A 288,358-nucleotide genomic window follows, 5' to 3' on the forward strand; every position below is an offset into this window, starting at 1 on the left:
TTGCTTACTGCTCTGCACTTTGCTCTATCGCTTTTATATTTTATCTCCTAATTTTAGCAGAATTTTTTATCCGACCAGCCTCCCACTGAAAGCCATCATCTTACATTCCGGAGAAGGGAAAACACAACTGCCTACATTCAAAAGGATATGAAAGAAAATGCCTTTTCTGGTTCACAAACTGGTTCACTTCTGGTTTAAAAACTTTTACTTGCTGCACAAACTGCCACAGACTTTTACAAAGGATTGCAGTTCTTGAAACAAAGTTACTTGCATGACCACCAAACCAGACGGAACACACAACAGAGCTTCGTCATGGATGCCCTCAGCATACAGCTGGTGAGTCCCATGAATCTAGTGCTCCTTGACAGGCCATACTGAGTGTAGAGAAACAAGCCGTAACTGATCAACATAATAATTGATGGCACAAACAGGGAGTGAGACCCAAAGGCACCCGAGACATCAGATTGTCTCGAGCATCACATATTTCCTACAACCGCCTATACATCTTGAGAACAGATTTGAAGTATTAAATGAATGTGGGTGAGGAATCCCCAAATGTGATGAATGTGATCGAACACAGACCGAATCAGCCAGTAAGCTAACACTGATGATAATTGGCGCTCAGGGTCGAGCAGACAGTGGCACTCAGCTCGCAGCCGAGCCCAGGACTCTGATAGTGGGTGACTCCATAATCAGAAACATTAGTAGCAGGACTACAGCTACGTGCTGCCTTCCACATACAACAGTTTCTGATGTAAAAAGGGAACTTCAGAACATTCTGATGAAACATAAGATTGTAAATCAGCTTATCATTCATGTGTGGGAGAATGGTGTTCGCAAAGAGCAGTCAGAACTCCTTAAGAGTGATTCAATTAACTTTTTGAAACACTTAGAAGACTGAAAGTTCAGCCATTCATCAGTGGACCACTCCCAGCAAGGTTTTCAACAAATAGGTTTTCACGGTTGCTTGGGCTTAATAAATGGCTGCAAAAAACCTAAACATAAAAGGAGTGAACTTCATTGACAACTTCAATCTTTTCTGGAGTCAGAGACAACTGTTTAAACAGGATGGCCTCCACCCAAACAAACTTGGTACAAGAGTGCTAAAGGACAATATCTACTTCTCCCTCCATCATCCTTCTGTAGTGTGTGCCAATCCACTCAACCGGAATGGCACACACACACCTGGACAGAGAATGAATGAACACAGGACTTAATTTCAGCACCTGAATGGACATGCGGTTGACAAGGACAATGATAACACCACGCAGCCACAACAACCTCTGCTCAATCTCAGCTGAGCCCTGCCAACAGAGCTCACCACAGACAGACTGTGACATATTAGAACAGCTCCAAGATTCAGCACCCAAGGACGACTTTCTGGAAAACAGCCAGGGAAGCCAGGACAACATATTACAGCCTCCGGTAACACCAGAGCAACAGCCCCTCTCACCAGACATGTTATCCCTCTCTCCAGCATCTCCACTTCTATGCTTCTCAGAGAAAATGGAGGAACTGGTGTATGCTGGAACTAAACTATCCCACTCCATTGCTGCGAGCCCACAGATATCAACCAAAAAAAGCGGCGAGCCTCGCAACCACCAAAGCCTGCGGGCCCAGCTCGCCCTCCCCCTCCTGTGAGAGCTCTTCGGCCTCTGCCACAACGCCAAGGCCCACACCCTCCTCCATCTGCTCTAGGTGAACCCAAAACAACTGATAACACCTCTCAGTGATATGTGTTGAGTACCCGCTATGATAACAGTAACTTTCTCAAGTGTTTACAGAACAAGCGGGAACCCAATGTGCCTGTAGCTCTCTCTATTTCTGTTCTATTAACCGATAGAAAGTCTAAGGCCTTCTCAAGCCATATAGCAAACCCATCTAATCTGGTGCCTATTACACGTCAAACTAAGATTTCTGTGTGTGTGTGTGTGTGGGGGGGGGGGGTAATACTGTCAAGTTAGCACTTTTAAAAATTTGCTCACTTAAAAATAAATCACTTCTAGTCAATGACTTAATTTTGTCAACCTGGATTTTATGCTTCTAAGTGAAAAATGGCTAGAAGACAACTGCAGAGCAACTGTCTTAAATGAAACTGCCCCATCTAACTTTACTTTTATGAGTGTCTGCAGAGCGGTTAGGGGAGATGGGGGTGTAGCTGCTCTATTTAAAGATGTCTATCAATGCAAGCAAGTGTCATTTGGAATTACCTGTCTTTCAAATATCTTGGTATTGTGTTACAAGGTGCTCCACACATTGTACTTATCATTATTTACAGGCCTCAAAAATACCAAGATGCTTAAATGAGAACACTTGTGTGAACACCAAGCATATCTGTGGACTCTATTGATTTTCTCCTTAATTCCTTTAACTCAAATGTTAAGAGTGTAATTGATGACATTGCTCCTGTAAAAGTCAGGAAGAAGAGTGGCAGAAAAAAAGCGTGGAGAAACAGTGCAAAATTTGAAAGGACAATGCAGAAAAGCAGAGCGCATGTGGCGGAAGATGAAACTTGTAGTCCATTATAACATCTATAAAGACAGCATTTGTGCTTTCAATATGGAACTAGGCAAAGCTAGACAGACCTTCTTCTCAAATATTACAAACAGCAACTTAAACAACACACGCACTCTTTTTGCTAGTCGAGAGACTAACAAACCCCCCAAGCCACATTCCCAGTGCTCTCAGACAGCAAATGCAGTGAGTCTTTGATATATCCTTGAGTTGCACTGAGTTCAGACAGATCAGACCACAACCTCAAAAAGTAGTTAGTATGTCTGATTTTGAAGAAATTGATGGCAAAATTTTGGAAGAAACCGTACAGCACCTTAAAACATCAACCTGCGCACTTAACACACTTCCCACATCTTTTTTCAAAAGTGTGTTTAACTGTTTAGTAGCAGATTTCCTAGAAGTGGTAAATGCCTCACTTCTCTCTGGGAGTTTTCCAAACTCCCTGAAAACTGCAGTTGTTAAGTCCCTCCTGAGAAAAAGCAATCTGGATAAGACGATATTAAGCAACTATAGACCAATCTTAAATCTTCCTTAGGCAAGATCATTGAAGAAGTTTTTTTCAATCAGCTGAACAAATTCTTAAGCTCGAATAAATATTTTGACTAGTTTCAATCTGGTTTCCAACCGCATCACAGTACAGTACAGAGATAGCGCTCATAAAGATAATAAATTGTATTTGCCACTATATATATAGTATTGATATTAAATACATACAGTCAAATTATCAGTGCTGGTACTACTCGACCTCAGTGCTGCATTTGACACTGTCAATCATAATATATTTCTTGACAGGCGGGAAAACTGGGTTTGGCTTTCTGGGATGGTCTTCAAATGGTTTAGGTCATTCTTAGAAGGGAGAGGTTATTATGTGAGTATACTGTAGGTCATAGACATCCATGACATGTGGAGTCCCTCAAGGCTCAATTCTTGCGCCACTCCTGTTCAACCTGTATATGCTCCTACTGAGCCAAATAATGAGAAAGAACCAAATTGCTTACCATATGCAGATGACACCCAGATCTACTTAGCCCTATCGCCTAACGACTACAGCCCCATTGACTCTCTATTCCAATGCATTGATGAATCAGGATCAAGTCACCAAGAAACACCAAGGGTTCACTCAAAGCAAGGAGAGTCTGCTTTTAGCTGTTATGCAGCCGCAGCTGGAACCAGCTTCCAGAAGAGATCAGATGTGCTCCTACAGTAGTCACATTCAAATCCATACTCAAAACACATCTGTTTAACTGTACATTTACTGAATGAGCACTTTGCTATGTCCGAACTGATTGCACTTTTTATCTATCATCTTATTACTCTTTTAATTCCTTTTAAAACGGTTTTAATTATCCTTGTTTTTATTTTATTCTTTATTTGTATGCATCCTCTTTATATTCCTGACTGTTAGCGTTAGGCATTTAAAGTTGTATAGGCATTTTATGGGCATTTTAAATCTATTTGGAAGAGCTGGGAGACTTGGGAAGTATGTACTGTAAGAGACAAACATAAATTCTGAATATTATTTGGGAAATTGAGAGATGAAACCATGTTGATGACCTGAGTCTGTGGCAGAGTAGTGAGTTTAAGTGAAACTCAAGGTTGAGGACCAAATCTTTGGGGTGCGGACTGGAGGGTAAGTCCTAGAGTTCTTCCTGGCTGATTTTAGGTGAAAAATCTGATTTATTGGAGACATCCAATATATTATTTAGGCGCCGAGAAAACACAACAGACACAGTACAATCAACATGGGAAAATCTCAAAATAAAACAAGCAGCTGTGAAACTTTTCCATCCAGATAGGGGTATTCTCTGCTTTTATTGTTATTTTTATTTCTTATGCATTCCATTTTTATTCCAATGTATTTGTTTCCTTCTATGTACAGCACTTTGAATTACCATTGGTATGAAATGTGCTATACAAATAAACTTGCCTTGCCCTGCCTTGCCTTGCCTATGTCTGTTTCATTGCAATTTTAAAACCACAGTAAGAACACTTTCCTATCACATATCACACACGTGCACTTCAATAAGATGAAAGAATGAGGGTTAAGGTGAAATCAGAATAAAATATATGATATAATATATCAAAAATATAGTTTAGTCGATTAATTTATGCTTAAGCTGTTTATGATTTTAAACAGATGAAAACATGACCATGCACGTCATCTGCTTATTAAGCATAATCAGTTTAAGAATGTATATGTACAAGTGCTCAATGTCCTGGCAATAGGGGCTTTCACATAAGAAATGGCACAAGATATCTGCTTTTGGCCAATCATGAAGTGATGGCGGGGATGACACGATTACTTTTCGCTGTTTACACCAGTCACTCAAATAATAATAATAAAAAAAATTGTCAAATTAGGCACTAAAATATTTCTCCTCATCTGGGCAGATGAAGAGAGCGGAGTTGTGTTTAAAAGTTTTTTTTTTTGTGTGTGTGCTGAATCTTAATGGTAAAACATGGAAAGTCATTGTGTCAACAGTAGATATGGTAGATTTACCGGAAAAGTCAGTCCAGCAAATTTACTGTAATTTAACAAGTATAATGTGTGAATCTATTGACTAAAATTCTACAGCTTATTTTATTGTTGTATGACAGTTTACAGTCAAATTCATCTCTCTTTTTAATGTTTATAAAATGTGGACTATTGCTTTGTCAAAGACTGTGTTGTGGTGACTGATAAGTGGGGCATCAGATTGTGACAAAAAAATAAAAATAAAGCAAATGCTACATAAATTTTGTGCAAATATTTTAAAATCTACTCACAAAGGGCAACAGTTGGGAGAGCCTCTGCCTACTGTACTTTTTTTGTGAGGAACAGGACATTATGGTACGGGTCTTGGATTGCATCTGGGATTAGCGATATTGCTGGTTTCTCTTCCCGTTAGTGATGGTTTGTGCCAGTAAACTTGAATGACTTCTGAGTGGGACTGAACCGTGATGGATGAGTGTGTGTGTGTGTTCTGACTATAAATACAATATAAATGTTTGATTGATTCTGCTGCTTTTCTTCAGGGCTGTAACCTTGTTCAATTAAAGTGAACTCAGAATACATCAAGCGTCACAGTGAGGATTATGTGAAGTGATATGTGATGTGTGTGACAGGAACCCCTGATTGATTTGATTAGCATTCGAAACAATGTATTGTTTTCAAGCATTATATATATTTATAATATTACAGTGCAAGTAAATAATTTAGATCTGTTGTTAAACTATTTTTCTGCCCCAGAATTAGTAAAAAATGTGTGCCTTTCGTTGTATGTTGTGGATGTAAGCAGTGGCTGACGCATTGTGTTTCCATAAACCATTGCCTGTGAGTGAACAAATTAATAATGTGTCTTGTTTGATAGAAACATTGCCAAGGTTACTGACTGCACTGAACAATTCACAGCCAGAGCTATGTGAGCCGTTTCACGCTCCAATCCAATTTTTAATCAAATTTACATGTTGACTCAAATGTTTTGTTTTTCTAGAGTTTTAATCTTTTTTGTATCAGTGCCATAATTCCTGCCAACTTGTCTTAAACTTTTTGCTTGATCATTTCTTCTGATAACTTTTGACAATTTGTTAAAGTTCTGATGCCTTGAGATCAAAGTTGGTTTGGAGTTCTCTGATTAACAACATCTAAGTCGCACACTAAAAAATAAATAGTGACATCAATCGAAGAATGTTTAATATTCATGAAATATTTCCCTTCCACAAAAAGTTCTTTATATTGGAAAAAAGGATAATTAAAATGTTCTTCACATTAAGAAAAAAAATGGCTAACGGTTTACTGAAAGGAACTCTGTTCTTCTATGGCATCGCTGCAAAAAACTCATTTTTGGAATCTTTATTTTTAAGAGTTTAGCTGAGATTTAATGGTTGCGATATTTATTGACTTTGTAATATAGCAAGATACATTTTCCACAATTTTTTTTTTTACAAAAGCTGTCACTGGGACGGTACCATTTAGGCACTAATTCAAAAGCTGTACCTTTTGAAAATAAATTGTACCAGTGACATCTTTTGTAAAAAATTTCTGAGAATGTATTTTTTGTGATTTTATTTGGGAGAAAATTGCTTTTGCTCGTCCCTGGAGCTTGCGCTTTTTCCTTTCTCATTTGCATCCACATAATGAAAAATCAAGTTCTGCCACTGGACAAGTCATACAGTTAGTTTAATGTAGTGTGCTGTCCTGTAAGTGGGCGAGAAGCTGTGGAGGAGCTGATGAAGTGTTTTGTCATGTGCTTCATGGTCTGATCACAATGTCCAACCATTGGTTATGTGATGTTGTGCAGTTTTAATGTATTGTACAGCGTCTCCTTTTGCTCTCAGCTTGTCAAATGTTTTTTCGGTGGTGGCATAACAGCATCCTCTGAACAGTCACTGTGAGCACGACAGCTACACAGACCATTATATGCTTCACTGGACACACAGAAGCAACACGAATGCTTTGAAACAAGAAGACGGTCCTTAATATAAAATTTGCACAGAGCTTGTGTTGAGCAGACAGACAGAATATGCAGATTATATTATTTTATCATATATTCTTATTAAATACATTTTTGGCAGCACTTTACTTCACAGGTCTGTTCCAACATGTACATAACAAGTACTTATAATAACTAACTGGGCAATAACTAGGTACAAACTCCATACATTTTTTAAACCCAACGGTTCGGTTAGTCCATATTTGACCCAAACACGGGTTTAACCCCTTAACTGCCCCCCTCCCTCCACCTTTTTTTCCGCATAGACATGAAAATCATTATCCAAACTGTTGTAATTCATGAATGCTTTGGAATATAGACATATGGTTGGTCTTGTTTTAAAAAAGACATTTGCCAGATTATTGTAGAAGTGAAATAAATTATGAAAGTGAAACAGAAAAAAAGTTATATAAGTTTGAGTTTATGAAAATGTACAATGTAAAACTATAATTATTTATATTTTATAAAAAATATATATATTACAAAATATATTTTACTCTAAAACTGCAAGAAAATTAAAAATCTAAACAAGTTGTGTTCCAAATTTTAGGTTGATATCTCAAAAAATGAGCTTTCTGTCAGATTTTATTTGGGCGCAGTACCAAACTTTTTCACTAGATGGACAGCCAGCTTCCTTACTGACCATATAAGGGATCCTCCATTTTCATATATGTTTTGAGTGATCTGAACCATGTATTTCCATAATTTCATACAATTTATGAAGTATACATCCTATTCAGAAATAGTATGGGTGGTTTGGCAGTATTTGATTTGATTTCAACCTCTAATAAACACAAAAAGAGCACATATGTGCATTATATCTCGCTGCCGCATCACAAATCGAGAATCCATCATATTTTTCTATATATTCAAAACATTTTCAGACTTTTTTTTCTCATAAAATTTAATTGGTGTTGAACTCTTGGCATGAAAACAAACTGAGGTTTCTACCAATCTTTCATGATGTTTCATGTTTATTTCTATTTCAAAATAAAGGCCTAAACACGCCTAATGATGTTGTTGCAAATTGATAAATTACTGCTCCTCTGTAATCTATTTTAAAAAACAGCCACCAAATATGAAAAAGATTGTAAGCTTTCAAATGATATATAGTTTGTCAATATTACTTTAGGTTTTAAAGGGATAGTTCAGGATTTTAGACATGAATCTCTATAGCTTCCCCATAAGCAGTGTGGTGCATTGACCATGACTTACCCCCGACAGCGTCCTGTGAGCCGAGCTCCGGTCCAGTTTTGGTCAAGATGAAATTAGTCCGGCAAGTTTGCTGGGGTCACGGCAATAAAGCTTTTTTCTTCTCAAATCAATATGTGTTCAAAAGAGTGATATATTTGCGTCACTAAAACGTTGTCTATGGAGAGGTCAGACCTCGTAATGGCTTGGCACTATTTTCTCCCCTGTCATAACACTGCGCGCTGCCGCTACCTACAGCCAGCTGCGAGCTGCGCAGGCGCACACCACTTTTTCAGTTGTTCGGCAGTGTTTACAGCAGTGTTTACGTGCTCAGAACAGCTACACGAACGAGCTAACATAGCTACTCACCAAGAGCGATCAGTTTGTACAAGCTTTGTAGAAAATGGTGCGGAATTGTGACTATCCGGACTGTACAAACAAAGATGTGGCGCTTTCTCCTCACACATTTCAAAGATTTCCTGTGGCAGATGTTGCTCTGAGGCGACTTTGGCTCATTGCTCTGGGCTTCAATGTGAACTCCAAACTGGCGAAGATAAAGAAGCTATCCTTTTGATATCCCAAAAGATATCCTTTTGGCTGTGTGTCGAAGTCAATGTTGTCATCGTCGCTGCTGTAGTCAGACATGTTATCGTTCTCTTTACGAGCTGTAAACAAAGTGACACGTGCGCGGCTCCCAGCTGGCTGTAGGTAGCGGCAGCGCGCAGTGATATGACGGGGGAGAAAATAGTGCCAAGCCATTACGAGGTCTGACCTCTCCATAGACAGCGGTTTTGTGATGCAAATATATCACTCTTTTGAACACATATTGATTTGAGAAGAAAAAAGCTTTATTGCCGTGACCCCAGCAAACTTGCCGGACTAATTTCATCTTGACCAAAACTGGACCGGAGCTCGGCTCACAGGACGCTGTCGGGGGTAAGTCATGGTCAATGCACCACACTGCTTATGGGGAAGCTATAGAGATTCATGTCTAAAATCCTGAACTATCCCTTTAAGGGGTTTTAGTGTAAGGTTGTTGCCAGGTTTAATAATAATAAAAATGAATTGAGGTCATTCAGCTTTGATTTTAGCTATGATCTGTGTGTATTGCATAATTTAATTGCTGTGTAAATATACAATTCTACCCTGCTGTGCATCACACTAACACTATATTAGTGCATAATAATATCATATGTATAGCATATAGGCCTATGTATTTAAAAAAATATTTTTGTCTTGCTTCCGAATGTGTAGCTGTTTAATTGTCTGTCTTTAGGAAAACTCATGCCGTTGAACTGATTATGAAATTGAAGTCCAGTGCCGAGAGGAACTTCAGCTATAATGAGCTTATCGTCTCATTTGTGTGTCAACCCGAAACTTCAGTGGATATCTACACTGTTAAAGTGGAGAAATAGCATGCCAAAAATCAGTTCATGTGTAGGGCACATTCTGAACTGATGGAGTAAACTGACCTCAACTCAGAGTGAAAAATCTGACAGACTTGTACTTCAGTTCACTTGGTTCTTTTGATCCGTACCAAAAAAAAAAGAAACAAAAAGACAATGACAAATTTATTTCTGGTTCGCTTAGCGTTCATACTGTCATTTTTAAGACTGAACTTGTAGATAAAAACAACAACAACAAAACTTATTTTGCAACAGACCTTACCATAACAAACATCCAAAACAATGCTGTGTGCTGGATAAATGCGCTCGTTATAAGTGCGTAACGTTATGTATGATGGCATTTTGACCAGCTGAGAAATCGTGAAGAGTTTATAAAATGTGTAAAGGAGTCAAAACAGCGGCAGGAATTTCTCCGTTGCACTCATGTGCTGCAAGCAGACTGCAATTCTGACGCTTGCGCCGAACTGTAATGGGAAACTTATCTCCTATGTCGAGAAAAAACTGGTAGGCCTATGTCTCAGCATTCTGTCCTTTTTAGGGTCGCATCTGGTGACATTACGTCCTGGTTTTTTTGGTTCGTTTAGATGTCTTTGGTCCGTGTTGCGTTCATATTTCTGTCGAAGTTCATTTGGAAGCAGACCGAGACCCACTTTTTTAGGAGTCTCGGTCCTTTAGTGCGCAAGCGGATGGCAGCGTTCACTTATTCAGATGAACCGCACTAAGGGTGTTTTTGCACTGGCAGTTCAGTTCGGAACTGGCCCCGGTTCGCATAAAAAACTGCTAATATGAAATCTGTCAAGCGGACCCGGGTGTGCACCAAAGTATCGAACCAGAGATCAGGCTACTTGGAGGAGATGGTCTGAGTTTGTTTGCACTCAAACTGTGCCGCGATTTGCGTTAATGTAAAGGAAGGCCTAACCTGCGCATGCATTTTAGCCGATTACGATGTATTTATTTCAATAAAACACATGCAAGGGAAGTGTTGATGATTTACCTTGTATACAGCGAGAGTGAGCCTGCAGTGTATTTCGTACATATAGCGAGTGCAATCAGGGCAGCAAATTAATGGCAATCAACTGTCTCCTCGAAAGAGGAGCAGAAAGCAGCAGAAAGCCGCCTTATGATAAAAAACAGAACACGGGTCAATATATTGTTTTTTATTCATTTGGTGCTTTTATGCGCAGCTTTTTATGTGTATACAGTAAACCCAAGTGTCGTTTACTCAGCTGCGCATAAAAGCACCAAATTAATAAAAAAACATAATATAGGCCTACTGACCCCTGTTGTTTTTTTATCATGCGCTGTGCATGTTTTTGATAATGTAAGATAAACGCAAATGCGGTTCGGTAGAATTAAGTTGAGTGAGAAACCAGACCAGCTCTGGGGGACTCTGGGAACAATTACGCTGGTGCCCAGTGTAAAAACGCCCTAACAGAGCAATCGCACTAGATTTAATCGAACCAAATCTGCCAAGTGTGAACACACCATTAGGTTACATTTATATTGCAAGCCTAAATGCTCAATTTTGATTTATTGCTCAGATCAGATTTTTTGCTCAGATCAGACATTGTTTGGCTGTTCACGTTCACATCTTTGAAATGTGGCTAATATCAGATTCAAGTGTGAACTGGTTATGATCCTGAACTGACCCGCATGAGCAAAAGAACGATAACAAAGATGGCACGCAGCATGCTTTCATATGGAAGTACAATAAACACAGACGGTACTGAAGTCAGCATTTACGCGTTCATTTGTAAGGTTATGTGCCGCGGAAGCCAGCGAATTTGTGCGCAGGCAATAAGGAGGACGCAGAAGAGGATGAGGAGAAAGAGAGCAAAGTTTTGCTTGTAAAGAGCTGTCACCAAAATACTTATGAGTATAACAACTCACCGTCCCTCCCCTGACTAACTTCAACCTCACACATATGAGCAACAAAATCTGAATTGGGCCACTTTTCCATTAGCAAAATTAGCATTCATACATTAAGTGCCTCTGTGTTTCATGTTTACTTCTGCGCAATGAGTCCACTCAGATAACCTCAAATTTATGTGAAGAAGTGGGTAGAAACGTTAGGATCAAATTTTTATGAAGTACTCTGATGCTTGTACACTGTAAATAATGTCAATTGCTTTGCCTCCCATCAAGAGGACCGACAAATAGAGAGCCAGGGATGTAGGTAACCTTAAAAGTTACTGGTCACAGTGCAGTTCCTACATGGTGGGGCTCAGTGATGCTCTAGGGCTGCTTTACATCCTCTGGCGCTGGAAACCTGCAGCATGTGGAGGGCAAGATGGATTCATTGAAGTATTAGGAAATCCTAGGAGAAAACGGCATGCCGTCAGTGAGGAAACTGAAGCTTGGGAGTCATTGGACCTTCCAACAGGACATTGATCCCAAGCACTACCTCAAATTCCACCAAGGCTTGGATTCAGAAGAAGTCCTGAAAGATTCTACAGTGCCATCACAGTCACCTGGCTTGAACCCCATAGAAAATGCCTGGTGGGATTTGAAGAAGGCAGTTGCAGCATGTAAACTCAAGAATATTACTGAACTGGAGGCCATTGCTCATGAGGAATGGGCTAAGATTCCTCAGAAATGCTGCCAGAAGCTGGTTTCTGGTTATACATCTTGTTTGCAGCAGGTCATAACAGCAAAAGGGTGTATACTAAGTACTAAAGATGCTTGCTGTGAAGGGGCTGAATCATTTTGAGACTGCAGAAGTCATTAAAAGTTGCATTTTCAGTTAAATTTGGGGAAACCACTTGAAATATTTGTTGTGTTGAGCTATTTCAATTATTTTCGTTTGATTTGTTCATTGCAATAAGCTGAAAGTCTGTAAATTTTGCCAATAAACCTGATTTACAATGGGTGTTTTTATTACAACTGTATGGGGTTGGGTTGCAAATTAAAGGTTATACACTTGTATCTTGCCAACTTTAACCTTGGATTCATCACCTGCTTTTCAAAAAACTTGCTTGTGTGCTCATAAAAGATGCCTTCAGTAAAGAGTACAACCCAAAAATAAATAATTATTTCATTTACACACCATCATGTCGTTTAAACCCTATATAACTTTTTTCTTTTGTGGAACATAAAAGAAGATATTTTGAGAAATGACTTAGTATTTTCTTTGTACATACAATAGATGACAATGGCAACCAAAACTGTTTGGTTACCAACATTCTTCAAAATACCTTGTTTTATGTTCCACAGAAGGAAGAAAATCATTAGGTCTGAAACGACATGAAGGCGAGTAAATAATGACACAATTTTGATTTTTGGGAAGTCATCTATACAGCAAGACTTCATTTTATTTTTTACAGTGATGGCTGATAGAACTACATTTTGACATTTTCTGGAGAATATAAGCGGTGTTTTCACATGCATAATTCTCTACAACAATGTTGAGGAGCTGTGGGTGGTTTTTATAGTGCTTTTTATGTATTTTCTAGGTGGTTTCTAAGTGGTCAACAGAGGCCACCCCCAAGTCTATGATATTCTGTTTTCTATATGACTCAGGTCGCCCCTTCCCTTGTCCTGAACATCTCTGATTCAGCGTCTGCTCTAAAAATGGTCAAATTAGTCACATAATTAGATTGTATTTTACTTAAAAGGGCACTAATGAATAATTAGCTCTTATGTAACTTCATCACATTGGTTAGTTTCCTGTTGGACTGGACTGCTGGGTCAGATGTCTAGGGAATTTTTGTCTGTTAATTTTTCCATAAACTGCTGTATGCCTTTCTGTAGCTCAAAAAGCAGAGCATGGCACTACTAGCAACACCAATGCCATTGGTTTGATTATAAGGGAATGAATGAACTGATAAAAAATGTACCTTGAATGCAATGTAAGTCAATTTAAGCCACATTTCCACTGCAGGAACTTTCTCCAGGGTCTAGGAACTTTGGGGTGGTACTCGGTGTGTTTCAACCGCAGGGACCAGGGACCAGTTGCATAAACATAGCCATTATGTTAAGACTGTGTCTTAAGAACTAGTATGATCAGATCAACTAGAAGTTAGTTAGGGGTAATCAGTCTTACTGTTCAGTGTCAAATTAGACCAATCTACGTTTTTATGTTACTGATTTTAAAAAGTTATTAATAGTTTTAAAGAATAAAATTGGATGACTAACTTGTAAGACTAGTCTTAACAGTTTATGCAACTGGCCACAGGGTCTAAATGAAGTTCCTGGGAAAAATGTCCCCCTCAGAAAGTCCCTACTTGCGAGGTAGTACTTTTCAAAGTTCAGGAACTTTCAGGGGTGGGACTTGGGCGCTGAACATGCTGATTGGTTGAGTTCACGCAGCATTTTGATTGGTTGACTCCACGCAGCATTTTATTTCAACCACCATTTTTAAAAGTCTGTTGCAGCACATGCATTAAGATTTGTTTGCTATTTGAATCAACAGTGGAGTCTAAAAAATATGACGATGGACCGACGACGAGGTTCAGGCTTTATTAAGTTTATATGCGAAGGAAGAAATCCAGCGGGAACTGGAAAGTCGCACGCAGTCTTACGCCACCGGACTAATTTTCCTAATCTTCACGGTATTTTAGACAGAGATGAAAATGCAGACAGCAAAAAGTTTGGGGGGAAAAAAGTTCCCGGGACAAATTGTTCCGGGTATTTTTTGTGGAAACGAGGCTTTTGGTAAAAGTTTTTGCCAATTGCATACATGTAAATAAAGCATATACAGTAAATGCATGTTTATATGCAGGAGTGCACATATAAACATGCAAAAGCAAACATACACATGCTGTCTTCAGCAAACATGCTATTTGTTTGACCATGACGATGATGTATATTCTTTTAAATGGTGTGGTGACAAACACAAATACTAGCAAAAAATATTATCTTTCTTGCTTCATTTGCATTTTCAGTTGCATACAATGGCACAGCTTGAGATTTCCAAAACTATTAGATAAAGATGTTTTAACGTGCAATTTATCAGCATAATGCAGTAATGCAACACAATGGCCATTTAGTCCTCGCCATGTGAAAGCATTTCACTCCTTTTCATTCCACTCTTGGGAAATGTCATATTCATAATGACTCTGCGCTTGAGTGCTTTCATGAGGCTGTTTCTTAGTCTTTTGTCGGAGGTCTTGAGGGTGAGCTGACGACTGATTTCCGCTCTTTAACAGACGTCTTGATGGAGCTAAATTGAGCAGTGGATGGAAATGTGGAGTGATTGACATTGTAAAGTAAATGAGTCACTTTAATGCTTTGCTGACCAGATGCATAAAAAATAGGGTAGCACTTTATGTTACAGTCATGTTCTGCATGTACATACGTACTTATTACAATAACTGGGTTATAACTAGGTATTAACCCTGAACCTAAACCTAACCGCAACCCTGGGTAAGTACACTGCAAGTACACTATAAGTACACGTGTTTGAAAATTAAGTGTAACCAACAATTCTATTATGGGAGATTGAAATGAAAATCAATTTTTCTCAAAAAAACAAAAAACTTCCAATTATGGTGTATTACATTGTTGTTATGTTATGACATTGTAATAAGTGTGATCATTCTAAATAACTGTTAGATAATGTTTTAATTTCAGATTGTGCTCATTTTAAGACATGGGTATTGTGCAAAATCAGAAACACGTCAAGATTAAACCCCTAGGACCTGTTCCCGTGGCATTTGTCTTGAACATGACAGAACTATTATTCCATCACATTAGGCACAGAAAATGAAACACATGCTCATTATACAAGCATGACTGAACAGGTTAACACTACACTGAGCGTCTTTGCCTTCTTTTGGTCTGACAGTGTGGATGGTAAATCTTCCTTCAGTAGCCGTGTTTCCACTGTCGGGCCAAAAGTGAGCATTCTAGTGCATGCCAGGACCAGTCGCGTTTCCACTGTCACTTCCGGGGCTTGATCGGGCCTCATCGGGGCTTCTGCTGGGCCAATGGCCAGGGTTTTTTGGCCCGCTGAATATCTTGGTCTAAAGCTTCAGTTCACCTGAGTCAGGAGACGGTCAACACCGCTGCTCATTTCCGATGTTATTATATCAGGCTACAGTGAACAGTGAAACGCTTAATTCTGAGAGTGAATTTCTACTTGGTTAGGGTTAGGGTTCACAAGATTTGCCTAACATGGGTTAGTATATAAACATGATGGCAAAATGGGGGTGGGCTGGAAGGGTGTATTTGGAAAACCTGTTTGAAAGACATTAAAAATTAAATATTGGAGGTAAATATTACATTAAATTACTTTAAAAAGTTGATAAAAGCTCAAGGAAAATAAAAGAGAGGAGGACAAGTCTCGCTCTTCCCTGTTGTTCTGGCTCTCTCTGAAAGCAAAAACAGATTTTCTTTGGTAATCCTCACTGGAGCACTCTTTTAATACTAGGAGGAAGTGTTTTATTAAATTAGATTTATGGGCTATAAAGTCTTTGGATGACTCTAGAGAGTATTATGAGCAACAAACAGCACCAGTTTAAGTTGACCAGAGTTTCTGATAGCAGGACAAGTGTTTGCCAGAGCTGAGCAGATTTCAATTTCTGTTCTTACAGTTTTCTTGGCTAATAATCCATCAGCATGATGTGAGACTGAATTAAAGGTGAAGTGTGTTATTTCTTCTCCACTAGCATCAGAAATTACTAAAAATATAAATAAACAAACTGACTAAAATTGCAATTGACTAGAAATTACTAAAATAATTCCCATTGGTAAGACAAACAGGCACTGATGGCATTGTTTAGGCAAGTGTTGATGTGTGCAGTGTTCTGATAGCATCACAGCATTGTGACCAGTCCCAGTTAGTCTAGCAAAGTACATTGATATATAGAATAGTAAGTGTTAGTACGAATGGGTCAAATGTTGGTGAAAATGATGCGCATTTTCATGATAATGTCAAAAGACTCAGCAGCTCGAGTTGAGTTAGGCAGGTCATTCCACCAGCAGGGAAAAGTCAAAGTAGCACGTGTTTACACTGGACGCAAGCGGTGCGATGCAACACAACAAAAGACAATAGAACCCATTAAAATCAGTGATGTTGTCTACACTGGATGCGACATGACACGACAAATACCCGACAGTAAACTGATGCCTCGTTCTATTTATGATGTACTCCAAGCCCTCGCAATACTTCTCATAGGAGGGACAAATGGATTTGCAATGGTTGCTTTGTGAATTTAACATGACATTACATTATAAAAATGGTACACATGTTAAGGATATAGAGACAAATTAAAGTCTTGTAGTGACAAACACACACTTGAACTTAACTTACAGAATTTAAGCATAAGAATATAAGCATTAGATCAAGGTTGATTGTTTAACACATTATGTACATGGCTAATAAAGATTTATTTCCAGGAACTATCAATGAAATTGGAAATGTAATAGTGAACAGGGTGAATTGTAAAAAGCTCTCATTTGTAAGAGTTCAAAAAAATTGAGACGCTTACATGGATGTAATATTTCTAGTTCGTTTACTTCAGAAAAACAAGGAACAATGGCCGGAGTACTTGACAAAGCTAAATTAATAACAAAGATATCAGTGCACTTAGTATGTACTTGAAGTATACCAGGATGGGATGCATATCATTGCAATCTTTCAAAATAATCACAAAACATACTATTTTTTTCATACGTGTTTTTCTCATTATTTACACTTAGCTTAACATATGCTTCTACTCAGGAAAAAGTAAATAAATATTCAACAACAGAAGATACAACATCTTCCCACTCGATGAACTAGGTTCATCTATACTAATTTCAAGGATGTTCAATCAAACTAATTCTAAGGGATATAGAAGGTACACAGGTCTTCTTAACACACTGTCTGGTGAAGTACGGACACTGCATAAGCGTACCAGGCTATCTCGTCCTGAATATTTTTTTTTCAGTTGTTCCTATTTTCCTAGTTTGTCACGGTACATTTTCTTCTCCAATTAGGACAACATCACCTTCCTTCAGCATAGTTGCTTTTGTTGAATCACACAAATTTCTTTCTTTCTGCCAGCGGTTCTAAAATGTAGTTTGGAGACTGTCAGTACGTTCATCAGCGAACACAATGCTCTTTAATCAGATTTAAGGAATTAGACTCCGAGACCATAGCCTTTGGTGGCAGAGAGGTTAGTCTTTTTCCTACCAAGAAATGCGAAGGCGTTAGAGGTTGGTGTATATATGAAAATGGTCTAGAATTAAGAACTGCTTCCACATCTTTCAAAATAGTAGTCATCTCTCGAAGGGTTAGTAAAGCTTTTCCTTGGACTTTTTTCAGACAATGTTTTACTGATCTAACAAGCCTCTCCCAAAAGTCTCCTCACCAAGCAGCACACTACATTATTTTCCAAGTAATAAGCCTTGAAGAAAAGAAATCCGTAAGCTCAGAGGTTTTAAAGGATCTCCACTGATCTTTCAAATTCTTGGTCTACCCTTTTGAATATTTTTGCATTTTGCACGAGTATATTATTATTATTCATTTATTTTTGACCAATACTTTGTGTTTTTCTTACGAACGAGGTTACCAGCATTAGCACTGACAATTTTTCACTGAATTAATTCAGTGTGGATGACATAACTTTTAACAAATATAAAACAGATACACAAGAGAAACAGATACACATGCATAAGGAATAATAATAGAATAAAAAATTTGAATTATATATATAATGTCAGAGATAGATGATTTACAGTTAGAATGTGTCTATTGAAATAAAGATAATTAAGGCATCTATAAAAATAAAAGTAAAACAGATTAAATAAAAAAAAAATTAAAAAAAGGGAGAACCTGCAGTCCCATTTGCCTTGATCTACATCTTGGTATACTCTCCTATCCTATACCTTTAGATCACTTACATTTTAAGAATAGAAATCAAGCTGTCATGAGTTCGGTTCCAGTGCATAATAGTTTTAATCTTTGCTCTATTAATTAAGGCAGTGGAACGCTCTAAACGAACAATATCTATAAAATAGGACATCCATTGCTGTTTTGACAAAGGATTAGGAGGAAACCAAGAACTAATTATGGTTTTCTTGGCAGCTGTTAACCCAGAGAAGAAAGTCAGTTTTTGATTTAACGTAAAGGCAACAGAGGAGACATTGTTAAGAAGGAAAAGACATGGCTCAGGATCAATTGTCAGTTCCAAAAGTTGTGATAGAACAGAAGAGACTTTAACCCAGAAGTTGAAGATCTGAGGACATTCCCAGAATAGAAGTAGAAAGCTGCCAATTGCCCCAGTGCTACATTTGTCACATACAGGGGAGGGAATACGTTTAATTCTAAAACGTTTCAGAGGTGTATAATATATTCTGTTGATTACATTGTAGTTTATCAGCTGGTGGGCAGGGTTTTTAGATGAGACTGAAACATTTTGCCATATTGTTTCCCAATCAAAACTGTGATCCTGTGCTCCAAGCTCTCTGTCCCATATTTGGGTAATACCAAGAGTTCCACATTTCTCCATGACAAGACTACCATAAATAATAGAGACCTTGGCTGTTTTCCCCTTCATGGATTCAAACCAATGAGCCATGGGGTGAGATGTCAAAGGTCTGTCCCAAGGAACTCCATAAGCTTTAAGTGAAGATCTCAGCTGTAAATACAAGAACCATGAGAATCCAGGCAGATTATAACAAGACTGCAGATTCCAGAATGTCCTTAACCCTGTCTCATCATAAATATTCTCTAACGTGTTAATGCCTCTATTTGACCACAGTGAACAAGTGTGTGGTTTCATGTGTCGTAATAGGTAGTAATTGTTCCAAAAAGGAGACTGCATGCAAAATTTTGATGAATGATTAACATATTTTTCCACCAGACGCAGATATTGTAGATATTGAATTAGCTATAATTGGGCCAAATTCTTTAGAGACTTTTTAAAGTTTGGTTCCTGAAAATAGCACATCCTGCAGTCTATGAGGAGCAACCAATGATTCTTCAATTAATTTCCACTGTGGGAAGGTTGTACATCTAACCAAGAGTTTAAAGAGTTTAAAGACTTTAAAAGAGGGGGGGGGGGGGGGGTTCATGGACAAAGTTTCAAAAATTAAGTTGTACGTTTGATGGAGTATTTCTGTACCAAAAATACTCCTTCCGGTTTGTCACAAGTTTCGGAAAGTTTTTTTCGAGTATGGGCACGTGTGACGTCAGATGGGGCGGAATTTACACCCGTAGACCAGAGTGAGAGAGCGAAAGCAGTACGCCCATCAAAGCGCTGTGCTCGCTGCAGTCACAGGACTTTGTTTGTTCCCTGCATTTCGACGATGATTGTTTTATAAACAAGGCCCAGTTCGACGCCGGATTTGCAGATCATCTAATGCTTAAGGATGGAGCAGTCCCAACGATAAAGTTAACTATCGGCGCGTAAGCACCGCCCACACGGCACGCCTCCAGCCGCTCGGTTTTTTTCCGGAAAGACTTGGTACAGCCTATCTTTCTTTTATAAATATAATAAAACTAAAGACTTTTTGGAGATATGAAGGATGCAATACTACTCTATAGGCACTCAAGATTAACATGAGATTGACTGAAACTGAGTGTTTCACCCCCCCTTTAACTGAAAAGACCAATAGTACAACTTAAAGTCCGGCAATGATAGGCCACCCAAAGACTTTTTTGTTATTCCAAATGAATTTAAAAGTCATCCTCTGGAGGTCTGTGAAATAATCTTTAGGGGGAGAGACATGGGTGTCACCATTATGTTCAGTTCATAGACTTTCAGTTGTTTTCATTTATCACCTGTGTTTCCCTGTCTGTTTCCCGCCACCAATCTGTAACCATGGATACTGATCACCTTCCTCACAGCTGCCTGTCGTTTGTGTTCATTATCACTGTGAATTTAGTTCCAGCCTGTATTCAGTTTAGTGGCCTGTATTGTTTATCAATGTCTCACCTGATCTCCTGTTCCTGAGTTTGGATTATTAAAGCGTTTGAAATTATTATCATCATCATCATCTTCTTCTTCTTCATTGCAACTAGCCGTGACAGAATACCGGACCTAAAAATGGAAAATTTAGATTTCATCCTCCTCGCTCACAAGAGCCAAGATTTTTGTCTTTTGCCACGATCTTCTTTTACTTTGCAGTCACCAGCCCCCTTGACGACGAAACCCTGAAGACCCTGTTCTGGATCGGGGCCAACTTCCACCATCCGATCGACCTCCCAGACACCTCTAACCTGAACTGGAAAGAGGCCATCATCAGGTGTCTGGAGAGCGTCGCACCCCGATCCAGAACACAGCCAGACCCAGAGCCTGGATCGCAACCCTCGACCGCAGAGAACTCGTGCGTGCCCCCCACAGACGGAGAGCTAACACCTGCGGCGACGTGCCAGCCTGAGCCCGAGATGGAGAGGACAGAGCTGACCCTCGCCCCGGAGGAGGAGCTCCAACAGGAGTCTGACCAGGGGTGTGAGCCCACGACATCTGCAGACGAGGGAACCCAATCGACGGATCACGAGGACTGGCTGATCGACTTCTCCGAAGAGACATCGCTTCCCACCCTATCCCACCCATAATCTGCATCTTCGTCCTTTTCTCACCACTCCAGTGACTGCATCTACCCTACCATCAACCTGTTATATACCATCCTACCACCAAGCTGAGCCAGTCCTCCAGCCCCGCCGCTGCTGGATGTCCACAGCCCTGCACCGCCTCTGGGGAGTCCCCCTGACATCGAGCCGCAGATCTGCCCTCTATCCGCAGCGCCCGTGCACGAGGATCCCGCGGCCCAGCCTCCAGCCTCGGTCCTCTGCACTCCCTCTCGGCCTGTCGAACTGCCGACTCCGTCTTGGCTCCTCCCACCATCGGCTCCGCCTGAGACCCTCGAACCTTCGACTACATCGGGTTCCCTCGTCCTGCCGGCTCCCCCTTGGTCAGTCGTCACTCTACCTCCGCCACGGACTTACTGTCCATCAGCTACGCTCCGTCCCTCCACCCCTTCGGCTACTGCGGGCTCCTCCTTCCCCTCGGCGTCACCTCTGTCCTCCCTGACTCCGACTCCGCCTCAGCTCTCGGGCACTCCAGCTCCACCTCCAGCGGTCGTCGCCCCGACGTCACCTTTATCTCCAAGTCCAGCGACGTCGCTTCCGTCCACCGACTCTCCGTCTGCGCCGATGGATCCCCCAGCTGCTATCAGCCTCTTCACCACCTGGTCTCCTCCCTCCCTCTACTCCGCCTTGGGCTGACGGCACTGGACCACTCTGGGACTGCGCCACCAGGCCCCTTCCATCAGTGACACAAGGGATTTGTCATCATCCCTTCACCATCCTGTCTCTCCAGCCTCTCACCTTCACCTCGTGCACCTCCGTTGTTCCGTTACGGCGTGAGGACGCGCCTTGCCGGAGGAGGGAGTAATGTCACCATTATGTTCAGTTCATAGACTTTCAGTTGTTTTCATTCATCACCTGTGTTTCCCTGTCTGTTTCCCGCCACCAATCTGTAACCATGGACACTGATCACCTTCCTCACAGCTGCCTGTCGTTTGTGTTCATTATCACTGTGTATTTAGTTCCAGCCTGTATTCAGTTCAGTGTCCGGTATTGTTTGTCACTAGCCCCGTTTACATGCACACTTTTTTGCTATTCTGATTGAGATCGTTCTGATTGACGGATTCCGGTTGACTGTTTACATGGGATGTTATCTAAACCGATCTGGTGTTTACATGTGCTGACGCTTTCAATCGAAGTCATTTTCTGACATGCGCACACAGCTTGTCTGACGGATCTGGAAGCTCATTATTTCCACGTTTTCAATCCTGTCAAGATGGTGCATCACTTAATTGTCGCGTTTAGTTGTAGGCATCAGACGCGTTTCCACTGTCGGGCCAGTGCGAGCCATAAACGTGGCATTTTATTGTATTGTGTAGGCTATTGTTCTTTGTTAATTATTGTCTTGTTTTGTAGCCTATTTGCATCAGTTTTTCATTCTCATACTCATATCACACTCATTATAGCATATAATTAAATATAGGCCATCATTATTGTAAAAAATAAAATAAAAAGAAGAAAAAAAGGAAGTTTTATCAGAAAACTGATCAGAAAGAAATCACTGGAAACAGCCTGATCGATCGCAAAACAAGAGCGACTGTTTGCTGGCATTTTTGTTGTTTAATTGAATTTTAAAACCCAAGAATAGATGTTTTACCACATGTTTACAATAAAAATCGATACATTTATAATAATGAATTAATTTGTGTCAAAATTGCACATTAGTCACAGAAATAAAGTGGTTTACCGTTTATGACGTTTGTGAACGTTTACAAAAGAAAGAGGACACAAAACTTATTCGCGACTGTTTCTGTTTATTTGGTAGCCTATAACAGGACGTATTTACATCACATTTAGAAAGAATGTTCATTTCTACAAATATGCCACCAAAAATATGACCTGAGGAGCTTTAGCACTCTCTCCCAGAAGGATACAGTTATATTTTCAGTCAGAGAAAAAGAGGATAGTCCGAGACATAGGCTACTGAAAGATAAAATAAAAACAGGATTATGATTTGTCTGATTTCTTCAAGCGTACATATTTTCCATGTTTACTATGGTAATGGTTAGCGTGCATAGTTTTTTTGCATCGGGTATAAATATTCCTACCTTATACGGTGATCAGAATCCACATCGGATCACAAACAGAAGGCATTATGTTAGCTGACAGAATTATCTGGCGCAAAACCAGGCATGCGCAGAAAGACGTACGCTCAAAGTAATCGGATCAGCTCGTTTACATGGTGTAATCTTTCGTTTGATCGGTTCATGAAAAGGTTTATTCCACCCCCTTCAATCCGACTGAAATTTCAATCGGTTTGAGCATTTTTATTCCGATTGAGGTGTTGACATGGAGCATTTTCATTCTGATTGGACTTGCACCTGGTTATAATCGGAATACAATGCTACATGTAAACGGGGCTAATGTCTCACCCGATCTCCTGTTCCTGAGTTTGGATTATTAAAGCGTTTGAAATTATCATCATCATCTTCTTCTTCTTCATTGCGATGAGCCGTGACAATGGGCAACATGGAGAATAAAAAATTTAAACGCCCAAGTACATTCATGTTTACTAACGCAATCCTCCCTTGTAATGTCAATTTCAAAGATGACCACCTTTTTAAATCTGCCTGTATTTTACTCTTAAGTGTGACATAATTCTCAAAGCTGACATTTGAAAAACAGGGAGGAATACATAGACCAATGTAAGTAAATTTTGAAGTGTGCCACTCGAAAGGTAAGCTGTCAGGGAGGGGAGTCTTCTTCGCTGCATCATTTAAAGGAACTAATAGGGACTTCTCCCAATTTATTTTATATCCTGAAAAGGAACTAAAACTAGAAAAAAGGTTCATGATCTGAGGAAGCGAATTAGTAAAAATAAAGAATTATGTCATCAGCATATAGTAAAATTGTATGTTTTCAGACATTTTCAGAAGCCTGTCTGCCTTTGATAAAACCAGTCTGGTCCTCACTTATCAGTTTACAAATCAGTGGTTCAATTTGATTTACAAGTACTTTTGCAAAAACTTTTAATTCTGAAGATATCAAAGAAATAGGCCTGTAGCTTTTGGGGGAAAACGGAGGCTTGTCTTTTTTAAAAGTAGAGTCAACTTCTCTAATGTGATAGGAGCGCCAGCTTCCTCCAGAGATAAAGAGGGAAGGTTTAGGTCGGCTAAAAATTCCCTCATTGTGCTTTCATTTGGATCCGCTTCTGAGGTGTATAATGTGGAATAAAATTCCTTAAATGTGCAATTTATTTCTTGCTAGTTGTGAGTGATCAGCCCCTGGGGTGTTTGAATACTACTAATATACGACAAAGACTCCCCTTCCTTCAATTTTAAAGCCAGAAGTCTGCTTGACCGCTCGTTATAATAATAGTAGTTGACTCTAGATATAAATTCTGCAATATGTTGTGTAGCTGAGTTATATTCTTGTTTCAGTGCTGTCAGCTGTTTCTCTCTAGACTCACAATATGCAGATGTTTGCCTATTTTCTATTAAAGAGATCCAAGTTTGTAAATCAGATAACGTTTTTTTCCCGAATGGAGACGCGATGAAAATATTGTTCACAAATCTGTCTAAATCTGTGTTAGTGAGCACTTCACACAGCATGATTATTGCTACCCCCCCAGTAAAACTCATTTTAGAGTGGCCTTTTAATGTGGCCAGCCTAAGGCACACCTGTGCAATAATCATGCTGTCTAATCAGCATCTTAATATGCCACACCTGTGAGGGGGATGGATTGCCTCGGCAAAGGAGAAGTGCTCACTAACACAGATTTAGACAGATTTGTGAACAATATTTTAGAGAAATAGGCCTTTTGTGTACATAGAAAAAGTCTTAGATCTTTGAGTTCAGCTCATGAAAAATGGGGGCAAAAACAAAAGTGTTGCGTTTATAATTTTGTTCAGTGTATGACTAATCAACATTATATCACTAGCATTAATGTTGTTATTGTTACATCTTAACAGATTGAAGCTGACCTTTCTAGCTTCCTAAACTATTTCAATAATGTCATTCCACTATTGCACAGTGTTGCCGCTTTGCAACACAGACATTTGATCGATTTACCAAAAACTAATTTTTGAGTGGTGAATATGTCATCATAACTTACCTGAGGTGATGTTTCTGATTTTTTTGTGTATGTGATATGGGCTGGTACTTGTTTGTTACTGATGTTTTAGTTTGCTTTCAGCAACTACTTACAAGAGACTGTCTTCAGACTTCAGTCTGTCAGAAATCGCATCACAGAAAAAAAATGCATGTTATGTGACTTAACCAAAGCACATCATTGGCTAAACTAAGGTCTTCTCATTCCAACAAAAAACACGAGAATGTTTTTTTAAAGAGACTGTCCACATGCAAATCTGGACGAAGCAGATTATGTCCTATTCTAGCTCCAATTAGAGCTCCCATTATCTCTAAAAGTGGGAAAGTAAGCTTCTTCAAAAGAGCAACTCTTGCCTTTGATGCTACAAAACTGGTTAAGGTTTCTCCGCTTTCATTTTCTCTCAATTTTGTACCACTTTTTTGTGCACTTCCTGCCCATCATGCTCTCAGTTCTGGTAAATTTGTCACCCATCCGCACAATTTCATTCCGCAAAATATGATTAAGGCCCTATGTGCAAGATAAGTGATATAATTTTAAATGATACTGATGACTGTTTTTTGCTTGTCAGATTGGATTTACAGTTTAGTATGGATGGCAATATAACTGCACAAATCCCTGGAGTCAAAGCAGAGAATCTCCCAGAATCAAACATCTTTAAAATGAAAATTAAACCACCTTCTGAAAAATATATAAGTAGGCTCTGGCTTTGCTTACTGATGTCAGATGTAACAAGTAACACTCTCAAAACAAGACATGACTCTGGTTTTAATACTGCACCACTAAAATGTAATTTTGGTGTCATATGCAACAATAATTTACTCATCATCATGTAGTTCCAAAATTGTATGATTTTCTGTCTTCCATTGAGCATGAAAGAAAATCTCTTCCCACAATGACTGAGATTCTCTTTTTGATTTAAAAGGGGACACTGATTTTTACTGTTTGACTCCAAATATGTAAAAAAAAAAAAGTGGTCCATTCGTTTGATGTATAGTTTCGTGTGAGGAACAGACTGAAAATGTAAGCTGCTGTTTACGAACAACCTCTATGGCATAAATTCAAAATGTTCTGCCTCATATGTTTGCAACATATTTCTCATTGTGTTTCCTTTCCCCTCCAAAAAACTCAACAGTTGCTTGAAATCAAACACAAAGTCATCACTCTCTGGTCTCCATACTAAACCTAATACTATTAGTATATTTCCACTGCTATCCGATACTAGGTTTTGCTCCATTGCACTTCCTGCCCATCTTGCTCTCAGTTCTGGTAAATTTGTCACCCATTCGCTCAATTTCATTCCTGCATCAAATAGGATGTCTCTGCCAGCTGTTGAGATAGTGTATGCCTCATCCACCTCACGAGAACTGTTGGGAACTTATTATTCCTTCATCAAAGCAAAAACCAGGAGACTTGAGATGGATCTTATAAGCAGAAGAGATTTATTCTTCTAAGTCTGTAGTCTGTAGTTCATCATCATCAAGACTAACTCAATACAGTTGCCTTGCAAATTTATAGACATTTAGGGGGAGGGATTTACATTGAAGTTGAACAAAGCATGCAAATTAGGTATACAGGTTAAGGAACCCGCCCCAGACCCCAGCGTGTTACCAGTATCAATTTAATCAGCATACCTATTCAAATGCTGATACTGGCCAGGAACTCTGGTGCCATCCCAGAGCCATTAAAGACCAAAAGGTGTGTCTTGGAGCTACTGGCTAGAGCCATTAAAAACTCATTTAAAACACAATAGAGAAAACAGGACTGGCAGGAACTGTTGATACCATTATCCTAACCTAACCTTAAAATGCTAACTTCAATATACTCAACTTTTACTGTTGCAAACTAAATTAAACATTTAATAAAATTGTAATCCAACAGAACTCACTATGAAATCATCCACATAGAGTGATTCGCACATCTCTGCCTTAGGCTGTTGTGACTCCTTTGGTTGAATGTGATGCCTAATTGTTGCAGCGAACAGGAATGGACTTGGGGAAACTCCGAAAACCACTCTACAAGTTTGCATAATGTGCAGCTCATTTTTCTTATCATCAGTTGGACAAAAGACTGCCATACGTGTCACATGGAACACTAGAGATGTTTTACTGTTATTTCATACTTCATAAGATTCGAAAGCGATATAAGATAGTCTTACAAACATTTCATACATAAAACACAAAAAAAATTACTTCAAAAAATAGTTTTAGTCAATGACATCCACGTTTGTTTCTTCGCGGGAGGCGAAGCAACTTGTTGTAGTAGGTAACTTGCAGGGGCATGGTTTGTAGTATTGGGGGCATAGACAAACCCTTCTCAAAAGTTGTGTGGTTGGAACTACACCTCTCAACCTGTGGTTAGAAGTATAGATTATTGTTACTATGGCATTAACAGACGTCGTTATTACTACTCCACCTGCGTGACGTCATTAACTATATTGTTGGACCAACGTGATTCGAACGTCGGATGTGCAAAAAAGTTGCTACGGTTCTGGGAAACAGTCGTGCCTGTGGAATTTTACGATGAAGTGGTTATTAATTTAAAAGTTTTAGAAAGTTATTAAACTGGTCAAACTTTGAACCATCTTGTTAGGGGCACTGTAATGTCCATGGTAAAAAAAGATGAAAACATGGTAGAAATACAGTAGGACACTATAAGGTTCTGGCTGCCTGACTAAATTGAGCACAGCGAATAATTGACAGACAGGACAGACGCTGATAGAGCTGCACACATAAGGCCTTTATGGTTGAGTGGCTAGAAGAAAGACACTTTATAGAAGGACATGTCTTTGAGTTAGTTACATTTGGGGCTTGCTGAAAGCCATGTGACAAAAACCTGAAAGCCTTTTGGAAGGTTTAATGATGCTAAAAGTGAGCTATATTGGATGGAAAGCATGAACATACACCCTGTCAACACCTTCCCCAATATCGCCACACTTTGAGAATGAGACTTCTCATCACAGCTTATTGTGGCCTAAAAAGCTGCCCAATTAGAGACCGTTAAACAACATGCAAAACAAACACAGCGTTGTTCAGGGGCTGATTTATCTGAAATAAGTGGCCTTATTATGACCGCCGCTAGCGTAGCTAGCGAAAGCGGTCATATAGGGATTGTCAAAGTTTTTTTTTTTTTTCGTCACCGTACTGAATTTTTCGTCAACGATACCAGGGACACCAAAACACCGGGGAACATGAAATTTGGTGGGCATGTAGCCCCACTAGACTTGTACGGAAAAATTTCGTTTGGTCCCCGGGGGCCACTCCCCCCCCGCGCTGGGCCCCCCCAAACCCCAAAAAATGCAGTTTTTCCTAAATAACTACCTGAACCGTGGCACCGAGGATGAAGAATTTTTTATGGTATGTTGGTCTACTAGACTTTTACGGAAAAATTTCGTTTGGTCCCCGGGGGCCACTTCCCCCCCCGCGCTGGGGCCCCCGTGAATTTTTCGTCAACGATACCAGGGACACCGAAACACCGGGGAACATGAAATTTGGTGGGCATGTAGCCCCACTAGACTTGTATGGAAAAATTTCGTTTGGTCCCCGGGGGCCACTCCCCCCCCGCGCTGGGCCCCCCCAAACCCCCCAAACAGTTTTTCCTAAATAACTACCTGAACCGTGGCACCGAGGATGAATAATTTTTTATGGTATGTTGGTGTACTAGACTTTTACGGAAAAATTTCGTTTGGTCCCCGGGGGCCACTTACCCCCCCGCGCTGGGGCCCCCGTGAATTTTTCGTCAATGATACCAGGGACACCGAAACACCGGGGAACATGAAATTTGGTGGGCATGTAGCCCCACTAGACTTGTACGGAAAAATTTCGTTTGGTCCCCGGGGGCCACTCCCCCCCCCCCGCGCTGGGCCCCCCCAAACCCCAAAAAATGCAGTTTTTCCTAAATAACTACCTGAACCGTGGCACCGAGGATGAAGAATTTTTTATGGTATGTTGGTCTACTAGACTTTTACGGAAAAATTTCGTTTGGTCCCCGGGGGCCACTTCCCCCCCCGCGCTGGGGCCCCCGTGAATTTTTCGTCAACGATACCAGGGACACCGAAACACCGGGGAACATGAAATTTGGTGGGCATGTAGCCCCACTAGACTTTTACGGAAAAATTTCGTTTGGTCCCCGGGGGCCACTCCCCCCCGCGCTGGGCCCCCCCAAACCCAAAAAAAGGCAGTTTTTCCTAAATAACTACCTGAACCGTGGCACCGAGGATGAAGAATTTTTTATGGTATGTTGCTCTTAAGGGCCCACATCAACCTAGCCCATAATCACTCATTTGTGATTTGCGCCCCTCCCATAAAAAATGAAAATGCAATATTATTCTGCTTTAATCGCCCCTATCTTCAGTTGAGATGTTCAGAACTGCACCATATTTCATGTGTATGATTAACTTGACATCCTCTGGGGGTATGCTAAGTTTCGTAGAATTTCATCCATGGGGGGGGTATAAAATAAATTCATTTATGTGCACATTTAGTGACTGTACACTCATCGGCCTGTAGATGGTGGTGTTGAGCGAAGGGTTGCTGGTTTAGGATGATACTGTCACTAAGGTTGCCAACTGTCCCGAATTAGACGTCCCGTATTTTGGGCCTAATTTATTTGTCCCGTGCGTGACCTCCCGTGTCCCGTTTTTGGACAAGCTGATAAACCACTGACTGATACAACAGCAACAGCAGCAGTGCTGACCACGACACTTGAGAATGATCACCGACACCTGTCATCATCCAATCACAGCTTTTTTTAATCACTGTTTTGAGACAAATCATTGTTTGATTTGCGAACATCCTCTGCCGTCTGGTCGCTTCCGCTTCAAGCCGGACTCGTCTCACGCTAACGGTAATTTCCTTTCACTGTCCACGTTTTGATTTCGGCTAATCAATTTTGGCGAATGCAAACAACGTGATTATTGTTCATGAGTCTAACATCCAGCCACGCAAGAAAACATGTAATCTACATTGTACCTGAGGGAATAATATGCTCAAAAAACATTTCTGATTATTATTAATGTTTTAAAGCTTTTAGAAAGTACATAGAAAGCTTTTGTAACATTACCTTAACTGTCACTTTTGATTAATGTAATGCATCCTTGCTGAATAAAAGTAGGCAATTACTTTCTTTATTTTTTTTCCCAAAAAATAATCTTACTAACCCCAAACTTTTGAACTGTAAGCCTAGTGTATAATGTTAAAAAAGCTTTCTATTTTAGATAAATGCTGTTATTTTGAACTATGGTTTGTTTGTAATGTGACTTTTTTCATGTATGACATTAAAATTATTTTTAGAATTAAATACATAAATAGGTTAAGCAATACAAATGTGTTTATGTCTGATAACCTTTTAAACACAAACTTAACTGCAGACACTGAAATGACGTACACTGTGTGATACAGTACAAATATTTTGAGTGTCCCTCATTTTCCTATAAATAACCACGATTGTCCCGCATTTTCCTTTTCTGAAGTTGGCAACCCTAACTGTCACACACACACATGCAGGAATACAAACAAACGCAAGCATGCACACACACTGACATTCACACGCACAGACACACACCCATACACACACATACAAATCCACATCCACAGACACACACACACAAACACACACGCGCACACACATGTACGCACGCATACATACACACACACACACAGACACACACATACACAAACACACACACATACACACACACACAGACAGACATGCACATACTACTACTTTTTTTTAGGTATATACATAAACACGCAATACAGCCAAATTGCTCCACGCCATTTATTTTTGTGGAAAGCCAGTGCAGGCCTGAGCGGCGGTCATATTTTGTACCGCCATGCGGTACATCTAGTTTTGACAAGATGTCTGATTATTTCACAACATTATTAATAAATCGGATGGCACATTTCAGTGTCAGTTGTGTTATGAATCTATCATAATGAGTACAATTTTGAGGAAGTGCACCTCAGAGTAAAAAATTAAACGATTAAAAGTGCATATGACCCCTTTAATTTATTTGATGCAAGAACATACTTAAAATATATTATAAACTAAAGTGAATCTTAATGTCTATTGACATACTAATGAAAAAATGAGTAATTGCAAAAGTTTCTTATGTTAGCTGGAAGCAAATTGATCCGCAGTGGAAAAGACAAATAAATACAAAACTCTGGGTAATATAATATGATATCAATATTAATCATTATAAGGCATTCAAATAATCTGTAATCAACAGTATCCATTTTAATCGGTTTATAAACCCATTGCCTCCGGTCTGTATGATGAATTTCAGTCCAATTTACAAACCTTATGCCCCAAGAGTAATACATAACAAATATGATATAAATATGATTGAGGCCCTATGTGCAAGATAAGTGATATAATTTTAAATGATACTGATGACTGTTTTTTTGCTTGTCAGATTGGATTAACAGTTTAGTATGGAAGGCAAAATAACTGCACAAATCCCTGGAGTCAAAGCAGACAATCTCCCAGAATCAAACATCTTTAAAATGAAAATTAAACCACCTTCTGAAAAATATATAAGTAGGCTCTGGCTTTGCTTACTGATGTCAGATACTTTCGCATGTAACAAGTAACACTCTCAAAACAAGACTTGAATAAATGTAGCACCACTAAAATGTAATTTTGGTGTCATATGCAACAATACTTTACCCAAAGCTATTTTAACAATGTAGGGATAAAATGAACTAAAAATTGTGTCATTTACTCATCATCATGTAGTTCCAAAATTGTATGATTTTCTGTCTTCCATTGAGCATGAAAGAAAATCTCTTCCAACAATGACTGAAATTCTCTTTTTGATTTAAAAGGGGACACTGATTTTTACTGTAAGACTCCAAATATGTAAAAAAAAGTGGTCCATTTGGTTGGTGTATAGTTTCGTGTGAGGAACAGACTGAAAATGTAAGCTGCTGTTTACGAACAACCTCTATGGCATAAATTCAAAATGTTCTGCCTCAAGAAACATTGAGCAGGAGTGATGTCAGTGATGTGAAAACATATTGTGGTTCTTCTGCCACTTCTGTGTCTTGCGATTTTCAAATGTGATTATATATCGGAAGAGTTTTGAGTTTTTGACAGAGTCCTCCAAAGAGAACGTCACCAGAGCAGCATTTTTGGTGGTGCAGCGTAAAAGTCTCTACAGCGATCTATCCATCCGTCTATCAGTCTGTCTGTCCGTCTATCAGTCAGTCTGTCCGTCTATCTATCCATCCGAGGCCAAGAGGCTCAAACTGATCAAAACTATTCAATTTGGCGATTTTTACTATATAAGGTACAATGAAATTATTACAGATTGTAATGTAAATAAGTGAGATCTTTATATAGTATACAGATTACTTACATAAAATGTATATAAATATCAGTTGTCACTCTATATCTTCCAATAATATGTCTTATAAGATATTTAAATGCTTAGTTTTATGATCAAAGCTCTGTAGTGTTTATTGTGGGAGCAAAACCTATAATGCAATGAAATATGATTGAGATATGTACAAATGTATCATATTTAATACATACATTAAAATATTACTTTTCTAAAATAATAATAATAATAATAAAAAGATGATTAGATAATCAAGTAAACCTAAGCTGCTTCATTCCAGTAAGTTTTTATCTTGAGATGTCAACAATATTAAAGTTAATCTTAGGTTTAAATCAGTACAAATCAGTAAATATTTTACAGGAAAAAGTCAGTCAGACAACAGGAGGCATGTGGAGAAGATTGTGTTCAAACATGCTGATAATTTAGAGGCTTTAGAAATGTATCAAATATGATACAGTAGGCTTTATAAGGTTAATGTCATTGTGCAACCCATATACCTACTGCTTCTTATTCACTGAGATGAATTCATTGAAGAGAAACCTTGAGCAGATAGTGAATGCAGTGCTAGCACACTCCTGGTTGAAATTCACATCCTGTGAGCCATTTCAAATCCAGATCATAACCAGACCTCAAACAATCATGCAAGAACACATCCAAACAAATATTCAATCTTATGCCAATTGTCTACTTAGATGAGAGGATAAGAAAATGAATTAGCTTGAGTATAAAATTTCTGGTTGATGATGATGTTTCAGCAGGTGGTTGTTTTGTTCATTTATGATGTAGTGGATGTACAGTACAGCCACAGAAGCAAATCATATGCTGTTAAAATAGATGACATTCATTGTGGAATATTGCTCCATTTTAAAAGGTAATTTCCTAAACAGTTTCTGAAACGGAGAGCGCTCGTCCATCAGCACACATGTCTGTATGAGGACATTCACCGGGCGGATATTGTGCAGGTCCAGCAGCCCTGCAATAAAGCCATCGGTTCAGGCAGAGGTGGCTTGTGTGTAATTTGGTTTGGCAAAGGACCTTGATGCAGAGATGAGAGATAAACACATGCCATCTGCCAGAGCTCAATCACTATCAGTGCTGAGGTGAGTGGGCAGAGCAAACGCTCTCCGTTCACCGTGACATCTCATCGGAATACATGAAAACACTCTTTTATTGACTATCTCTTTGGTTAACTAGATTCCCTCGTCCTAAAGAGACACCCACCGACATATGTTTCAAGTCAATGTGCTTTAGCACAGGGGTTTTCAATCCTTTAGATAGACCTGCATGTGAGGGTATCCCATCCTAGAAGCAGCTTTATATTCATGTACAAAGACCAAATTTATACTGTGAAATTAATTATAATATATAATAAATATAATATCTCTAAAATATGATCACTACGTAACGTATTGTGCAAAAGTATTAGGCATATTAGTATTTTCACAACAAAAATATCTTATATTATTTTTTGCTGTAGTGTTTACATTTCCAAACATTCCTTTTGCAATTAAATGTAATTGAGATTTTTTTGTATGCACAAGGAGTCTGACAACAGCTGGTATGCTCCACAAGGAGATCTGATCTCACCATCAATGAGTCCGTCTGTGAATACATAAAAAAACAACAACCTGAAACAGACTAAATCAGGAAGAACTGAGGCAACGTCTCCAAGATGCTTGAAGAAACCTTCCTGCAAAAAACTATGCGGAAGTGTACCTGGACAGTAGCTGTTTTAAACGCGAAGGGTGGTCACACCAAATATTGAATTCATTTATTTAATAAAAGTTAATTGATAAATAAATATATTTATGACATTATATTTGAAAGTATACTCACTTTACAGCATTTTTGCTGCCTAAAACTTTTCACAGTGTTGTAGCTTTGCAGGAAGGTTTCTTCAAGCATGTGGGAGACGTTGCCTCAGTTCTTCTGGATTTAGTCTGTCTCAGTTTTTTTCATGTAAACACAGACGGACTCCTTGATGGTGAGATCAGATCTCCGTGTGGAGCATACCGGCTGTTGTCAGACTCCTTGTGCATACAAAAATCTCTCTGGATTATTATAATTAATGGCAAAAGGAATGTTTGGAAATGTACGGTAAACACTACAGCTAATTTACACACTAAGTTTTTTTTTTTGGGTGAAAATACTAATGTGCCTAAGACTTTTGCACAGTACTGTATATTACTGTGGCTGTACTGTAGGTTATTTATTTAGTTTATTCAATGTTTTATTTATTTAGTTTAATCTTTTTTATTATTTAATTATTAGTACACATTTTATATATATACATATATATATATATAATAAATATATATATATATACAGGCCAAAAGTTTGGACACATTACTATTTTTAATGTTTTTGAAAGAAGTTTCTTCTGCTCATCAAGCCTGCATTTATTTGATCAAAAATACAGAAAAAAATGTAATATTGTGATATATTATTACAATTTAAAATAATTGGTTTTCAATTTATTATACTTTAAATTATCATTTATTTCGGTGATGCAAAGCTGAATTTTCAGGATCATTACTCCAGTCTTCAGTGTCACATGTGACATCCAGTCTATCACATGATCCTTTAGAAATCATTCTAATGTTCTGATTTATTACGAGTGTTGGAAACAGTTCTGCTGCCTAATATATTTGATGAATAACAGGTTAAAAAGAACTGCATTTATTCAAAATAATTTTTTTTTTTTTTAAATATAAATCTTCTTTATTGTCACTTTTTATCAATTTAACACATCCTTGCTGAATAAAATTATTGATTTATTTAAAAAAAAATAAAGAAAAAAATTACTGACCCCAAATTACTGACCAGTAGTGTATATTGTTGTTATAAAAGATTTCTATCTTGAAAACATTTGCTTCTTTTTTTTTCTTTTCTTTTTTCTTTTTCTTTTTTTTATTCATCAAAGTATCCTAAAAAAGTATCACAGGTTATGAAAAAATATTAAGCAGCAGAACTGTTTCCAACTTTGATAATGAATCATCATATTAGAATGATTTCTAAAGGATCATTTGATAGACTGGAGTAATGATCCTGAAAATTCAGCTTTGCATCACCGAAATAAATGATAATTTAAAGTATAATAAATTGAAAACCAATTATTTTAAATTGTAATAATATATCACAATATTACATTTTTTTCTGTATTTTTGATCAAATAAATGCAGGCTTGATGAGCAGAAGAAACTTCGTTCAAAAACATTAAAAATAGTAATGTGTCCAAACTTTTGGCCTGTACTGTACATACATATATATATATATAATATATATATATATATATATATATATATATATATATATATATATATATATATATATATATATATATATATATATATATACACACACACACACACACACACACATGTAAATTAAATGGTAATTCATTTTTGTTTCCAAAAAACACAAATTTTACATTATTATACAACAAAACTACCTATAATGCAATGGTAAAACATTTACAATTTTTCACCATTTTACATTAAGGTAACTTTTAACTTTCTTTCTTTTTAAACCAATTAACAGGTTTTTACTGTAGTATTTTTATAGTCTTTTCCTGTAAAAATAAACTTTTGTTTACAGTGTAGGTGGTTAAAAAAGGAACCCCCTCAAGCCTTTATGATATTTTGGTCATCTCTTCAATATATGAGGAATCCTTTATGGCTATAGCATAAATGGTGCAGGACGAGTACCACACCAAAGATTAATACTCAGAAGGGGTCTGTTCAAATCCATAAAATCACAACTTGCTAATTAACATTTTTAGTAGTGAATAAAGGCATAATTTAGTTATTATCTTTATAATCTCATTTTCTCGAAACCTGTAACTTTTTTATTTGCATATATAGCTATCTTTTGAGGACATTTTCCCGCCATTTTATCCTTAAAAGATGAAAGAACATAAATTTTCGCAGCAGCAGATGGTTTATGTAAACTATGTTAGCAAATCTTTTGTTATCACATACTGTATGCTTCCTTTATTGTATAACATTAAAGTATGGTGATCACTCAAAAGATCACCCACTTAATTTTTTTTTACAATTCTGGACAAAATATATGCAGAATATATGTTGTAAACAGCACGTCTTTAATGTACAAAATGCATAATTTCAATGGGCAGAAGAGGGGAAAGACCTGAAATACATGCTTTTTGTGTAATTTAAGCAGTGGATTGATAACAGTGCTTCTGATTCATTAGTCCATTGTCCTTTTTTTTCCAGGAAATTACAGCCGTGGGCCATTTTCACTATCTTTATGAGTGATGGTGGGGTAATTGACTTTCACCATTATTTCTACTCTCGGTTGTGAGCGAGCTACTGCACAATCTATTCAATGTTTCTGCAACTTTATGATCTCCCACAGCATATCTAAAAGCTCTGCTCATAAACCCTCTTACACAGGCACCATTAAATATCATGTGCAAACATTTGTCGTATATGTTTGAATAATCACATACAGAGGTTATCAATAACATAACACTACAAACACAGTATGACTTTCCAATGTCCTGAATGGGATGCTAGCCCACCACTTCGTGATACATTTTTCTGCCAGTTGCATCTGATAAACAGAGAGAGTTGGTCTGTGGATGCTGGATGAGAAACCAAATTAACTTATTTTCATTTAGTCATATTTAAACCAGATTCAAACAAACAGAAAAACCTACAAACACACAAAGCATATGATTTCTTACTTCATTAAATCATTTCTAAAGCTAGGGTTTTTAAACGATAGACCGCGCACTCCTAAGGCGGTCATTGTAAATTAAATGATCACAGATAATAGTTTTGATATACTCTGCTAGACTGAAACCTGGCTTAAACCAAATGATTATTTTGGTCTTAATGAGTCTACTCCAACAGGCTACTGTTATTAAGCATGAGCCCCGTCTGATTGGTCGTGGCAGCGTTGTTGCAACAATATAGAGATATTCTTAATGTTTCTCAGAAAACAAGACACAGGTTTTGTTCATTTGAAGTGCTTGTGCTAAATATTACACTCTCAGATATAAGAAAAAAATCTCTTGCTTTGGCTACCATGACCTCCAGGGCTCTTTGTTGATTTCCTAAAAGAGATTGCAGATATTCTCTCAGACCTATTGGTCAACGTCGATAAAGCATTGATTGTTGGAGATTTTAACATTCATGTAAATAATACAAATGATGGGTTAGGGGCTGCGTTTACAGATTTACTAAACTCCTTTGGGGTCAAGCAAAATGTCACTAGACCCACTCATCGTTTTAATCATATACTAGACTTAATTATATCGCATGAAACCAATCCTACTGATATATATATATATTCTACCGCAAAGTGATGATGTCACTGATCACTACCTTGTAACATGCATACTGCGTACTGCTGATATTTGCCATATTGTGCTGCGTAATCTACTAGGCAGAACAATTATCCCATCCACTATAGATAGATTCAAAAATAACCTGCCTGATCTGTCTCAGCTGCTCAGTGTACCCAAGCACACAAATGAACTAGAGGAAATGACTAGCAGTATGGGCACAATTTTCTCTAGTACATTAGAAACTGTTGCACCGATCAGATTAAAAAAGGTCAGAGAGAAAAGTTAAGTACTGCACCATGGTACAACAGTATTACTCACGCTATCAAAAGAGAAACTCGTAATCTACAGTGCAAATGGAGACAAACTCATTTGAGGTCTTTAGAATCGCGTGGAAAGACTTCCCATTAAAAAAAGGCTCTAAAAGCAGCCACGGCCGAGCATCTCCAAAAACTTCAAGGATTTTTTTTTAATCACCTGAATTACATATTCCATCACAGTTTAGTAGTAATGACTATTCATTTCTTCACTGATAAAATCGAAAGCATCAGAAATATAATTGTAAATGTACAACCTTTGACAGCATCTTATGATTCAGGTTCAATTATTGCCCCTCAAGAACAATTGCAGTGCTTTATAACTATAGGACAGGAAGAGCTAAATAAACGTATCATTGCTTCTAAACCAACAACGTTTATTAGATCCAATACCCACTGAACTACTGAAAGAGTTGTTACCTGTTGCAGAAGAGCCTCTTCTAAATATTATTAACTTATCTTTATTTCTGGGTCATGTCCCAAGACCGTTAAAGCTGGTAGTTATTAAGCCTCTCATTTATAAACCACAGTTAGATCCAAATGAATTAGCAAATTGCAGACCCATTTCAAATCTTCCATTTATGTCTAAAATACTAGACAAAGTTGTGTCAGCTCAATTGTGCTCCTCCTTGCAAAAAAAATTATATCTATGAAAAATCTCAGTCTGGATTCAGGCCCCATCATAGCAAAGTAACTGTGCTCGTTAACATTACTAATGACTTACTTTTAGCTTCTGACCAAGGTTGCATATCAATACTAGTTTTACTTCATCTTAGTGCTGTGTTCGACACTATATATCATGAAATACTCTTAGACTACAAAATGACACTGGTATTCAGGGACAGGCATTAAGGTGGTTTAGTTTCGTACCTATCAGAGCGTAACCAATTTGTCTTTTTAAACGGGGAAAAATCTAAGATAACATCAGTAAATTATGGAGTGCCGCAAGGATCTGTGTTAGGCCCACTGCTATTTTCAATATATATGCTGCCACTTGGTAATATTATAAGAAAACATGGAATTCGTTGTTAAAGATATAAAATACTGGGTGACCTGTAATTTTCTTCCATTAAATTCAGATAAGACAGGTATTGCTTATTGGACCAAAAACCTGTAGACAGAATCTCTTAGAATTCAATTTGCATGTAGAAGGATGTAATTTAACTTCAACCTCTACAGTTAAGGTGTCATTAGACAGCAACTTGTCTTTTCGAAAATCATATTTCATGTGTTACAAAAACCGCCTTCTTCCACCTCAGAAACATCGCTAAGCAATGGAACATGCTATCTGTTTCTGATGCAGAAAAGTTAGTTCATGCATTCATGACCTATAGACTAGATTACTGCAATGCATTAATATCTGGTTGTCCTGCATCCTCAATAAACAAGCAACAATTGGTACAAAATGCAGCTGCTAGAGTTCTTGCTAGGTCAAGAAAATATGATCATATAACACCAATTTTATCATCTGTACATTTAAGTTCCGTATCAATTAAAGTATTGCTATTGAGAGGCCCTAAATGGTGTAGCCCCTGTGTATTTAACTTAACTTCTATCGCCCAACAATCCATCACACTCTTTAAGATCACAAAACTCAGGGCTTCTGGTAGTACCTATATCTAAGTCCTTCTGGTAGTACCTATATCTAAAGGAGGGAGAGCATTTACACATTTGGAATAGCCTTCCTGATAATGTTCAGGGCTCAGACACACTCTCCCAGTTTAAAGACGCATCTCATTAGCCATGCATGCACGTAGTGCATCTCATAACCTTACTCCAGTTATATCAGATCACATGCACACGGTTATCTTTGCTTAATGTTATGAACCGCAGCTATGCTAATTATTTTCAATTTGCTATTCTGTTTTATCTCGGGATGCCCAATACCTGTGAAGAGACAGCTCCAACTCCTGCGAGGACTACAGATGATGCAAACTCTGAATCAACATGCACCATTTTTCTAAACATCCTAATAATTTGTAACACAACATGTATTCTTTACTTCAATGAGCTCATTGTTTTTGCATGATTTGTATATGTGCATTTTGAAAATACATAACGTGGACAGTTACCTCTGATAACAGATCACTCTAAATTGTAATGTAGACACAAAGGAGACACAAAAGCGCTAAACAAATACATTTTAATTGAATTGAACATAAAAAGTCTCCACACCCCAGTTAAAACAGCTGTTTTTTGTGATGTAAAAAATTAAACAAAGATAAACCATATAAGAACTTTTGCAAATAACTTTTAATTACAAAATGACAGCCTATGCAAAGCCAATAGAAACCAGTGACACATTTTAAAGAAAAATAGACAAAAGCTTAAATATACAGCAAATACCGGGTTGCCATCTTTAGTTGCCTAAAACACATACCACTTTTTGAATCCAACATATTATTTATTTATTTATAGAAACTTTCCCTATTAAAGAGTTAGTTCACCCAAAAATGAAAATTCTGTCATTATTTATTCAATGTTACGTCGTTCCAAACCTATAAGACTTTCGTTCATCTTTGGAACACAAATGAAGATATTGTATTGAAATCTGAGATCTTTCTGTCTGTCCATTGACAGTCCATGCAAGTACCACTTTGACTCATAAACAGATTGTAAAAGCTAATTGTGGTTAAAACGCTAAAAGTGGTTTAGTCCAAAGTTTTTGAAGTTAAAGAGACACGGTCGTTGATCAAATCAGATCAAAAACATTAAAACATCTTAATACCAATCCTGTTTATTAGTAGTTTACATAGTCCTAAAGTTATTTTGGTGAAATGATTAGCTTGAAAAAATACATTATAGCAAAATTCAGCAATAGAAAATCAGACAGCAAAACATCTGCCCAGTCCTAATCATTTCTATTCCCATTAGGGAATTGCTACAATGCCAATTTACATGCCAGAAGAGTCGGCCCTCACCTGCCAATCAACAACACAAAAAAACACTTTATTGGCTTTTCTAGATTCTTATATTTCCCCAGTGCAAACTGGCAAGCTTACATGGCAGAAAATCAGTGATGAGAAGAAACAATTCACAGAGCTCCATTCATACAGCTGTCAGTCAAAACATAAAGCAGCTGTTTCTGCTAGACTGTGCTGACCTTCCTCACAGCAAACCCCGGAGATCAGACGATGAGAGAGAGCAAGAAAACAGCAAAAGAATGAGTTCATGCAGCCTCACATCTCTGAGAGCCAAACAAAGATCTATGACATAAAGCATATACATTTTTATAGCATATAGCATAGTTTAAAGCATATAAATAAAATATTTATTATGCTAAATTGATGAAAATAGATTCACCAGCTAAAGGAAGCTGATGAAATATTTCAAATATTATTTGGATACTTAAGCTATACTCTTAAAATATCTAAATGTCATGGCATTGGATCAAATATAGCATCTACAACGGTTTTTAACACTGATAATAATAAGAAATGTTTTTGAGCACCAAATCAGCATATTAAAATGATTTCTGAAGTATCATGTGACACTGAAGACTGGAAAATTCTGCTTTGCATCACAGGAATAAATTACATTTCAAACTATATTAAAATAAAGAAGTTATTTTGAATTGTACTAATATTTCACACTATTAGTGTCTTTTTTAATCAAATATAATGCATCCTTGGTAAGCATAATAGACTATATATATATATATATATATATATATATATATATATATATATATACACACACATATAATTGCAGCTTTTTTTGGCGGGGTACACAACTGTTATTTTTCTCAGTTGCACATGGTATATGTTTTTAAGTAAGTCCCAAATTGATATCTGCTTAATTAGTAATACACACAACACAGGAAATGCTATTTTTTTGTTTTTAGGATTAATAGATTATCTCAATTACAACAATAAAAGGGTAAAAGAAAAACAACAAAGATTAAGAAGAAGAAGAAGGGTGAAAAGGAAGAGGTGTAAAAGTGAGTGGTGGTAGAGAGGGAGAAGAGGGGTATTACAGGTTTTCTCAATCACTTTGGCTCAATTCTGAAATTATATTATTTTTTCTCAATAGAATAAGTTCAGATCTCTGAACAGTTAGTTTCTTGTTCACATCAGATTTGAATTTCTTATTGATTTGGATCTGGATTACAAAAGTTCAGTGATACACAAGAGCATTCAGCTAGACAAAACTGATATTCTTGTATAATGTAAAAAACAGACAGCATCAACTAAATGTAGAGAACATTATATTTGTATATAACAAATATTTCCATGGTTAAAAAACATCTAAACATGTTGAGCAGTGTGGCTCACATGATGGTAAAAACACTTTTATTTTGGTGGCATTGACCAATTTACAACTACATTTTACAGACATGCAATAGAGTTCTGATGTTCAAGCAAACAGTTGTGACATTTGAATTTACAGTTTAGGGAATGTTAAGACTTTCAAAAAATGTGCCAAAGCGATTGAGAAAAACTGTAATGAGAGAGAGAGGAACAGTGAAGATGAGAGATGAGAGGACAGGAATAGAGGGTTTAGGACGAGCAAGAATAGTTTACATTTATATTTAGTCATTTAGCAGACGCTTTTGTCCAAAGCGACTTACAATTTAGGACTAAATTAAGCGAGTCATCGTGAAGAGGCAAAAACAACGCAAGAAGTGCTCAAAATACAAAGTTCAGGCATTGTTCAGAGTAGCCCAGTAAGGGAGGATTAAAGGAAAAGGAAAGAATTCAGCTGTCTTTTGAATGTTGTCAGGGATTCTACATTCCGGATGAGGGTGGGGAGAGCGTTCCACCAGCATGGAACCGTGAATGAGAATGTTCTGGAAAGTGATTTTGTGGCTCTCTGTGATGGAACCACAAGACGTCACTCGTTGACCGATCGTAGGCTTCTGGTAGGGATGTAGACTCATAGGAGCGAGTGAAAGTAGGAGGGAGCTGAGCCTGTGATAGATCTGTAAGCAAGCGTCAATGCCTTGAACTTGATACGAGCAGCGAGAGGTAGCCAGTGCAGAGAGATGAACAGAGGAGTGACGTGGGCCCTTTTTGGCTCGTTGAAGACAAGACGAGCTGCAGCATTCTGAATCTTTTGTAGAGGTTTAGTTGCACATGTTGTGCTTTAGTTGTGCTTGTTCAGTTGCATTATGTCTTTTCCACCCTTTTATCTATACCGGGTCGTCCAATCCAGCTCCTGGACTTACTCTGAGTAGGCCTACATGTATATTAATGAAGCTGGCTTCAATCTTCACAATAACAGGAAAAGAGGGAGAAATGTGATTGGCCATCGTGCCACAGTCAATGTCCCTGGACAAAATCACTATGTCAACCAGTGATGTTGTGGCAAACAATGTTGTTTTGGGGCCATGTTACACTGAAAGGCTCCCAAATGTTTCCCCTCAATAACATCCTCTTTCACCAGGGTGATCAGGACCAAATGGAGCAACATTTTGTAGTTTTTGGTACAGGTACAATGTCCAATTCCACCATTCATCACTGGCGCAAGAGTGGTTTGAGCATCACTCACATTTCAGGATGGTGTTCTTTAATCTCCTTTCCTGAATCCAAATGAGTTCTTCTCCTTTTGGAGATGGAAAGTAAATGATCGCAACCCTTACAAACAAAGTAAGTCTTCTTCAAGCAATCAAAGAGGCCGGTGGAGAAGTTGAGGATGTCAATATGGATGTCATGGATGGATCCAGCATTCAGTTTTTTGGGCAAAATCTCAATATTATACTAAACTAAACTCCTCATTAAAGAACTTCACAACAAACATGTATTTTCATTCATGTATTTGTGTATCTACAGTCGAATTTGTTATCAAATCAACAGAGAACACAGTTTTGACGTTAGTATTTATTTCTTATAAATGCATTACTAGAATAAAATGCAGTGCTTCATTATGCAGGGAATATTGAACTGTTTTGCTAACATAAGAGTGTGGTTAGTTTGCTGTGTTAATTGTTTTGAGAGCTATTACATTCATTTGTAGAAATGTGTCAAATCGACTGAGAAAAACTGTAAAGGCAGCACTTCAATTGGAAGACGTTTGAAGAGAAAAAAGTTGAGATTTCACATTGAGCTTTTAATTATATTAAAACTGGGACAAAATACAGCTAATATTAATCACATTGATGACAATTTAAAGATTAGTGGTATTACGCGGATTATTCAAAGAGGATGAGCTGACTGAAAAGCCCACTGAGGTATCTAATCCTTAATCTCAGGATTAATTCAGTGCCGTGTTATGAGATTTTCACACAATCTCAAGACATGCAGCAGTGTAGCTGTGGGATCTGTAATGATTCAAACATGAAGACAAGTCAATGAATCTTAAGCGCAAAACCTCAGTCACTAGAGTGTTTTCAGAAACTCATCCACTCAACTGCAGTATAAATCAACACCGGTATTCCAGATGTAGTAGTTGAGAGTAAAGCTGAGTTCACCGCACTGAAATACTATTAAGTGTGTTTTATTGAGCGCATTCAAGCGGGTGGATGAAACAAGATTAGACAGGAGGTGTCCAGACTGATTTCCCCCTATTCAACACAGTGGGCAGTTGAATCACTACTGAAGCGATACCTAATGAGCTTTCAGCTAATTTTACTTTAGGGAAATCCAGCAGAAACTATTTGTATTTAGCATTAGTTTTTATTATTGATTTTCATTTAGTCCTAGTGAATAGCTGTTTTTAAACAGGCAAAAATCAATTCAAAAAGTAAAAAAAACCCACATCCAGTTAGTTTTTTTTAATTTGTTTACTTTAAAACCCCCTTCTTTTTTAATGTAATACATTGTAAAAAAAAAAAAATAAATAAAACATTTTTTTCCACAAAGTATTATGCTGTAAAAATACGATTTTATTTGATTGAATATGAGTAACTTAAAATATGAAATAGGAAAACCTTGCAATGTCAATTACTGACATAAATATTTGTACTTAGTAAAAAAGTTAAATAAAAATAAAGATAACTATATTAGCCTCCACACCAGCAGACAATATCATTCTGTTTATTCGAAGCGCATGCTGCAGTTTAAAGCAGGATGGATTCTGATTGGCTGTCAATGTTTTTATCATTGATCAGATGGAAAAAAATCGTTCTGAAAGTGAGTGCAGTAGCTGTTATTGTTATAGTTGTGGTGTGGACTCTACTATTCTTTTTATTTAGATTTTTTTTTTAAACTATATAGTTATTGTCCTTAATTCTATAAAACCTTTCCAGTGTGCTCAACAAACTGATACATAAGTTAAACAAACTAAGAAAGTACAACAACTTTATTATGTAATGTAAAATTCAAGATTATTGACCACAAGTTAAAACATTATTATTTCTACGGTTTTATGTTTGATGTTTGCATAGACCTTTAAGTAGATAAAAATAAGTTAAAATAAGTTAAGACTAATCAAAGTCCCGAAGCTAGTTTTCTCAAGGTTTTGGAGTTCTCTTTATTTATTTTTTTTTATTTTTTTTACAATGTAACCTAGTTCATCAGTGCTACTGCATGATTTTTTTAATTGTTGCTATAACACAAAACACTGCATTCAACAATACACAGAAAAAACCCTGAAAACACTGGTTTATAAAACAAATCTTTATTAAATGAAAAGCATTTTCTTTGTCAAGTACGAAATAGAATGTACAAATACTTTACATTGTTGAAAACAATCATTGTTGAAAACATCAACACGATGAAAATGAAAGAAAATATCAGTCAAAAACAACACAGGTTCCATAACTGCACAAACCTCTGAGAAACATTTGAAACTGAGTTAGATCTGGACGTCTAGTCGTGCAAGCAGCTCAGCGGAAGAAAACCAACTAGAACCAGTATAGTATGGACTCAAAAAACTGGACTTAAACAAGTAATCTTAACGCCTACAGGTCCATATCTGATCAGTGTGTACAGTGATGGTTCAGGGTGGCACAAGAGCCAACCAAACACCCGGTTTAACGCTGCCACAGTGTTCACTATCAGCACCTGAAGCCAAATGAAGACGATATCTGTACACTGTGACATCATCACAGAGTAAAAAGTGGCATTTCAATGTCATCTTAGGACCAGGAAAGGTCACGAATATCAATTTGGAGGTAGTTACAGGAAGAGTTCACACAAACATTTACTCTCGCTCATGCCGTTCCAAAGTGTTATTTCCTGTCTTTTGTTAAACATGAATGAAGATGCAGAATGTCCGAGCAGCTCAAGTGTAACAAAAAACATCTGTAACAACATTGGATTGTGAATTGTGATGTCAAGCTCCAAAAAAGAACAAAAGCATATGATATTTTAGTGTGAGTAACAAACCGATAATATTCCCCTCCACAAAGCTCTGAAATAAACTACAAAAGCCATATGGACTATAAAAATGGTGCGCTGAGATAACTGATGTCTTGTGACCAAACGCCATGATGTCAAACCTGCATCAAAAGCCTTAAATATTAAGTAAACAATGATTTTCCTGCATTTTCTTCATTTAAAGTGATCATATGCCTTCAGGAGACCTGAAATATGGATGCTAGTTTTTGGACTATGACATTATACCATTATTACCATCCACTTTCATTGCTTAAAATTTTTTTTAAGGCATTTTGATATCTCATTTTGTGTTTCTTGGAAAAAAATAAAAAAAATAACACAGGCTTGTAATGACATGAGGGTGAGTAAATGATGACAAATTATACCTATTTTTTGTGATCTATTTCTTTAATATGCAAACAATTGTAACAAGCCAATCACAAACGGTAAATGGAAATTTTCTGTTGCAAATGTATTACCGATGAACTCATTTTACAATTCCTATTCTCACCAGTTTCTCACACTTTCAAGCAGTTGTGAGTTTTTTTGGTAATAGTGGCTGTGGGCGTGTCTAAAGGTGCTGGTATTCTGGGATTGGTGCAGCACAGTGTCAGTCACACACAGAGGCGTCAACGGCACTGGACGACGCACAAAACAAAAAGGAAACAGACAACACAGGACACATTTGGACGTCTGAGTTTGACTGCTGGTGAGGAACACAAACCCCTCCAAATGTCTTCTGAGGGGTCCATGAGCAGAGGTCTCAGCTGCAGGCCCGCTTCAGACTCTTTGGCATTCATCACCAATTAGTTGAAATATTTCTTTTCATTTACATTTATATAAAAATTTGTTTTGAATCGGGAACAAAAATAAGTAAAACATCAGACACAGAAGCTCTACTTCCCACACCGCTATGTACTGTAAATTCACAATAAAACGACTTTGTGTTGAGCCCGTCCTACTAAAATTCTATCTGTACATGTCTATCTACTTAGTAAACCCCTTTGTTTTATTCACACACACACACACTTACTTGCGCTGTATAACAGCGACACGAACACACGTTTTGTCTCAGGTACCTTATGAGAACAGAGTCAAGTTCATAACCATCGGCGTCCAATCAGCTCACATGAAATCATTGAGCTCCGCCTCCAGCGCGGCGACCATCTCATCAGCCTCTGAGCTGCTGCCCTCCTCATTGGAGTCTTTACTGGAGCCGCCACAATCATCATCATCATTGTCATCTCTGGCCTCTTCCAGTTTTCTTTTGCGGCCCCTAAAGATAGAAAATACAGAGGCGTAGGTGAGTGATGCTCACTAGTCAAAGTATTTTAGAGAGAAATGCTCATTGGTTCATAGTGGTCTGGTTGCCAGGGTTATGTGTTGAGCATGGTTGAGTCTGACTGGTTGCCTCTGCGCATGAATACTGCTCCTGAGTAGATTAATCATTTAAAATGTGATGGCCTATTGACCAGGCAAAAAATTCAGGTTTAATGCTAACTGTCACAAATAGCCCATCAATCATTGCTCTGCCTGGAAGAATATACACTACGTTCAAGATTTTTTAAAAGAAATTCAGGGTACGATTACATGACAACGATATGCTTAAAACGGACGAGTTTTCCCGTGTACAGGCGACACCATTGTCAAAACGATCACCATTCACATGGATCCGCGAAAACGACTAAAAAACGCTGTATTCTGCTGCCAGGCCAGTAGATGGCGATGAAACACTATAGATTGAACACGTAATACGAGATTAGTGTTTTTGTTGTTTACATGAAAACAGGTTTCAAAGTGCACATTTTTGAAAACGGTCTCCCAGTTTGCGTTTTCAGCCACCCAAAACGCCGTTGTCGTGTAAATGAACGGCCAAAACGCACAAAAAGTGTTACGTTTTTAGTTGAAAACTGTGTCAAGTAAACAGCCCCTCAAACTTTAAAGGCACCGGGGTAGCGGTGTCACCGGCTTGGGCCCTCCATCGCTGCTCGCAGCTATATTTATATATATATATATATATATATATATATATATATATATATATATATATATATATATATATATATATATATATATATATATACATACATACATATGTAACTATATATATATATATATATCAGACAAGTAATCCGCATGGACACATTAAACTGACGAAAATTGACAGTAGATGTATAATGTTACAAAAGATTTCTGAAATGATGTGCTTTTGAACTACAGGTTTGGAAAGACTGAATGAATTTTCATTTGTGGGTGCACTAACGTGTTAGAAACATCAGCTTCACATGCATGAAAGCCATTCGTATTGACACTGACACACACACACACACAACTACTTTGTAAGCCAGTTTTGAAGAAGATATAATAATGCTCTGCCAGAGCTAATTAACCGATGGCTGTCATTATATCTGCTGATAGTACTGACAGCTGTTTTGATCATGGACAGTACATGTCTCTCATTTAGTGTAATGATGAATCCACTACCACCTGCTGATAAAGAACCAGTCTGACTACATGAATAAAAGATAAAAGCAAAGGAAGGACAGAAAATGGAAACCATCAGAAAAGAAAGTCAACCTGACAATGGAACAGTCCATGTGTTTAATATTATGGAACGAATATGGGGGAAAAGAAACTCAGCATTGCGTTCACATCACCTAACATAATTATAAGCAAGAAGTTTGTCTCACAAAGTTTTTAAAGCCTTTTGAGCATTGCAGTGTTATCATGCAAGTACACTGTGCATGTACACAAACGGCAGACTTTAGTTTAACAGTGATTCATAGCACCACACAAATTTGAGTCTTTCATCTTCGATCAAACCACAGACCAAAGCACAATGCTGTTATTCAGACTGCCATTACTCCACAGTCCTTTTCTTTATGTGATATTTAATGTTGGTAAATGTGAAATCGGCTACAACTCCAAGAATAAAGAAGAATATGAAGGTAATAAAAAAACTGGTGAAAACTGCACATGGGAGCTCATTAAGGTTATCATCATTAAATAAAACAATTATGAAAGTGAAAACTAGCCAACAAAAACGATTTAACGATTAAATGAAAACTAAAAATGGGTTTTCAAAACTACAAAAAGGACTTTGTCATATTTTCAAATCAATGCTTGATTCCTCTCTCAAGTTGCACTTGATTTTTTACCACAAGGTTTTTAAATATAATACAATGAAATGAAAATAAATAATAATTATGCCTCAGTAAATCTAAACTGAAAACAAAATAAAACGAAAATAAAAAAAATCTAGTGAAATTATAATATCCATGGTTTCCATACGAAAAATACGAATACATTATAAATCACAGAATTAATCAAGTTTGAAATTATCCTCTTGTCTAGCACAAAACAAAAAGTAAATTGACTGAAGCCAGTGAATAATTTCACCTCACGCACATTCACAAACATAGTTTAATACACATGCATTATGTTTTACTTATAACGTGACAGTGTAATTATTCTGGGAAATGCACAAGGTCAGTCTCTTTGGCAAAGCTCGAGATTTCTTTTTCTCATTCTTTTGACGTGCTCATTGTAGCAGGTTTGAAAACATGACTTTTCTGGTGGACTGATAAACCCATACAGTCCTGACTCCTGGAACTTGTATAAGAACTTGTATAAGCATTTGGCAGAAGTATTTTATCCAAAGCACCTTACACTGCATTAAAGTTATGCATTTTATCAGTCCAGGCATTCACTGGGAATCAAACCCATGACATTGGCATTGCAAGCGCCACACTCTACTGTTTGAGCTACAGGAATCCGTGAAAAGAAATAGCAACATTTTTTATTTTTGTGCAATGTGCTCTCATCCCCATAAGTGGCATTTTGTTTGGAGAGAGACATATTCTTTCCACTGACAGTTTAATGCTTTTGTCCAAAATTGCACCTGAGCTCAACAGACCAAAAACAAAAAGTTTGCAAAAAAAACATTTTCAGACTGTCAAAAGTACTGGCACTTCGGTACCAAGTCGACAGGACTCAATACTTTAAAAACGTCATGATATCAGCCTTTCTGCAGTACCAGTAGTACAGGCTCAATACCCATATTTGAGTGAGCGCTCTGTGAAGAGCTTCAAAGGTATCTATTTACAATGTGTTTTTGCAGTGTTGAGCATTGTAGCCAATCACAGACATGTTTGTTGAGCATGTAAACGCAATGGCCAATCAGAAACATTTAAGTTAGTCAGAATCTGCTCAATACACTAGTTTTTTCAGTGTAAGAAAATCATATTTTGGTTATAAAAAACATTTTGTTATAACCAAAAAAGGTATAAACACAATGCAAATAAGAGATCCATTGGCCAGTATAGACAGATTTTTTGATTATAACGGGAGTTTTCACTCACTCAGTAAGCTTGCAATGTGGCTGAACTTCAGTTATATCAGCATTCATTGTAAAGGAAGCACTCTTTGCTTGGTTTTTATATATACAGATTTGCTTGTTTTCTGTATATATCCCAAATATACAACTGGGAATGACAACTGTATTAAAATTCAGACCTGAAACAGAAATTCCGATATAACAAAGGTAAAAAAATAAAATAATCTGATGTGCCAAAACAGATCTGTTAAGGCTGGCAGTGTACAAAAGAAATATACCAGCCACTTTTTCTTTTACCTGTAATGCGTTTCTTTTAGGGCTGTCAAACGATTAATCGCGATTAATCGCATCCAAAATAAAAGTTTGTGTTTACATAATTTATGTCTGTGTACGGAGTATAATTATTTTCTATATATAAATACACACACGCACATGCATATATATATTTAAGAAAATGTGTTATTTATATATAAAATATTTATATATAATATAAATGATATATAATATAAATATATATACACAGTATATACATGCAAATATTTCTTAAATATATACATGCATGTGTGTGTATTTATATATAGAAAATAATTATACACCGTACACACACATATATTATGTAAAAACAAACTTTTATTTTGGATGCGATTAATCGCGATTAATCGTTTGACAGCCCTAGTTTCTTTGTTAATTTTATTGCTAACTTTTCATTTGATCTTTTTAATGCAATGTTTACTTACTGTAATTGACCAATATCTGAAGGCTACATGCTAATGTTTTAATGTATTAATTATTTATTATTTAACAGCAATAACAATTAACTAATTCCATGTATTTTATTTTTTATTTTCAAATAGTTGAATAAAAAAAAACAAAAAAAACAATTGAAATAAAATAATTACAATAGTTTTGCTATGGTTTGGTACCGAGAACCACAAAGTTTTACAGGTAAGTTTTGAATTGTAACAACACTACTTCAGACTACAGAGAATTGCTGTATTCTTGATTTGACTGGAGAGTTTTCTGACAACGCCTCTACTCTCACCCACCAACTGACTGTGACCCTGCTGACTCAACAACACCCCACACAGCATGTCTGAAAATAATATGCATGTTTTTGATGCCTCAAGAAAGACCACTTTTCCCATTGGGAATACTGCTGTCAGGCTGGAAAACCAGCAGGACAGATGGAGGGTTTCTTTTTAAACTGCAAATAGACGCTAATGGCGCAACGGCATAAAAAAAAATAAAAGGAAGGAATATCCCTATTTTCAAACAAGCTGTCTCACTCCCTCTGTCTTCCACTGTCTACAAGAAACAGATTACATAAGCACAAAGGCTCTGAGAATGAGAGAATGGGCTTGTGGGAGGAGGATGTGACTGCAGAGCTGTTGAAACTCGGCCGGCTCAGGGTTTGTTCCCTCTGAATGCACCTAAAAGATTTAAACAGGACAGAGCTCTCACAGCCAAGAGAGAAAGAAACAACTAGAGAAAAAACAGTGCAGTGATGAGGAGAGAAAGACAAATAAGGAAGGACAAGACAGAGAGAATGAAAAATGTATAAATAAAGAAAAAAATAATTCTCTTTCATCTGTGGAACTCAAAATAAGATTTGTGAAAAACTGAAGAAAGGTGAGTAAACGATGACAAGCAGGGTTTTTTTGTTGTTGCCTGAACTAACCTTTTAAAGCCACAAAAGAGGCATTCAATAAACCATGGAGGTTTAATGATGTGTTCGATCAAACCCATATGGCTTCATTCGTTCTCATACAGCCACGTGTTAAGCACCAGGATAGGGCGTATTGATTGAAGATGGAGGGAGGGTAATTGATGGTCGTACATGCATGTAATAGACAGCGCTGGTCAATAAGTGTAACATTTTGTCCTGATGCATCCTCAAGAATAATTGTGAAGATGAGGTCAGAATGGGCGAAGATCAGCCTAATGTGTGAATGAAGCGTGAATGTTTCCAATCACCATTCATGACATCATGGATTTTATTTAAGACAGACCGCACACACTCTGAGTACTGTGGCCCATCAATTACTTGGAAAAAGCGTCTGTTGGGATTGGAGCTTGAACCAAAAAATAGATCAAAGAGAGCTTTTGTGTCAACTAAGCACACAGTGCAAAAAATTAAATAAAAAGAGTTTAAATGTACCCAAGCATCATCACTGCATCACTGTTTTTCCTCTGTGAGCACCCACCAAAATCAATGTTTGTAGATTTTAGTCTGTGTGTGTTAGTTTTGGGGTCATCTACACTATTGTTTAAAAGTTCAGGGTCAGTAAGATCTCTTATGCTCACCAAAGCTGCATTTATTTGATCAAAAACACAGTAAAAGTAATATTGTGACATTATTATAATTTAAAATAACTGAATATATTTTAAAATGTAATTTATTCTTGTGATGGCAAAGCTGAATTTTCAGCAGCCATTTTCCAGTCTTCACTGTCACATGATCCTTCAGAAATCATCCTAATTGGTCAAGAAACATTTATTATTTAATCAATTTTGAAAACAGATGTGCTGCTTACATTTTTTTGTGGATACCGCGATACATTGAGTTTTACAGGATTCTTTGATGAATGGAAAGTAAAAAAAAAAAAAACAGCATTTATTTGAAATAGAAATATTTTGTAGCATTTTTGTAGTCACTTTTGATCAATTTATTGCATCCTTGCGGAACGTTTACAAAAGAAACTGCGGATACAAATGGACCAAATATTGATGACGCATTTAAGTACAGAATGATCTTTGATGCAACATTCTGCGTGAATAGGATATGTGTCAACACAGGACAATTTTTGTTCAACTATTTCATCTTATCCTTGCCTTTAAATCCTCATTTGCTGGTCTGGATCACTAGATGCTCTTTAAACGGCAGGATGTCAGAAAATGCTGTATGGTCTAAAACAATGCAGAAAACAGCAGGAGTCTCAGTCTTGTGGACTGACCTGAAGCTCTGATGGCTGTAGCAGGTCTTTGCAACAGATTTAAGGTTCTGTGATTTTAAGATGGCAACCACACTGTGCAAAGCCAGAGCTTCTGATTAAAAAAACATTAAAAATAGAGAGAAAATAGAAGTATTGCAATGTAGCAAAAGGACAGTATGAATGTTTTAGGTAAGTTTAGTTTTTCAACAAGTAACTGCTAGTATATAGAGAAAGTTGGTATGGAAGGGGTATGCATAATGATTGTTTACTACACACTTTTGGAAATGCAATGTCACTTTCATTTATGTCTCTATCCCTCTCCATCACTCTCCCTCCTGTTATTCTGCAAGGAGACTTCCTGAAGTGGATGTTAAGCGAGTATAATGACCTAGTAACATTTTTTTAAATGTTTAAATTTTAAAAAAGTAACAAGTTAAATATTTCTATGAATACACTACCGTTCAAAAGTTTGGGGTGAGTACGATTATTTGTTATGAGAAATGAATACTTTTATTTAGAAATGATGCATTAAATTGATCAAAAGTGACATTAAAGAAATTTAGAAATGTAAAAAAAAAAAAAAAGCATTTTAAATACAGTAAAATGCTATCCTTTTGGAACTTTCTATATTCAAAGAATCGTTTAAAAAAAAAAAAAAAAAAAAAACAGCACTGTTTCCACAAAAATAAGAAATGTTTCTTAAGCAGCAAGTCAGCATATAAGAATGATTTCTGAAGGATCATGTGACACTGAAGACTTGAGTAATTCAGATGGTACTCGACACAGGTAAATTGCAATCGAGCATTTTTTTAAATTGAGTACTCTAACTTTATCGACTAATCGTGACAGCCTTAGTCCACATTTCACATATCACGTCTTTTGCGCGTTTTTTCCAGGCGCAGCGAGATGAAAAAAATCGCTCGATGGTGTTTTTAGCCCCCAATGGCTCCTTCCAGGCAGCTAACCCTAACCTCAACCTTAAACCTACCCATCCCCTCGCTGCCTGGAAGGTGCCGTTGGGGGCTAAAAACACCAAACACCGAAAAAATCTCAACTTTTCAGAATGCCGCAAGTGCACCGCAGGTCATGTGACAAGAACCAACCAATCAGCCTCGCCCTTTCCGTAATAACATTGAAAGCTCAGTCAACATGATGTGGAGAGTGCAGTTCATGGTTGCATAGCAACGACAGATGCCACGGGAGCGCAAGCGCTTTGGAAAAAAGGAGACAGCGGCACAGAGAATGGGCCCCTTAGTCAGCATAATAAACTTCTTTCAAAAATATTCACAGCGCCAAACTTTTGAAAGCTAATGTATATAATTCTAAGCCTTAACCGCTGAAAATCAACTCAGACAAAAACAGCTTTGCACTAAACAGCTTAGAGAGAAGAGACCCTGAAAAAACATTACGTCACACTTGACATGCTGCCAGCACTTATTAAAGAAATTTAAAATAACAAAACTTTCAAGCTCATTATAAGCCAATTAAACTCCAGCCCTGAACACACATAATTAACCCAAATGCCTAAAAAAAGTCAAGTTTCTTGACACTGCTCTCATTAGAGTTTAATGTAGGACAGATGATTGTTCCAACATTACCCCAGTGTGACCTGTAACAAGCAAAGCGAAGATTAAACAAAACAACAGATGAGCTGCATTCCATAACTTCTAATAAACATGTATTGTTGAGTACTTTTCAAATACAATTTGCTGGCAGATGACAAAACAGGTCATAAATCCTATAGATTAGACATCTTATATTGGTAGGGCTGTCAAACGATTAATCGTGATTAATCGCATCCAAAATAAAAGTTTGTTTTTACATAATATATGTGTGTGTATGGTGTATAATTATTTTCTATATATAAATACACACACATGCATGTATATATTTAAGAAATATTTGCATGTATATACTGTGTATATATATATATATATTATATATAATTTATATTATATATAAATATTTTATATATAAATAACACATTTTTCTTAAATATATATGCATGTGCGTGTGTGTATTTATATATAGAAAATAATTATACTCCATACACACACATATTATGTAAACACAAACTTTTATTTTGGATGCGATTAATCGCGATTAATCGTTTGACAGCCCTATATATTGGCAGACAGAAATGTAAGTCATTGTTCTCTGTAAATTCGGAACAACATGAGGGTGAAATTGTTTTTATTGTTGGGTGAACTATCGCTTTAACGCAGCGTGAAATTTTGGCACCGTTTTGTTCATATCGTGCTTCTAAAGAAACATGTTTGCAGAAATGTAGCTCTTGCTCAGAAGTGCAGTACACAGGGAAACAATAGAGAAAGAGAGAGGCAGATATGAGAGGGAGGAAGTCCATGCACCTTCTCATCTATCATCTCAACAGCCGTTCACAGTGTTTAATCTATCAAAGGTCTGTTCTGGGAGGACATAAAAAGAAGCTGGCCCTATTCAAAGATCATCCATTTACCCAGAAGCCCCCGGACATAGCGGCACTGATACATCAATTACAGCATGCATTAGAAATGCTGCTACACTCATCTACAGTAAAGGGAAAAGTCACCATTTAACGACAATTACAAAGTAACCAAGGAGTGATTGCTGCGGAATTTCTCATTTATCTTTATTTAACCACTGGAATAAAATATGAATATATACATCCACAAGGAACCTTAGATTTGGAGAGCGTTGCTCACTAACACCTTCATTAAGCAGTCAACAGGCAAATTATTTCTGCCTCATTAACTTCATTAACGTGCCATTCATATTTCACTCTAGTGAAATTATCATTAGTGAGGAAACAAGTGAAGTGGAAGGATCTTCCAAACGGATCCCATGGGACATTACAAATCCATATCCATTTTAAACTACGCTCACTTCATCCATTGTTTGTTTCCATGGAGAACGGACCCAAGACAAGGGCAGCAGTAATTAAATTAGATTGGCAGTATATCATACTCTTATTCTCCCTCTATAAGCCTTTAAAATCATGCGTGGCTATTCAGAGAGTTCTGATGGATCCATTAAGAGTGCAATAATGGGCTTCTTCTGTGTGTTATTTCACAGCCCATAATATTCACCAGCTGAGGAGATTGAATGTAAAACAGCACCTACAGGTCTGTTGCCATGGCATTAAGTGGCGGCCTTACGCCTCGAAAATACTCTGAAAGCGGTTGGAGGAACTATACAGTGTGCAGATGGGTGAAAGCTTATGAAGCTCAAGGAAATCCATTAACAGCAATGTTCTAAAAGCACCATCTTTAATACAGGTTTGACAAAGAGGAGAACAACTTACTGTATGGCGTATCATGCTGTATGGTGATGAGAGGGATAGTCCATCCAAAAATGAACACACCCTCATGTCGTTCCAAAACTATAAACCTTTATTCATCTTCGAAACTTCATCGTCCCTCCACTGAAAGTCCATACCACCAAAACTTTAATCCATACGAATCGAGCAGCAAGTCCCTCAAGAGGCACGAGCGCTTTATATAACGAACAGATTTAATTTAGGCTTTTATTCACAAATAAACATTGATCAATGTACATAGAACACATCAAATATGGTGAATGAAAGCTCAAATGTGCGTGCTTGACAAGCAAGAACCAATGAGGTTTGTTCTTGTGTGGCAAGCAAGTATATTTGCGCATCCATTTATGGTATTTGATGAGCTCCATGTATATATGTTGATCATTGTTTACTGTATATTGTATGTTGGAATCATATGGATTTCTTTTACAATGTCTTCATGAACTTTCTGAACTGTCAAAGTTTTGGTTCTGTGGACTTTCAATAAAACTTTTTTGAGGTGAACTAACCCTTTCATGCCTTTTGATTTCCACAGCATATAGTTTTAGTTAAATGGATTTCTTTGTCAAATTATGTAAGCACAATTCCTTTAGATAAAATATTTTTAAAAGGATTAGAAAAGTGTGTTCAAATATCCAAATTTTCAACTACTTTAAGGCACAAGTTAAAGACATACAGTAGTCCTCCAATACTGGATTTAAAATATGAAATAGTATAATTTAATATATTTGTGCAAGCATACGTGATAGTGCTCAGCAGTATGCATTGAACTACAAGACTCATGCGGATTTCTCTAGTGGATGAGCATTGTATGCGTTTATGAGCATGTAAGCCTAATTTACATGTACTAATTGACACTTTATCAATAAAGACTTACAGTACAGCAACCGGGACAATCCCCATGGAGCAACCCAGGGTTAAGTTCTTTCAAGATCACCATCCAAAGAGCAGCGTGGACATTCTGCCTTCTTTTGTCACCATGGAAAAAAAATAACAGCAAACGGACTAGCAAAGACGTGATGGTGAGTAGATGACAAAACATTAAATTTTGGGTGAACTATGGGACTCATTTTAAACACTACAAAACAAAACACTCAAGAGCCAAGGTTACGTTTGGATTATTAAAAAAGGGATTTCATTCCCCGAAGCAAAATATCTAAAATAGTACTGCTGTTGTAAAACATTTCAAAATGTTAATTATCACGCTAACAGTCTGCTGCATATCCCATAGTGTTCCCGAACAGTGCTCTGTTCAGACTAATAATTAATTAATGAAAGCTGATGATGAGCACTTTCGAATACTTGATTCTGTCCCCTTTCTGAACAAAGCCGTCAGCGTGAAGAGGCAGGGGAGGAATGTGTGTACACTTTCGGTGATAATTAAGTTAATATGATGACTGGGGCCTTTTCACAGACAAGCAGCCAAAATTAATGCCCATGAATGTGTGTACACATACACAAAAAAACACACACATAAGTATGAAGAGACAACAGTTTTCATCTCTCCTCCCACAGCATGCTCTAATTGGCCCTCAGGGAACCGCTACGCTCCGAATCCACGCGACGACACCACACATTTATGTTGCAGGAAACACGTCTGAGAATCTGCAATCCACATGCAATGTAAAGTGAGACATCTGTTGTCCGTATGCATTTATTCAGCAAAAGCATGATATTATTGTACATTTATATTAGATGAGTGATAATTACTGGTATTTGCTAAGACAATTGTCTTAATTAGTACAGCTCATTTTTACAGATTTTGACATTTCGTAAGTGTTGAGGCTAAATTAGAATATTCTTAAACTTTAGTCAGCATTTCACCATTTAGTCAATATTTCATCAAAATTTCAATTTAAACCATTTAACTACTTTCATTATGTCAATTTTTCATCTCGTCTAGGGCTGTCACTTGACGCGATTAATTGGGTAATTGGTTGATTATTTTGATGATTTTTGTAGTAACAAATTCGTCTTTAAAATGACTTAAAAACATATATAACAACAATTGGGTAATAATAATTGAATCAATAACTGTTCAAATACATAATGTAATAGAGAGATAAATATGCTTTTCACACAAACTAGTCGTCAGAAGTTTTTATTATAATATTTATGTGGATGAAGTCATTGCGTTTGGAAACAAAGATGAAGTTCTCAAGGTGAATGCATAACTCTAGGGTTCAAACAACTAAAAATCAAGTCAGGAATTTTGGTGTGTCACTAGAGTCAGACCTTAGTTTCAGTAGTCATGTCAAAGCAATAACTAAATCATCTTACTATCATCTCAAAAATATTGCAAAAATTAGATGCTTTGTTTCCAGTCAACACTTGCTTTCATCACCAGTAGGGTGGACTATTGTAATGGACTCCTCACTGGCCTTCCCAAAAAGACCATAAGAAAAGTTGTAGCTCATACAGAACGCTGCCGCCAGGATTCTGAGCAGAACCAGAAAATATGAACATATCACACCAGTCCTCAGGTCTGTACACTGGCTCCCAGTTACATTTAGGATTGATTCTGAAGTATTATTACTGGTATATAATCACTCAATGACCTAGGACCTCAATACATTGCAGATACGCTCATAGAATATAACAGATCACTAAGATCATCAGGATCAAGTCACCAAGAAACACCAAGGGTTCACTCAAAGCAAGGAGAGTCTGCTTTTAGCTGATATGCCAGCCGCAGCTGGAACCAGCTTCCAGAAGAAATCAGATGTGCTCCTACAGTCACATTCAAATCCAGACTCAAAACACTTCTGTTTAACTGTACATTTACTGAATGAGCACTTTGCCACTGTTCATCCGACTGTTTGCACTGTATTTTATTTCCTTTTTATTCTAAACTGCTCATTTCTTTTGATTATTTTAATTACTTCTATGTAAAGCACTTTGAATTACCATTGTGTATGAAATGTGCTATATAAATCAACTTGCCTTGCCTTGGATGAACATTTAGCTCAAAAGGTCCCATCACTGTCATTCAATATTTGAACCCCCTTTTAAAAAATAAATAAATAAATGCTACAGCGACATGCAAACTCGAAGGTGGGATTGGACTTTTTTTTTTTTTTTAATCAAGATGAACCGAAATGCACATTTAGAAACTTGATGTATTGACATATGATGATGTATTTCTACGAAAGATAGACTCTCGTCTGTGGAATTTTTTTTTTTTTTTTTTTGCTGATTAATAGTTAATTCAGATACATTTTTTAAAACCAAGAACTCAAATTTAATCAAGTAATTGTGACATCCTATGCTTGTCTTTGTTATCATTGAGGGGAAAAAAATCCATCAGTAATCCAGTAATTGCCAACCTGATAGCAACTCCAGCATTGCAGTTTTACAGTCAAACAAACACACACTTTCTTTTTTGTTGAAAATGTACAAAATCTAGAATTATACAAAGGGTTCAAAGGATAATTTGTTCTTCAAAGCCAGATCTTGAAGCATTAGTCAACTCCGTCCAAATTTAAATCTCGTCTGGCTCAGTCTCCAATGGCTTCAACTTCCAATAAAAAGTAGCCAGATAGGCTTCATAGACTGAAAATCAAATATAAGTGTTAGGTTGCCATAGAGATAATGAGTACATGACAGATACTTTTCCTGGAATCGATCACAGGATTTGCCGTAAGAACAGCAAGAGTAAGGGTCAAAGACCCAAGGGCTCTTTATTCACACGTGTCAGCCCTGTTTCATTAGCACCGAGCACAAACTCAAAACCACCACTACAGACTTCCTCCCTCAGGTTTCAACCTGACGATCCAGAAAGATAAAGTGAGAGAACTCCCAAAGATCTGCTTAGTTTCCTGCGGTTGTTCAGAATCTGAGATGATGGAGTGTGCTGTGGACAACTTTGGTCTCAGAGATCATTAAAATCCTAAGCAGGCAGGCTGACTCATTGTAATTTAAATGATGAGATCTTTATGTAGAACAGCGCTCTCGCTGCCTAATTGAGAGGTCCTAAATCCAAGGCTGCACTTCTAGCTTTCTCCTGCCCCGAGGACAGAAGATCAGGAATTTCCTGTCGCTGCCATCTTGCCAGTGTCAGAACAGGGATACTCCTGATAGGATGTAAGGGGAAGTGGCAGAGTTTGGCGCTCCAGGGGGGAATGACGCCTCTGATCACGGCACAGTCCTTCATGAAGCGAGTCCTGCCCTCAGGCATCTGCCAGCCGATGGTTCAGAGAGAATCTCCAAGGGTTTAACATGGTCAGTGTTTGGGAGGACACAGGCCTAACTCACGGCTGCTTCGTAACTGTCTGCTTTACAAATCTGTGTGGGTTCTTCGAATAACATTTTTCAAATATGAATAACATAACTACGAATAACATTTTTCATGATCAAGGGTCAAATGATTAAAAATTATTTGAATGCACAAAGGACAGAAGCTCTTTCTACATTTTTAAGCACGTTTTAGTAGTTCAGTTCTGGAGTGTGTTTTATATTAATTTCAACAACAACAAAAAAATGTTTTCATTTAAATATATTAATTTTAAACTACATTTAAATAAAACATTTGTTTCACTATACAAGAAAAATATACAATGACCAAGATTACTTCTACAATAAAACAAGAACATTAATATTTATATGCCAATAAAATTGTTACCAGATATGTGAGCCATCAATCCTGGAAACAATTTTTCAAATGTTTTGTATTTCACCACCCTCTTTTAACAGCGGTTCTACAATATTACATGAGAAGCTAATTCCCTATAAATTTTAATGGACCGTTCAATGAAATCACTTACTGTTCAATAAAATCTGATCAAATGGGTTTGACATATTCAGTCCATTTATTTAAATAATAATAAAAAAATAAATCCAATAAACAAACTAAAAGAAAACCAAAGTTGGTAACAGTTTATTTTACAGTGTTCTTGTTACACATTACATAGCTACTATAGTAATTACTATAAATTGTGCCTAATTACATGCAACTAACTTTAACCACACCCTAATACACCCTAAAACCCTATAGTAAGCACATGTACTTTATTTTTATTACTAATAATAATTAACTACATGTGCTTACTATAGGGTTAGGAATCGGGGTTGGTTTAGTGTTAGTTGCATGTATTCATGCATAATTTATAGTTATTACTACGGTAACTACATGTAACGTGTAACAAATACACTGTAAAATAAAGTGTTACCAAAAACTTCTGAGTTTTCAAAGAAAAAGAAAGTCTTACATACATATTGTGTGTAATATATCTATCCATTCGTATAACTTAACTGATTTTAAATAATACGTATATAAATATGATATAGATTTAGATATGATATAATGTCGGGAGCCGGGATTCGCACAATTCACTACATGTCGGAGTGCTTCTTATGAGGCTATTGGCTGACATGACAAATAATTCTTTAAAGGTGCTCTAGGTAACTTTTTAACCTTAACTGAACAGCTTCGGAGTCAGTGGAATGGTTATATTACTTATTTCGGGTTGAATGGTGGTGGTTTCGCACCCCCCTGGTGCCCGAGAGCGGAAAAAACTCACTTGCAACTTTGGGACGCGGGTCGGTGTCAGGAAGTATCGCGTGATATCAGGTCTCGCGATGTAACGAATTGCTTGACGGCACTGCACACGTACACGCCCCCATTCAAACACCGGCGGGCTAGCTATAAGCAAAGGGCAACGATAGATTGAGTTATGGCTGAGGCTGAGCCTGTAAAAAAGAAGCAGAAAGCTAGGAAATCTTTGTCGGAGGACCAACGAAAGAGGAAACGGGAGACTGACCGAGCAAGAAGTCAGACTCGAGTAAATATATCGGACCGGCTTTTTCAGAATGGTGAGAACTGAGAGAAACAGAAGCCTGCAAAACGGATGCTGATCCTGCTGTTGCACTTGTAAGTTAAGTATCTTTGGAATAAACTGTGTTTAATATTTAAATTTCAAGTAATTGTGACCTCAGGATGTTTGCTATTGTCTGTAAAGGTTTTTATTATGATCGCTGTCTGTTACGGGCTTACTAGTACGCTAGATACTATAACTTTGTTGTTAGCATTGTCATAGCAAACACGTTTGATTTCTGTAGTTGTTTGGCCGTTCCTCTGTCGGTTTTATTTGTGTAACTTACACTTTTATTTTATGTCACTAAGTCAACGCGTCTGATAGTAGGCAATATCAGACGCGCAAAATGTTGCACATATCATGATCGAGCTAGAAAAAACGTTCTGATGTTTTCTTAGACAAGCAAAGGTAAACCATCATTCTACCAGATGAACTTATAGACCTTGCTAATATAACTTTAGACAAATATTAGCCTCCGATATATATATTTTTTTTATGCTCATGCCCATTCTCCCAAAAACAAACAAACAAACAAACAAACACGAAAGCAGTAGTTCGCCTCGTTCATATCGTTCGTTCAAGGGTAAAAATACTAGTATGCTTGACAACACAATAAATAAAAAAATCGCCATCAGTTGGAAAGAAAGTATTGCTTTACTTGCCTCGGTAGACATAACTGGTTTTGAAATAGCCGGTTCCTCTGCTCAGCTAGGTTGACAGCTGATCAGCTGGGTTGCTCGTGGCAAGGGGGGAGGGACAACAGTTCGTTTTTACGACAGAGTGTTTGAAAGCATTATACTACCAGACACTAGGGGGAGCTCGTAGAGAAAAAACACTCAGACTTGCATAGTGTCCCTTTAAAAGAGGGCATAAAAATAGTTCAGATTCCTCCCTCAGAGTAATTCAGTGTTTTTTGTGCTCATTTTATTGTCTCCTCAATAAGCTGTACAAGTTACTCTCGGAGGTTTAATACTGTACTTGGGAGTAATAGTGTAACAATTACTAAGCATATTGGGGAAAAAATATGAGATGAAGCACATCATGCCATACATTAGGACACCGCTGTGACATGTCAACGGTTCACTTGCAGTAGTGCTTGTCAGGTGACCACATGATGAAAGGATCATATGGCTCTAGCAGCGAAATTCATTTTCTCAGAGGATCAAAAAACAAGGTGGGCTGGTTGATTTAATTCATCAGCATCCCACATGCACACATTTACATCACTGCAGTACACTAAAACACCCATAATTCAATCTGTTCCCGGTTCTTTGTTGAAACAGTAGTCACATCAGCAATATGCTTATAAACAGGAAGACTGAACTAATTTAATGTGTTGCAGAGACGACGACTCGCAGCACTGTGAAGACAAGAGGGCATCCTTTCACTCTTACCGCAACAAAAACAAATACATGAAGAAAATCAAACTAATAACATCCCACAGCATTGTTTGTGCAGCTCTGTGATGCGAACGTTAATTAATCCAAATTGGATCCTTTTCACGCTCAGATAATAATTTACTCATCAGCAGATATAAAAGGACTATTTTTCCTACTCAAAATGTAGTTGATTGCTAATAGTTATAACTTTAACTATACTGTATGACTTGTGTCATCAATTCTTCCTTTTTTCTTGTCCTCTAATGTCGCTACCCATTTTTATGCTTGTCACAAATAGATAAATAGTTGTTGTTTTTTCGACCAATAGTTCCAATAGTGTCTAATAATTGATATTCAGAACCAATTTTGTTTTATTCCTTATTTATGACACAATAGCTTCACCAAAATAACACTATTTATTATAAATACTTATATTAATTTTGTTTAATACAATTTATTAATACATTTTTGGTGTGTAGCATTTATCTGATGTTCTGTGAATGTGGACTATATTTGTAATAATTATGTAGAATTATTAGTTATTTTGATTTCCATTATTATTAACTATTTTTAAACAATTTTATTATTAATAAATCATCCCTTTTTAATGTACAGTGTATCTTATTATTATTATTATTATTATTATTAAAAATAATACTTCATTTATAATAAATGATCTATTTTGTGTGCAGTATCTGATGTTCTGTGAATAACAGGCTGTGGGTTGAACAACTATGATTAATTCCATTAATATTATGATATATATTTTATTTATTAATAAATTGGTGGTTTTTGTGTGCAATCTGATGTTCTGGGAACTGTGGTTGACCAGTGGATCTTGATGGTGAATGGGTAGCGAGGCGTACTGTATAGAGAAGAATGCTGGTCTGTGTTTGTTGTGTCCACTGGACCTGCTTCAGACTAGATTTAATGATGAGAACATCCCCTCTGGGGAAATGATAAATACTGGGCTGAATCAATCCTGTCATCGATGACTGAACAACATGAGCATCGAGAGGTCAGTAAAATGTGCTCTGCTGCGTTTCATCTCGACTGCAGCTGAAGACAGTTTAACTGAACTAGGGCTGGAACTAAATTATTTTTCAATTAATCGAATAGTGTAAGGAAGAAACTTTTTTTTTTGAGTACCATCAGTGTGACAGGACGGGACACAGGGTTTGAGGGGAGGGGGTGTTCATATATTCTCAATTTTCAACATAAATTGGTTGTGAAGAAAACAATGCAGTCACATATTTTTCAGAATAACTCTTTTTAATTTAAAAATGTGTGACACATGGTCCTTATGCACATAACTTTATATTACTTTGCAAACTTAAATGCCTGGAGAACAAGCAAGCTAGCTTGCAAATTACGTAGCGTTAGGATAACGTTATTAATGTTAAATATTTTCCAAAGGTAAGCAAGTCACACATACCTTTGTGCTATTCTTGTTATGGCCGTATTTTAGAGTAAGCACTGGTCATAATCTAACCACAACTAGGACAAAACTCATTTACTGTATGAGTGTCTTTAATTTCTTCATTCTGCCAAAACCCAAAACCCAAAAAACACTTACTACAGTACAGTGCATGGTAAAACCACGGTCAATTTTCATATCGTAAGCATTGATTTATAAACGATTCTGATTACAAATCAGGGGGAAATGTTTGAGCATCTTGCCAGCAGAGCTAGTGACAGCAATAAAGTTGATATAAACTGAGGATGAGGGGCACCATGGTACACATTAGTGTCTATGACAATAGAATTAGCATAATGACTTGATCAGAGTGCTTGAACGTCACTGTACACTTAATCTAATAGCTTTAAAAGCGCTCACTTCAGTGTGAAAGAACAGGCTTTAGTTACGCAGTAGTCAATTAACTTTTTAGAGCTTTTCATTAAAACAGTTTCGGCGGCGGACGCTAGCCTTTTGCCTTTAGAGCACTGATGCACCACTAATGGAGTGTCTCAGTGTTTACAAGAGCTGATAAAAGCCCACTGGTATTTTCTTTTTGGTAAACAACATTTTAGTCAATAACGTGAAACCCCTTCAAGTACGAAAAAGAATCAAAAGCTCAGAATCGCTACTGCATCATAAATCACAGAAGTGAGCAAAAGCAGGTCAGTTTATTTAGCATCTGTGTATTCTGAGTAAAAATGCCACAGTCAGTGTTGGTTTTCTTTGTATTATAAGACTTATAGTGCAAGCTACAGCAATGATCCTTCCCTATTTAGTTTTTATTTCGTATCTATTATTAAATCTAAATTAAAAAAAGTATATGATTAACTAGAGAAAAAAAAAGACAATCAATAGGTTTGGATACAATTATTTATGCTTTTGCATTTAATTTCAGTTTGAAATAATCTTTTCCCCTAAGTATTTCCCCCATTCATTTTCTCCATAGGCATTTGGAAAAAAGAAAAAAGAAAAAGCGATCTAAGCTATGAACCAAACCATCCAGCTTCAAGATAAAGCATAACATTATGCCATTTGATTCAAGCATTTAAGGTAAATACAAAATTTAAACAATCAAACATGTTAATACAGGCACCATTTCATGAAAATCTAGGACTTCCAAACACTTTTTCCAGGACCATATTCCCCCCAAAAAACTTAATTGACAATTTCACGCATACTCTTCACCCTACATAGAATATATAAACAGAATATAATAGACTAAATGAACACAGATAGACACAATAAGGAATTAACTAAGAGATAAACTAAGGAATTATATTAATTATTATATTTTTATTATATAAAAAATAATTATAAGTAATATTTAGATATAGCTATTATACGTATTGAATAAATACAGCCTGTTGGCGAAAGCCTTGAACAACATGTAATGACATGAGATAAATTCTACTCTTAAAAAAAAAATGCAGTACTTCAAATGTCAAGTTCACATTTACTTCTATTGCACATTTAAAACAACCTTGGTTGACCAAAGTGCTGTACATAAAATAATACATAAAAACTGTTCCAGAGGGTTAAAAGCACCAGGGATAAGATGAGTTTTTAAGCATAGATTTGAAGTCACCATGGGAGCAGCTCTAACATATAACGGCAAGCTATTCCACAGGTTTTGGCCGGCCACTGCAAAGGCTCGGTCTCCTCTACACTGCAACCTGGATCTTGGGACACACAAAAGATGACAAATGCACGAACTAAGCCATCTAGATGGATTATGGATAGAGATTAAGTCTGAGAGGTATTGGGTACTAGATTAATGAGGGCTTTATAAACAAATAGCAACATTTTAAAATCAATGCAGTATCGGACTGGTAGACAATGCAGAAAGCATTGGGCATTTGGGTAAATAAAGACAAAATGTATATCACAGGTCCCTTCCACAGCTTGTGGAGGTCATGGTAGGTCATTCTTGAAAGGTTCTTGAAAGGAAACAAAATAAATTGGAGAATTTGAATGACACTGCTTTGTGTGCTTTATTAAAGCAACTTAGTCATCACAAAATTTATGGACAATTATTATTTTAATGGAATATTGCAGGGTTTATTATAAATGCACATCAAATTCATGTGCCCTCATAATTTTAATCTAAAATATGAACTTCCCCTCCCCCTTGCAATGAGAAGGCAATAATCCATCCACTCCAGCAACCTGTCACTCACACAAGATCGCAGCAATGGCAAACGACAACGATCCAATCAATTCCCAACGGACAAATAAAGCCCATGTTTTTTCTCAGATATACATCAATATGGAAGAAAAGACAATCAAAACTTCCATTTTATGCCAACTCTAAAACAATAACTACAGTCAACACTCATAAGTGTCCACAATTCAGAGATGAACACATCCTGTTTAATTCCTCTTTTACAGCATTTTATACAGTGGCTCAATGCTGATGTGATGACTCAATCGGCCACTCAGCATTATATCCTGTTTAATGACGAGAGAAAGACAGCATGAATGTAATGGATACTGATAATTGCATAATATAAACAGAGCTGTAGAGGGAATCTGGGAAGCTCTCTTGAGAATTGCCTTCATCTGGACCCATGTGACAATGCTAACAGTAATCCTCAGCAATAGTGGGCCTGTGCCAGATCTAAAGGCTACAGACTGAGAAATAGGCTTGCTGCGGTAGTAGGTGTTACCGGTGTTATATGGTGTTCGGCCGTACACAATTACTATACTGGGCCACCGTGGTCCCAACTGTCGTTTTGCTTTTTTATAGAAATACAAAAATGGTCTCAACTATAAAAAATACTTTTATTAGTTTCAAGCAGGATATAAAAATAGTACAAATGTTTCGGCTACTTGCCTTCGTCAGTGTTTTTATAGAAATAAAAACCATTTAGGTCAGTTGGACAACGGACGTTACAATTATAAACTGAAAGCGTCTGCTCCATATAGAGCAGATTTCACTTATGTGAGGAGAGAGTAAGGAGCGATGACTGACAGGACGATGGCAGAGGATTTGGTGCGCAACCGATCCGGAGCGTCATTGACAAATATCTTATCTTGTAAAATCTGCAGTCAGTTCTGCCACTCCCCCCACACAGAGTAGCTTACGCCTGATCGCAAAAAAAAAAAGGTAATTGCCAATTTTTTTCCCTTAGATTTGCGAGATATAAACTCGCGATTGTGTTATAAAGTCAGAATTGTGTGAAATTAACTTAAAATTGCGTGTTATAAAGTAATTGAAAGGTATAAACTAGCAATTGACTTTTTATTGCAATTGCGAGTTTATATCTCACAATTCTGAAAGAAAAAGAGAAACTCTAATAACGAGTACACTGTTTTCTCTTCTCAGCACGTGAGAAGTGGAACATTACTTGTGCCGTTTCATCCTAGTGTATGAAATGGTCTCCATTTATGAAAAAACCAAAGACATGTAAGACACAAGATCCAAATTTGAATAATCTTCCTCTGAACAGCAAAATGCAAAAGCCCTGTTTCTCTACAAAGGCACTACTGGAATATTCATGAAGTGGGTGTCAATTTTATGCACCGTCCTCGTTTTGTCATTCAAATACAGGCCGTCTCCACAGGAGCCTGAGTCATAACACAACATGGTATTTGCAGTGTTTTAAAATAAAATGTAATAAAATGTGACACTAAGAAAGACCTTTTTTAAAACCTACACAAATTAAATTGAAAACCTTATGTGCATTTCATACTGGAAATGTATATAATAATGTGTTTAAGAAAAGCAATAACCAGATTATTGTGCTTATATAATGTTAAGTCTAATAATATTTTAATAATGTAGTCTAATGCAATAGTTTTAATTATATACAAGTCTGAAATGCACAGGGATTCTTATTTTGAAATATTTCTGCGACATTTTAAGACCCTGGCACAAACAAAACAGCTCTAAACACCATACTGATCACATCCTGTGTGTAATGCTATCATGTTATATTTGAACTGCTTTTTGCTTAACCACAATTTTGTCATTTTCTTATGTATGTGTATGTGGATATCGCATGAAAAAAAACCCATGAAGCTAACTGTTGCTCACTCACTCATACATTAATACACACACGCACTGGTCATTGATACAGGTAGCATCATAAAACCAACTACTGCAATTTTGAAGCATTTCTTACACTGCACTCAATCCCTCATCCATAGTAATATTTATTCCTCAGCAGTGACTTCGGTATCCATCACCAAACATGGCCTCCATCTACAAATATGGCTTCATCACCAATCAAATCGTCCGTCACCCAGTGGCTGATTGATTTTCTTATGAAAACAGCATCTATCACCTCAAGCACATTCACAAGCTCTACGAGTACTGAACAGCTCAACGCACCAATTCTGACTCCATCTGCTGAGATCTGCTCCAATTTCACTTTTTGCTCTTTCCAAAATGTTATTAGCCTGGTTTAGCATTATTTTAGCACATTAATGAGCAGGATTGATTCAAAATGTTAAGGCACAAGGGAATGAACTCATGCCATGTCCCATTTCAAATAAAAATCTGGGTCCTTTTTCTCCACTAATGAGCACATTATGTTTTCTAAATATGTATATAAAAAAAAAATGCTGATACACAAACATTAGACAAATAAATCTGACAGGACTTACACTACTGTTCAAAATTTTGTTGTTTTTGAAAGATCCAGCAGATTTTGTCCTGTAGTAGGGTTTCGCAAATGAATAATGCAATGCAAGTTGCATTCTTAGCATGACCCAAGGGTGTTATAATGGACATTAGCATAAACATTTAATCTTGGGCCATTCATCTTGTAGGTCAACTACAACAGTTTAAAGTCAGTTCAACAGAATAACACATTTGGTTTAATTGCACAGTGAAATCAATACTTTGAGCTCAAGTATTGTGTCGCATCTGTTTAGTAATTGGAACAGATGCGATTCAGTCATTGTTGGTTTAACACATCATGTATGATAAGAACACATTGTTTGGATTAAGACAACATGGGAGATTTACTAAAAGAAAGAAAAAAATATTTGCATGTTTTGAGAAGTACATATTCCATTATCCAGTTGGACTCAGTGTGCTTTGATGGCTGAATCTGACATGACTAGCAGCAGATTGTCAGTCGCCTGGAGAATGATACTGCATCATTACTGCTCTGACAGACAAGCGTGAAATCACTATGTCAATATTCATAAGAGGAAAAAAACAAAGAGCACCATCCTGGGAAATATCAGCAGGTGTGTGAGAGCATTGAGCTTGTTTCTGTGTATTTGGTGTAAAACCCCCTGCTGTACACGAGTAATTAGCACACTGAAAGACAAATTACACATGAAAGTTTGAGAACAAAATGGCTGGTTGGAGGTCCATCTTCTTAACAGGCCTCTTAAGCCATACTGCAATGTTTAACCATATTTTGTATTTTAATGATATTCATCTGAATTCATTCCTTACTGCAATACAAACAGCAGACCTTCTCTAGACTAGTAATGCACCAATCATGATTTAAATGGCCAATTCTGTTTGTCGACTTTTTTTTTACAAGCAAATGGGCCAATTCTGATACTGGTTACTGTTTTTTCTTTTTTAAAGCAAATATATGTGTTGTTTATTTTCGCTATTACAAGCCAAACTGGCCTTAAACAAAAATATCTATAGCCATTTAAAATTAGATTGCATTTTATTCACGAAACAAACAAAGATGCTACACACGTCACATGAGCAGTTGTTTTTGATTTAAATTAGATTGTGTAATTTCAAGATTTAAAGCAAAAACAGCCTGGTCTGAAATTATGCTACATAAAACATTCCTGCACAAAACAAACTCATATTCACTCTCTGTCAGTAGGTGGCGCTTAGAAGCAGCAATTTAGTGTTTCCTTGGTTACCGCTGTACACAAAGCAGTGCTGTGCTTAATAAACACTACTTTTAGGTATTATACAGAAGTAAGAGGAAAAGAAAATGCAATCAGAACTTTTTTGAAGACAGACAGTTCCCTTCAGAGATACATTCATATAAACTCAGACAAATTCAATATTTATATTTTTCTTCCAGTATTTCGAGCATCACAAACAGCGAGCTTGCTGTGTCTGGTACAGTATTTTCTCTGCAGTCGCGACCTTAGTGTGTCCCATCTCTTGGCCTGTGTTAACATCTTAATCATAGACTTCTTAATATTTCCACACAAATTACATTTTGGGAAATTATTGCAATGCAGTTGTGAAAGTCCGGAACAGATATTGACCAAAATAAAAAAGAAATAAAAAAAAGATTTATGGTGGCTAACCAGTGCATCTCTACTCTAGACCCTATAAGCTACAAAGTGGACCAGACTTTGTCGTTGGCATAAGGATAGCGATCATAACTCTCTCTCGTTGATCTACACTCTGATCCATCTGGCCAAAATGAGCTCAGGTTAATATTTTATATCAGAGCGAGAGCCACAGGTCCTTTAATATACGCAACCTTCAGAGAGCAGAGCATGTCAACTGCTGTCTCAGGAGCGTGTTTGTAATGATCCGGAGGAAATTCAGTCCCTGCTCAAACCCTATTTCTATGGCTATTTCCTCACGATTTATGCTGACTTCCAGTTTCCCATCCAAAAAAAGCACCGACACAGAATTCCCAAAGTACGGTAGATGAATTCGCATTGATTCTGCCAGCGGCTGTTTACGTGACTGAGGAAGATGAAGCAGTTATGGAAAGGGGAAAAAGAAAAGACGACAAGCTCTTCAGAGGTTTTGATCTTTGTTCAGAGCCTGCCGGGTTTTGCCCTGTAGCATTTGCAGCTGTCAGCACAAATGTAGTACAAGTTTCCCCAGAGAATTACCACCAGAAGCTGTGCTACAAACAATCACTGTTCTTCACTTTGATGGGCTGAACGTTTTCTGTTATGCTCTACTTTTAACCCGTCATTATTATTATTTTCCTGAAAATTCTATAGATGCTCACTACTGTGGGGTTGGTAAATATTTTTAATGTTTTAGAAAGAAGCCTCTTGTGCTCACCAAGGCTGCATTTATTTAATCAAAAATACAGCCAAACAGTAATATTTTGAAATATTATTCGAATTTTAAAACGATTTTCTATTTGAATATATTTTCAAATGTAATGTATTACTATGATGGCAAGTTGCATTTTTTTACATTGCGTTGTGAAGCTTAAATTAACTTGGAACATTTTGTATTTATTTAAACAAAATAGTAGTGAATTATCATTCTGGCAATTAGATCACCTGATTTGTTGAACATCATTACATTAATTAGTTTTCCCATTGGTCCTCACTCACATCTCTCATTCTCTTGGTCTGCCTTCATGGAGCGCTTTAAAATTTCTACATTTCTTTACTTCAAAATGCTATCAGGATTCAAAACCATAGCTGAGAATCAGGACCCCTTGACTGTATTTTGCTCTGGGCTCCATAACCTTTTTAAAATGTAGAGCCTGTTCTGAGATCATCTTAACCCATAACTTCACCCTGCTAGCTACAGCTCTGATCCATATTAGCATATTCTACTGTGGTAATATCTAGGGAAAGGTAACAGACCAGGTACCTTACTGTTTATCTGTCAAAATGATGCATTTTGAATTATATTTTTTACATTTGGAGATTTTCGTGTTAACTCAACCTCTGTATGCCACAACGTTGTAAATGAGAAACAGACACACTACACCTCCAGCCATAGTGCTCAATTCCTCGATTAATAATGGGTCTTGTTATCTGAATCCAGTTCAGCTTGGATAAGTAAACAAGCCTTTTTTTTTTTAATGGAAACATTAATATTACCTTTCTGTGTCAAAGTGATATGCTAAACAGGTCATCTGCCATAGGCCAGAGACCTGTAATTCCAGTGAAGGAGGAAGAAACACGGGCCTAATTAACCCCAGCTTGAGCGTGATTTTGCTCTTGGCAGTTCTGTAAACTGGTTGTTGTATCTTTCTCTCTCTATTTTAAGGTAGAAGGAAGTTCTTCTGAAGTGAAGGACTACAATGCTGCTATCTCGGATAGGGTGGGAGGAAGAAGTCACACTCTTGTTTCATGTCCTTTATGGGCTTCAAGCTGTGGAGCTCAGCAGAGGTTTAATAGCATTAAACCATTACCCAACTGCAGAGAGCCTCCATGCAGTGTTTGGCTCCCTACCAGTTATGGAATTATTTCACCCAACAATTTTTATATATATATATATAGTTTAGTGGTGTTTAAGGCAAGTATCACTATACTATTACTTATACTTAGGGATAGAGATTTAACTCCAAATTAGAGCTGTCCAAAGTGCAATTTTGTATGATAAAAATCACGAAACGTCTAGGTGTGTAAGCCACAATTATGGAAGTAAAATAATGCCAAATGATTTTGAAACAAAAAAGCTAGTTGAATTGCACTACTTGAAAAAATATGCATTGCATTAACCATGCTTGCATTTTAATGCATTGCATTTTTAGGGCTTACATTTTTATGGGCTGAAATTCAACATGGTTGTATATTAAAAATTCAATAATCCATATTCACCTTTCAGATTTCCCTTCCAAAATATTCATTTCATTTAAAAATACAACCTATAATATTCGACAGGCAATTTTCGGTCCATTTTATTTAGCTTTACAAATTCGCTTCCACAAATTCAACATTTCACACCCAGGAACTGCAGGAATAGCAGTAGATTACCAATTCATAAACTCCATCTGCTATTAGTCAACCTCACCAACAGGTTGTGCAAGCGGTTGTTAACAAAGACCAGAGCAACAGGTAACATTCATTAAATGTTAAATTAAAATGTATTCAATGAAGTTAGAAACGTGTATACCAATGTCGTATGTAACTTTAGAGACAGCCCCTAAATGTGCGAATATCGAACGTTCAATGTCATTGTCAAGCCAACTTTATGCCAGTATATCAACTGGGAAACACTTAGCGTGAAACTTTGCGTGTTACGTTCATATTCTGAGTCCATCTGCTTACCTGTAGCCCACAGCGCTGCGATATAAAATTAAGGAAACTAAACAACCGAGAGAAATATATGCCTACCGCAGATGTAACATTTGATCTGTACATCAGCATCGGGGAATAACATTATAATCTCGTTCACGGTAGAGAAAGCTGCTTACAATACAAAAGTAACCGTGACAAAAGACTTTGTGTCTTTATCAGCATTTCCAAATATACACTGGCCCTGATAATCATCACAAATATGCTTGCTTGTGATTTCAAAATAAAAGTTTAATCCCACTCTCTGAGTTTGCATATTTTGATGTCCACATATTTTTGTTCAAGAAATTACAGTGCCTGTAGTATTACTATCATAAAGAAGTGTACAAATATGAAAATTAAGTGAACATTTGAATTAAATGTCATTTGGCCAATATTAAACAAGGATTTGATCTGCTCTAAAGTGGGACAACAACAACAGGGATTTGGTCCCCTTTGCAGGGATTTGTTATAATACGTAATAATACATAAATTGATTGTTTAATTTATATTATATTATGTATTTTAACAGTATTGTTCTATAAAACCATATGATTACTTGCTTTAGTTTTAATACTTAATTTGAACCAAAAATGATTGCCTCATTGTTATTATATATGTATTTTAAGTCATTATTAAAGGCTATTGTTTGCTTAGGTCCATTTTTCTTAAAAAAACAAAAAAACAAACAAAAAAAACAGATTACTAGATTAATTGGCAAAATAATCAACAGATTACCGAAATAATCGTTTATGACAGCCCTAAAGACAACAGGTTAAGTTTATAAGAGATTATTATTATTATTATTATTATTACGCTGCTTTGCTTGAACTGAGGCGCTACAGCAATCTGTCACTCCACATTAAAGTGTGTAAAAATGACATTGTTTGAATTTCATTATAAAATTTACAGACTTTGTTACTTTTGATATGAAGCATTGTCTGAGATTTCAAAGCAAAACAGTCTAGCTTCCACACAACTGACATGTTGATCTGATGTATCTTTTCCATGCTGTGAGAATGAAATAGACCATGACAGTCAAAACACGGCATAAGCACTAATAAAGAAATAAATTTTTGGCTGCCGAAATGTTGGTGCATCACTAATGGGAACCACCCATAACGCCTTAGTGATCTCATAGGTAGGCCCAGACAACTACCCACAACACTAACATCATGACGGTACATTGGTTGCATAGGCCAACACTTGCTAACACAATCTTTCTTTCTTTATATTTGAAAAAAGAAATCTTGTTTTGCTGAAATCATGTCTTGTCTTTTTCTGTGAATTGCAATTGGATGCCTGACCCTTTGCGGTTCAGTCGAGGTGTTATTGATCTGCGCATTACAGGCCACAGGAAGAACTGAACGCAAGCTTATGCAACAATGAAACACTGTATGAACATGTATTTCTCAAGAAAAGTGAGACGTACTGTTTGAAATACGAAAAGTCTTATATATATATATATATATATATATATTACACAAAAGGTTTAAGTACCTTACATTAGACTTTTATGGCTCATATAGTATGGTATAGTGAGAATATGGAGTTCATATTTGAGGAGTAAAATAACACCCCAATTTTATTCAAAGGCTCAAACTGAGCAAAAATATCCAATTTGGTTATTTATTTGGCAAAAAGTAAGATGAAATTCTAACAGCCTGTCATGTAAATCAATGAGATTAACCGCATAACGGACTACATACATAAACTGCATATAAATATCAGCTCTACTGTATTATTAAGATGATTTAAATCATTTAGTGCTTAGTTTTATGATCAAAGCTATGTATTTTTTATTTATTTTAATTTTTTTTACAGTTGGGTCAAAACAATGCAAAGCAACACAATGAGGATTGAGAGATGCATCATATTTGATCATATATATATATAAAAAAATTATGTCGCGCGCACCTTCATGCTCGTGCGGATGCAGAGAGTATAAACCAGGCTTAAGGGTCTTACATTAACCTTATCAAACAGCATTCCTCCAGGACACACATGCAGTGAATGGATTATAACGACTCCAGTCCAAACGATGATAAAAAGAGCTTTTTAACGTAGAGTAATTGGAGGTTTGATCAAAAATGCATTGGGAAATAAAAGCAGCAGATTACAGGGGAAAAGATTAGACGTCTAATATACAACAGATGAGATTTCAGAGCACAACAACAGGGAGAATGTAATTAAAGAATCAGGGAGGACTTTGTCTAATCATGCTAATTAAGAAGCATGCAAACTGGGACCTACAATCGTCTTTTAAGCCGGATCTTTTATTGCCCTTCGGGTTTGTGAATGCGGGGCAGGGTTTGAGGTGTGATCTCTGTGGTGTGGAGATTATGGCAGATACATATTTAATTCTACAGAAGATATTCAGCTCTTTGGAGGGCTGACAAAACAGCATAAACCAGCTAAATGAGCATTAACTGACCAGCTTTTTTTAAAATGTATTCTTAACAAACAGCATGCAAACAACATCGAAACTTTGTGAATTATTTAAAAATGATTTTATTAAATTTTTTATTTAACACCCCTATTGTCTTTTTGAATTGGTCATTTATGTCATTGGGGTGATGCTCATTTCTTAAATATGATCATTCTGACATGACTTGGGGGGAGAAAAAACAAGAAATTAAGGAAGGGAGGAGGGAAGGAATGACAAAAAGACTTGGGGAAAAAACGTGTTAGAGGAACGTGATTTACTGTCCTTCAATACTTCCCTCTACAGACAGAAAAAGGAAATCAAAATGATATTAGCTTCAGTAAATTACAGGGAATGTAAGGCAGCAAGAGAGAGGATAAAATTTTTCATCATCTTACCTGGGCATTCTATTACGTGAAAATGTTCATATCAACATGAGATGCCTGGATTGAAGAAAGTGATCAACATGATTAATATTCAAAATGGTAAGCAAACGCTGCTTTGTTTACAGTTTGTATATCTGCAGTCCTCGTTTCAGTTTCACTTTTTTAATTGATGAAAATAGACTATTGATACCTTCTGAAATAGACAGTTATTACTTTTCATGCAGGTGCTGGACTAAAATGGGCCAGACGCAGCAAACGCGAGGCAAAACTTTAACTTCAGCATTGTTACTCCAGTCTTCAGTGTCACATGATCCTCCAGAAATCAATCTAACATGTGATTTGCTGCTCAAGAAACATTTCTTATTATCAGTATTGAAAGCTGTGTCGCTTAATTTTTGTGTGGATTATTTGAGAGAAATCTTTTGTAACATAATAAATGACTACTGTCACTTTTGATAAAATTTATGTCCTTTCTGAATACAAATTCTTACCACAAACTTTTGAAAGGTAGTATAGATAAAACAGCATTTTTGTGTTAAAAAGATAAAACAGTATAGTATTTATTTATTGATTACTGCTTAATTACAGTGTTCCTGACTATTTAAATTAAAAAAAAATATTTAAAAATAAAGTATCATTACTTTGGAAATTATTATAAGGACCATTATTTCACTTGCACTTTTTAATCACATATCAATAAAAATGTGAATATCATAATATTATAATATCATAAAAAAAAAAAATTATGATTTTTGCTTATATCAACATTTCTGCACTACTCCATGATATGAAGCTCTCATATTAAAATAATGGCAAGCTAAACTTCCCCACAACTGGCAGGGAAATCAAGATTACAGGAAAACAAGACCGCATGCCGTGTGTTATTACTGATTTTGCAGTTTAAGGTACTTGACTTGAAATATGACATGAGTGAACGTTCAGCCTATGTAACAGCAGTTGTGGTGTATTGTTTATCACTTGATTATGCTGTTCACGTCTCCGTCTGGTGATATTATTTTAATGACCATCATATAAGCAGTGGCTTTAGTGCCCACACACTGATCAGCAGAGAGCCCTACAACTCAACAGTCAAACCTTCTTGACTCTCTACAGCCACCAATGACGTAAATCAAATCATCTCAACCGCACAGGACAGTGAGTGGAGACTGATTGCAATTGCAGGAGCTCTGAAAATGCAGAGGAGGAGATGTGAAGGAGAGCGCAGAGGTGGATACAATTAGTTATGCTTCATTCTTTTAAAAATTGGTTGTTTCTCAATGCGAAAAACGGACTTGCATTCTTGTGGAGATTGGTCTTGCCAGGTTACCTTGAAAGAACGAACTCGAAAGGACGCAAGGACACAGAACGCATCAACTGATCGTCCGAGCACATTAGAATCAGCGGCCTATGAACAAATACAACATAACATCACAAACAAATGTCATAACCTATTAAAACATTTATTTCATATTATTATCTATAGACATTTTTTCATATTAATTTAAATCTTTCTATTTAACCGTGTGTATTTGTGAAAATGAGTTTGTATGCTTTGTCAATGTTAATATTCTTTTAAATATGCCAATAAAAATACTGCAGGACTTCTCCAGGGGCCTCATTTATAAAACTGTGCGTAGGAACCTTACTAAAAGTGTACGTGCGCCCGAAAGCCAAAAATGGCGTACGCAAAAAAAAAATCAGATTTATAAAACCGTTCGTACGCCAAAACCTGCGCAGAATTCACTTTATAAATCCCAGTCAGCGGAAGATTGTGCGCACATGCGTCTCCTCCCCGAAATAGCCATATATGGAGCTTACAACGCCTAGTTTTACTATGCAGATCCTCATCTGCATATCATTTGCATATGATTATTCATCCACGTGATAACATTTATCGGTACAAGACACATTACATTAATAAAGTTCAAGTAGTTGCCTATCCTTGCCTTGTTTTTGAATACATAAATCAAATAGTGTAAAATACATTTCAGAGAAAGTTTTTCTCAATCTTTTCCACTGGCCGAATTGTATTTTTAATTGATTTATATTTTTAATGGAAACAGATAGGCCTTGGGCATTATTTGCACGAAACTATTTTCTCAGACAATCTGGTATTATCATGATAAGCAATTATCTCTGTGGTTAAAACATTAAAACACAGCATGCCAGAGGAAAAGTGTTAAAAAACATCGCATCCACAACAAATATTTCTATTGATTGAATCTGAATATAAAAATGTTGTAACTTCTCAGTAATGATTTCATGTTTAAGTGTTTAACTCCATTAATTTGAATGGCATATTTAATCTAAATGTTTATATCAGAAGTAAAACATAGTTTAAATCATTATTTTATTTATTTAAACTGTTATTAGCGTCAGTTTCACTAAACGGCCCAACGCGCTCGCTGGCGCGGACATTTAAGAAGGGATGGATATTTGCTTCAAGTGACAGGCTTGGTGAGTGAAATTATATTTGTATTATCTTTCTGTATATGTTTAATTTTCTTTAGATTTTCTGTCTAAAAGTGACCAAAAAGACACTTAACTCCAGCTCACCATCGGTGTCGCCAATTCCCTTTGTCTCCAGAATGTGCGTACGCACGGCTCAAAGTTTGCTTAAAGGTGCGCACATTCTCCCGTCAAGTTTGTTTTTTATAGATCACAACCTTTGCGTGGGAACTGGCGTACGTACGTTTCCAGCCCTGTTTTGTGCGTACGCACGCTTTATAAATGAGACCCCAGGTCTTTATCAAATTATGCACACACACACAAAAAAAGTTTACTTTTACAAGCAGTCGCGTATTTGCAAGCTTGCAGCGGGAATCTCTTAAGCGAAAACGAGAAGTTTAAAGACATACTGTATGTCGACCACCCGCAGAGTTTTCTGGGATTTCTAATGGTTCATGTCAAGTACACATCCGGGTACTTTCATGCATCTTATGTACAGTACTTGCGCTCAAGAGTATTAGAATGGAACATCAACGGTTGATGATGACGTAGTACGAGAACACAAGGACTCAAGATCTCTTGAGAACGCAAGGACTCAAGATCTCTTGAGAACGCATGAGAAAAGGCCAGAAACGTTCATCCTGTTCTCAACCAATGGGCCTTCTCAATCCCTCTATCCTGGAACTATCCTGGACAGCGCACAGATAAAGACGGACTCTCTTTTTAAAAGAGTTCAGAACACCTGAACTAGAGGGGGATGACTAACAACTAAAGTCAAGAGGCTGTGTAAACAATTTAAAAAAAATTATAACACTATTATTGACGACTCATCAACATTGAATACTGATGACTCATCTTTTTTGCATAGCAATTTTTGTCCGACAAATTGACATTTAGAATGAAAATGTCCCTTACCCTACTACCACCAGCCATGATACTGAAAACTGTTTAGCTGTCATAACACTCATGGCTTAATTTCCTTTGCCAGCCATCAATTGGTTGCAAAATAAGTAGCTGGAATAATTCATTTTGAAAGGGACTTTATTGCTTTTGTCTAAGGATACAAGATATATTCCATATGTACCACATTTGTTATCAGTCAACACTAGAGATCAGTATTAGCTGATATTGGACAGATTTAAAATTGCATAAAATTACTGATAATTTCATAACTCTATTAAACGTAATCTTTAATTACATTTAGCAAATCTAATTTTATATCTATTTGTCACCATGTACATTAAAAGTTAAAATGCCTTAATTCTCTTAATTGTTTGTAAAATTCATTAAGACAAATTAGGGTAGAATTTTATTATCCGCCATTTATCAGTTACTGGACAACATAATAAATATTTAAATCAGGCTTATAGGTCTTATACACATTTTTCATATCATGCTTTCCTACTTTTGTCCATGTTTAAACAGGAAAAAGGAGAGAAAACTGTGCTCGTCAAACATTTCATGCAATGGAAAATATTTGGTGTAGGATTTACTTAAAAAAAAAAATTACTCAAAAATGGCAAGTGAATTTGAATTAAATACATCAAATTAAACAAGGGAGAAAAACTGAAATTGTATATTCTTGTAAAAGAGATTATACTCCAATAATCTTTTTAAGCTCTAGGGAGCATATGTGACTAGCTGTCGATTATCAAATACAATGATTATGACTCATATCTTACTTTGTAAAAAAGAACAGGAATTGAAACTGATTTCTTATTAGATACATCCTACAGGCCCAGTGACTGGAAAACAACTGAAAAACGACAACAACAACAAAAAAATTATCACAGGAACACAAATTATGCACATATTCTGAGAATAAATAATTCATAAACAGGATTTGATTATCTCCAAAAGTGCCGTTTGTCTTGGCGGGAAAAGGCGCTATTTACGGAAGCTAACCTTTGGCCGCCGGGCAGAGGAATCAGTCTCAGGTGGGCTCTGTGTTTGAGATAAGCGGTTTTGCCCATCTCTATTATTCAAAAAGCCTGCAGCTGCCAGTGGCTCTTCTTCCATAACCACTGAGCATTTTCTCTGCCAGTAAAACAGATGCTTGAGTCGAGACTGGTGGGCCATTCAGAGGAACAACAGGAGTGATTGTGACTATCGGATGACCTTATCTACATTTGGCAGTAACTTCAGTTTTTGCTCAACATGGCAAAGGCCAGTTCATAACTGAGGTCCACCAGACAGACAGATGTTATCGCTCAATCAGTATGAAGCTAGATGATTACCATCGCAGAGAAAAGACAGGCTTGAATTTTGCCACCAAAAAACATGATTATTTATGATACACTGCAGTAAAAACGCTGTAAAGGCGCATAAAACACAAAAGAGACACAAAAACCAATTACATACATAAGCATGACTGAAATATGAAAGCTGTGACAGAGGATATAAAGCGAGTTAGATTTTTCACATTAAATGTATGGAAACAAGCAATGTGAACACTCTCTAGACATCTTTTACGTTCCACAAAATAAATAAATAAAAAGTCACGTTCCAGGTTTGGAACGACATGAGGGTTAGAAAATAATGCCATAACTACCGTCCAATACACACTGATACGGAAACTAAAACTGAAAGAACTTCACGAAAATCCGTCAAAATAAAAGTTAGGTTTAACTTAAGAAATTATGACAAAAATATATCCCTACTGTATAAAATGTATTTCTCAAAGTGATAATAATAATATTATTTTTAAGGAATATCATACAACCAAGATATTTTTTCATCCATGTTTTAAACTTATACAGTTCTGTTGTGTGCAAAATGAAATAATTTGTTGTAAATTAATGGTTATACTTTCATTTGTTTACATTTTAAAAGCTTGATTAAATTGTTAAAGTTTATATGAATTTGAATTAAAATCATAAAACACAGCATCTCGAACAATAAAATGGAAAATACAGAATTTAGTGAAAAATAAAATGGATTTCATGGGGCCATTAATTAAAAGAAACAAACAAGTTGTTTACATTCATTCTCAAGGTCTAACAAATATTTGGAAAGCATTCCTTCCCCATTAATAGTAAATTAATATCTTGATACATTTTGATATCGTATGATTTGGGAAAAAAATATTGTGGTAATATTTTTAACCATATCACCAGCCCTAGACTAAAGTTAGAGAGTTGTGAGTTGAACTGCAACTAAATTCATAGTCATTGTGATTTTAATGCTTTTTCCTCCTATCCCGGCAGTATCTCAGTGCACATTATTTTTTATTCACAAAGAAAATGTGCTATTCACTCCATTAATTGAATGTGAAAAGTGAGCTTGCTTCATGGAGGGAAAAGATTTAAAATCAGACTTTAATGAAAATTACATTTCTCCATCACGAAGCAACGAACGCAAAGAGTTTAGATATGGAGTGTTTCCATGGCATCAAATCCTGCTACAGCGACCATTTCCTGCCAATTTTAAGGAAATTGGCAGGCCAACTTATTAGAACACTGTGGACTGACAAACTTTATACTGCTCCCAAGTGAAACTAATGGCAATTAAGGCAAATGTATGTGCTTTCTCTGAAAGTTGAAACCGAGGGGTTCTCTGAGTTGAAACTTTTTGTTTAAAGAGCTAATGTAATTATGGTAAAGACAAGACTAAATTGTATGGAGTAGGAGGATGTTGCACACAAATGCTGTCTCCCCTGTTACACAATACATACATAACAGAGCAAAAGAGCTTTGCTAATGGTGGAAAGAGTAGCTGTCATTCAGCCTTTCATTTCCATCCTAATGAACAGACACATGGCTAATAGCTAATGATTTATATATCATCTTTATGTACATCAGTTGTCACTTTAAATCAAGGCCAAGACACTGTGGTGAGAAACCAATCCAAATGCAATGCACTGATGGACCAAGCTGTAATTCATAACAGGAAATGTGTGATGTAAAAATAAACTTTAACACTGACAAACTCGACTGCAAAATGGATTACTGTAGGCAAATACAAGCTAATGTTCAATGACAAATGGAATGAACGCTAATAAAAAAAAAAGTGCCACAGACGAAACTGAGTGTTGCAAGCATCTGGTGCCAAAACCCAGCAAACTGTCAAAAATCCAAGTCCAAGTTTTTTTTAACTTGTTCAACCTGGCTTGAGAATAAGCAAAAACCTTTAGCATTTTCTGATTTCACTGAAATGTTTCTCAATGGAAATGGTAAAAAAGGAAGAACACGAGGAAACCTCAGCTGAGAAAACCAGGTTCTTCTGAGAAGCTGTAATTATTGGATGCAGGACATCCTGAAGCCAAACAGACAGTCTGAGACACTCAAATAACTTCTTTTTCTCCTTCACTCGTCTCATTGTTCACCGCTCTGAACTCCTAACGATTACACTACTGCATTCATTCAGTTGACACAGGCGGTAGATACAACGCTGTGGGCTCTGAGTCACTGCTAATGACTGCTGGAGAGCGGAGAAACTAGATAAAGTAGGACAGGTCTAATATTCCAGTGGAAAATTGGTTGCAGTATGAGCCATATGATAAAAGACTAGCAAGCTTTCCTGTCCGTTTAGCTCCTCCAGACAAGAGCAGGCCGGCCCAGAAAGCAGCTCCTCACACATGCTGATCTGACAACATCCTGCCGACTACACTAATGTCGGACAGAAGTCTGGGCAGCGGGTGGGGCATTTGTGCTTGGACAGGAGGATGTAAGAGGACGTGACCCCACCTTCTGCTAGATATCTGCTTCCAGACATTACCATGACAACTGGCAGTGCTATTTGCTGAAGACAGTGGCAATTTCGGGAGTACAAGGGCCTGCTGGAGATCGGGCACAGCAGTGTGTTGCTAATCAACTCTCACACCACTGAAGCAAGAGGTTTAAAGCTCAATCACAGAGACCAATTTTGTGCGCATTAAAGGTGCTATTATACAGTATGCTTGAGTTTCGCCAATTTGAAACCAAAATTCAAATTTCCCTTTACTAGTACTGGAGATTTATTACCTGAACATGTTCCCTGTTACAGAGCCGTCTTCTCTGGTTGATGTTTGGGCAGTTTCCTCAACAACAGTGGCAAGTGGCGAAACGTGATCTGATGAAGCCTTCTGCTTGCTCGTGGGGGGCCTCTCTTCCTCATCCTCCTCCTCTGCCTCCATCCTTTCCTCTTTCCCTTTTCCATCGCTTTCATTGTCACTCTCCTCCCCGAGCATGTCATCCACCTGCCCAAAAGAGGAGTTCAATGCACAATTAAAGGATCTGTTTATACAACAGAGCAAGATAAGGTTTGCCATATGACAAATTAAGTTATGCTGCACATTTATTTTATTTATATACTGGCAAAAAGTCAATTTAGCTCATGACCATTTTCCACTCTATCCAACTCATACTTAAATAAGGTGTTTTTATTGCTTCCAAATCTTCAAGACTTCTATGTAAAACAGCCTCTTTGCATGTGAAATAAGTAACACGTAACAATAAGCCTCTTTAAAAAAAAAAAGCCACATTACATTGTGAGAGAATAAAAAAAAAAAAAAGATTACCAGAAATTAAGCACGGTTTTAAGGGGTAAGGGGTAAATTAAGGGGTAAGACTATAAGTAGAAAAGATTTATACCCCACCATCCAGAGAGAGAGAGAGAGAGAGAGAGAGAGAGAGAGAGAGAGAGAGAGAGAGAGAGAGAGAGAGAGAGAGAGAGAGAGAGACGTCAAAAAGATTATTATATACAGTATATATATGTAATATAAATGAAAGAATTTGGTCCAAATTTAAGATAAATTTCAACTTTCAACTTACACAAATTAAGGTGAAATTAAGAAATGTACATATCTTTTTCTTTTACTACCTTAGTTATTCACAGAAATTAGTGTTAAATAAAAAAATTAAAAAACCTATTCTTTCACTTTTCTGGGTCAAAAATGACAGCAAACAGCCATAGTTTGAACATTTTTAAACAGCCTAAGAGGGTTAGCCTTGAACTTCTATCCTTCTAAAAAGTTATTTAACATGTTAATGTGGGTTTTCACAAGTTAATATTTATATCAGATAGTTAAGCCACTTAGTTTGGTCTGGGGTTTTGACCTACGAAAGTAACGATGCGTGTTCATAATAGATAGAACTCTTCCAAAAAATTAATTTGTCATGATATGACCCCTTTAACGTGTATGAATGTTAGCACTCAAGTGTTTAGCCTTGGTCTGAGCTTTCACTGATACATGTTAGTGCTTTCATAAAGGCAGACCAGGGGGCTCAGATCACCCCAATTATTCTTAGCAAGAGTTGTTAGACAGGCACTGGCAAAAATGATCAGCAACTTCACATACGACTGATCTCTCAGCTAGCCCAGTGTAATTGCTCTCTCCTCCTCACACACACACAATTTCTCCCCTTCCTTTTATTATTAGAGTGAATGGAGCATCTGAAAAAGCCCGCAGGAATATGCCGAAGCCCCGTACACAGGTTATAAAAGAGCTCAAGGAAGGGTGCTTAAAAAAATAGATCCACAGAACTTTTTCCAGTTTAATCTGACAGATAAGCATAATGAGGGGGGAAACATTTAATTAAAAGTAGATTTTTTTTGTGAGGAGTGTTATCTAGAAGCATCTTAGTAGATGGAACAATCCCCAGGCACCCATGGGATGCAATTATGAACGGCACTATACCAAATCTAAAAAGTGAATTAAAGTCATACTTTACAGCAAATTCTAACGTTGAAGGAGTCATTTACTTTGCCTTTTCTTCATCAGACGAAAGGTCAAGGGCAGGATTATTGCACCGATCACTAATACTTTATATGATAAATTCTAATAACTAATAGCATACACAAATTACAGATTTAGTGCATTCATATTTTGTTCAAACTAGAGAATTGTGACAAATGCCTGGTATAAATCTCTCTCTCTCTCTCTCTCTCTCTCTCTCTCTCTCTCTCTCTCTCTCTCTCTCTCTCTCTCTCTCTCTCTCTCTCTCTCTCTCTCTCTCTCTCTCTCTCTCTCTCTCTCTCTCTCTCTCTCTCTCTCTCTCTCTCTCTCTCTCTCTCTCTCTCTCTCTCTCTCTCTCTCTCTCTCTCTCTCTCTCTCTCTCTCTCTCTCTCTCTCTCTCTCTCAAAATGGTATTTGCCACTAATTTTTATTTGTGTGACAAAAAAACAATTAAGGATGGGATTTAATGGATTACATCCATTGACTGGATAGTGAAATATAAGCGACACTGCTCACTTCCAAGGAGACTTTTTGAACAGAACATGGAAACTGAAGGTTAAATTCACCCTCAAGAGAATCTCAACATATCCAATGTTAATGTTTCTTTTCAAACATTTTGTAATAAGTTGTTAATGCCATTAACATTACATTAATGTTAACTAGCATTAAAGTTACTTCATAACCCATTGGCACGAATTAAAAAACCTGTATCAATCCACAACAACCAGTACTTAAACTGGCTATTGATTTACATTATTTATTCCACACGTCAGCCAAGAAGCATAATGTTTTTAAGAGGGGGTGCATGTTATTACATCTCAAATGTGCACCAACAAATCATGCATAATAAGAACAGCAATGTGTATTCAGAAATAAATAGGCTCAATTTTGATTTCATGTTTAATTTAACTTACTACCTCTTCAGCTGAACTTAGTTCATAATATACAATATCCCAGCAGACAAGCACATTCAAAAGAGATTTCTAAAGCTCACTCAATCACTCAGAAGTCAAATGACATTTAAACACTGCCCCTACTCCTATTTGCATGGCTTCTCACTATAATGGGTGTCATAATATACGGGTATTTGATGATAACCTTGATTTTTAAAAACTGAAATATTGATATCATGTTAATGCTACACATATGATATTGTAAATAATTTAGCACCATTAACTATCTGGTTGACACTCTAATATAACAGATAACGGTATTGCACCTTAACGCTGTTTCTCACCCGTTATAAACCGGAAAATAGAAGACAGTGTGTGTAGCTACTACTGCCGAATACTGCTGGATAAACTGTAATAAAAATCTGGTATCGTGACAGCCCTACTTCTCGCTACTTACTAATACATAAATCAACCACAGTCCACATTCACTAAAAACAAGAATAGCATCCAAATAAAGCAAAAGCCAGTGATCAAATAGATCAGCACCTCTAAAGTGACCTAGTGCTGCAGTAATGCAAAGCCATAAATAAGCGAGGAAAGTGATAGGGCAAACAGATGGAGCAAAGAGAGAGGCAATTCCCCAAAAGCCCCATCACACAGATGCACAATCATTAGCTTGTTAACACAGCATTTTGCTGGCTTCACCACGGCATGAAATGTGGTATAAATGTGCTGCGATTCTCTCTGAAGGGTGCTAAGGCAGTTTGTTTCTCAATATTGAGGTCTAATCTGACAGCAAATTTGTGCCAACACATATGGAGTTAAACATACAACTTGCATTAGTCATAAAAAAATAAATATAAAAAAACGTTACATGGAAGATTTGGATTTAAACACTGGCTCTAGGCTGCCATTACCAGAACATATTTAGGTGAGGCACCCACATATTTGGGGGCATTATATTAAAACGTTTCATCACAGTATAATTACACAAAGATGCATGACTCTATAAAGATTAAGGTCATAGCCTTTCAGAAAACCTCATTATACAAATACAAACAAATAATCTTTCAAATGCATATGCTTCCACCTTTGCTTTGTTGGAACATTATGACTTAGCAGATTCCGGTAAGCCATGGTCTACATAAACAGGTGTAAAATCATAAATTGTACACAGACACACAGTATCAGGGTGCTAGTAGCTTCAACTTCTGGGTCAGTCAGCATAACAGCAGACATTTATCAATCAAAGTAACTTGCTAGGGAGCCTTATATTTTGGCAAAGTATGAAATCAAAGCCTTTCACTTTGTATGGGCCACAAAACAAACTCTGTCAACGTCATATACAAGTCAATAAAAGCAGAGACCCACCAAGTCAATGAAATGTCCCCAATTCACTGTCAGGCAGAGAGATATTGGGGATGTGGTGGTGTTTGCCAAGGGAGCTTTTTTAATATTTCAAAATTTACTTTCAGACACTAGACTCTGACAAGAGTGCAATCAAACATAGATCTGTAAAGTTAAAAACCTCACTTATATTACATGTCTTCTCCACCTTGAGTTTGGTCTTTGATTAAAATGTCTCACAGTGACAGAACAGCAATGATAATCTTGTTCTTGGGATGGAAAAGCAGAATAAAAAGATAAGCTCACATTAATGCTGTCATAATTTCTAGTGGGAACGGTTATTAATTACTCAAATTTGTCTCAATGAGCTAGTTTATATGATGATAGGCTTGCACAAATCAAACTACATTTCCCATGATTCTCTGTGACAGTTCACAAAGGGTAAAATAGATAAAGCTCTTCACAATATTGCAAAGTACTAAAAGTCAGGCTTTGTTATTAAGTTAAAAAGAGAAAAAACTGGCACATTTGGAAACGTCATATTTCATTCTAACAAAAACCATATTATAATTACAATTACAAACCACTTCATGATTACAACATCCGTGTTTGTAAGCATGAACTTCCCAGAAGGATGTCGGCATGTTTTAAGAACACTAATGAGATGTTGAGGGAACAGGAAGCTCTCCAGCACACTGTGGATTTCTCTCTCTCATTTTCAGCTCAGCAAGGAGTCAAGCACTGATATATTAAAAAAGGTAATTCAATTACATGTCTCATCACTCTTTCTGGGTAAATGCATTACATGCTGTCTGCGACTGTCTGAAGTTTAAGGCGGCGGCTTAAGAGGGCCACCAGAATCAGCACAGCTCCATGCTGACACATGGCTGGAGTAAAGTTGGTATATTTGAGATCGCTGCTGTGCTCTCAGCCGAGGTCACACTCAAAGGCTCTGCTCAGATGTGGCCACGGCAAAGCACTGTGGTAAAAATGAAGTAAAAATAAGAAATATCCCAGCAATTAGCACATTTGCTCCTTGTCAAGCTGTGATCTTTAGTGCTTGCTTTAGATGTTTGCGAGTGTAATGTGATGGGGATGAGGGTCAGCACCTCCAAATCTGGATCCATGGTTCTCGGATGGAAAAGGGTGGACTGCCAACCTTGAGCAGGGACTGAGTTGCTTTCCTGAGGTAAGGAGGTTTTGTTCACGAGTTCACAAAGACAGGTCAGGGAATGACGTTGATAGGAAAATCAGTGTGCCGGCTACAGTATGTAGAAGATGAAGAGGGAGATAAGACTGAGGGCAAAGCTCTCAATTAACCATTCAATGCATGTTCCGACACTCACTTGTTGTCATAAACTTTGGGTAGTTACTGAAAGAACAAGATTGCTGGTACAAGCCTCACCACAAGGAGTCTGGGCTAGGACACAAGGTGCGAAGCTCTGACAGACGGGAGGGACTTGGAGAAGAATCACCACTTCTCTGTGTCAAAAGGAGCCAGTTGAAGTGGTTTTGGGGGGGGGGGGGAAGCATTCTGGATGGCTTTCTGGGGAGGTGTTCCCAGCCTTGCCAATTGGGAAGAGACCCAGGAGCAGACCCAGGATGCGCTGGAGAGATTACATTTCATAACTGGCCAGGGAACATTTTGGGATCCCCAATTAGGAGCTGTAGGAATTTGCAAGGGGAAGAACATGTGGGCAGGCCAACTTAGCTTGCTGCCACCACAACTCAGTCCCAGATAAGCAGCAGAAGAATGAATGAATGCTGAGCTGTGGTGTTTGTGTAGGAAATCCAGGTTCTATTCTTGTCCATGTTGAATTCTGGGGTCTTTTTCTCTTCCTGTCACCAAGATTTAACACTTGTAATCATAAATATATGGCAACACGTGACCATCTGACACAGGCTTCATGCCTGTCAGTATGTCGGATGAGGGGTGCCTAATTAGTATGAGCATATAACACTAGCTATTAAGGGGTGAAAAAAAAGTTCATAAATACGTTTTTGTACTGCCTTACAAATCGTATATTCCAATTGAGTTTGACTCAAGGTCTGGATGAGACTGACAAAGTTGTCTGGCAAGACAGCATAACTTAAAATTTCCAAAACTAGTGGAAGACTAGTGCATGACTACACTCACTTCCATATGCACATATCTTGCAGAAAACAAATTAGTGAAGACATTTCTTTGCCCGAAGCATGAGGGCATAAAGGCTTAAAATGAATGCGGTGCAAAGTGTCAAATAGGGGGCCATGCAGATTTGCCTGCCAAAGCCTCGCGTCCAAATAACTGTCACCCCCACTAATTTGGAATGGAATTTTTCATAATATGGCAGCTGTCTGGGTGAAAACATGAAGGCTGACTGGGAGAGTTTCACAAAGTGCCGCTGGAGAGGAAAAAGCATTTGGACACATTACATTATTCATAACCTATAAGGTAAAAGATATTGCATGAACTCAGTCATGCTATGTAAAGTTCCCCAACACCAAATGTTAAAAGTCACCTCAAGGCTGAAGTCGAGCTGACTTACTGTACAGCCCATCACAGCACAGATGAATAATTTATTACAGCTCCAGTGAAATATACAGCACATATTTGGTAATATCTCAGGTTCCTCTGAGTCCACACAGCAGTTTCTCACTATAAAAGACGAACACCAAGAGCTTGAAAGAAGTCTCAGGAGAGAGAATATGATGGAGCTCCTGCTACATTGAGAGCTATGAACTGTAATATGAGGCTTACAAGCATCATTTATTTTAACACAACCAATCTAAGATAATATTGGTCTCCTTAAGTCCAAATCAAAAGAATAAATAATTTTTTTGAGACGGAAAATGTGTATCATGAAAAAGATTAAACCTAAATAAAAACATCACAATATATTAACAATGCACGAACAATATTTTTAAAAAGAAAAATCTATAAAGAATATGATTGTTTTAAATAATCAAATCATAGCCAGGCATTTACCTGCTTGACCTGAATCTAAACAGTGAATGAATACTGGTAAACTGAAACATTTTGCTAGCGGGTTAATAAAAATAAATAAAATAAAAAAATCACCCTAACACACTCATCACAAATACCCACAACATAAAGATCTTCCATCTACACAAAATGACACAGATGCACAAGTGAACACAGTTAACTGGCTAGTCTGAAGGTATAAGTCTCTCTTTCCATAGCACACTAAAACATGGAGAAGATTGTAAATATTATGAAGATGAAATACTCCAAGGCATTCACATGGTGAAGTAAAATGCCTTTAATTAACTGGGCTAAATCATTAAAAACAGTTTAAAGTGTAGATCTACGTGTATCGGCAACACAGCCCTTTTCAGGATCCGTGTAGCCCGAAACGCGAAGATCTACACTTTTAACTGTTTTTAATGATTTAGCTCAGTTATGTAAAGGCTTTTTATTTCACCACATGAGTGCCTTCGAGTATTTCATCTTCATAATTTGATGTCTACCTCCGGTTTATCCAACGAGCACCAGTGGCTACGTAAAGACACCTGTGTAGCAATGTCTACTTCTGTTGTTTTGTAAGATTGTACATTTATTTTTTTCATTATTAGTACAATTCTATTATATATATTATGTATATGCATACATGCACACACACACGGATGGGTTTCAGCATTCAGCACATCCACTAAAACACGGCATATTTATTGCAATATTACCAATAGAAAAGAGCAGAGAAGGTCATCTATTATTATTTTATCATTGCCGTGAGAAAGAACACTCACAATGAGACAAGGTCGACGAAAAGTACACAGCACTCAACTGAGAGCACAATCAAACTTGGTACCCCATTCAGTGGCCTGGAATTGGAAATATATGAGGCAGTTCAGGTGAGGTTTTGGAAGTGTGAAAAAATAGAGGATGTTACATAAATCTTCTGGGCATAGAGTTTGTTTATCTGGTGCAATTTGCTGGAGAGACAAGACTAAGTTATTGAGCCTGGACTCATGGTCAGGTTTACAAATTCTCTTTTGTTTGAACAAAGGTCTGATGTGAACTGGCGGGGTTGGCTGCAATAGGGAAAGCTATTGAGCCGAGCCAAGCTAAGTATACTGGGCCGATTTAAGCCATACATGGCAACAGTGAAGCCTTAGGAATAGAGGAAAAGAAGAACACCAACTTCATTGTTTTTTTTTTAAAGTGTATGTTCAGCCTTCCATGTGGAATATTTTAGGGCTTCTACATCTCACAATAAAATCTTCAGAAAAATCATTCTCTTTGAAGCCACAAGCTCAAGCTGTGTCTTCTGTGTATGCTATGAGCATATGTGGGATAAATGGAGAGCTTCAGTACGCCCTACAGAGACAGCCGCATAAAGACCTTTAGATCTTCAGCAAGACCTGAAGCAGCACTGCAAACATTCAGGCCATCAGGTTTGTGATTCTGGTCACGTTTCTATTAAAAGCCTAACAGCTTTGTCCACAGAATAATAAAAAGAACACGAGTACGACTAACAGAATTTAGCAAATGGATCACAATTCAGTGTTTTTTCTCTTGCCAGTGGGGTGCAACTTCACATGGAAAAATTGGATATACACATATCTCTAAGACATGCACATATAAAATTAACATTGCGTGTCCATTCAAAACAAACCCCTACAGACAATTCACATATAAAGTTTAATAATCGCGTTAAACCATATCGTGAATCCTGATTTTCCACCCCCCAAATTTAAGGGCTCTTAAAATGATAATTTCAGATATTTAAGACTTTATATTGACCTATATTGATCAAATGGCATTTACGATATTAAGACTTTAAGGACACGCGAATACCGCCTTACACAAAGCTATAGTGTGTCTTTAAAAGATTTATTATAATGTTTATTAGAAATTATGGTAACATTTTACTTAAAGCCTTTATGTATAATGCATTATAAAGGTATTCATAATGTGCATTATATCTTGTCATAAATAATTGTAGCCAAAGTTAAAATGCATTATATTTGCTGATTCCCTACTACATCTGAAATTGGTTGTTTGTCATGTGTTTTAATGGATTATACTTTCTAAAGGTGTAACATGAGTATTACAATGTACTATAACTGAATTATTTATGACATCATACAATGCATTATAAGGTGCATTACAAGGCATTAAACATACTTTTACAATGTATTATATTTAAAAGCTTAAAGTTTTACCATTATTATTAATATTATTAATTCAAATTATAATGGAATTTAATGTACAGATCAGGGGGCAAGATTAACTTTTTTTTCTAGTTAATTTGATCATTCATTTTAACATTTAAATCTTACTAAATTTACCTGATGAACTGACAACATTGATTGTGGATATTTGATACAACACCCAGCTCAAGAAAAGAGCACAAACATTGTTAAAGATTTGGGGGTTTGAAACAACATTAGAGAGAATAATGACACCATTTTCTCATTTTGAGAAGAATGTCATAACAGGGACATGTGAGCCAAGTCACACCATCAGACATCACATCTGACCCTCAATTTAATTTCTGAAACTGTTCTGAACAAATCCAGATCAGAACACTAAGACCAAAGCAGTTTTAATTCCGTAAACTGAATATATGACGGAAAAAAATAGATGGCAAAATTAAACCTAGACCAAAGTCTCCACTCCATTTATTTTGCTCAGCATTGATAGCTGAAAAATGTAAAGAGCTGAGAGACTGAGAAAAAGAGTTTCCAATCTTCTTCCATGTTGCTCAAAATGACAACTTGAGAGGATAATTTCATTCCTGTCTGGAAATCAGGCTTTTCAATTAGAAACAGTAGAGCTTTGGCTTGAGGAGAGATGATGGCATTGATGACAATGGCGACGATGATTACAGAAGCACACAGTGACGTGTGATGTGCTCTGTTCCACAGAGCTTCCTGACCGATGCTTGAGACATCCTGACATTTGCAACACTTTCAGCTACAGTGAAAAGGACATTTTTGTCACTTAAATGGGGTGGAGGATAAGATAAAATTAGAAAAGATAAAACTATACCTGAAAAACCTAAGTTTATTTAATGTATATATTCTTTCTACTGTATTTGTCCTATTTTTTGTAATTTGCTCCTATTTAAATATCAAAAATAAAATAAAATTGCCTGCCTTGCTTTATTGCAAAAGCCTGCCAGTCACATGAGTAATGATTGCAGTCAGTTTAATAATAATGGTTTGACTAAAATGGGAAGAAAAAAGTAAATAGATTTCAAGGGTCACATTTAATTCAGTGAAATGTCTTTGTCCAAAACTGTCTACAGCAGTCAAATAGGAAAAGTAAAACAAAACAGTAAACTAGAATATAATCTTTGCGTATATCGAATCAAAAAATCGATTTCAATCGAATTGTGAGGTACTGAAAAATTCCCACCCCTACTGCCAAAGTTAACTAAAAATCACTTGCGTTCATTGATAAATAATGCACAAAGATGCTCTTAATCGACAATTCATTAAGGGAACCCAGTGGCCAAAATGGACACCATATTAACCAAATGCAAATAAAAATAGTGTAAATCTGCAGTTGGCTTGGAGCAGTTTAAAAAAATGGCGCATAGAAAATTGAAAGAAAAAAACAGTTAAATAATCCTACTGTCATAAAACAATGCAAAACCCAATTTCATGACTGGTAGGAATAATTGATGACTGGTAATTTCTTTCACCCACCATTGGACCCTTATCAGACTGGACTTGTACGATGGAATTTAATCATCAAGAAATTTTCTTCAAAGATGTTAAATGGCTAGTTTACACAAAAATAAAAAGTCTGTCATCAATTACTCATCCAAACCTAAATGTATTTATTGACGCACATACATAGATCATATCAAATATGGTCACTGGCAGCTCAAACATGTTTTCACAATGCGATAACAAACCTCATTGATTCCTGTGCTTCAAGTGCACATGTTTGAGCTCCAGGCTCCCGTTTACCATATTTAATGTGCTCTATGTATGCGTATTGGTCAATGTATATATGTAAATAAAAGCCTAAATTAAATCTGCTCATCACTTTTTGAAGTTTTTTTGCATGGACTCTCAATAAAGGGACAGAAATCTCTCTAATTTCATTTAACATATCTTCAGTTGTGTTTCGAATATGAATAAGTGTTTTGTTTTTTTTGGTTTGGAGCGACATGACGGTGAATAAATGTTGACAATTTTTATTTTTGGGTGAACTAAGATTTTAATGTCATAATTTTGCCCTTAAATATTAGCTTGATCTGAAATGCAGGACAAAAGAACTAAATTCTCTGAAGAAATACATGTTGTTTTGGACCCAGCTTGCTAAATAAAATTAGAGGCACTTGTGGGTGTACAGGGCATCTTTGAACAGCCTGTGATAGAAAAGCCATTAGCTGTAATCAAATTTCAGAATCACTGGACACAAACAGACCTCTATTATCAAATCACTGCTGACTGGACCTTAGTGATAAAACAAGGAAAGAAGCCGTGTCTTCAAAAAACAGCAAATTACATAAAGATATAGTTCTGGGAACTGTTTTTCTGACAGAAGAAAAGGCAAAGGCTGGTATGAAAGCATTTCACAGCTGATGTAATTTCTAATGTATATATATGTACATCATTCTGAGGCAATGGGGTGATAAAGCCTTATCAATCACACATTTCACTCTCGATGTCAACTGATGATCACAGAATCAATGCCTCCAGGTTTGTTAAAAACATTTGGTGTCAATCTGGATAACAAGTGGGTCTCAGCCTCAGACACCACACTCACGAACTGCCCTGTTCCCTGCTTCTCTGATGCACATAACTCAAATTTGCAAACAATTTTCAAAATCACAAGCTCTGATTTGTATACAACTTATCTAATCAAGCCCACAAAACTTCAGAGCTAAGACAAACTTTGCTTCTCTAGTTACAAATAAGCAAGGTTAAAAATTACAGTTGGAGATAAAGAACCAGACATTTCAGAGCTTGAAGCTTACCTTTTCCCCAAGAAAGGCACATCTAAATTGACATTTAAGTGAAAGATTATGCTCAAAGTGCATTAAAAAAAATTGCTTTAGAGGTGCAATTAAAAGTATTACGATGATTTATAGGCCTGCTTTAAACTGTATAAACTATAATAAACAGATTATTGTGCTGACACTAGTAAAATCAATATATTGAATAATATGTTAAATAATGTTCTTAGTCTTTCCTTTCAGTGATGGAGAGGACCAGAGAGAAGCAACAAGTGTTTACTTTGGATTAAATGCCAGATATAGATTGTTGTGTAATCAAAATATCAATAATAATTGGATTTTTAATTATTTTAATTATTTACTATTGTCGGCTACTCATTAAAAAAGATAAGGGAGATCAAATATGCACTCTTACAGCATATTACAATATAAACACCATAAAATAAACATTGTCAACCACCCATATTTGATTTATTTAATTTAATCACAGCCTCAATAATCACATTAGGCCGTAACGCAGATTTCCTGTTTTTCCCTTCCCAAATTTAAGACCTCTCAAAATGATGTCATCTGTTATACCATATCAAATATTCAAGAGTTATGACCTTAAATTACATAAAACTAAATGTTAGACCCACAGAGACTTTTTTTCATTTGCACACATGCTCCTATTTTACAGTTCGCACACATATAATTTTAGTGGCAAATGCAAGTGAAACGCTTGAACTGTCGAGCCCTGCATTTAACAAGCTCTCCTTCTTCACTTTATACTTACTTTCCAGCCACTTCATGCACTACTGCATCATGCAAATAAGAACTTCCCGTGACAATTACATTCCTCAGCTCCACATCCAACGTCATTTCACAGCGTGACTACTGCAAAACCCTCCTTACCAGCCTGAATCTACCATACGTTCCCATGAGTGCAGACACAATGATTGTTTTGAATGTATAGAAATATCTTTGTCTCTCAGGTCTCTGCACTGACGAATGGTTTGGATAATATTCACTTTATGACACTGCTCCTGCCATTCCTTCCTCACAGGCCTAACAATTGACCCCCATTAGGCACTATAATCAGCCAAGTATCTTTTCACATAAAGGATTCCTGTAGGCTCAGGCTGAGTACCTTCTCCATCGTGAAGCTCAAAGGTTGAACTTACAAGATTAAGACCGTTCCTCGTCATGTGTTGATGCTTTTTCATGTCATAATGTCACTTTGTTATGCAAAAAACACACAGAATGTGCTATAATGTAACATTTTGAAATGTTTGATTCTTGTGATGGCAAAGCAGCCACTACTCCAGTCTTCAGTGTCACATGATCCTTCAGGAAATCTATTTAAAATGCTAATCTGCTGCTCAAGAAACGTTTTTTATTATCAGTGTTGAAAACCGTTTTATTTCAGGATTATTCAATGAGTAGAAATTAAAACAGCTTTTATTTGAAATAGTAATCTTCTGTAACATTATAAATAACTATTCATTTTGATTCAATTAATATGTTCTTGATGAATAAAAGAATCCCAAGATTTCTGAAGGACCATGTGACACTGGAGACTGGAGTAATGTCTGCTGAAAATTCAGCTGTGCCATCGCAGGAATACATTACATTTTAAAATATATTTAAATAGGATACAGTTATTTTAAATTGTAATAATATTTCACAATATTACTGTTTTTACTGTATTGTTGATCAAATAAATGCAGCCTTGGTGAGCAAAATAATTCTTTCAAAAACATTTAAAAATCTTACTGATCATCACTCTCAGTGAATCATAAAAACGGTTACCAAGAAGGCTTTTAAAAAGTTGAAGCAATGTTGCTCTTAAAACTCCTGAGACGAGTATAAATCGTATCGTCTATTATTTCCACTGGTTTTGTATCATACAATTATCATCAGCTATAATTATGCACTGCTGCCCTATATGGCCCTCTAATGTCACTCTGTAATGCAATACATCCTACAGTCGCAAAAATGGCCCGTATTCTTGACAACTTAAGTGCTCCGTGTGAAGTGGGTGGGTTTATGGAATCATTTATACAAAACCATTGCTTAATTATATGAAAGTGAATATATTTTGCGGAAATCATGCATATGGATACAGACCTTTAACACCCAGCATGCATGACTTAAATGACAATGCATTTTTTATTCCAGATTTGAGGTTGAAAGTACTTCATTTGCATTTTAAAACATTTGAAAGTGACAAAAAAAATATAGTGCAACTCTGAAAAGAAATTCTATGATTCCGTTTCATTTTTGTCGCTGAGGACAGGCGACACTTAGCTTTGCTAATAGCAATCTTTCATTTGGAGCAAGGTGAATTTAACGCCCCTTGGTTTTAACTTTCAGCATTTACTCACTGAAGAGAGTTTTTCCAAAGAAGAGGCAGAGTTGAAGTGGAGATAAAGGGCAGAAGACAGAGAAGATGGTGTTCTAATTTCTCAACTTGTTAGCACTTAGCGTGGTGCTAGCAGTGGTGAGGCGGGTCCTAATGAAAGCTGAGGTGTGAAATGTGCAATGAGGCTGATAACACTGCTAGAACTGCAATCAAACACACTTCATCACACAAAGAACGGACTCACAATAACAAATATACCAGCTCACTCCTGCTTTCAGAGTAAGGCACGACTCGCATCACAGACACAAACACAATGTGACAAGGTTCACACAGACACACACACACCAGACTCACGAAAAAAGCAGCAAGAAATGTCTTAGGCGTTGTATTAATCTCAAAGCTACAATTGTCTGAGAGCTCACCAATCCTAATCCGTGGTGCCACATAAGATATAAACAACAATATGAGCTAGATTTTTACATTTTCTAAACCATAAATGTGAGTGGCAGAAACAAAACTCACCACCGCAATATTTGGGATTTATGGGTGGCTGCCAGGCCATTGTTATGCAGTTGCTAAGGTATTCTCAAGGTTGATAGGGTGTTGCTTTATACTATATACACCCACAGCGTATATTTATTTGATAGCAAACCTCCAAAATAAAAGTTTAACATTTGAAAATTTTAATCCCAATAAAATCATTATTACTATTTTATCGTTATAATTAATGGGTAAAAAAAACAAAAAAACAGTGGGAATGTGTGTTTTTTTAACTGGTGACGTCTGAAAGGAAAAAAAGCTCACCACTAAACGGCTACTGCTTTTTCACTATCTCCGTTCTCATGCAAGAGACAGTGATTGACCAGTGCAATATGGGATTCTATTGCGAACTGATTTCAACAAACTTTTTTAGCTTATTTTTGAGAAAACCAGACGGCGACGTAAGGTATTGTATGGCTGTGGCAGATTGCCTGACTGGAGCTGGTGTTCAAACTTTCTTTCCATATCTCCTTGTAGACTTTTTTTTTTTTTTACTTAAAGTCCACAAACATCACCAGGCCTAATGTGCAAAATCCCTTTTCACATGTGGGATGCCTTGGGTAAACTCCACACTAGTTTGGGTAAACTCAATCACAAATGCGCATCAGATCTCATCACGAAGCAGCAGAAACCATGAACACATTTCTAATGCACCCCAACTGCCAATCCTCTGGGTCACAGCACACAACTCAACTGATGCAATCAGACAAGTGTATGCAGCGGTTGTTGTTCGGAGAATGACTGCCAATGTGTGGAAGTGTGTATCCGACCGAATCTTTGCCTCCCACTGAGAAAACACCAACAGATCTGATAACATATTGCCCTGAACATATCTCTTCCCCCCACATGGCACAAGGACATTAAGCCATAAAGAAATAACCATTCAAAACTGCAGGCCAATAAATCTTTGAATGTTGAACATCTAATACAGGACTTAACATTTGTAGTTGAGATGTCATATTCCAGAGTGAGGCCACGCTCCTATCAAACACTATTGCGTTACTGCAAGCTGCTAGACAAGATAGTAAGACGTCTGGATGAGAGTCACGTAGGCCACATGCACATTATGATCTCACAGTCCTAAAATGCTTCGTGGCAAACCAGATTGTGATTTCAGAATGTGGCTCATTGGTGACATTTCAATGCTGGGTTTCATACCAGAGTATAACTGCCAGACAGCCAATTAGGGCTTTTTTTTTTTTTCTTTCTCATCCAGAGCTTTCCGAACATTTGAGAATGCCAAAAGGCATTTAGGCTGCGGAGCTAATAGAAGCAGATTGACATTTGAAAACACGTGTTTTCTCCCTACCTCAAATTTCTCAGAGCCCAAGCATATGTGCAGCTTTTCCCTTTAATGGTAATGTTTCAGGACCAAACCAACCCAGAGTAGCTGCTATTAACTCAGAATAACACAAGGAGATTGTTTAAAATCTTTAAATTAAATGAATAAATACATATCAAATAAAACAATGTTTTTTAGTAGCCCAAATGAAAAGAGCCTACCCAGCACTACCCAAATCCACAGCATTCAGGCTTACAGTACATGCAACATTTCTTTGAAATTGTAACTTTTTAGGACCAACCCAACCTGGAGTAGCTGCATCTAACTCTTTGTTATTAAGAAGATTAATTTGTTTAAAATCTCAACTATAAATAATTCTGTAAAAAAAAAAAATATATTACATACAATTTTTTTTTTGTAATTGATAAATAATATCGTAAGAAAAGGGAATCCACTGATTTTAGTCAAAATTTAGACTAGTTGGCAAAATGAACTACAATACTCTGAAGCAGAGTCCAGCGAACAGCTTTGGCATTTAACTGGAAACCTTTTGATCTTAATGTATCCTTTAGATCAGGAGATCCCATGAGACTGCAGTTCACTCAGACCCTGAACTTATGTGAACTTTATGTTCCAGACATGGAAAATGTCACATTAGCACAAAGTGTTCCAGGTGTCCTCACGAATAAAAACCTTGGTCAATCTGTCAATCAATTTTCCAATAGATTGATGAGATGCTAATACAACAACTATGGCATAAGCTAGATGTTAAACTAATAGTTGATGAAAAAATTAACTCTGTTGGATGTTAGACACCAAGTAAGGTGTTTAGTTGTGCATTAAATGATTTTAAATGAGAACCAACCGACACAAAGCAGAGGATAGTTGCATCCGCAGTGCATTCAAATCGTTTAATGCACACTAGTTTGATGAAGCTGTGAGTTTAATTACTTCAAAAACAGCTATGTTACAACCTCCTTGCTGAGTGATATAATGTAGCGATTCAATAGCAAAGATAATGTTTCTGTGTGCACAGTGCAATCTCTGATCTCTGTGTGTGAGTGACATGTTTGTGTGTGAGCTTCAATGAAAGCAACAGCGATTAAACTGACTTGAAACTACCTGTGCATTAAACGATTTAATTGCACACCTTCCAGCCAATCAGCATCAAGTATTTAGACAGACCATGGTATAAAGATGTTAAATAGAATTTTCCCATACAACCCCTTTCTCTTTTCAATACAACAAAAGGGATAAAAAGTAATAGTTTCATATACTTCGTCCATATGACTTGTGTGCTATTTTTGAAGTTATACGATAGCTTTGACAAATATACTAAACTATGCTTTTATAATGCTTTTTGGACATTTTGGAGGAAACTACTATAGTATATGCTGGTGAAAAAGAGCAGTGTAAAAATTTGGTAACACTTTATTTAAGGTGACGTAGTTACAAGCTACTATAATGTACTTACTATAGTAATAACAGTAAATTATGCATAACTACAAGTAACTAACCCTAAACCAAACCCTAACCGTAACTCGAGAGTAAGTACATCTAGTTAATTAATATTACTCAGTACTTATGTGAGTAAGTAAGTTTAATCAATAATAATTTTGTGTTACATGGTCAAAAGAGTTTGAGTAGGTAAATAATGACAGAATATTAATTTTGGGGGTGAACTACAACTTTAGTAAAAGGTGCTAAAAGGACATAAAATTCAATATTTACTGAAACGGAACATGGATAATTAGCAAACTGATTAGCGTTGCGTGTGGATACTTCTTAGCACAAACATTTATTGTGTGCAAAACCCACACTTCCCAACAAGTGAAATCACTGTTGACCTCCTACATCTGATATGGAGGTAACAATTAACATAATTAACCTTGCAGGACTCTCCGCTTGAGTGGAAGCCACCACTGTTTCAAGTCAAGACTATGAAAGAGAGTGAAAACAGACTGAGGAGGACGCCCAATTAGGGCTGGGTTGACAATGAGCATGTTTACATGCACACCAGTACGCTGACAACTGACAAAAATCATCTTGAAATAACCAGTTGTCTGGGTTTACATGCAAACCAATAACCCAACAAGGCAAGTAAACCACGTTTACAAGATTTTAATAAATCAGGTTATTTCCCGGTAGCAACATAAAAACCTAATAATATGCATATTTGACTCAGAGTATTTCATTTATTATGTCAGTTGTGATGTTAAATAAAGCATTAAAAACAGAAGAAGAGTATTGCAACATGTCAGTGGGAAACTTATGGCTCATATATGATCATCTCATCATTTTGACTGTACACCTTCTTCTGCTTCACGTGATGAGCACTTTTATATTTTTTTGCGATATATTTCCTATTCTCTTACTGCATAACTCTCGCTAAGGGGTGCGTTTCCCAAAAGCATCGATGGCCAACTATGATCGCAATTTCCATTGAACTCTATTGGTAACGACGGAACTTGCGACCATAGTTGGCTTTGGGAAACGCACCCCTGTCTGGATGCACTTAAATCCACAGTAAGGATGAGTTCCTATCACATATCACACATGCACACTCCATTAAGCCAACAGAAAGAATGTTAATGTGTTTACATGCTGGGCGAAATCGGCATATGGGGCAAAATCTAGCTGTGGCGATCGGTTTATGCGTAAGCCGTTTATGACCTTACTCCGATAAAGGAAAACGGGTTGACGCGTTTACATGATCACGTGCATTGTCGGCTTATTACGCATAATCGGGTTAAGAATGTGCATGTAAATGAACTCATTTATTTCTTCACTTTAATCAATTCTCATTTTGATAAACCGATATTGATTCTTAAATCCTAAGAATCTTCTAGTCTGCTGAGTGAACCAAACTTCACTAAACATTATTTATAGCACGCCTCCCATCCAATAAATCACAATAACCTTTGGGATTTGTTACTTTTTATATTAAAGTCTTCGCTTTCAAATTCTGTAAATTTTATTACAAAATTCAAACATTAAATGTCATTTTGACACTCTTTAATCTGGCATGACAGATCACTCTCGTACTTCAGTTCAAGCGGCACGTGCTGACCAACTCTTCCTCCTTTCCTGCTTATAGTATGAAATAAACACAAATGAACATCAGAAGGTATGTTGAAAGACACAGTACAACTTACTAAAATGCATCATTTGCAGTATTTTAACCACAGAAAGATGTCAATAAAACTGCTTGTAAATGTCACATAATGCATAGCTAAATACAGTATATGCACTATATTACATATTCATTATGTTTTTACTTAATCTGTTTTTCAATATTTAATGCACATTTGAATAAATATGGCAAAAACGAGTTATGACAATCACTGTTTAAATGTTTATTTAAAACAACTAATTGGAGTATAAGCAATTATATCAATAAAAAGTTATGGTTTCACTTTATTTGGATGGTTCCTTTAACACATTCTGTTGACTACAAGTAACGCTGCACCTACATGTCTACTAACTCTCATTAGAGTGTTAGTAGAGTATTAGTAGACTGGTAGGGTTAGAATAAGTTGATATGTAGTTGCAAAGTTACGTATAGTTAGTAGAATGTCTGTTGGAGGACCATCACAATAAAGAGTTAGCAGATATTAAGCAGACAGTCTACTAATACTCTATTTAGAGTTAGTTGACATGTGTACTTATTGTTAACAGAATGTTCAAAAGGTACCATCAAAATAAAGTGTTACCAAAGTTAATATTATTATTATTATAAAAAAAAAAATTAAGCTGTATGTGCAATTTAAATGTGTGTATACAAATCACTTTAATATTAAAGTAATGTACCAACTGACAGGGTTACCTGTATAGTTTATAGCATTAGTTTGCCAATAGCCAGCCCTACCCGCAATTAACAAACCATTCAAACCTTCTCAGAGTTATCAATTAACATTTGCTGTCATTCAGGTCAACATGCTCATCACTTCATTCACAAGGTCCTCCCAGAGCCTGTAATTACTTAGTTTGTGTGACAAAAAGCTGTTTTGCAGTGTATGAAAGGAGAACATTAGTGCTACCAGTGTCCACACCAGAACCAAGTTAATCAACAAGTTAATTTCTACTTCCTCCGAGCAGCCATGAATAAAAAAAAAGTACATATGAATGGATCCCTTTAAAATGTGACACTTCAAATAGCAATTTTCGTTCAATCAAACTCAGCTTTGTCATATATTATAAGCCTGCTACAGCTCTCTCCACGTGCTAAATTTAGAAACGATTCTATTTCCATTCAGCAGGTTTAATGAACAAAGGACAAACCCCATAGATATCCCAATTCGCAAAGTCCCAGAATAATAACTCTGTGGTTTCCTGCACCTCAGTTGGGATGTTATATTTAGTGAGTAAGGGGGGCTATTCAACAAAACCCCTGTTATGCTGGTAGAACAATGGGGCACAAATTGAGCAGTGGCAAATTGTACCCATAAGTGACAAAGGGAGAGAAAATGAGCTTAGGAATGGATCCAAAACAGGTTTTTACAATAGTCTGACTGCAGTCTCCCTCTGAAAGTGCACAATGTGAATGACATTTTATAGGATTTCCATTTTGGGATATTTACGGCCTAAATAAAGTCCTTAAATAGAAGGTTGCTATAAAGCTGGAGGTTGTTAAAGCTTGAGGTTCCCAGTCATCTAAATATTAGATGCCACATCTGTCACCATTGATACTTCTGGTAAATAGATAAATCCCACATCATCATGAAACATGACCTTTTAAAAGTTCAACATGCATTATTTCCATACAAAGCCACTGCGCATTTTAGTAACATATAATCCACACTACCGTTCATAAGTTTGGGGTTGGTACGATGTTTTTGAAAAAAGTCCCATATCCTCACCAAGGCTGCATTTATTTGATCAAAATATAATAAAAACAGTAATATTGTGAAATATTATTACAATTTAAAATTACTGTTTGCTAAATGTAATTTACGTTTTACAATTTACAGCCATTACTCCAGTGTCACATGATCCTTTCGAAATTATTCTAATATGCTGATTTGCTGCTCAAGAAACATTTCTTATTATTATCAATGTCGAGGAATACATTTCAAAAGAAAATCATCTATTTGAAATAGAAATTATAACAGAATATAAATGAAACCAAATTTGCTGTCACTTTTGATCACTTTTATTTTTTGAAAGAATTTAATTCTGACCCCCAACTTTTGAACGGTAGCATATTAACGTATTATTTTTCAAATAGGCTAAATCTAAAATGTGACAACATAAGGGTCATATCAATGGCACAAGCTAATATGTATGCTCAACGTGAACCTGTCAACGTGTCATGTTTTCAATTGTGAAATGAAAGCTTTTCATTTCCTTTTATAGAATAAATGAACTTTATCTTGTGATGCTGTCAAGCTCTTAGGTTAAACTTTGTTTATGTCTGACATATTTGTTCTGACATGAAGCACTGCAGACTGCATGTGCCCTTCAGAGGCGTTGAGAGGTGTTTATACTTTTTCCGTCCAGCCTTGCATGACTCTCAGAAGTGACAAGCAGCAATGTGGAGAAAATATAAGCTGAACCAGCATATGCAGTAGTGAAAAGTAGTTTGCCAAACTTTACCCTACCAAGGTATTATATTACTTGTTTAAAGGGAAGTTTACAGGTCCCATATACAGGCATCCCTAAAGCTTAATTGGCAAAGCATGACAATGTTCAGGTCATTGGTTTGACTCCGAGAAAACACATGTCATCAGTTGTCATTAGTCATTGTAAAATAATAATGTAACAAATGATAAAAAAAAACAAAATAACTTAAAATAATAATTATACACTACTGTTCAAAAGAGTGGGGTTAGTAAGATATTTTTCATGTTTTTGAAAGAAGTCTCTTATGCTCACCAAGGCTGCATTTATTTGATCTAAAATACACTAATATTTTAATATTGTTAAATATTACGACTATTTCAAATTGAACTGTCTCTATTTGAATATCTTAAAATGAAATCAAATTCAATTCAAATTTAAAGTTGAATTTTCAGCATTATTACTCCAGTCTTCAGAGTCACATGATCCTTCAGGAATCATTCTAATCTGCTGATTTGCTGCTCAAAACACATTTCTTATTATAATACATTTTAAAAACAGTTGTGCTGCTTCATATTCTTGTGGAAACTGAGCTACATTTCTTTCAGGATTTCATGACTAGAAAGTTCAAAAGAACAGCTTTTACTTTTATTTTTGTAACAAATCTAAATGCCTTTACTGTGACTTCAAAAAAAAAAACTTACCACAAACTTTTGGATGGAAGTGTACATAAATACATTTTAATACATTTCTGTTCATTGTTTTTTAAACACATATATACTTTTATTTAGCATTTACCATTGCTTTTTTAAAGTAGTAAAATTATTAATTGAGATATGACTTTTTACTTTGAATTCGTTTTTTTTTGTAATTGTTGTTTTAATTGTGTGAGATTGTCAATGACATGTAGAATAAGTATGGAAAGTATAATAAATGTTTTAACCATCTGCTCGATTACTAAACGCATGTGGGTGTCACCTCCCTGCATCTCAAGAACTTAAGTTAGTGGACAAATATGTAAACGCATTTATCTGAACAAGAGCATCTGAGCAAAGGGGAAATTTCTAAATGTCCCTCTCAATGATCAAATCCCTTCACCTGTGTAGAAGTCACTGCTGAGTTAAATGGCAAGACGTGGCTTCGCTTCAGCTGTGTGTGTGAGCATGAAGGTGAACAAAAAAAATGAAGCTATCTGACCTGTGAAGCGCAACACCGCTGTTATATGAACAGTGTCAGCAATGACAGATTTTTGACATGGACTGGTGAGATGTTATAACTGCTAAGCGGAGAACTGAGACAGGCCCGACAAATGAAAAAGAAGTCAAAGAAGCTCTGAAGCGATGTTTCTAGGTCAGTGATTTTAAGAGGGAGCCATGAGGCACATCTTCCTCTTTCACACTTCAGAGAAAAAAAAAGTGGAAGACAAGACAAATGTAAAAGGAAAAAGCTGAAGGGAAAAAAAAAACTCATTCCATTTAAAGCCTGACGCAGCACTTTGAGCTATGAAAGTGTAGCTTATGGCAACAGAATTGGGAGAAAAGAAATAATACATGCAGGGCTAATAATTTCATGCACACAGTTTTTTTTTTTTTTTTTTAAATCACACACCCATGACCAATTTTTAAAGAAATAATTAAATTAGATCATTAATAAAGCAGAGCCAGCCTGCAGGAAGATGACCTTAAATGAAAAGCAGGGTCAGAAGAGGAAGGCTGGGTGGAGATGTGCTCATAATACATAAGCAAAGCAATACAAGGGCAAAGATTCATGTAACACAGCAATAATACTGATCCAGTATGCTGGCAGGAAGATAGTGCCCAGTTCTCCTATTGTCCTTTATGTCTGTGTGTGCTCATGAAATTGATTCATCTGTTCCTCCATCCAAAAACCACATAAAAAAAATAAAAATTCTCCTCCCTGTTGTTCCAGGGAAAGGTACACCAATAAACACGTGTTTATCATGGAATAATGTCTTCCAATTTCACGCACTAATTTAAAAAAGCAAACAAAAAAACATTTGCTTACATGAGCTTTACATTAGCTTTAAGGAGTAAGCTTTAGTATTCCAATCTTAACATCTATTGAACTTTCTATTTAGCAAATGTATCTTTATTTGGCAGGAACTTCATTTTAATTTTCCTTTTTAAAATTCTTAGCAATTCAATTTGCGCTTTGCTATGATCACAGTAATTTGCTTCTTACATGTCCTCTTCAAACAGTCTTGGCATTAATATTCAGCAGCTTCTGATCTCAGAGAGTGATTAACATTGGCTCACTGTCAGGGAATGTCTTTGGGATATTTGTTCAGGATTTTTAATTAGCTTTTATGAATCTTAAAAGCTTTGTGTGGGGGGAGGAATTTAACTGTGGCTGTCAACTATGTAACACCACAGTAAACAATTCGGTACATGAACTATCAACCCAAACGTCAAGCAGGACAACAGAACAGCAATGAAACAAAAGAATAAACATTAACATGAAAACCAAAATTGAAAAAAAAGTTGAAATGTCTTTATGTCTATATATATATATACTGCCCGGCCAAAAACAAAAAGCCGCTGTTTGGATTTAGGCAAATGGTTAAGAGGCAAATAGGCAGATGCTATGATTGGATCATTATGTTTCTAGCATGTTATGTTTGGCAACAGTTTGATTGTAGATTGTACATGTACCTAATTGATTGATGAGTGTGTAGCTTTTCATTTCTTAAACAACCATGTAGGAAGACACAACATCATGGCCATATTCCAGAATGACAGTGCCAAGATTCATTAGGCTCAAATTGTGAAAGAATGGTTGGGAGGGAGCATGAAGATTCATTTTCACACATGAATTGGCACCTCTGATGCACCTCTTGATGGAAATAACATCACAACATTTATTTCCTTTAAGAGGTGCATACATTTTTGATCTTGACAATGCAAGAGTCAAGCACTCAGTAAAGTCAACTCCAGTACATCCCAAACTTTCAATGAATTTAAGTCTGGACTTCAGGTCTGGATTTGCCAAATTCATGTGTGAAAATTATTCTATTTTTGGCTGTGGCTCCAAGTAACATCTGTACTTGCATGTGTGCAATTTATTTCTTTGTATTGTGTTTGAAAAGTAAAAACATATGTAAAAATTCCAACTTTATGTTCCAACTTTACCATATTTTGGGGACAAATCTGTACCCAGAAGTGAGCTAAATCTAACAAAACCTCCATTTGGAGATATTTAAAATTGTAAAAATGCACAAAGTTTTCTGTTAGGGTAACTATATAAATAAATTATTATCGGTCAATAACGATCGGTGCAGATACTTTGAACAAAGTATACTTTGGGCTTTAGGGTTAGAGTGTGGGTTATGGTATAGTAGTTATAACTGGCTATTTATAAAAACAATTGAAGTTTTTTAGATAGCTAAGAAAACGTGTGTATGCGTGTTTGACCTCTTTGTCCATGCTGTCCAGATCTTCTTTGCAGAGTGTGTAGAGTGGCATGGATTCAGACATGCTGGGCTGTCGTTTCCTGCGTGAAGGTCCAGGCTGCTCGTCGTCAGCACTCGATCCTGCAGCCTCGTCCCGCTGCTGAGACCCCTGAGCTAACCTGAACAAACACATCAACAATCAATCGCTCAACATTCATACTCCAGATCAACAGCTGGTGAAGCAAGTTACAGTGTAATCAGTCACTGGGTCAAATATGTTTCTCAAGCACTACTGGCTGAGTTTGCTCTGACGGAACAGCAGCTCTCTCAGTCCGAGCAACACTTAAATAAGCAATCAAACATACACACAGCACAAGCCTGTCCACAGCACACAGCAAACATTCAATCACATCTCCAGAGGAGCTGAGGAGCCACAACATGATAATTATGATAACTCAGCACAGGGAGAGAGATGGTCAGAGCGGACAGCGTGTGAAACGAGTAACGTCATTACACATGCTCCTGCTGTGCAGTCTGTTTAAACCAGTGGTCACTCACCACCCTTTTCAAGCCCTTACTTCGGCCTTGATAACAGGCAAGATCTACCTATTAGGGATGTCAATTTACATAAATTCCCATATTTGATCATTGTAAAGGTGCTGTAAGTAAGTTTTTGACTGTACTAAAGCATAAAAATACCATAATTTGCAGATATTTAGGAAACATGCTGAGTTCACATACTCGTTTCTCTGAAAACCAATGTGCAATACCGCACATTGCCAGCTCACCCAATCATATTTCGCCACCACAGGTTGCCAGGTGGCGGAAAACACAGCATATTTCAGCCATGGAAGCCAGCGAACAAGAGATTCAGAGATTGCAGATTCTACCCAACCTAAAAAGCCTCCGCACCCATCTAAAAATCTCTATGAACAGGAGCATATTAAAATGCGATATCAACTCATCATAAATCAATACATCAACTCATCAACTTGCAGTGTGTAAGTCTCCTCGCATTCCATTGTGAATCGTGCTCGTTCCTGTTGCGTGTCCTGGCAACCTTAACCTCTTAAATATGAAGTGGGGGGCGCTACTAAATTATCACGTTTCTTAAAGGGATACTCCACTTTAAAATGAAAATTCTGTCATCATATACTCACCCTCATGTTGTTTCAAACCTGTATGAATTTCTTTCTTCTGCTGAACAGAAAGGAAGATATTTAGAAGAATGTCAGTAACCAGACAGCAACCAAACCAGTTTCTGGTACCATTGACTTCCATAGTAGGAAAAAATATATACTATGGAAGTCAATGGTACCAGAAACTGTCTGGTTACTGACATTCTTCTAAATAACTTCCTTTCTGTTCAGCAGAAGAAAGAAATTCATACAGGTTTGAAACAACATGAGGGTGAGTATATGATGACAGAATTTTCATTTTAAAGTGGAGTATCCCTTTAACACAAAATAGATGTTGTTTTAAAGCTTAGAAGCATAGCTATACAGTGAATATCAAGAATGTGACCACCACTTAACAAGTGCTTTAAATTTACTGACATATTAGAAGTGCTCTATTTTAATAGAATAAAAAAAAACTGCTTTACATGAAAATGTGCTCTGTAAAATCATAGTACATAACAGACAGACTTGTGTACTATTTCAAGAATACAAGCATAGTTATTTCAGTAACATCGCGTTCCAAATTACTATGCAAGTGACATATCAGTAGGATTTCAGTACAAAAAAACATTCAGATATTTGAAAGAAAGTGTTTGTTTTATTTCTCACATCTTTTTAGATAACTGGTATCAACCTCAGACAGGTTTGTTAAATAGTTTGCCAGGTCTTCTTAGGTAAATGGGAAACCTACTTAAAGAGGTTGTTCCACATCATTAAGCAAATCACAGATCTAATGAAAATCATGATTTAGAGCATAAAAGAACTCGGTCAGATAGAGGTTTAAGGAAAGTTTCTGTCAAACAAATTAATAGTTTAAAAAGGGAAACTATAAAAAAGCCACTGTTGAGCAGATAACAGGTATTTGCTTCTGCTGGTGTCTCTGGAGTTTCAAGAACCTCTTCAAGAGTTTTCAGCCACCCCTAGCCAAAGCTCACTAAGAGAAACGTTTACAGTACAAACATTTTTGTTTGTAACATTAGTATACCATAGTAAATCACATATATTTAGAGCAGTTGGTCTCGAGCGATCCCAAACACAACATAAATCTATGTAGCCTATAAGCTATAAGACCTTCGGGATCCGATCGTGTCGAGATCATGACGCAGTGTTTTCCAACACCATTTGAAAGTTCAACCAATGGAAACTGGATCTCGGGTATGGTGGCCTGGTATAGTGGTTAAGGACAATGTATAGAGACCAATTGGACACTGTTTTACAGCTGGAGCTTGGATTGGTTTGATTGCTCAGATTGACAGGTCTTGATTTACCAGGCGCCGTAGAATAAGAGCGCAAAGCTGATACAGCGCTGGAAGATCAGTCATCCACCAGTATCTTATTACTTGTTGTTTATTCTATGCACTTTTATTGTAGCGTTTATGCAAGAAAGTAGTTCTTATGTTCAGTAAAATCACTTGTTTGGAGGGTTTTTGGGCCCTTGACTAATTATGTTTTGAAATAAACAGCTAGCCTGCCTAATCCGTTGCATGGCTTATCCGTTGCATTTGTCCTTGTGTGTCTGCTGCATGTGTTTTGTGCATGAGCCGCACACACCTCAAAACTACACTTGTTTAATCAACCATTATCATTATCAATCATTATCAACAATTAATTGATCATCGATTAATTGTTAGCATCCCTTCTACCTATCGAAGAATAGATATAAAAATACAGCCCAGATTGTACTTCTAACTTGCAGCCTTTTATTTAGTATTTTAATTGCATTTGAATTACATTAAATGCTTTGGTTTTAAACTTTAAAACTGATGCTGCCAATAATACTCCGCATCAATTTAACAACACTTTCAGTGAGCAGATCATTTGAAGTGCCATTGTTAACAATAAAAAAATGCCATTGTTAGCAGTAAAATGCTTATTCACTGAGGCTTCTGAAGGTACCAACTACCCATTGGCATTTTATAAATTAACCGTAATAAAATTTTAACAACAAATCAACTGCATTTCAATGCACCTTCTTATGCAGCATCACTTTTCACAATGCTATTAGAAGACAAAACTGCTGCAGTGATTTTACTGCCATCAACTGGTTGGCGTCCTTAATATTTTTCAACAAAAACCATATTGCTTTTGATCAATAATTTGATTTCTCATTAATAATAAGTGAATATGCAAAAATGTCTGTTTTGAACACCACCATGTTATTACATTTACCCATTTTGAATTTATTAAAATGTAAGAAAAATATATTATTTAGTCTGTATTCATGGGACATTTTATTTCAATGTCTCATTAAATCAAAAGCATAGTCAGTAACACCATGGCTACAAAAATATAGAAATGTATTGACAGACTCTCACAAAAGTGACGTTTCGAGCACACATGCTCTTCACCAGATAAAATGAGCTCATGAAGAGCGTGTGTGCTTGAAAATTCACCTCTGTGAGAGTCTGTCAATACATTTCTATATTTTTGAAGCCGAAGTGTGCTTGCTTTATACTTTTTTCTGTTTTTTTATTTTTGGCTAAGCACCCACTTTGAGCAATTTGCAAGTGATGTGCATGCTTTTGCTTTGCTGAATATATCATTATATGAAATTAATATGAACATATTATATAATAATAATAATAATAATAATAATAATAATATGAAAATTACCCGTTTTAACTACTGAAATCAATGTATTTAATTAAAATCTAACCTTTTATCTCATTACTGCTCAAAAAAACATTTTTGAAACCTACAGTACGTATAAATTTTCTTATAAAACAAATATTACTCTGAAATGTTTTCAAATTAAATATATTAAATCATATTTGCATAGACCGCCAATTTCATTGGTTCATCAATAGCATATTCGTGTATTATTTATATTTATATATATATATATTTATATATATATATATATATATATATATATATATATATATATATATATATATATATATATATATATATATATATATATATATATAATGTATAACATTATGTGTAAAACCCATTTCAAAACATAGTAACAGTAGACCTAGATACCACATGCTGACCTGTATATCTCAACAGCAGTCTTGGAAAGGTCAACATGTCAGCCCATCAGAAATAATCACTGGCCAACCTACTGACAAAACACACCTACGGTAGTACAAACCAGCAAGACATAGACTCACTCAAGACACTGACGTTCACAGACAATGTACACTGATGCATCATGGTAATTAGCAACAGCCTCTAATGCAGCACATCTATGCTTTGAAATTTCCAATCAAACATTTAACTTCCTGTACATTGTAGAGCTGTGGAAGGACCAATGGTTTCCGTAGAAACAATCTAAAAAGGTCCGGTGGGAAAGCTGTAGACCGGTCTGTAAAGCAAACAATCTCTGAAATCACAAAGGAGACAGAGGGACGATGGAGCTTAACAAACCATGTCTTCTGCTGATATGAGAGAGACTGTGACTGACACTAGACTGCACTGGGAGCTTTGCTGGACAGAGCAGCTTCAGGGATACAGGTGTGATGACTGTATCCTTTTGTGCATGGATATATTTTATAGGGATGCTCCAATCAAGATTTTTTCAGGCGATATTGACTACAGATTTCTTGTCATTATGATTGGCTGATACCAATCCCGATCATTCAAGTTGTATATAAGATCTTACACCCTGAAGGCATTTTCATGTACATGGTCTCATTTGACAGAAAAAAAATTAAGAAAATAGGTTCTTATGTTACAACACTGGACACACAACATGGATAAGTTACAACAGGTAAATGTCAGCTCTGTGAATTAGGTTGACAAAAAACATTTCTCATTTTTAATCAATCTTCATTTTGATGAACCGATCTTTTTATCTATGCTTTTTTCACTTGATGTGCGAACAAAGCTTCACCAAATATTATTTGTAACATGTCTACCATTCAATAATCGCAATAAGCTTTGAGTTTTCTTATTGATTTGTTATTGTTTTGATATAAAACAAAGTCAAATAATTCAAATTCTGTTAATTTTATAACAAAATTCTGTGACACTCTCACAAAGAAAATCTAGTTATAGATCTAGCGGAATTTCTTTTTATCCTTGAAGAGCTTCAAACTCTCAGGAGTGCTTAAAGAGCTGGTCCTGGATCAGGGTCAGATATTAAATGCTCCGTCAACCACAGTGAACATTCATAATAAATCAGATAATTCCCATTGCCGTAGTTCGGCACCTCATTTGTATGACAAGGCCCATATGAAATCTGCTACCTTTTCATATATTTTTATATTTAAAATAAAATGCGGAAAACTTAGGGAATGAACTTAAGCATGGTTGAAGTTATACAAAACTGGGAGATTTACACTTTGATAGAAGAAGGCATGATAAAATTAGTCCTATGTAATAAACGGACACATTAAGGGTGAAGGATGTGTACTGGATGAAGGATATCTTATAATGTTATGATAAATTATCAATTGCCGAAAATTTAGATGAGCTGGGGGGGGGGGATTATATTATTTTAAAAGGAGTCCAAGACATCATTAAAGAGACTTAGAAATCACATCTCAATTCTTTAATTCTCTGATATTTACAGGTTTCCCATGAGCATAGAAACTCTGACAAATTGGCAAAGTTTTTAGACATCTGTCTTCCCATTCGCCTAAAAACATCTTTCAGTGGCATATACAGTCCTTTTCTATTTTGCTACCTAGCAACAAAAGACAAACATGGATGATTTTGTATTGATGCTTGTGTCCTCTCATTTTCTGTTCTTGAATCATTCAACAAGGCCTGTTGCCTGGAGACATCCTCTCGACAGCAGCACAAGAGCACTCACCGCCAGCCTACATGTGGCGTGCCGTAACAGGGCATCGTGCAGTCCAGCTAATCATTCAACATATCAGGCCAGCTGTAAAGTTGAGCGCTCATTATGATATATTAGTTCAGCTTGCAGATGCCCAGAGTGTATCTGTCTGGAGAGTTAGTCAGGAAGAGCTGTGGTTTAACTATCAAATTTAGCTGTGAACTCTTGTAAATGGCTCCTAGAGGACAGAGAATTGCTTTATTAAATCTGCAGCCCCCTACATGGACAGCAAGTGCAAGGATAAAGCAGAAACAAGACAAATGGAAGGAGACTGTAATCAAGCTAAGAGCAGTAAACAAATGTCTAAACACAAGATCAGGAAAAGTGCGCCCAGTCCTTCTCCTGCAGAGTTGATATCCAGCTATAATCCACACCTAAACCAGCCAGTCGATTTCTCCAGGTTTAATTCAAAATCACAGGCAGGAGTGGCACTACGGGTGTCCGATGGACACAACTGGCCAAAAGTTTGGAATAATTATGATTTTTTTTAAAGAAGCCTCCTTGCTCACAATAGCTGCATTTATCTGATCAAATATATAATAAAAACAATAATATTGTAAAATATATATTTTTTAAGTCTGTTTCAAAACATTTTAAAATGCAATTTATTCTTGTGATGGCAGCAGCCATTACTCTATTCTATAGTGTCACATGATTCTTCAGAACTCATTCTATGGTGATTTGGTGCTTAAGAAACATTTCTTATTATCAATGTTGAAAACACACCCTCAGGAAAAAAAAGCTGTCACTTGGGACGAGACACCCTTTCAAAAGGTACTTATAAGTACTATTTAGGTACTAATATCAAAGACTTTAGATATACAAAGACGGTGTATTAGTCCCGCCTTCTAAATAAAAGAGCCAATAGCTGATTGGTAAAATGATCGCGTCACTGAAGCTTCCGTTAGAAGCTCCAGTTGCTAAAGAAACAGTCAGTGTTCCGAGACGCGCACTTATGATTGTGCATGTGCATTGGCTACTCCAGCCAGAAATTTTTTTTTACGTTTTTTGTCATGCTTTTGAAACTAAATTTATGAGACAGTTGTTGTCTGATTTCATTGGTGATTTCAAATAGGAAATGTAATGGTTAGATTGGTGAACAGCTTTAGAGAATTTGAAGTTTCCTCAATCAAAGAGATAGGAACTGCACTTGCATGACTGAATTTGTTGAGCACAAAATAAGAAGTTTTTAATAATGTAATCACCACTCTTTTCCATAAATTTAAAATGAATGGTGGCTGGAGCTTAGCACCAGAAAAAGCATCCTTAAAATATCATAAGTGGTCTATACGACTCACGCATTATATTCCAAGTCTCTTTTGAAGTCATAAAATATCTTTGTGTGTAACAAATCTAAATATAAGTTTCAAATATAAAAGTTGTATAGACCAATTTTTATGATGTTTTTTTATAGTAATTTTGTATTCATTCTCATTATACTGAACAGCATGGGCAGGATATTTTTTAAAGTTCTCATTTTGTGCTCCACTGCAGACAGAAAGTCATACAGGAACAACTCATGAGTAAATAACTGTTCCTAAGGTGAACCATTTCTTTTCTAATTTATTTCTCTCTTCTCAGATGCTGACGCAGGAGGTGCTGTTTTTTTCTCCTCTTTTTCAATCAGCATTTACAAGCTTGTTTTTATTATTCCCTTGTCACAGCAATGACCAAAGGTGCTGATGGAATTTGCTAATAATTTCTGTTTCACAATCTCAGAGCTGCCAAGGCGCAATGCTTTATTTCTCACAGATTTTATTTAGAGTTTAGAGATTAATGTGAAAAAGACTGCATGAGAAATCCAATAGGAGGTGGGGAAGAAAAAGGCAAGCACAGCATACGGGCCATCAGGGATGGTCTCACTGACCAGGCACATTTCCCACTGGCCTTTCATACAAATGCCTAATAAGTATAAAATCAAACATCATATATCATTATATTCCCTTGCTCTTTAAAAATAAGAAGTTTTATGTATTGTGCCAAAAGTGCAAAAGTAGACCCATAAGATAGATGCATGATTCTGATACAACCATGAGTTCATTAATATGACTGTTATATTTACACATCAACATCTATCTGACATTCAGTGACAGGTTTGAAGAAAATCAGTGTGAACTGCCAAACATAACAAAATTATATAAAAAAACAACAACATAAAAAGTACATCAAGTACCTGAGGGTGGACATATCTCCCTCAGTCGACATGGACGATCCATGCGAGTGCAGATAAGAGGGCGGACGGGAGGCCTGGGGACCCCGGCGGATCAGTTTGCCGGTGACGTGGTCATAGGTCCGCATTTCCGGTGGTGAGAGGGACTTGTGCTGAACAGGAGGGGCCTGGAAGAGAGGCCTCGGGACGGACCCCTGGAGGTCTAGAAATGCGGCGGGACTATTGCTCCTGAAGGACAGTGAAATATGTTACACATTTTCGTTTGTTCAGATTGCATCAAAAAATGTCACCAAGTTATGAACCACTCAGATGGTAACTTTTCTTTTTAAATTAATAAACAATAGTAATAATAATGTCAAATTAAATAAAATAAAAAAACGTATAAGGGTTAAGTGGATGGGTTACATAAAAATAGGTTACTTTATATCTTAAGTGGAACACAAAAGGAGAAGTTTTGAAAAATATTAAAAATGAAGTGAGTGAGGACAGATGCTCCCATGGTAAAAAAAAAAAAAAAAAAGCACCATAAAGGCACATTCGCACCAATAACAATAACTATATTAGTGTCCACGTCAATGGACAATAATTTTCTGTTTATTATAAGCGTGAGCTGCATTTATGTCATTTTGATGTTTAAATGCTCAAACTCTTTAAAATTAATTAAACTTAATTTTTATTGTCCATCAGCTAGGGAAAAACTGGTCAAAGTGATTCCAATGATACTATTCCTCTGTGTGTCATTATCATTATAGTTGTGGTGGACTTCTCTGTTCTCATTGAATTAGAATAATTATTAAAACTTTATAGTTATAGTTATCATTCTTGTTGCGCATGGCCTTTAAAGGTAACAAAAGTATTTCATATCAATAGTTCAGTTGTGTGCTATATTTTGTGTGCCATTTGATGACTTTGTGAGAACAAACAGACGCTTGACAGTCGTGGTGACAATTCACTTTCCATTGACATCCTTTTGTGCGCCACGAGGGAAATTCGTGTGCATTTGGAACAAAATGAGGGCCATTTTTAACTCAATAATTTAAAATTCTTTAATACTGCAAAAGTCAGTAAACACTGAAAGTTCTCTTAGCAAATGTGAGAAGTTCAGTGTTTCATATTCTATGTATGAGAGTTGCAGTTCAGCGAGTGCAAAACACAATGAAAATACAGATAAAATGGAATGTTGTTGTTGCAGTCTTAATACTGCAAGGCCCATTGAACAAAGGATAAAAGAAAAGCAAGAAAGACAGAGGCGAAGGGAAGGACTGCAAGAGATAAATACCTGTGAGATTTGTTATAGTCCTCTTTGAGAGGAAAGAGTTGCTCCTCTACTCGCTCCCAGCGCTCCAAGCAGCCCCACAACCAGTCAGGATTTACCACATGAAGATGTTTAAAGTCCTGAGCTTGACGAACTTTCTCTGTACCTAGACAGAGACACACACATATAGAAACTGAGATAAACAACACCACACTTTCAATGTGCAAGTTTCTTGCCAGTGTCTCTCACTCCACTATCAGCTGAGAGGAATGTATAGTGCCACAGGCAAAAGAAAACTACCATATGAATTGAACGTGTTGAGAAAAGACAAAAAGTTGACCATACTGGCTATCAAAAATACAGTAATAATTTGTCAAATTAAAAAAAAACTAAACCTTTGGAATCGAGAACTGATGTGATTCTCGAATTGATCTGTACGTACGATACAACAGTAGACAAGTGGAATGAGTAACATGCTTCTCTAGACAGCGACTAACAGCGGTAACTAAATTGGCACAGCCATATTATTATATATTACAGTCATATATTAATACATCAAACTACTGTCTTATATTGCTGCCATTTTATAAAAGAATACAGTACTGTTCAAAAGTTTGGTTAGAAAGATTAAAAAAACATTATTGCAAGGACACATTAAAATGACCACAGTAAAGTTACAGTAAAAACATGCAACAAACGATTTCTTTTTCAAATAAATGCTATGTTTATCTTTCCATTCATCAATCATGAATTATGAATCAGGCACAAAATCACTCTCACGGACTGAGCCATTTTCAAAAAATAAATAAAAACACATCTTTTTCGTCAGCACCTGGCCAATTAATACTAGCACTTACCTTTTCTATTCTATTAGCTTTGTTTTTCTAATAAAAAATAAAATTAAAAAAGTGTACTGTGCTAACTGAGACTTGTTACAGCACTTGCACACTGTTGCCCTCTTGCTGGTCTGATTGCTTCTATTGTTCTCATTTGTAAGTCCCTTTGGATAAAAGCGTCTTCTAAATGATTAAATGTAAATGAAAAAAATTATTTAAGCAGCAAATCAGCATAATTTCTTAAGGATCATGTTACACTGAAGACTGGAGTAATTTCAGCATCGTCATCACAAGAATAATTTACATTTTAAATGACATTTAAATAGAAAACTTATTTTAAATTGTAGTAATATTTCAGAATCGTAATGGGTCTCATTCACTAAACATGCAAACGCACAAATTTGGTGTGAAATCTGCATACCAACGTTATCATGAACAAATGATTCAAAAACGTTCGTACTAAAATCTATCCTAAACTTACGCAAAATGTACGCAATTTCATCTTAAATATATTCCATCATATACTGTGAAAGAGTAAGAAAAGCTGCGTTATAGCTTCAGCTGTGAGCTTTCTCTGAATAAAGCAGCAGACATACGCAGATATTTGAATCTGGGTCTGTATAAAATATGAAAGCCCTTATATGGAAATGTTTTGGGTGTGTTTTATGCAAACGAATAAACTCAAGCATGCGGCCGCTCATTTAGAATACTTTTGAATTGTAGTGTATAATTTAATGAAAGTTTATAAAATATCTGCAATAAAAAAACTTTTTTTTTATCAGAGAATCAAGACTTGACATTTGAAAACACAACAGCATTAAAACTTTCTACAATAGCTTTTATGATGGAATTGAATTATCTAAACCCAGCAGCAAAAACATCTTGATGAAGTGATTGGGTTCATAAAGTATTATTATATTACAGGAGATTTGTATAGATTTTATTGTTTTCAATCTCCTTGCATTTTGATGCAATTTAATGCATTAAATTGAAAATGCAATCAGAGTGTTTTGAGCATGTGATGAGTAAAGAACAGTTACACAATTCTACCTCTGCCTGCTGTCAAGATCTATGCATACATATTTTCAAACACCACTAATCATGTTGGTCCAAATAGGACATGAATAAAATCTGCTCACATCCACCTACTGACTTTCATTATGGAACGTCCTGTTTCGCAGCTCTTGTCTGAATTGATCATGTGTGAAGTTGTGTCTGTAAAAGCGAGGGATTAGAAAGCGGGAAGGACATCCACGCAATTACACAATCCAGCCACCAGACAAATAATTTGGCATCAAAGGCTGAGATCTGTAAAAAGCTGTAAAAAAAAAAATACAGTACAGGGAGAGAAAATTTGGCAGCTCTTCGCTTCTTTTTTCTCCCGTATGGCTTTGTGGATTTCCTTCCACTTTTCCTCTCATTAGCTGTTCAACATTTAAACTGTCTTGCGGTCGCTGTGTTTGGCAGAGCTGAGGCTGCTGTCGGACAAATGCGAGGGGGGATGTAACAGTTTAATATGGCAGTGTGGTGACATTGGAGTGTGGAAATGTTTGCTTAATGCTTAATGATGACCAATTAGACAGCACTCAACAGTAATTACATTTGCACTTGATCGTCCAAGTGTGTGTCTCAGTGTGTGTGTGTGTGGGCTTTTTCGGGGGTGGATAGTGTCAAGATGAGCACAGAGGAACATTAAACTCATTTGAGTTTGAATAAATAAAGTTCATGAAGCTCCAAGACTGTGTGTCAGACTTGATGTTGACCTTCGGCTAATTCCCGTCCTGTTATTTACAGTTTAAAGTGAAACAGCAGGTTATGTCATCTAGAAGCCAGAGAAGAGGATGACGGTAAAATAATAAAGCATCATAAACTGCTTGATCTGCATGATGCATAATTCAATAGATATGTGTACATCCAAAGTTGCGAAGAAGAATATCGCATAATAAAGCACCGTTTCAATTCCACGTGTCCAAGAAAACAATCTTCACTTCTGTGAGACAACGGGTCTTCACAGGCCCGCTGTCCGGCAAAAAAAATTGGGTTCGCAAAAAAAAAAAAAGAAAAAAAGAAGAAAAAAAAGAAAAAATTATGGCAATACTCACAGTGATGTTGGTATATACAGTGTGACCTGGGAGGACCATCTTCTACACCTCAAAAAGACCCTGAGCAAGATTCAAGAGGCTGGGCTGTCTTTAAACGTGGCTAAATGTGAGTGGGCGAAGTCAGAGATCAACTACCTTGGTTACCACCTGGGAAATGGAGAGCTAAAACCTCAAGTGGACAAGGTAGAAGCTGTTCGATGCAGCCCAAGACCGAAGACAAAGAAGGAAGTCCGATCCTAGGATACTGGCGCAAAGCGTAAGTAATAAAAATAATAAACATTTGCTGCAACCAGGAAAGGTTGTGAATCTTTTTAAATGACTTGCACCTCGGAGCATGTAGATGAAACGCAATAAAAACACTGTCGTGTTTGTGAAGGCAATCATGAGAAAAACGAGTATGACGAGAAACGTAATTATACCAATTTTTGTTGCACATCCAGGAATTTATTTAGTAGACGTGTTTCTGTTGTAGTTTATGTACGTTTTCTTACCGAATAAAAAATAATATCCGAATAATAATAATATAATATTTTATGTGCATCTTGACCTTTCCACCCAGTGTTTTTTATGCAATACTTTAAAATTAATTCACAATAAAATATGTGGATTGAAACATCTTTTGTCATTAGCAATTTTTCTTGTTGCTAATGACAAATAAGACAAAGAACAAAAATCTTTCGAAATCTAGTTTAAAACATGTATACATACAGCCTTGGAATTTTTCATCTTTGTTTCATATAGTTTTTTAACTTTAATTTTCAATAAAAACTTCTAATCAAATGAATGACAACATGTCATGTGGTTTAATTTAACTATCAAGTAAAAAGTAAAGTTTTCAGTAAGTAAGAAAATGTTGCACGACATGACTTTTTTTTTATTTAATTATAATAATTCAAAAGAATTATTTATTTATTTAGCAAATAATTGTTAAAGATTATTCCAAACTACTTTTTATCTTTTCAAGAATTTAGATTTTTTTGTCGCCCAAACATATAAAAACTTATTTAAACTTTATAGAAGTGAATAAAAACTGTGCATCATGTCATTGATCCATATCATAGTGCAAACAAACTAGATGGACTGTATAGTCATGATTGTAGGGGTGTAACAATACCCTCGTCACGATTCGATACATATCACGATAGTAAACTCACGATACAATATTATTGCGATACTCCAAGACATATAGTAGAAGGTTAACAAAAAATGTACTGTTGATTAAAATGCTAAATTTGGTGTTTATTAGTGGAAATGAATAAGCTTGGACTTGGTGCTGGTAACCCAATGCACAGGACAATAGTGACACCAGAATACAAATATTCATGATTCTGAAGCTAAAAATACAGAATTATTTTTAGACAAATATGCTTGCACTCTGTCACTGACAAAGATATATTAAAAATAATGTAGACCACTTTTTACTGGTAACATAAGACATTTGGCATTATATGGACTAGAGATGCGCGGATGGGCTATTATTTCATCCGCAACCGCATCACAAAACTCATCATCCGTCCGCACCAACGTTTTGACCAATTTTCAAAACCGCACCCGCCCGCCATCCGCTGATTGGTGTATACATATATTTTTCATTTGATTGGTTCAACCGCCCGCCACCCGCCCGAATTTAATTAAAATATTATATTTCGTCAAGTCATCCGCCCGATCCGCGGTTTATCCGCGGAGTCCGCGGCTGTAACCGCCAACCGCGCATCTCTAATATGGACCCACAAACACTCCCCCATTGCATTATTATACACATTATATTCAACATTAGGCTATATGTAGTAGTTTAATGTAGTACTACTGACACTAAAACTCTGCCAACTTTAATTTTTTCTCACAGTAATTTTCATTTTGGGTGAACTATCCACAATACATAGTTGCATTTTTGTATTGCGATATATTTTGACACCATATATTGTTAGGTTACACCCCTACATGATTGTCAATGTCTCATTCGAACATCCTCACGGACACACAAAATTAAAATTGTGGCGTGCATATAAAAGAAAGCCATTGTGCTACTGTTGGAAATGTTTTGTATGGAAAAGAAAAGGAGCCTCTGCAGTCAGTCATGACTTGACAAAAGAGGGCATCATAGTAACAGCTATGATCTCTCTAATGGTGCTGTGGTACACCTGGACTGATAAAGGACTGTACAGGAACTGTCATTCAAATCCTGTGCTATAAACATCAGATTCAGGTGAGAAAGGTGAGAACTGACTACTTTTTTTCTCTTACAGATAATGAGCAATTAGAGAGAAACAAACAAAGCGCTAATCATTTCACTATGCCAATCATTTGTGCTGACCTCTCTGATTAGCACAGAGTTGAGACAAAGTTCATCTCCACTGCTTATGACACAATGCACCAATCAAGCGAGTCAGATATATCTCTGAAAAAATTACCAATCAACACCTCTATGAGATCTGCTCATCACATTAACAAAAGGATCAAAATAAAGCACAACTTCACAGAGAGCACTGTGCGTTTAAATATAACACAGATATGAGTAAGCAGACAAACCTGTCAAAAACATCTTTTTTTGAGGACTGTGATCAAACCCTTTTGAAAAACTGCAATTAAATGTCTACTTATCAGTAAGACGTGTCTGATCGGTGTCTAGTGAACAGCTTAATTACAGGACATTGGAGCTGCATGACTTAATAATTGTAATCTAATTGTGATTCTTCTGATAAAAATTGAGATTACAATTAAAAATGTGCTGTTTGTTTGAAGGGCTGCACAAGTTGGCCAAACATTGTATGATGATATATATAATATGCATAGGCCTATACTAACTATAATATAATAATAATTCTAATAATTTTACAGTACAAACTGTAAAATTACCATACTGAAATTTACGGCTGTTAATTTTCAAACATTAAATCTTTGATTTTGGCAGAAAACCTTAAGTGCTTCTCATTACAAGTATGGGAAGATGGTCGGCGCATGCTCGACGGCCCGAACTGCACGTTAAAATGCATGTTATAGCGACCAAAACTCAGATGCAGAGTTGAGGCTCGTGTGGAGCAACATTTATTGTGAACTGAGCGGCTGAGATCAACACTGGATCATGAGCGGCACGCGTGAAAATGAACAGAATCACGCTTTGCTCTGAAACACGCAGCACATATCTTTATATTTATTTAATTAACACAGCCTTTGAGATTTGATAATCGCAATAGACCATAACCCCAATTTTGGTTTTATTTGGATTAATCATGAAGCCCTTCAGGACTTACCTAAGGCCAACTAGTTGTTCATATAACCCACTGACTAGCAGTGCTAGGTAGACTACTTACTAATTGTAGTCAGTTACTGATACCAAATTACATGACAAAAAATGGTATTAGTAACATAATCCATTCCATTACATATTTAAGGTAATATAATTTGACTACTTTCTGTATAGTTTTAGATGACTTTTGACCAAACTCATTTATCACATTGATTTGAATAGGATAATTTTCTACCATAATGATATAAAATACAAAGATAAAGAAAATATATTACATTCTTTGTTATCTACTACATAAAGTGCCATTAAATATTACATCACATTAGGGTTTCCCACAAAGGGGTTCATGATGTAACTGCAAGAAAGCAATCAAAGCATAAAAAATAAAAAAATAAAAAAATAAAGAACATAAATATTTTATGTTTACCTGCATGTCATGTGACCATTAACCAACATCAGTGGACCGTGAACTTTATTTTATTCTTTTATTAATTTTATTAATGACCTAACTTGTTAACTTAAAATCTCAGTGGGTACTTCGTGTAAATATATTAGGTCAAAGAGGTTCAGCTGACAAAAAAGTTGGTGAATGCCTGCATTGCATGCAAATATGAAATGATGTGAATTTGTACATTTTAATGTGTTTGAAAGACAAAAGTCTTCCTAAGACTGTAAACATGGCTAAATGACTCTCTGAGTAATAATTTAAATAATAATGAATGTGCTCGTTAAGCGCTGATTAGATATGCAGTGTTGAGAAAACACTTCTTAAAAGTGAAAAGATTTCTGTGGATCTCAGTTTTCAGCGATAGGCTCATGACTAGTGGCTGGTCTGTGTATGAAATTCCACAAACCTGGAAGACCTTCTGAATCTGAACCAATACAAGTAGTAGGCTTGTTTAGAAAGGAAAATGGAAAAGATAACAAATAAATAAATAGTAGTATGGAGAATCAATAAATTATGAATAATTTACTGCCACTGTGAGAATAGCATGTAATCAATAAAAAAGTAACAGAAGTCTGATTTAGAAGTAGTAGTACAGAAGTATTTTAAAACGTAATCTAATGAGCATTTCACTGTCCAATGGTCATGCCTTAATGGTCAATTTCTAGTATTGCATCCTTCTCATGGGCATTTCACAATTTTTGAAACTTTTCAGTGTTAGTTAAATCTCTTTTTTGGCTTATTTTATCTGTAAAAGAAAACGTGCCAAATAATTCTGCACACCCGAATATAAGGCGTTTTTCATGTCCAGCCTACATGAACAAGTATATATCACTTATAATTATTAATGATTAAATACAAAATTAATAGTAGTTATTAAGATTAATGTGGTTTGGAATTGGCAAAATGTGCCTGGAAAAAAAATATGATCAGAAAATCAACGTACTGTAATTATAAGTACTTAATATTTAGAATCTGATTATGTAATCCAGATTACATGTAATCAGTTACTACCCAGCACTGCTGACTAGTCACTTTTGAAAATATCCCTTCTTTATCTCTGTTTTAAGCATGCGTGACTGTTAATATTTTCTTATACCTTCAGCTTCCACTCATTGTGACTGATAGCATTGATGAGACTTCAGATAGTCTACCAACAAACGAATCTAACAGTGACTCACCTGCACGTGCAGCAATAAGGTGGGTGGTGCGGTTAGGGTCTTTGGCATTGAGCACCAACGTCTTGCCAAGCTTGGCACCCAGTGCCTTGGCGTGATACCACTCTCTCGTGCGCTCCATTGGGTAGTTGGTGGGATACAGGCCGCTGAAAATGATCGTAGTGCCCTCCAGCGAGCGGCCTTTCAGTTCCGGAACGATTTTTCTAATGTCTGGAGGCTCTGAACTTTCTTTCCTAAGGAAGGCCTCATAGCGTGAGTAATACTCACTGTGAATTCGAACCAAAACCTCCTCCAAGTAAATGAGGTGGTCGTCCTGGTCAATGTCTTCATCTTCCTCATCATCCTCATCCTCCATACTATGATCTAAAGACTCCTCACCCATAGTGACACCTGACTGCTCACTGTTTTGAGACTCTGTTTCAACTTCCTTCTTGTCGGAACAGCCGTTGCCTAAATCACTGAGACCCTCGGGATCTGTTTCTGGGACATCATCCCCCTCTGTCCTCGGTTTGACCCCATCATCCTCTTTGCTTTTACACTCCTCTGTTTTTGTTTGTTTGGTTTTACCAGCATCCACTGGCTGTCCTTCGCCATCACTGTCAGATAATCCCATTTTACCCTCGCTTTCGCTGTCGCTCGAAAGGTCAAAATCCAGATCATTGGCAGTGGCGTCAGGGGCAGCGTTTGGGATGTCAGTCTCAACTGAGGTAGATGTCACACCTGAGCTGCCCTCCCCCTCAGTTTTCAAATTACACTTGTCATCTCTGCTCTCACTCTCCCCTGTGGGGTGAGTCCTCTCATTGGCTGAAGCTCCCTGAGTGGTGGTGGTAGAGGACAACTCCTCATGCCCAGTTTTTCTGTCTTTGCTGGATTTCCTGAGGCCGTTTCTCTGTTCCTCCTGTCCTGATGATTCCAAGTTCTCTGCAGGTCGCCCAGCCTGGCTACCTACAGCATGGTAACAGAAGTAATGCTTGGTTATTATTAATATAACAATTAGTTCTTTCAAACATTCGCTCTAGGGCTGCACCATGTTGGAAAAACTTTTTTTTCCTGAGATATATTGTCCAATATGAAAAAAAAAAAAAATTCACCAGATGACTTGAATAGTTTTGTTAAAAAAAAAAAAAATAAAAAAAAAAAAAAAAATATATATATATATATATATATATATATATATATATAAGTATATATATATATTTATTTATACTGGATTGATTGGCGTGATTTTTTATGGAAGTGAATCTGCATAGAAAATAATAAACAAATTACTCTAAAAATTTTACTATAAATTTGTTTTACTACAAATTACTATAAATTTATAAGCATAGATACAATAGAACCAGAAGAAAAAATATTTTCGATGAAATCAAAAGGGACAGAAAGCTTTCAGATTCCATCAAAAAGATCATTTGTGTTCCGATGATGAACGACAGACTTACGGGTTTGAAACGAAATGAGGGTGAGTAATTAATAACAGAATTTTCTTTTTTGGGTGAACTAATCCTTTAATAGAATGCTAATCAACATCAAACTCTACTGGAATCAATTGCATGTCGAGTCTCTTGTGCATTTCATATGAGCAGCACTACTTGTGTGCCGTGCAGAGTTGCTCTTTGAGATGCTCTTGTCACAAGTCACTTTAGGTTAGGATACGGTCTTAGAAGGTAGCCTATATAGACAAGACATTAGGGCAGGTCGCTTAGGCTAATTTGCAGTTCGCCGAGCTATAACGTTAAATAGAGTCACTGGGAAAATGAACATTACCTTTTTTGGCCATCTGGGCCTCTCGTGAGCCCGGTGGGGCGTTGATGTCACCGGTTCCCTGGAAGTAGATATATTTCTTCACTGTGATGAGGTTGGGGGCGAACTTCCACACATCCTCTCTATCGTCTATGATGCACACCATGGAGTCTCCACAGGGGAACAAATTTCTACAAAAGGCACACCAGTTTTTATACTGACATTTGTATATGCTCATATTTAGCAGCTGGTGGTCGGTTATGACTAAATGAACAGAACCCAGACAGTGCCAGCCTGCCAAGACCAAAATGTCAATGAGCATTTTATAACATTAACATAATACCAAAAATAGGGTGTCCAAAAACTGTTTGGATAATTAACTGCTCTCAAGGTGATTTCTAGTGGATATATGAATTCAGTTCTTCTCAAGTTTACACAGAACCACAGGTGTAGAGAATGACATTAACCAATGTGACCCTGGACCACAAAACCAGTCACATGGGTCAATTTATTTTAAATCGAGATTTATATATCATCTGGAAGCTGAATGCATTGATGTATGGTTGTTAGGATAGGACAATATTTGGCCGAGATACAACTATTTGAAAATCTGGAATCTGAGGCAAACATTGAATCAATCGAAACATTGAGAAAATCGCCTTTAAAGTCGCATTCACTCACAAAAAAAATGTTTTATATATTTATGGTAGGAAATGTACAAAATATCTTCATGGAACATGATCTTTACTTAATATCCTAATGATTTTTGGCATAAAAGAAAAATCGATAATTTTGACCCATACAATGTTTTGTTGGCTATTGCCACAAATATACCCATGTGACTTGTGACTGTTTTTGTGATCCAGGGTCACTAATGTTAAATAACGTTTGACAAACACAAACTGTCCCAATGCACTGGAAAATTATTTTTGTGCAGTCTCCCCTTCAAATAAATACCTTGATAATTTGTTATTCAGACATCTTGAAGTATCTTGAGCATCCAAACACATTTGGGGCCACTGGGTATGCACCGTAATGAGTATAGATTTATCTGTAAATGTCTGGTACATCTAAACAGCCCCTGGCTCATCCGCCTTCCCGTGGGCTCACCACCTACAGGAGGGACCGTAAGGGGCCGGTGCTTAGAGGATCGGGTGGCAGTCGAAGGCGGGGGCCTCGACAACCCGATCCCTGGACACGAAAACTAGCTCTAGGGACGTGGAACGTCACCTCGCTGGTGGGGAAGGAGCCTGAGATTGTGCGTGAGGTTGAGAGGTTCCGACTAGAGATAGACGGGATCACCTCTACGCACAGCTTTGGCTCTGGAACCACACTCCTTGAGAGAGGCTGGACTCTTCACCACTCTGGAGTTGCCCATGGTGAGAGGCGGCGGGCTGGTGTGGGTTTGCTTATAGGCCCCCAGCTTAGCCGCCATGTGTTGGAGTTTACCCCGGTGAACGAGAGGGTCGTTCTAACTTCTAACTGTTCTAACCGTTCTAACTGAACCCGAGCGGTGTTCAGTTATTGGACTTATGTGCTAGTTACAGTTTGTCCATAACGAACACCATGTTCAAGCATAAGGGTGTCCATCAGTGCACGTGGCACCAGGACACCCTAGGCCGTAGGTCGATGATCGACTTTGTGGTCGTTTCATCTGACCTCCGGCCGTATGTCTTGGACACTCGGGTGAAGAGAGGGGCGGAGCTGTCAACTGATCACCACCTGGTGGTAAGTTGGAGCCGATGGCGGGGGAGGAAGCTGGACAGTGCCCTACCAACGCTGTCTACAGTGGAGGTGGGAAGCTGTTGACCTCAACTGGGGATGTCGTTGGACGGTGGAAGGAATACTCCTCAATCCCGCCGTCACGTCTTCCATTGAGGAAGCAGAGGCTGAGGGCTCAGAGGTGGACTCGTCCATCACCCGGGCTGAAGTCACCGAGGTAGTCAAGAAACTCCTCGGTGGCAAGGCACCGGGGGTGGATGAGATCCGAAGCAGGAGCTTGGTTCGCATTGCCGGCAGTAAGTCAGACTTCTTCCCGGTGCATGTTGGACTCCGGCAGGGCTGCCCTTTGTCGCCGGTTCTGTTCATAATTTTTATGGACAGAATTTCTAGGCGCAGCCAGGGGCCGGAGGGTGTCAGGTTTGGGGACCACGTGATCTCATCTCTGCTCTTTGCAGGATGATGTTGTCATGCTGGCCCCATCAGACCAGGACCTTCAGCATGCACTGGGACGGTTTGCAGCCGAGTGTGAAGCAGCTGGGATGAGAATCAGCACCTCCAAATCCGAGGCCATGGTCCTCAGTCGGAAAAGGGTGGCTTGCCCACTTCAGGTTGGTGGAGAGTTCCTGCCTCAAGTGGAGGAGTTTAAATATCTTGGGGTTTTATTCACGAGTGAGGGAAGGATGGAACGGGAGATTGACAGATGGATCGGTGCTGCTTCTGCAGTAATGCGGTCGATGTACCGGTCTGTCGTGGTGAAGAAAGAGCTGAGCCGTAAGGCGAAGCTCTCGATTTACCGGTCAATCTACGTTCCTACTCTCACCTATGGTCATGAGCTGTGGGTCATGACCGAAAGGACAAGATCCCGGATACAGGCGGCCGAAATGAGCTTTCTCTGTAGGGTGGCTGGGCGATCCCTTAGAGATAGGGACGCTCGGTCACTCGGGAGGAGCTCAGAGTAGAGCCGCTGCTCCTCCACATCGAGAGGGGCCAGCTGAGGTGGCTCGGGCATCTGTTCCGGATGCCTCCTGGACGCCTTCCCGGGAAGGTGTTCCGGGTGCGTCCCACTGGGAGGAGACCCCAGGGAAGACCTAGGACACGCTGGAGGGACTATGTCTCCCGGCTGGCCTGGGAACGCCTCGGTGTCCCCCCGGAAGAGCTAGAGGAAGTGTCAAGGGAGAGGGAAGTCTGGGCATCTCTGCTTAGACTGCTGCCCCCGTGACCCGGCCCCAGATAAGCGGAAGAAGATGGTATGGTATGGTATGGACATCTTGAAGTATCTTGAGCTAGAGTCCTGCACGGGTTCGGGTACCCGCAAATTTTGCTCAAACGGGTGAAAAATATCCAACTGTGTCGGATACGGGTGCGGGTCGGGTCGGACACGGGGGAAACACGGGTCTAAACACGGGTTTAAAACAATCACATGCAAACCTAAAAATATATGCATATTTTTAGGAACACATCTACAAAAATATGCCTGTATTTTAAGTTGATAAAATAATTTAAAAGCCACATCAGTTTATTTGTGCCCACGCGCGACGCCCTCCCAGGAATCTATAACGTTACCTATAGGCTACTTTCACTTTTAAAAATTCATCATGACATAACCGCGCACGCGATCTGCTTGCAGTCGTCGAGATGGATGCTGAGGAGTTGAAGAAAAGAATAGCTAGTGGAGATTGTAAAGTTGTCGACAATACATCATCAAAAATCTAGTCCAGTGTGTGGGAGAAATTTGGAGTTATCTGAAGAAAATATTGTGAAAGGCTTATTTGCTGCATGCATTTTCTTGTTGGATAGCCGCAAATGTGGAACTTCATCGCCGAGGAAGCACGCAGATAACTGTGGTAACAAACCAAGCAGTTCTATCGAACAGTATTTTTCAAATTTAACACTGTTAAGTATGTGTGGTGTGCAGGGCGTGTTTGATGTAGGCTAGACGAAATTGCGTGGCAGATATAGTGTTGTAGCCGCGTCTGTTCATTGGTAAAATGTGATAAAGCTACTCAGTTTTGTGGTAACGTTAGTTTTAGAAAAAACATGTTTTTCATGTACCGGCCTTTTTACAGCTTCGGCTGAAGTTGTCCTTGTGTTAATTGTCGTGTAATAACTTCTGTATGACCTGGCAATAAACATTTTTGTAATTGTGTCTATAATGTGATTGGCTAAACTTATTTTATTTCGGGTGCGGGTCGGGTGTCGGTTCTATTTGAAGCGGGTCGGGTCGGTGCGGATTTTAATTAGTGCTGCTGTCGGAAAACGGGTCGGATGCGGGTACGGGCGGGTGCGGGTTTACAAAATCGGACCCGTGCAGGACTCTGTCTTGAGCATCCAAACACATTTGTGGCCACTGGGTATGCACCGTAATGAGTATAGATTTATCTGTAAATGTCTGGTACATCTAAACAGCCCCTGAACATCTTTCTAACAGCTTGAGTTTTGAAATGGCAAACAACGCCATTCACACTAATAGAAGCATTGGGCTGCAGAGACTCGGCTTCTGTAGGTTTATCGACCTAAAGAAAGTAATCTGTGTGCAGTTGAAGTTTTTGTATGACACTGGCAGCTCTGTAAGACTGTTCTTCCTTCAAGGTCAGTATAAGAGCTCCGTATGAAACCCACACATATTAAGAGTCTGTCATGAGGAAAGTGAACTGGATTTCCTTCAGTGTAGTTAATGCATAAAACAAGAAAAAACAGACTGTGCCTGGAAGCCTTCAGATGTTTTTGTCATCAAAGCAGGATAATTCATGCTTTAATACTATGATATAATATTATAAATATTAGTATATGTATACATTCAATGATTAAAATGTTCAACATTCAGCTTACAAGGTTTACGGAGTGTTTCACCTCAAAAAAAAATAACATGAAGGATGTACATGAGAGATGGGATATATTTTCAGAAAGAAGGGAAAAAATACAGCTAAAAATGCCAGGTTCAAAAAATATATAATTCCTCTGAAATCGACATAAAGAAGATCATGTTGCATAAATGACTACATTGAGGTAGTCCTAAACGTGTTCAATGTTCTCCATATTCTTGGTCTATCACGCAGTGCCGAATGAATATAATGTGGGTGAAAAGCAGGGGTCTGCAAGACTGCACCTTATATCGGCGCTTGAAAGCAGTCTTAAGTTGAGTCAGCTGTTCTCTTCTGTGAACGTGCATTCGTGCAGAGAAGCTTTGTTCACACTGCTGGAGTCAAGAAAATAACTGGCAGCATTTTCACATGAGGTTGACTAAGCTTTATATTTAACAAGAAAACCTCTTTGGATGCTTGGCTTTTATAATTTAAGAAAGAAAGAAAGAAATAAAGAAAGAAAGAAAGAACGAACTTCCCTTACCTTGAGCAAACACCACTAATAACATCACAGCCCAAATCAAACACTAAAATCAAATCCCGTCCTAAAAACATTACTGTTTGGGGTTTGGGGTCTGTAAGATATTTGTTACACTTTATTTTAAGGTGTCCTTGTTACAGTGGAATTATACATTTAAGTACTGAGTAGTATTACTTAATTACATGTGATTACTATAGGGTTCGGGTTAGGATTATAGTTTGGTTTAGTGTTAGTTGAATGTAGTTATGCAAAATGTATAGTTATTGATATAGTAACTACATGTAACATATGTAACAAGAACACTAAAATAATGTGTTTCCGATATTTTAATGCTTTTGAAAGTCTCTTATGCTCAAAGGCTGCATTTATTTGATAGTGAAAACAGTAATACTGTGAAATAGTATTTCATTTATAAACTGTTTTCTATTTGAATATGCTTTAAAATGTAATTTATTCCTGTGATGACAAAGCTGAATTTACAGCATCATTACTCCAGTCTTCAGTGTCACATGACCCTTCAGAAATCATTCTAACATGCTGATTTGCTGCTCAAGAAACATTTATTGATCTTTTGTAACATATAAATGTCTTTACTGTCATTGTTGAACAATTTAATGCCTCCTTGCTGAATAAGTTTGGTAACACTTTATTTTAAGGTGATGTAGTTACATGTTGACTACATGTTCTTAGTATAGTAAATTATGCATAATTACAAGTAACTAACCCTAAACCAAACCCTAACCGTACCTCAATAGTGAGTACATGTAGTTAGTTAATATTACTCCGTACTTATTTAAGTACAACGTAACTAAATCACCTTCAAATAATGTGTAACCAAAAGTGAATTTCTTTCAAAGACAAACTTTTGAACGGTAGTGTAAATGAGTTGAATATGATGCTTCATATCAAGAAAGACAATGGAAGCTAAACTACTCCAGAAGTGTAAGACTGAAATGAGTGAAACATGTCTCACCTGAGGTTGCCGGTCTTAGAGTAGGGGTCGATGCATTCATCTCTAGACATGATCCGATGAGAGAAGAGTTTCTTTTCAGGGTCTAAAAAACCTTTTTTTAAAAGAGAAAACGTGGTATGAGTGAGAGAAAGAGAGAGGAAAGAATAAAGTGTAAATTAGAGCTGGAAGCAGAGCTATAAACACGGTGATTTCGCTCAGACCGCATTGAGACTATTTACAGCTGTAATAAAAGGAAAAACAGGAAAAATAAAACGAATCAATGCTTTTATGTTTTCAAAGGCGCAGTGCTGATAAGCTTTCAATCTTCTGTGTGTGCTTCCTACGTAAATCAAGACTTTAAATCAGAAAATTTGAGCCATTTCCTTTATTCTGTTTTATCTACTGATGTTGTGTCCACAACCAGACTACAGAATCTGGGTTTATGGGAAGTACTGATGCCAAGATGCCCAAAACTTGAGACCTCTTTAGGTCTCGTTCAAAAGGTGGTACATACACCTGAAGAGAAACCTCAGGGGATCTCCTGTGCCAAATAAAACCTGTAAAATTCGACCTGAACTAAAACCAGACTGTACACTCTCCAAGCACACCAACTACACGTCCCATAATAAAATCTCTGAACTAGATAAAAGAATGAATGCGTCACACATAACGATTGCCATTATAGCGTATAGGTTATATTATAGATGCCTATACAATGGAACATCAGTAAACAGATTTTGTTTATTGGTCATTAAGCAGATGCTTTTATCCAACGCAGTTAACGGGACACTGAATGCTTGCTGATGACACTTTTTCCGTGTTTGTTGCACTAAATATCCAAACACAGCAAACAATTTACTTATCCTCAAACTCAAAATACTGAGAATATGAACAAATGCTGCCACCTGGTGTCATAGTGAATTCAATCCTGCTCTCATAGACAATTCAATGTCTCACACAAACACTGTGAGTTATAAAACTGTTTTGCATGTTTACCATTCAAAATCCAAAAGTCTGATCGCATAGATAGATCGCTTGTTAACAAGCCGCATGAATTGAAGCATCATGTTTGTAGCACAAATTGAGCTGGACAAGTTCCACATCTAAGTTTAATACTTAGGGTTAGGGGTTTCTTTGCACTGAACCGTACAGCGTCCGTCACATCACAGTAATGTACCTGCAATGGTGTGAGCGTATAAACGGCTGCCAAAGGTGAAGACGTGCAGCTCATAGAGTTTGGCGATCTTTTCTAGAAAGTCTTTGCAGTGAGGCCGCAGTCGTGTATGAAGCATAGGCTCCCCTCGTCCTAGCTGGAAATGAAAGATTCCCTGGAAAAACAAAACAATGCAAAGCAGTTAGAGAAAGGAAAAGATCAACACCATTAGAAAAATTATACAATATATACAACCGTTCAAAAGTTTGGGGTCTGTAGGATTTTTTTATTTTATGCTTCTGAAAGAAGTCTCTTTTGCTAACCAAAGCTGCATTTATTTGGTCAAAAATACAGTAATAACAGAAATACTATGAAATAATAATTCAATTTAAAATGACTGTTTTCTATTTTAACATTTAAAAATATAATTTATTCCTGTGATGGAAAAGGTGAATTTTAAGCAGTCTTCAGTGTCACATGATCCTCCAGAAATCATTCTAATAGGCTGATTTGCTGCTCAAGAAATATTTCTTATAATTATCAGTGTTGAAAACAGTTATGCTGCTTAATATTTTTATGGAAACCATGCTTTTTTTTCAGGATTCTCTGATGAAAGAACAGTATTGCATCTGCTTTAGAGTGAAAAGCAAGATTGTATGAATATTCTGCTGCATTTCAATCCTGTCCAGCTGTAGCAGGGGCTTTTAGGAGCATTCATTTCAAAAGAAATGTTCTGGACGCTTTAAAAGCAGCACACTGACAATTTTTCTGAAAGCAGACATAATGCGTTCTTTGAGGAAAACATTTGAGCATTTGATAGCTCAGTTAATGGTCTAGTAATTGTTGGGTATAAAGATCTGAAACAGATTTTTGTTTGAGCTGATCTACTGAGTGAATGCACGCCGGCAGAATGAAAGTATTACTCCTACGAGAAGAATGAATCGACAATGGAAGATAGCAAAGAAAAGGAGCATGATGCAGTCATTTAAAAGAAATCAATCAATGCTCGGATGCATTTAAGTTCTTCGCAGCAACGCTTCTAGTTACAAGCACAATCGCTTGAGTTCACAGAAACATGCAAATTAGATCACTAAAAAGTCTAAAGAAAACCATACGGCTGTCTATATTTTCTTTCATTGCTGTTGTTCGTGTTAAACTCAAACAAAACGAAGGTACAGTGGATAAATCTGTTGATGTCATCATAACATACAGTAGCACATCAATGACGGATTAAACTAAAGCCTTAAAAATGGCATAAGAGCACAAAATAAATCAATGGATGAACCAAAAGACAATCAGTGACACTCAGAATAAATCACTAAAACCAGCTAAAATGGTACATGATCCATGAAAAATAAAATACTGAGTATTATCATTAATGATTTTACAAAGTTTAACAAAGTTTTTAAAAGTTTACAATCAGCAAGATTTATTTCAATTGATCAAAAGGGGCAGTAATTATATTTATAATATTATAAAATATTTATAGTTCAAACAAATAGTTATTTTTTGCTGAATTCTAAAAGTATTCATGGTTGAATGAAACATTAAAAGCATGGTTTCCACAAAAACATGAAGCAGCACATAATAAGAAATGTTTCTTGAGCACCAAATCAGCATATTAGAATGATTTCTGAAGGATCACATGACACTGAAGACTGGAGTAATGATGCTGAAAATTCAGCTTTGCCATCACAGGAATAAATTACATTTTAAAATATATTTCACAACTTTTTTTTTTCTCCAAACTAACTGAATGCTAGTTTAATGTGATCTTTTACTGTTACCTTGTTGGACATACGCTGGCAGTGCTGTTCAGTAGTGTGGATCAGCGTTTGGTCCAGATCCACCATCAGCACTAACTTCCTGTTCCTGTGAAGTCTTTGCTGGTCCTCTCGGCCAAGCTGCTCTGCTTGCTGCTCACAGAGACACAAGGACAAAAAGACACAGAGTATGTACACCGGACACTGATGGTGCGAAGTAAAGGTTCTGTTCACAAACCGTTTTATGCCCCATTGAAATGGATTTGACCTCACAAGCCATTACTACAACACCCAGCTTTCTGTATTTAGATGCACACGTCATTGCCTAAAATACAGCAACACTCAAACATGAACTTGAGAAAAAAGTTTGTTGGATCATAATGCTTTCACTTTTCATCCTTAAAAGTAGAGCTGCACATTTCTGGATAAATTGAGAATTATTTTTGTTTAAAATAGAGATCACTATTCTCCCACGATTCGGAATAGACAACAAAAAAATTTTTTAATTATTAATTATTAATTTAAATTACTTTTAAAAAATCGGTTTCAATGAATTTTGACTCAATAATTCACTCGTAAAGACTTCACCTGTTTAATTAGCATTTTTGAACAAATCTCTTAATAATTCAATGACAAATAAAATTAAGTCCTTTGACGCCACCTACTGGTGTAATGATGTAATTGATAATTTTTTTATTTGATGCGTCAAGTTACTTTCAAAAGGTGATTTACTCTTGATCGCTACCGTAGACATCAGTGTTTCGTTGTCTATAAAGTTGTCTATAAACTTTTATCCTAGTGTTTCTGTAATAATTTGAATTATTGTAATACAGAAATAATTCTGTGTGGACACTCAGTGGGAGTCTCAACGGATTTGAATGTTTGCAGTGATCGTACTCGTCAAAGGTTTAACAGACACAGCCGAACCGTTTAGGAATATGATCGTGTGGGTGTTTGAATCGAGATGGCAATCTTTTAACGATTAATCATGCAGCTCTAGCCTGACTACGTCAGACTTCGTACTTCCGCTCAATTTCAGTTCGCTTCTGTACTCAGTCTGAGATAGCGACCTATCTCCCCGTTTTCCTCCGGCCTCAAAACAGCCGGCCAATCAACGAACAGAGGGCGGGCTGAGAGCCGTGACGTAGACGCTGATTGTACCGTGGATGCACACATGTCATAACCAAACGTTATGTGATTGGCTTACGGGTAACCAATGATTTTAAACTTCAGACAAGGCGTAATGATATGACGCAGCGTCTGAAAATAGTCCCCAGCTCGGTAACTTCCAACGTGACCGGGACTAAGTTTGTCTAACCTATTAGACCTATTTTCAGGCGCTGCATCATATCACTACACCTGCTGGACTCATGGTACGGCAGCAAAGTTTATTGATTATTACGCAGGAATGAGAGTATAGTTCCTAGCCATATCAGCCTAGAAAATCACAACTTTTCATTTTCCGTCGGTCTTAGTACACGATGTAACTACAGAAGAGTCAAGTTTTAAATAGGAAAAATATCGAAACTCTTTGGTCATTTTTTTGAGAGAGATGCTAATGGTCTTGTCCGATTCAATGATCTATGCTAAGCTATGCTAAAAGTGGTACCGCCAGACCCGGAGATCGGCTGAATGGATTCGAAAACGGTAAAACTCAACTGTTTAACTCTGGGGGAGTTGTAAAATGAGCCTATTTCCAAAAAAAGTGGAGTATCCCTTTAACAAAAGAATTTCTGGTGAAAAATGCTGTATGATGCTGTACAGAAAATTCCACCGAACAGAATCACAACAATCAAATTGCACCAAAAGTGCTCTGCAGGGACAGCCCATTCACATGAATGATTCAATCGAGTCGACCTCCCTACGTTCTCAAAGTACTTAAATATTGGTATGAATATGCTAATTTTGCAATAAACGTAAAGTATATTGGCCCTCATTTACAAAACGATTGGGAGGATATTGGGCGTACGGTCGTTTCCACACAAAACGTAGCATTTATCAATATGGGCGTGAGCAGTCTCTATGATCAAATCTCACATAAGGTCTCAGCTTGTGTAGCACTACACAAGTTTTTGAGTTAGCGTGACCTTGTGTGCAGCATAGTAAATCTGGTGGAGAATTGTAATGTTGAATTTGTTCATTTAGATAATTTTTCTGACTGACAACCGAAGCTCATCAGTCGATCATTAACCGTTAGGATTAGAATGTCAAATTAAATTAGAATAGATGGGTGTCTGTGACCCATTAAAAATGACACAATTATTTTTGGAAGATATTTTGAAGAATGTCGGTAACCAGACAGTTGATGGACCCCATTGACTTCCATAGTAGGAAAAAAATCAATGGGGTCCATTAACTGTTTTGTTACCGACATTCTTCAAAATATCTTCTTTTGTATTCAGCAGAAGAAAGAAATTCATACAGGTTTGAAACAACTTGAGGTTGAGCAAACGATGACAGAATTTTCCATTTAAATTGAACTATTCGTTTAAGTACACAGTGTTGTACCTTTGTCTCTTTCCGATTTTCATATACGTTTTTACTTCAAATAAAAGTTTGTAATGTAATTCACCTCACAGCTGCTTGATTTGGTTCATAATGAAGACTTTTTAAAAATCCCTATGAAAAAAAAGAATGGAAAAAATACGTCTACAATCTACCATCTATCTGCACTCTAATACACACCTTTCAGAATCTCCATCCTCACAAGTGGCAAACTCACTCACCTCTGAGCTGACCATCAGCTCGGGAACACTGTGCACCATGGAGACGGTCGCTGTAGAGAAGGGCACCTGCTGCTTTCCGTTCTTGCTCTGTAGTCTGGAAGGCAAAAAAAAAAAAAAGGAAGTGCATCTTCAGGACCATCTAGTTACTTAAGCACACTACCAGAAATATCTCTGAGAGCCGAGACTAGATAAAAACAGGAAAAGACAATAATAGCTTCTTCTGAAGGTCACCTGACAGACGTCATTTCACTTTTTTAAGGTAAGACGAGAGAAACAATTCTGTACTGGAGATTAACAGTGCAAAAACAAGATGTAGACTCACTGAGTTAAGTCCTGTCCACATTCTGCACACAAGCCCTTCATTACAATGGGATGACTGCATTCTTCCACTTTTGCTATCACACCCCTGCCAAAAAGACAAAAATGTGTAGAAATAAACAATACAGGTACAATTAATGCACTTTATACACATAGATTATGCTTGTTAACAAGTTAAATAAAAAACTCTATATGCATCATTATGGTGAGATTCCACTCAATGGACTGGGAATATGTGAGAAAAACTTCTCTTCAAATTCTCTTCGACATTCTCTTCGAAGGCAATCTTTAAACTGTGATGTTGAATTTTTGGTTAATAACATTGTGGTTTTGGCCAATTATTTTATACATAAAATGCAGGTTTTTTTTTTTTTAATCCCCTTTCTTGCACATTTCCAGAAGGAACTGGTGATCGTCTTCAAAATCCTTAAAACTTACGCATAACAAAAAATACCGCAAGCTGTGTAATCATTTAGCAGTGTTGGCCTAATTTTGATGATTAACCCCCTTGTGTAAGATTTTTCTGTTCTTTATCTTTATTTATGTTATGTATTTACTTAAAAAGTTGTTGTGTTTTGCTGTTATCAGGATTTGTTGTAATTGTATTAAGTTTTGTGTTTATTGAGGCATGTTTTGTATTTCACTCAGCAATACTTATAGTATTAATACTTAAAAAGAAAAAGAAGAAAAAAAACATTCTCAAGACACCATTTGAATCTAATAGACATTATGAACTAATATTCACAAAACTAATTTTAACATAAGGGGTCTTTACTCCCACAACTTAAAAATTTCTGCAACAAACCTGCGGCTGGACATGTAAACATTACGGTATCGTGTGGAAAGTTTATTTTACGTTTCTCTTCCACTACTAGACTTGGCTGAATTATTCCGCCTGCACGCATGCGTTCAACGACACACCCTCTTCCAAAGCCCCGCCCTCTAGAGTCATGTCAGCCAATCCGACGGCCGCAAAGAACGACGCACAAGATGATTGACTGGCACAGAATGTTTCTGATTGGCTAAAAAGGGCGGGCCGCTCCCCCAACTCTTGTTTTGCTGATTTCAGAGCATAGGGCTATCAGAGCTTATCTATTTCTCAAGAACACTGTACAGTGGTATATGTCAGATAATACGAACAAGTTATTGATGATATTAAAACAGTCACTTCCAACACCTTTACATGTCATTAAACGTGTTTATACTGGACGCGTGGAAGTTTAGCTGCTGCTGTCACGAGCCCAGCGTGAGCGCCAGTGCGCGTGCCACTTAGCTTAGCGCGAGCACGCTCAGCTAATGAGCAAAGGCAGCAAATATAAACGTAAAACGATATGTCAACTGTTAAAACGTGGTGTGTGATGGCCAATAGAGCCATGAGAGCGCGACTTACCCGGGCGCGATGACCTGCCCGAGTTGACAGCACAGTTCCCGCACAACTCCAGCGCGGTCCGACTTCAGCTTCCTCTCGGGCGCTCTCGACTCGCTTTCGGCGGGTATAGGCGCACAAACCGCGATGACAGAGTCAACGTTCACCAGAGCTCCGGGTTTCACCTTCCACTCGAGCAGCCGCAGGGGACGCGCTCCAGCGGGGTAGCGGATCTCCGTCACCTGCACCGTGGGGCCCTCTGGTGCCGCACCGCCGGAGTCTACAGACTCCTCCATCACAGCTTCACACTTCAGCCACACACACGCGGCGGACCGCAGCGAGCGCGTAATGACAATTAATAAAAGGAGTAAAAATCTCTAAAATAATCCAGAGACGTGCAGGACGATAAAGCGATGAAAACGAGCTGTAATGCAGGACAGGCTGAAGCGCAGGTTCACTCTTCCCGCCCGTAAACAGGAAACACAAGGCTGCCGCACGAGCGAGATTTCTTCCACTTCCGGGAGACTTTATCACTCTTCAGCTAAAACTACATTCATATAAGAGTATAATCTGTATGATATAATAAATATACTAATAACAATTATGTACGTATAATAATATTATATATACATATTTAAACAATATTAATTTATTAAATAATGCATTAAATAGGTACAGTCATATCAAACTGGTGGTTCAAAGTAAATCTGACTTGAGCATTTGTACCAAACTGTATTTATGTATCCCCTCCCCCTTTTGAGACAGGCAAACCCCTGCTTTGTGATGTAATCTGATGAAATATCATGATCATACCATCTGTCAAGGGATTAAGCAGCGCGTCATCGCAACGTCTAAACATTTTGGTTTGGGTATATTTTCACTTTTGTTTTTACTTCGGTTGAATTTCAAAGCTGGATTTACATCATCACTAAATCATTTATTCAAAATATGATCGAAGAGGAATGCATCTGTTATATCTTTTCATGTATGCATTTGGTAGACCTTTCTATCCAAAGCGGTGCTTTTAAGGTGTACTTTATTTAATCAATACAAGTGTTGCCATTTTGAACGGTTCTAAATCTAAATATTATCAATATTCTGAAACACTGGAGAGAATTACTCCAAAGTAAAGAAAATGAAGTAGAGTCATCTTTCCCGATTAATTTAACTTACTCTTTTTATTTAAACTTAGTTTAAATTTAGTTTAAGTTTACGTATATATAAAACACGTATGTAGGTTTATTTATTTTTGTAATTCTGTGTACTGTCCCTTTAATTAAAGGCATACACTGCACTTCACGTAAACATATTTTTATTTAGCATTTTTTTCTGTATGTTAATATTTGTTCATTATTTAGTTGTATTGAATTTGAATGCTTAAGTTTTTTGAAAATCTAATTTTTATGAGGGGAGTACGATGTCGCGTCAGACCACTGTCACGTGACTGATGATGTCACAGCAGGCTCTTTCCCAACTGTCCAATCAAACTACAAGCGTGCGTGATCTTGAAGCGCGAGGAAGTGTCTGCATGACTGCATGAGGACAGTCACTCATGCGATCATCATCAGCCCGACCGGACCGGACACATGGCGGCAGAGACATTTAGATCGGTAAGCGCAACATCGTCGTTAGCCGCTCACTTCTGCTGTTGTTCAATCGATCAGTGAGTTGCTTATGCGCTCGAGCTGCCTGATCAGTATGATACTGTCAGATTCTCTATGAAACAAAAGGTCACTGTATTTCGATTTCACACTTCAAGATTTAATAGAGATGCATTTAAATGGAAGATATATTCCATGTCATTATCCAGTCTGGAAGTGCATGTCTGATCCTGAATCAGCAGTCAAAGCCAGAGGAAATGTCAAAGCATGCATTGTTCTTTATCACTGTAAGCCTTAAATCCCAAACTAAAGACTAATTGTTATGTCCAAGTATAAGAATAGAAGTATAAGAAAGAATGCCTGTCCTGCAGTGGTGGCACTTGACAGCACCCTTGCAAAACATTACCATGGTAGCCATAGTTTAAATAGCATTGTTACCGTTTACTATTGTAACAAGTTCAGAAGCTTCATTATGATGAATTTAATTTTTGATGACAATGGTGACTAATACCATAGACTTAAAGGGACTTTGCTAATGCCAAGTTTTACAATGGTAACACTGTCTGTAGTGCAGTGCTTCTCAACCAGGAGGGGACTGGGGCCCACTAGGGGGCCTCAAGATGACTTACAATGATTTAAAGTCGGCATGTAATCGAAGTTGCGATAGTATTTTCTTCTCTATTGTGACAAATATCAGAGTGAAACGGCTTCTCGAACAAGAAAAAATGTAGGGCGCGACATTAGTTTATTAAGTTTCCTATGGTTTGCTATTGCTGGGATGTCGTGTGAGTGTCAGGTTGTTCTGCAAACACGACATCAAAGAGAAGAAATGTTGCAGCAAGAGACATTCTCCATGGCCATTTTTTCATAAATAACATAGGCTATCTTTTTCTAGCTATGTCAAGCTCTAAAATATTTGATTGGGTAGAAATTGTCATTAAAAATAGTTTTAAAAATCCTTATTATTCTATACAAAAACTATACAAATCGTGGGATTTTGTAGTGGACAATGAGTAAAGAAGGTTGAGAACTACTGCTACACATAACAAAAAAAGTACCATGGTACTACTGTGTTTCATTTAATTGTGTCTTTTACATGTGCCATAGCAATCCCACATATTTTGGCTATGCAACGCAGTAGTACCATGGTGTTTTTTAAGTACTTTGTTGTGGCATGTCATTACCAGGGTACGTGAATAGTGTAATTTGCCTATCAATCCTGAAAATGTGCTTTCATTCATGTACTTCTGATACCATGGCACTGTCATGGTACTTTTGTCAGGGTTACTATAGTATTTAGACTGGATCTGTTGTTACCTAGAACATTTTTGGAAAGGGATTGATTTAAAGTCTCTTTCTTGGACAGAAGCTCTCTGTTTGGAACATTGGCTCACAGAGATTTTGCCGACTTGTGCAGTTGTGTGTAAGAGAACGGGGGGCTATTGATGGGCTGTTGTTTATCATACATCCCTGACCTGTCCACAAATCAACCCGTCTGAGTAAAAACATTTTGTTCCCTGCTTCTATAAACATTCCCCCTGCTTTCACATTTCCCGCACGGCCTTGATGGGGAAACTCTTGTGTTGCAGTGTACAAACTGAACTGAATTTAGCTGAATAACGACGCTATTGTCTTCTGTAGAGCTGCTTTACAGCTGAATTTGAACTGGCCCCATATTTGATGATAAAGTTTGCATCATTGATCATTATTTTCCTGTTTATTACTGTGAAGCTGCTTTGAAACAATCTGTATTGTATAGGCGCCATAGCAACAAAAGTCACTTGATTTGTATGAAAACACACCTCACAGATCATCTCCGAGATATTTTGACATGCTAGCAGTAGTAAAATTGAAATTTTCTTTCCACAATTCCTTCAAAATCTAATAATATGTGTCCATAGAGACATACTAAATGCAAATTTTGCCTAAATTATTATGTTTGTTGGTCTCTCAACATGTAACACATTACCTGAGTGAACTTGCCGTTTGACTGGTGTTTAATTTGTATTGTCTTCGTCTTCAGTTAAGGCTGTGTCGGCGTCATATGTCTCTGTTACGGAGGTGTCCTCAGCTCATAGGTCCACAAGAACATCAGAAGTTCTTCTCCTCACTCAGGTGGGTTTCGTTTGCTTTATGGGGTCTGACTTCATTTTAAGGGTGAAAAAAACACTCTGGATGTTATAGTAGCTATATGAACAAGATTTTTGGATTGTGTTCTGTTCCTCTAGAGTTGTAAAGAGTCACAGGCTCTTTAGGAAGCTGTTGTTTGGCGTCTCGGCGGGGGTGCCGCTCGTGGTCGGGGTGCGATATGTGGTCTCAGAGCCCAGAGAGAGGAGGAAGATGAAGATACTAGCAGAGGGAGTCGGCCGCTTCTGCAGGTCAAGCTCTTTAATAATCTTGTAATACCAGAAATCTGCTTTGCTAATATTAAATTCTGTTATATACACTACCATTCAAAAGGTCAGTATTTGTTTTTAAAGAAATTAAGACTTATTCAGCAAGAGTGCAATAAATTGATCAAAATAAAGACATTTATAGTGTTACAAAAGATTTCAGTTTCAAATAAATGATATTCTTTTTAACTTTCTGTTTATCAATTAATTTACTTTTCCACAAAAATATGAAGCAGCAAATGCTGAAAATTCAGTAATAATAATGTAGTAATGCTGAAAATTCAGCTTTGACATCACAGGAATACATTTAAAGTTGTACAATATATTCGTTTTGCAAACGGTTATTTCAAATTGTAATAATATTTCACAGTATTGCTGTTTTTTCTTTATTTCTGATCTGATAAAAGCAGTCTTTGTGAGTATGAGACTTTTTTTCAAAAACATCTTACCAACCTTAAACTTCCCCATCAGACTCTCTGATCTCTAGATGTCAGATTTTGCTTTTGGTTTTGACATGCCTGTATCGTGGCTGAAATTGAGATGTCTGATTCTGTGTCACGTCAGGTCTATCTATGTCGGGCTGATGATATCAGCAGATTACTGGTGGACATCCAACATTGTTCTGCGTGGTTTGGATGAGGTAGGTTTATACTCCCGTATATATCCAGTGCAAAACATTGTTATAAAACCAAGTAAACAGTAAAAATGCCAAACACTGTGAGCTCTAAACTCTGTTTCCGTCCCTGTCGCCAGAGCAGTCCAGAGTACGAGGAGCTCATGTCAGCGTGTCATCAGAGAGCAGCCAGTAATATGGTAGACGGGGCAATCCGGAACGGAGGTCTGTATATTAAGCTGGGACAGGGGCTGTGTGCATTCAACCATCTTCTACCTCCAGAGTACATCCGCACCCTGCATGTGCTGGAGGATAAAGCGCTCAACAGAAGATACAAAGAGGTGAGCAGCTTCAGGTTAAAGGCACACTATGCAAGATTTGTACCTTAATATAACCGCTTCGAAGTCATTTCGATGGTAAGCGAACTCGTAGTAGGGCGAATCATCCCGATCGGGGGGGGGGGGTGGGGGGGGGTGGACGCCGCTGGTAAAAAAAAAAGGTGGTGTCCCGACAAATCTTGCGAGAATCACGAATTGCTTTACGGCACAACGTCACATACATCTACAACATATGAAGCAGCCTCTATGGAAGACACTAGCACGCATTTCAGACGCGAATCATGGCAGAGTCGACGAAGAAAGCGCGGTCGGAAGAGTGCAGAGACGGCTCTGCGTGAGTGGTATTGACGACAGTAACGTTAAATACAAGTACTCCACAGTGACTCTAGAGGTCGCTGTTTGAGAAAAACGGAAACTGTATAGTGTGCCTTTAAGAAGCAGAACACATTAAAGGACAAGTTCGGTATTTTACACTTAAAGCCCTGTTTACAGATCGTTTCTGATGAAATAGAACGGTTAAGATTAAAATTTGGACAAATGCTGCTGTCCCGAGAATTTTAGGTTTCTTTCGCTTTCCCCCCGACCAGTAGACTGGGTGTATAGGTGCACTCGAACACTCCTTCCTAAAACGCATTAAACTTTCGTTTACAAAGACGTGAAACTCACCGAGTGGTCAGGGGTGTCCACTGATATGCTCACACAAAAATCGCTGCAAAAGATGCTTTCCAACAGGTTTTATCGTAGTTTTTGTCCAACTCCATTGACTTGCATTGGATGTGCTGTGAGGTACAGTATTACTCCGCGCCGGAAACTGAAGTTGTTTTCTTCTTCTTCTTCGTGTTTTTTTTTTACGGCGGATCGCAAACAATGAAATGCCAGTGGTTTGCTTGCAAAGGTGCATTATCGCCACCAACTGGGCTGGAGTGTCTATTATTCAAGCTCTCAACGGAAGAATCTACGGGTGTGAGACGTTTGGAAAAATAGCTCCACAGTTTTACAACGAATGGTAAAACACCTGTTGGAAAGCATATTTTGCAGCGATTTTTGTGTGAGCATATCAGTGAACACCCCTGACCACTCGGTGAGTTTCACGTCTTTTTAAACGAAAGTTTAATGTGTTTTAGGAAGGAGTGTTCGAGTGCACCTATACACCCAGTCTACTGGTGGGGGGGGGGAAAGCAAAAGAAACCTAAAATTCTCGGGACAGCAGCATTTGTCCAAAATTTAATCTTAACCGTTCTATTTCATCAGAAACGATCTGTAAACAGGACTTTAAGTGTAAAATACCGAACTTGTCCTTTAAGATTCAGCTGGAATCTCTATCTATCTAGCTCTCTATATATTTATCACTTTTATATCAAATCCATCTCGATCCATGTTGTTCTAGGTAGACGCTTTATTCCAGGAGGACTTCAGCATGACTCCAGATAAAATGTTCAGGATGTTTGACTATGAGCCTGTGGCTGCTGCGAGTCTGGCACAAGTACACAAGGCCGAACTGCATGATGGGACACCTGTGGCTGTAAAGGTGTGTTAGGGCTGCACATGATGAATGTTGTTAAAATACAGTTTATGTGCATTTTACTTGATTCATCAGTTTGATAGATGATATTTTAATTGGTTTAACGTGATTTGATAGTCCAGTGCAGTATTGTACTTTTTTTTCCAGTATTTGCATGAACAGGTGATATACGAACAGTATGAAGAGATGATCCAGTGGTTATTGATGCATTTATGTCGTTACGAGGATCTGTCGATGTGTGTTGTTCAGGTGCAGTATATTGACCTCAGGGATCGCTTTGATGGAGATATCAGGACTCTGGAGATTTTGCTGGACATAGTGAAGTCTATGCACCCCAGCTTTGGCTTCCGCTGGGTCTTGCAGGTCAGTGCGTGAAATATCTTTAGCTCGCCTCTGGCCCGCCTATATCAGATAACCCGATGTGATTGGTGCCGCTCAGACCGAGGGGCATATTTAATGAGCATCATTACTCGACACCAGAGTAACTCGCTGAGCAAATTCAATTTGTGCTCTCACGAGAACTCTGGATTTCCAGGGTAGTAAACCAGAGTCTCGCTAGTAAAGTTTTGATGGATGCGGATTGTAATCAAGTTAAATACGTCTGCGGTGATGTACAACACACGTGAGTTATCGATGCGCAAACAAACCGTGTATGTGCACTCTCGACGCACTGATCGCACATTGTATTTATGCATCGACACATTTCAGTACATTAACGTTGTTTCCACACACATTCAGGATAATGTTTTATCTGTCATGTGTATGCTGCTGTGTTTAGTAATTCTGAATGGATCCGTGTATTGTAGTAGATAATGCAGTCAGGTCAAGGCGGATGGAAACAATCTCTCATCGCTTCTTTATTTTTCTCCATGATGCTGGTAGGACTTGAAAGGAACGCTGGCGCAAGAGCTGGATTTTGAGAATGAAGGCAGGAATTCTGAACGTTGTGCAGAGGAACTCAAGCATTTTAAGTTTATAGTCGTGCCCAAAGTATTCTGGGATCTGACCAGCAAGGTGAGAATCTTCATGTGACGGTGAAGTCTTTCTTTGGTCTCCAGCTTTCACACATACTCTACCAGTCAAAAGGTTTGTATCGGTATGATTTTGCAAGGCTGCATTTATTTGATTAAAAATACACAAAAAAAACGTAATATTGTGAAATATTATTACAATTTAAAACAGCTGTTTCTATGTGAATATATAGTGAAGTGTAATTTATTTACAATTTTCAGCATCATTACTCCAGTCTTCAGTGTCACATGATCCTTCAGAAATCATTCTAATATGGTGATTTGATGCTCAAGAAACATTTATGATTATTATCAATGTTGAAAACAGTTATTTACATTTTTATTTCAGGATTCTTTAATGAATAGAATGTCAAAAAGTCTGAACAACATTCATCTGAAATAGAAAGCTTTATTAACACTACCATTCAAAAGTTTGGGGTCAGTAAGAATATTTATTTTAGTTTTGGGGGTGGAAAATAAAAGAAATCAATACTTTTATACATCAAGGAGGAATTAAATTGATCAAAAGTTACAGTAAAGACATTTATAATGTTACAAAAGATTCTATTTCAAATAAATGCTGTTCTTTTGAACTTTCTATTAATCAACGAATACTGGAAAAAATTGTACACAACTGTTTTCAACATTGATAATAATAATTAATGTTTTTTTTGTTGCATCAAATCCGCATATTAGAATGATCATGTGACACTGAATACTGGAGTAATGATGCTGAAAATTCAGCTTTGATCACAGGAATAAATTACATTTTAAAATATAGAAAATAGTCATTTTAAATTGTCATAATATTTAACAATATTACTGTATTGTTAATTAATACATTTTTGTATTTTTAATCAAATAAATGCAGCCTTGGTGAGCAGAAGAGACCTCTTTTAAAAACATTACAAATCTTACCGATCCAAAACGTTTGACTGGTAGTGTAAATGGATACTAACTATGAGTTTGTGCCCATGTAGAGAGTCCTCACAGCAGAGTTCTGTGATGGATGCAAAATCAACGACGTGGAGGAGATTCAGCGTCAGGGACTGAGTCTGAAAGACGTGAGTTCAATGCCATCTGTTCTAAATGAACTGGCTTACATCACATCCATTAAATGTCCATCATTTCCTCTGGCTGTGTTTCAGGCAGCTGATAAACTCGTCCGTACATTCGCAGAGCAGATCTTTTACACCGGCTTTATTCACGCTGATCCTCATCCTGGAAATGGTGAGATTACTGTCATTATATGGCTCTGTTTCTTATTGGGAATGAATGAATACATATAATGATGCTCAAAATTATGACCCAGACGTTCCTTCATGAGTGTCGCCCATGTGAAATATTGCTCATTTTAGTACTGGTAAGAAGAGGTCCAGATAAAAAAGCTGAGTTAGTCCTGTTGGATCATGGGCTGTATGAAAACCTCAGTAAAAGGTGAGAACATGAGAAACAAACACTACAGTCACTGGAATCAACGTGAAACAGAAGGTGACTCTCTCTCTCTCTCTCTCTCTCTCTCTCTCTCTCTCTCTCTCTCTCTCTCTCTCTCTCTCTCTCTCTCTCTCTCTCTCTCTCTCTCTCTCTCTCTCTCTCTCTCTCTCTCTCTCTCTCTCTCTCTCTCTCTCTCTCTCTCTCTCTCTCTCTCTCTCAGTGACAGAGCGGCTCTGTGTCAGCTGTGGCGATCCATAATCCTGCGGGATGAAGCCGGCATGAAGAAATATGCAAATCAGCTCGGGGTCAAAGGTAAAGCAGTTTTTTCTTACAAAATTGACAAAAGGCAGTTGTTATGTAGTTAATATGTATACTATTTAAATTCTGATAACTGAAACTACTTGAAAATGTTTGTTATATCACAGGAATAAATTACATTTTAAAATATATTACAATTGTAATTGTATAATTGTAATAATATTTCACATTACTGTTTTTAAAAAGTAGGGGTGTAACGATACCCTCATGTCACGATTCGATACATATCACGATACTGAACTCAAGATATGATATTATTGCGATACTCCAAGACATATAGTAGAAGGTTAACAAAAAATGTACTGTTGATTAAAATGCTAAATTTGGTGTTTATTAGTGGAAATGAATAAGCTTGGACTTGGTGCTGGTAACCCAATGCACAGGACAATAGTGACACCAGAATACAAATATTCATGATTCTGAAGCTAAAAATACAGAATTATTTTTAGACAAATATGCTTGCACTCTGTCACTGACTAGATATATTAAAAATAACATTGGCCACTTTTTACTGGTAACATAAGACATTTGGCGTTATAAGGACCCACAAACATTCCCCCATTGCATTATTATATGTTATATTCAACAATATATATAGTACGGTAGTTTAATGTAGTACTGACACCAAAACTCTGTAAACTAAAATTTTTGGGTGAACTATCCACGATACATATTGTTGCATTTTTGTATTGCGATATATTGTTACACCCCTATTAAAAAGTATTTTGATATTATCATATTCATTGCGTCTCACTGGACCTTCCCAGAATACTTCCTGTTCAGTGAGATGCTTCTGCAGCGGCCAATCAACATGTGGAAAATGGGCCTGGGTAACATCCTGACTCGAGAGGAGACGTCGTACATGCGCGACATGGCCATGAACCGCTTCGATCAAATCATGCAGGTGTTGAAGTCTATGCCGCGACCCATGCTGCTGGTGTTCAGGAACATTAACACGGTCCGCTGCATCAACATCACTCTGGGAGCTCCAGTCGACCGCTACTTCATCATGGCCAAGTGGTAGGGGACTAGGAAAAGACTAGCACCTGCTAGGCTCTAGTATTGACCCAAAAATCTTTGTTTTTATATTCTTTTCATTGTCCTATTCCTTCTTGAATACTGTAGAATAACTGCTGCCCCATGTAAGCTTTCGTATTTATGGTTCTGTTTAGAATTTTGATCTTGTTCACCCTTCTGCTATCCATCATTTTAATATAAAGTAACTTTGTTTCAGTGCTGTTAGAGGATGGGGCAGAACTCTGGCCGATGACACCAGGATTCTTCCCAGACTGTCAGTCTTCCGCTGGTTCTGGTCCTTTTGGGAGGGTGTCAAGTTTGAATTCGCTTTAAGGTGATGAAATCTGATTTATTTTTGTCTCAAAATTTGTTTTATTTAGTCAAATTTCCATTTTAATAGTTAAATTCAATTATCAGTAATCAAAAAGCATGTCTAATTAATTGAAAGCATAAACGTATACAATTTAATTATTTATTAAAAGTTTAACAAAAAATACATTTATGGGGAAATTATTATTTTTTTTTTTTTCATACATTTTTTTATGGAGTCAATTTGAATAATTAAAAAGCATGTCTAATTAATTGGATTCATAAAACTTTAATAATTTAGTGATTTAAAGTTTTTAAATGATGTTTGAATTTTTCTGGATTTATAATTTAATAGAAATGTATTGTAAAAAACAACAACAAAAAAAACATGTAATCAAATGAAAGCATGAAAAAATGTAACCGTTCTTTACATTTTTTGGCAAACAAAGTGATGAACAACGGTTTTAAAAATTAAAACTTTAAAATGTATATTCCTTTAAGTTTTAATAGTTTTATTATTCTTATTATTGTTACTTTAAATCTACTCTACATTCTACTGTATAGTAGTATGTTGTAGTTTTTTCAAATTAAACCAAACTTTTATTTTGGTGAGTTGTAATGAAGACCTTCATTACAACAATTAGTGTCTGTGTGTATCTGATTATAGCTTTATCACATAAATGGTGAAATGACTTTCAGAGCAGCTCTGGAGATGAAGCTTGTGTGTTCATGAGACGGCAGACGCTGAAACACAAGCATCATGCATACTTGAGTGTGTGTGTAGTGGACAAACTGTACCACTCTTCAGAGACATAGAGAATAAGCAGACTTCATATTTAAATGTTCTTTTTGTGCTTCAGTATTCAGACTCTAGTCCATATCATGACTTGATGAAACTAATATTAAACTGGAATCAAGCTTGCGGTTTTAGCCCATATGGCAGCCATATTGTTTATGTGTAATAAGCATCAGACGTCATTCTGTGTTCCTCCAGGTCAGAGATGGCGCTCATGAGTGTGACTCACTCTCTGCTCAAGCTGCTGTCTAACTGCAATATCATCACACTGGACCAGGACGTGTATCAGTTTCTGAAATGAAGCATCTCCTCTGAGCCGGGTTTCACTCATGTTGGATGGCTTTGCTCTCAGTGCTGTTTGTTCTTTTAAAGAGTTTCACTTGAGCTTGGGCTCTCAGGAACCCCTCTCTCTCTTTTGCTTTGAAATAAGCGCTGGTGAGCTGCATTTCACAGAAAGCCAAGCACTTTTTTAATTTAGCTTTTATCAATTATGATGTTCCAGCATTTAAAAGACCTCTTTCATTCAAGAAGCTGTGAGACCTACATTAATTTCTTCTGTAAGCCTCAGAAACACTAAAATGGTTCATGATGATCATTTAACGGTGGCAATAATGGAGGGAAAAATCACTTTGAACAAAGTATATGTTTATGCTTAAAACCTTTTACCTCATGAGGTTTAACAATTTATTGCAACGGCAATTATAGAAATCTTTTTACTAATTAGTTAAATTGTGCGAGGTTGTTTTATATTTATATGGATTTCACTGATTAAATTGATGGCGAATATTCAGTTGGAGCTGAGAGGTGTCGCGCTGTCAAACAATTGTGTGTAATAATCTACAATGCAATGTATTTTGAATATAAATCATTTATAAGAGGCTATTATTTCAGTTTTGTTTGTGTAATGTTTGGATTTTTTTGGAGTCCAAACTGAAGCTCTTGTATCTCCTGGAGTCTCCATTACAATTGAAATTGGATAGTTAACTCAAAAATAAACATTTTGTCATCACTTACTCACCCTCAAGATGGGGTCAATCAATCAAATCATCTGGATGACAGAATGGTGACGTATGACACATTCGATTGGAAAGCTTGCATTCATTTTTTCCGTCCTTGCCCTACTTTTTTTTTTTTTCTTCTTTTTTGATAACCATTACACTCGGATGTACGTCACAATACAGAAGAAAAGATTTGTCGCTACTTCCGCTTCAACACAGAAAACAAATGGAAAACCATCTTTCTCTTCCCTTATGAACACTGCCAAGCAAATTACATGATTTATGGATTATAGTGTTCTTTTGGCAGTTTATAGTGTTTTTGACAAGGGAAGTCTAAGAGAAATCTGCTTCTTAGTTGTACCCTTCTAGTGGTCAAACTATCTGCAGACAGAGAAGGACCCGTGTCTGTAGGGAAGAATGACGACACTGAAAGCACTGGAGTATCCGCATGTTTGTCTGTTCTGAATGTCAAGATGCAAAGAATGTTCATTTTCATTTGGTTTTTACTTACAAAATATTCTATGAAATACAATACCATTTACTGCATTTCATTCTTTCACTCAACAAAAAAAACAACAGTATGACAAATTTTAGTTTTCTGATTTTCTATCAAAACACTGAAATATAAAACAGCGGGCAGAAAGGGAATCTTCTGGTGACGAAATACATTGAGAGAGAGCAGAAGCTCTTCAGAAGTGAGCAGTTACTCTGTCAATCTCCAGAAGATCATCCAAGATCTGAAACAAAGAGAGCAGAAAAGCTCATGAACAGGAAGGAAGGAAGCATGTGGAGATTATTGCTGTCATTACTGTAGTATCCAAACATTAAACAACGGGTCTAGTTCTCTCATTTGATTGGCCGAGTGGCATTCAGTGATGCTGATATTTAATGCTGCCTTTCATATGCAACCGGAATTACCGCAAATATGGAAACAGATCATTTAACAGATCAATAATTCAATATAAGAACAAAATTTGATGCATACTATATGCATTTCTAATAGTGAAAATTGCATTTATTTTACTGAATTTCCAGAATCATCAGCAAGCTATCTAGAATGTATTTATCAGCATTAATTATGTTTATATGGTTGCCAATGAATGGGATGCTATATTTATATCCAATCCAACATCCATTGGATATTAACTACACATTTTCTATAATTTTGACTTTAATTAAATTTCCCCAAGAAATAGGCAAGAATGAACCTTGCACTCCATGATTCCTATTTCCAACAACAAAACACTTGAACGGGACAAACTCATAATTCCGATTTCAGAAGTGGGAAATACTGTACTGCGCTTAATTATATAAAATGATTATTCAATATATTTCCATCACTTGTTTATAATTGTCATCTCCTCTGCCCTGCACTGGTGTATCATTCACTGCTCACTCAGGTAAAGTGTGACAGTGAGTGTCTTGGAGTTCAGCACTCACAATGTCTGACGTTGTGCCGATCTTCTTGGCCAGTTCGCTTCGCTCCATGGTGCTGAGGTACAGGTACTTATTCAGCAGCTCTCCGTCCAGAATGTTCTTCACAGCGTTCTGCAACGTCCGCCGATCGTAGTGCAGCATCCTGCAGCAATACACAGTAGGAAATGCTGAGAGGGTACAAAGAAGTGCACTAAAATATGCAACAGAAATATCAAATGTGGCCTGGAAATGTATTTTACTGAATATAACTTTTTAGTTATGCTCTGCCCTAAAATATTTATTGACTTTTTATGAAATGCTCACGTACAGTAAAATTTGCTCGCACGTCTGTCCATTGAGGGTCTCATTTGTAAAATGTTAAGTATTAATTAATATTGTTTAAATCTGTTTCAAAGACAATTCAAGAGATGCAAACAAATTCCCTGAGATGCAATTGGAAATCTACCCCAATCTCTAAAAGCAATTCCTAAAAAGTTAATGGAAATTCATTGGTCAAAAGCGTTGAATCCCAAGAAGTGGTGTAATGTGATGATAAGCTGGAACGTTGAAGGGTTTCGCTGATTCGCGTCTCTCAGGACGTCAGCAGAACTAATGAGAAGAATCAGTACCTGAAGGCCTTTGGGTTGAGCCCAGCATGATGTGGCAGCATGGTGGTGAGGGCGTTCTGCAACATCAGCAGTCTGCGGTACGTCTTCTCCTGCATTGGCAGAAGCATGCCGACGCCACCGTCCAACGTAGCTGCACAGACACAGAATCGCAGTTAGGTTTCTAATGAACTGGTTTAACTAGTTTGGGAATTATAAAATAATGATGGCTCAATGATCATGTTTCATGATGTTGGTTGCTAGGGTGCGAAGGTGTTCAAAGGCCTCAAGAGAAGCAGGTGAAGAGACCCACCGAACCAGGTGATGTGTTTGTTATCCCAGGTGAGCGCTTTTTTGCTGGCCGTGTCCAGAGTTCCGCGGCATGGCATCCTCCATAAGGCGTTCACGTGAGCGCCCACGTTAAAGTCTGCTCGTCGCAGCAAACGCATGCCCCCGAAACTCTCTTTGGCTAAAGATGGTACAATGAAGGACATGCGTTTGATGTGGGACACTGGGAAAGAGCAGAGTCTAAAAGTATCGCAGAAAGGATTAAATAAATGACTCACCTTCAGGCAGGTACATGTAGACCAACAGGTTTTTGTCTCTGTCTGAAACTAAGAAAGGGTTTAAGAAATCAAATGAGTGACGTTTACAAGAGTGTTTAAGCATAAAACAGAAGAAGATGGTAAGTCACTTACCTAGAAAGCCAAGCTGGTTATTGTCCACCATAAATTCAATGCTATAAACTTCCAGGGGCTTTGCATCCTATGATGAAACAAAATGAAACATGGAACAATCAGACCTGTACACATTGACTCCGTCTGGCTGGTTCCTCAAGTGAGGACCCTTATAAGAAGTGTGCTTAACTGGACTGAATGTGCACTTGTAGTGTACTTCAAATCTTAAAAGTGCATTTAAAAAAAACTGACTTACAGATAACATGATAATGAAATTGGCATATTTTCAATGATAAAATGATGGGCCTTTCTAAATATATATTTAAATAAATGACAAGTTTCAATAGAAATAACATTAAGTAACTGTCAGTACATTCGGCAGTATACTTTAACCATATGTCAAAGACAATAGAAATAATTTTGAAATTACATATAAATGTAGGTAAAAAAAGCACTGTAAAGTTCATTAACTATTAAAATCTAAATGTAAACTATAATACATTTTCATTATGTTGTAAATAACATGCAAATAAGTGTCTGAAAACATGCTACGGTCACAATTAAGTATATTCTTTTTAAGTATATTATTTCCGTAATGAGTACTCTTTTTTTTAAAGTATGCTAAAGTGTATTTCTGGAATTTTACGATCAAATTTACAGTGCTATTTTGTTTGACTGCTTTCATCCTCATTCATTTTGATTGTATGAAAAGTAAACTTAAAAAAAGTTTAAAAAGTTAAACTTACTTTGTATTCCACAAAAGAAACGTATGTGTTTAGAAACTAGTAAATGACAGCATGTTCATTCTTGGGTGAACTATCCCTTTAAATCCAACTAAATCAAAAAAGGAATTGACTGATATTTGACTGCAAACTCATGACAGGTTACCCTGCTGACGAGCGAGAGCGTCTTGCTCTCTTCCTGGTAGCGCAGCAGAGAGACGCTCTTCATGACATCAGCAGCGAGGATGAAGTTCTTGATGCTGTGCATCTGATGGATGTAGAGCTGCGTGTCGATGAAGGCCATGCCAGTCAGATCATTATCCCTCAAGCTCCATAAGAAGATCTGCACACACACACACACACACACACACAACTCCATCATACAGAATGAACAGAAATGGCATTCTATTTTATGTGATGCAGCACGTGATCGTGTGTGGTACCTTCTGTCCGATGGCAGACACCAGGTATCCACTGCAGTGACACAGAGCTGTAACAGGTCCTTTCTGCTCTTTCTCATACAGCACTTTAAACTTATTCTTGGTGAGGGGCTGACCGGGCTCTGGCACGACCTCAATCACATCCACAATCAGGATCTGTCAGACGGAATGAACCCAGATCAGAAGTTTGATGAAAAGGATTTACAGAAGCAGGGGCAGCACGATTTGAACAAAAAATATAATTGCACGTAATTGCATATGTTGCACTTTTATGGACTTGAAAACAGAAATGGCCATTCACTGACATTATAAAGCTTGGAAGAGCCAGGACATTTTTTAATATAACTCTGATTGTATTCGTCTGAAAGAAGAATGTCATATACACCTAGGATGACTTGAGGGTGAGTAAATCATGGGCTAATTTACATTTTTGGGTGAACTATCCCTTTAATGCACTACTACTTACTGCACCTGTCAGGAGTGTTTACAGATGTATGTAAGTGAAGACTCACTCTGCCCCTACAGGTGACCTCCTCTCCCTGCAGGAGGCACGTGCCCACGGCCACGTATCCCTTCAGCCCTGATACAGTCTCCTGACTCTTCAGAGCCACTGTCTTCATGCACGTCACATGCTCCCACTCCTCCAGGTCAATGCTGACGAAGACAGTACAACAATATCATACAGACTGTTCAGTTTATTTTTCGTGATATTCATCATTTACTCACCCTCATGTCATTCCAACCTAATAAGACATTCGCTTAACTTTTCTTTTCAAATGAAAGTTAATGAAAACAAAACTTTATGCATCATAAAGACACATCAAATATAGTAAACTGAAGCTCAATTGTACTTGCTTGACATATGAAAATCAATGAGGTTTGAGCTTCTGTTTACCATATTGATGTGCGCTTTGTATATGTGTTGATCAATGTTTAAATATGAATAAAAGCCTAAATTAAATCTGTTGTTCATCATATAACGTGATCGTGTCTCTTTAGAAGACTTGAATGAAACCACTATTCATATGGATTACTTTTATGATTTTTATGAACTTTTTGAAGCTTGAAAGTTGTGTTTACCTGGACTTTCAATGAAGGGACAGAAATTTCTCAGGTTTTATTAAAAATTTCTCCATTTGTGTTTCGAAGATGAACAAAACTCTTATGAGTTTGGAATGACATGAGGGTGAGTAAATGCTGAGAGAATTTTTATTTTTTTGGTGAACTATCCCTTTAAGTGAAACATGAAGGTGGTTCTCACCGTGTGTTTGGGATGGCCTCCCAGCTGACCGGAGAGATAAGCTGAATGGAGAATTTGTCCTGCTGAGGGTGGATGTACCGCTCATCTGAGAGAACAATTAAACTATTAAGACCCCATCAAATCAGACACATTCACTTTCTCCATGTACACATCCAAACAAAGTGTCACACCTCTTTCAATGGTCTCAAACTCCTTCTCCTCTCCAGTCATTCTGGGAATACGAGTGCACTGATCTTTAACACTGCTGCACACAGCATATACCTGAAACACACACAATGGACCACGTATGAACGCATGACTGCATGCATTTACATAGCAACACTCATTTAATGCTGAATACTATTGTTATTTATGCAAAGAGCAATCATAACAGATCTCATTTACATATGAAATCTTAAAGGTACAGCAGCAAAAACACCCAGCCTAATTTTAAAGATGCAGTCACAATAGCGAAATTTTCCAGTCACTGTCCATTGCCAATAGAGTAGCGATGCCTGAAGCACCGGCCACACAGAAATAACTTTCAAACAAAGCAGCTTTCTGTTGGTCAACAACACAGCCTTTTGTGTGCGACTAAATAGAACACGAGTGAAATATGCTAACCTTTTCACCCTAATGCGAATTTTGTTGAAATTACTGGATTTCGCATGGCAAAACTTTCGCAGAGCGGCGATAAATGTGACTGTGCCTTTCTTTTTTCTGTGGAAAGATATTTTGAAGAATGTTGGTAACCAAATGGTTTCTGTACCTATTGACTTCCAATGTATTTTTGCCAATACAACGGAAGTCAATGGTAACCAAAAGTGTTTGGTTACCAACATTCTTCAAAATATTTAGTTTTATGTTCCAGCGAAGAAAGAAAGTCAAACAGGTTTGGAAAAAACATGAGAGTTAGTACATGATGACAGAATTTTGATTTGTGGGTGAACTGTCACTTTACAGGTCATAGATAGTTTAAAGTTAAAAGTTTAAAAATGATGCTAAATTATGACTGCATTCAGTGAACTCCTTATCTACATCCCACAGCATTTGTATTACCTTGGATTCCATGTGGTACGACACATAGTGGACGGTACACCTGAGTGGAATCTTGCGGACAGGCCAGGGAGCATCGTATGAGAGGTAAGTGGGTAACACACTAATCCTCAGCTCGCCCTAAAGAGGCAAATGCACTTTAGTTACACATTTAACCTGTCAAGATCATCTTCCCAAGATATCCTGATACATTGGAGGATGAATAACACTTTTAATATAATATTAAACACACATTATATTATTTAATATAATAACACAGTCATTTAAGTAATTTAACATCCAATACTAAACGCTAATGTACATTTTAGAACTTGTTTGTACCTGTTTGTTGAAGTAGAGGAATCCTTTGGGGCAGTTGATATTGTGAAAGGGAGAGAAGGACTCGATAGCGCCATCTATTGTCATGGGGTGGAGCCGCATTGCCCCACGAGAGGTCACCAACATCCAGTGAGGAGACGGCCCGCAGATAAACACCTGAAAAATAGCGGCAACCTATATGTAGTGCTTATTTTACAAATTTAAGCTTGGCATTAGGAAGAAAAAAATTGGATAAACTGTTCAAATCGGTGCCAATGTATTGTATGCCAGCTCTGATAACTTGCCAGCAGTTTTGTCATTGTTAACAAAAACTATTGAAAATAATTTTGGGTAATTGAAATTAAGCTGAAATAAAAAAAATATATATAAATATTAGATATTTTGCCTTGGCAACTAAGTACTTAAGTACTAAGAACTCAAATTACTAAAACTGAAACAAGAATTAATTAATTAAATTATTAAAATTAATTAATTTAATTAAATTATAATTAAAAAAAATGTAAAAAAAAAACTGAAAATAAAAAAATACTATAATAGTATGAAAAGAATACAAAAATAAACTTTATTACCTTATATACATTTAGAATTTAACACAAAGTAAAGGCACCGATAAAAAAAGAAAAGAAAAATGACCAGAAATATACAGTTTTTAAACCAAGTCACAGACAGACGTACCCCTGCGTATCCTGAGATGTCTTGGAAGTATCTGAATCTGGCCACACGACCCTTGACCACCAGAGTCTCCTCTCCCTGACCCTCAGGCTTCTTGTCCTTTCTAATTTTGGACTTCTTCTCTCTGAAGTTAATGTTATGAGGCATCTGACAGGAAGAAAACAAAGCCACCACTCTTCATCGTTCAAGCATCATTAGAGTAAATGTCCAGAGGAGAGTATTTAGTGTTGGCTTGTACCTTCTTAAAGCGCACTTTCAGGTTGCTCTGAGCTTGCTGCTGGTCGTATGGAAAGGCCTCATATATCAGAAGCTCTTGATCAACATGTGCCTGTTAAGATTTGATTGACAAATTCAGTCAAATTAAAACCGTAAACTTCATCTCATCCAGAAGAGCAGGTTTCTGTGATAAACTTACCAGCAAGTAAGGACGGCTGTGGTTGTAGCCTAATGACACAAGAGAAACTTCTTTGACCAATGGAATGTCTCCCTGCCTCGTCACTTCCTCCTTTTTGAGCTCCCCTTGAGTAGCCGATTGGCTAGCAGAGCTGTCAACCAAAACACGTTGACCAACAGGGAAATTTTTCACTAGGAAAACCAAGCGCCAGTCGGGAATCTGGTAGATCTGATTAAGAAACGACAAAAGAATCTTAACAACCGATAATAAGAACAAAACACTAATTTTATGTTTTACATGTGCTATATATGAAAGCTTATACCATGAAACAGCCTCTAATCACTAATTTAGTGTCATTGATGTATCATACTAAGCAACCATAAAGGAAGATAAACTTTTCATCTTTGAATTTTAAGGTAAATTATATGGATTTTAGAGTCATAAAAAGGGACATTTTAAAATTTAATATGAAATAATAAAATATAAAAAAAGTAAAAAATAATATTTAATATATATATTTTTTAACTTATTTTACTTAATTTTTTAATACGGTTTTTCACCACAAATCCAACTTAAATCCATCCAGCTCTTTCAAGGAAATCTCTGTAAATCAGTGAGTTTGTTCGTCACCTCCATGACTCCGTTCTCTCTGACCAGCAGGCACCAGTGTGACGGCTCCAGTCTGCTCTGGCCGCCCTCTCTTCCTGTCTGAGTCGAGTTCCCTGCTGCAGAGCCGCGGCTGGACTCTTCTTTACTAGGGCTGGTCAGAGGGTGCGACTCCCCATACAGCATCTCCTCCTCATCATCCAACGCATTACTGGCACAACATGAGGGAAAGAAAACTAAGAATTATAGCCAAAAGACTGGAAATAACAGCATTTTAAAAAATGAGTGTGTGGATACCTGATGTCCTGGATAATGGTCTCTGTCTCTGATTGGGTTCTGATGGGAGCTTCCTCTTTGGCCAGGAAGTTGGCCTTGTTCTCAGTGGTAAACATGCCACTGACGTCACGGTATGCACATAATGTAATAACACGTGATTGCTGAGAAAAAATTTGAATTGGTCATATTGAGAACACTTTAAAGGGTATTCAACATTTAATGTATTTCAGTACATTACTGTATTTCAGTAAAGAGAATCTAATGAGATTAATGGCAATTACAAAAACAACTTGTTTATATATGTATACGTGTATATGCATATATATATTATTTATACTATGTTACCATTTGCTACTATTTGAACCAAATAAAAGCAAGAAAAAAAAAGAAAAGAAAGAAAATGTGTTAAAAAAAAAAACGTTGGTCCTAAACATAGGAATCATTTTCTTTATTTGCTTTAGATTTAGAGGTAAAATACAGTTTTTCAGAAAATACATTTCATGAGTTCAGCATAAAATACACTACTGTTCAAAAGTTTGGGGTCAGTATGATTTTTTAAAAGAAATTAATACTTTTATTCAGAAAATATGCATTAATTTGATCAAAAGTGATGGTAAAGTAAATTATAATGAAACAAGAAATTCTATTTCAAATAAATGTTGTTTTTTTACTTCCTATTCATTAAAGAATCCTGAACAAAATGATCAGTTTTCAAAAAAATATTAAGCAGCACTACTGTTTGACACTGATAATAACACAAATTGTTTATTGAGCAGCAAATCATCTTATTAGAATGATTTTTGAAGGATCATGTCACACTGAAGACTGGAGTAATGATGCTGAAAATTCAGCTTTGTCATCACATTTTAAAATATATTTAAATAGAAAGAAATTGTAATAATACTTGACAATATTTATTTTTTAACTGTATTTGATCAAATAAATGCAACTTTGGTGAGCATTAGAGACTTCTTTCAAAAGTATTTAAAAAAATCTTAGTGACCCCAAACTTTTGAACGCTGAGATATCTGCATGGACTGACCGTGTGGATTTGTGGTTTCTGCAGTGCCAGGCGGTGGCTCTTCCCCATGTATGAGTCACTCTTCAACACAAACATGGTGACCACTCCCTCTGCTGTCATGATGACCACGTAAGGATCGGCCACAGAGCAGTGCACTATGGGAGAGCCCAGGTCCACAGGTATAAAGTGGAGCTGTGTCACTGAGTGCAAGAACAAACAGAGACCAGATGAAATACAGGTCATCCATCATATGGTCAGTTAAAAAAATACACTGATGATGTGCTCACTTACCTCCCTCTAGCAGTCTGATGCCCATAGGAGACACCTGGATGATGTATTTATTGTCTCCGATGTTGCCTGCATACACAGTGGGACCCTGTGTGGCGAAACCACTAGTGTCCAGCTCCATAATCTCCTGACCAGTTTGCAGGATCTGAACACACACAGCAAGAGCAATGAAACACTGTAAAGCTGAAGTCACATTAGCAATATTACAGCGAGATTTCATGGGCAAGTGACTGCAAGCATTATGATTGGTTGAAAAATGTCCAATGAGCAAGAAGCTCATATGAGATAGCAGTGATGGGAATATCTGTCAGCCTGGAATAACATACTAGCATACCGCTTACTATTGACTATATAATAGATTGCAAATAACTCTTGGCAGTCTAATAAAACAAAATTGTCAAGGAGAGGTTAAAAATTGTGGTAGTACATGAGGTAGTGTGCATTGTATTGTGGATTACAATACTGCAGTGCGCTCTATTCTATGCCCATACAGTGGATGTGCAAAATATATACTGCATACAGTCAACACAGTAAAAGTAATACGGTAGTAAGTTATACAGAAGATAGCCTGTGAATACCATAGTAGAGTCTTCTCTACTGAGGATGAGGAAGCCGTGTTTGTTCTTGTCATCCTCCACTGTGGGTTCGTGCTTCTCCTCCTCAGGACCCTCACAATCGCCCTCTGCTGGAGACTGCAGACATGGGGAGTTTCAAAGCAAAGAAGTTAAAGTAAAACAGCTTAACAAGACTACTATTTGTGATTTATCAAATAGAAGACATAAGAGAAGTGAAAGGTGGCTGCAACAAATCACCTTTTCAGGTTTCTCCTCACAGTATATGACTGTCCACATGTCATGGCATCCAGGAAGTTCAAACGTTGTGACCACCTGCGGTCTGATGCTTTTCTATAAACCAGCAAAATATATCACAAGTTTAATATAATAAAGTAATAATGGTTTACATATATGTACTTTTCAATTGCCAGTGGCCAATATATTGTCAACATTACGTGAGGCCTATAATGCCAACACTGCAAAAAGTGCTTTTTTTACTCCGTATTTCTGTGGTTTTGCAGAACGAATATATAAACACTCTTAAATCAAGAGACATTTAATTGAAATGCAAAATGACATAAGATAAGAAGCCTTGTTTCTGAGAAATGTATTATTAAAGGTGCAGTAAGCGATGTCTGAGAAACGCTGTTGAAAGTGGATTGGACCGAGCACCACAACACACAATTTTAGCCAATCATCAAAAGGGGGCGTATACACTTATGATGGAGGAGAGAGAGTGAGCAAGAGGGAGATTTGAAGAAAGACTGTAGAAAGACAGAGAGACATTACAAAAGAGAAAAGATCAAAATATCACTGGATCACTCCAGGTTAATATTAGAAAATACTCAGCAAATGACTTTTGAATTTCGCATGGTTTGTCTTTAAGCATATTAAAAACATCACATAGACATATAAACTAAATTAAAAAAACTTGATCGCCATTCAAATCTGGTCTTCATATGAGTTTCATATGCATCTCCTGAGACTTGCCATGAGATTTTGAAGGAAGGGACACACCTTTTCATTCTTTATTACCGTTTTCCACATTTTAGATTAATAGTCAAATTATTAAAACTATATAACATAAATAGAATTATGGGAATTATGTAGGAGACTGTCTTATAAACTGTCTTATATTTCTTCGTCAAAGTCGTTTTAAAGACACATTTGAGATCAAAACACCTGAGATGCATGTTAATACCAGGTGTAAATGGGGCCTCATAATGAACGCATTTGCACTTAACACTTGACAAATAACACTAGTTTCATGTATCCTGTGTGAAATGCATGAGCAGTGCATCAGCAGTGCGCCTCTGCTGTATCTCGGGTGTTTTAAAGGCCTCTCCAACCATCTCTGAGGCAGCCCTGGTAAAGCCCAGACGTCACTGTAGCACCCGCACAAACCTGCGGCAGACGAGCCTCACCGCCGCAGGACAGAGTGCTGTGCATTTCTGCTTCAAACATGCAGCACATGCAATTGCCATCCATGATTACAGGACCAGGAGTACACAGGTGGCAGTGTCTGCAGTAATAACCATACCTGCAGTACAGAAAGAGCTCCATTCTTGCCGTATCCTGAGCACACCACCACCTCCAGATCCGGCTCTGGGTTAGTTTGAAACTGATGGAAGAATTGACATTGTATCACAATTAATCAGAAAACCAATATTTTTTCCCCAACTCAACCGTTAAATGGAACTAATAATGTTTGAGACTAAATCTGTCTCACTTTTCATGCTGTGTCTCAGGGTTCAGTATTAAATACCTCACTGATCTCAACTGCAATAGAGTGCCAAAATCAAGAAATGAGGCTCCATCATCCTGAAGTCAATCGTTTTTTTTTTTATTAGTTTTTAGTTGCCTGAAGTAAGGTCTGTGATTAACTAGCTGAAGGTATTTTCTTGTTTTATACTACAACATAAAATACATCAGTAATACCTCCTTGTGATTTTTTTTTTACTTTAAGGGTTTCTAACAAGTGTCTAAATGGGACTACAGAGGTTGTCGGGGACATTAAACTTCTTCATGCTGAAACTCATCTAGTCCCTAGTCCACTTTCACAGCCTCAATGAGTTTATAATCGCACTCTTGCAATTCTAACTCAAACTTTCGGGGGGAAAAGTTTTTAAATAAAGACTGAAATGCCACGTACATACTGCAGTTAAATTCGGTTGTCAGTTCACCTTTTAGTGTTGCCATTCTGACCACACACAGTTCAGTATTTTACGGACGCATTCTACAACCAAATGAAAAATGCAGGTAGTGACAACCGCCTTTACAAAAATTCAGTTTGTACGGAATTAAAATTAACAACTAGTTGTTAATATCATATTTAAACATGTATCAGATGTGTCTCATCTGTATGTGTGTGGTACAAGAAAACCACAGGGAAAGTGGTATGAGCTCATTTGTGTTGCCAGATCTTGCTAGAAAAAAAACAGATTGTGTCTCTTCAGAAAACTAAACCACTCAATTCATTTGGATTAGTTTTATGATCTCTTTATGAACTTTTTGAAGAGTCATGGAGGGACAGAAAGCTCTCAGATTTCATCAAAAATATCTTCATTTGTGTTCCGAAGATGAACGAAAGACTTGCGGGTTTTGGAACGACATGAGGGTGAGTAATTAATGACAGAAATTTTATTTTTGGGTGAACTAATCCTTTAATGGTGACGTTGAAGTCATGCAACCATGGTATAGTTCATTTAGTATCTGTAATTTTCACCTTCATTCAGCTTTTTACTTCTGGTGATTGAATTTAGGCTTCAAAATTCATAAAAGTTGTGTTCATTTGTGAAGATTATCATGATGATTATCCTAAACTTTTGTTGGTCACAGAGCTTTATTTTCTGCAATAATCCAAACAACAGGGAACCAGGGTGATGTGAACTTACAAAAATACATCATCACTGCAGTACTCTACAGAGAAAATAAAAGGTACCTCTTCAGACAGGAAGGCCGGTTCTCCCATGGAGGCGCTGGCACAGGGTCCAATGTTCAGTATGCTGTCACAAACCTGGACATAAGCATCAGATGGCCCGTCAAATCAAGTTCAATACATCGTTTCGTACAGGCAACAACATTTACAATGTACATATGTTGTATTCACAGTCCCTAATATTGTAAATGAAATGTTACAGAGATCAGATTAGATAGGACCTCACCTCAAATGAGTATGTAGCCAACTGAGTGCCTGACTGAGCCTCACTCCCGTACACCTCAATTTCATCAAGCTCATCAGGTAGATTCGCCTTACCTGAACACAGCAACTCACACACATATATCCAAAACACACTAACACAAATATCTGTTCATGTAAAACACTGCGATTAATTACACTACCTGCCCAGTTAGTCATGGAATCCACACGCTTCTTTTTATTTGGAGGCTCTTCCTGGAAGACAGAGGCATTTAATATAAGGGAAGAAGCTTCAGATTCGTTTTACAAAAGATTTTATGTTTAAAGGGGACATTTCATGAAAAATGTATTGTGAATGACAAAACTATCATTTGGCTGGATCTCAGCATTAGAAAAAGTGGCTAAATCTTATTTTTAACAAGATATTTGATCATTTTGGTCAAATCTTAACAGTTTATGTGACTGGCAAAACCAGAAGTGTATAAAAAACAACTGCAGTGATGGACAACTTACTGCTGCAGCATATGTGCGTTCATTCCTGAACGTGCACTTTTAGTGTACATCTAAATACACTACAACATATTTTTTAATATATATATAATTGCAGATATTAATGAAATAAAAGTCCACAAGTGTACTTAAAGAGAGTTCAATTTCATGACTATGTTTCTTAAGACACTTAAGTACACTTTTAAAAAGTGCACTTTCGAATAATGTAAAATTAAAAGTTTTGTTTTAAAGTACATTTTAAATCATTGTCCTAATCTTTTGTCATGCTTTAAACTAAAGTACACTTATTTTGATGTGTTGACTAACATACTAAAGCACATGTAAAGAGCTTGATTTTAACTGTAGTGTAAAATTCAATAAAAAGTTAATAGCCTTTAAATGTAGTAAATTGCAACATTATCATTTCAAATGTGTAATTACAAATATATTAATACAATTCATGACATTAAAGTATATTTTAATTTCCCATAACTGCTTTCCAGTACATTCAGCAGTACACTTTAACCAGATTTCAAAAAGACGATAGAAGTAATTATGAATTTACATATAATATTATAATACATTTTCATTTGCTTGCAAATAACATGCAATTGACATCATATGACCTGTCAAATCTAGTTCAATTAACATGCAATTAAGTGTCATTTAGTTTGCACTGAAGTATATTCTATAAAAGTATGTCATTTCCGTAATAAGAACTCTTTTTAAAAGTATGCTAAAGGGATGTTTTCTTTACAAGGGATCACACACACCTGTTTCTCTTTATCCTCATTCTCTTTGCCCTCTTCTATAAGTGTTTCCTGAATTTTCTCTGTGTATCTGAGCAGCAGAGAGTTGCCCAGACGAGAGCCTAAGAACAGATAACCGGCCTCCATTGTCATCATCTGAGAGGAGAGAGATGGAAGGAGCGTGTGAGTGTCTGTGAGCAAGCACAGAGGATTGAAGTCTGATGTTTTCTAAGACTGTGAAGTATGTTTTAAGTGGTTTTGACACAGCGAAACACTCACACAGGTGGTCAGGACACTGGCAGCAGCCTTATCGAAGTGGAATGCCCGCACACTCCTCATGCCATCTGTGATGAGCGTCAACACGTAACTGCACACACGAAAAGACACTCAGTCAAGAAACACTTCAAATGACCAGTTTACACCAATCCAGTTTTATGGTCATAAAAACAAAAGATCTCACATTTCTCCTCCTTTTAGTGAGATAACCATCTTATCTGAGGTAATGAAGGATGCTTGAGAACAATCCAGTGTGATCTTCACTTCCTCCTGTGGCTCTAAAGAGCAAAAAAGATTTAATGGAAACATCAAAATGAATAAAACTCATCAATTACGGTAGTAATCATAAAGACTTTATGAAAAAGTCCCAGAAGCACTTACTCAAGGGGAAAGCTGTGGTGCCATTGGTCTGACTGTTGAGTGACACTCCAAAAGGAGGAACACTCTGGTTTAGATACAGCAAGGAATTCACAGCGAACACCACAACTCCACCTGAAGAAAAAACACAACATTATCATGCAAAGAGCTTCACGGGTTGGATGCTGGGATGCTGGAGTTTTCATGTATACTGGACACTGACATGCTGTTCCTTCACTTTCCTTCCTAATTTATACATGTCTACAAAACTCAACAAAATTTCAAGCATTTAAGCAGGACCGTTTGAATCAGAAGGTCTTCATGTTCCTGCTGTCACATTTAAATGTTTAAATTATATTAATCATACTAAAGCATTTAGAGATAATATTGGTTCAGATTCATATAGTTGAAATACAGGCTTTTAAAACGTTAAAAGTTAAAATAAGACTCAAAAATGTAAACATTACACACGAAGAACTCTAAATATTCTTTTTCTGATTTGATATAGTAAAATTTATTCACTAAGTGTAAGGAAACTGTTCCCAATCTCTATAAAATACAAACTGTCACCATAATACAGTGGTTCTCAACCAGGGGTCCGGGGTCCACTAGGGCCTCAGCAAACTTCCAAGGAGTCCTCAAGATGACTTACAACGAATTAAAATACGACAAAATATAAAATATTTCAAGATGTGTCTTATTTAAATTCACCGCCATCAACAACTGTTTGTGTTCTTTTGAAGAACCAGAATTCCAACAGTCGTGGAAAACTTGGATACATGAGGAAGGCTAATATAAAAAGTGTGATTTCTAGACCCATAAAAGTCAGGTCAATTAATGAATAAACATCTTACTAATTAGTTCTAAAATATTTTATCGGGTGGAAATTAAGTTTAAAATATTGTAAAACAATCCCTAATACTTATCCAGTAAATAAAGGATGACTGGTAGAGTCCTAAAACTTCTTGAATCCTGAAAATGAATTATTCTAATGATTTCATTATTAATTAACAAAAACAAGGGGTGCAAATAACTGTAACTTCCCAAAATAACTGTAAAAAGGACGAACTGTACACTTTACAGTTCAAATAATACCTTTTGAAGGTTAATCACATTAAATCATATCTCAATTCCTGTTTTCTGTTGCCAAATTTAAGAGCTCTTGAAATGATAATTAAGAATTTTCTTAAACCATTTATATTTAAGATATTTAAGACTTTTTATTGCTTTAAATAAAAAGTAAAATAAATAAACTGAATTTAAGATTTTTTAAGGACCCGCAGGGACACTGTGGGGGAGTCAAAAAGGTTAAGAATCACTGCCATAAAACCAGAGATTAATGTCTACATGACAGGTAGAGGCAAGTATGGAAGACATTTTACCGATGGGTTTGGGAACAGCCATGACCTGAGTGCAGTCAAAGGGCAGGTTACTCAACGACCAGATGACTGGATGAACCTTCTGCATGATGTTTAGAGAGATTGCCACGATACTGCACGTGTCCTGACGAACTGCTACACGCCTAGCCACAACAAACACATCTGTTTATCAGCATGTGGAGAGATGCCTCAATAAAACTCATACCCCTGGATTTCACAGACAAGGCTTAAGCCTAGTCCCTGACTGAAATGCATGGTTGAGCTGTTTTAAATGAAAGCAACTTGCACTGACATATTTTACAATAAGTCATTGTCATTGTTTTGCCTCAAGATGCACACCAGTAATTCTAAGGCATTTTTGTAAAAGCTACTTAAATGCCCAAATTGAACTAAGGCCTTATCCTGGCTTAATCAAAGCCATGTCTGTGAAACCAGGCCTAAGTGTGTCATGCTAAAGACTCATTGCATATGATTGAGACAGGAAATGTATATGTAATGAAGTGCTGATAAGCAGATAAACAGTCATACCCCGGCCACGTCTGATTGGGCTCAAACAGAATAAGAAGTGTGGGCTCGTAGTAACCATGGAGAAACTTCATATCGATGATGTTTAGGAGCTTCTCATCCAGTTCACGAACATCAATTATGTAACTGGGTAGAAAACTCGATTTCTGCCTGAAAGAAGAGAAACATTGTCATTGAAATCATGTTGCAAAAAATTACTAGTTTCATTTTAATAGAGTCTGATACACTACTGTTCTTTCAGTCTTTTTTGAAAGAAATAAAGCATTAAATTGACCAAAAGTGACAGTGGAGACATTTATAATGTCACAAAAGTTTTCTAATTCAAATAAATGCAGATATAATAAATAAATATAATATAATATAATCAAATAAATTCTTTTGAACTTTCTATTCATCAAAGAATCCTGAAAAAAAAAAAATCAGGTTTTCCACAAAATTACTAAGCAGTTCAACTGTTTTTAACATTGATAATAAAAAATAAATGTTTCTTGAGCAGCAAATCAGCATATTAGTATGATTTCTGAAGGATCACATGACACTGAAGACTGGAGTAATAATGCTGAAAATTCAGCTTTGTCATCACAGGAATAAATTACATTTTAACAATATATTAAAATAGAAAACGGTTATTTGGAATTGTTATAATATTTCACAATATTACTGTTTTACTGTATTTTTGATCAAATAAATGCAACTTCATACAATAACATAAATTGCAAATTTTTGAACGGTAGTGTAATAATTTTAAAATGTGTGCAAATATTTGTTTGTACCCCTCTCCCACAATCCCCTCTTGATCATCAGTCAGCGTGTCCCTCCTGAAGGGCAGAACCACCAGGCAGGTGCCGTACACCAGCATGACAGCGCAGCGGTTTTCTGGGTCCACTCGCACCATTGGAATGTGCACATTCTGAACAAACCCTTCCTAAAGTGATCCAGAGATACACCACAGATCAATCAAAACACACATCTTCGCAGAACAGCAGTTCAACACATGCTCATGAACGCAATACACACTCTCAACTCTGGTTCCTCAAAATAGTGCAGTGACAAAGTCTTGAGGTCATGTGTGCCTGGATCATACTCCACAATTGAGAGCTGAAAGGGGGAAAAAAACATGCAAACATTAGATTGACTTATTATTTAAACTCTCTTCAAAGCTTTACTTTTGCAGGAAGTAGCTTTGATGTAGCCAAACGTACCTTGGCATCTTTGAAGCTCAGAAGCAAGGCGTCTCTGTTGGTGGCCGCGAGCTGAACACTGGCCATGGACATCACATTTCCAAAGAGAGAGAAAGACGCCACCTGCTCCAGTTTCTCTTTACGACTCTTGCCATCTACAAGGTTTATTATTGAACATAATAATAATAATAATCAAATCCATCTTAATCTACAGAATACTTGATTATGGATAATAAAATTAAAAGACCTACCTGATGGCTTTTCTGATTTGGAAGTGCTCTAGAATGAAATTAGAACAAATGATTAATATTTACATTAGTGACTTATATATTTTAAAAATCAAAGAAAACCAAACAAAGTGGCATTTATTTTACAGTAAAATCACACTCACACTTCAGGTTTAAAATGATAAAAACAAATACTCGTAATAATTACGATTTTTTAAAAATGTTTTTGAAAGAAGTCTCTTATGCTCACCAAGGCTACATTTATTTTGTCATAAATACAGCAAAAAAAAATATTATTGTGAAATATTACAATAAGGCTATATATTTGGTGGTCATTGAGGAGATTCCTCCTTCCATATGTAAAGTGCTTAAAGTGATATATAAATGTAACGAATTTATATACATGTATATCTGTGTGTGTGTGTGTGTGCCACACTTGTGGTTCCTCTGATAGGACACCTATGTGAACTGGCCTCACTTATCCACTTTCTTAAATGACAGTTGCTGTGTCTAAATATCTTCGTACATTTCATTTGACAGCTTTACTTAAGCAGAAACATAAAACACTCTCCAACCTCACCTCTACATCATAAATGATCCTGTAGACATACAGCTGAGATGTCCCTGCCACCACCAGGTTTTTCTCCTGGCTGGAAATGAAGTTGCAGTACACGGCAAACTCCACAGCAGTGGGCGGATGAGCCTGACGGTAAACCGCATACATGATGAAGAGCAGCTCCTCTCAGAGTCAGCAGCACCTTACGAACCAAACACAGTGTGAAGACTACAGTGTCATAATCATACTGATGATGTTTGCTTCATATCTGACTCTTTACAAGCTGTACAGTGGGACTTTATATTCTCTAACACTAACACACAACCGATAATGCGCTAAATTTACACACTCGCTGATTTATTTGATCGATTTAATGGTTTCTACGCATATTTGAACGTTTTATTGACATTATTTGCATCTCAAGCATGTCCTGCTAACATGCTAGCTAGCTGTATTTGATCATAATAAACAATATGTAGATACGCAAAATAAACTCTAACATACCTGCGAATTATTATGCAAATTTTAAAATGAGCCCTTTGACCACTGGGTCTCATGAATATAGATATTTAACACCAAACTCAGCACATTATCAGCACACTGGACAGCACTTTTTATTCATTACACATCCCAGGATCACTCGCGCCAGCAGTGCTGCGCTGAAATGTGTCCGACATGCGCAATGTGCGCAACATGGGTTCCTGCCACTATGAGGAATAATCATAGGGGAATAATGCGCATTTTTACTCACCCTACTTTGAATTTATCGATCGATAAATAGAGTATTATTACCGGTAGTATTTTAATAAATATAAAGTCAGGTAAACAGTCAGTAATAAAATAAGAACAACTGAACAAATTACAAGCAATAGCACATAAATACAACCAGGACAGGACTGAGGGGGCTGGGGGCCCCTGGGCTTGTGTTTATGTTGGGGCCCTATCTACGCTACAAATGACCTCAACTAGAACATGGAGTAGCACAAAATACACAAAAATTAAAATATGATTTGAGATTCCTAGAACAATTAATATGCAACGTGCCTATAGTCAAAGTTTAGAGGTAATATTAAATCGACATTATAAAATACAGGATGTGTTCTCTCAGTTGAGAGAAGATATAGACCCTGAAATAACACTGAGCAATAAAGCCAGAGATGAACAGGTTTTTTTTTTTTTAAATGTATTGTCATATCTGTGTCCTCTTATGTCAGATTCTTACATTTAATCAATAAATTCAATCCGAATAAAAAGTATGGCTATTACCAATCAAATCGAGTATTAACAAAATCCATCTTTGTATTTACACTTAATGCAGCTCAAACAGAGCATGAATGGATTTACACTGCAATCATAATTGCATAATCCGTGTTAATGCATTAATAATTAATTAATTAATTAATTAATTAATTAATCAATTACTGTTTTTTTATTTACTTTTCCTCCAAAAAGTAAAGGATTACTCTTAATTTTTCTTTCTAATTACCTACTTCCGATGTAATTCCTGTATAGACTACATAACAATTCTATATAAAACAATAGATCATTCAAATTATGTTAAAATGTAATGTAACCGTCTTCCTTTAAATACTTTGGTCAGTTCAAGAATAATTTCTGCAATTTTATAGTAATTATTTGAAAGAATTAAAAGAGCAGTTTCAGTTACCACTAACAGTAATAGTACAACAAAAATATTATATAAAAAGTTTTTTTGGCGGAAGCATTTGGCGGAGGTGAAGTGTAGGCGGAGTTTCCTGTGCAGCGCTAGCGCTACTACAGCAGTTCGCCGCGAGTCTTCAAACTAGCCTACACGAGCAGCCAGCAGGTGGAAGTATATAAGCTAATACTAATAATAAAAATAAAACAACATTTATCCTACAGGCAGAAGTTTATAAGCTAATAGGCTACTAATAAAAAAAAAAAAAAATTATCCTACCATGCTACTGTAAAAGTTGCGTCAGCATCAGGTCAGCATGCGCGTTAGGTCTTTGCACACTGAATCCGAAATTTTCGCATGCGTTTTTTCGTATCCGTCATTCTGTGGCTCTAAACTGTCAAAACACCATTCAAACCCTTGTTACGGATGCGAAAAACGCAGAAATTCGATTCGATTTTTTTTTTGACGGACGAAAGTTTCGGAGGCAGTGTAAAAGTGTGATTGACATAACGTGAGGTCGTATTTATTTTTTAACGTGCGAAAATTTCGGACTCAGTGTGCAAGGGCCTTTATGCTTAACAATAATAAACGTATAACTCGATGTCAGCCGCATTCTGAGTCTGACAATGTCATTCGTTTTTATCCAATGCCATAGCAAGTTTTATTGGCTTGGGGAAATACATCTAGTGAAAGGAAATTGTAAGTCCATGTCCAACTCTAAATTGTAAGGAATTTAAATCTTTGATTTCATTGTAACACTTTACAATAAGGTTCATTTGTTTACTATTCATATTAACTAACATGAACTAACCATGAGCAAAACATTTAGGCTACTGTAGGCCTATTAATAATACAACTGTAAATTGTTTGTTCATGTTATGTAACAGTCAGTGCATTAACTAATGGTAACAAATACAACTTTTGATTTTAATAATGTTTTAATAAATGCTGAAATTAAAATTAACTTTATCGAAAGACTTTAGAGACTTTCTACAGATATATCTACGACAAACATTGAATTCAATTGCAGTATTCGGTCTCCATAATGGCGCTGTTTAGCAGTGTATTTAGACAAGTGTTTTGCTCACTTGCGCAGAGAGGGGACACCTCAGAGAGCACAGCAGTGTGCAGAGCAAGAATTAGCGGCAGTTGAGAAACTTCCAGAGGAGTGTGAGGCCTTCGACACCACTGCCAATGACAGAAAGTGCAGGAGGCGCAAGGTAGTCCACAGTCTGGAAAAGTTAATGGAGGGAGGAATTGAGCTTAGGGAAGCAAGAGAAAAGAAAAGGAAGGAGAGAAAACGTAAGGAACGGAAGATCACAGAGCCAATGCCACTTCTTGTGGAGGTCAAACCTCTGCCTACTACAGTCAGATGTTCCTTTCCAAAGCCAATAGAGGGGAAACAACCAATGGCTACAACCTCGCTCTACCAGCCGCTCGCTTCAAACCCCTGCCGCCAGTGACTAAACCTCCCGTGCATCCTCAGAAACCAGCTCCAGCACCTGAGGATGTGTTATCCCTGCCATGTTCTCCGCTTCAACTGGATCCTCCCAAACTGTTGGCGGTTCCTCCATGTCCCGATGAAGTTGTCTCCCTCCGACACTCTTCATTCCAAGTGCATCTCAAACGACTTCCTCCAAGCCCCACTCCTGCACATGATGAATTCTTTGCTCTGAGACGTCCTCCCAGCCAGAAGCCTCAGCCGTTCACTTCTTCCCTATTTGAACCACCTTCACAACTCAGCCTGGTGGTCATAGAGGATGAGGAGAGCGAGTATGTGGAGTACACAGGGAGGACCATCCGGGCCAGTACTCAAGTCTAAACACCCCCAAACGCCGGAGGCTGAAATGAAACCGAGAAAGATGTTTTCGATGTGCAGGAGGAAGCGTGGGTGGACGAAGTGGAGGAGGTCCAGGAATTTAAAGAAGAGGAAGGTGAACCCAGTGAAATGGGAGACTCCACGGCCATACAAGTCCATTCGGATGATGCCTCTCAGATCGATGAGCTCACGATGAAGCTCGTCTGTGAATCCTCTACTGACGGTCCCAAGAATGAGACCCAGCACAATGTGAACGTCCAGAAAAAGAGCAAAAGAAAAATGCCATTTGTTCTGTTCACCTGGGTGGAGGAGAAGGACAAGAAAAGGAAGGAGAAGAAAATAATCAAGGAGAGGGAGCGAAGAGAAAGAGTTGCTGCTTGAACGATACATGAACGATCCGAAACTGAAGCACTTGTGGATCAACAAGCACAACCGCAACTACAACTCCTCCTAATGCAGATCTTCGTCCCTCTTCCACTTTAATTGCAAACTTAAGAGTGCAAACTAAAAGTTGAAAGATCCATGACTCTTCCTGACAGTTAAAACAAGTATAATATGAAGTGAATCAATTTGAACTAATTTGAATAATTGTTTAGCTAGAACAGCAGCAGAAAGTGAATCATTCAATGCAGTTCATCATAACAGTGGAGTTCACAGATCATTATATTCTCTCAGATGTGGATCCATCAAATCCATCACCTCCATGTTCGTCTTTTCATGTTTCTTGTCTGCTGTTGTTTTTGGCAATAATTGTTTGTGTATATATCTTTTTTTTTTTACACTGTCTTATTCAGAGTCAAAGACTGCACACTTCATGTGATCAAATAAATCTATATGTCAAAGTAAATAAATTGTATTTGTCTAAATAAAAGTTGTGTTAATGAGACAAAAGAATGTTTTACATGAAAAACAAAGGAGGTGGCAGCAAGTCACTACTTAAATGAGTGAGTTGAATCCTTCATTCAACTCATTCGTTCAAAATAGGATGGATAGATAGACGAATACCGGTAGATAGATAAATGGATAGACAGACAGACGGATGGATGGATGGATAGACAAACGGATGGATGGATGGATGGATAGATAGATAAGATAGATAAACAGATATTTGTTCCAGCATTTATTTACTTTATTTTTGACATTCAAAAAACAATGCGAGTGATGTAAATCTGGCAGGCTTAAAGAAAAACATATCTCATATGATTTAATACGTTTGTTTAAATCCAGCAAAACAGCAAAATATAAAAATGTTCTGTCACTTTCAATATATAAGAATTAAAAATGTTCACAGAATTAAAGAAAACAGAGTGAGTGACAACACCCAACTGTTGTTCAGACCAAATCTTAAAGTACAACAGTCCATCATCAACAGTAAAGTAAGAGCAGAACCCCAGTTTAATGATTAGACATGATTGCCAGTGATATTATGAATGCATGCCAACATAAGCATTTGAAACTATGTAATTAACCGTAGATCTTCTTGCATGTGATCAGGTATTGTGGATAAGCTTGTGTGTCATTGAAGATGACAAATAAAGTCGGGGAGTCGATCTGATCTGTCACGCTGTGGTATCTGACCGGTACGCCAGAATTCTCCTTGAGCGGAGCTGTTTTCATCTCATGTTTGCCCACGGTGAAGTCTCCGGTGAGCACTTTGGCCACAAAAATAAACTTGTGCCCATCTGCATTGGGTGGGGAGTAGGTGTCTGACACAGAGAGCACAGCGTTTACCGCAAAGTAGACACCCTGACCATACACAGTCGCTGTGAGGGAAAAGAGAAAATTCATTTGTTATTTTTAAATTTATATCAGTGATATTTTAGTATGATTACAGGTCATGTTTTGAATTGATTTTGTTGTTAGATTTTTTTGTTTTAATTTCAATTTTAAAATTTCAATCATTTTGTTGTGTTTTTTTAATGTCTATATGTTTTTATTAAGTTTTCAGTTTTTAGTTTATTTAGATTGACTTATTTTAGTACTTCAACTTCAACTAAATGAAAATGAGAAACAATGCCTTGGTATGAAATAAAAAGCTGAAACAAAAAGGTTAAAGTTCCCTATAGAAAACAGAGGGCATGTGCTTTTGATAAAGGGCATCAATTTGTACATCTTTCCATTCCACAAAAAGTTATTTATAGTGCAATTTATTTTCTTAATGTTCTACACAAATTTTGGGTTGACCTTATTGAGGTTTTATCACAAAGTTTGAAATCCTGAGATTTTGAGACTTTGAGATCCTTCTATATATTGTTTTGCTCACAGTTTTATTTTAATTTCTTGTCATATTATATATTTATTTTTTTATTTAGTCTTATGATTGTGGGCGGATCTTGGGCTTTGTTGTATATAGTTATACACATAAAATGTTTAATAAATAAAGAATCACACACAAAAAAAGTTCTTCACACTTAGTAAAAATGGTTATTTTAAGAACTGTTCACTTAAAGGTTCTTTGGGGAACCAAATGGTTCTTCAATGGAATCGCTACAAAAAAAACAAAAAAAAACACTTTTAGAATCTTTATTTTTATGAATGTAACAACCTTCTATGCATTTGGATGATTAGAATGTTCCTGGTTAAATCCCAATGTATGAGCAAATGCTAACAGTAATGCTTGGCTCAGCAAACTCTAGCAGACTTAACAGCATAATACCATTTTTCCCACAGAAGCTCCTGTTGAATCCATGAATGCAAATCTCCTTCACACTGGTTTCACTGGTGCCGTGGTAGAGGATGCGTTCCACTTGTTGCTCTGAGGAGCTCCGTTCAATGCTGGCCTTTTTCAACCTGTACTGGTCATTCAGAAGTTTATTCATGAGCTTCTCAACCTGAAAGTCAGTGTGAGAAAACACAGTCAACAGTGGACAATGACATCCAAGAAGATTTCCAAGGCAGATAATCATTCCTAACTGATAATTCAATGTGCAAACATTTTGATTCTGAAGAGAATTCACAGGTTTTCACCTAGAAAACTAAAAGAAAGATTTGTCTTGTCTTGATGTCTTGCTCATAGAAAAAAAACCCCTCTAAACTGCACATGCACTGACAGATATCAAGGCGTGAGACCAGGGCTCGATTTGAAGGGAGATGGCATCCCCCTTGTTGAAAAAAATTACAAAAAACATCCCCTCTGTAAAAGCACCATCCCCCCTATCATCCCCATTACATTAAGAGTGTTGTGTATAATGTAACCTTATCATGCAAATTAAATATTAAAATTCTCTACATATGATAATTAACAAACTATAAATAACAGCGACTAACCAATCAGAACTCAATATACGAGCTGCGCACTCTCAAGCGAGCTTTCGTCATATTTGAGCTGTTCAAAAAGGCCAAGAGAACGGTTCAAGTGCATCTTTTGATGAACTTAAAAAGAAGAGAACAGAAGGTGTGACATTCCCCTGACATAACATTAGAAAGAATAATTAACAAAGCTAGTGTGTTGATTTAGTAAGGGTCGTTGTCAAAGTTACATTTAATTATTGAAAGTGAATGCAATCACCGAGGTGATAATAAACATATGCATAAGTTAGCTTAATGTATGTGTGTCTATTGTGTATGTATTTTCTAAACAAGCTATGAGCTATGTAACTACACCAGTGAGAGGATGAGTTTCATTCAGAAATTATCACCCTATTCTTTTTGTCTTTACCATCCACTGTTAAAACTTTGGAGCCTAGAAAATTAGGAGGCTTAAAGGGATAGTTCACACAAAAATGAAAATTCTGTCATCAATTACTCACCCTCAAGTTGTTCCAACCCTGTATGAGTTTCTTTCTTCTGCTGAACACAAAAGAAGATATTTTGAAGAATGTTGGTAATCAGACAGTTGACGGTAGCCATTGACTTACATAGTATTTTGTTTCCTACTATGGAAGTCAATGGCTACTGTACACTGTCTGATTACCAACATTCTTCAAAATATCTTCTTTTGTGTTCAACAGAAGAAAGAAACTCATAAAGGGTTGGAACAACTTGAGGGTGAGCAAGTAATGAAAAAAATGTCATTTTTGGGTGAACTATCCTGTGGCGAATTATTTTTTGTTTAAATAAATCTGTTGATAATGATTAGACTATAAACAGTCACACAATACTACAGTCATATAAATTATTTCATTAATAATGCCTATGTAGATTTTTATTCTACTCTTTAATCCTAAGTAAAATGTTTTAAAAATTACACAATCATTGTAATCATTAGCCTTAACCTGTAGTAATCAAGGTTAATCCCCATCCACCACACCACCCCCCTTGAATTTTTTTACAATTCAACCTCTGTGTACGTCTATGTTGAATCGTACCTTAATGATTTTGATTTTGTTGTGGTTGTCCTGAAGGGTGTCATAGAATTCTTTGACCACCTCTTGAAATTCATCAGAATCTACATCCACGGTAGACACTTCAGGCATGTTGGACAGCAGGCTGTAATCCTCATCTAAAAAATAAACATTAACTAAATAATATCATTTCTATTAGGGATGCCAATTTAACATTCATTTAGGTGTTCAATTTTTAGTTTTCACATTTTTTTCACACTAAATGAAAATGAGGCATCAACAGCAAAAATGGCGGATAAACCATTGAACTTCACACTTCTCCTTTTTGGGGATTTCATAGTGTTTAAACAATTTGTACCTGTAGCAGCCGTGTACAAGTCCTCTGTGCTTAGCATTTTCCGTTTAATAGGCACAGATTTCCCGGATGCCAAACTATGCTCTTCCATCTTCTCAAAGTCAATGCTGTAAGGCTGATTGTTGAACAAAATATCAATCTTCTTCTGCTTTATTCTCCAAGCATTTTCAATGAACACAGTGGCATCTGGTGGGTACGGTATCGCCTTAGATGACCCCTGCTCGTACCACACCCACTGTACAGCATTTACGATTTCAGCATCGTTCATCATGTTCTCTGTCCGTCTCAGGACATTCTTTAGGTCAATCACAGCCTCAGAGACGTAATCTTTAAAGCCAGAGAGGATGGCGGTGGTGCCCTGGATGCTGATTTCTACGGCATGCTTCCTCTTAATGAGCTCTATGCATTTCTTCTGATGGGAGGAGAGTTTCCTCAAGTTTTTGTTCTCGATCTTCTCCTCACACTGTCTCATTCCAACCTTCTTGCCCAATGCAATGTCCACCCTTACAAGATCATGGTTGTAGTTAGCATATACGAAGATCTCGGCTGTATTGGATGACTTGATGGCGTCTTGCAATGACATTTCAAATGCTCTCTCCAGCTGCATGTTCTCCTCGGTTGGCATGGAGTCTCTCTTGGAAAGTTCTATAGCCGCCTGGATGTCCTCTGTTTCCGTTCTCTGGTTGTTCTCCATTGATAGCTGAATCGCCAATAAGAGGCTTGCGTCTTCGTCTAGACTGCAGGCGTCCATGGCTGTAGAGGAGCTCTGGAGGTCAAGGGTCTGCAGTGAACGGGGTGAGTCGGGCTCATCTTCTGCCACTGCTGAGGTATCTTGGCTCTGGTCTGAATACAGATCTTGAGATTCTATGTCCATGGATGATAAACTTGAAGTTTGAGGGTTTAAATCGCTGCCAATAACTGCCAACATCTTCTTAGCTTCTTCAATACGAGCTGAAAGACAGAAAACCTTCAGTAACCATTGGGTTCAATAGATTACCATTGTATTTTATTTTATAAAGAAAAGAACTGAAACAAGAGGATCTCAGTCCCCTCCTAATTCAAACACTGGTAAAGAATTAATCAGGACAATGATCCATAATGACCTGAAGTACGTGCATCGGTAGAGTTGCGCCCATTCGGTACTCCAACATTGGATTCCTGAATGAAATTTGCACAAGAACTTCTCTGGAAGTTTTGAGAGTTTGTCATTTTCCATGCCAGCTCCAATATGTCCTGTGGAAAACACAACCACAATCGACTATAAAGTATTATTGAGTATTTGAGATACATACAGATAAAGAATGAAGCTGGATACATTACATTGTCTAGAGGCTCCCAGTGCACTTTCGACATGTCTATGTAGACTTCGAATTTGGCTGTCATCTCTGCCAGTATGCTGACACCCTCCTCATCCTCCAGAAGGAAGCGGGAAATGCCAGGCTGCTTGACCACAATGTTCTTTTTAAAGATTGAGCCAATAATGGCACTTAATAATTCCGCCGCTGATTGACACACAGTCGAATCTCCCTGAATCTGCCAGTGAAATAAAGAGATTACAAGATGCATCTGTAAGCATTATAGAAGACATTTGAAGACAATGATAGCACAACTCATAGTGGGATTGATTGTATATGTAAAAATTATAATACACCATAATAGAAATGAATACACATAGGAAGGAATTATGAGTAAAACAATTATATTAAATACGAGTTGAACAAAATGTAATATATATATATATATATATATATATATATATATATATATATAATTACTATACTTTAATTATATATTGCATAATTTAACTTTACTATTTTATTTATTTCTTTTGTTTCTTAATTTATTTACATTTATTTATTAACATTTCAAAATAAATGTTATTTATCTTATGTATTAAAGATTATTTTGTATTTACCTAAATTTTAGAAATAAAATTATTCTGTAAACATCTTAAATAAATTCTACAACATAGCTCAAAAGTTTGGGATCAGTAAGATGTTTTAATGTTTTTGAAAGAAGTCTCTTATGCTCACCAAGGCGGCATTTATTTGATTTAAGTAAAACAGCAATAATGTTAAATATTATTACAGTATAAAAAAGAATTGTACTGAATATATTTTAAAATGTAATTTATTCCTGTGATGGAACAGCTGAATTTTCAGCATCTTTACTCCAGTCTTCAGTGTCACATGATCCTTCTGAAATCATTCTAATATCCTTATTTGCTGCTCAATTCATTCTTTGTTGAATAGAAAGTTCAAAAGAACAACATTTATTTGACATAGCAATCTATTGAAACACTATAAATGTCTTTTCAGTCATTTTTGATCAATTTAATGCACCCTTGCTAAATAAAAGTATTAATTTAAAAGAAAGAAATTAATTTTACTGACCCCAAACCCACCACAAGTACTGCAAATGTCAATTAAATAAGTCAAACGAATGCAAACTTGGTAACTAACACTTAATCCATCTCCAGTCTCCAGTGGGAATAAGATGACCTCTCCCATGTCTGCCAGTAGATCTCGATGATGGAGTTGCATAAATTTGAGCATTCCTGGTTCCATAGACAGGACTGTCTCCTTCTGGTGTGGTGTGCTGAGAAACTCAACGATCTTGTCTTTTTTGTCTTTTTCCATCCCTGTCAGGGTGACCACAGTAATCATTCCACCAGTGTCAGATACTTTGACACAGCAGAAGTCCAGAGCCACCAGAAAGTCCGACCACTCCTCTGAGAAGACCACACTCTCGTATTCTTTGGCCATCGGCACAGTAAACTCTGCTATCTGGGACTTTATCAGGTCTTCGGCCTGTTTGGCTGCGCTACGGGATGAAGACGTTATAGTGACCATACAGTCTGACACACTGAAGGTTGATGGTATATCTTTTAAAGACAAATTTAACCTCTTTTTAACATCCTCCCTCTCAAGAAACTCAGCTTTGAGTTTGTCATATGTCAGGTGCTCCTGTGCAACACCAGTCAAGAATTCCAGAACTTTGTTCTTAAGTCTTTCAACCTCAATTTGGTCAGGGCCTTTGATTTGGACGCCATCTTTTGCTAGACTGACATCAAATTTCGGGTGAGCCTTTGTGAGGTTCTCAGGCAAATTACTCAAACTGAGCAGCTGATGTTTAGTGGCATCCGGCACAGATATAAAGCTAACACATTCCTTCTGGATAGATGGCTCAGTAGCAGACGCAGTAGTTGTATTCGCTATACTTGTGGTGTTGTCCGTTAGAGCAGCGCCGGGTGCTGAGGTGGTGCTCGCCACTGGGTCAGAAACAGTAGGACTTTGGGATGAGACCGTGTCAATTTGGTTTACCCCGTCCGTTAATGTTCCCTGTCCGTCTTGAGCGCTCACAGATGACTGATCCACCACAGCATGCAGGAAGTCAAAGTACGGCTTGACTACTAAATCGGTACCTTCCAAATTATGGGATTTTTGGAGAATGCAGTCCACAGCTGTAAAAGACAAAGCTCAATTGAGATTCAGAACTGTAAAATAGATACTTCAAGAAAGTGATTAAAGAAAAACATCTTGGCTTACATTTCACATCCTTGAAAGAAACTTTAGCACATCCGTTAGACAGCATGCTAACTCCGAGAACATCCGCCCCTCCACCACGACTACTCCCAAAGTAGAGCTCCAGTATGTCCTCTGTGTGGGCAGGAGACAGATTGGCCACCAAAACCGAGTCTGTAGATTCTACCTGCTCCAGAGTGACCTTTGCTCCATTTAGACTCTTCTTGGAAACTTCGTCACTAAGCATCTGAAAATCTATGGAATCACGTACACAGTGACAAAATATTTAAGACAGATTATTATTATACGTAATTATTATTATACATTCATTTGTGAATTTATTTGAAATGGTTCTAGATGTGTCACATGATCCTTGAGAAATCATTCAAATATGCTGATTTGCTTCAAATGTTTTGGTTGCACTTTTATTTTACAGTACATGCACTTTCAATGTGCTTACAGTGTATTTACCCACGCAAGTACTGAGTAATGTAAGGTTACTACATGGGTTAAGGTTAGGATTAGGGGTAGGTACAGGGTTAGTAACTAGTTATTATTATTCAGTTAGTGTTATTACTACAATAAGCACATAGTATGTACATGCAAAACAGGACCGTAAAATAAAGTACTGCCAATGTCTTTCCTGTCACTTTTGATTAATTCAATGCATCCTTATTTTTAAATTTAATTTGAGACAATTAGATTGATACTTTATCTTTTAAAACCAAAGAAAATAAATGTTTTGCTTGAAATGTAGCTTGTGCTGTATTTCTTTTTTCCTTTTTATATTTCTTTCTAATTGGTTTAATATTTTATTATCTACCATAAAGACACATTTTAAGTGTGGCTAAAGTGTGCCTATATACTGTACAATGTAAAGCTGAACAGCAACAAACCTTTAGGCAAAGGTCTTTTTAGGTGTACTAGAACCAGGTCCTTGTTTAGAGATGGATACAAGGTGAAGTCTGTTTCAAAGGCCATTCTAGTAATGTTTTCCATAAAAAGTTCCACATGGTCCAGGGAAGTGTGTGGATTGAGCCCTCTAAGCAACAGTTTCCCAGGGTCTTTTGGTGGCTTCCTTCGCAGTGTCAGTGTGGTATTGAAGAGGACATGGGACCTGGAGAGAACACTCACAGCAGCTGGTGTAAGAGAAAGAAGTTATTTATATGTTTCACTTATATATGCCTATAATACTGTAATTTTATAGAATCCATACAGAGGGAACTCAATATCTAGAACAGTATGGTGATGATGTCTTACTCTCAGCATCTTCAAAAACTACCAACGCTTGGTTTCCACGTCTCTCCAAAAAGGCCACGTTCCCTCCCCCAGAGCGTCGCTTGTTCTCAAAGTAGAGAGTGAGAAGGTCATCGTCCCAATCATCAGGAATATCAAGAACATCCAAACTCCGCTCCTCCAGGCTATCAGCCATCCTAACAAAACAGTAAACACACAGGAAGTATGTAGTTGAGCAGGTTGAGGATAACGCTAGTTACGTATGTAACTGTGGTTCTGTGAATTCCGGATGACCGCCAGAGGCAGTGCAAAGCACTAGTGGATAATCGCTGCGCCAGCTAGATAGATCGAGAAGAATATAACAACAAAGTCACGTCATGACGCAGACCGAGACGCGAGGATATAACCCAAGAGCGACTCGGTGCCCAGCCTCAGAATGCTTTCTCGCGCATTCCGAGTGACGAGGGACTCTGGCGGTCATCCGGAATTCACAGAACCACAGTTACATACGTAACTAGCGTTCTGTTTCATTCCTACTGACCGCCAGAGGCAGTGCAAAGCACTAGTGGATGACGCATATCAACACAGTCATGAGGAATGCCACCCACCTGCCAATATCAGGATTGCTCCAGAAGGACTGCAGAGCTCACATCATGGGAAGCAGCCACGTTAACCTTGTAGAACCGCGCAAAGGTACATGGAGAAGACCAGGTAGCAGCTTCGCAGACATCCGCCAAGGAAACTCCCCGTAAAGTGGCCCAAGACGAAGACACGGCCCTAGTGGAGTGACAAGTAACACCCACTGGTAAGGGTTGATGAGATCTATTATACGCCAACTTTATCGTCTCGACAATCCAGCGTGATAGTCTCTGTTTGGACAAAGATGCACCCTTGCGTACCTCACCATAACAAACAAATAACTGATCTGTCTGTCTGAAAGAAGCGGTAGACTTAACATAGCACTTTAAAGCTCGTACAGGACACAGAAGATGAGACCTCCCCCCATCTGTATCTGAGTGATTGAAAGGCGGCTGAAAAGCAGCCAGATGAATAGACTGATTCACAAATTGTGGTAACAAAACCTTAGGGAGAAAGGCTGGATTAGGCCGAAGAATGACCCCAGAATCCTCTGGTAACCAGCGTAAACACAACTCACTCACTGACAAGGCATGAAGTTCACCAACACGTCTAGTGGAAGCAACGGCCAACAAAAAAGACACTTTTAAGGACAACCACTTAATATCTGCAACATCTAATGGCTCAAATGGTGGTGTACAAAGGGACTCCAGAACAAGCGGTAAGTCCCACACAGGAAAAGGAGTAGAACGAACGGCTTTAAACGCCTCGCTCCCTTCAGAAAACTACAAACAAGGTTATGAGACCCAAGGGAAGCACCAGCAACCGGGTCATGATAAGCAGATATGGCAGCAACATAAACTTTTAAAGTGGAGGCCGCCCTGTTGTCATCAAATAGATGCTGCAAGAAACTCAAAACTGTCGGCACAGTACAGTGAACTGGGTCAATTCCTTGATCTCCGCACCAAGAAGAAAATATCCTCCAACGAGCAGCATAAAGCTGTCGTGTCGAAGGAGCCCTAGCGTTGCCGATAGTGTTCACTACTGCCGGTTCACAATCCATTAACTGTGATCTGGACCCAAGGGCCAAACCCAGAGCTGAAGACGAGTTGGATCTGGGTGCCAAACACGGCCGTGCATCTGAGAAAGAAGGTCCCGTCTGGTGGGAAGCTGCCATGGTTCGCCTTGTAACAGACTCAGAAGGAGAGGAAACCATGGCCTGGATGGCCATCGAGGTGCCACTAAAAGCACCCTGTGCTTGTATAGGAATACACGATGTAATGTTTCCCACAGAAGTGGAAATGGAGGGAACGCATACAACAGGCAACTCGGCCACTCGTGGGCTAATGCATCCTGTCCCAATGGGCTGGACGTTTCGGCTCTCGCGAACCACCAGCGGCAATGAGTGGTCATTTCCGATGCAAACAGGTCGACCTCTGCCTTGCCAAACCGTTGCCAAATCATCTGTACTACATCCGGGTGAAGTCTCCATTCCCCCGGGAGCAGCAGATCCCTGGACAGAGCATCCGCCACTTGATTGTCCAATCCCGGGAGATGAACTGCCCTTATTGAGGCCAGCCGGCCCTGAGACCATGTGAGGATCTTGCGAGTTAGCAGTAAAGATGCAAGAGACCTGGTGCCGCCCTGATGATTCAAATGAAAGACCGTCGACGTGTTGTCGGACCGGACAAGCACATGACGACCCATCAGGTTTGGTAAGAAGTGTTGTAGAGCTAAGTACACTGCCTTCAACTCCAGGACGTTGATGTGTTCTAAGGCCTCCCTGGGTGACCAGTGACCACCAATTCCCCTCTGGTTCCACGTTGCCCCCCATCCTGTTAGTGAAGCATCGGTCGTGATCACTTCCCGACGGGAGGACACCACCCCTAGAGGCACACCGGCTTTCAGAAATGTTACCTTTTTCCAGGGTTTCAATGCACGGACACAGGCAGGCGAAACGACAATCATGCAATGGCGATGTCTCGCTGAATCTAGCCCTAAGCTGTTGCTCCACCTCTGAAGAGGCCTGAGGTGAAGCAATCCCAAGGGGATCACGGATGTTGCGGCAGCTAACATCCCCATTAGTTGCAGAAGGACCCCATAAGGAAGTTTTGTCCCCTGACCGAAACGAGTCAGTAGCTGACAAATATTGTCTGTTCGTGCGTGAGACAATGTGGCAGACATTGTGATTGAATTGAGTGTTATTCCTATGAAGGTTATGGTCTGTTCTGGGACCAGATGACTCTTTGTGTCGTTTACAGTAAGGCCCAACTTCTGGATATGCTCCAACACAATCCTGGTGTTGTGTAACGCATGTCGTCTTGTTGGGGCACAGAGCAGCCAATCGTCTAAGTAGGGCAGAATCCTCATGCCCTTGGACCAAAGTGGAGTCAGGGCCGCACTCATGCATCTTGTGAAAACACGAGGAGCCAGAGATAGACCGAATGGTAGAACTCTGAACTGATAGGCTTGATTCTGAAAGCTGAATCTTAGAAACTTCCTGTGGTGGGGAGCAACGGGAACATGGAAGTAAGCGTCCTTCAAGTCCACACTCACGAACCAGTCTCCTTTCGTCACAGATCGAAGAACGTCGACTGTGCGTAACATTCGGAAAGGAAGAGACTTTAAGAACACGTTTAGGCGCCTCAGGTCCAGAACTGGACGAAAACTGCCATCTTTCTTTGGAACAAGGAAGTACGTGGAGTAAAACCCGTCCCTCTGATTGATGGGAAGAACTTTTTCTATGGCTCCTTTCAGTAACAGTGAATGAATTTCTAAGGAAAGGGCCATTGAACTGGTTACGTCTTTGACAACTGTCGGAAAGATTCCTGAAAACTTGGGAGGCCGGCGTCGGAATTGCAGAGTGTATCCCCTGCTCAAAGTCGCCAGAACCCAGGGGTCGGACACTGAATTTTCCCAGTAATGTAGATGCTGCACAGTGAAACGACCGACCGCCGGCCCCATAACTTCAGGGTTTTTGGCCTCTGCCTTTAGGACCTGTGGGGGGGCGCTGACGTGGTCTCCCCTGCTGGTGACGGTAAAAAGGGCGGCGTCCCTGGGCCTCCTCAGCCCCTCTCTGCCGCTGTGGAGCCTGAAGCTGAGAAACGTTCTGCTGTCGCACTCGATGCTCCGAGCTCGGATAGCGTGGGTGAGCCGGAGTCAGAGGCATTCTAAAAGGTGGTGTTCGTGGAACCTGAGTCAGTTGTCGTGTGGCTTCTGACAACTTCATTCTCTTTTCCAATACCTCAGAAACATTGGGGCCAAAAAGATGTCCTGGTACAATTGGCAGTTCTCTCAGTGTCTTCTTACAATCTTCAGGTAACCTTGCCTGAGCAAGCCATACCTGACGCCGAGCTGTTAGAAGGGTCGCTGAAAGTGTCCCAAGTTCCCGAGTCACATGACCCATAGTCAACAGAGCAGTCTGTAAGAACTGAGATGCAGAAGCGTCAACGCTCGCTGACTCTAATGTGTTATTGCAGGCAAGAAGCAGCTGGCAGATAGTATTCTCAGCTCGAGTTATATAGGCTACCGACTCATATGCTTTCTTCAAGAAAGTGTCAGTACGTCCACATTGCGCACTCGGGCAGCGTACATTGCCTCTTAGAGCCTCATCTGGTGATACCACCAAAGCTGCAACCGGCTGTTCAATTTCAGGCGCCCGTCCTACCCCAATGGAGTCAGCCTCAGCCATTGCTGCAAGAGTGCGGGCTGTCTTTGACCTCCTCCTAGGCACATTGGGACTGGTAAGTGCACTGGAGAATTCTGTCACAAAATCCTTACACGGTGGCATTGCGAACACATTACTATCAGCAGCTTGTCTGAAGAACACATTGGTTTGAATGGGTTGGACAGGTGATTTGTCAAGACCCAAACGAGCCACCGCCATCTGCAGAACCGATAACACATCGTCTGGAGCAGATGGGCCTGCACCTGATGAATGTACAGACCCACCGCTTGAACCACCTGTAGCATATAGGTTAGAAAAAACATCGTTTGGGAGGGTGGGTTGTATGGCAGGTTCCACCGATTCTTCATCGAGAAAATGAGAATTAGACGCGCTCATGGAGAGAGCGTCAAAATCTATATCATGTGGGGGTTGGAAATCACTCTCATCCACTGGTGTGTTTTCAGTATGTGGGGCCGACACTGGGGGTTGTAGAGACTGAAGAAGACGTTTCATCTCAATCATTTCTGAAGAGAGAGAAGCTACAGTCTTCGATAACAAGTGTTCTGAACTGTCTTTGTGTGGTACAGATTTCTTCTTGCTAGGCGGAGCGCCAGCAGCTGCTGATGCGCGACGCTTTTGAGCGCGTCGCGGCTGTTGTGCGAGGGTAACAGGCGAGTTAATGTCTAACTCAGCAAGGCGAAGCTGTCTCTCTGACATCGGTAGCATACTACAATGCAAACACGGATCAGTCAGGGCCTCCTTCAGATGTTGAGCGCCTAAACATGATGGGCATCGATCGTGTCCGTCGTCGGGAAGAAGCGTATTCGGACACAATTTGCAACTTGAAACGGAGATGAGAGAGCTATGATCCATGACTCCGTCAATAACACGTCCTCGGTTAGCACCGTAGGCACTTAAAACTGTAATAGCACCCACTGAGCAGTTCGAAAAAATCTTCGGATAGAACCGAAAATTCTATAACATGAAACGCTCTCACAAGAAACGTAAAAGTCAAATCTGCCTTCGGATAGAACCGCGAGGCATTCAATGACTAGCACTACGGCGAGTAATTTATGCGATGATAATATAAATATATATTTATATCAAACACATATAATGTTAGGTTTGCGGTGAACGCAACCTAAGCGCGGTCGAAACCAGCCACCGGATAGTACCGTGAAGCACAGAGTTTCGCCGACGCAACCACAAATAATCGTATGCACTCACCTAATTAAGAAAAATAATCCAAGATATCCGTCCTGATGATAGTGTAGAACGCGCTGTCACAGCTTGGGAGGGCGAATCCTCGCAACTCAGGTAAGCTGCACGGGACAGCGTGAAAACAAACGACCTATCAAAAGCGAGAAAGCGAAAGAGGCTGGGCACCGAGTCGCTCTTGGGTTATATCCTCGCGTCTCGGTCTGCGTCATGACGTGACTTTGTTGTTATATTCTTCTCGATCTATCTAGCTGGCGCAGCGATTATCCACTAGTGCTTTGCACTGCCTCTGGCGGTCAGTAGGAATGAAACAGAACTGACATTCCTGCCACAGTTACCAGCAAAACCTTATATGGTTTTATTTCTTTATTTTTTAAGTGAAATTGGCAGATTTTGTGAAATGTACCTACCTACTTATTGTGTAATGTCTATTATTTGTATTGTTTTGTGGTTTTATTTATTGCTACAGTGTGTTTACGATAGATAGATAGATAGATAGATAGATAGATAGATAGATAGATAGATAGATAGATAGATAGATATCACTAGGTAGTATTAGATTATTATAAATAGCTGGTAATTGGATGTTGTGGAAATTGGATAATGGAAATCGTATGTAGTGTAACGTTAAGTCCAATGCCGAGAAAGAGAAACTGAAAGGCTTACGATGGATCATGGCATACGGTAACTCAAGAGTATAATACAATATGAATATAAAGTGTGCACGAAAATGTTTGACAATACGTAACATAATAACAACACAAGAATAATATATTGACAGTTAAATTGAGCAGACTCACATGAAAACTGCACATTCACAGGCCAACTGCCGCGACTCACTAGCGTTACTTCCTGCTTTGAGACAACACTGACACAACAAGTGACACTTTGAGATAAAAACCTTAGAGATACAAATACAAAAAAAATATATAATAAGAATAATAAAAATAAATGTCTATTTGTAAATAAATGTTTATCGTAATTGTACATTTAATGACAGTGCAATAGACATATTCTTAACAGCCAAATTTTCAAATAATAATAATAAAAAATATAATCAAGTTAAAAATACTTCATCAATATCTACACAAAATACATACGGTTGCCGATTAATGGACGTTTAATGACGTCGCCGCGAGTTTTTCGCCGTGACATCGGGTATAAAATAAAAGTTCCCTGATAGACCAGTAACTGCGTATAATTATAAGCTCCTCCCACTACTGAATAACGAGCCCAGCTCGGGCGTTCAATTTTGTGTCAATCATCCGCTTCAACCAATAGCAGCGTTTGTTACTTTGATGTCGTTCTGTAACTAATGCGCATGCGTGAACGACAACAGCGTTTTGTAGAAAACTGAGACCTCACGCGTGAAAGGTAATGCTTTTAATGTGTACTTTAAATAGTTGTAGATTCTGATAAATGAAATGAACACTGATAACTTAATATTCATATGAAGAATAATACATCTAGCTTTGTGTGTGATAGCAGCACGTGTACATACACACATTAGAGATTAGACAGTCCATCAGCACTGAATAGAATACATTTCTTACATGGTTTTTGGTAAACTATAGGTCATATAATTTATATATACATAATATAGTAAACTAATAAATAATAATTTATACCTAATAAATTCATATAATTATATTTGATAGCACATAAAATATGTAATAAGTAAGTTGTGTATCTGTGTTTCAGGCAATGGATCCTCCGAAGGATATTCAGCCTCCCAAACAGCAGCCAATGATCTATATTTGTGGAGGTAATAACACTCTGTCATGTGTTGTGTATTAGTCATTTTTATATATATAATCATGTCTTTCATAACTATGCAAACACAATTCCCATCATACAATATGTCTGAGCAGTTGTGTATTTTTGCTCTTGTGTTTCAGAGTGTCACACAGAAAATGAGATCAAAGCTAGAGACCCCATCAGATGCAGAGAATGTGGTTACAGAATCATGTACAAGAAAAGGACCAAAAGATGTATCCTTTAAACTAAATAATGCTTAGTGGTTGAAATAATTGTTCACCCAAAAATGTCACTCACTTACCCTCATGTTGTTCCAAACCATAATTGTCATAGTTGTTCCATACATCATATGTGGTTAAATATTTATTTTCCCATTAAGAAAAAAAAACGAGAGAATTCTGAAATGTTTTTTAATAATATAGAGGCTGATCATTTAAAAATTGAGCTCTTGGCATGGTTCTGTGAATCTGATATGCATGCCATTATTAAGTCAATATATTATATTTCGTTTTTTGTGGTCTTGGTTTATGCCCGATGTTCTTTATATTTACCCTTGACTCCTGTTTCCAGTGGTCGTATTCGATGCCCGATGAGATGCATCCTGCTGTTTTTTTCTATTATGATTAGCTTTTTTTTTACATCTTTGATTATGTAAATACATGTATACAATTTGAATACGCAGTAATCAAAATTGAGTAAAAACTGTTTACAAAAAAATTCTTCAAGTGTTTGTATTTACATTTTTGAGTTAGAAATTGATATTTTGGGGTGAAACCACTGATTGAATCATGTGGAGTGAGTTGTTCTTGTAAGATTTAAAATGGGTTTTTTCATTACAAATAGAAATATTAAGGTGTGGTTACATTCGTGAAATATCCTGAGCCTATAGTAAAAAAGTTGCCAATAGTATAGAAACTATATGAAGCACAGCTCACACAGAAGTCACTTTCAAATCAAGTAGTTTTGTGTAAGTTAACATGGCAAATTTGTGCGACCAATTTGATCCGGAAGCGAAATCTCTGTGGGGAAATCTTTTGCCCTTTTGTGAAATTCCTGATCACGTGGAATCTTACTGAAATGATTGGATTTGCCAAGAACGATAAATGTGATTGCACCTTTATTGGATTGTAAAGTAAATATGAATTAAAGAATGTAATAGTATTTGGTGTCATTATAGTATTCATTTTAGTAGAATTTCATTTTAGTGAAACGTGATGATCCAGCGTGATTTCGGAAAAGAGTATCTTGTGCTTCAGTGGACGCAAAAACAATTAACCACCTGTACAAATGAATTCAGCTGATTAAAATTGCTAGCATTTGGACAGTTAAATGTTTTGAAATCCAAGATTTTTTATTTACATGTTCTTGATGTGTCTGGGAAACATTTACTACAGTAAGTTTTACTAGCAACTAACATTCACTACAATATCACAAAACTCATCTATCTATCCAATGTAAACACACTGTAGCAATAAATCAAACCACAACAACAATACAAATAATAGACATTGTACAATAGGTAGGTAGGTTAATCTCACAAAATCTGTCCATTTCACACACCCAAAAAAACTGATTATTGGAGTGTTTTACAAAAAAATACTATTTCAGTCTTTCTACTTCAGAATTTCGTGTTTAATTCAATGTGTTACTTGCTGTTTCTTTGTAACTTCTTACTAGCAGTTTTTGAGTGAAAATTGTTTCTATACCATTTTTTGTTTTCTGTGTTTGGCAAATTTAAAAATTATTGTGATCAATTTTAATGGCTGAACAAAATAACTGTCTTGTATTTGAAAACGACATGTTCTAGCAGGTCCGCACAAAGATAAAGTTAAAAGTGTCTACAGGGGTGTAAATACAAGGAACAGTCAAGGAATTCAATAAGATAAAAATATGAATGAATAAAACAAACACTTACATTTTTAAGTCAAGCACAGAAGAGGAAACGATAACACACCATGCTTGTAGACAGAGGTGTAAAGTCCAGGTTCAGAAAGTAAAATTCCTCCTCGGTATTTTGTTCCAATCACCTGGATTTGCTAATTAGCGCAGTTTTTCAGCCAGGAGATAGAAGTAAGAACTAAGTTCATGGGTGGAATAAACATATGGCAGGACTTTTACTTTCTGACCCCTGGACTTTACACCTCTGTTTATAGATATGTATGTGATTGTACTCACATCTCTGCTCTCTCCTATGTGATAGGTTGTGAAATTGGTTTCTATCTTACATCAAAAGTATTCAAATGCAAGTGATAGTTCACCCAAAAATGTTTGTCATTATCTACTGGTGCTCAAGTTGTTCCGAACCTGTATGAGTTTCTTTCTTCTGTTGAACACAAAAAGAAGATATTTTAAAGAATGTTGTAATCAGACAGTTGATGGTAACCATTGACTTGCATAGTATTTTTTTTTTTCCTACTATGCAAGTCAATGGCTGCTGTCAACTGTCTGATTACAACATTCTTTAAAATATCTTCTTTTTGTGTTCAACAGAAGAAAGAAACGCATACAGGTTCGGAACAACTTGAGCGCCAGTAAGTAATGAAAAAAAAAAAATTTGGGGGTGAACTATTCCTTGAAGTCTAAGGGAGTAAGTTATTCGTTTGCTGCTTTGGTGAGAATGTACAGCGAAGAGCTATATTTAGCTTTTGGATGACAGTATAAAGCACGGAAATGGCATCATAAGAACATTCAGGAGCCATAAAATAAACTCAAGTCTTCGAGAGCACAGAGATCCTGAGCGGTGTCGGCTGATTTTCTGCACAGTGAAATCCAGCAGGGCCTTTTGAACTCCCCTGGCTGCTGTTTCTCAGGACACCACCCCCACTCTGCAGCAGCAGCAGCGCAGCCCCTCCCCCTCGGTGATGTCACAGCTCAGTGCACCCGGCAGGAGGTGTGTCTTCCTACTTCTGGCTTAGCCTGTTACAGTTTGCGCAGGGAACAGGAAGAGAGGGAGAGTGTGTATGAGTGTTTGCGTGAGGACGAGAGATCGCTTTACTCTGGTAGGGACTGAGGGCAGCCATGGGGAATTCACAGAAGAAGGCCCCCGGTCACGGAGAGGGAGGGGGCCCGCACTCTCAACCTGGGACCCCGGGGCGCAGGAGGAGCCATGGAAACAACACAGCCAACTCAAAGGAAGTCCAGGGGAAGAACACGGCAGTGAATGGCAACCTTCCAGCCGACAAGAGCCAGGATGAGCCTCAGGGCTCTGGTACTGCGTTCAGTGGTGGGCAGAGCTGTAATCTGGACGCCCCGTGTGGGGCCCTTCCTCCTCCATTGGCCAGGCTAAAAAATGAGGGCAATATGTTGTTCAAAAATGGACAGTTTGGGGACGCGGTGGAGAAATACACACAGGCCATCGACGGATGTATAGAAGCTGGTAGAGTACAAATATTCTGTTTTTCTGTATTTTATTAAAATCATGCATGACATACGTGTTTAGACAGTAGATATAACAGTCTTTGATGTTACCAAGATTATATATATGGTTTGGTAAGGTGATTGTTTTGGCAAGGTGATTTTCTAGTGTGCAGACTTAAAAGTACTGGGTTTTAAAAGATTAAAGCATTGTGTGTTTAATTATCTTGAAATGATACACCCTATTCTTGTTAAAACAATATATTTAACAGGTTTTGGTGTTAATAAGCTGTCATTTATAGTATAGTATAACTTAAAGTACTGGATATTTCTAATTAACCAAAATATTCCAAACATTCTGGTGGTGGGGTAAAAGTATTTATCTAAAAATATAAAAAAAAAATAATAATATATATATATATGTGTGTGTGTGTGTTAAATAAGTATAACTTTTTTACATTTATTAACATCAATGTTAACAAAATTACACAAATTTGGCAAGGTGACATTTTATTGTATATATTTTCATATTTTTTTATAGTATACTGACTTAAAAGTGCTGGATTTTCTAATTAATTTGCATATTTCAAAGATTCTGGTGGGGTAAAAGTATTTTGTGCTTATGTACCTTGAAATTATATATGATGCGTGTTAAAATAGTATATTTAACATTTTGATGTAACCAAGATTACATTTTTTGGTAAGGTGATTGATTTGGCAAGGTGACCATTGTCCAAGTATACTGTGTTTTTCCAAATTAACCAACATGTTTTAATGGAATCTGGCATGCTACTTATTGGGAAATAATATATATTATCTGCATGTTAAAATATTATATTTAACAGTTGCTGGTGTTACCAAAATGGCACTTTAGGCAAGGTGACAGTTTATAGCATCTATTTTCATACTTTTTATAGATTTTTCAAATCCACCAGCACGTTTTAATGAGTCATTTTGTAGCATGGACTACGAAAGCATCAAGTGCGCAAACATTGCATAGATCCTGTTCAGCAGCGCTGAGTAATACAGGGGTAGGTTTCCAAAGCCGGTTCATTGAGAGGCTCAGCTGTTTAAATTTCCCATGGAAACGGTTTTGAACTGGGGTTCATCGATCGAGCGACCGCATTTTAGGGACAAGAGCCGCATTTTTATATTAGAAGTGAAAGTGTTTCACAAGACTGCTGCTCACTTCCGCCACATTGCATTGTGGGTGTGCCCACTAAAGTTACGTAATGGGCCTTTTGAAAGATGGGATGTACCATCTTTCTAAACTCAGCTTCCCCAGAGTGTTTTTTTCTATGACTAGTTGGGTTTGTAACATACTATTAGGTGACTAAACAAAATGTTTTCCAAAATGAATGGCTGCCTGCCCTATGAACCCTTCCTCCCACATGTATCCATGCAGAACTAAAGCTGCTTTCTTGGTCTATTTTCAGTGCTGTGCTTGTATTTGCAGGTATTGACAGCCCAGAGGATCTTTGTGTTCTGTACTCCAATAGAGCTGCATGCTACCTCAAAGATGGAAACAGCACAGACTGCATTCAGGACTGCACCAGGTTAACCGCACATTTCTATGCACACACTGTTCAATGGCCAATGACCAGACTTTCACCAAATAATAAGAGCCACGATGCTGCGTTTAGCTTGGATTTATGTGTGAGGTAATACTGCAAGCGCGTGCGATTGTCTCAGTAAGATTAACACCCAACGCAGTTATAAGGAGCTTTACCAGCAGACTGGTTAACCGGCATAAAGAACATCGGCAGTCTGTTACCATGTTCTGCTCCGTTGGAGGGAATTCAGGGAAATAATACAATTATTTTCATTCTGTCAACGAGTCTTGTAATCATACTGTACTTTCCACTGTCCTGCTAAACACCATAGAGGAAAGACACAGGACAGTTTCAAATTGCTATTTTATTTTAACAGGAATATTTCAAAACACTCAAACACATGCAGCTTTATGAATGGCTACCAATGTGGCGTTAGAGAGTTAATTGTAGGGCACAGGATCAGAGAAAGACCTTGATCCTCTGTGTCTCATCCTGTTTATTTATAGGTCCCTCGAGCTCCACCCCTTCTCCCTGAAGCCCCTCCTCCGGAGAGCTATGGCGTATGAATCTCTGGAGCGCTACAGGATGGCGTATGTGGATTACAAGACAGTACTGCAGATAGACATCAGCGTGCAGGCGGCTCACGACAGTGTGCACAGGTATAATTCATTGCCCACAGGGAAACATACATTTTCTAAGTATTTTAATGTTTAAAAATGCAGTTTATTAGTGTCATTATACTTTAAAATAAAAACCTAAACATCCTTAAGACAAATTGCATAGGAAGTTAGGTTTGGAATGTTTATGCTTCTTGTCCCATTGGTAGTTTTTTCACTCTAAGAACACTGTTAATGTGAAGACATTTTCCTTCTTGATTTTTCACAGGTGTTTTACTCGTATTTTGCATTATGCATTATGTTGTGTTTTAGGGTTACATGAAATGTCATTAAAATGAACAGATAATGTCCTGGCAGAAGGTTAGCAGTATCTTTTTTTTTTTTTTTTTTACAGTGTTGTTTTCATTGTTAAAAACCAAACAAAATAGGCCAATAGGATGAAAAGTAAACTTCAATATTCAAGATGTATTGTCTGTAAATAAGTATTTATATCTTTTTATAATTTTTTGACCTCAAGTCAATAGATCTCATTTCAAGGATGTTTTCAAGTACATAAGGAATCTTTTTTTTTTTTTAGGTGAAATGGTAAAAATTCCAGTTATGTCTGATTGTGTTTGTTATGTGTTCTCAGAATCACAAAAATGCTGATAGATCAGGACGGTCCTGACTGGCGAGAGAAGCTTCCAGAGATTCCAATGGTTCCGCTTTCTGCCCAGCAGCACCGTAAAGATGAACCCAGTGCGGAGGTTCTGCAGGCCCGCGCAGACAGAGCAGAACAGGACAAGGGTGAGTTAGATCGCAACTGAACCAAAACCAACACCAAAAGATAACAGCGGCCAGATAGAACATTTTTGTACTCAATTATGCGCAATAGTGATGCTTTTCTTTAGAAAGCATAACCCTGCTGAAAGATCCAGCTTGGGATGCTGGTGTGCTGGTGCACTAACCCTAAAATGTACATAAACCCCGCCCCTGAGAACTCAATTTATAGATTATCAAGACAGAATATGCTAATCAATGACTAGAAGATAATTACACATAAGCTACCTAAATTCATCAACTAACCATTCAGATATGTTGTCTATATGTTGTCACTTCTTCTTGAGCCTCTCCATCTTTGTCCGACTCCGATTTGAACATAAAAGGCTAAACGTTTTTGAAATTTTCAGTGTGTGTCTGTGAGGTAATCGAAGCTGCTAAGGACACAAGCTGTTGTAGCTCCGCCCTCTGTGCCGGGAGCAACAGCTCATTTGCATTTAAAGGAGCACCCTCACCCTCAAAAAATAACAATTTTAACATGCTATATAAAAATATGTGTGGGGTAACTTCACATACACACTCTGGGGACATCAGAGGACTTATTTTACATCTTGTGAAAAGGGCATTATACCAACCCTTTAAAGACCAAGAAAAGTTTGACTGACAGCTGGATTTGACTTTCCAAATAAGTATGAAAGTCTTTAAAAACAGTAACTTTCAGTTTTGAACTTTCATTATCAAGTTATTATTAACCAATCCCATTGAAAAAGCTCTTCTCATAACCCCTCTTATTGAACAAACTGCTTATGATAATGCTTTTATTGAGAGCATTTTTTGGGGGGGGGTTTCATATCTCTGCATAATGTTTTTGTTATGCAATGTACACAAGTTCTTTTTAACTTATTTTAACTGATTTGTGTACAGATCTTTTGAAATAGGAGACAATTCCTTTGTCAATTCCTTTGCTTTGAAAGGTTTTACCAGTTTACCACTGACATTGATTAATAATGTAATCTTAACTAAAACAATTAAAAGTTTCAGTTCTACTTTCAGCAGAGCGAGTTATAAGGGTTATAATCATATACAGTAATTCAATAATTATTTATTTTTTACCTTATATTGTTCTTTACATCATTAATATGGAGGCAAAAACTATGCAATAAAATATTCAAGCAAAAACAATGCCTGTGCCCAAAAAACTGCTTGCATACAGAGAGCTGGCCTACTCACACGAGCATGCTGGTGAACCAGCTTCATCAGCTCCGTTTTGCTTGAGAACAGCATGCATATGCTGGTTCACCAGCTAGACCAGTATTATACCAGCATAAACCAGACTGTACCAGCACTATACCAGCACTTACCCTCACTAACCAGCATAAACCAGTCTGGATTTTTCAGCAGGGAACTAACTAATAAGTGTAAACAGTACAAATTATAGTTTAAAATTGCTAACATCATTAGCAATCTATAAAGAAATTAGGTAGGCTACAATACTGTCTTTCACATCAGAAATGGTCCATTACTGAACATATATCTTATTTGCATATTTACAAGGTTGATAAGAGCGGGTTTCACTCATTGATTTGTGCGTACAAACGTTTTCACAATTCACGATTCAACAATGATTCATCAATAACTTTCGTACTTAAAATTATTCTAAATGTCTGTTTTTAGGAAACAAATGAAATCACATGTACGCAAAAATCACATACTGGCCATATAAATGTGTTGGGAGAATTGTTATTTAATCTTGAATATATTTTATCATAGTAAAAGAGTAAGGAAAGGTGCAGTACAACTCGAGCTGCAAAGTTCCTCTAAGTATGCAGATAAGCATTGCTTGGCTAATTGAGAGGCCTGCATCTGAGTCTCTATAAAAGATTTTATTTTGTTTTATTTTGTTTGAACTGGTTTTGAGACATAGACTGTGTCCCAATTCAAAGGCTGCATCCTTAATTTGATGCAAAGGTAATATAATACAAAGTATAGTGTTATAAAAGTACATCATTTTTTTTAGGATTTATAATGCTGTTGACCATTAAAACGCGTCATCACAGTCTGTGAAAAGGGTCCATTGGGACATCCTTCGTTGTGCCACGGTGAGGCAATCGGCCTTTGAATGCGGCCTTCGAAGGATGCAGCCTCTGAATTGGGACGCAGCAAAAGAGTGCAACAGTGCCCGCCCCCTTTTAAGCAGCGCTGGTTCCTGAAGTATTATTTTCCCATAGGGATTTTAAAATAGTCTTCCTTAAAGAGTTCTAACCCATGAACCAAACCCTTCAGCTATGAGGTGAATCAGAACACTATAAACTTTGATTTGAAGCAAAAAAAAAAGTTTTTGAAAATCGGACAAAAATACAAAGGTACAAGACTGTGTACTTCACGGTTTTAGTGAAGGAAAAAACTACAATCCCATGAAGCATTGCAAACAGCATAATCGAATTAAAAACGAAGGAGAGTTATAAAACTACTCATTTACAAATGTTGATTGTATAAAAACAGTATATTTCAAGTTTATTGCAAAATATGCATATATATATATATATATATATATACACACAAACATTTCAGTATTTTAAAAGCATAGGGAGACTTACATCATTCACAGTGCTTCATGGGAGTGGGCGGAGCTAAAGAGATATTTTGGAGCATAGATATATAAACATAGATTTTTCATTATCGCAATTAGTGTGTCTTGGCGCAGACAATATAGAAAATAGACTTCAGCAGATGATTTTGCTAAACTTACTCCATCCAACAAGACGAAGGCATCAGCTAACACAACATTAAAAAGCTACCCTAGTTTAAAAACCTGTAATATTGAATTAATACATATAAAAACACAAACCAACACATTCTCACTTGTGAAAGGTTATCCAATTTCTTTGGGAATTAAAATGTTGGCGGCTTCACAACCAGAAGCTGCGCAATGTTGTGGCATCATTGATTCTTACTGTGAGTGACGACACACTGACTGTTCCAAGATGGCGGTTGATGTGGATCTACGTATACATATCTATGTTTAGGAGCGTGTTACTTTTTTCGACGTGTTACAGTTTTCACCAGAAATTCCACTGTTAAACATGACTATTTAAAAGCTGAAATAATGCAGGCTGACGGCTTCAGCGGAAGCAAATACCATGGATTACCAACCTCATAGCTCACATTAGGTCTGTCTTTAAAGGTTTATAAGATACCGTTCAAGTTCGAGTTTTTACTTCCCGAACCCAACTGTTGCACTCTATTGCTTGAGGATTTTGCTGCACAACATGCTTTCAGTTTTAAGAGCGTCATGAGTTTGCTGAGAGTGACGAAAGACTGTAAAGGAAAGGTTGTGCGGAAAACCTTTATTTATTGTTTGGGAGTGTTTTATGCAAAATACTATCCATGGGTATGCAGTCGCTCATTTAAAAAATGCAAATCCATTAACATTACAATAAGGCTAAGAACAAGTTTATTTGCATAGACATAAATGTTTCGTGAGAAGTTCTCCTGTGCATATAAATATAAATAATCCATGAAATTATTATTGAATGAGATGCACTGATTGGACAAGTACAGGATGTAACAAGCACGGTTTTAATAACTCACAGTGGTTCAACGCTAACCAACATAAACCAGTCTCAACCTGCTAGGGTATTCATGCTGAGGTTATGAAAGCTGGCTGCATGGATTAACAATGCATTTAAAAACAAAAATCCATGCCAGAACACCAAAGAACTGCAAATGCAGGCTGGTGCTGATAAATAATGCAGTATGATGCTGACAAAAATACAACTGAACAATGATAATAGACATCTGCTGGAAAGCCTTATAAGGTTTAGCATAGCATGTGACGTTTACATTTTTGCTGTTTCCATATTTATAATAATTATGTTCAGTTTCAGTCACAAGCAGCATCTAACAGCATTTGTCAGCATGTATGTACTGCACTAGATGGCAATCAATTATGTAAAGGTGTAACATAGTCAGCTTTCATCGTAATGGAACCAGACAGCTCCGGTTTCATTCTGAACTGAGAAAGGAAAGCCCACATGATCACACAGCACACATCAGCACCTGATCATATTAACAATGGGGCGACCTTTGCTCTGTTGTACTATGAGCCAGATGATGTCATAATAATGGGAGTATTCCCACAGCATTTGCTGCCTTTACTGGAAATGAGAAGAACTATTGCAAACTTGCCAAACATTCTGCCACATAAGCCTGCACACATAGTGTAGTGCATCTCTTTTGTGCAACTCTTACGATAACATGTCCAGGTCTCATTTTAACCTAAAACCAAAAGAAAAATTCCCAGTGTTGTTATTATTACTGAACCTAAATCTATTCAAAAATTATTTCTGTAATTGAAATAAAATAAAATACAAATATTAGATGAAAAACACGTACACAAATTATAAATGGCAACTAAGTGAAATTTGAAGTTTTTAACTGAAGTTTTTTTTTTAGGTTCTACAATTACTAAAACTAATACTTAAATAAAAATGCTATAATAATAAAATAGTATAATAATAATAAAGCTAAATGCAAAAAAGACAAAAGCACACAACAATATTAAAATGAAAACAAAAATATACAGATAAAAGCTCATTCAAAATATCAATGTAAAATAGAATCAGTGCAATAGTATATAAATATTACTAAAATAACACTGGAAATGAAACTTTTCATAAAGAAAAAAGTAAGCCTATTTGTATGAGCCTTAAGATTTTATGCATTGTGACATTATTTCCATGACAGTTCTCACTACCTTAATACAATAACTTGTTTATTTACATTATAAACAATGTTTTTGTTGTTGCATTACGATAATGAGAATTTGACTGGGAAATGTGCTTAAAAATCATGAAAATGTAAAAAAAACAAAAAAATGTTTTGAGTTGACAGGTTTCGTTACATCCGGCTTTTTAGAGTGGATAATGATAATTTACTGAAGAGGGACATACGGAAATACGGTGACGGCTCTCTGTCTTGGAACGGAAGTTGGAAGTTTAAATCTACTTTATCTACTTTTTCCACAGCCAGAAAAGTAGAGGCTCGATTCACATTGATGAAACAAGAAGGAAATGAACTAGTGAAGAACAGCCAGTTTCAAGGTGCTGTGGACAAATACAGTGAGTGTCTGGCTATCAAATCTGACGAATGTGCCATCTACACCAACAGGTAAACATGCCCAATTGACCAGGTGAAAACAGGCTTCTATTTAAAATGCTTTACAACTGTTTTTAGTGAACTGTGTTCAGAAAAGCACACAACATTACACATACTATTTCAGCAATATGTATATTGTACTGTGTGCAGTATGCACATTTTGGTATGCATGGAAAAGCCAAATTACTGACAAAGTGACTTACTACTTGCCAAAATGTTAAGTAATAATACTGAATCCCACAATGCAATGTGCATGAATCAACCTTACACTTGACAAATATTTCAGTCGGTGTGTTCAAGAATGGTCCAGTATGACGAATTATCAAAAAATTGCTAAACAAATGTTTAATTTTGGAAACACTGCATTAAACATGGAATTGAACATAGGTCATGTGACAACCAGTGTTGTTATTGTTGATTAAAATTCAATTTGATTTTGTTTCCCTATTGTGACGTATATCCGACACTGCTTCTCGAACAAGAAAAAATGTAGGGTGGGACTTGATTTTGTCCATAGGGAATTGATTGGATCGTTGTGGTTTGCTATTGCTGTGATCTCATGTGATTGACAGGTTGTCCCATCATCGCGCCAGTAAACATGTAATGATGGAGAGGAAGTTATTTTGATGAAATATTGAGGGCACATGATTTTTTATTTTATTTTTTTAAATGATGTGCACAGATAAACAATTTATAATAAAAAAAAAATTATTTCTAGGTGACTTTAAATCTAAATAAAACATTTTATAGAAAATTTGACAAAAAAATTACAAAAGCACATAAAATGACAACAGATTAAATCAATGTAATAAAAACTTAAAATATATAAATAAAGTGTACTTAAAAATATAAAAAAATACTATAATTGTATATAAATAATACTAAAATAGCACTGGTGAAAACCGTATGCATATGAATGTTTGAAATGTTGCATAATGCATACTGTCTGACACACTGTACGTGGGTTAGTATACACTGCGCAGTAAGAAGCAAGCCATACTCTAGTATTTACAGTCGCAGTTTGGTGCTTTGCAGTTCACACTAAATACTAGCAATGAATCCTGAATAGCTGTACATGTTGTCCTGTCTCTCATTTGATCGAGCCTTCTAAAAAGTGCTGAGACTGGAGCTGCTCAGACGAAGCTTTTCAGTCAGCAATCAGCTCTGACAACTCCAGCATAAAACACCCAAGGAGAGAGCCAGGCCGCATTGCTGAATGAGAAATGTCTGTTGTGTTTTCCAGAGCTCTGTGCTATCTCAAGCTGGATTGTTTCGCAGAAGCCAAACGGGACTGTGATTCGGCACTTCAGATCGAGCCAAACAATAAGAAAGCATTTTACAGACGTGCACTGGCGCACAAAGGCTTGAAGGTTTATATTTTGTCTTAATGGTGAAAAGAGAGTATCTCTCCTTTATTTTTGTGCATTTTACAGTGGTTAAACAATCCATTTAAAACATTGTACTTTTTTTGTGTGTGCATATCAAGTGTGCAGTAGAGAATAAACTGACTAAGCACTACTGTAGAATTCAGTGCAGTAAGTGCAGTAAGAGTCTGTCTATATGTTTTCTCACAGGACTACCTGTCAGCCAGCACTGATTTACAGGAAGTGCTGCAGTTGGATCCAAAAGTGCAGGAGGCCGAGCAGGAGCTGGAGCTGGTGACTAACCTGCTAAGAGAAAGTCTAATGGATAATGCCCAAGGTAAACTCTCACTAGCCAATGAACCGGAAGTCGAGAATCTAACACAGTTTAGACTATGTAGGAAATCAGTTCCTTGGTACAACATTGTTTCCTAAATTGCGATGTGATATTATTCCAGTGACAAGCAATTTGTCTGGCTGTATCCAAAATCATTATAGAGCGCTGCAGTGATGACGTATTATTGTAGGCCAACCCGGAAGTTCGCTTAACCCTTGTTCCCTCGACAAAACCCAATAGGATTTTTAGAGTGGACTTTGGATTATTAAAGAAAATAAGCTCTGTCACCAACAAAAGTTTTGTTCATCATAATAATCTTCACAAATTAACACAACTTTTACGAATTTTGATGCAAAAATACAATCGCTAGGAGTAGGAATACTACTGCTATTCGTAATTACCGTAAATAAAGCTCTGTATGCTTTCGAATCGATTTCCCGGTACTTTGATGTCACACACTGATCGGTCTGCACAGCAGCGGCGCTTCAAATCGAACACACCTTAAAGCTGCAGTGGTCAGGTGGCACAAGTCATAGATCTCAGAAAATTGAGATTACATCTTCTACATGAACGTGAAGGCTTTTTACAGTTCAGAATTGTTACGGTAATAATTATGACATGGAGTGAACACACCTTATAGAGTGGTGCAGGTATGACATCACTTTGTAGACCAAAGCCTGGAAGCGAGTTGGCATTTTAGCACTTCCATCGTCCCAAAGTCAATGGTTTTTTAAAATGGGATTTTGGTTAAATGGCTGAAATAAGGTCTGTGGTGAACACAAGCTCAAGACATTTTCACGTTTTATTCTACGACGTAAAATACATCAGTATTACCCCACTCGTAATTTTTTTAAGCTGTTACGTTTCTTGAAAAAGGCGGTTGCTAACAAGTGGCTAAATGGGACTACAGAGGCTGTCGGGGACATTATAAATCATCACGATGGACAGGTAAACTCAGTCCGCTTTTACAGCCTCGTTATGATTATAATTGTGCTCTTATAAACTACTCTCTGGATAAACTAAACTCAAACTTTCTTGGAAAATATTTCTTGCAAAAAGCCTATGGAAAAATCCTATTGGGTTTTTGTCGAGGGAACCAGTGTGATGCTAACTGCCGGTTGGCCTACAAAGTGACATCATACTGGCACCACTCTATAAACAAACTACACCACGGTCACATGACAACGTCACCATTAACTCTTGCAGTCTTTATTTAAAAACATTTTCCCTGAAAGTTTGAGTTATAGTTTGCAATGGCATGAATATACAAAACACAATGGGACAGTGAAAGCGGACTAGTAAGGTGATGATTTTTTCTGTTCTGTAGTCCCATTTAGACACTTGTTAGAAACTTCCTTTTAAAGAAAAAAAATCTTTGAAAAAAGCACAAGGCAGTCAGTATTACTGATGTAATTTATGTTGTACAATAAAACATGGAATGGATATATCTTGAACTAACTTGTGTTAAACACAGACTTTATTGCAAGCATTTATCCAAAAACTCATTTAGAAAACCAATTGACTTGGATGGAACCGATGGAACTGGATGTGCTAAAATGCAACTCATTTACGGGTTTTGGCCTACAAAATGTCATTCCTGCAGCACTATATAACCTAATTCACTACTCACTATTCACAACATTACTCCACTAATATAGTCCACTGAGCAAATGAAAACCAGTGAGTGAATTCAGAGACTGAGTGCACCTTAAGTGCTGCAGATGGTATCTTTAGGCAATATGCGGAAACTCATTCTGCTGTGACGCTCACAGACCATGGGTATTCTCTGGTAGCCAGCCGTTGAGTGTACATCACTTGTGCACTCCTTATTGCGGTGCATTATGACATTGGTTCCCAATCCTAGTCCTGGAGTACACCCAACACAGCACATTCTGTGACACACCCATCTGAGGTGGAGTGTTAAACACTCTTTGAGTGTTAACTAACGTGCTAATGAGTTGAATCACCTGTGTTTGATTAGGAGACACCCAAGGGGCTGTTGACACGACACCATTTTTAACTAAAAACGTTAAACTCTTTATTTACAACGCCGTTTTGGGTGCCTAAAAATACGCAAACTTTTGTAAACAGGTTTCAAATGATACATTTACACAACAACGATGTACTAAAAATGGAAACATTTTTCCTTTCCATTTTTTGTGTAGACAGAACACGTAATCCACATGTGCGTGACGTCACCGTTTTCACAAATTCGCAAACTTGCACTTTGAAACCCGTTTTCACAAGTTTGCATTTTCAGGCCCAGGCGTTATTGTGTAAATGAACGGCCAAAACTCATCAAATTTAAGGGTTTTAGTTGAAAACAGTGTCGTGTAAACAACCCTAAACTGCATGGTTTTGAAAACGATACCGTTATTGTCTCCGTGTAAACTACAAAAACAAGAATTTGTGAAAACGCGCATGTTGATTACGTGCTCAGTCTATAGACCTTATGCGCCAGAGAAACGAGGGCGCCGCCATCTTTAGAATATTGTCTTTTAACTTCCGTTTTTGCGGTCGCTCTGTATATTTCTATGGCATTGCTGTCCAGGAGTAATTAGCTTTTGAAGTGGATTTACTTAATGTGAAGTTAACGAAAGTTATCATGAGGACTGTAATGTTTAAAGCAGATGACTAAACAAATATCAGTCGACCGGGAAGATTTTAAAACAAGCCGTTCATTAATAAACACGCAAAATCCCTGTGAAAATACAGACCGGAAGTCAAAAGACAACGAGCGCAGCGTTGCCTTGCCTTGCCTTGCCTTGCCTTGAAAAGGGGCGGGGCTACATAAGGTCTATAGGCACGTAGTTTTGCCAACTACTGGCCTGGCATACATAACACAGCATTTTTATCCTTTTTTCGGATCTGTGAAAAAGCTGACCATTTTGACAAAGTTGTCATCTGTACCCTAAAATGTGCAGTGCTGGGGGTATTTCTGGACCAAGGTTCGGTTGGGAACAGGCGGAGGGTGATTAAAGCATTTTGTTATTAAAGCATCTACGTTCACAAACCACTGTTAATTTTAACAGAAAAGAAAGCATACTGTATGCAGGATTTGGCATGGCAAAAAGCACACTCTTTATAACCACTAAAAAGCTGTCACTGAATCTCTTACTTGTCTACACTTTATAATGAGAGGATTTGCGTGCAGAACTCAGAATCCACTCACAGCCCAAAACACAGGGGTTTTTGTTCAGACCTAACTTAAACACCTCTGATTGGCCATTGCGTTCAAGAATTGGCTATATTGCTAAATGCTGCAAATTCACAGAAACTTTTGATGGTCTCCAGAGCGCAAAAACATGCACTGGATCATTTGCCAAATCTGTTTTGCCAATATGCTATTATTACTGAGAAAACTGATATGGGTAGCTTTTCCCTCTAAAAGCAATCAGAAGCAGCAGCACTCAGTGGTTTGAGTGAGAAAATTCCATGCTACTAGTCTCAAGTCTGTGGCCAGAGGAAGGCTAAGCCTTGCGCAACCATACACACCACGCTCCTGTCATATGTGAAGGGGGAGGAGAATTTATACGTGCGTCAGGTTTCTCGAGAAGAAAGACTTCCACATAGGATACAACCGTGTATTCTCACTCATAACTCCTCTGGAAGCTTCCTCACTCGTTTCTCGCCTCCTCGCGGAGCAGTTAGAGAATTGAGATGTCATTAAAGATGGCTAACTTTGATCGGTTTCTGGGTCACAGGCTGGAGGAGCGAGGAAACAAGGAAGCATTTTTGGGTGTTTCTCAAACGGAAGGCTGCATCCTATCGACACTGTGTCCTTCCTAGTTCAGCCCTTCGGAGGCTTGTAGGCTAGTGTCCTCCTCAGCAATTAAACGCTAGAATGAGACTGTCTAGAAAGAGCGCATGGCAACGTCACACATTTCCGCCCCCACGGTCACAGCACGAAAATACTATTAAAACTTAATTTGGGGAAAATACTTCGTATTAAAAAAAATCCTTGGCTTTTTATTAATGCAATACAGTGAATGACAACCGTCTGCTGTCTACCAGTGGCTTACATTATTGTCAATTTAGTGTTAGTGATTAATTTACAGCAAAACAAAAGATAATGTCCAAAAACATTATTTTTGTCTTACATTTCATAATAAACCCAAACAAGCTCACCGACACGTTTTCCGTTTGGGTGAAGAGATGAGTCCCACCTTAGGACCCAAGCAATCCAATTGGTTCAAAGCACGTTTTATGGGTAATCGCTTTAGTGCCTAGTTACAAATCAGACAAAATCACTTTATTAAAGACATTTGAACTACGTTATAACAACCATTCATGTCTTTTAACTTATATGTTTCATATAGTATATAACCGAAGCTATAGATTGTGAAATTAAACATTTCTCGTTCTTAGTGTTTTTTTTTAGTTAGCTATACAACTCAATTACTATACAATAGCTGTCTGTCTTTCTGTAAAGCTGTGTGTAGCCTACTGTGAAAAGCGCTATACAAATAAATATATTACTTGATGGCAGAAAACTGCTAGACTACCTGCTTAAAATGTTTTTATAAACTGCTTTTATCTTAGCAGAGTGATTTAGCATGCTGCATAAAGCTACCACATAAAGCTAAAACCGCTCACGTTAGCTACAAGAAGTTATCGCAAGGTGGGACTCATCTTCACCACACTGTCATATTATTTTTGTGAATGTGTGCAAAGGATTGTGGGTGATTTAAGGCCGCGAAGGATCCATCTGATTCAAAACAGGCCAAATGAAGGACGCGAAAATAAGGCTGAATCTGAAATCGCCCCCTATAGGCCCTACCCTCAAAATGGGCGTTATTTGAGTGGACAGCCATTTGTTGTGGAGTGGTGTCCAAAACCATTGGACGTTATTGAGTCCACTTATTCAATCCCACATTGCACCCGCAATAACGAGTGTAACGTTACAACGATGTACGCTCAACGGCTGTCCGAATTCGCTCACTCGTTTTCATTCACTCCTTCGTAAACAGTATTGGGGACTAAGGGTTTAGGGGACGATTTCGGATTCATCCGAAGGCACCTTCCAATGATCCTTCAAATTGAGATGGCCTTCAGCCTTCGTAGGATGCAGCCTTCCGTTTGAGAAACACCCGTTGTTGAGTATTGAGAAGCACCCCGGCCCGTGTAAGTTAATCAGAAGATCGTGTGGGCACGCGGACTGTCTCGCAGACTCGCACTCGCAAAGACAAAAGTAATAAAACCAATGAAAATTAAACTATTTTAACATAATTCAACATACATAACGTTAATCTGTGATTGATACAATATTTGTCATGGAATAACCTTTGTTTACAAAGAGTTGTTTGAACGTTCTTGTTGCCTTTTTTTGTCAAGATCTGAGGTAAACCATTGTCGCTTTTATTATGGCTGTTAAAAGTTTAAACTGAAGCAAATATGACATTCGAACTAAAATTAAACAATTGTAGTATTGTACAAAACGTTTTGGCGTACCTGAGATCATCATTGAGCTGTCAGCCACGACCTCACAGAAATAGAAATCCTTGTTGCGGCGTCCAGTCTGGTTAGGACACGGTACAGTTACTATTTTAGCCTACATGTTTATATTTAAGCAATATCACAACAGCAAGTTAATACTGAGTAACTTACATGTTAGACACAGTCCTTTTACTTTGTCTATTCTTATTTCACCAACAAAACAATTAACAGCAGAGGCGCTGTTGAATAAATCAGTACTTTTGAAGGAATCGGTTAACTCACTGATTCGTCGCCACCTACTGGCGTAACAGCGTAACCTGCAGAAAGAGTCACAGAAAAATCACCACAACTAATACATTAGAATGGAACCAGAACGGGTTGTATTAATTTTATAAAAATATTTGATTGCAGAATGCAGCAACTGACCTATCAGCCATGAAATAAAAACACCTAAACTGTATTTAGCTCACAGCCTCTATAATCAGCCATCTTACCTCAGTGAACTTTAATCTTAGGTTTAGCTGATTAGTGGTGTATACTGAGGCAAGGGTCATTATTACTAAATTGCTCATAACTGAACAAATCCCAGACCTGGCCTAGGTACTAAACTTTGGCCTGTAACTTGTCCCACATGTTAATGCAACAGATATGATTGATACCTCCAATCGAGCAGCTTTTTGAAATTGACCATCCGCATATCATCATGGTGGTAGTGTATTTATTGCTTAATTAGCTTTTAGTCATCTTTTTTTGGAAATATTAACTGGAAAAGAGTTTGAATAACAAGAAACAAATACTTAAGAGGTCTTTTATAGGCCTAGAATCTATCCTGTTAAACAATTAATTGAACAATTTAACTTGGATATTGAAAATTCTTGCAAATTTTGTGGAGTTACGAAAGAAACTCTTTTTCCAAAGTGTATACAATAATTGTGTTGGATAGTGGTCTCTAACAATTTGTCAAACACTTTTGCAAACACAAATTGAGTTTCAAGATGTAATTTTATTTTTTGTACATTTCAAAACTAAATGATTTATTTTATTATACAATTGTTTATTCGACTTGAAAAGTCGACTTCAAAAGCAAAGCCCGAACAGTTTATAAAGTCACCTATATTTATATTGTGCTTTATACAATTCAAAATCAGAATCCACCAAACTTTAAAGGTTGCGCATTTAAAATGACAGATGAAAACTGCAGCACTCGCTTATAACAAACAGAGTTATCATGTGTTGATGTGGACGCAAATATCGTTCTGGATGTGAATGTGCCTTTATTCTAAACGATTGGGAAAAACTTTCACTCTTGTTTTTTATTTTTGTCTTTCGAGGTTCAGCATACACACCAAATCAAATCGAGCATTTAAAGTCAGCATGAAATGGAAGTTGTGATTTCAGTAGTCGTTTCTTCCCTATTGTGACGTATATAAAAAGTGAATCGGCTTCCAAACAAGGAAAAATCTCGAAAACGCAAATTATTTTGAAAACGCAAAAAAAATATTTTTATTAAAAAAAACATGTTTCTAAGTAACTGGATTAGAACGTTTGGAGTGTGAGTGTCTGTAGTTACAATGTAGAGCAAAACATTTAAGTATCGTCCCAGACAGCAACATAGTGTCGGCCCAGATCCGGGCCACATTTGGTACATGTGGAATCCATGCGTACCAGATGTGGGCCGGATCTGGGCACTATGTTGCTGTCTGGGGTAATGTTTACCACAGACCTTATTTTACTCATAATATATATAAAAAAAAAAAAACTCTAATTTTTTTTTAAAAATCTCTATTATAAAACCCCATGGGAAAATATTGAGGGAGCAAGCTGCGAATTAGTCTTCCAGGTTTTGACTTCATCCCTGCACCACTCTATTGCTGTGATGTCATGTGAGTGACAGGATATCCTGCCCTTGCGCCGGTAAACGTCATCAGAGAAGAGAAAAGATGTCATTGGGGTCAGAGGGATTATAAGATTATGAGGGCACGGATATCATGCTGACTTTAATGGCAATAGTTGTCTTTAATACGACATACATGATGCTGATGATTGTTTCCTCTCTGTAGGCTGACATCAAGACAACAAATAATGAAGTGAACAGAGAGCTACAGGAAGAACAGAGCCTCCTTCATTAAAGCCAGACACAGCGGATCCAACGAGCCTGAGAGTCCCAGCTCTGAGATCCCACAGTCCCGCCAAGAGGCTCCATTCATCTTTGTGTAGACTGTCATGCGCCGCAACTAAAGTTTCCCTTCCAACAAACACTCATCTCACGTTCTTCTAGGAATATTTGTGTCTGATGCAATGCTGACATGCAGCGCATGCAAACGGTTCATAATCTCTAACTCTGGCTTCAATAGGCACGTGTGAGCATGGCACGGCTGGGAAGCGTGTAACAAACGGGATTATGGGGTTGTAATGTGGTTGTCGTGTGTATAAGAGAATGTGCCTTTTATAAGAAGCTGTGGCTCACATATGGAGTGATTTAACACTCACAGATGAAATTGTATAGGAACGTTTAATTTGCTACATTTAAAATGTCTCATTTCTCAGGATTTAATATATTTTTAATAGCTATTCCATTGTAATGTGTAATTTAAGAATACATGTAGCTCATGTAGTGTAATTTGTTTGACATCTTCCAGCCTTCAGCCCAACTATTGTCTCAATATGCATAAATAAAACTAGATCTCACAAGGTATGAATGTACAACGATAACATAAGATGTAGTTTTTTCTTTGGGATGTCAGCAAAAGAAATGTTTCAGTTAAACAAATTTGCATCAGCTAAATAAATGGCTTTATAAACTTCTAGGTGATAAATGTTTGCCATTAGAAATGATTATGTCTTGTAATTATAAAACAATCGTTTCATAATTGCAAAAGCACTGCAAATATTAAGCAAAAAGGCATCCCTAGTGATTTGGGATAATACATCTACATAATTTGATTATACACTACCATTCAAAAGTTTGGGGTCTGCGAGTTTTTGTTAAATGTTTTTGAAAGAAGTCTATTAAAATAGTCAAAAAATACTGTAAAACTTAACAATAATGCGAAATATTACAAATTTTAAATAACGGTTTGCAAAGTGAATATATTTTAAAATGTAATGTATTCCTCTGATGGAAAAGCTGAATTTTCAGCATCATTACTCCAGTCTGTGTCACATGATCCTTCAGAAATCATTATATGATGCTGACTTGCTGCTAAAAAAGAAAAAAAAAACTTTCTTAGTTACATTTTTTTGTGTGGATAACAAGAGAATACATTTGCTGGACTCTGATAAGTTTGAAAAACGGCAATAAAAAATAAAAATAGAAATACATTATAATATAGAAAACATTTATAAATGTCTTTAATATCATAAATAAAAGTATAGATTTCCTTCAAATAAATCTTACCACAAACTTTATATATTAAGTTAACAAATATAACATTTTCATGATAATATAACAAAAATAAACATGATATAAACATTTAAATTGAGTAACATTGTAACGTCCAGCCAATTAGGTTGAGATTACAAAAGTTAAAATGGGGTCAGATTTTACTGTGTGAGGAATTGGGTGTTAAAAGAATGAGACAAAACTGAGGTTAAAGTGGATAAGAACGGTGTATTTACAATCTTCACAAGAGACAACACAATAAAAGCAGGAAAACTCAGGCTGTTAAAAGCATAGTCCATCGCACCATTCCCTAAAACAGTCCATAAGAATCCTTGTGTGTTGAAGCGTCCTAATGTGAGTGTCCACCAGTGTATATACAGTTCAAAAGAAGCGATAACCCAAAAGCTTGAAGTGGTGTCTGGAAAGGTGAGTCCGCAAGTGGTAACTCCACACTCCAGAAAAGTGATTGGTATCTGTTGTGAACCCTGTTTGTTTACCATGCTGCTCTCTTTATACAAGTGTAGTTCCTGCTTTCTGTCATGTGATCCCTCACATGACAAGCCAACCATACCTTTCTTAAAGACATACACACTTGAAATGTTAAGAGGAATAAAATGGACTAAGAAAACATTGTAAACCAATTAAAACTCTATTAGACATAAAATAATTGTACTGGATAGAGCAGTAAAACATGTGACAGTGTCACATTATATTAAGGTTTTATATAACAGTTGCAATAGCAATCACAAAATAATCTACTATTATTAATCTTAGATTCTGGACAATCTGGTATTGTTTTGTCTTGGATGGATTGTAGGATTTTATTAATTAAAAAAATACATATTTAAGAGTCTTTCTATACATTTCAAATTATTTTTAGGTCATGAATCAAATTTGTGATATTAACTATACACAAAATGTGTACAAAAGTTAAAAGTTTAGTTAATAATCACTTTGAGAGCTGCTGTCTGATTATATTAACCAAATTAATATTGATTTAATTTAAAATTTTCACTCAAATTATGCAAATATTTTACACCCCATATAATACATTATGCATCTCAATATTGAAGGTTTTTTTTTTGTTGTTGTTGAACAAACACTCAGAGAAAACATCTGGATTCATGTTTTTATTTTCATTTATATATGCATTTACACGCATATTATAAAGCAAATATACAAATACCAAGCTGTTCTGAACAAGTTAGAAATCAATCGGCCCTAGCCTCTGAAGTAATATTCGTACAGATATGGGCAGGAAGGCTCAAAACATAAGAAGAAAAAAAAGAGAAAAAAAACACTAAAGAAATAGAAGGAAAAAAAACAAAACAAAGCAGCTTGTGGCATTGGATCAGCCCCGAAAGATTTACGGAGCAGCACCAGAACGGCAGCGAGAAAGACGAATAGAAATCAACTCTTGAACTAGACCCGTGCGCTCACGGCACGGCTGTACACGCGGACAGAACTAGGATGAACAGTGCAAACACACGGGTCAGAGCCTCGAGTCCGAGGAGGCGTCTGTAAACTGTGAGTGTTGAAGTGTGCAGGGGTCACAGGGGTGACGAGTCGTCGTCGGTGAGCCTGAGTGCTGTCTTTGGTAGGCGGTCGGTTGTGTAGTCCCCGACCGTTTAACAGGAAACCATGCCACGCCGCCTCGCTAACATTCAATTCAGCCTCATCCAATACATCTAATTTCATAAGACACAAACCGGAGGAACAAACATAGTTCTTCGATGATCCAAAAGGCACCATGAGTCAATACAGATACAAAAAAAAAAAAAAAAAAAAAAAAACCACTTAACTGGTTGAAGACCTAAATGTGATTACCATCATAGCCTTTACAATGCAAGTAGTTTGACTTTTTTAAAAAACAGGATGCAAATTCTTCTGAATCATACATACAAACCCTTTGCATCCATAACAGTTGCTCTATTGAGAATTATTAGTGAACTTGGCTTTGTAAGAACAATTTTTTTTTTTTTTTAAACATGCCAGACTTGCTTCTCCTCATAAATGGGTTTGGTCAAGGGTCCCCATCCTACCAGCAGGGGGCGCGACACAGCTTCATTCAGCTTCTCACTGGCTTTTCAACTCAGAAGCAGCACCCTGCACAGGGCTTGAACATCTTTTCCCAAAAATGGAAAATGAGCAGTGACACTAGATGAGAAAAATGAAAAGAATCCCAAGAAAATTAAAAACACAATCATGTACAAGAATCATTGCTGTGAAAAGGGAAATCTACTATTGCCTGGTCCCTTATGGGCTCATCTTGTATGAATATCTCAAAAAGAGCATCAGATTCCCCCCCCCCCCCCCCTGACTTCCTTGGTGCCTTTGAATAGATGTAGATTCCTTCAACTAAAGCTATATGCTGGGTAACTGAGAATATATGAGTGTATATGTGTGGTGAAGGTGCGTACGAGGGGTCAATCACATGGAATCTGTCAACAACAAGTCATGGTCATATTTCATCCCAAAATCACAGGAGTAAGAAATTATATTTAAAGAAAATGAAGCCAATTTGAAAATAATGAAAATTAAATGTATTTCCCCTTCTAATTCTCATGACCTAATGAAAAATAAAATCCCATTCTTATTACTGTAATGCAAAAAAATTATTTAAATCACGGTAGTATTTATTGTACTGCCTTTATGCAGATTTAAATAATTGTTTTACAGTAATACAGAAAAATACTGTATTATAATAATTAAAAAAAAGCTAAATTTCAAGAGGAAGTAGTACAATTAGTACTTAAAGGGATAGTCCACCAAAAAAAAAAAAAAAATTGCCATAATTTACTCGCACTCAAGTCGCTGTACGACTTTCTTCAGTGGAATACAAAAGAAGATATTTTACAGAAGGTTAGGAACCAACTTCAATTATAAGTCAATGGGAACCAAAACTTTTTGGTTACCAACATTCTTCAAAATATCTTTTCATTTCATATTCATTTCATGTATGAAAGGAATGATTTCCCCCCCCATTTTGATTCTTTTAATTTTGGGATGAATAATGAGCAGGACCCATTTTGTAAGATTTATCCATATACTCGTTCCTCACTGGGGAGGTGATTCATCGCAGTGACCCTAAACACTGAAATAGAGGCATGTGTGATTGACAGCTACATCATCATCATTATCATCAGTATCAATTGCCCTACATTCATCCGTTGACCTTCTGAATCTTATCTGAGCTTTAGTCTAACTGTATGCACAGACACAACCTGTCAATCAAACGGTAACCTTTGGTCACGGTCAGCTTACTTAAACTTCGAGGCAAATCCTGCCCTTGACTAGTGTAAATAGTGGTGTTCCATCTCCAACATTCAAATTATCAACCAACCGGGACGTTAAACCTCCATGAAACCCATACAAGCATTTAAATCTTGAATTCGGTGTGCAATCCTTGGTAATAAAGTGGGTGTTGAGGTTAGCTGTGAAAGCATTTAGGTTAACTCAACCCGTCTGGTTATATCTCTGTTTGAATGCAGGCATTGCGCACAGGACTAGCTGGCTGAGGAAGGTTGTTATTGTGTTCTTTAGGCGAGCTTTGGCCCGCGTCAGCCGCACAGATTAAACTCACATTCTCCTCTGCAATATAGCACAGTGGACGTTCTGCTGCCCCGTCAGGGGTAAGAGGGGCTACCGCAGCTTGTGGGAGGGTCCCAGAGGCGGGGCAGTTTTCCAGCCGGTCATTCTCGACCTCAGGAAGAGGGCTGACCGTTCCGCCTGTGTTGGGATGTCGGATGTGAGACTCGTAGCAAGAGGGTCTGCAGGCATCCAGGTCGGAGCAGCTGAACTCGGAGAAGTGGCTGGAGTGCGAGTCGGCCACAGACGGCAGGCTGCCGCTCAGGGAGGGCGAGTCCAACTCGCTGGAATTGGTGCTGCGGCGCTCTAGCAGCTGGGCATCCATGTCTTCGCGCGTCTCGTTGATCTTGGTGCCACCGCTCTTTTTGCGCAGCTTTCCTTTACTCTTCTTCCCGGAGGAAGAGGACGAGGTGGAGGATGGCTCCTTGGCCCAGCGAGAAGACACGCACTTGCCCTCGTGCGGACAGCCAGAGGGGCAAACGCTGGCCCCGTGCCCTCCACTGCTGCCATCGTCCATACTGCTGCTGCCGCTGTGGTGCCTGAGCTTCCCTCGTTTAGATTCCACGTCCACCTGCACCTCCATACTGTTCCCATCTCTGCGCCACAACAACAGAAAACTATTAATTACAGCCCAACTTCCTACAGGCCCTTATGTTACATCATTATTACACAAACAGATTTGTTGAGAAGTCTCAAAGTGCTTGTAAACTACAATTCTGTCATGACAACTCTCAGAGTGTGTGGCATGGTAATGGATATGACAATGTTAATATATATTTGGTCTTGGCGGAATAGATCTGCTACGCTGCTGCTGCAGAGCAAGTACGGGACTTGCTACTGCCAATACATACATGGCACGCTGCAGTGAGCAAGTAAGACATGCTTCTGCTGTACAATATAGCATACATGAATTACCCATAGCAGATCTATACAGGTGGAGGGTTTCTGAAAGCACGCTGCACTGCTAAGGCAAACGCTAACCAATAATTTGAAGGTTGAGCATGCCAGCTCATAAGCTACTGATACAGCAGGAACTAATCAAGCTGTAGAAATATATAATTGCAAGCATTTGAGTTAAGAATCTATTAGCCTGCACCATCTAGAGTTTCATTACAGAACTTTGCATTTAAATTCTGTCAGTTATATAAATACAGACCTGTCCAGAGGCAAGTAGGCATTGAGAATGGATCCAGCCATTGCTTTGGTACTAGCGTTGTCACTGATTGTCCCCAGACTGACGGTACCAGACTCCCCACTCAGACTGCAACGCTCCTTTTGAACATCAGCTTGAACCTCCAACCTGAGACAAACAAACAACAAATGAAAGGCTTGTTCACACCAACCTAAATGTTTGGCATACATTTTTTGCACTTTACCATTGGCTTTTGGATTATTGCAGATAATAGGCTCTGTCACCAGCTACAATGTATGATTTTTAGCAGTTTTGTTCATCATGACAGTCTTCACAACTATGAATTTTGAAACCTAAATACAATCAGCAGTAGTGAAAAGCAGACTAGTGAGTAGATGAGAAAAAGTGTTTTGCGTGAAGATGTTTACTGTCCCAAAGAACGTCTGTATTCCCATTTAGCCAATTAAAGTTAAAGCATCAAAATGTACTCACATTCTTGCAGAGCATGTCTTTTTGGACTGGGTCTTTTGAATTTTAGTTCATTTTGCACTGACTTCAAGAGACATGGCCCTTTAAGGTATTGTTTTTGGCCAATAATTGTGCACGACTTGACATGTAAACAAGGTGTCACTGACCTGTTAAAGCAGTTGACCATGGCACTTCCTGACAAGCTGCCAGTGATGCTGGCCCCAGCAAGTGCCATAGTGCTGGCGTTCTCACTCAGGTTGTCTCTCATTGCTCCAATACGCTCCATGTGGCTCCCGCTGGCACTCAGGCTGCCCGTTAGACCCCCTACGCTGCCCTCACCGATGCTGGGGTTATGCCTGGTCTCTGCTACTGAAGTGGTGTCTGTTGAGGTAGAAGGGGGACATTACAGCAGTTAATAAAAACTCTGGAGCTGTACTGTTGAATGTATTTTTTCCCATAATGCTTCAAACTTGTATTTGCACCTTCAAAACTGATTAGGCCCCTATGATTTCAGTGATGTGGAAAATGCAGACATAATCGTAGGATCTAGCCATAAAAATGGAATTTAGACAATTTTGGATGAATAAATGTTGGGGTGTATACTTAAATCAAATCATGAAATGGACGTGTCTGTGAATACTGAAGCACAAAAAGACCGTGTTCTGCATGTCTCTTTGAATGTGGGTGTACTACATACAAACTCAAGCACACGTAACGCTCATGTTTTGTCAGCGTCCGCCGTCTCAATATATGAGTGAGGGCACAAGCTTCATTTTCAGAGCTGCTCTGAAAGTCACTTCACCAGCATTTCACCATTTAATGTGATAAAATTACCATCAGATACACACAGAAACTCAAAGGTCTTCGTTACAACCCAGTTGTATTTAAAACTATGACAGAAATATATTACTATTATCCCATAGAAGTAATAATACAGTTTATTAACACATGATTTTTGTTTATGGAATATCACTTTTAATTTAAACTATAAGCCAATCACTTTGTTTGCCATAAATGAATATAACACATTAGATTAATTAGACATCCTTTTGATTATTAAAAATTACACTATACATTAAAAATGATAAATTACATTATAAAAAACAAAAACGGAACGCAGAAAAAATGTAAATGAAAATTTGAGAAACCTGATTCTAGCTTACACTGCACATCAAGACAAAAGCTATTTGTTCCCAGCGTTATTTGAGCTTCATGGGAATTAATTGGTGTTTGAGGAAAACAACAACAACTATTACTTGATCCTTGAGTAGTTGTGTCTGGAAAAGGATAAAACTCAAGGTCTCTAGATATAGGTCTCACCTTCAATTCTAGTGGAATTTACTTTAGCCTGTAAATCGTACATATTTTAGCAAACTCCAGGAGGAGCACTTTAAACTAGAACACATTTCACACATTTGCATTAAGCCTGAGCAAGAAGTAGAGAAAGTGTGAAATGGGATAGACAAATCCTGGGGGAGAGACAACCAAGACAGACACTGTGAATGAGAGAATAACAGAGAGAATGCCAGATTCTGAAAGCTTTTCAACAGTTTGCCTTCGGTGCACTCCATTACAAAGCAGTTGTGAACAGCAGTGTGTTTTCCTTCAGTGAGTTTCACTCACCAGTCACAGCAGCTCCAGTGCCCACGTTCATGTCGTTCTCATCATCAAACTCGATGCGTACACCTTTTCCATTCCCTGCGGACACGCCGCAACCACCGCTGCGGCACAGAGAGATGGGCACCACACCATAGACGTATGCCAACATGATGGGCACTCCTATCCCTATGCAGACACAAAATATAATGGTTACTCAATACTGCTACACAAGTAGTACAGCCACCTTTAAACCAGATAGATTATCAATTAAATTTGCATTTCCTGGAGGAAATGCAAGGACTTAAAGGACCATTCACTCCAAAGATAATAACTAGAAAATCTTAATACTTGTTCTAATTCTGTGAGAATAAGGAAGGCCAATATAACAATAACAAAACAGAGGAACAACATCGTTGCAATCACTTTATGCATGATGCAATTATTCAATGACACATTCATAAGAATCACTTGCTTTGTTCCTGAATGAATTAGCCATTTGAACGAATCAATTGAATAAATGATTCAGTGACAAAGACAGTGACTTGCCACCCCTTACTGGTGGTTTTAGTTAAACATTTTTTTAAAAGTATTATTTCAGGTATTTCAATAATTTAATATTTATATATTCAAAAACTTTCATTTAAAACACTAATCTCAAAATGTTGTTATGAATTTAAATGCATTCAAGCCACTTCTAAGCGTCATTAAACAGTCTGTAAATTTACTTTTTTGTTCTTCTATGCCACCTCTGCAGTGCAAAGATGGATTTTGTTGATACTGATTTCACTTGTTTGGTAACTTATTCTTCCTGATTGCGTCTTATTATTCTAACTCAATTTATTAATATGACATTAAAGATGACATTTAAGTAAAAAAAAAAAAAAGCCCTTACAAAGGTTTAAAAAAAAAAAAGCCCCGGCAAAGTCATTTTAAAGAGTCAAATAATCACCTCATAATGGCAAGGTTAATTTCTGTCATTGAACAGAAGATGCTCCTAATTTTTTGACTGTGCTCCTATTTTTTTTTTTTTTTAAATTACAAGTGCTCCTAAACAGAAATGTAAGCGTAGAGCCCTCCAAATATATATTTTAAAGTTTAAAGGCAGATTTTTTAACCTAAGTGAAAGTTGTAGAAACCAGACAGTTAATTGTGGTTTTAAACTACTCTTTATTGTCAGAACATGACAAACTTCACATTTTTGAATTCTTAAACTTTTCCAGTAATTTTTCCTAAAAATAATTAATCCTTACTTTCTTATTTTCTGCATGTTCTAACAGGTGATAGTTTCAAATCATAAAACAGGTATGTGTTGCCTGATGACGCGTATATTCAGCACAGTTTTTGCAGTGCAGATTTGCAATATTAATATTACATTTTGTCTCTTAGAAATGCTTTTGATAGTAGCTTGAGTTGACAGTAGCATCTTAAATTAGGATGCAGATGTAAATTTATGTTCATTAATAAAAACAGTAACATTGTAAAAATTAACTTCATTTTGATATGATAGGATTTAAATATTCTGATTGTTTGAAAAATTAACCATTGGTCTTCCATAGTAGCATACATTTAGATCATGATAACCAGATAAAACCATGCATAACACCTCAATACCATGGCAAAATGTAACTATATGGTTTCTATGGTATTCGTATGAAAAATAGTAGCCTAAATATATTTAGTATAAATGCAACAATGCTATAGCTTAATTAGAAATAAATACTGTAATTATATTCCATTACTCCTTTAATACATTTAATACGTCTTCATTAATAAAATTCAATATGAATATCCCACATTTGCCAAAATACCATGGTGCAGTTAGTGCTACTAGTAACTACTAGTACAGTAAATCCATGTTAAATGATGGCGATTTGTAGATCGAAAAGCCTTCTGACTGTATCATTGCACAAAGTATTGCTCAGCATTGAGACCGATCAGCGAGTAAACGCATCTGCGTTAGTAAGTCGAGCGGATAAATTGTCCGTGTGGCGCAGTTCAAATGAGTAGCGTCTGTCTTTTTCCGCTTTATATCGAACTCTAGTAATCGCTTTATTTAGAAATGATATTGCGATAATTGTTTTTTCGCCCAGTCCTAGATCAGAACAAACAAATTAAGTTCTTTAATAATAATACAAATCAAACTGCTGTTATTCAAATTAAAGTGACTCATTAGGGAGAAAAAAGAAAAGAAATTGAGTCTGCTTACCAACAGTGACAGCAGCAACCACTGGAGACACAATCACTGACAATGTCACCCCGCCGGCGATGACAAGGTTCCTCTTGTGCTTAGAGATGTCCTTTCCCTCATAACGATTATGAATCTGAAGTAGATGGATTCAGAGTGGGTGAACACTTCTCATGCACATTCATTATTCTCGCTTAAATTACACTTTGCTTACTCATAACGCTAGCATAATTTCCAACTTGATGATTTAACAAGAGTCTCTTGAACATCAAACAAGGTGGATAAGTGTGTGATAAGACATGTAGGTCGTCATATTTCACAATGCACAGCTCAGTTAGAATTCAGGTCAGATAAACAGACCGTTATGGAAATCCCTTCATAATGAAATTCAGATTGAACAGCACATATCTGAAGTGCTATTAATCATTGTAAAAAGTAACCCAGTTTGCAGTGGGTTCATCTGGTTCAGAGACGGGGCTGCATATTAACTCGAACACGAAACCAAATCCTAAATGTAGGACACAAATTATACTTATTTGCTGGACATCAATCTCAAATCCATTAATACAGATGTAAGAATAGCAATTGCCAAACTGATTTCAACATGCTGGCACCATTCTAATAGGGTTTATAATAAGCAACAGTGTTTTTCTAGTCAGATAAAATGAAGGCCCTTTATTATCTTGTCATCATGACAAAGGAATTTGGAGAAACTGACTGCATTTTCTATGACAGCTCATTTTGTGAACCAAATTTAAAAGAAATCATCTGACGTATATTTTTCTTTAATTTAACCCATGCTATGTGCCAATTAGTTGACATTACAAGTTAAGGTTGATAATTGTAATGGTTTTCTAATGATAAATTATATAAGATTGTCCATGATTATCAGGACAGCTTAGCATTCATGAAAGGTTTGATGAAAATATATGCAGGCTTTGTACACACAGGCAAAAAAAATATTACAACACACAGTAAGATTTTTAAACTCATAAAATAAAAGCATATGGTTTAACATTTAAAGAAATTAAAATTACTGTATTTTTGCGGTTATACTATTTTTATTAAACCCTTTTTATTTTACAATATAATAGCTTTATTAATTATTATTTAAACAAATTATTAATCACTAAAAAAGATTTTTGTATAGTCCTTTTGAATTGGTCAGAAACAGTAGGATTGTGGTCTATGAAAAATGTCATGTGGAAAGATATACATACACACTTGACTTTATGGTTACTGAAAGCCTTAACAGGATGGACTACACTCAAAAACAAGTCTTCAGAATAAGATATTTTTATAAGATTTATAAGATTCTTTTTTTATTATCATTTATTTATTATGCAAAAGCACTTCCCTTCAAATTAACCAATTTTTTTTCTAAAATCATTCATTCTTTCCTAATAGAATTATTCAATTCATGTATCTTTTGATATCCCAATATACATTGCATAAAAATAAAATACTGCAATGTCAGTTTTCAATATCAAGCATTCCTAATTGTTTTGTAATCTAAGCTACAAGTATGTAATGCCACACATACTGCACTTACGTTTGTATTTCAAACACTAAATGAAAAGCCAAAGTTTCGGCTTGAATGTATAAAATTCAGTAATCCTCTTATAGTTGTGCTGTCGTTACGAATTCAACATCCTGCAGGATTATCATGATAGAGTAAACAGAGATAGAATGTTCAGTTCTCAGTCCTCTTATTCCACAATGACAGCTACTCTCAGTTGTTGTAGAAGAAAGACTTTTGGCACCATGCTGACACTCATATTAGGGACTTTCGCACCAGAGGAACCTTTTCATAGTTCCTAGAACTATTGGCAGAAGTAACACTTTTTGGCTTATTCGTTTATTGATGTGGATCTACGTATACATATCTATGTTTAGGAGCGTGTTACTTTTTTCGACGTGTTACAGTTTTCACCAGAAATTCCACTGTTAAACATGACTATTTAAAAGCTGAAATAATGCAGGCTGACGGCTTCAGCGGAAGCAAATACCATGGATTACCAACCTCATAGCTCACATTAGGTCTGTCTTTAAAGGTTTATAAGATACCGTTCAAGTTCGAGTTTTTACTTCCCGAACCCAACTGTTGCACTCTATTGCTTGAGGATTTTGCTGCACAACATGCTTTCAGTTTTAAGAGCGTCATGAGTTTGCTGAGAGTGACGAAAGACTGTAAAGGAAAGGTTGTGCGGAAAACCTTTATTTATTGTTTGGGAGTGTTTTATGCAAAATACTATCCATGGGTATGCAGTCGCTCATTTAAAAAATGCAAATCCATTAACATTACAATAAGGCTAAGAACAAGTTTATTTGCATAGACATAAATGTTTCGTGAGAAGTTCTCCTGTGCATATAAATATAAATAATCCATGAAATTATTATTGAATGAGATGCACTGATTGGACAAGTACAGGATGTAACAAGCACGGTTTTAATAACTCACAGTGGTTCAACGCTAACCAACATAAACCAGTCTCAACCTGCTAGGGTATTCATGCTGAGGTTATGAAAGCTGGCTGCATGGATTAACAATGCATTTAAAAACAAAAATCCATGCCAGAACACCAAAGAACTGCAAATGCAGGCTGGTGCTGATAAATAATGCAGTATGATGCTGACAAAAATACAACTGAACAATGATAATAGACATCTGCTGGAAAGCCTTATAAGGTTTAGCATAGCATGTGACGTTTACATTTTTGCTGTTTCCATATTTATAATAATTATGTTCAGTTTCAGTCACAAGCAGCATCTAACAGCATTTGTCAGCATGTATGTACTGCACTAGATGGCAATCAATTATGTAAAGGTGTAACATAGTCAGCTTTCATCGTAATGGAACCAGACAGCTCCGGTTTCATTCTGAACTGAGAAAGGAAAGCCCACATGATCACACAGCACACATCAGCACCTGATCATATTAACAATGGGGCGACCTTTGCTCTGTTGTACTATGAGCCAGATGATGTCATAATAATGGGAGTATTCCCACAGCATTTGCTGCCTTTACTGGAAATGAGAAGAACTATTGCAAACTTGCCAAACATTCTGCCACATAAGCCTGCACACGTAGTGTAGTGCATCTCTTTTGTGCAACTCTTACGATAACATGTCCAGGTCTCATTTTAACCTAAAACCAAAAGAAAAATTCCCAGTGTTGTTATTATTACTAAACCTAAATCTATTCAAAAATTATTTCTGTAATTGAAATAAAATAAAATACAAATATTAGATGAAAAACACGTACACAAATTATAAATGGCAACTAAGTGAAATTTGAAGTTTTTAACTGAAGTTTTTTTTTTAGGTTCTACAATTACTAAAACTAATACTTAAATAAAAATGCTATAATAATAAAATAGTATAATAATAATAAAGCTAAATGCAAAAAAGACAAAAGCACACAACAATATTAAAATGAAAACAAAAATATACAGATAAAAGCTCATTCAAAATATCAATGTAAAATAGAATCAGTGCAATAGTATATAAATATTACTAAAATAACACTGGAAATGAAACTTTTCATAAAGAAAAAAGTAAGCCTATTTGTATGAGCCTTAAGATTTTATGCATTGTGACATTATTTCCATGACAGTTCTCACTACCTTAATACAATAACTTGTTTATTTACATTATAAACAATGTTTTTGTTGTTGCATTACGATAATGAGAATTTGACTGGGAAATGTGCTTAAAAATCATGAAAATGTAAAAAAAACAAAAAAATGTTTTGAGTTGACAGGTTTCGTTACATCCGGCTTTTTAGAGTGGATAATGATAATTTACTGAAGAGGGACATACGGAAATACGGTGACGGCTCTCTGTCTTGGAACGGAAGTTGGAAGTTTAAATCTACTTTATCTACTTTTTCCACAGCCAGAAAAGTAGAGGCTCGATTCACATTGATGAAACAAGAAGGAAATGAACTAGTGAAGAACAGCCAGTTTCAAGGTGCTGTGGACAAATACAGTGAGTGTCTGGCTATCAAATCTGACGAATGTGCCATCTACACCAACAGGTAAACATGCCCAATTGACCAGGTGAAAACAGGCTTCTATTTAAAATGCTTTACAACTGTTTTTAGTGAACTGTGTTCAGAAAAGCACACAACATTACACATACTATTTCAGCAATATGTATATTGTACTGTGTGCAGTATGCACATTTTGGTATGCATGGAAAAGCCAAATTACTGACAAAGTGACTTACTACTTGCCAAAATGTTAAGTAATAATACTGAATCCCACAATGCAATGTGCATGAATCAACCTTACACTTGACAAATATTTCAGTCGGTGTGTTCAAGAATGGTCCAGTATGACGAATTATCAAAAAATTGCTAAACAAATGTTTAATTTTGGAAACACTGCATTAAACATGGAATTGAACATAGGTCATGTGACAACCAGTGTTGTTATTGTTGATTAAAATTCAATTTGATTTTGTTTCCCTATTGTGACGTATATCCGACACTGCTTCTCGAACAAGAAAAAATGTAGGGTGGGACTTGATTTTGTCCATAGGGAATTGATTGGATCGTTGTGGTTTGCTATTGCTGTGATCTCATGTGATTGACAGGTTGTCCCATCCTCGCGCCAGTAAACATGTAATGATGGAGAGGAAGTTATTTTGATGAAATATTGAGGGCACATGATTTTTTATTTTATTTTTTTAAATGATGTGCACAGATAAACAATTTATAATAAAAAAAAATTATTTCTAGGTGACTTTAAATCTAAATAAAAACATTTATAGAAAATTTGACAAAAAAATTACAAAAGCACATAAAATGACAACAGATTAAATCAATGTAATAAAAACTTAAAATATATAAATAAAATGTACTTAAAAATATTAAAAAAATACTATAATTGTATATAAATAATACTAAAATAGCACTGGTGAAAACCGTATGCATATGAATGTTTGAAATGTTGCATAATGCATACTGTCTGACACACTGTACGTGGGTTAGTATACACTGCGCAGTAAGAAGCAAGCCATACTCTAGTATTTACAGTCGCAGTTTGGTGCTTTGCAGTTCACACTAAATACTAGCAATGAATCCTGAATAGCTGTACATGTTGTCCTGTCTCTCATTTGATCGAGCCTTCTAAAAAGTGCTGAGACTGGAGTTGCTCAGACGAAGCTTTTCAGTCAGCAATCAGCTCTGACAACTCCAGCATAAAACACCCAAGGAGAGAGCCAGGCCGCATTGCTGAATGAGAAATGTCTGTTGTGTTTTCCAGAGCTCTGTGCTATCTCAAGCTGGATTGTTTCGCAGAAGCCAAACGGGACTGTGATTCGGCACTTCAGATCGAGCCAAACAATAAGAAAGCATTTTACAGACGTGCACTGGCGCACAAAGGCTTGAAGGTTTATATTTTGTCTTAATGGTGAAAAGAGAGTATCTCTCCTTTATTTTTGTGCATTTTACAGTGGTTAAACAATCCATTTAAAACATTGTACTTTTTTTGTGTGTGCATATCAAGTGTGCAGTAGAGAATAAACTGACTAAGCACTACTGTAGAATTCAGTGCAGTAAGTGCAGTAAGAGTCTGTCTATATGTTTTCTCACAGGACTACCTGTCAGCCAGCACTGATTTACAGGAAGTGCTGCAGTTGGATCCAAAAGTGCAGGAGGCCGAGCAGGAGCTGGAGCTGGTGACTAACCTGCTAAGAGAAAGTCTAATGGATAATGCCCAAGGTAAACTCTCACTAGCCAATGAACCGGAAGTCGAGAATCTAACACAGTTTAGACTATGTAGGAAATCAGTTCCTTGGTACAACATTGTTTCCTAAATTGCGATGTGATATTATTCCAGTGACAAGCAATTTGTCTGGCTGTATCCAAAATCATTATAGAGCGCTGCAGTGATGACGTATTATTGTAGGCCAACCCGGAAGTTCGCTTAACCCTTGTTCCCTCGACAAAACCCAATAGGATTTTTAGAGTGGACTTTGGATTATTAAAGAAAATAAGCTCTGTCACCAACAAAAGTTTTGTTCATCATAATAATCTTCACAAATTAACACAACTTTTACGAATTTTGATGCCAAAATACAATCGCTAGGAGTAAAAAGCTAAATGCAGACTACTGCTATTCGTAATTACCGTAAATAAAGCTCCGTATGCTTTCGAATCGATTTCCCGGTACTTTGATGTCACACACTGATCGGTCTGCACAGCGGCGCTTCAAATCGAACACACCTTAAAGCTGCAGTGGTCAGGTGGCACAAGTCATAGATCTCAGAAAATTGAGATTACACATTGTAATTACATCTTCTACATGAACGTGAAGGCTTTTTACAGTTCAGAATTGTTACGGTAATAATTATGACATGGAGTGAACACACCTTATAGAGTGGTGCAGGTATGACATCACTTTGTAGGCCAAAGCCTGGAAGCGAGTTGGCATTTTAGCACTTCCATCGTCCCAAAGTCAATGGTTTTTTAAAATGGGATTTTGGTTAAATGCCTGAAATAAGGTCTGTGGTGAACACAAGCTCAAGACATTTTCACGTTTTATTCTACGACGTAAAATACATCAGTATTACCCCACTCGTAATTTTTTTAAGCTGTTACGTTTCTTGAAAAAGGCGGTTGCTAACAAGTGGCTAAATGGGACTACAGAGGCTGTCGGGGACATTATAAATCATCACGATGGACAGGTAAACTCAGTCCGCTTTTACAGCCTCGTTATGATTATAATTGTGCTCTTATAAACTACTCTCTGGATAAACTAAACTCAAACTTTCTTGGAAAATATTTCTTGCAAAAAGCCTATGGAAAAATCCTATTGTGTTTTAGTCGAGGGAACCAGTGTGATGCTAACTGCCGGTTGGCCTACAAAGTGACATCATACTGGCACCACTCTATAAACAAACTACACCACGGTCACATGACAACAACGTCACCATTAACTCTTGCAGTCTTTATTTAAAAACATTTTCCCTGAAAGTTTGAGTTATAGTTTGCAATGGCATGAATATACAAAACACAATGGGACAGTGAAAGCGGACTAGTAAGGTGATGATTTTTTCTGTTCTGTAGTCCCATTTAGACACTTGTTAGAAACTTCCTTTTAAAGAAAAAAAATCTTTGAAAAAAGCACAAGGCAGTCAGTATTACTGATGTAATTTATGTTGTACAATAAAACATGGAATGGATATATCTTGAACTAACTTGTGTTAAACACAGACTTTATTTCAAGCATTTATCCAAAAACTCATTTAGAAAACCAATTGACTTTCGGGGGCGATGGAACTGGATGTGCTAAAATGCAACTCATTTACGGGTTTTGGCCTACAAAATGTCATTCCTGCAGCACTATATAACCTAATTCACTACTCACTATTCACAACATTACTCCACTAATATAGTCCACTGAGCAAATGAAAACCAGTGAGTGAATTCAGAGACTGAGTGCACCTTAAGTGCTGCAGATGGTATCTTTAGGCAATATGCGGAAACTCATTCTGCTGTGACGCTCACAGAGCATGGGTATTCTCTGGTAGCCAGCCGTTGAGTGTACATCACTTGTGCACTCCTTATTGCGGTGCATTATGACATTGGTTCCCAACCCTAGTCCTGGAGTACACCCAACACAGCACATTCTGTGACACACCCATCTGAGGTGGAGTGTTAAACACTCTTTGAGTGTTAACTAACGTGCTAATGAGTTGAATCACCTGTGTTTGATTAGGAGACACCCAAGGGGCTGTTGACACAACACCATTTTTAACTAAAAACGTTAAACTCTTTATTTACAACGCCGTTTTGGGTGCCTAAAAATACGCAAACTTTTGTAAACAGGTTTCAAATGATACATTTACACAACAACGATGTACTAAAAATGGAAACATTTTTCCTTTCCATTTTTTGTGTAGACAGAACACGTAATCCACATGTGCGTGACGTCACCGTTTTCACAAATTCGCAAACTTGCACTTTGAAACCCGTTTTCACAAGTTTGCATTTTCAGGTCCAGGCGTTATTGTGTAAATGAACGGCCAAAACTCATCAAATTTAAGGGTTTTAGTTGAAAACAGTGTCGTGTAAACAACCCTAAACTGCATGGTTTTGAAAACGATACCGTTATTGTCTCCGTGTAAACTACAAAAACAAGAATTTGTGAAAACGCGCATGTTGATTACGTGCTCAGTCTATAGACCTTATGCGCCAGAGAAACGAGGGCACCGCCATCTTTAGAATATTGTCTTTTAACTTCCGTTTTTGCGGTCGCTCTGTATATCTCTATGGCATTGCTGTCCAGGAGTAATTAGCTTTTGAAGTGGATTTACTTAATGTGAAGTTAACGAAAGTTATCATGAGGACTGTAATGTTTAAAGCAGATGACTAAACAAATGTCAGTCGACCGGGAAGATTTTAAAACAAGCCGTTCATTAATAAACACGCAAAATCCCTGTGAAAATACAGACCGGAAGTCAAAAGACAACGAGCGCAGCGTTGCCTTGCCTTGCCTTGCCTTGCCTTGCCTTGCCTTGCCTTGCCTTGCCTTGCCTTGCCTTGCCTTGCCTTGCCTTGAAAAGGGGCGGGGCTACATAAGGTCTATAGGCACGTAGTTTTGCCAACTACTGGCCTGGCATACATAACACAGCATTTTTATCCTTTTTTCGGATCTGTGAAAAAGCTGACCATTTTGACAAAGTTGTCATCTGTACCCTAAAATGTGCAGTGCTGGGGGTATTTCTGGACCAAGGTTGGGAACAGGCGGAGGGTGATTAAAGCATTTTGTTATTAAAGCATCTACGTTCACAAACCACTGTTAATTTTAACAGAAAAGAAAGCATACTGTATGCAGTATTTGGCATGGCAAAAAGCACACTCTTTATAACCACTAAAAAGCTGTCACTGAATCTCTTACTTGTCTACACTTTATAATGAGAGGATTTGCGTGTGCAGAACTCAGAATCCACTCACAGCCCAAAACACAGGGGTTTTTGTTCAGACCTAACTTAAACACCTCTGATTGGCCATTGCGTTCAAGAATTGACTATATTGCTAAACGCTGCAAATTCACAGAAACTTTTGATGGTCTCCAGAGCGCAAAAACATGCACTGGATCATTTGCCAAATCTGTTTTGCCAATATGCTATTATTACTGAGAAAACTGATATGGGTAGCTTTTCCCTCTAAAAGCAATCAGAAGCAGCAGCACTCAGTGGTTTGAGTGAGAAAATTCCATGCTACTAGTCTCAAGTCTGTGGCCAGAGGAAGGCTAAGCCTTGCGCAACCATACACACGCTCCTGTCATATGTGAAGGGGGAGGAGAATTTATACGTGCGTCAGGTTTCTCGAGAAGAAAGACTTCCACATAGGATACAACCGTGTATTCTCACTCATAACTCCTCTGGAAGCTTCCTCACTCGTTTCTCGCCTCCTCGCGGAGCAGTTAGAGAATTGAGATGTCATTAAAGATGGCTAACTTTGATCGGTTTCTGGGTCACAGGCTGGAGGAGCGAGGAAACAAGGAAGCATTTTTGGGTGTTTCTCAAACGGAAGGCTGCATCCTATCGACACTGTGTCCTTCCTAGTTCAGCCCTTCGGAGGCTTGTAGGCTAGTGTCCTCCTCAGCAATTAAACGCTAGAATGAGACTGTCTAGAAAGAGCGCATGGCAACGTCACACATTTCCGCCCCCACGGTCACAGCACGAAAATACTATTAAAACTTAATTTGGGGAAAATACTTCGTATTAAAAAAAATCCTTGGCTTTTTATTAATGCAATACAGTGAATGACAACCGTCTGCTGTCTACCAGTGGCTTACATTATTGTCAATTTAGTGTTAGTGATTAATTTACAGCAAAACAAAAGATAATGTCCAAAAACATTATTTTTGTCTTACATTTCATAATAAACCCAAACAAGCTCACCGACACGTTTTCCGTTTGGGTGAAGAGATGAGTCCCACCTTAGGACCCAAGCAATCCGATTGGTTCAAAGCACGTTTTATGGGTAATCGCTTTAGTGCCTAGTTACAAATCAGACAAAATCACTTTATTAAAGACATTTGAACTACGTTATAACAACCATTCATGTCTTTTAACTTATATGTTTCATATAGTATATAACCGAAGCTATAGATTGTGAAATTAAACATTTCTCGTTCTTAGTGGTTTTTTTTAGTTAGCTATACAACTCAATTACTATACAATAGCTGTCTGTCTTTCTGTAAAGCTGTGTGTAGCCTACTGTGAAAAGCGCTATACAAATAAATATATTACTTGATGGCAGAAAACTGCTAGACTACCTGCTTAAAATGTTTTTATAAACTGCTTTTATCTTAGCAGAGTGATTTAGCATGCTGCATAAAGCTACCACATAAAGCTAAAACCGCTCACGTTAGCTACAAGAAGTTATCGCAAGGTGGGACTCATCTTCACCACACTGTCATATTATTTTTGTGAATGTGTGCAAAGGATTGTGGGTGATTTAAGGCCGCGAAGGATCCATCTGATTCAAAACAGGCCGAATGAAGGACGCGAAAATAAGGCTGAATCTGAAATCGCCCCCTATACCCTCAAAATGGGCGTTATTTGAGTGGACAGCCATTTGTTGTGGAGTGGTGTCCAAAACCATTGGACGTTATTGAGTCCACTTATTCAATCTCACATTGCACCCGCAATAACGAGTGTAACGTTACAACGATGAACGCTCAACGGCTGTCCGAATTCGCTCACTCGTTTTCATTCACTCCTTCGTAAACAGTATTGGGGACTAAGGGTTTAGGGGACGATTTCGGATTCATCCGAAGGCACCTTCCAATGATCCTTCAAATTGAGATGGCCTTCAGCCTTCGTAGGATGCAGCCTTCCGTTTGAGAAACACCCGTTGTTGAGTATTGAGAAGCACCCCGGCCCGTGTAAGTTAATCAGAAGATCGTGTGGGCACGCGGACTGTCTCGCAGACTCGCACTCGCAAAGACAAAAGTAATAAAATCAATGAAAATTAAACTATTTTAACATAATTCAACATACATAACGTTACTCTGTGATTGATACGATATTTGTCATGGAATAACCTTTGTTTACAAAGAGTTGTTTGAACGTTCTTGTTGCCTTTTTTGTCAAGATCTGAGGTAAACCATTGTCGCTTTTATTATGGCTGTTAAAAGTTTAAACTGAAGCAAATATGACATTCGAACTAAAATTAAACAATTGTAGTATTGTACAAAACGTTTTGGCGTACCTGAGATCATCATTGAGCTGTCAGCCACGACCTCACAGAAATAGAAATCCTTGTTGCGGCGTCCAGTCTGGTTAGGACACGGTACAGTTATTACTATTTTAGCCTACATGTTTATATTTAAGCAATATCACAACAGCAAGTTAATACTGAGTAACTTACATGTTAGACACAGTCCTTTTACTTTGTCTATTCTTATGCTGCGTTCCAGGCAGGTTTTTGAGCACGTAAATCACGACTTCAAACCACGACTCACGACTTTGTAGCGTTCCAGGCAACCTGTAACCCTTGTTTTTCCAACCTTATACCCGTGAAAGTGCACTGGAACAGCAGTAAAACCCGTAGCTGCTAACTTCCGACCCGTGAACTCGTACTAGATCGATGCACTCCCAGTTACGAGTTGGAAAAACACGGGTTACAGGTTGCCTGGAACGCGGCATAATTTCATCAACAAAACAATTAACAGCAGTGGCGTTATTGAATAAATCTAGCCTGGGTGCCAGCCCGAACCCCGCCCACAAAATTTTTTGGTCGGGAAGTTCGGTCTGGACTCGATCCATGCTCGGCTCCTAGAAGGCCGAGCCAATCAAATTGCCAGGGCGGGCTTTAATCGATGATGGACAGATGGTCTGCGGTTACGTAATTACCCACGTCACCAAAGAGCGCTTGATTTGAATTAGTTTACAACAAAGACGACTGCAGCTGGAGAATTGAGATTTCACGAGTTCACATTTACAAATAAGTCAGATAGAATAAATGCGTAGGCTATATGAGATGTCACGAGTTCACACAAATAAGTAAGATAGAATAAATGCGTATATGACGTGCTGTCCGAGGAGAGGGCTGTGGGCTGGGCTGTGTTCCTGGTTGTGAGAGAACAAGACGAGTGAGGATTCGGGGTGGTGGAGGGACCGAGAGATGCTGAAAAACTGTCAAGGAGTGTTGTTAGGTAAGTTGACAGAGTGAATATGCTTCCTCGGTAACGTTAGACATGGTATTGTTTGATGACAAGTTGATATTGGATTGATTATTTGTACGTGCTCCTCCCGAACTTTGTTTATGAAACATCATGTGTAGATTCCGCCATCGCGTCTGTTATAGAAGATATCCACAGCGCATTCATTTTAAAAGAGGAACAGAGAGCCGCGCCCGCGACATTTTGTTGGTTGAAAATATGAATGAAGGACATGCGTCATTTACTCCGTTGCTCTGATTGGTTGTAGGTCTATCCAATTGAGTGCAGAGTTTTTTTTTTTCCTAGTTCGGTTGAGACACGCCCCATAATCAAATCTCTATGGAGCGGTATCAGACTCACATTCTGACTAGAATATGAGTATGACGAAGTCAGGCTAGAATAAATCAGTACTTTTGAAGGAATCGGTTAACTTACTGATTCGTCGCCACCTACTGGCGTAACCTGCAGAAAGAGTCACAGAAAAGTCACCACAACTAATGCATAGAATGGAACCAGAATGGGTTGTATTAAGTTTATAAAAATATTTGATTGCAGAATGCAGCAACTGACCATCAGCCATGTAATAAAAACACCTAAACTGTATTTAGCTTACAGCCTCTATAATCAGCCATCTTACCTCAGTGAACTTTAATCTTAGGTTTAGCTGATTAGTGGTGTATACTGAGGCAAGGGTCATTATTACTAAATTGCTCATAACTGAACAAATCCCAGACCTGGCCCGGGTACTAAACTTTGGCCCGTAACTTGTCCCACATGTTAATGCAACAGATATGATTGATACCTCCAATCGAGCAGCTGTTTCAAATTGACAACCATCCGCATATCATCATGGTGGTAGTGTATTTAAAAAGAAGATTGTTTTGGAAATATTAACTGGAAAAGAGTTTGAATAATAAGAAACAAATACTTAAGAATCTATCCTGTTAAACAATTAATTGAACAGTTTAACTTGGATATTGAAAATTCTTGCAAATTTTGTGGAGTTAAGAAAGAAACTCTTTTTCCAAAGTGTATACAATCATTTTGTTGGATAGTGGTCTCTAACAATTTGTCAAACACTTTTGCAAACACAAATTGAGTTTCAAGATGTAATTTTATTTTTTGTACATTTCAAAACTAAATGATTTATTTTATTATACAATTGTTTATTCGACTTGAAAAGTATCATATTCATAATGAGAAAATAGACAAAAGCAAAGCCCGAACAGTTTATAAAGTCACCTTTATTTATATAGTGCTTTATACAATTCAAAATCAGAATCCACCAAACTTTAAAGGTTGCGAAAACTGCAGCACTCGCTTATAACAAACAGAGTTATCATGTGTTGATGTGGACGCAAATATCGTTCTGGATGTGCCTTTATTCTAAATGATTGGGAAAAACTTTCACTCTTGTTTTTTATTTTTGTCTTTCGAGGTTCAGCATACACACCAAATCAAATCGAGCATTTAAAGTCAGCATGAAATGGAAGTTGTGATTTCAGTAGTCGTTTCTTCCCTATTGTGACGTATATAAAAAGTGAATCGGCTTCCAAACAAGGAAAAATCTCGAAAACGCAAATTATTTTGAAAACGCAAAAAAAAAAATATTTTTATTAAAAAAAACATGTTTCTAAGTAACTGGATTAGAACGTTTGGAGTGTGAGTGTCTGTAGTTACAATGTAGAGCAAAACATTTAAGTATCGTCCCAGACAGCAACATAGTGTCGGCCCAGATCCGGGCCACATTTGGTACATGTGGAATCCATGCGTACCAGATGTGGGCCGGATCTGGGCACTATGTTGCTGTCTGGGGTAATGTTTACCACAGACCTTATTTTACTCATAATATATATAAAATAAAAAAAACTCAATTTTTTTTTTAAAAATCTCTATTATAAAACCCCATGGGAAAATATTGAGGGAGCAAGCTGCGAATTAGTCTTCCAGGTTTTGACTTCATCCCTGCACCACTCTATTGCTGTGATGTCATGTGAGTGACAGGATATCCTGCCCTTGCGCCGGTAAACGTCATCAGAGAAGAGAAGAGATGTCATTGGGGTCAGAGGGATTATAAGATTATGAGGGCACGGATATCATGCTGACTTTAATGGCAATAGTTGTCTTTAATACGACATACATGATGCTGATGATTGTTTCCTCTCTGTAGGCTGACATCAAGACAACAAATAATGAAGTGAACAGAGAGCTACAGGAAGAACAGAGCCTCCTTCATTAAAGCCAGACACAGCGGATCCAACGAGCCTGAGAGTCCCAGCTCTGAGATCCCACAGTCCCGCCAAGAGGCTCCATTCATCTTTGTGTAGACTGTCATGCGCCGCAACTAAAGTTTCCCTTCCAACAAACACTCATCTCACGTTCTTCTAGGAATATTTGTGTCTGATGCAATGCTGACATGCAGCGCATGCAAACGGTTCATAATCTCTAACTCTGGCTTCAATAGGCACGTGTGAGCATGGCACGGCTGGGAAGCGTGTAACAAACGGGATTATGGGGTTGTAATGTGGTTGTCGTGTGTATAAGAGAATGTGCCTTTTATAAGAAGCTGTGGCTCACATATGGAGTGATTTAACACTCACAGATGAAATTGTATAGGAACGTTTAATTTGCTACATTTAAAATGTCTCATTTCTCAGGATTTAATATATTTTTAATAGCTATTCCATTGTAATGTGTAATTTAAGAATACATGTAGCTCATGTAGTGTAATTTGTTTGACATCTTCCAGCCTTCAGCCCAACTATTGTCTCAATATGCATAAATAAAACTAGATCTCACAAGGTATGAATGTACAACGATAACATAAGATGTAGTTTTTTCTTTGGGATGTCAGCAAAAGAAATGTTTCAGTTAAACAAATTTGCATCAGCTAAATAAATGGCTTTATAAACTTCTAGGTGATAAATGTTTGCCATTAGAAATGATTATGTCTTGTAATTATAAAACAATCGTTTCATAATTGCAAAAGCACTGCAAATATTAAGCAAAAAGGCATCCCTAGTGATTTGGGATAATACATCTACATAATTTGATTATACACTACCATTCAAAAGTTTGGGGTCTGCGAGTTTTTGTTAAATGTTTTTGAAAGAAGTCTATTAAAATAGTCAAAAAATACTGTAAAACTTAACAATAATGCGAAATATTACAAATTTTAAATAACGGTTTGCAAAGTGAATATATTTTAAAATGTAATGTATTCCTCTGATGGAAAAGCTGAATTTTCAGCATCATTACTCCAGTCTGTGTCACATGATCCTTCAGAAATCATTATATGATGCTGACTTGCTGCTAAAAAAGAAAAAAAAAACTTTCTTAGTTACATTTTTTTGTGTGGATAACAAGAGAATACATTTGCTGGACTCTGATAAGTTTGAAAAACGGCAATAAAAAATAAAAATAGAAATACATTATAATATAGAAAACATTTATAAATGTCTTTAATATCATAAATAAAAGTATAGATTTCCTTCAAATAAATCTTACCACAAACTTTATATATTAAGTTAACAAATATAACATTTTCATGATAATATAACAAAAATAAACATGATATAAACATTTAAATTGAGTAACATTGTAACGTCCAGCCAATTAGGTTGAGATTACAAAAGTTAAAATGGGGTCAGATTTTACTGTGTGAGGAATTGGGTGTTAAAAGAATGAGACAAAACTGAGGTTAAAGTGGATAAGAACGGTGTATTTACAATCTTCACAAGAGACAACACAATAAAAGCAGGAAAACTCAGGCTGTTAAAAGCATAGTCCATCGCACCATTCCCTAAAACAGTCCATAAGAATCCTTGTGTGTTGAAGCGTCCTAATGTGAGTGTCCACCAGTGTATATACAGTTCAAAAGAAGCGATAACCCAAAAGCTTGAAGTGGTGTCTGGAAAGGTGAGTCCGCAAGTGGTAACTCCACACTCCAGAAAAGTGATTGGTATCTGTTGTGAACCCTGTTTGTTTACCATGCTGCTCTCTTTATACAAGTGTAGTTCCTGCTTTCTGTCATGTGATCCCTCACATGACAAGCCAACCATACCTTTCTTAAAGACATACACACTTGAAATGTTAAGAGGAATAAAATGGACTAAGAAAACATTGTAAACCAATTAAAACTCTATTAGACATAAAATAATTGTACTGGATAGAGCAGTAAAACATGTGACAGTGTCACATTATATTAAGGTTTTATATAACAGTTGCAATAGCAATCACAAAATAATCTACTATTATTAATCTTAGATTCTGGACAATCTGGTATTGTTTTGTCTTGGATGGATTGTAGGATTTTATTAATTAAAAAAATACATATTTAAGAGTCTTTCTATACATTTCAAATTATTTTTAGGTCATGAATCAAATTTGTGATATTAACTATACACAAAATGTGTACAAAAGTTAAAAGTTTAGTTAATAATCACTTTGAGAGCTGCTGTCTGATTATATTAACCAAATTAATATTGATTTAATTTAAAATTTTCACTCAAATTATGCAAATATTTTACACCCCATATAATACATTATGCATCTCAATATTGAAGGTTTTTTTTTTGTTGTTGTTGAACAAACACTCAGAGAAAACATCTGGATTCATGTTTTTATTTTCATTTATATATGCATTTACACGCATATTATAAAGCAAATATACAAATACCAAGCTGTTCTGAACAAGTTAGAAATCAATCGGCCCTAGCCTCTGAAGTAATATTCGTACAGATATGGGCAGGAAGGCTCAAAACATAAGAAGAAAAAAAAGAGAAAAAAAACACTAAAGAAATAGAAGGAAAAAAAACAAAACAAAGCAGCTTGTGGCATTGGATCAGCCCCGAAAGATTTACGGAGCAGCACCAGAACGGCAGCGAGAAAGACGAATAGAAATCAACTCTTGAACTAGACCCGTGCGCTCACGGCACGGCTGTACACGCGGACAGAACTAGGATGAACAGTGCAAACACACGGGTCAGAGCCTCGAGTCCGAGGAGGCGTCTGTAAACTGTGAGTGTTGAAGTGTGCAGGGGTCACAGGGGTGACGAGTCGTCGTCGGTGAGCCTGAGTGCTGTCTTTGGTAGGCGGTCGGTTGTGTAGTCCCCGACCGTTTAACAGGAAACCATGCCACGCCGCCTCGCTAACATTCAATTCAGCCTCATCCAATACATCTAATTTCATAAGACACAAACCGGAGGAACAAACATAGTTCTTCGATGATCCAAAAGGCACCATGAGTCAATACAGATACAAAAAAAAAAAAAAAAAAAAAAAAACCACTTAACTGGTTGAAGACCTAAATGTGATTACCATCATAGCCTTTACAATGCAAGTAGTTTGACTTTTTTAAAAAACAGGATGCAAATTCTTCTGAATCATACATACAAACCCTTTGCATCCATAACAGTTGCTCTATTGAGAATTATTAGTGAACTTGGCTTTGTAAGAACAATTTTTTTTTTTTTTTAAACATGCCAGACTTGCTTCTCCTCATAAATGGGTTTGGTCAAGGGTCCCCATCCTACCAGCAGGGGGCGCGACACAGCTTCATTCAGCTTCTCACTGGCTTTTCAACTCAGAAGCAGCACCCTGCACAGGGCTTGAACATCTTTTCCCAAAAATGGAAAATGAGCAGTGACACTAGATGAGAAAAATGAAAAGAATCCCAAGAAAATTAAAAACACAATCATGTACAAGAATCATTGCTGTGAAAAGGGAAATCTACTATTGCCTGGTCCCTTATGGGCTCATCTTGTATGAATATCTCAAAAAGAGCATCAGATTCCCCCCCCCCCCCCCCCTGACTTCCTTGGTGCCTTTGAATAGATGTAGATTCCTTCAACTAAAGCTATATGCTGGGTAACTGAGAATATATGAGTGTATATGTGTGGTGAAGGTGCGTACGAGGGGTCAATCACATGGAATCTGTCAACAACAAGTCATGGTCATATTTCATCCCAAAATCACAGGAGTAAGAAATTATATTTAAAGAAAATGAAGCCAATTTGAAAATAATGAAAATTAAATGTATTTCCCCTTCTAATTCTCATGACCTAATGAAAAATAAAATCCCATTCTTATTACTGTAATGCAAAAAAATTATTTAAATCACGGTAGTATTTATTGTACTGCCTTTATGCAGATTTAAATAATTGTTTTACAGTAATACAGAAAAATACTGTATTATAATAATTAAAAAAAAGCTAAATTTCAAGAGGAAGTAGTACAATTAGTACTTAAAGGGATAGTCCACCAAAAAAAAAAAAAAAATTGCCATAATTTACTCGCACTCAAGTCGCTGTACGACTTTCTTCAGTGGAATACAAAAGAAGATATTTTACAGAAGGTTAGGAACCAACTTCAATTATAAGTCAATGGGAACCAAAACTTTTTGGTTACCAACATTCTTCAAAATATCTTTTCATTTCATATTCATTTCATGTATGAAAGGAATGATTTCCCCCCCCATTTTGATTCTTTTAATTTTGGGATGAATAATGAGCAGGACCCATTTTGTAAGATTTATCCATATACTCGTTCCTCACTGGGGAGGTGATTCATCGCAGTGACCCTAAACACTGAAATAGAGGCATGTGTGATTGACAGCTACATCATCATCATTATCATCAGTATCAATTGCCCTACATTCATCCGTTGACCTTCTGAATCTTATCTGAGCTTTAGTCTAACTGTATGCACAGACACAACCTGTCAATCAAACGGTAACCTTTGGTCACGGTCAGCTTACTTAAACTTCGAGGCAAATCCTGCCCTTGACTAGTGTAAATAGTGGTGTTCCATCTCCAACATTCAAATTATCAACCAACCGGGACGTTAAACCTCCATGAAACCCATACAAGCATTTAAATCTTGAATTCGGTGTGCAATCCTTGGTAATAAAGTGGGTGTTGAGGTTAGCTGTGAAAGCATTTAGGTTAACTCAACCCGTCTGGTTATATCTCTGTTTGAATGCAGGCATTGCGCACAGGACTAGCTGGCTGAGGAAGGTTGTTATTGTGTTCTTTAGGCGAGCTTTGGCCCGCGTCAGCCGCACAGATTAAACTCACATTCTCCTCTGCAATATAGCACAGTGGACGTTCTGCTGCCCCGTCAGGGGTAAGAGGGGCTACCGCAGCTTGTGGGAGGGTCCCAGAGGCGGGGCAGTTTTCCAGCCGGTCATTCTCGACCTCAGGAAGAGGGCTGACCGTTCCGCCTGTGTTGGGATGTCGGATGTGAGACTCGTAGCAAGAGGGTCTGCAGGCATCCAGGTCGGAGCAGCTGAACTCGGAGAAGTGGCTGGAGTGCGAGTCGGCCACAGACGGCAGGCTGCCGCTCAGGGAGGGCGAGTCCAACTCGCTGGAATTGGTGCTGCGGCGCTCTAGCAGCTGGGCATCCATGTCTTCGCGCGTCTCGTTGATCTTGGTGCCACCGCTCTTTTTGCGCAGCTTTCCTTTACTCTTCTTCCCGGAGGAAGAGGACGAGGTGGAGGATGGCTCCTTGGCCCAGCGAGAAGACACGCACTTGCCCTCGTGCGGACAGCCAGAGGGGCAAACGCTGGCCCCGTGCCCTCCACTGCTGCCATCGTCCATACTGCTGCTGCCGCTGTGGTGCCTGAGCTTCCCTCGTTTAGATTCCACGTCCACCTGCACCTCCATACTGTTCCCATCTCTGCGCCACAACAACAGAAAACTATTAATTACAGCCCAACTTCCTACAGGCCCTTATGTTACATCATTATTACACAAACAGATTTGTTGAGAAGTCTCAAAGTGCTTGTAAACTACAATTCTGTCATGACAACTCTCAGAGTGTGTGGCATGGTAATGGATATGACAATGTTAATATATATTTGGTCTTGGCGGAATAGATCTGCTACGCTGCTGCTGCAGAGCAAGTACGGGACTTGCTACTGCCAATACATACATGGCACGCTGCAGTGAGCAAGTAAGACATGCTTCTGCTGTACAATATAGCATACATGAATTACCCATAGCAGATCTATACAGGTGGAGGGTTTCTGAAAGCACGCTGCACTGCTAAGGCAAACGCTAACCAATAATTTGAAGGTTGAGCATGCCAGCTCATAAGCTACTGATACAGCAGGAACTAATCAAGCTGTAGAAATATATAATTGCAAGCATTTGAGTTAAGAATCTATTAGCCTGCACCATCTAGAGTTTCATTACAGAACTTTGCATTTAAATTCTGTCAGTTATATAAATACAGACCTGTCCAGAGGCAAGTAGGCATTGAGAATGGATCCAGCCATTGCTTTGGTACTAGCGTTGTCACTGATTGTCCCCAGACTGACGGTACCAGACTCCCCACTCAGACTGCAACGCTCCTTTTGAACATCAGCTTGAACCTCCAACCTGAGACAAACAAACAACAAATGAAAGGCTTGTTCACACCAACCTAAATGTTTGGCATACATTTTTTGCACTTTACCATTGGCTTTTGGATTATTGCAGATAATAGGCTCTGTCACCAGCTACAATGTATGATTTTTAGCAGTTTTGTTCATCATGACAGTCTTCACAACTATGAATTTTGAAACCTAAATACAATCAGCAGTAGTGAAAAGCAGACTAGTGAGTAGATGAGAAAAAGTGTTTTGCGTGAAGATGTTTACTGTCCCAAAGAACGTCTGTATTCCCATTTAGCCAATTAAAGTTAAAGCATCAAAATGTACTCACATTCTTGCAGAGCATGTCTTTTTGGACTGGGTCTTTTGAATTTTAGTTCATTTTGCACTGACTTCAAGAGACATGGCCCTTTAAGGTATTGTTTTTGGCCAATAATTGTGCACGACTTGACATGTAAACAAGGTGTCACTGACCTGTTAAAGCAGTTGACCATGGCACTTCCTGACAAGCTGCCAGTGATGCTGGCCCCAGCAAGTGCCATAGTGCTGGCGTTCTCACTCAGGTTGTCTCTCATTGCTCCAATACGCTCCATGTGGCTCCCGCTGGCACTCAGGCTGCCCGTTAGACCCCCTACGCTGCCCTCACCGATGCTGGGGTTATGCCTGGTCTCTGCTACTGAAGTGGTGTCTGTTGAGGTAGAAGGGGGACATTACAGCAGTTAATAAAAACTCTGGAGCTGTACTGTTGAATGTATTTTTTCCCATAATGCTTCAAACTTGTATTTGCACCTTCAAAACTGATTAGGCCCCTATGATTTCAGTGATGTGGAAAATGCAGACATAATCGTAGGATCTAGCCATAAAAATGGAATTTAGACAATTTTGGATGAATAAATGTTGGGGTGTATACTTAAATCAAATCATGAAATGGACGTGTCTGTGAATACTGAAGCACAAAAAGACCGTGTTCTGCATGTCTCTTTGAATGTGGGTGTACTACATACAAACTCAAGCACACGTAACGCTCATGTTTTGTCAGCGTCCGCCGTCTCAATATATGAGTGAGGGCACAAGCTTCATTTTCAGAGCTGCTCTGAAAGTCACTTCACCAGCATTTCACCATTTAATGTGATAAAATTACCATCAGATACACACAGAAACTCAAAGGTCTTCGTTACAACCCAGTTGTATTTAAAACTATGACAGAAATATATTACTATTATCCCATAGAAGTAATAATACAGTTTATTAACACATGATTTTTGTTTATGGAATATCACTTTTAATTTAAACTATAAGCCAATCACTTTGTTTGCCATAAATGAATATAACACATTAGATTAATTAGACATCCTTTTGATTATTAAAAATTACACTATACATTAAAAATGATAAATTACATTATAAAAAACAAAAACGGAACGCAGAAAAAATGTAAATGAAAATTTGAGAAACCTGATTCTAGCTTACACTGCACATCAAGACAAAAGCTATTTGTTCCCAGCGTTATTTGAGCTTCATGGGAATTAATTGGTGTTTGAGGAAAACAACAACAACTATTACTTGATCCTTGAGTAGTTGTGTCTGGAAAAGGATAAAACTCAAGGTCTCTAGATATAGGTCTCACCTTCAATTCTAGTGGAATTTACTTTAGCCTGTAAATCGTACATATTTTAGCAAACTCCAGGAGGAGCACTTTAAACTAGAACACATTTCACACATTTGCATTAAGCCTGAGCAAGAAGTAGAGAAAGTGTGAAATGGGATAGACAAATCCTGGGGGAGAGACAACCAAGACAGACACTGTGAATGAGAGAATAACAGAGAGAATGCCAGATTCTGAAAGCTTTTCAACAGTTTGCCTTCGGTGCACTCCATTACAAAGCAGTTGTGAACAGCAGTGTGTTTTCCTTCAGTGAGTTTCACTCACCAGTCACAGCAGCTCCAGTGCCCACGTTCATGTCGTTCTCATCATCAAACTCGATGCGTACACCTTTTCCATTCCCTGCGGACACGCCGCAACCACCGCTGCGGCACAGAGAGATGGGCACCACACCATAGACGTATGCCAACATGATGGGCACTCCTATCCCTATGCAGACACAAAATATAATGGTTACTCAATACTGCTACACAAGTAGTACAGCCACCTTTAAACCAGATAGATTATCAATTAAATTTGCATTTCCTGGAGGAAATGCAAGGACTTAAAGGACCATTCACTCCAAAGATAATAACTAGAAAATCTTAATACTTGTTCTAATTCTGTGAGAATAAGGAAGGCCAATATAACAATAACAAAACAGAGGAACAACATCGTTGCAATCACTTTATGCATGATGCAATTATTCAATGACACATTCATAAGAATCACTTGCTTTGTTCCTGAATGAATTAGCCATTTGAACGAATCAATTGAATAAATGATTCAGTGACAAAGACAGTGACTTGCCACCCCTTACTGGTGGTTTTAGTTAAACATTTTTTTAAAAGTATTATTTCAGGTATTTCAATAATTTAATATTTATATATTCAAAAACTTTCATTTAAAACACTAATCTCAAAATGTTGTTATGAATTTAAATGCATTCAAGCCACTTCTAAGCGTCATTAAACAGTCTGTAAATTTACTTTTTTGTTCTTCTATGCCACCTCTGCAGTGCAAAGATGGATTTTGTTGATACTGATTTCACTTGTTTGGTAACTTATTCTTCCTGATTGCGTCTTATTATTCTAACTCAATTTATTAATATGACATTAAAGATGACATTTAAGTAAAAAAAAAAAAAAGCCCTTACAAAGGTTTAAAAAAAAAAAAGCCCCGGCAAAGTCATTTTAAAGAGTCAAATAATCACCTCATAATGGCAAGGTTAATTTCTGTCATTGAACAGAAGATGCTCCTAATTTTTTGACTGTGCTCCTATTTTTTTTTTTTTTTAAATTACAAGTGCTCCTAAACAGAAATGTAAGCGTAGAGCCCTCCAAATATATATTTTAAAGTTTAAAGGCAGATTTTTTAACCTAAGTGAAAGTTGTAGAAACCAGACAGTTAATTGTGGTTTTAAACTACTCTTTATTGTCAGAACATGACAAACTTCACATTTTTGAATTCTTAAACTTTTCCAGTAATTTTTCCTAAAAATAATTAATCCTTACTTTCTTATTTTCTGCATGTTCTAACAGGTGATAGTTTCAAATCATAAAACAGGTATGTGTTGCCTGATGACGCGTATATTCAGCACAGTTTTTGCAGTGCAGATTTGCAATATTAATATTACATTTTGTCTCTTAGAAATGCTTTTGATAGTAGCTTGAGTTGACAGTAGCATCTTAAATTAGGATGCAGATGTAAATTTATGTTCATTAATAAAAACAGTAACATTGTAAAAATTAACTTCATTTTGATATGATAGGATTTAAATATTCTGATTGTTTGAAAAATTAACCATTGGTCTTCCATAGTAGCATACATTTAGATCATGATAACCAGATAAAACCATGCATAACACCTCAATACCATGGCAAAATGTAACTATATGGTTTCTATGGTATTCGTATGAAAAATAGTAGCCTAAATATATTTAGTATAAATGCAACAATGCTATAGCTTAATTAGAAATAAATACTGTAATTATATTCCATTACTCCTTTAATACATTTAATACGTCTTCATTAATAAAATTCAATATGAATATCCCACATTTGCCAAAATACCATGGTGCAGTTAGTGCTACTAGTAACTACTAGTACAGTAAATCCATGTTAAATGATGGCGATTTGTAGATCGAAAAGCCTTCTGACTGTATCATTGCACAAAGTATTGCTCAGCATTGAGACCGATCAGCGAGTAAACGCATCTGCGTTAGTAAGTCGAGCGGATAAATTGTCCGTGTGGCGCAGTTCAAATGAGTAGCGTCTGTCTTTTTCCGCTTTATATCGAACTCTAGTAATCGCTTTATTTAGAAATGATATTGCGATAATTGTTTTTTCGCCCAGTCCTAGATCAGAACAAACAAATTAAGTTCTTTAATAATAATACAAATCAAACTGCTGTTATTCAAATTAAAGTGACTCATTAGGGAGAAAAAAGAAAAGAAATTGAGTCTGCTTACCAACAGTGACAGCAGCAACCACTGGAGACACAATCACTGACAATGTCACCCCGCCGGCGATGACAAGGTTCCTCTTGTGCTTAGAGATGTCCTTTCCCTCATAACGATTATGAATCTGAAGTAGATGGATTCAGAGTGGGTGAACACTTCTCATGCACATTCATTATTCTCGCTTAAATTACACTTTGCTTACTCATAACGCTAGCATAATTTCCAACTTGATGATTTAACAAGAGTCTCTTGAACATCAAACAAGGTGGATAAGTGTGTGATAAGACATGTAGGTCGTCATATTTCACAATGCACAGCTCAGTTAGAATTCAGGTCAGATAAACAGACCGTTATGGAAATCCCTTCATAATGAAATTCAGATTGAACAGCACATATCTGAAGTGCTATTAATCATTGTAAAAAGTAACCCAGTTTGCAGTGGGTTCATCTGGTTCAGAGACGGGGCTGCATATTAACTCGAACACGAAACCAAATCCTAAATGTAGGACACAAATTATACTTATTTGCTGGACATCAATCTCAAATCCATTAATACAGATGTAAGAATAGCAATTGCCAAACTGATTTCAACATGCTGGCACCATTCTAATAGGGTTTATAATAAGCAACAGTGTTTTTCTAGTCAGATAAAATGAAGGCCCTTTATTATCTTGTCATCATGACAAAGGAATTTGGAGAAACTGACTGCATTTTCTATGACAGCTCATTTTGTGAACCAAATTTAAAAGAAATCATCTGACGTATATTTTTCTTTAATTTAACCCATGCTATGTGCCAATTAGTTGACATTACAAGTTAAGGTTGATAATTGTAATGGTTTTCTAATGATAAATTATATAAGATTGTCCATGATTATCAGGACAGCTTAGCATTCATGAAAGGTTTGATGAAAATATATGCAGGCTTTGTACACACAGGCAAAAAAAATATTACAACACACAGTAAGATTTTTAAACTCATAAAATAAAAGCATATGGTTTAACATTTAAAGAAATTAAAATTACTGTATTTTTGCGGTTATACTATTTTTATTAAACCCTTTTTATTTTACAATATAATAGCTTTATTAATTATTATTTAAACAAATTATTAATCACTAAAAAAGATTTTTGTATAGTCCTTTTGAATTGGTCAGAAACAGTAGGATTGTGGTCTATGAAAAATGTCATGTGGAAAGATATACATACACACTTGACTTTATGGTTACTGAAAGCCTTAACAGGATGGACTACACTCAAAAACAAGTCTTCAGAATAAGATATTTTTATAAGATTTATAAGATTCTTTTTTTATTATCATTTATTTATTATGCAAAAGCACTTCCCTTCAAATTAACCAATTTTTTTTCTAAAATCATTCATTCTTTCCTAATAGAATTATTCAATTCATGTATCTTTTGATATCCCAATATACATTGCATAAAAATAAAATACTGCAATGTCAGTTTTCAATATCAAGCATTCCTAATTGTTTTGTAATCTAAGCTACAAGTATGTAATGCCACACATACTGCACTTACGTTTGTATTTCAAACACTAAATGAAAAGCCAAAGTTTCGGCTTGAATGTATAAAATTCAGTAATCCTCTTATAGTTGTGCTGTCGTTACGAATTCAACATCCTGCAGGATTATCATGATAGAGTAAACAGAGATAGAATGTTCAGTTCTCAGTCCTCTTATTCCACAATGACAGCTACTCTCAGTTGTTGTAGAAGAAAGACTTTTGGCACCATGCTGACACTCATATTAGGGACTTTCGCACCAGAGGAACCTTTTCATAGTTCCTAGAACTATTGGCAGAAGTAACACTTTTTGGCTTATTCGTACCGCAGGTAATGGAGTAGGAACAATTTTGTTTTTTAGGAACTACTGTTGGGGGAACTAAATTAGCTCCTACTTCAGAGTAGGGTCTAAACCAGCACAATAGGAACTACCAGCGACGTAAGTGTACGCTGATTGGCCGAACGCATGTCAAACACCGGCACCCGGCATTTTTAAAAAGTTCTCAGGGAACTATCCTAGTGGCTAGTTCCTATAAATAAGTTTCTAGAACAACCTGGTGTGAAAGCCTCATTACTTTGGCAACCAATGTAGATTTAACAAATATGTAAAAAAAAAAAAAAAAGGGATCTGATTTCATAACTTGCAAAAATGTGTAGACAATCGATCCAAAAGATTGGGTTTGAAAACCAAATCACAATTGGGTACAGCAGAATTAAACCTTACTTTTCATTCACAACATTCAGAGATTATTTGGAGTAGTCACCCACCTTTCTACCCACATACACAGGAATCCCAATGATCATTGCAGGTATAGCAATGCCAGCAATAAGTGCAATGCCAACTGGAGCGCCCACAAGTGTCCCCAACTGCCACAGGATTTTCTTCTTCCTGCTCCAGGGCTTCTTACCCCAGAACGTGCATCCTGAAGGACTGTGAAAGAAACAGAGAAATTAAACCTTGTAATGTAAAAAAATTCTACCACTCTTTGACCTTCATCTGTTCTCACACAGTGTCAACAATGGATGATTTATGTCATTTGGCCATGTATTGTGAACGTTGCAGTGGTCTTCAGTACACTGACCTTAAGTAGTGCAGGTCAGAGATCTCCTTCATACACAGCCAGCAGAACTCACAGCCACACACAGCGCAGGTCATGTGATTACAGCTCCCATCGTTCATCTTAATGATGTAGGCCGCACAGCGGGGACATGGCTTTATGTCATCGGCTTTAGGGACACAAGACACAGCGGTTAAAACCACTCCTCGTTGAAATGTATGAGATTTGAAAACAAAGTATGTGACTTTATAAGGTTTGTTTAAACTGATTGATTGATTGATTTTAGAGCAGTGATTCCTAAACTTCATGAATCAAACTTCAGTGAGGCCCACATCTGACATAAGATATAGCACCAATAAAACAGACCAAACTTTGATGTCAAGTGGCCATGGGTCTGCACTGTGTTAGTGTGCATTTTGTGGGCTTACTAGCAGCGCCACTCTCCTGGCTGTAGCTGAGTGACGATGATCTGAAGGGTCTCAGACGGAGGCTCTGAGCTCTCTGCTGTCGGGCGGCGTCACAGGTCTGATTTGGGTGCCACAGCTGTTTACAGTGGTAACAGAACTCCGTCCCGCAGCCCTCACGACCACACGTGATCTTTGGACAGCTGGCACAACCGAAGGCAATGACTGCATACCTGTCAAATCAAACAGACAAATACTTTCACAGTTATACACGAACATACTAGAAAAGATGCATTAGCTCATACATATCTGAGGGCACCCATCTAGCATGAAAAATTAAGATCAACATTAGTACGATTACAGTAAACTAATAATTAGTAAACTAAGCATTCATGTTTGTTCATTATCCAAAACAAATATGCCATGTTACATAACTGCAGCTATCTGGTAACAGCATGGAGTCTTTTTGACCCATCTAGATTAACAGCCCTGCTAATTCAAACTGATGGCATCATCAATTACCGCTGGCAATGGCCATTGTGACCCGATCTCTATTAATGAGAACTTATTAAATGATGCTGGAAGCTGTGCTTGTCTGCAGGGATAATGGTTGTTGGAAAGTCACAAGGGGGCAGATGGAGTGATTTGAGAGAAAACAGTGACAGGATCCCTATGCTAACTGATGTGTGTGCTAGACAGAAAAGTCGCATAAGAGCCTACAACAGTCCTTGTAATGTGATAAAGCACTAGAAGCTGAGAAGCTTGAATGTGCGCAACAGGATCAGTCAGTTATTCCAGCAACAAAGACGACATGATCTCAAAACCTCATGAGAGTCTTATGTTTGCATGTGGACTGACATAATTACACAATATAATTTGATACAAAAGAAGCTACAACTCCTTGGTGCAAACCAGATGCCATTTGGTGAACTGTCGGTTTTAAGCCTGAGAAACACCATGACATCTGTTTCCACAAACAATGTGGCCTTTGTCATTAGAGTTTGCCATTTTTCTAGAGGAGTCTGAGAGTGTAAGAGTAAACACAATGCTGGAGACATAAGACACCCCCCTGCCTGATCTACAGTCAACCCTAACAAAAAAAATAGTGATGTCAAAATAAGGATAGTAACAGCACAAGAACAAAAGTCACAGTATGAAACATGGCACAAAGCCTTTCCACTAAACAGAAAATGTGCAAATTTTTAAACATGTCTTCCAAGACTTTAACCTTACCTAACCTTAGCCAGCCCTGTAGTGCAACAATGCAGAATCAATGCAACTCAATCCGTCTGCTATTCCCATTAACTATAAACATGCTCTCCTAAATGTCTGACAGCCAGAAAGTGTCTGAAAAGTATGGCTATATAGTTTTCTTTTTTAAAACCCAAAAATAATTTTTGCAAAATGTTTGCTTAAAGCATTCTTAAAGCATTCAACATTCCTTTAATTAAATATAAAGGTCGTTTGCTTTAATACTGTTATCTAAAGCAGGGTTTTATAACCTGGGGGTCACCCGAGTTCTCTTGTAGCTCTCTTCCACCAGAATAGTTTGCGTTCTTGAGCCAGAGCCGGTTCTCGGCCAGGCAAAATGGAGCCTGTTGCGAACTGGCCGCATATTTCCACAGACTTGAGGAACAAACAGTGCTGCTATGTGTTGTTTACATGACTATAAGGAATCTAAAATCAAACAGTGTGCATCCCGGTGTTTGTGCAGGCAGTGTGGCACTTCTGTTTTGCTGTTCACAGTAGCAGGAGTGATTCTAGCTTATCGGCAGCTTACCTCTCTTGCACGCACAGTTTTATATATTTAGATATAAAGAGCAATGTTCTGGCCAGGAATCCCCTTTTCTTCAGTGGAGATACGCAGAACAGATCAATAACGTACAAAGTCCAGGAACCTGGCTGCACCGGAACAATATCGTTGGAAAATCTCTCTCTGATCACCCCTCAAAGCATACCATACCACAATATATAACTGCAACCTGCCATGACACATTGACTAGTTCTTGTTTCCTCCATTCTTGATGGTGCTTTGGCACATTTAAAAAAATACCTAGAAAAAGTGCCTAATTTATCTAACTGGAAGAGCTCTTTGCCAGACACAACAGACATCCTCTAAAGCAGAGGTCTTCAACCCTGCTCCTGGGGACCCACTGTCCTGCAAAGTTTTTCCAACCTGCTTCAGCACACCTGCCTCTGAATTTTCAAGTGATCCTGAAGAGCTTGATTAGCAGCTTCAGGTGTGTTTAATTAGGGCTGGAAATAAACGTTGCAGGACAGTGGGTAGCCAGGAGCAGGGTTGAAGACCTCTGCTCAAAAATGACAGATTAATAGTACCTACTGAGAAAATAAACAAGTGTAAACGATTATCAAAAAGGACAAGAGAAAATGGCAGCTCAAAATGTTGTGTTATTCAAACACAGGGCACAGCTGGATGCAGATCTGAGTGCTTAGCATGACAAGATTTGCTGCCAGGCTCTCCACTGGCCTGATAAAGACTCCATTCAAAGTGACAGTGTCACCAGTGTCAGGCCTTCAAAAGCGCTGATCACAATACAATACTGTGCCTTTGGCTTGTGTTAACTTCAAGATGACGTCCCAGACAGATCTGGCTCAGAGTGCAAGCCGATCAAAAAAAGAGAAAAGCTGAATCCCTGCCCAATATCACAGTGCTCATTGTAAAAGTCTCTGGGGCCTTTTTAATAAGAACATTTAGGCTAGCCTACTCTACTGTTAAAAATTTTGGGGTTAACACTTATTTTGAACTTTCTATTCAAAGAATCCTAAAAAAAAATCATCATCACGGTTTCTACAAAAATATTAAGCAGCACAACTGTTTTCAACATTGATAAGAAACATTTTTTTGAGCAGCAAATCAGCATATTTATGAAGGATCATGTGACACTGAAGACTGGAGTAATGGCTGCTTGAAAATTCAAACTGTCTTAAGGATAAATTACATTTTAAAATATATTCAAATATTCAAATTTTAAATTGTAATTATTATTAATAATAATAACAAACAATATTACTGATTATGTATTTTTGATAAAATACTTGCAAGTCTTGATGAGCATAAGACTTTTCAAAAACATTTTAAATTCTTACTGAGCCCAAACATTTGAAAGGTAGTTTACATTCATGTACACTTTGACAGAAAGATTAAGAATGTAGCTCGACTATGTGAAACCTGGAGTAGCTTAGCTTGATTATAACTGTGCATGTAAACATACATATTGACACTTCTAAAGTCAATTTAGGTAAGAGGCTGTTTATAAATGCTTACACACACACACAAAATGACCTCTACACTCGCACGTCAAAACAAACAGACCACAAATAAGCAAATACACACAACATGCAGACATGGCAGCTGTGGCAACACAACGGCAGCTGTGGCAACATCACAGCCATGCAGTTAAAAACCAAAGCAGCGATTTAGACCCAACCAGGAAAAAAAAAAAAAAAAAAGTCATGAAAACCCCAACTCCCATCATGCTGCTAAAGCAACAGGATGTTAGCAGCATTGTCAAAGTCCCTTTTCAGGCAAGTCATTTCACTCGGCAGCCATCTTTGAAACGCCTCTCAGGCAGCTATTTCAGTCATGCAAGTGCAGCTCCCATCTTTGAATGGGGAGTATCAAATTCTCCAAAGCTGTTCACCAAGCTTACAATTCAATTTCATATTTGAAATCACCAATGAAATCTGACAACAACTGTATTATAAAATGTAGTTTAATATGTTCAAAAAGCATAAAAAAAGCTTATTTTTCAGTCTAGAGCAGCCAATGCACATGTGCAGTCCTAATACTTATCGCAATATTTAAAGCCAAAACAGTGTTAAAGGTTGTATCAGTGATTTCAGGCCAAAGTGTTCCAACCAATCACCGACAGGGGGAGGGTTTTGTGAGGTTTTGAGCCAGCTTCTTCTTCAGCTCCGACTTCGCGTGCAGCCATACACGACCACAAAACCTCACAACACCCTCCCCCTGTCGGTGATTGGTTGGAACACTATTTGTTTTGGTTTTGAGTGGTTGGTGAAACCAATTGTTTTTGTGTGCAGATCTCAGAGCTTAGGCTGCCTACAGAGACGCGTTTTTTTGACGGCATGCTTATGGGGCGGCAGCTAGCGGATCGTTAGGAAAGATTAGATGAATGTGATCTTTTTTTCGGGGGGCCTGAAATCACTGATACAACCTTTAATATTGTTAACGAAAACTATGACGAAAAATGCTCGTTGACGACATTTTTTCCCTGACTAAGACAAGATGAGACACCCACGTCATTAAACGATAACTGTGACTATATCAACACATGCAATATCGTTGACGAAAAAAGACGAGACTGAAATGTGTTTAAAAAAAAAAAAAAAAAACATTTTTTTGTCGAATAAAGGAGACAACATTCCAGACTGTTTTTTTTACGAGAGTTCATGCTTACAGTTGCCAGATTTCAATAATTTAAACCCCCAGTCAGAGCTTTTCTGTTAAAAGAACACGTTTTCTACCCAGTCTTTTCTGGCAAACATGCGCTTGCACACGCGCTCTCTCTACACAGCTGAAGAAGCACGGATGATCTGAAAACACAGACAAGTAAGCTGGAGATCAGCGATCTTCATTTGAGATTTTTTAAGTGTCATTCAGTCAGTCTGTGTTCTGTCACGAGCCGCTTGCGCTGTTTGTGTGACTAAATCTGTGATCAAAATGCAGGCTGATATCCAGCAGTGTTTTTAATGTTGATCATATTCGAGCAAGAATAGGGCTGCCACTTCTGGAAAGGAAAATAAGGGACAATCGTGGTTCTTTATAGGAAAATAAGGGACAGAATAAAGAACAATCAAAATATATTTGTTCTGTACATAGTACATGTCATTGCAGTGTCTGCAGTTAAGTATGTGTATAAAAGATGTATAAAGGGTACAATTTTCACCTGAGATTTGGAGTCAGATTGCAGGGGGAAAATGGGCAAAAGCACTAGTCTACTTTTGTTATTTGACCAAAGTTTGTAGGCTATGCCTGCAGCCTGTACCTCATATTAAAGAAATCTTAATATCCTTTTAGATTCTAATTCTTAAACTTTTCTTTTGGTTTCTTAATTTTAAAGGCCCATGAGTAACACATTGGTATACATTTTCAATGGTTGCATATTTTCTGAAGAACAAATAATGTTGAAACTAGAAATGTATCTCTTTTTTTTTTTTTATATAAACAATTAAACATTCCTGAGTGCCACAAATAGTAGTAGCCTAGGCTATTTTTCCAAAGTTTGTCCCTGTAACTGTAAAAGTATCTCCATATCCTTCTATATACTCATTCTTAATAAACTTTTCTTTTGTAGGCCTAATCTTCATTTTAAAGGCCCTATATGGTTAAATTATTGAATTACGCTAACAGCCAGTCATGTAACAGTATGGTTGCGCCATATCGTTGTCTCATGTTGATTTCTTCAGAAACAGAACCGGCATGGAGTGATAAGTGGAAAATGAGTGCTGCAGCAATTGCTGATAAAACAGGAAAAGTCAGCTCGCCAGTACGGCAGTTTTTTGGATTTTATAAGTCTGACTGTAGTCAGACCAATGTCGTCTGCAAATTATGCAAGACCGTCGTCGGTTTCTCTATGTTTATATTTAACACTTTGCACTATTTTATTACACTTTATTAAGCATTTATTACGTATTCTTTAATTTTGCACCTTAATGTTAAGAGATAATTGTTAAGTGTTCATTGTGATTTTAGACTTATGTTTACATTTTAATTATTTGAGTGTTTTCCATGGTTGTGTTGACATTTCTGCTTTTATAACTGAGGGGATTATAATCAGAGGAAGGTTAAGTTTCAAATAAAAAAATGTTTAAATGTAATATATTTGTCTCCTGGTCCTTATTTTAAATAGGTCATAAAAAATATCAATAATTATCGATATCGACCGATATGAAACACTTAAACCGTGATACAGTTTTCAGCCATAACGCCCAGCCCTACTTACAGTAGCCTAGCCTAGTAAAAGACGACTTCCCTTTTTGATCACGTCTTCCCTCAGGTAGATTATGTGCAGTCACCCAAACTGATTAATGTTAGCCGGAATCAAAACGCAGACAGTGAAAGAATCCAGCCAAGATTTTTTTTTTAAATGAAATGGAAAATTTAAAAGCAAAAATGCAAAGTATTAATAAAAACTATAATAGTATCTAAAAGAGCACTGCTGTTGACCTATATTTGTTTTTTGACCTGGCACTGATTTCATGCACATGTCTGAGCTTGGACAGTAATGATCTGTCACAGGTCCAAGCTACACATTTTTGTTTGCAGAAAGTCTGCATATACACTACCATTCAAATGTTTTTGGTCAGTAAGATATTTTTTGAAAGAAATTAATACTTTTATTAAAAACAAGGTCACACTGGATTAAAAGTTTCAGACATTTATAATGTTCAAAAAGATTTCCATTTCAAAGAAATGTTGTTCTTTGCATTTGTCTAAATGTGCACTTACCCGCAGTCCGGAGCAGGGCACCAGCGGCAGTCAGGGTCTGCCACCAGCCAGCGGCGCAGCATGAACTCCTCGTACTTCTCCATGAGCACACGGTCATTGAGTATCATGCGGATGTCATGGGGGTTGAAGCGCTCTGAGCACTCTGGGCAGCTGATGTTGACCCTACTCTCAGATATCTCGATGCGTAAATACTGTCGAAGGCAGTCGGCACATGAGCGGTGGTGGCATGTCATGATGTCAGGGAAACGGTCTCTGGTGTGACGCAGCAGGCACAACGGGCACTCCAGCTGCTCAGAGGTGGAGGCTGAGGATGAGGAAGATGAAGATGAGGTGGAGGCCACACCGGGTGCAGAAAGTGCAGAGGCGTGGTCCTGCTGCTGGCACATTTCTGAGTGCACGCTCTCCACACTAGCGATGCCATCCACTCCAGCGGCTAGTGCCCGTGATTTACGAGATTTGGGCTCCCCACAGCGACGACGGAACAGTGAGCGCAGCGAGATGCGGCGTTTTTTAGGCGTCTTCCGTACAGAGGGCAAACTGACAGATGAGGCGGCAGAGGGAAGGTCCCTCTCGGACCCTTGCTGCTGCTGATGCAGGCTCATTTCTCCAGAGGAGGCACTGTGGTTTCCAAAGGACTGGGAAGCTTCTACAGGGAGGGCAGGGAAGGAAGAGGAGGAGGGGGAGGGAGGGGAGAGAGAGGGAAAGGGGGACAGGGTTTTCAGAGGGGAGCGCGAGGTGTTAAGACATGGTGGTGAACTCTCTGCAAGCTGCTCCCTTGAGCCAGGCAGCTGAAGTTGAGACACACGTGTCAGTTTGGAGTCACCAGGCTGGATCTCGACCTGATCTGTGAGAGAAACAGAGACAGAAACTGAGTGAGACAGACTGCACATCTTACACGGTGGAAGACAGAAGACCTCATTTAAAATATTTTTTTGTCGACGATTCTACATCATTTTCAGATGTCAAAGCATTTATGACTACAATTTTTGAGGAAAGTTTATGTGGGAGTGAGGGTAGTAGGAAAAAGGAAGTGGCGTGAAAGCAATCATTTGAAAATTAAATAAATTGTTGACATTTACTCATATAATTTCAACTATAAGTGAAACAAAAGATGTTTTGAGAAAGTCAATGTGCACCAAATCAGTTACCAACATTCTTCAAAATATCGTTTTATGTTCCACAGAAGAAATAAAGTCACAAGTTTGAAACGACACACACGTGAACAAATGACAATTTTAGTTTTTGGTAAACTGTTCCTTTAATGCTGCTTAACCATTTTATAGAATGTCACTGTAGTAAACGATTTGCTGTACACTGAGCAGATGGAGTGACGTTCTTTACCCAGAAATGAAAAGATATGCATATTAGATAATGTAATTCCAGCTTTAAATCTACTAGAAATTAAATTGATTTGATACAGCAGCCCTGATAATGATGAGGGTGTGGTTACTCAACAACTGAACTGACGGTAATATATTTACACACACAAACAATATAAAATTGTGTTACAAAACAGAATTGGGTATAGAAACAATAGTACACATAAAATGCATAGCAATAGTTCGGTTCACAAATTTCATGTGAACAGCAAGTTTAAAGGTTGAAATTGATTCCTGCTGTCTGAAAACACATTAAAACACTGCCAAGATGAGAAGAACTGACTCAGTGGAAAAGTTGATGAAAGGCTGAAAACAGCAAGTTCACAGTAATGAAACCATTACAAAAAGACTGGAGAACCACTTTTGAACAGGATGTGACATCACTGATACTGTACGGATAGAAGAAACTAATGCGTGGCAGTGAAAGCCACATAAACCATGTTAAGGAACCTGAGACAGACCAGCAGAACAGAATGCGACCCGGAGAAGAGAATGAGAATCCTTCTCATCATTCACAGAGAAGTTCTTCTCGCCCTGCCTGCAGGCCTTTCACACTGTTGTAGGTATACAACACATCTGCACTGCCTCAAGAGTTCTGAGAGCTCACATTTCAGACCTCAACAGGTGAATTAAGGTGAGTGATGAGTATCAGTCTCAATTGATTAGCACAAAGACTCTTAAACCAAATGAGGAAGAGACACTCGACAGACATGAATCATCTGAGCTTCCCAAAAATGCTGCAGTCTGTCACATGAGAGCTGAGAGGTCATAGGAATAAAAGGTAATTTACTTAATGACTCACAAAAATAAAAGGCGTTTTCCCACACACTCTTTGGCAGTGTGCACCAGCTGTTTCTCTCTCTTATAATCTAAGACACTGCTGCCTCTAAGCCATACCAGAAATACTTCAACCTCCTTGTGCAAATACAAACACACACTTTCCAGCTGTTTTTTTTCTTCTTCTTCACACTCTCCATTCAAAACACACTAGAGTATTTGCTCAGTTTGCTCAGCAAGCAGATAGTCAGTCAAATGAGTCCCACTTTACAATTTGATAGGATCTGTGATGCACATTCCTACAACAACAATTGTTCTAAGAATATTCCAAAATATCCAGTGAAATATGTTTGAAATTAGAATTAGTTTTCCCCAAGTCATATGCTGAAATGAGCATCTCTAAAGTACCCGGATATGTGCAGATCCATGCACACTCAAATGGCTAATATTGCCAACAACAACCTATTGTGCTTTGGAGAAGGATTCAGTTTAGCATTCTGAACAAATAAAAAGCACTACAAACTAGAGCTGCCCCATAGGAGTCAACTAAATGTTACATGATAAGAGGTGGTTTGGTCTAATACATTTTTATTTGTTGGTTGATCGCAGAAGAAAAAAAAACACTTCACAGAGCACATGTCGTGAGCCATTTGGGAAAGGGCCAATGCTGTTTGGTTATTATCATATAGGGCCAGTGTACGGCATATTGAAAATATTATACTACATAACAGAAAGTTAGTGGTTAAGTGGGATCATCATTAACAACAGATGCCAAGAGCACTGTGTGTGTTTACGTAATACAAGGAAACTGAGATAAATGATTGTTCCTGAATAACAACTGAAAAAGAAAACTTAAAATTAAACTTTTGCAAAAGCATGTTAGGCCAAATATATATTTACATGTATTCAAGGCTGATTCCCTTTGTCTAAGTTTGTCTAGATTCCCTTTTTTTTTTTTTTGTGCCTAAAATACACTTAATACCACTCAGGTAACCTGTCAAAACACACGTAAAGACACGTATGAACCCTTAAGACAAATGCCATGGCAAGCTGATAACATTCAAGAAAGATAAGATACCATTAACAGCCACAGTGAAGATGCACATTACACTCATTTGAGGTGCATCATATTCCCAACACAAAACATACAGATAACATCTACACTGTTCTGCTCAATGGGTTTAGTCTAGTCCTGATAACAGTGACTGGTATGCGCAAACAGATCTTGCTCCTTTCATTCAACATTTGATGGTTGAGCTGCTAAAAAATAAAGAGCACACAATGAAATAAAACTGATTTGGTAGCTGCAATGCCAAACGGCTGACGCCGTTGAACACATTCCCAAAACACACCTACATTGTCTAACCAGTATGGCATGCTGTTTAGACACATAATAACATTACTCAAATTTTTTTAGTCAATCAAGGACAATTTCCCCTGCTTGATTTTCCCCAACACTGCAACAACTGTAAACATACATTTCTAATTTTTAGATCTGGTTCTTTTCAAAAACCCTTTTACAATAAAACTACATTATGGAATATTAAATCACATATTAGAACCCCAGGCACTGGTATGTCTATGGATGAAATGACAATTAAAGACATCAAAAACATTAGCTTTTAATATTTTAGTACAGGTGCTTTTATGAAGAAAACATTACAATAAAAGAAAAAGTAGCGATGTTCCAGTGATAGGGTCTTTGTTTACAAAAGGGGTCGGAGTTCATGTAAACACTGGAGGAGTTAATTAGGCTACATCTGGAAGAGCTTCACAGAAATTAATTTACTGGGTGTAAATGCTTTTATAGTAAACAAACACACAGTGCTCCGAGAGACAACACACAAACAATCCCGCAGGACTTGCACAACCACAATCTTTAACAACTCAGAATCTGTTTATAGCCGACATAAAGGCCGATAAATGGGTGGCTGACATACAACTGAGATGGTACCAAATTTTCATGTTGTGAATTCAGCATAATTGCTGAAGCTTTTGTCATGACATACGATATCACAATATTGAAATAAGTTACAAAAAAGTGTTTTCATACTATAACAGGTTTCATAAATATTAATTTAAATAAACAAATGTATAGCCTACATTAAACAGATTAAAGTAATTAAAGTGCAAAAGAATTATAGGCAAAATAACAGGTAACCCTTTACAATAAAGTCTCATTAGTTAATGTGGAATACTTGATTCTGATTGGTCAATTGCGCCATGTTATTCCCCTATAACAACCGCTGAATGCGGATAACACGTGCGCATTACTTAAGTCAGCAGCGCTATATGATAGCTAGGAACGTTTTTTCTTCATGGAAGTTGTGTTTGGTGAGCTAATCAAATATTAAAACTAATATTAATAATCAAATCAATATTTTGTGTAAAGTTATTTAATCAAGTCATCCAGTATAGTGGACTCGCTCTCTCGTTTAATTCAAATGTAGCTGCTGCCATTTTGGAACTATTGTTTTGTACACTGTTTGGATTACAAACATGGTAACAAACAGATTTTAATATTTATCAAACCCATATTTATTTATGTGGCGGAAATAACAACTGGCTGGATGTACATTATTCCTTACTTAATGAGCAATAGCTACATTTGTTACAGAAGTTATTATTCTTTGTTAACGTTAGTTGAAAAGAAAATACAACTGTTAGTTCATGTTAGCTCAAGTCTATTAAATAATACAGTTACTACTTTTGATTTTAATATGAAATGCTGAAATTAACTAAGATTAAAAAATGCTTTAGAAGCATTTTTCATTGTCAGTTTATGTTAACTAATGATTTAACTAATGTTAACTAATGGAGCCTTAACGTAAAGTGTGACCAAACAATATTTAGGGCATGTTGTAGTCCAGATTAAAAAGTAAAAATGAGTAAGTTTGAAAATAAATAGCCAATTAAATCTAAGTATTTAAGTATTCAGTGAATCTCCAGCCTGATCTCCTGTGAAGCTGATCTTCTGTTCGCATTCACTCACTTCGCACGGAGCGACCGTCACTTGCAGACAGTAATGCACACTTCACAAGATATCATAGCTGGATTCGATTAAATCTGCAAGGTTTGTGAAATTAAATGTTTATTAGATATTCAGAGATTTGTTTAAATGACGTAGATGCGCATTTGCTGAATGTTGACGGCAAATGAGAAAGTATTTTAGCCTGATTGTTTGCCTTTTCGGTTACAAATAATATAAAAGCAAACGCTTTACTTTACTTACTTCGCATTAGGGATGGGACGAAATATCGTTTGACGAAATATCGCGATACAAAACGTGACGAAACGCATCGAGGTCGAAAAAAATGGATCGCGAAATAAAGATAGATGGCACTGCTGCATGATTTGCGTAGTATATAAATAATTTAGTGTATTATATGTGTGTGTATGTATATGGGGCAGACATACAGTCTATGGTGGCAGGCTGGCAGCACCATCTGCTGATCAAGCAGGGTAAAACTAAAGGCCATTGCACACTGAGTCCGAAATTTTCGTATGCGTTTTTTCGTGTTCGTCAGCCTTAAAATTCGTCACGCACAGAAACCTTGCACACTGAGTCCGATGCGTATTTATTAAACCTTTGCGGAAAAAAACGCAAAAAATACAAAAAGATTCGTCAAGCAGTGAGGATGAATTTGTTGCACTCTTTCTTCTTAAAAAGAAAAAAAGAAAGGAAATATTGGGTCCATCCAATCCTGAGATTGCGCCGAGAGGAAGGAGAGTTTCACCTCCTTATCAAGGAGTTGCGAAATTATTCCGAGCGATTCAAAATTTACCTCAGAATGTCAGTGGAACAGTTTGATGCTTTGCTAGCGATACTGGAGCCACATATTAAAAAGAAGACCACCAACTTCCGTGAACCAGTCGATCCTGAACAGGCAGTATGTCTATGGACGGACACGCACACACACACACACACACACACACACACGCGCGCGCGGCCGGCAGAAGCGCTGGGCAGACAGAACAGCTGTATACAGGTTATATTTTATTCAGTGTCTTTGTAATCCGCATTTTGTTTTTCATACAGTACTGCGAGACGAAGTGTATCAACTTGTCAGACGTCATTCTGGATTTTGTCGTTCGCTTGTACGGTGGCTCTGAATTTTCAAAAAACCTCTCAAAACACTGTCTGTGGATGCGAAAAACGCAGAAAACCGAACCCAATCCGAATTATTTTTTTACGGACGAAAGTTTCGTAGGTCAGTGTGCAAGCGTGATTGACATAACGTGAGGTAGAATTTTTTTTTTAACTTGCGAAAATTTCTAATGCGAATTTCGGACTCAGTGTGCAATGGCCTTAAGACTGTGTGTAAGCTATGCCATGCTGTCATTCCGTACACCACATCCAACACATCAAACATGAACCACCACCTTCAACGTCACCATAATAAGTTGTTGTTATACAGTAATATTTTTTTCTTTTTTGATATCGTATCGTGACGTATCGTATCGTGACCCTGGCTAGAGCCCGACCGATATGGATTTTTGGGGGCCGATGCCGATGCCGATATTAACTCGAAAAAAGCCGATTTATAAGCCGATATTTTGATTTTGAAAATAAACTGGATATTAGACCCATTTCTTATAAACTGCACTTACACAACATTCAATGGCAAAATATCTGCCTGTTCTATGTATGTGGGCTGTATAAACCATTTTCCAGAAGGGATTATGTTAAAAAAAAGCCTTAGACTCAGCCTTACTAAAATAATATAATGCAGTTTAAAAATATATATATATTTTTTTTAATTAACTTTATTGTCACAACAACAGAATATATTAAAGTTCTGCTAAATATAATGTATATTAAAAATACAAACTTAAGCTATGAAACAAAGTCCTTTGAACAAAAAATATCAACTATTATTATTAATATTGACAGTAATAATTAAAAAAAATCAATGATGATGATGATATTATTATTATCATCATCATCATTTGTATTATTATTAAACAAGACAAAGGTCACTCCTAATTCTATCCATCTATTCCATCAAGCTACAACAAACCATTTTCAATCATCATTTGCTGTCTGCCTTCTAAAATCTACTACTTAGTGATGCACTAAATACATTATGTGAGGTAATTAACACATGGTTACCGAGTCGATCGTTCCCTGGGATGCGTTTTCATGAAAATCGAATGTAAAGAGTTTTATCTCTAAAAACAGATGATCTTATAACGCTATTATATGGGGCACAGAGAAAGTAAAAGTAAATCGCTAGTTAATACCACTAACAAGGCTCAAAATAGCCTCACACTAACACGGTAGCATAATGAGGGTCCCTACATGCAAACCGAAGCATTGAGAACTTTGTAAGTGTACAGACAGTTTAATAAGAAGATACTTTATAAAGACAGTACATTACGCGTTTACAGCCATCATCTAGGAGAACAGTCTCGACTAATCGAGCCACGAACGCCGTGCTACGTTAGATTTCACAAACGTAATTCCTATCGACCAGCTCACTTAGCGCGGCGTTCGTGACTCGATTAGTCGAGACTGTTCTCCTAGATGATGGCTGTAAACGCGTAATGTACTGTCTTTATAAAGTATCTTCTTATTAAACTGTCTGTACACTTACAAAGTTCTCAATGCTTCGGTTTGCATGTAGGGACCCTCATTATGCTACCGTGTTAGTGTGAGGCTATTTTGAGCCTTGTTAGTGGTATTAACTAGCGATTTACTTTTACTTTCTCTGTGCCCCATATAATAGCGTTATAAGATCATCTGTTTTTAGAGATAAAACTCTTTACATTCGATTTTCATGAAAAAGCATCCCAGGGAACGATCGACTCGGTAATAATGTGTTAATTACCCCTACAGTAACGCACACTTGCATTTCACACACGTGTAAAAGAAAAGCTAACTTTTATGCACAGGCTAGCTGCTATGTTTGATACTTTTTCTCTATGTCTAAATGTTCACTCCTCGCGTGCCTAACTTACGTTTTACAATGCAGGGACTGGAACAACAGATATGCTAGTTATAAATACAGTAATCATTACTTTATTTAGGCAGAATAAGTTCGTTATGATTTCCAAGCTCATTGATGTTAGCAGTCTTCCTTGTAGAGTGCCCTCTGGTGGACAAACTATGCTAATGCAGCGCCAACACTCATAACATGGTTGCAGGGTGTTTCGTCCGCTTTTATTTTATTTTTTAAATATTCATTTATCGGCCGTTATAAATGCCGATACCGATAGTTTGGAAAATGCCTAATATCGGCCGATAATATCGGCCCGCCGATATATCGGTCGGGCTCTAACCCTGGCATATCGAGGTGCATCGTATCGTGAGTTTAAGTGTATCGTCCCATCCCTACTTCGCATACCATTTACTTTCTTTGTTTACCAGTTCTGTCTAGCAAAGTATTAGATATGACTGACAGAGATCGTAAATGAATGAAGACGGAGAATGTGAGTGAGCGCTGTGTGATCTGAGGAGCTGCCGTTGCCGTTCTCTTCTGGCGCTGGTGTTCTCAGCGCCGCCTGGCAAAATAAAAGTCCAACACATCGGCCAATCAGAAAAACTTATCGGCCGATGCCGATATTTCAAAAATGCCAAATATCGGCCGATATATCGGCTTTGGCGATATATCGGTCGACCGGTAATTATTTTCACATTTGCATAGTTCACGATTACAGCATTTCACTAGATTTGTAATGAGTAGCGTTTGTAAACTTGTTTTCCGTCCAAAATAAAAGCTCGACTGCAGTTTCCTTTCAAATAAAAGCTCACAAGTTTATCTCTTGCATGGATAGAAATTAGGACAAAACTAATTATATTTTTCAGCTCATTTGTTTTATGGCTCTTACTATCATAGGAATAATATTATAACGTTATTATTAGAAGTAGCAGTAGTATTATGTAGTGTACTGTAGACAGACATTGTGTCACAACTGAAAAGAGATTTGAGTCCAGATTCAAGTCAAAGCACATACTTTTTCTTTGTTCAATTTGCACACTGAACATGGGTTGGATCTCTTAATTTTAAACTCTCAAAGTGCATAAGATAGATGAATTTAACTTTGAAGTGTACAAAATTCTCTTCCGAGAAGGGGAAAGAAATTTAGGGTAATTTTCTTCTGCATACCCTAGGGACCGAGGTGCACCTACCACAGTTTCACAAAATCCTGTGGGAAACACTGCACAAGGAAGCCATTTGGCTCATATAAAATAGCAGCCAGCATCATAAAGAACAGCTCACATAAGCGAGACATTTTAAGATTTATAGGGCCACTACAGTAACTACATGGAAGCATGTAAACCAGCTAAGTTGCTAAGTATTACCCTCTACCCAAAGCAACTGAGAAAGAGCAGTCAAAGTAACAGCCAGGGCGGAGACAACAGCACAGTATAAAACATTCTACTCCTACCCTTCTTTTTTCCAGTCAGCTGAGGGCCGGGAGGAAATGATGTCAGCAGCTAAGCATTTTGTGAGGCTAAGTTCATCTGCTCTGTGTTTGTGTGTTCACAAAGATACCAAATAGGCTTTTCTTCATCAGCACAATTGCTGATTATGCCAGCAGGAGACTGTCCGCTTGCCACTGTCCCAGCTGGGACACACACACACACACACACACACACACATCTCTCAGAAGCTGGCATCCTGTGTGCAGCTCCGGAGAAGCAGGCATGTGTACAGAATGCAGTGGGATTTCTGTAATGAGCTTATTAAAGCAATTTCCTAGAACATTCTTCACTGAGGACAGACTTCCTCACCGTGACAACGTACATTCGGTCTACTCCTAATGCCTGCCCTGTTACTTCTTGATCACTCACCATGTTTCACCTTGTATGATCACACCGATACTTATACTGGACACAGAGCTTTGATCAGATATTAAGCATGACACACCAAATCCAAAAGCCCTGAGCTTTCTAAACTGCTGTCAGCTGAGCAGCTAAAATAAAAGGCTTATTCAGGTTTGGTATAATCCGTCTCCATTCCAATCTAACCATAGAAAGTACACAGGATACTTAACAAGTACAGGTAGAGCTACAACTAGCAGTGTTCAATGGCCCTTATACAATATTTACCAAGCAAAATGACCTCTGGCTAGCACGCGGTGCCTGTGCCAAGAGACAAAATAAGACCAAAATAGCTCAGTATCCTGTGCATTTACATACAGAATAGAACAAACAGAATAGAACAAACAGTTAAACATCAATACTTTGTCTGGCAGTGTTGGGGAGTAATGATGGTGTAATGATTGGGGTGTAAACTTAACTTTTCCAGTAATAAGCTAGATTTCCAACAAGTACTAGAGTATTGTGATAACCGTCAGCGTTTATGTCATAACACTTTATTGTGCAAGCTGGTCATGAGACAAACTGAAGAAACAATATAATGCCCTCCTAAAAAGTTCACTCAAAATGGCATTTGGAGGTACAATTCATTCATTCAGTTGGCTAGTTTGTCAAGTAAAACCAATACTTAGCAAAAAAAAATCTGAAAATCCATTACTACATTTTCAGCGACGCATAAGTAAGCTACTTTCCATAAATGTGTGAGACTTCAGATTTATTAGCCACTATAAGTAAATAACTAATAACTACAAAATGCAGTAAACTGTAAAACTATTTAATAATTGGAAGCGGATGACACCGGAAGACTTTTACATTCAAGTTACAAATGGCCACAGCCAATCTTACATTAAAAACAAGATGGATAAATTAGGGTGTTTTCTCATTTTTATTAGTTGCATTTGGTGTAGCCTATATAAAGCTGGAAAGTTCACCCAAAAATTTAAATTAGCCCATGATTTCCTCACCCTCAAGTCATCCTAGGTGTATATGACATTCTTCTTTCAGACGAATACAAACGGAGTTATATATAAAAAAAAATGTCCTGGCTCTTCCAAGCTTTATTATGGCAGTGAATGGCCATTTCTGTTTTGAAGTCCATAAAAGTGCATCTGTCCATCATAAAAGTGCTCCACACGGCCCCGAGGGGTTCATAAAGGCCTTTAAAACCAGACAGTTTCTGGTCTCATTGACTTCCATGGTATATATTTTTTTCCTACTATGGAAGTCAATGAGACCAGAAACTGTCTGGTTACTGATATTCTTCTAAATATCAGAAACTCGGCTGAATGGATTCGAAAACGGTAAAACTCAACTGTTTAACTCTGGGGGAGTTGTAAAATGAGCCTATTTCCAAAAAAAGTGGAGTATCCCTTTAAGGCTGTTACTCTAAGGACCCTAACTTTTTGTGCCCGATAAATCAGGCTCTGACTGCATCAAGATACTATCTGCAGAAATAGCTGCAATGTATTTTTAGTAGCTTGTTAGTAACTTATTATTCTATCAGAACAATGGCTTGACTGTAGTGAAACTTGCCTTGCAAACTGAAATTATGATTGGGAATCGACAGATTTCAAGCTTCTTCCCCAACACTGCCATCATAATATCATGATACACAGCAAGATTAACAAACTCTATTGAATGTAGTAATACTGCTGTAGGTTGAGTGGCTAATCTAAAAGGAGCTTCCCTCTCAGATCCTGAATGAAGGACGGAGATTAAGACGTCACCACCAGATCCAGACGCTGCAAGTTCAGCTGGCCTCCCCAGGTCATTCAGCAGTAAGATTTAGCTCCAATTGATGAGAGCTAAACAGAGACTTTCTATAAGTGGCGGCTGTACACAATGTCTGCTTGGGAAAGTGAAGCTGAAAATATCAACTGTGTGTGAGCTGTGAGCATGAATGCAGAAGTTTAATTTTAAACTTCAACTGGCAACTGCATTACAAACAAATTGAAACAAAAAGCAGTCATGCCTCTGCATCAAAATAACTGCATTCATGTGGCTTTCATAACAGCACATCGCCATCATGTTCCACTAGTCTCCGTATATAGAGCGCTCTTGCGAAAGTGAAAGTGTTCGGGTCAGATTTATCTGTAGCTTTTAGGAATTTACAGTTGAGCTTTCATGCAAAATGACGTAAATGCATAAGTGGCTTACGTGGAAAAATTCAGTATACATAAATCAACAATATGAGTTGCATTTATTCTCCTACATGAACGCCAGGTGATTCATGTTCATTGTCCTTTTCAAAAGGGCAGATTCTGTTTACAGTACATATACTAAAGCCTTGCCAGATTAAAATTCATAGTAATGGAGTTACACAGACACTATGTACACACTTCCTTTAACAAACACGTGTCTCCCTGGATTTCCTGAACACTGTGTCACAAGACACAGTCACCACAGCGGTAGATAAAAATTCTCCCTTTCAGAAATGCGGGAAGAGGAGCACAGAAAAGCATTTTCATGTACAGAAAACAATTTAACTAACAAAATAAAATGCTATTACAGCGCTATTTAGAAAAAAAAACCAGCAGCCCCACACCAAGTGGCAACTATAAAGCTAACTATAACAATATAATGCTTGTGTATCAGCAACAAAGTCACAATACGATATGTATCCCGATACAGATGCTACAATACGATATATACTATCATGACTCGGCACTAAATTTCTTTCAGCAGAATTTAGTACAACAGCTGTTTATTAAACATTGCATTCTATAGGGCCAATGCTAAGTTGCCCTCTGCATTATGAAGGGCCTCTGTATTAGGGATGCACACGAGTACTCTGACGTGACAGCGAAAATCGATCATGAAAACAATGATCACTGTGACTTAGGCCTAAATTATTTTATTTTTTTCTGATTGGTCATTGCAGAATTTTGACCCAGGAAAAACCCTGATATAGGCCTGGCCTACAGGAAAGAACAGTTTATGTTTAATCTATATAATATTGTGTAGCCCATACTATAGGCTACAATTATTTATTGATTGTCTTTGTTGAATACAGAAGTTAAGAACTTTATTAAAAAAACATTAAATCGCAATATAGGTAAATAAAAAAAAAAATAGCAATTCGATTCTTTTCCAAAATTGTTCAGCAATTTTTCGTCATATAGAACGGGCTTTAATTTATTGCTGTTCTTCGACTCTTTAAATTCAGTTGGATTCTGATTGGCTTTCAATGTTACCGTTCATCAGCTAGAAAAAAAAACAATTCTGAAATTGATTCCAATGATATCGTTCCTCAGTGTCGTTACAGTGGTAATGTAGATTTAAAATGATTATTAAAACTAATAGAAGATGTAACAGTTATCATCCTTTGAGTGAACAACCCTTGGCAGTACTAATTGGAATGCTGGTACATTGAATCCTCAGCTTGAAAGTAAGTCATAATAGAAATTAAAAAGTAACCAGTCATTAGATAAGTGGCTGCAGCACTGCCAATGAGGTCTTTGAAACCATTGCATTGTGGGGCCTTATGAGTGCACACATAAACACTGTGGTCCCTATAATGAGGCCCTGACCTATACACACAAAGAATTCATCAACTACATTACAAAATGAGAACCAATGCTCATTTTGACACTCATACCAGAGGCAGGCAAAAACATTTGTCTCTACAGCAAAGACTAAGTACATTAATTATTGTAGGAAAAAGTTTTGTGTCACATTTTAACTCTGTGTTAGCACACATTGGCCATAGTGGTACAACAACAACATCCCTTGCCATTTTGAGGCATGTCTGGCCTTCAACATACACAAACTCTTATTAGCTCAGTTTGGTGTGTGTTTAGTAAGCCACCTGACTGCATGGCACTTCCAGATCAGGCATAAAGTGCCCATTGTTCTCCCACTACGCAGAGAGAAACAAGCCCAAGACTTTGATTAAGGTCAAGAACAAGACCATGGGGAATTCGTAAACAAGATGAACACACACGGATCACTACCTCAGACTGGTTTTCCCCTAAAGAACTTCATCATAACCTTCTCAAGCAGATCCTCGGCTCATTTGTGGTTTCCAACTAGCCAAAACTGGTCTAACCTGTGGCAGAGTGAGATCTAGATTGAGGACATCTGAATCCTGATCCTAAATAAAAGACTGCTTTGCATGATGCACATAGGCATAATCAGGGATTTTCCTGTATTGAAATTATTTTGGCAGCCACCAAAAATGAATTTTTTGTAAATTTACTTGATAATTTAAAGTGAAGATACTGCAGTACCAGTACCTGCTGATAGCCGGCTGCTTTAAAATGCTCCCGCAAGTGTTTAGGTAAGCGCTCTGTGAAGGAAATTAAAGGTTTCTATTTACAATGCTTTTTGCAGCATTGAGCAATGTAGGCAATAATAGACATATCTGTTGAGATATGCAATGGCCAATCAGATGAGTTTAGTTAGTCCAGAACACCGCTCAAAACAGTGGTTCAGTGCAAGAGTGCAACTTACCTTGCGTTGTAATCGACAGTTTCAGTGTGATTACAAAGGCAGCGATCTTTGCCCACTTTCTGTATAGAATATATTTTTTCATGCTGCTAACTAGGCTACACATTTTAAAGTTTCTGGATTGGCAACCATATTAAAATGATTGAATCCGATATGACAGTGATAAACCATAGCAATGGACAGAACAAAACGATTTGATACTGTACGTCAAATGATCTGTGCATTAGGCCAAGTCTTGGAGTGTAAATGCAAAATAATAGACCTGTCCCTTTTCCATGTAATGTGTAACTTTGTTGTTCAAAAATTTTGACTAAGGGAAAAAAAAAGGGTATGAGTGAGTATCAAACTTGTTGCTTTAAGTCTGACTTTATTTATAATTCATTATATTTCTGATAAATCATGTAAATCCTGAATGCATAGTCTCATTGGATGAGTCTACACAATACATAGTTACATATAAAAAATATAAATAAACATAAAATAAAAAATGAAATATATACTTCCATATAAATATATATATATTTAAATTAAATAATTTGAATTGATTAGGACAAATGTCTATTTGGTCCCAAGATAATATTTTCAAAAACACTATGTGATCCACTATGACAAATGTCTGTGGTCAGCCGCTGTTTCTCTGGGGTACAATATGACCCGTGTCAGACCACATTGGTAGACATTGAAGATAAGCTGCTTCCATGCAGGATTTTCACCAAATGCCGATCCTCCATTTCCCCACAGCCAAAATGATGAAAATAGACCAAACTTATTCATTTTTGGGGGGTTTGTGACACGACAGTATGTTCACACATAAACTTCACATTTCTTTATCTGACACCTCTAACAGTGACCTAGAATAATATGTGAAAGTGGATGCTGAATCAACATTTACACCAGACTCAAGTCAACACCTCTCGACCACCAGTTTCCATAGTTCTAAGATTAACACAAGTTTTAGCTAAAACATTTGCGGGAATCCTAGAGCTATGATCCAAGAAACAAATTAGCTCATTCTCACTATTACTACAATAAACTCTCTTGGGGAATAACCCTTACACTAAATAAGCCCTTTTTTTTACACTAAATAAGCCTTTGAACACACACACAGACTGGATGACGTAAGACATTTATCAACATATCTGAATTCTCGTTTACAGTGAAACGCACTCGATTTCAACAGAAGTGTAGGCTACTAGTTCGCGTAAGTTAAGTTAGCCATTAACGTTACATGAAAAAAATCCAACGTACAATATGTAAAAGCAACAGTCTAAATACACTGAGCAAACGACTAAGTTACAATTTGGTGTAACTTGCAATAAATATTAGGCGTGCAATCTGTTGCAAAATGAACCACTGAGCCATTAACAATGAGTCAAGAGAAAAACAATCTCTCTGTATAAAGCAGATCAAAGGTTTAGTGACATTTAACCGCAGCGATAACGCTAGGTAAATGTTTCATTTGAGCAGACTTCCTGGTTACAAAGGTGTGAATTTAAACTGATCAACAGAAACAAATGGACAATGCGATAGCTGGCTACATGCCTACGGTAGGTCCATCTAATGTCGGACCACCACAGGCCCTTTAAAGCGATTTTACTTCCCTGTACACCAGCTAGCGGGCGTACAACATCGAATAGGCGGTTATTTGTTGTAATAATACAAATGTGAGGATCGTCTTTGTATCATTTTAGTGTGAATGTTCGCTTTCACATTCGCCAGCGAGAGCAAACTGTGAAAGCGAACACACGACCGTTAGCCAACCCGTCAAACTAGCCTTTAATACCATGAAATACAACGGCGACTCACCTTTCAAGTCATCCGCGTAAAAGCATTTCATTCCAAGTAACAAATAAAGGCAAAAATCTCCGAGTGTAGTGTAAGAAGAAGGCTACTTTAGGGAGTTGTTTTGTAGGGCTGAAGTCGGGCCGTCCTGTGTCCCGTCCTCCACTCACTCGCTCACTCGCTCTGAATCACTGGCATCCGTCTCGCTCTCTTCTCACATATCAGTTCAAACTCAAATCTCGCGAGAGTCGATGTGAATTCCTCTAAGCAACAATAATTGTAGTAAAAACGGTAAATCAAATCTTCTTATAATGTTTACATAGGCCCATTTCCCCAGACTCAAGGTATTTGTTTGTCCTGTTTAATCCAATGTGTTTCTTTTCTAATTTCTTAAAATGAGCCAAAAACATCTCTTCTTTTATTAAATGATTTCTTTAACTCAAATACGACAGCTATACGATATTTTTATAAAAGAGGAAAATACGTTTATTTAATATTTTAATCAGGTCTACTTAATATTTTTAGTAAGAATTGTACTGAATTACCGGTTTTCTGCATGTTTTTGAAAATTAATAAAACCAAATGATACAAATGTATTCACATGCTTATTTCAGAAAAGACAAGGATCAATAAAACGTAAATTACATTTTTTAAAGTATGATATTATTAAGTTTATACAAACATTCTTAGATGGTGTTTTATTTTTTTTCACACCTGATATTCTCTGAAATACACTGGCGTATGGTAATCATTCTTGACCATAGCATCAAGTATTACATATAGTACTATAATTTGTTCACTTTCCTGTATATCTAAATATAAAGCTTTGCAAAGTATATTTAAAGTACCATGGTATTACTATCACTGTACCAGACAGTCTTTTTTTGTGAGGGTAAGTTATTTATATTTTCAAATAAATGGTTTCATGTGTCCATTAATATTACATGCCGGGAAACCCAGCTAATTTGGATCATTGTGGTCAAAAGTCAAACAGTTAAATGGCAAACGCACTCAAAAACTTATTTCCATATGGAGCAAAGGGTCTAATTATAGAGAGTTTAAACACAAAACTTTCCTCACATGAAGTTAATCAGAGCCAAGCAAAATATTCAATTCTGTCGGATACTGGTTAATGATGGCAGGGCACATGGTTCTATAGTGTTTTATGAATACAGTAAGCTTTTGTGATGTGTCCTATTTACAAATGTGATATACTGTTTTTATGTATTGCAGTGATGTTTTCCTAAAGGAAAACACATAAAGGAATGATGTGCCTTGTGTTAAGAGAGCTAAAGATGTCTCATCACACACGCCCAGTTACTCATGCAAACAATGGCATCTTACAAAACAATCACAGGGCCATTTGCATCTCAGTGTTCAATGCATCACATCCTGCATATGTATGTGTTCTGCAGCAGAGTCCTTTTTCATTCTAATGTGAAAGAGAGTGGGGAAACAGCTTTTACCTGCAGGTTTACACAATATGCATCTCTTCTAGCTGCTAAAGAAACCGATAGAAACCCTACAACCTAGCAGGAACCAAAAATGGGCCACAACATCAAGGCTTATCAAAGAAAATAAGTAATTTTACCTTTGCTAGTTAAAGTTTGTTGAGCAATTTCTACTTAGTTGAAGTTTACTTTGCAATACTCTGTTTCAAGTAAACTTTTACTTAAACCATATAACACTGCATTAAGCCATGCTTTTAAAGTGCTTTGGTTTACTCAGAACATCCAAGAAAACATTTTTTTAGATTTTGTAGATTTTATGTAGTAGACAACATATCTACATAATAGAAGTAATATGGCATAAACTCAATTACAGAGATCTCAATACTTAGTACACAATAATACACAATACACAATGCACAATAACGGTAACATTCGTTGGATAATTTTTGAGTATGAATGACATTTTGAGTAGATAATGAACTCTACAAAACAGCAAGTTACTAAACCTAAAAACAAAAGCATTGATAAAACAGTGTAAATACAGCTGGAAAACAGTGGAAAAAGCAACCTTATTAATTATTCATGCCTCAGTGCATGATGGGAACACCAGTATCAGAAAGTTGGAGTGTTGAGTAGAGTTGATATTTAGGCTTTAATTTCTAGCTTAAATTGAGTGTTTTTTTTGTTTTGTTTTTTTGCGTGTGTGTGTGTGTGTGTGTGTGTGTGTGTGTGTGTGTGTGTGTGTGTGTGTGTGTGTGATATTATTCTTGCCTGAGCTTATTCAGGTAGAAATTACATTTGTTTTATCTGTAGTATTTACTTCACCACATAATTGTTTTCATCAGTGGAGTGTATCCTATGTTCCTCACAGAAGGGACACACATTCATTCATACAAAATCAGTATTAGGACACAACAAGATGTAGGGAAAACCTGAATCATTGATAAATGATTTACATGGATCAATCACAACTCATTTTATTCAGTCGGAGAGAGGAACCAGGGAGATTCTATTATGTCTAAAGGTTTCCTTGCCTATTTTGCTGTGTTGGTTGACAAAGGGAATGAATAAAATTAACTAATGACCTCATGATCTAGAGGTAACGTGAATGTAAGTAGTGTAGGCTATGTTATTTCTCATCAAGTACTGTAGTAAGGAACCCTGCATGTGCTCAAACTTGTATAAGTCAAGCATTTTAGCGTTATATTATGTAACTCAGTGGGCAAGCAAAGACTTATCATTGACTGCAGACTGTACAAGTTTAAGATGTACATTGTCGTAAAAAGTTTGTGATCACGATAATTTTTTTTCAAAAGAAATTATTAATTGTCAGTGATGAATGCCATATATTCTCATTACTTACAGCAAAAAAACATAAAATATTTAATTATTTGTATTTTAATCATAAATTAAAATGAAAACAAATACTACAATGTATCTTATGTATAAATATTTTAACAATTCAAAAACATACTGTTTGTTTGTTTTTATTACAGTTATAAGAATGAGATTTTTTTTCTTTTTTGTGAAGAAAATATCTCGCTAATTCTCATTAACACTAAAAATAGGCTTCATGTTCATGTTCAATATATAGTCTTTTATTTTTATACACATTTCTTTTTTAAGTGTGGGTCAGGAACTCAAATGCAGCTACTTATGGTTGTACACTCTGTTTAATGATCTCTGACTATCTGTAACAGCAGGGCCATAATGGGCATGTTCATTCATGTGTACCAGGTAAACCGCATGACCATCTCACAGTATTGCCCTGGGCATAGCAACTGGTGTCAATGGAGATCATGCTCTTCCCTTTGAAGATGTTTTTCGACTCTACACGAGTCAGAATGTAAGGCAACTCAATTCAACTTTAGGGGAGGACAGTCTTTTTTTTCCCCCATATAACTCAGCATTACTCTTGTCAAGTCAAGTCAAGTCAACTTTATTTATATAGCGCTTTTCACAATACAGATTGTATCAAAGCAGCTTCACAGTATTAAATAAGATAGTACATCAGTGTTTGTTTCTAGTGTAAAACGTCCACGTTTGGTAATGCTCATCAATAGTATTGTTGATTGATTAATTAAATTAAGTATCCCCTCTTGTGTGCCAATAGGTTTTCTAGCACTGTATTACATAATTTCTACTGCAGTGTAGATGTAAAAACAGGCTGTAATTTAGCAAGATACTTTCATCAAAAGTGACTTGCATTGAATTCAGTGCATATCAGTGTTTCCTGTGAAACAAAACCATGACCTTTGCGCCACTAGTGCCATACAAGAACCTTTCTGATGCTCGAGGCATTTCACGGAACAGCTGTTGAGACAACATGTTATGTTCACCTGGTTGGGAGGGAAAATCAGAGCATGATTGTAATGACTGGCCCTAGGAGAGTTGTAAAGGGTTCAAGCACTCAAGCGTGAGCAAGCAGTTGTAGCCAGGTAGATACAGACATGCGCATTTGGTTGGTCTCAGCCTTATGGAGACAAACCAGTGACTGAATGCATGATATAAGTTCTACATATTTACTAGCACTGGGAATCAATAATAAAAAAAAACAACTAATTAATCACACAATTTGCTCACACATTTCCCCCAAACTTGTAATCATCAATTTTTAAACGTAGAATCACTAATTAAATTAAACAACACACAAAAAAGGGGGGGAAAAAGAAAAATGTCCACACAAATTGGACAGAAAATAGCCTATTAAAATATTAAACATCAATATATCAATATACTATTCTTCATTCAGTTCTATACAACAAACTCAGATTTAACAGATTTATTTTCGACTAATTATCAAAATAAAGTATAGGCCTAGTCATACAATTATTACCAGAGCATGTGATTAGAGCAGGTGATTTTACCATTGTTGCCTAGCATGGCTATACCAGCTCAGCAAACAGAAATCTACTACTGAGAAATTTCACGTTATTTGAGCGGACTTTGCTTTTCCAGTGCGTGATCGGTACATGATTGGAGCGTTTGGGCCGTTAAGGACAGAGCAGAACGCGCAGGGCAAACACGGAGCGGAACATTGAGCAGAGAGCGCAGCGCGCCGACACACACACACACACACACACACACACACACACACAGAACGGAAAAGACCCGCTCCTGAAGTTACTAAACAAGGTGCGCGAGAATGAAACCTGATCGCCGAACACGGAGGGGCGGGACGGCATATTTTCGGCCTTTTCAATAACAGCCGCAAAAGGAAGTAATTAAAACGAGGCAAAAAAAAGGTGCTGCGTCAATTGCGTTATTTTTTTTTTAATGCATTAAACATCTCAAATTAATTACAAAGATTAACGCGTTATTCCCCCAGCCCTATAGCCTATATTTACAAAGATGTGTTGGCATTATGGTGACGTTAAAGGGGTGGTTGAGTATGATTTCACTTTTCTAACTTTAGTTATTGTGTAGGCTAATGTTGCTTTTTGAGCATAAACAACATCTGCAAAGTTACAACGCTCAAAGTTCAAAGCAAAGGGAGATATTTGCTTTTAAAGAAATCGTTTTTAAGGACTATAACAAATGGCTGGTAGTGACTACTACAGGACATTCCTCCAGGGTTAGTGACATCACCAACCCTAAAATTTACATAAACCCCGCCCCCAGGAACCCGCAGACCGTGTTGAGAAGAGGAAGAGTTGCTGTAGTCGAGCACATTTGTGAGTCAGCTCAAACTTATAGATTATCATGATAGAATATGCTAATTGAAGATAGTTAACTCCACATCAGCAACATAAATTCATCAACTAACCAATCAGAGACGTCCTGTTGCATTCTACGTGTTTGCTTCTTCTTGAGTCTCTCCATCTTTGTCTGACTCTGTTTAAACATAAAAGGCAGAACAGTTTCTGTCATTTTAGTGTGTGTCTGCGTGACGTAATCGGAGCTGCTAACACATGAGCTCTTGAAACCCCACCCTCTGTGTCGGGAGCAGCAGCTCATTTGCATTTAAAGGGCCAGACACAAAACGGTGCGTTTTTGCTCACCCTCAAAAAAAAATATCTGTGCGGTATTTTGAGCTAAAACTTCTCTCACACACACACACACACACACACACACACACACACACACACACACACACACACACACACACACACACACAGGGGACATTAGAGATTTATTTTACATCTAGTGAAAAGGGCATTATACCACCCCTTTAAGCTTAGGGTTAATGATTTGAATCAAAATTCAGTGCACAACTGTAAAAAATAAATGAATAATACATTCACTTACATTTGAGAAGTGCTGAGCCATGTCAAACCAATATCATTCTTCACTCTTTTGACTTGGACCAGTATAAAGGCAACCACAAAGCCAGAAGACCCTAGCAACCAGCAGGCAATGCCTTCCTTTTAGAATCCAAACCTAAAGCCTGAAGTGCTACATTATTTCAACCAACCCTTGTGAAAAAGAAGTAGACTTTAGCAAACTTTTATATTATGGAAATAATAAAGAATATAAGTGCTAACTGAATAATGTTTTCAGAACGTAGTTGCATGTTGTTTACAATTAAATGAAAATATATCAAATGTAATTAGTTCAACTTTTGACCAACTCAAGTAGGACTTTGGTACATTTTAATTCATATTTACTTCTATTGTCTTTTTGGTTAAAGTGTACTTTTTTGGCCGAATATACTGACAAGCATTTATGGTCAACTTAAATATTCTTCATTAGCCGCGTTTCCACTGTCGGGCCAGGGCCGGGCCGTGCTAGTGCGTGCCAGGGCCAGTCGCGTTTCCACTGTCACTTCCGGGGCTGGATCGGGGCTTACTCGAGGCCAACGGCCAGGATTTCTGGCCCGTCGAATACCTTGGGCCAAAGCGGGCCAGCTCGGGCTAGAGGAGTGGTTACCAACAGAGGAGGAGTTTACCAGCGCCGGATGATTCTGTCAGCATTAAAGACTTAAAAATAAAATAATTTAACTCGCGTTCATGTTTGAATGCCTTCTGTTTGTGATGCAAAAGACTATGCGCGCTAACCGTTACCATAGTAAACGCTTGAAGATACGCATATAAAAAAAAAACATAGCGAACGCTTGAAGAAATCAGACCAACATTAAAGGCTATGACAGTCATGTTTTTATTTTATCTGTCATAGCCTACGTCTCGTCTCTTTAAACCGGACTATCATAAAATAAAGTAACTTTTTTTTCGGGAGCTTCCTCTGTTTCTCTGACTGAAATATCTGTATGGGAGTCGAGAGATTGCTAAAGCTCCTCAGGTCGTGGCATAAAGTTGTAGAAATTATCATTTTTTTCTAAATGTGATGTAAATATGATAAAGAAACAGACGCGACTGAAAAAGTAAGTGTGTCCTCTTTCTTTTGTGAAATAGACCTAACGGTAATTTATTTCTGAGTGACTAATGTGCAATTTTGACATAAATTAATTCATTATTATCAATGTATCACTTTTTATTTTAAATCTGTGGTAAAACATCGATGCATGGGTTTTTAATATTCAAGTAAACAAACAAAAAAAATGCTAGCAAACGGCCGCTTTTATCGTGTTTGTTTTCAACGCTGTTTCCAGTGATTTCTGATTAGTTTTCTGATAAAACTTCCATTTGTTGGTGAAAGGATGGGTTAGTGTGACGTTGTTCCAGAGAGGCGTGTTACGGGCGTGTTTTAGTGAAGCGCTGTGGAGCTTCTGGCCCGACAGTGGAAACGCAGGCCCGGTGCTATTGGCCCGAGGCTATTAGCCCGGCACGGCCCGTTTAAAGCCCTGGCCCGGCCCTGGCCCGACAGTGGAAACGCGGCTATTGTCATATTGAAACTTGTATGCCATGCATTTAAATATATTTTTAAATTACACATTTGTAATTATACATTTCAAATTTGCAGAGCCGGACAGTAACTGAGTACATTTACTTGAGTACAGTACTTAAGTACAATTTTGAGGGATCTGTACTTTACTCGAGTATCATTTTTGGGGAGTACTCATGACTTTACTCAAGTACATTTGAAAGGCAAATATTGTACTCTTTACTCCACTACATTTCTATCCATAACTGTGAGTACCCGTTACTTCTTCTAAAAAAAAAAAAAAAAAAAAAGGGAAAGGAAAAAAGAAACATCTCGGAAACCCTCTCAAATGTGATTGGATTGTGCAGGCGCAACTGATTGGGACAGCCTATCAGCAATCACCTTCAGCTTTCTGCCAAAGTCAACTCCATGGTCAGATTTAGATAAGAGACGAAACCATGGACGAAATAATGGATGAAGAAGCAGCAGGTCCATCCCGGGAGCGATATTTTTTTTCCCAGGATAGTAGGGGAAGACTCATGAATATTCATTAGGGAAGTCATCCCTGATTGGTCTTAACCCCAGTGACGGGTAGGTTTAGGGGCGGGGTTATGGAGGTCATAAGACCCCCAGTGATGGGTAGGTTTAGGGGTGGGGTTAGGGGTAGGTCATTAGACCAATCAGGGATGACTTCCCTAATGAATATTCATGAGTCTTCCCCTACCATCCTGGGAAAAAAAATATCGCCACATATCGGGAATGTGCCAAGCCGTGGCCCCACCTCGCCAGACTATTTCAATTTTCGGAACAAGTTAATGATAGTTTTCGCTTCAAGTGTTTGCTGTGTTTACCAATGTAAGCACTGTGGCAGTAGTAATGCAATATTTAGAAAATGTACTCTTGTACTCTTGATACTCAAGTACTTTTAAAAACAAGTAGGCCTACTTTAGTACTTTTACTTAAGTAGACATCTGACTGTAGTACTTTTACTTGTACTTGAGTAAAATTTAGCAAGGGGTATCTGTACTTTTACTCAAGTAATGAAGCTGTGTACTCTGTCCGCCTCTGCAAATTTGGTATATTTAAAATGTATTTACTTTAAATGGAATATTAAATAACACTACTGTCAAAATCATAAATTTAACAAAGTCATAAATCAAGTACTTTACATACTTGAGTACTTTTTTATAGCACAACAAAAATTATTAAACAATGATTTAATATTTACTTTTAAGAAAAACTTTTAATTTGACATTATTACAAAGTGCACTTTTTAATAATGTACTTAAGTGTGTTAAAGAAACATGGGCTGAATCTGAAATCGCATACTTCACTATTATATACTGTAGTAGCCGAAAAACAGTATGTGACAAAATATGTTTGAATTCACGGTACTCATTAAAGAGTAGGTAAAAAGTACCCGGATGACCTACTACTTTCGGCGAGATTACAGGAAATACGTCATGTAGGTAGACAAGTGGTCAAGTGCAAAAACTGCAAGTGTGAGTATTTGGGCAGGCCATAGTCAAGAAAGTGTACTTCTCTTTTATTTCATTCATATTAAATTATCTGCAAAAAATAAATAAATAAATAAATAAATAATATATAAATATAGTCTGTAATTTTGATCATAGGTACTCTTCAACTGTGAGTGACGGAATCTAGAATAAAAATCCAGAAAAATCACATTGTATGATTTTTAAGTAATTAATTTGCATTTTATTGCATGACATAAGTATTTGATACATCAGAAAAACAGACCTTAAAGGGATAGTTCACTTTGAAATTAAATTTTGGTATGTTTTAGCTTACCTCAAGGGCATCCAAGATGTAGGTGTCTTTTTTTCCGCAGTAGTTTCAATTTTTATATTTTTAGGTCAAACCGTTCTGGTCTCTCAGTCAGATAATGCAGGTCTGTGGTCACTGTCACAAAGAGCATGCAAAATAATAAGTCCAAATTAAAACAATTCCCCATCGTCCAAATTAAACAATTCCCTATCGTAAGTACACATTGATGGCCTAAGACACGAGACGAGCAGTTTGTGTGAGAAAACGAACAGTATTTATATCGTTTTTACCTTTTGTACACAGCCACGTCCAAGTCATCTGAAGGCGCGGGCGCTTCCTATTGTGTGACGTGTGCGCAGACTGGTGCATAGATATATACAATAGGAACACACTAGGATACACGTCACACATTTGGGCTTTGGACTCTGTGCATGCTCTTTGAGACAGTGACCACAGACCTGCATTATCTGACTGAGAGACAAGAACGGTTTGACCTAAAAATATCAAAATTGAAACTACTGCGGAAAAAAAGACACCTACATCTTGCCCTTGAGGTAAGCTAAAACATACCAAAATTTAATTTCAAAGTGAACTATCCCTTTAATATTTGGTACAGAAACAATTCTTTGTGCCAACAGTTGTTGCCTTCTCACCAAGCTGCTTGCCTATTGTCCTGTAGCCCATCCCAGCCTTGTGCAAGTCTACAATTTTATCCCTGATGTCCTTACACAACTCTCTGGTCTTGGCCATTGTGGAGAGGTTGGAGTCTGTTTGATTGAGTGTGTGGACAGGTGTCTTTTATACAGGTAACGAGTTCAAACAGGTGCAGTTAATACAGGTAATGAGTGGAGAACAGGAGGGCTTCTTAAAGAAAAACTAACAGGTCTGTGAGAGCCGGAATTCTTACTGGTTGGTAGGTGATCAAATACTTATGTCATGCAATAAAATGCAAATTAATTATTTAAAAATCATACAATCATACATGATTTTCTGGATTTTTGTTTTAGATTCCGTCTCTCACAGTTGAAGTGTACCTATGATAAAAATTACAGACCTCTACATGCTTTGTAAGTAGGAAAACCTGCTAAATCGGCAGTGTATCAAATACTTGTTCTCTCCACTGTATATATATACATATAGGCTATATATATACTTAAGATCTGAAGTATAGTGCACATTCAATACAATAAAGTGCACTTCTTTTTCACAATAAGTCATGAACTTGCGTACATCTGCTACTTAGGCCTACATGTTTACATCAGCTTCCCTGTTAGTCACGTGAAGGTGCTATCTTGCAGTGTGTGATGCGCTACAATTTTCAAATTGTTTGATGTTTGAGGGAAAGAAATCTGTGAAGATTCATCTGATCAGTTGTAAGTATCAAATGACATTCATAAACGGCCTTACAGCCATTAAGTGTGTCCCTGGTTTTATGTGGGTGATGCAACTTGATTTCATAATCAGTTAGGATTTAAAAACTCCTGTAGTCTGAGCCCGGCTTAATCTAAAGTGTGACCGATTTTTCCAATTTTCGATGCGTGTTACTTTTGAACTTAACAAGACCAATATGCCCAGAACACCCTAGCAATTACAAACTAATAACCACCAAGAATACCCTAGAAAATGCTAATCTAATATAATCACTCAGAACATTGTGGCAACCGCATAGCAACACTGTATTCCTGCTGAAGGTAAAGCACCTCAGAAAGATCAATCCTGCAAACCCTGCAATTTCACATTCTACAAACACTGCTAGCACTAAGTTTTGTAACCACAAGCTTTAACTCAGTATCTCTCAATGCTCACACACCTGTGAGGATTGCGGCCCATATTGATGTATCCTGACATGAGTTATGCAAAGAGAAAAACCCTCTGAGATCAATGACAGACAGGCAATGTAATGTTTAAACTTCGGAGAAATAAGAGGTGATTGACGGACTCAATGTTTGTTACTCATCAATAAGTCAATAGAGCCATCAGCTATCCTTCTAATGTAATACTAGTCTACTGCATACTGCCAGTATTGTGTTCGGTCTCCTTTAAAAAAAAAAAAAAAAAAAGTGTACAATAACATTTGAAACAGTAGTTCATTGCTGCATTCATTTGAATTGTTTAAAAATTAAATTACCAGAAAGGGCTATTATGCTATCCATTTCTAAATAGAGTCGTTTGCTAAGTTAAATAAATGATGTTAGGCTATTGTTGTCAGGTTTCGTATAGACGAAGCAGGCAAGATGGTAAGTTTAAATGCTTTAATTTGCAGAATGGATCGGTACAGCGTAACAGGTGAGTAAACAGTAAGTTGAATATCAGATGAAAGCTTAACTGAATGATAACAAAGTCTCTCTTTCTCTTGCAGATGCAGATGAAGATTCTCTGAAGTTGGACTGAAGACAGGCTGAAGAAGATCGGGATCAATGGTAAGTATGCAGGTAGGAGAAGGAAGGGAGTCTGTGAGTCTTGTATTGACAAGACCAGACGAGGAGTGAAGGGAGAGTGCTGATGAATATATAGGGCTAGTTAACGAGGGAGTGCAGGTGATGATGGCTGATAGAGTGCAGGTGTGCCAAGGAGGATGATGGGAAGTGTAGTGCACACACAGATGAGGAAGACAGACAGTTTATTGGAGTATGGAGAGAGTGTGGAGGGTAGGAAAGTGATATTTGGTTTTCTGAAGATAACTGGATTAGATAGGAGGATTTAGTATGAATGAGAACAAAGGGTAATTAAAACCGAAAGGTGGCAGTAATGCAACTCAAAGGATGCCAGCTGCCTTAAAAACCCAAAAAGAAGAAGAAGAAGAGGAAGACAGACGGTGGATGTGACAATTGTGAATTAATCGGTTGAATGAAGGATTCAACTCACTCATTAAAGCAGTGACTTGCTGCCACCTCCTTTGTTTTTCATGTAAAACATTTTTTTTGTTTTTTTGTTTTGTTTTAGTAGTCTCATTAACACAACTTTTATTATTTTATTTAGACAAATTTATTTACTTTCATATATCGATTTATATGATCACATGAAGTGTGCAGTCTTTGACTCTGAATAAGACATATAAATATATATATATATATACACATACAATTGTTGCCAAAAACAACAGCAGACAAGAAACATGAAAAGACGAACATGGAGGTGATGGATTTGATGGATCCACATCTGAGAGAATATAATGATCTGTGAACTCCACTGTTATGATGAACTGCATTGAATTCACTTTCTGCTGCTGTTCTAGGTAAACAATTATTCAAATTAGTTCAAATTGATTCACTTCATATTATACTTGTTTTGTGTTTTAATTGTTAGGAAGAGTCATGGATCTTTCAACTTTTAGTTTGCACACTTTTTTATTTACACAGATTAAAGGGGAAGAGGGATGATGATCTGCATTAGGAGGAGTTGTAGCCTAGTTGCGGTTGTGCTTGTGTGACAGATTGAAATATGTATTTTATAATTAACAAAATCTGGGAAACATTGACAGCACTATAGTCACGCTATTTTGAATGTGTGTATAAAGGTTTATAAAATTGTAAATAATTATTTTGTGTGTAATTTTCATAGACTGTAAAAAAAATGTGGGTTTTGGGTTCATCTGCGATTTATTAGTTTGGCACAATGCAACGTGCAATCGATTACTCTTGTCTTAGGAGAACTCGCGGGGTTTTTCCATTACACAAAGTTCGCAGTGGAGGAACATTGAGCGAGTTTTGTGATTAATCTTCTTCCCCTCTATTCAGGTATTAATTCCAGTTATGTTAATTTAATGGTGTATATTGTTTAAGCATTTGCAGATGTGAGTATTATAGCGATTGCGTGTCGAGTTAAATGTTTTAAAGCTCATTAGTTCAGAGGTGCATGAGCTCAGAGCTCCATTTTGAGCATTAATGGCGCGAGAGCACATGTAGAGAACATTTAGTTAGTGCGTATGTGGTATGTACGTTTGTATTTAATGTTTAATTAAGTATATTTAGTGCTGATTGCTTGATTCACGGGTTTTGAGAAATGTAAATGTAAAAATTGAATGAGAAAGAGAATTTTAGATATCCAGATAATATAGCCTAACTACAAAATGCCTTAAAAATACTTAATTGTATTTTTTGTACACTTTAAACAGTGTTATGGATTAGAGGTGCACATTATTAACAGCACATGTGACCAACTGTTAAATATGTAAGTTTTCAGAAAGAATGTGAATGATGCTGTTTTTGGAAAGTTGTTTATTGCCAATTGTTTCAAAAGATTACACATAATGTTCGCAGTGGAGAAACATTGAGCAAGTTTTGTGATTAATCTTCTCCCCCTCTATTCAGGGGTACAACACTTGTTGATCCACAAGTGCTTCAGTTTCGGATCGTTCATGTAGCGTTCAAGCAGCAACTCTTTTTCTCTTCGTTCCCTCTCCTTGATTATTTTCTTCTCCTTCCTTTTCTTGTCCTTCTCCTCC

The 288,358-nt window shown here is 37.4% G+C and overlaps 9 protein-coding genes across 14 annotated transcripts; 4 read left to right on the forward strand and 5 right to left on the reverse strand.

The window, feature by feature from the left end:
* Positions 1-45,554: 45,554 nt before the first annotated feature.
* On the reverse strand, positions 45,555-142,528 carry ctdp1 (CTD (carboxy-terminal domain, RNA polymerase II, polypeptide A) phosphatase, subunit 1). The gene is made up of 13 exons (XM_079880052.1): positions 142,058-142,528; positions 140,672-140,755; positions 140,350-140,443; positions 137,648-137,776; positions 135,885-136,035; positions 134,729-134,819; positions 128,716-128,882; positions 126,955-127,896; positions 119,168-119,309; positions 117,892-118,116; positions 109,771-109,927; positions 84,759-84,973; positions 45,555-47,653 (listed from the first exon to the last, which is right to left on the reverse strand). Exons 1-13 carry the CDS (start codon positions 142,327-142,329, stop codon positions 47,503-47,505), a joined length of 2,820 nt encoding a protein of 939 aa, XP_079736178.1. The 5' UTR covers positions 142,330-142,528; the 3' UTR covers positions 45,555-47,502.
* A 319-nt stretch (positions 142,529-142,847) lies between these two features.
* Positions 142,848-154,927, forward strand: adck5 (aarF domain containing kinase 5). 2 transcript variants are annotated; one of them, XM_079880081.1, is made up of 15 exons: positions 142,848-143,643; positions 145,658-145,749; positions 145,863-146,012; positions 146,592-146,667; positions 146,781-146,981; positions 148,366-148,506; positions 148,750-148,863; positions 149,383-149,514; positions 150,491-150,574; positions 150,659-150,740; positions 150,869-150,947; positions 151,165-151,256; positions 152,030-152,282; positions 152,497-152,613; positions 153,583-154,927. In XM_079880081.1, exons 1-15 carry the CDS (start codon positions 143,620-143,622, stop codon positions 153,683-153,685), a joined length of 1,740 nt encoding a protein of 579 aa, XP_079736207.1. In that variant the 5' UTR covers positions 142,848-143,619; the 3' UTR covers positions 153,686-154,927. The 2 variants fall into 2 exon arrangements, with proteins under 2 accessions (XP_079736207.1, XP_079736208.1); XM_079880082.1 differs by lacking the exons at positions 142,848-143,643; positions 145,658-145,749 and having other exon boundaries at positions 145,896-146,012; positions 146,786-146,981; positions 153,583-154,406.
* Positions 154,817-174,203, reverse strand: cpsf1 (cleavage and polyadenylation specific factor 1). 2 transcript variants are annotated; one of them, XM_079880077.1, is made up of 38 exons: positions 174,050-174,203; positions 173,570-173,747; positions 173,014-173,041; positions 172,784-172,917; positions 172,599-172,679; positions 172,355-172,506; positions 171,585-171,731; positions 171,060-171,199; positions 169,702-169,812; positions 169,505-169,598; positions 169,324-169,411; positions 169,069-169,200; positions 168,010-168,061; positions 167,832-167,923; positions 167,609-167,683; positions 166,208-166,288; positions 164,926-165,018; positions 164,692-164,805; positions 164,117-164,258; positions 163,847-164,025; positions 162,826-162,965; positions 162,553-162,739; positions 161,944-162,150; positions 161,767-161,856; positions 161,532-161,675; positions 160,860-161,012; positions 160,542-160,658; positions 159,674-159,764; positions 159,504-159,588; positions 158,755-158,896; positions 158,246-158,398; positions 157,969-158,145; positions 157,102-157,168; positions 156,970-157,017; positions 156,717-156,872; positions 156,428-156,557; positions 155,823-155,961; positions 154,817-155,119 (listed from the first exon to the last, which is right to left on the reverse strand). In XM_079880077.1, exons 2-38 carry the CDS (start codon positions 173,711-173,713, stop codon positions 155,072-155,074), a joined length of 4,353 nt encoding a protein of 1,450 aa, XP_079736203.1. In that variant the 5' UTR covers positions 173,714-173,747; positions 174,050-174,203; the 3' UTR covers positions 154,817-155,071. The 2 variants fall into 2 exon arrangements, with proteins under 2 accessions (XP_079736203.1, XP_079736202.1); XM_079880076.1 differs by having other exon boundaries at positions 172,784-172,920; positions 174,050-174,179.
* A 3,596-nt stretch (positions 174,204-177,799) lies between these two features.
* parp10 (poly(ADP-ribose) polymerase family member 10) lies at positions 177,800-193,080 on the reverse strand. 3 transcript variants are annotated; one of them, XM_079878841.1, is made up of 12 exons: positions 192,981-193,080; positions 192,681-192,781; positions 186,444-186,616; positions 186,080-186,322; positions 185,208-185,438; positions 184,122-185,122; positions 182,980-183,192; positions 182,763-182,892; positions 181,663-182,610; positions 181,329-181,462; positions 179,678-179,852; positions 177,800-178,784 (listed from the first exon to the last, which is right to left on the reverse strand). In XM_079878841.1, coding segments are annotated over exons 2-12 (3,549 nt in total). In that variant the 5' UTR covers positions 192,683-192,781; positions 192,981-193,080; the 3' UTR covers positions 177,800-178,485. The 3 variants fall into 3 exon arrangements, with proteins under 3 accessions (XP_079734967.1, XP_079734966.1, XP_079734965.1); XM_079878840.1 differs by having other exon boundaries at positions 192,681-192,748; positions 192,981-193,075; XM_079878839.1 differs by having other exon boundaries at positions 192,681-192,735; positions 192,981-193,056.
* A 93-nt stretch (positions 193,081-193,173) lies between these two features.
* polr2k (RNA polymerase II, I and III subunit K) lies at positions 193,174-194,965 on the forward strand. Its single transcript, XM_079878842.1, has 4 exons — positions 193,174-193,254; positions 193,582-193,645; positions 193,779-193,871; positions 194,209-194,965. Exons 2-4 carry the CDS (start codon positions 193,585-193,587, stop codon positions 194,229-194,231), a joined length of 177 nt encoding a protein of 58 aa, XP_079734968.1. The 5' UTR covers positions 193,174-193,254; positions 193,582-193,584; the 3' UTR covers positions 194,232-194,965.
* A 1,528-nt stretch (positions 194,966-196,493) lies between these two features.
* spag1a (sperm associated antigen 1a) lies at positions 196,494-214,342 on the forward strand. The gene is made up of 8 exons (XM_079878217.1): positions 196,494-197,014; positions 198,449-198,548; positions 199,052-199,204; positions 199,794-199,948; positions 204,949-205,090; positions 206,322-206,448; positions 206,653-206,779; positions 214,273-214,342. Exons 1-8 carry the CDS (start codon positions 196,657-196,659, stop codon positions 214,275-214,277), a joined length of 1,167 nt encoding a protein of 388 aa, XP_079734343.1. The 5' UTR covers positions 196,494-196,656; the 3' UTR covers positions 214,278-214,342.
* Positions 214,343-219,018: 4,676 nt separating this feature from the next.
* Positions 219,019-226,234, reverse strand: LOC307163015 (E3 ubiquitin-protein ligase RNF19A-like; the record flags this gene model as incomplete). Its single annotated transcript, XM_079878808.1, has 6 exons — positions 219,019-219,778; positions 220,339-220,482; positions 220,950-221,163; positions 222,406-222,567; positions 224,588-224,702; positions 226,208-226,234. The coding sequence occupies 6 exons, from the start codon at positions 226,232-226,234 to the stop codon at positions 219,064-219,066; spliced, it is 1,377 nt and encodes a 458-aa protein (XP_079734934.1). The 3' UTR covers positions 219,019-219,063.
* Positions 226,235-228,468: 2,234 nt separating this feature from the next.
* LOC307162707 (sperm-associated antigen 1A-like) lies at positions 228,469-238,991 on the forward strand. Its single transcript, XM_079878218.1, has 4 exons — positions 228,469-228,605; positions 229,837-229,963; positions 230,168-230,294; positions 238,922-238,991. The coding sequence occupies exons 1-4, from the start codon at positions 228,493-228,495 to the stop codon at positions 238,924-238,926; spliced, it is 372 nt and encodes a 123-aa protein (XP_079734344.1). The 5' UTR covers positions 228,469-228,492; the 3' UTR covers positions 238,927-238,991.
* Positions 238,992-241,359: 2,368 nt separating this feature from the next.
* rnf19a (ring finger protein 19A, RBR E3 ubiquitin protein ligase) lies at positions 241,360-275,108 on the reverse strand. Of its 2 annotated transcripts, XM_079878056.1 has the most exons (11): positions 274,940-275,108; positions 258,704-259,547; positions 252,238-252,446; positions 251,834-251,978; positions 251,520-251,682; positions 249,238-249,352; positions 247,056-247,217; positions 245,600-245,813; positions 244,989-245,132; positions 243,828-244,428; positions 241,360-242,400 (listed from the first exon to the last, which is right to left on the reverse strand). In XM_079878056.1, the coding sequence occupies exons 1-11, from the start codon at positions 274,968-274,970 to the stop codon at positions 242,320-242,322; spliced, it is 2,709 nt and encodes a 902-aa protein (XP_079734182.1). In that variant the 5' UTR covers positions 274,971-275,108; the 3' UTR covers positions 241,360-242,319. The 2 variants fall into 2 exon arrangements, with proteins under 2 accessions (XP_079734182.1, XP_079734181.1); XM_079878055.1 differs by lacking the exon at positions 241,360-242,400 and having other exon boundaries at positions 243,669-244,428.
* Positions 275,109-288,358: the final 13,250 nt, after the last annotated feature.

This window comes from Squalius cephalus, assembly GCF_949319135.1.
Source record: "Squalius cephalus genome assembly, chromosome: 8".
In the NCBI taxonomy this organism is placed as follows: domain Eukaryota; kingdom Metazoa; phylum Chordata; class Actinopteri; order Cypriniformes; family Leuciscidae; genus Squalius; species Squalius cephalus.

Excerpts from the sequence above, each read along its gene's own strand:
- ctdp1 (XM_079880052.1), bottom strand. The coding sequence starts at position 142,329 with ATGGAGGAGTCTGTAGACTCCGGCGGTGCGGCACCAGAGGGCCCCACG. Across the intron at positions 140,444-140,671 it reads TGTGGACAGGACTTAACTCA|ACTACAGAGCAAGAACGGAA; the intron begins GTGAGTCTACAT and ends TTTGCCTTCCAG. Across the intron at positions 127,897-128,715 it reads GGCCCAGATGGCCAAAAAAG|GTAGCCAGGCTGGGCGACCT; the intron begins GTAATGTTCATT and ends ACCATGCTGTAG.
- adck5 (XM_079880081.1), top strand. The coding sequence starts at position 143,620 with ATGGCGGCAGAGACATTTAGATCG. Across the intron at positions 148,864-149,382 it reads GCTTCCGCTGGGTCTTGCAG|GACTTGAAAGGAACGCTGGC; the intron begins GTCAGTGCGTGA and ends TGATGCTGGTAG. Across the intron at positions 150,741-150,868 it reads TGATCCTCATCCTGGAAATG|TACTGGTAAGAAGAGGTCCA; the intron begins GTGAGATTACTG and ends TGCTCATTTTAG.
- cpsf1 (XM_079880076.1), bottom strand. The coding sequence starts at position 173,713 with ATGTATGCGGTTTACCGTCAGGCTCATCCGCCCACTGCTGTGGAGTTT. Across the intron at positions 169,412-169,504 it reads TCACTAAAAGGAGGAGAAAT|TTACGTGTTGACGCTCATCA; the intron begins GTGAGATCTTTT and ends TCGTGTGTGCAG. Across the intron at positions 158,146-158,245 it reads TGTCTGCCATCGGACAGAAG|ATCTTCTTATGGAGCTTGAG; the intron begins GTACCACACACG and ends GTGTGTGTGCAG.
- parp10 (XM_079878839.1), bottom strand. The coding sequence starts at position 193,035 with ATGTCACGGCGAAAAACTCGCGGCGACGTCATTAAACGTCCATTAATC. Across the intron at positions 186,323-186,443 it reads AGTTTTTGAAGATGCTGAGA|CTGCTGTGAGTGTTCTCTCC; the intron begins GTAAGACATCAT and ends CTCTTACACCAG. Across the intron at positions 185,123-185,207 it reads TTCTTTCAAGGATGTGAAAT|CTGTGGACTGCATTCTCCAA; the intron begins GTAAGCCAAGAT and ends TGTCTTTTACAG.
- polr2k (XM_079878842.1), top strand. The coding sequence starts at position 193,585 with ATGGATCCTCCGAAGGATATTCAGCCTCCCAAACAGCAGCCAATGATC. Across the intron at positions 193,646-193,778 it reads AATGATCTATATTTGTGGAG|AGTGTCACACAGAAAATGAG; the intron begins GTAATAACACTC and ends CTTGTGTTTCAG. Across the intron at positions 193,872-194,208 it reads CAAGAAAAGGACCAAAAGAT|TGGTCGTATTCGATGCCCGA; the intron begins GTATCCTTTAAA and ends TCCTGTTTCCAG.
- spag1a (XM_079878217.1), top strand. The coding sequence starts at position 196,657 with ATGGGGAATTCACAGAAGAAGGCCCCCGGTCACGGAGAGGGAGGGGGC. Across the intron at positions 197,015-198,448 it reads CGACGGATGTATAGAAGCTG|GTATTGACAGCCCAGAGGAT; the intron begins GTAGAGTACAAA and ends TTGTATTTGCAG. Across the intron at positions 205,091-206,321 it reads TGTGCCATCTACACCAACAG|AGCTCTGTGCTATCTCAAGC; the intron begins GTAAACATGCCC and ends TGTGTTTTCCAG.
- LOC307162707 (XM_079878218.1), top strand. The coding sequence starts at position 228,493 with ATGAAACAAGAAGGAAATGAACTAGTGAAGAACAGCCAGTTTCAAGGT. Across the intron at positions 228,606-229,836 it reads TGTGCCATCTACACCAACAG|AGCTCTGTGCTATCTCAAGC; the intron begins GTAAACATGCCC and ends TGTGTTTTCCAG. Across the intron at positions 229,964-230,167 it reads TGGCGCACAAAGGCTTGAAG|GACTACCTGTCAGCCAGCAC; the intron begins GTTTATATTTTG and ends GTTTTCTCACAG.
- rnf19a (XM_079878055.1), bottom strand. The coding sequence starts at position 274,970 with ATGAAATGCTTTTACGCGGATGACTTGAAAG. Across the intron at positions 249,353-251,519 it reads CTGTGTATGTGGGTAGAAAG|ATTCATAATCGTTATGAGGG; the intron begins GTGGGTGACTAC and ends CATCTACTTCAG. Across the intron at positions 245,814-247,055 it reads CACTGGAGCTGCTGTGACTG|ACACCACTTCAGTAGCAGAG; the intron begins GTGAGTGAAACT and ends CTACCTCAACAG.